Source organism: Salmo salar, chromosome 15, assembly GCF_965601325.2.
Source record: "Salmo salar chromosome 15, fSalSal1, whole genome shotgun sequence".
In the NCBI taxonomy this organism is placed as follows: domain Eukaryota; kingdom Metazoa; phylum Chordata; class Actinopteri; order Salmoniformes; family Salmonidae; genus Salmo; species Salmo salar.
In genome coordinates, this window is record NC_138305.1 from 85249514 (window position 1) to 85537871 (window position 288358).

At 42.2% G+C, this 288358-nt stretch overlaps 8 protein-coding genes and 1 long non-coding RNA gene across 32 annotated transcripts in view; 3 read left to right on the forward strand and 6 right to left on the reverse strand.

Moving 5' to 3' along the window:
* The window catches only part of LOC106572005 (E3 ubiquitin-protein ligase MIB2), a 104557-nt gene extending 53573 nt beyond the window's left edge, over positions 1-50984 (forward strand). For 3 of the 4 annotated variants that reach the window (XM_014145695.3, XM_014145696.3, XM_014145694.3), the window contains exons 4-19: positions 10745-10851; positions 14280-14474; positions 15478-15620; positions 15976-16083; positions 16232-16336; positions 16953-17115; positions 17915-18048; positions 18151-18299; positions 18701-18857; positions 24285-24439; positions 41422-41548; positions 42610-42885; positions 43914-44092; positions 45706-45899; positions 46118-46183; positions 46383-50984. In XM_014145695.3, coding sequence (XP_014001170.1) covers positions 10745-10851; positions 14280-14474; positions 15478-15620; positions 15976-16083; positions 16232-16336; positions 16953-17115; positions 17915-18048; positions 18151-18299; positions 18701-18857; positions 24285-24439; positions 41422-41548; positions 42610-42885; positions 43914-44092; positions 45706-45899; positions 46118-46183; positions 46383-46615 — 2491 coding nt within the window. In that variant the 3' untranslated portion in view covers positions 46616-50984. Of the gene's footprint in view, positions 1-9760; positions 9997-10744; positions 10852-14279; positions 14475-15477; positions 15621-15975; positions 16084-16231; positions 16337-16952; positions 17116-17914; positions 18049-18150; positions 18300-18700; positions 18858-24284; positions 24440-41421; positions 41549-42609; positions 42886-43913; positions 44093-45705; positions 45900-46117; positions 46184-46382 lie in introns of those variants that run through there. The other variant, XM_014145697.3, reaches the window with a different exon arrangement.
* Positions 50985-64658: 13674 nt separating this feature from the next.
* Positions 64659-67005, reverse strand: LOC106572003 (ubiA prenyltransferase domain-containing protein 1). The gene is made up of 3 exons (XM_014145693.3): positions 66818-67005; positions 65670-66286; positions 64659-65538 (listed from the first exon to the last, which is right to left on the reverse strand). Exons 2-3 carry the CDS (start codon positions 66265-66267, stop codon positions 65051-65053), a joined length of 1086 nt encoding a protein of 361 aa, XP_014001168.1. The 5' UTR covers positions 66268-66286; positions 66818-67005; the 3' UTR covers positions 64659-65050.
* A 1161-nt stretch (positions 67006-68166) lies between these two features.
* On the forward strand, positions 68167-96344 carry LOC106572002 (matrix metalloproteinase-23). 3 transcript variants are annotated; one of them, XM_014145691.3, is made up of 8 exons: positions 68167-68570; positions 78664-78803; positions 82306-82445; positions 82912-83079; positions 93963-94127; positions 94498-94608; positions 95522-95648; positions 95805-96344. In XM_014145691.3, the coding sequence occupies exons 1-8, from the start codon at positions 68367-68369 to the stop codon at positions 95977-95979; spliced, it is 1230 nt and encodes a 409-aa protein (XP_014001166.2). In that variant the 5' UTR covers positions 68167-68366; the 3' UTR covers positions 95980-96344. The 3 variants fall into 3 exon arrangements, with proteins under 3 accessions (XP_014001166.2, XP_014001167.2, XP_082818239.1); XM_014145692.3 differs by having other exon boundaries at positions 68168-68570; positions 78668-78803; XM_082962113.1 differs by lacking the exons at positions 68167-68570; positions 78664-78803; positions 82306-82445; positions 82912-83079 and adding an exon at positions 85479-87300.
* LOC145860910 (uncharacterized) lies at positions 72357-77323 on the reverse strand. Its single transcript, XR_014380674.1, has 2 exons — positions 76907-77323; positions 72357-73217 (listed from the first exon to the last, which is right to left on the reverse strand). It is a non-coding gene; the product is annotated as an uncharacterized LOC145860910 (long non-coding RNA).
* Positions 96345-97251: 907 nt separating the features above from the next.
* Positions 97252-129920, reverse strand: LOC106572001 (cyclin-dependent kinase 11B). Of its 12 annotated transcripts, none has more exons than XM_045696162.2 (21): positions 128187-128258; positions 127515-127562; positions 127080-127213; positions 126322-126461; positions 125991-126118; positions 119116-119257; positions 107638-107816; positions 107364-107492; positions 107120-107215; positions 106785-106904; positions 106593-106667; positions 106289-106494; positions 104682-104772; positions 104483-104604; positions 104126-104231; positions 103844-103965; positions 103407-103514; positions 102829-102945; positions 102217-102365; positions 98144-98333; positions 97252-97922 (listed from the first exon to the last, which is right to left on the reverse strand). In XM_045696162.2, the coding sequence occupies exons 3-21, from the start codon at positions 127188-127190 to the stop codon at positions 97830-97832; spliced, it is 2424 nt and encodes an 807-aa protein (XP_045552118.1). In that variant the 5' UTR covers positions 127191-127213; positions 127515-127562; positions 128187-128258; the 3' UTR covers positions 97252-97829. The 12 variants fall into 12 exon arrangements, with proteins under 12 accessions (XP_045552118.1, XP_014001162.1, XP_014001164.1 ...); XM_014145687.3 differs by having other exon boundaries at positions 125991-126169; XM_014145689.3 differs by having other exon boundaries at positions 119116-119260; positions 128187-128257.
* Positions 128382-167797, reverse strand: s35e2 (Solute carrier family 35 member E2). Of its 2 annotated transcripts, XM_014145623.3 has the most exons (10): positions 167585-167797; positions 157149-157233; positions 151895-152339; positions 148512-148647; positions 135301-135428; positions 134223-134343; positions 134041-134094; positions 133703-133775; positions 132882-133027; positions 128382-132585 (listed from the first exon to the last, which is right to left on the reverse strand). In XM_014145623.3, the coding sequence occupies exons 3-10, from the start codon at positions 152172-152174 to the stop codon at positions 132297-132299; spliced, it is 1227 nt and encodes a 408-aa protein (XP_014001098.1). In that variant the 5' UTR covers positions 152175-152339; positions 157149-157233; positions 167585-167797; the 3' UTR covers positions 128382-132296.
* Positions 167798-168423: 626 nt separating this feature from the next.
* LOC106572000 (uncharacterized) lies at positions 168424-180517 on the forward strand. Of its 2 annotated transcripts, XM_014145680.3 has the most exons (9): positions 168424-168611; positions 170091-170187; positions 170505-170676; positions 170916-171064; positions 171337-171513; positions 173653-173769; positions 173998-174084; positions 174191-174338; positions 177996-180517. In XM_014145680.3, the coding sequence occupies exons 1-9, from the start codon at positions 168598-168600 to the stop codon at positions 178016-178018; spliced, it is 984 nt and encodes a 327-aa protein (XP_014001155.1). In that variant the 5' UTR covers positions 168424-168597; the 3' UTR covers positions 178019-180517. The 2 variants fall into 2 exon arrangements, with proteins under 2 accessions (XP_014001155.1, XP_014001156.1); XM_014145681.3 differs by lacking the exon at positions 171337-171513.
* Positions 180518-181016: 499 nt separating this feature from the next.
* On the reverse strand, positions 181017-196001 carry LOC106571998 (NAD kinase). Its single transcript, XM_014145679.3, has 10 exons — positions 195554-196001; positions 190859-190988; positions 188037-188142; positions 187433-187518; positions 187182-187284; positions 186862-186998; positions 186200-186299; positions 184187-184344; positions 183806-183888; positions 181017-183352 (listed from the first exon to the last, which is right to left on the reverse strand). The coding sequence occupies exons 1-10, from the start codon at positions 195628-195630 to the stop codon at positions 183205-183207; spliced, it is 1128 nt and encodes a 375-aa protein (XP_014001154.1). The 5' UTR covers positions 195631-196001; the 3' UTR covers positions 181017-183204.
* Positions 196002-226175: 30174 nt separating this feature from the next.
* Positions 226176-278227, reverse strand: LOC106571997 (guanine nucleotide-binding protein G(I)/G(S)/G(T) subunit beta-1). 6 transcript variants are annotated; one of them, XR_014380675.1, is made up of 12 exons: positions 277842-278227; positions 245396-245502; positions 243842-243880; positions 243269-243375; positions 234432-234495; positions 234023-234185; positions 233479-233545; positions 233048-233249; positions 232389-232605; positions 231031-231146; positions 229669-229730; positions 227723-228063 (listed from the first exon to the last, which is right to left on the reverse strand). XR_014380675.1 is itself a non-coding variant. In XM_014145674.3 (11 exons), the coding sequence occupies exons 2-10, from the start codon at positions 245450-245452 to the stop codon at positions 231040-231042; spliced, it is 1023 nt and encodes a 340-aa protein (XP_014001149.1). In that variant the 5' UTR covers positions 245453-245502; positions 277842-278227; the 3' UTR covers positions 226176-228063; positions 231031-231039. The 6 variants fall into 6 exon arrangements, 5 of the variants coding, with proteins under 5 accessions (XP_014001149.1, XP_014001150.1, XP_014001151.1 ...); XM_014145674.3 differs by lacking the exon at positions 229669-229730 and having other exon boundaries at positions 226176-228063; XM_014145675.3 differs by lacking the exons at positions 229669-229730; positions 277842-278227 and adding an exon at positions 247289-247378.
* Between the last annotated feature and the right edge of the window lie 10131 nt (positions 278228-288358).

The window sequence follows — 288358 nt, forward strand, 5'->3', positions numbered from 1 at the left end:
TATTTACACATGTACTGTAGTTATTACCACGCATAAGATTCCCACATTGTAGCCTGTACATTGAATATGTTCACTGATCATGTACTCTTCCTTGGAAAATAAAGTTGTGGTTCATATGTGAATCTCTGAGACATTTATTTTTCAGTCATATCAAACTCAATTATTTGAATGCTGCTGTGTCTGCATGTATGTATTAAATTATACACTTAAACAGTGTTTACTGCTCCTGGAACATCAATGATTACACATTGTAGCTAATTGACTAGAAACATGATTGATTTGTAATTCATATATATACACAAAAAGAAATATGCATCTCTAACTCCCTTCATCTGCATTAATCTGAGGACACAGGATAGTATTTCAATGAGATACTTCATTTCAACCAGTGGAGAATGTGAAACGCTTTATTGAAAGAAGTTCATTAATCAGGTGTTAGAAATACATAAATGCATTATAATTATGATAATTGTAATATTCTAAATACAAGTGTACTTCAATGCACATATGGTGTGCATTATAAAATGAGGTGGGGAGAGAGGCGTAGAAGACTGAAAGGGAAAGAGGTAAGAACAACGGCAGACAGCATATGATTCATGAATTACAGTGCTACCCTAATATTCTCTCAGTTCATCACAATTGCGGTGTCTCCTAACCAGCCTTGGGCCCCCAGTTGGCCCGAAGGTTATCTTAAGAGCGGGTGAGGTGGCGATGACGGGACTGGCTTCCTCTCTTACATCAAAACATACCTGCAGACGAGAGAGCATTATTTAGCCTTGTTTTTTTTTATTCTAACACGGTCAGTCATCTTATATCAGGAGGTGAAATACAAAACTGACCTTGTCATGAACTCTGGGACTACTACATCTCTGTCTGTATTTTAATTTGAAGCATCTCTTTTAATAATACTTCCTGTTGACCCGACCAAGTGACAGCTCACCTATGATCCTGCTGTGCCCTCTGTGTCAGCCAGTTCAGATGCGGGAGGGGTTCACAAAAACAGCTGATATAACCTAGAGGATTTAGGGAGATGGGGGAGAGGGATGAATTGATGTCCACACTACTAAGTGGCTACAGAGTACTTTATGCTGAAAAACAGACACGTGAGGACAAACAATAGAAGATAATGTCAATAGAAGATACTGTATGTGACGCAGACACCTATTGGAGTGTACCTGAAATATTTAAATATAGGGGGCTATGTGTCTCACCACTTGGTTATTGCAAGGCTAACCCCCAGGGAAATCATGACTTGGCAGCAACAGATAGTCCAGTGAAAATGGCTGTGTTTGTGTGGTGTAAATCTGAAAATTAGCAGCTGACACCTTAAGTTTTTTTTATTTTTATTAATGCATGTGAGACAGGTTCCATGTACAACAAGACAGGCAGAGATGGAGAAAAAGAACACAGAATGGTCTAATTACCTCTGGTTATGGACACTTTTGCCAGCAATAAAGCTTCCACGGCCTGTTCCTCGGACAGTGAACATCTGGCAATATCTACATTTTCGAAACCTTGGTCAGCTCGCTCTCCGAAAGTAAAGAAAACAGCTTATTTTTTATAGATATGAAAACAGTAACTGAGATATGACCATTCAATCTAAAGCAGCAGATGTCATTTTTAGGATACGTCAATACAGCCCAGTGCTGCTTACCTGAGATGCCATCTTACATTTACATTTTACATTTTAGTCATTTAGCAGACGCTCTTATCCAGAGCGACTTACAGTAGTGAATGCATACATTCCATACAATTTCATACATTTTCATACATTTCTTTGCTGGTGTCCGCTTTGACATCCTTTGTCGGAAAAAAGTTGCTTTCAGAACAACTATTTTTGATTGAAAATAAGGTTTTGCTCTCGACAAAAAGACACAAATGTACCTTCATAGCATATAACAGTTTGCCTGTGAATAACCCCACCTTCATACAAACGTGCTACTGTATGCAGAATTCTTGATGCACAACCGAAGATGCTGCCATATCCTGCCAGCACGCCCACAAGCGAGCCACTCATGAGCAGAATGATGACGCGTGGAAGAGGGAAAGGAATGAGATGGGAACAGCAATTTGTTGCAAGTTGGGGAGGAGGGATAATAGCTGAACAATAGACTATTCAATCTTTACTAAAGAATAGAATAATAGCCGAGCTAGGTGTGAAAACCCCCCCTCAGATCACAGACCGGATTTGCCCTAACGACCAAGGGGTAGCTTGCTACTCGATGTAATGACTTCAAAGAAGTTACCTTACATGTTATGTTGGCTGACAATTTGTTAGCTACGCTGTCCTTACGAACCACATACTGGTACATACTGCTGTAATGATATGCTATGTTAGCTAGCTACCTAACGTTAGTAGTTATACATCAAACTTGCCAATATATTAACTATAGGCTATCTAACTACCCAACGTTTATTGACTTGATTATTCTCGTCATTCTTAGCTTAGCTAAATGGCTTAGTCATTGTGCTTTCTCCAATGGACATTCGGGTGCTTTCGTAAATTCGCTCTGGCTATCTATAGGCTGGACAATAGAACGAGTCAAAATTCACCCAAGGCTGAATAGCAGCTTAAGAAAGTTGGCTAAACTGGAACACTAGCGCGAACAAAACAACGTGAGCAGGTCTCATTGCCAACAATAGCGAAGCAGGCATTGTTGAACAATAAGCTGGGAATAGAACGTTCGGAAGGCGAGTTGGTGCCACGGTGCTCAATAGAACTAATAGGAGCTGGCAGGGTGAAAAATGCACTAAAATAAGGCCTGTTTTTTCACGATTACTTCAAAATGACGGCAAGCAACTGGGAAATATGGTCATATTATGAAACGGGGCTCCACAGCGGATGCAGTTAACTCGTTTTTATCAGAAAATAACGTTGTAAAAAAATTAATGTGTTTCATGAATTTACAAACTGACAATTTTTCTTTGAATGGAAACACCATAATATTAATCAATTTAATTAAGCCAAATTTGTTAATCAATCCAATATACTATGTTATTACAAAAAATTGTTTTAAATTCTCTGGTAATGCCAATACAGAATACTATCAAATGCTTCTCAAAGATGCCCTCTGGTGGTCAAACTAGCAATAACTTGCAGTAACAGAAGAAATGGCTGAGAATTAAATGATGTGCCACAGAATGCTGCAGCAGCATGTAGGGTGTGCCGCAGTATGACGCAACTTTTAAAGGAGGAACCACAGTAGCAGCATCCCACCAGAATGGGTTTAAGGTGAGACAGATTAACATATAGCCATATTACTTCAACAGTAAGCTTTACAGAAATGTGGTTCTGAATATAAATGTCCACACCTCCACCTTTGGCATTTCTGTCTTTTCTGTAGATCTTATGTATTGCTACCACTGTATCATCAAAGGTATTATCTAAGTGAGTTTCAGAGATGATCAGAATATGAACATCATCTGTTACTAGCAAATTATTGATTTCATTAACCTTGTTTCTTAAGCTACATATGTTAACGTGGGCTATTTTTAGCACTTTTATGGGATGCTTGATTGTTTTGCTTTACTGTGAAGTTTAGCAGAGGTGGACATGCTCATGTTATTTATGTTAGTGCAGGGTGAGCTGCACACAGTGGACTTCCTACTAGAGCACACTGCCTCAGTGCTAACATTATAAATCTGGTTCATAGGCATATGATTACTGCATATAATAGTTGTGGGATCAGCAGAGGCATTCGGGGCAGTAAGAGGGACATACATTAGGTTACTTACATTGTCTTCCAACTCCCCTGGGATAATGTACATTTTCTCAAGCATTATGACTACTCAGTGACCCAACGGTAAGGATTAAATGAGCTGGGCTTGGGTCATTGATAAGCAATTGTCTCAACGCAGCCATATAAGGCTGTGAAAGGACCCAGGAACCCAAAGGATTTGGTTGGATCCCATCCTCCTTGTAATGTAAGCTTTGTTTCCAGAAGGTATCAAAATTGTCAATAAATGTTGACACCCACACAGCTCCAATAGCCTCGTAGCCAGTTATGGAGGGCTAAAAGTCTGCTGAAGTATGGGATGTTTGTTGGTGTCAAGTTGTGACCAAATCAGTTCTTTAAAATCCATCTTCAGCTGTTCTGAGCTGCCCTTCATAATGTCATTAAATCCCACATTAACCTCTTACATCTAGACGTTCCGCTAGCGGAACACCTGCTCCAATATCCAATGATAGGCGTGGCGCGAATTACAAATTCCTCAAAAATCCCAAAACTTCAATTTTTCAAACATATGACTATTTTACACCATTTTAAAGACAAGACTCTCCTTTATCTAACTATACTGTCCGATTTCAAAAAGGCTTTACAGCGAAAGCAAAACATTAGATTATGTCAGCAGAGTACCCAGCCAGAAATGATCAGACACCCATTTTTCAAGCTAGCATATAATGTCACAAAAAACAAAACCACAGCTAAATGCAGCACTAACCTTTGATGATCTTCATCAGATGTCAACCCTAGGACATTGTTATACAATACATGCATGTTTTGTTCAATCAAGTTCATATTTATATCAAAAACCAGCTTTTTACATTAGCATGTGACGTTCAGAACTAGCATTCCCACCGAACACTTCCGGTGAATTTACTAAATTACTCACGATAAACGTTCACAAAAAAACATAACAAATATTTTAGGAATTATAGATACAGAACTCCTTTATGCAATCGAGGTGTCCGATTTTAAAATAGCTTTTCGGTGAAAGCACATTTTGCAATATTCTGAGTAGATAGCCTGGCCATCATGGCTAGCTATTTTGACACCCACCAAGTGTGGTACTCACCAAACTCCGATTTACTATAAGAAAAATTGGATTACCTTTGCTGTTCTTCGTCAGAATGCACTCCCAGGACTTCTACTTCAATAACAAATGTTGGTTTGGTTCAAAATAATCCATAGTTATATCCAAATAGCGGCGTTTTGTTCGTGCGTTCAAGACACTATCCGAAGGGTAAAGAAGGGTGACGCGCCCGGCGCGTTTCGTGACAAAAAAATTCAAAATATTCCATTACCATACTTCGAAGCATGTCAAACACTGTTTAAAATCAATTTTTATGCGAATTTTCTCGTAAAAAAGCGATAATATTCCGACTGGGAAACCCTGTTTTTGTTCAAAGACGGAAAAATTAAAACATGGAGTCTCCTCGTGCACGCGCCCCCAGTCTCATTGTTCTCAGATCGACCACTATCCAAATGCGCTACTGTTTTTCAGCCATGGCCTGCAGAGTCATCATTCCCCGTTCTGCCGCCTTCTGAGAGCCTATGGGAGCCGTAGGAAGTGTCACGTTACAGCAGAGATCCTCAGTTTTCAATAAAGAGAGTGTAGAAGGCCAAGGAATGGTCAGAGAGGGCACTTCCTGTAAGGAATCTTCTCAGGTTTTGGCCTGCCAAATGAGTTCTGTTATACTCAGACACCATTCAAACAGTTTTAGAAACTTTGTAGTGTTTTCTATCCAAAGCTAATAATTATATGCATATTCTAGTTTCTGGGCAGGAGTAATAATCAGATTAAATCGGGTACGTTTTTTATCCGGCCGTGAAAATACTGCCCCCTATCCATAATAGGTTAACTATGATAGACTCAATTTCCTGATGCTGGTTTAAAATGTTGGGAGCAGCTGATTGATGTCCTGTGCTCCTGGATAGCAGCAAGTTTTTGTTGCTCCAGGGACATTTCTCACCAGTGAACTGCCCTATACAACGGCTGGAGAAGGGAATGGCGAAATCCGGCCATTCCCACCCGTCACAATTCTTTGAGTCTTTCTCGGGCCCACGAGAAGCAGGATAGCGTATACCCTCTGCTCCCGGTGATAGTTCCAGACCTCCCACAGCAGGCCATGCCCCATCAGATCCAGAGAGAGGGAAAGGAGCCGAACTCGACAACGAAGCTACTGCTGGAGTCAGCGTAGTTGGAGTCAGCACCGCCGTCACAGACACAAGCAATCCCAGTGATGAAGGCGCAGGTAGATCAGTCACCAATGCAGCGAAGCTATTCCTTATGTTAATCTGCTCCAAACCTCTCGCAGTCACTTCCGTCCGCTTAGCATCATGCCGCTACCTTTTGATTTCCACTACTTGTGACATGGGACCAGCACTGATTGGAACACTTTTCTTGCTGTTCTCCATCTACTTCACTACAGGATGGAGAAGAAGAAGCAGATGGAGACGATTTCCTTGGCAGGCAAGTTTCAGGTAGCACAGGCCATTCGGATAGGTATAGATGACGAGGCTGGGAAACATCCATCAGGCCCGAGCTGCGTCCAGCCATATGAGTTAAGAGTTACAATTTGCGTTTTCCCCATAAATTCACGCAGAATTGAGCTTTGTTTGCTATGCATAGCCATCTCATTCCTGTAATCGTCCTCTAGCAAACAATTGCTGCATTGGAACTCCGGATTGTCAATATTGTCCCGGACAAGAGCGTAATAAACACAGCTTCTACAGCCCTGGAAACGTTCGTTAGTAATTCCAGGCGATGCGGGCTCCATTGCAACCTAGCAACTGTAGCTAGCTAGTTGGTAGCAGGTGTTGACACAGGTATCTGAGTTTATTGAGTTCTGAAGTTTTCGGCGTAGAGTCGGTGTCCTCCGACAGCAACTGGTGGGGATACACAAGAAGCACAATGAGGGGCTATACTGATCAGAATTTGGGATCACACTCACTCACACACTGGAAATAAGCATTTTCCTTTAGCTTGTGCTATTGCGAGCATTGTACGAGTTCCCTTCGGTAGTCTAGCTCACTCTTTGGGGGCGGAGTGTGTCATCAACAGGTGTTGATGTATTTCTTGGCCATTTAGATTGAAAAACAACCTAGCTTATGAACAATCTTTGAGTTTCAACTGCAAGTGAAGAGAAGACAATGCTGCTATTAGTTTGTCTCTCTCCCCTTCCAGGCAATGTAATCAAATCATGAGCGATTTTGACATGGGTAATGGTCAGGAGTTGGCATTTGGTGTAACAAGCGGTTTTAAGCACATTCCAAAATGTCACATTATAGTCAACAGGTCCCTAACCCTTTTCTGGCTTATGTGGGCAGAGAGACAGTTGGTCAGGCAGGATTAGACATTTAATCTCTACTAAATCTGTTTTGGATAGTGTTCCCCCCCCCCCTTACATATTTTGTCCAGTGGTATCTGGACCCATAAATCCCATAAAGCGGTGTTTATAATCTGGCTGAACCGTATTGGTGAACATCATCCATCCTAATATACCAACTCAGGAAGTCCTGCAGTATAAACCAGCATTGTTTAATTCAGGCAATGCAAATAGTCTGGGTAGCCATTTGATTAGCTGTTCAGGAGTCTTATGGCTTGTGGATAGAAGCTGTTTAGAAGCCTCTTGGACCTAGACTTGATGCTCCGGTAGTGCTTGCTGTGTGGTAGCAGAGAGATCAGTCTATGACTAGGGTGGCTGGAGTCTTTGACAATTTTCAGGGCCTTCCTCTGACACCGCCTTGTATAGAGGTCCTGGATGGCAGGAAGCTTGGCCCTGGTGATGTACTGGGCCGCACGCACTACCCTCTGAAGTGCCTTGCGGTCGGAGGCCGAGCAGTTGCCATACCAGGCAGCGATGCAACCCGTCAGGATGCTCTTGATGGTGCAGCTTTCAAACCTTTTGAGGATCTGAGGACCCATGAGGACCCATGCCAAATCTTTTCAGTCTCCTGAGGGGAAAAACACAAATTCCTATGGTTTAGGGTTTCAAATAACACTATGTGAAAGCAATATTTTTTTTGAAACAAATGTTGCATTTTTTTTCTCGTTATAGCCAGCTTGATAGCAATGTGAAAATGTTTGTGTCAATCTGTTGCAGCTCAAGTCGACTACAAAACCCACAATGCAATGCTCTCTCTGGCTGACTGGCTAGTAGCTACATACAATAATACAAAAGTAAGCCTGTGAAGTAGCTAGCTAGCTGTAAAATCACCTAAGCAAACTGCGCTATTAATTTAGGAGTCTACAATCTCACCATGTTGAACATGCCTGCAGTTCGTCTGTCTGCGCGCAAAATGCAAATGTTACCATGGCAACAACATCCCTTTTCCACAGACACACAGGGCGCATTGGCTGATAGTACTTGAAGGAAAAACCGAGTTGAATAATTTGGTACACTGTTTAGATTGAGCACATCTGAGGGCAATATATACTTCGTCATGACGATATAAATGGATTGGATGTGTTCTAGACAAGTATGCTCATTGGCCGATTAGGTGATCTGGAGTGCAGGTAATTGTTTTAATGTGATATTGCGTTATCCCCTATCTTCATTGTTCAAATCAAGTTTTATTGGTCACATACACATGGTTAGCAGATGTAGTGAAATGCTTGTTCAGGACCTTATACAGTGCCTTCGGAAAGTATTCAGACCCCTTGACTTTTTCCAGATTTTGTTACGTTACAGCCTTATTCTAAAATTGATTAAATAAAAACAATTCCTCAGAAATCCACACACTACTCCACAATGACAAAGCGAAAATAGGTTTTTATACATTTTTGCAAATATATTAAAATAAAAAACAGATGCCTTTTATTTACAGAAATATTCAGACCATTTGCTGTGAGACTCGAAATTGAGCTCAGATGCATCCTGTTTCCATTTGATCATCCTTGATGTTTCTACAACTTCACTGGAGTCCAACTGTGGTAAAGTCAATTGATTGGACATGATTTGGTTAGGCACAAACTTGTCTATGTAAGGTCCCACAGTTGACAGTGCATGTCAGAGCAAAAATCAAGCCATGAGGTCAAAATAATTGTCCGTAGAGCTCCGAGACAGGATTGTGTCGGCACAGTCAGGGGAAGGGTACCAAAACATTTCTGCAGCATTGAAAGTCCCCAAGAACACGGTGGCCTCCATCATTCTTAAGTGGAAGAAGTTTGGAACCATCAAGACTCTTCCGAGAGCTAGCCCCCCGGCCAAACTGAGCAATCGGGAAGAAGGGCCTTGGTCACGGAGTTTACCAAGAATGGTCAGTCTGTCACAGTTCCTCTGTAGAGATGGGATAGCCTTCCAAAAGGACAACCATCTCTGCAGCACCACACCAATCAGGCCTTTATGGTAGAGTGGCCAGACAGAAGCCACTTCTCTGTAAAAGGCACATGACAGCCCGCTTGGAGTTTGCCAAAAGGCACCTAAAGACTCTCAGAACATGAGAAACAAGATTCTCTGGTCTGATGAAACCAAGATTGAACTCTTTGGAGCAAAAAAATGTAATCACGTAACAATGTGAAAAAAGTCAAGGGGTCTGAATACTTTCCAAAGGCACTGTAGGTATAAGTTCCTACACGATTTCCTGATTTCACAGACTGAAAAAAAAACATATTTTACCCACTGATAGAACATCGGCTTTCACCAAATTAACAGATGTATGATTTTTATTTACGGGGGTGGATTATCATGTCAAGGGCCATATGTTGTGTCTCCTTGGTGATGCGTGTGTATTCTTGGAACACACACATTCTTAGCTGTGCTCTCTGACAGCCTGCTTCCTGATTGCCCTGCTGTCTTGGGATTAGGCCTCAAAGCTCTGCTTTTAGACACGCCACCTCACCTCCCCACTGTCCCAACTCCGGCCATACGGCCCACACTGGGATTTACTGTCAGTCTGCAGTAAGCCCCCAAGAAGCAAAGGTGCCACAGGCTTCTTTTTCTATAGGGCCCCAGTGCCTCACAAGTTGACCCGATGCGTTCGGAAGATAACCATGACTAGCTTCGTAAATGTACCCGTTTGCGTTGATGGACTATGACGCCCCTGTGCAGCCGAATGGGGAGCAACGCGTAGGAGTAGCAAAGCCTCTCTTTATCCAAGAGGAAGACTGCCCAGTAGATGGTTGTTTTACTTTGATTATAGTGGATTCAAGTCGCCTGTCTCTCGCCAAGCTGCATGGCAGAATGAAACCTGGATGCTGACCTTGCTGAGAAAGTATGGGAATAGGCAGTTCCTTTGCCCCTTTGAGATCTGACCAAATCTTTACCATAAGGTATGTCTCCTCCTAGACCCCCCACCCTCCCCTTCTGATTTCTTAAGAATTTGATGTAACTGCCTGCCTGCCTGAAACTGTCAAACAAGTTCTGGTATTTGGCAACCATATTCTGCTTGGTTGTGTTGTTGACATGAGATTGATGTCCTCTATTGAGAGGTTAATGGTTTCGCAGCATGAGTTTTCAGTTTATGATGCCTCTCAGCCCTCAGCGATGCTGAACGACCCGTCAAAAACAAAGACCTTTCTTTGATTTAGACGAGCAATCGAGCACATGTACGCCATCTCCCCTTGGCAAGGACCCACCACATAAAACCTCCTTTGTCTCCCCACCACCCTTACTGATTCAAGTGTTCTCAGTAACATAGCCCGAACGTTGTTGTATCTTATGGCCCTTTAACTTTCTGGCTAGTGTGTGTGACCTACTGTAGTGTGTCTTTAAGCCAGAGAGTGTTAAATGTGGCCTGTTTGCCTGTGGGACTTAGTGGAATTTAATGTAGGCCAGACGGTTGGCTTACGTATTCGAGAAAGCTATACGTTTTAGAGGGTTTTAGCTTGTGTTTTTCTGGTGGCCGATAAGCGATGCATTTGGAACAATCTGTCGGTCAGTGGTTTTCGGTTCCAAAATTGGACAATGTCATTTGGACAGAACATTCTGCATACACTCTGTTGTATAACAAGTCATAATGCTGTTTTCCTGCCATAGTGCTTTATGGAGAATGTGGTTTGTACTTTTTGCCTTTCACAGAGTGTGCTTGGCCCCGAGGCAGAATCTCCCACGGATCATCCTCAAAGGAATATTCCAGGGGGTGAAAGTGGTACGCGGACCCGACTGGGACTGGGGAAACCAAGACGGTGAGTGAGGGAGTGAGCAGAACAATCCATCCATACCGACCAGGGACTTTTGTGTACCAGTGTGGCAGCGTTGATTTTCAATCTGTTTCACCGTGACCCCATAACTTTAGAGACGATGGAATCTTATTACCTACAATGTGACAGTTTGAACTGGTGTGTTTGTGCTTAGTGCTTCAGGATTTTCCCCCAACCCACAAGAATCTCATTGAGTGTGTTTAACAGATGTTTCTTAAAGAGCTGTGTTCATATGAGCAAGTTTTATTTTCCCTTTCGTACCGTTTCCCCTCTAGTGTAGCGGAATATACAAAGAAGTCACGTGAATTCTAATTATAGCATGTGCTGCAACTCCGGACAGGACAAAATGGTCTTTGGGGTTATTTAATGTTTTGGGACGTGGTTTTCAAGAGTCAAGATAATTTGGCTCTCAATGGCAAATCATTAGTGAAGAAACAGATTTGCCATACAAATACGAATGTAACTATTTGCAGAATCTCCATCTATGGGAAGTTTGATGATTGCTCCTGTTTCTTTCCATTTCAAAACCATTAAATATCATTGCCTTTAGGGATGGCAAAATCTATCATTAGCTCTTTCTATTACCTCATGTGGGGTCAGAACCCGGGAATGGCATTGTGTCTTTTCTGTGCTAAAGCACTGGCGAATGAGTCAAAATGTCCTTTTGGTGTCTTTGAAAGTTAACCCCTGGGGTCTAAGTCAGTCATCATCAGTCTTTAATCAGAGTGTGGTAAGTGCATAGGGACATTCTTGGCATGGTCAGCAGAGAGCCTGTCACTTTCCATGAGTCCTATCCTGTTGTTACCTGGCAGGCTGTGTAATCCTTGATGATTTTGTAATCCTTGATGTAACCTGCATAACCTAAACTATACAATGCCAGGCTCTCGCTTTGTGGTGGAAACTGAACGTAGTATTTGATGACATTTGAACTTGAAGACTGTCAGTAAGTAGTAAAGTAGAAACGTATCGTGGTGGTTAGTAAATCAATGTATTTTATTATACTTTCACTCGTGTTTGGTTACAGTAGTCTAAGAATGTCAGTGGTGCTAGCCCCAGCCTGTAAGTATGCTTTGTTTTGTGTTCTGTTTATTAGAATTTTTTTCACTTCTAGCCAGAATCAAAGGGATGATTGGCCAAACCTTGTTGAAAGATGGCCAATGTTCACTGTCTGTTCAGATTACAGTGCCTTCAGAAAGTATTCAAACACCTTGACTTATTCCACATTTTGTTGTTACAGCCTGAATTCTAAATCGATGAAAAAGCTTTTTTCCCCCAGCCACCTACACACAATACCCCATAATGACAAAGTGAAAACGTGGTTTTAGAAATGTTAGGAAATGTATAGACCATTAAATATAAAAATCTCATTTACATAAGTATTCACACCCCTGAGTTTATACTTTGTAATATCACCTTTTGCAGTGATTACAAAAGTGAGTCTTTGTGGGTAAGTCTCTAAGAGCTTTCCACACAAGAATTGTGCAACAGTTTACCATTATTATTTTCAAAATTCTTCAAGCTCTGTCAAATTGCTTGTTGATCGTTGCTAGACGAAGATTTTCAAGTATATTTAAGTCAAAACTGTAACTCGGCCACTCTGCTCCATTACGTTTCTTTTTTTTTTTTTTACCTGAAAAACTCCCCAGTCTTTAATGATTACAAGCATACCCATAACATAATGCAGACTCCACTATGCTTGAAAATATGGAGAGTGGTACTCAGTAACGTGTTGTTTTGGATTTAAAAACTAAGAATATCGAACAGGAAGTTAAAAAGAAGGCAGCTATGAATAAGTATACCAACATAGAAGATTTTAATAAAATGCTGGTTGGACTCGGATCAGGGGAGCCATTTGGACAACAAGGATTTCGACTCGGCTGACAAAGATTGTTTTCTCGAAGGACTGGATCCACTTTTAGATTTGTAAGTAAATTATTTTCATGACTTTATATAGCTAATTTACTATATGTATTTCATTTTTTTTATAAGTTGTCTGCTTTTTGTACTTTGTATTTAGTTTACATAGGCCTATGTGACAAGTAATTTCAATGTTATATAATTCCAATGTTTGCTGTTCTAAGTTTCATCCTTGTAACTTTAGAGAGGCCACTAAACTCTCATGGCCATTGTTTATTAGTGGTTCTCACCTGTGCCTTTGTCTCGAAGGTGTTACTGTTTGCATTGTGTGTGTGTGTGCGTGTTTCACACCTATGTGAGTCACTGTACAGAAAGTTTAGGCTTGGTGTTTTTACTTTACAGTAATGACGTTTTGTAAATTTAGTCAGCTGTAATTCTATGCGTCTTTCATCAATATGATGATGACGTTTGAGAGCCACCCCTCCCCAGCAAGCGCCCCCGCCGGTCAAGGTCTTCACCCCCCGCTGCTATGTCATTCACCCCGTGTGATGGTTCTACATCCACTTTTCATAGACCGCTTGAAAAAGAAAGTGCTTGTGGCACCATTCGTCCTAACATAATTGGTTTCCCCAAGACCAAGGTAAACGACATGACAAAGACAGTGGAGAGGGGGACCATACGTTGGATCAGGACTAACAAGCTACTTTTTCACTAGGGAAGTAACCTTGCTCACCACACAGCATAAGGCATTCAGTAACAACCATGTCTCAAGGAGGGTGAAAAGGGAATGATGTTTCTGTGAAGGACTACAATGCCAGCATGGGGGGTGTCAACCTATCTGATGGTCTGATAGGCTACTATCTGGGACTCCACAAGACCAGGAAGTTGTAGGAGACTTTTTTTTGAATGCTTTGTGGACATTGCTCGAGTAAATGCTTTCATTCTCCACAAGCAGATGGACAAATCAAAAGGTCAAACCCCTCTCACCCAGTTGGCCTTCCGAGAGCAGCTGGTGTTGGAAATGGCTGAATTTGGGGCCCAAAGCAATCTCAGAACCATTTTTTATTATTATTTTGTATTTATTTTTTTACCTTTATTTAACTAGGCAAGTCAGTTGTGAATACTTCCTGAAGGCACTATCTGATTGGTCTTTGAGCCTTTCTCCACATCCAGAGCACCAATTTGGAGTCACGATCCTCACTTGTTGTTTCTTGTTTTCAGTATGTGACGTGTTGAATTAGCTAAGTCTAGAATTGACAAGATTCCTTTAGCAGAGTATGGTCTGTGTGCTGTGTTCCCAGAAATGGGTTCAACATTTGGATGTGAAACATTGATGGGCACCATTTTCTGTTTAAAAATTGTGTCTTTTGAAGTGGCCTGTGCATGGAATCAAACTACACAAAATAAAATGATTGTGTTTCATATATTCACGCTAACTATTTCTCTTCTCACCATTCCAAATATTTCCCCAATAAGCCTATTTTTTAAATCTTGCTCTCCTCACTCTTTCTCTCCTCCCACACTTCTACACCGTGTGTGTGCGTGTGCGTGTGCAGGAGGAGAGGGTAAGGTTGGGAAGGTGGTGGACATCCGTGGCTGGGACACAGAGTCCGGTCGCAGTGTGGCCAGTGTCACCTGGTCCAATGGTACCACCAACGTCTACCGAATGGGTCACAAGGGCAAGGTAGACCTCAAATACGTGTCTGACGTCCAGGGAGGCTTCTACTACAAAGACCACCTACCAAAGCTCGGTATGAAACTAGGGGGATGTAGACATAAGTTTCTACCTGTTGTTAAGGAGACATGCTTGTTTTTGTCATTCTAGAAAATAGTATATGTATCCTTATAGATCAAGGGTGTCAAACTCATTTTGCCCCACGGGCTACCTGCGGTCTTCCCTGAGGTCAGGAGGGCCGCACTTAAAATGTATTATTTCCTCGCTGTCAAAATTTGCAAAAAATTGTCTATCCATCGCTTTTGGAATTTTGAATACTCTTGACTTTCTAGATTTAGTTTGGATGACTGTTAGCAAGCTGGACAGAGTAAAGAGATTTATAAATGTAGGTCCATTATAATTTCTACACTGTTTCGATTAGGTTTTAGTTATTTCAATGTCGATTCAGATTGTCTCTCCCCCCCCCCCTCCAACAATTCATCTGGGCATGTTTGACACCCCTGCTATACACTGAGTAAATCAAACATTAGTAACACCTTTCCCCCCCCACCCCCTTTGGCTTTCAGAACAGCCTTAATTTGTCTGGACATGGACTCTAAGGTGTCGAAAGCGTTCCCCAGGGATGCTGGCCCGTGTTGACTCCGTTGCTTCCCACAGTTGTGTTAAGTTGGCTGGATGTCCTTTGCATAGTGGACCTTTCTTGTTATACACAGGAAACTGTTGAGCGTGTAAAACCCAGCAGCATTGCAGTTCTTGACACACTGTTGCGCCTGGCACCTACTACCATGCACATTTACCCTCTGAATGGCACACATACATCAATGCCCAATTACCTCGGGGCTTAAAAATCCTTCTTTAACCGGTCTCCGCCCCTTCATCTACACTGATTTGAAGTGGATTTAACAATCAATAATCAATAAGGGATCATAGCTTTCACCTGGTCAGAAAGAGCAGGTGTTCTTAATGTTTTTTATACTCCGTGTATATCAATATGAAGGCACTCAGTGTAGAGTTGGCCTATTTTTGTCGTATATTCCTATGTGCGTTTGTGTGTTTATCTATGGTTCGTGCGTACACAGGTGAGCACGCAGAACTGCAGAGGCAGGAGAGTGCAGAAGGCCACACCTTCAACCAGGGGGACAAGGTGAAATGTCTCCTGGAGGTGGACATCCTCAGACAAATGCAGGAGGGCCACGGAGGGTGGAACCCCAAAATGGCAGAGGTACTAAACTAAACTCCCTCCAAGTCGAATGGAATTTCTCTGACAGAATTGTATCAAGAGTCTGACCTCGTTCCAAGCTTTCTCCAGTTGTAGAACTACTTTGAAGCGTTTACCACATTGTCATTGCACTGCATGTACTGCATGTGTCATGTTAGACAAATATTACTTCAAATTCTGAGTACTGTTTCCCCATTTTGAAACTTTGAACCCAGCTTTATGTAATGTCGTTGGCGTGAATGGTCTCTGGTGTGCAATAGAGCAAAACCAACAAGCACCTTTTATGTTCAAATCAATCAGCGAAATGATAAGGTCAAAGCCGGCCACAGTCTGCGACTGCAAATTTGTGTGTTTACAGTACACCTGCAGAATCGGGACGGTACACAGAATCACTGACCGGGGAGATGTCCGAGTCCAGTACAGCAACAACATCCGCTGGACCTTCCACCCAGGGGCCCTAACCAAGGTAGTCTACTTCTACCAGTGGGAAATGAATACAGGCTCACAGCATGGTCTTATAAGTTAGTGTTTGTTAGCGATGTGATGCTAATGCTGACAGATTAGCATAGAATCACATCACTAACAATTTGCTGTCTTCCCCTTTCTTGCCGTAGGTGAACACATTTGGTGTGGGCGAGCTGGTGCGAGTGCTGGAAGACATAGACAGCGTTAAGAGGCTTCAGGCTGGCCATGGAGAATGGACAGACAGCATGACACCCGTATGTTGACATAGCCTGAGGCTAACTTCCCATACCCTGGAGTTCACTTCCTGTAGCCTAACACTAACTTTCCTTAGCCTGGCACTAACCTCCCTTCTAGGTTTCCTTAGCCTGGCACGAACTTCCTGTCATGCATTGTGCGAAGCCTCAGCTGGCAGTCAGCCCTCTGCATTAGAGGCAATGCCCTTTATGCCTCGGGGACTACTGGTAAACAAGCTTAAGGCTTCTGCGAAAGCAAAGCATCCTGAATAATTACCTATAAATAAAAGCCCTGAGAATTTCCCAGTGTCATTGGTATGTAAAAAGAGTGCATTTGAGATGGAAAGATGACAGTCATGGTTTGATGGAGGTTCTCTGAAACACTTCATCTCCTTCATGGCTTGTGATGGGTGTTTATACCTAATATCTTGTCCTATTGGTCATGGTGGAAAGGAGACAACGAGAGGAAGTTTTAAAGTGTAATGGAACAGAGTCCATAGTCCCTACCTACCTCTCTGGTGTCTTAACACTGTCAGTGTCACTGTCTTTTCACCCTCCTTCCTTATCTCCCTCTCTCTCCTCTGCCCCCCACCCGTCTTCCTCCTTTTGTTTTCTACACCCCCTCCTTTCCCATCAGGCCCTGGGGCAGGTGGGCAAGGTGCTGAAGGTGTACGCTGACGGGGACCTGCGCGTGGCCTTCAACGGCCAGACGTGGACCTTTAACCCGGCATGTCTCTCGGCCCAATCCGTGGAGGTGGACGCCAACCTCATGACGGCCGAGAACCCCAACGTATCCGGAAGTAAGGACTACTGAGACCTCGCAAACAGGAGGAAGGGGGCCTCTTATCTAACAGTCATCCAACGAGCTTTGCTTTTTATCTGTCCTTCAAATTTCCTTATCACTTTCCCTGAATTCCCTATGGACCCCCTCCACCTCTCCCTCTTCTTCCAGCACTCTTGCTGCAAGCTATGCATGCACTACTGACCAAGGGCTGTGACAGTGGCTATCTGTTGCATATACGGCCCTTCATATTTCTGTTTCACCTGGTCACTGTCTCCACATACATGACGAACGGGTTTCATTTGCGCGTAATTTGCGTGTCTCTGAAATGTCTGTTTTTTCTCTCTTTCATGCCCCTTCATGTTGGAGGCAAGCTCCAGAGTCCTCATCAGCATATGTGCCTCTACTGCGCCTCATGTGTCTGTGTGGCTCTACTAGTCTTGGGTACTCTGGCTCAATCACCCCTTTTTCTGTGTCTGTCATATACATCATGGTGGAAGAGAGTGGATACGAGAGGCTCGTAGTGCTGGGTTAGGGTGCACAGGGACATTTTGACTCATTCCAATGGTTGTGCTTTGACTTGACTTAACAAAGAGTCTTGGTAACTGTGTATGCTCTCTGAGTTTAGAGGGGCCTGAAGGGTAGCGCAGCACCAACTATGCATGTTCTCCATGCTCTGGAATCTATCACTAACATGTCTCTTCTATTTTTCTTCTTTCTCCTTCCCTTGCTCTTTATTCATCCACATTATCTTTTTTCACTCTCCCTTTTCCCCTTCAATGACGATTGTGTCCCCCCCTCTTAATCTCTCTCTCCAGACACAGTCATTTCAGTCCTGGAGAAGCTGCTGTCTCAGTCTACAGATCAGGACAACCCCAGCCGGCTGGTCATCGAGGCGGCGCATGGCAGTGCCAACAAAGTCCGAGAACTTGTGCAGAAATACCCTGACAAGGTGTGTTCACTCCCGCCACCGCAGACTGTATGTCTGTCATCTCTTAATGTGATTGTGTGTGAGACATCTCTTAATGTGATTGTGTGTGTGACATCTCTCCAGGTGGATATAAAGAACCAGGGCAAGACGGCGCTGCAGGTGGCAGCCCACCAGGGCCACATGGAGGTGGTCCTGGCTCTGCTGCAAGCCAACAGCTCCATTGAAGTGAAGGACGAGGACGGAGACACCGCCCTGCACTACACGGCCTTCGGGTGAGAGGAACACACACACACACACACACACACACACACACACACACACACACACACAAGGTTGCCAGTCTTAGGTACCATGTATTCACATTGTTAGAAAACAAGTTATGGGAGGGGGGGGTTGGTCTCTGGATTTAATTGGATTTGGGGTGAAAATCACTACACACACAAATAGTCAATCACACAGGGGCATTACTGTTGTCCATAATCCCGCACCATGCCCCCTCCCCTAAAATAAGTGATTAGAAACATACATTTGTTATCAGAATGAGTCAATTAAAACAACACAACAAATATATGAAAATGTATTGAGTAATGGATATTTAAATGAGTACCCTAAATAGATAGGAAAATGATTGTGGTTAGGCCTATACATTTTGTTGCTCATTGTGTGTGTGCAGGAACCAGGCGGAGATTGCACGGCTATTGCTGAGCAAAGGGGCCAACGTGAACCTGCTGAACAACTCCATGTGCACAGCGCTGCACATAGCCGTCAACAAGGGCTTCACCGATGTGGTGCGCGTGCTGTCGGAACACTCAGCCGACATCAACCTACAGGTCAGTACCCACTAATAAGAAATACTTTGGTTCATGCTTTCTTCTGTCATGCTCACCGCCCGTACATGCAAACACACACTCACAAGTCTCAAGAAACTAAACAGCATAGACTGCAATGGCAGACATATTTATTTTAACTAGGAACAAAACAGAATGTTTCCGCAGATCCTTCTCTTATGAAGCATTTTATCACTTTGTTTTTTATATTCTTTGATGTGCTGCTTTTAGTGTCTGTCATTTGTTGTGTTTTTACTGTGTATTTATTGATGTTGTATGTATTGGCTAGTGCAATAAAATGTTCCCTTTGGGGGACTAATAACTTACTATCTTAAGTCGACACACCCGTATTCACCCCAAGCCTGAATCATTTCTTCATAAAGTCTGAGTCTTGTGTTCATTTGTTGAGTTCTTTAAGGGCATTTAGACGGCTCTCCAACTTTGTCGGGCTTTCCTCAAACGGCCACATCTCGAAGCAGCTCAATTCACCTCACAACTGGTTTTGGGTACTGTTCGGGATATTTCATTTTTCTGCTCAAGCAATGTGCGTGTTCAGCTGGAGTGGAATGGCTGCTTGAAGTTTGTGTGTGTATGTTGGGGCGGCAGGTATGCTAGTGGTTAGAGCGTTGAGCCAGTAACCGAAAGGTTGCTAGATCGAATGTCACGATCGTGTGGAGAGACGGACCAAGGCGCAGCGTGATTGGAGTTCCACATCTTTATTTTTAGTGAAACTTAAAACAAACCAAGAAACAAACAACAACCGTGCAGTACTGAGGTGCAACATGCACTCACTCAAAAACAATATCCCACAAACGCAGGTGGAAAAACGGCTACCTAAATATGATCCCCAATTAGAGGCAACGATTACCAGCTGCCTCTAATTGGGAACCATACAAAACACTAACATAGAAAATATAAACTAGAACACCCCCTAGTCACGCCCTGACCTACTACACCATAGAGAACCAAGGGCTCTCTATGGTCAGGGCGTGACAGAATCCCTGAGCTGACAAGGTAAAAATCTGTCGTTCTGCCCCTGAACAAGGCAGTTAACCCACTATTCCTAGGCCATCATTGTAAATATTGAATTTGTTCTTAACTGACTTGCCTAGTTCAATAAAGGTTCAATATTATTTTTTATTTTTGTTAATGTGTGTATCTGAGCTGTAATGTAACAGAAAAGAGCAGCATTGCTATACATGAGTACTCAGTAGGCTTGGGCGATATACCATTTATATCGACGGAATGATTTTCAAAAATGTATATCTATTTTTTGGGGGGGTACCTGAGGGCTGCGGGGGTGCATGCTACTCCACTACTTATACGTTAAGTACAACTATAACAAATCTAAGATGTATCAAATAAATTGTATCCAGCTCAGGGCTCCAGCTTTGCATTTGGTTTGCTAACTTGCTAGCCAAGTGGCTAGATATCAAGATCAAGCTTCTTGGTTACAGCAAAGACATTCTAGCCTGAGTGCCAGTCTCTTCAGCTAACATTCCATTCCTTCCAATGCCTTTTCATTGCCAAAGAGACTGGCCTTTCTGCCATCTTCAAATATGAACATTGTATCATATAGTAGTGGTGTCTTTTTGTAGGCACTAACTTCATGGTTAGTTGGACAAAGCCTATGGGGAAATGAATGGCGTTTTTGTAGGGGTTTTCGATAAATGCCGAAAATAAGGTATGTGGTAAACACAGGCTTAGGAAATCTTACACGTTTTGTTCTATGAGATCATTTTCTTCAACGTCACTTTTTGTGAATTTTGAATAATTTTTTTAATTAAAATAGCACAAAGGCTACATAATTAATAAAGGCCATGTTAACTGAATTATATTATCTCATAGATCAAAATGTTTAAGATCTCCTAAGCCTAAACTTATTTTCGGCATTTATCCCAAAAACCTATTCTTTCCCCATAAATTTTCCCCACTTGGATCGCTGAACGTACCAGAGGTAAATAATTTCCGGGTTTTAGGACTGCAAGCTGGCGAGCTCTACTAATGAGCTCGAAGTGAACAGAGTTGATCCTGATTCGATAACCCTCACAGCTATCTTCCAATCACAACGATTATCCAAATATTGGAACTCTCATTTTTTTTGTTATCCGGTTAATAAGCAACTGTTTTTTGTTTGTCCAGCCGAAGCCAGCCTGTCAAAAGTTTGTAGCTCACGTCTAAATTCTCAAACTAAATACATACTGCAATTCCACACATGCTTTGATTTTAAGCCTCAAAATACAACAACTTCCCTCGCTAACAGCTTTAATATTGCAGATAGTGTGGCTTCCATCAATGTAATTGTCTGCATATTTTACATCACCCCATATATTTTCTTTTGTAAATGTATTTACAGTTGAAGTCGGAAGTTTACATACACTTAGGTTGGAGTCATTAAAACTTGTTTTTCAACCACTCCACAAATGTCTTGTTATCAAACTATAGTTCTGGCAAGTCGGTTAGGACATCTACTTTGTGCATGACAAGTTATTTTTCCAACAATTGTTTACAGAGATTATTTCACTTATAATTCACTGTATCACAATTCCAGTGGGTCAGAAGTTTACATACACTAAGTTGACTGTGCCTTTAAACAGCTTGGAAAATTCCAGAAAATTATGTCATGGCTTTAGAAGCTTCTGATAGGCTAATTGACATCATTTGAGTCAATTGGAGGTGTACCTGTGGATATATTTCAAGGCCTACCTTCAAACTCAGTGCCTCTTTGCTTGACATCATGGGAAAATCAAAAGAAATCAGCTAAATTTAGACCTCCATAAGTCTGGTTCATCCTTGGGAGCAATTTCCAAACGCCTGAAGGTACCACATTCATCTGTACAAACAATAGTACGCAAGTATAAACACCATGGGACCACTCAGCCGTCATACCGCTCAGGAAGGAGACACATTCTGTCCCCTAGAAATGAATGTACTTTGGTGCGAAAAGTGCAAATCAATCCCAGAACAACAGCAAAGGACCTTGTGAAGATGCTGGAGGAAACAGGTACAAAAGTATCTATATCCACAGTAAAACAAGCTCTATATCGACATAACCTGAAAGGCCGCTCAGCAAGGAAGAAGCCACTGCTCCAAAACCGCCATAAAAAAGCCAGACTACGCTTTGCAACTGCACATGGGGACAAAGATTGTACTTTTTGGAGAAATGTCCTCTGTTCGGATGAAACAAAAATAGAACTGTTTGTCCATAATGACCATCGTTATGTTTGGAGGAAAAAGGGGGAGGCTTACAAGCCAAAGAACACCATCCCAACCTTGAAGCACGGGGGTGGCAGCATCATGTTGTGGGGGTACTTAGCTGCAGGAGGGACTGGTGCACTTAACAAAATAGATGGCATCATGAATGAGGAAAATGATGTGGATATATTGAAGAAACATCTCAAGACATCAGTCAGGAAGTTAAAGTTTGGTCACAAATGGGTCTTCCAAATGGACATTGACCCCAAGCATACTTCCAAAGTTGTGGCAAAATAGACATTTTGTGGGCAGAACTGAAAAAGTGTGTGCGAGCAAGGAGGCCTTCAAACGTGACTGTTACACCAGCTCTGTCAGGAGGAATGGGCCAAAATTCAGCCAACTTATTGTGGTAAGCTTGTGGAAGGCAACCCGAAATATTTGACCCAATTTAAAGGAAATGCTACCAAATACTAATTGAGTGTATGTAAACTTCTGACCCACTGGGAATGTGATGAAAGAAATAAAAGCTGAAATAAATAATTCTCTCTACTATTATTCTGACATTTCACGTTCTTAAAATAAAGTGGTGATACTAACTGACCTAAGACAAAAAAATTAAGGGAACACTTAAACAACACAATGTAACGCCAAGTCAATCACACTTCTGTGAAATCAAACTGTCCACTTAGGAAGCAACACTGATTGACAATACATTTCACATGCTGTTGTGCAAATGGAATAGACAACAGGTGGAAATTACAGGCAATTAGCAAGACACCCCCAATAAAGGAGTGCTTCTGCAGGTGGTGACCACAGACCACTTCTCAGTTCCTATGCTTCCTGGCTGATGTTTTTTTGGTCACTTTTGAATACTGGTGGTGCTTTCACTCTAGTGGTAGCATGAGACGGAGTCTACAACTCACACAAGTGGCTCAAGTAGTGCAGCTCATCCAGGATGGCACATCAATGCGAGCTCGCTCCATCCACCAACGCCACGTTGCACCACAGACTGTCCAGGAGTTGGCGGATGCTTTAGTCCAGGTCTGGGAGGAGATCCCTCAGGAGACCATCCGCCACCTCATCAGGAGCATGCCCAGGCGTTGTAGGGAGGTCATACAGGCACGTGGAGGCCACACACACTACTGAGCCTCATTTTGACTTGTTTTAAGGACATTACATCAAAGTTGGATCAGCCTGTAGTGTGGTTTTCCACTTTAATTTTGAGTGTGAGTCCAAATCCAGACCTGATAAATTGGATTTCCATTGATTATTTTTGTGTGATTTTGTTGTCAGCACATTCAACTATGTAAAGAAAAAAGTATTTAATAAGATTATTTCTTTCATTCAGATCTAGGATGTGTTGTTTAAGTGTTCCCTTTATTTTTTTGAGCAGTGTATTTGGCTAAGGTGTATGTAAAATTCGGACTTCAACTGTATGTAAATGTGATATTTCAGTTTTGTTATTTTTTTATAAATTGCCAACATTTCTAAAAACCTGTTTTTGCTTTGTCATTATGGGCTGTTGTGTGTAGATTGATGAGGTGGAAAAAACTATTGAATCAATTTTAGAATAAGGCTGTAACCTAACAAATTGTTAAAAAAGCCCCCTTTAACCATTCTTTAACAAGTTTTGGTCTTTTAAGGCAGGGCTGACAGACACGTTCCTTTCACCCCCTTTAGATAACAGTTAAATGTTTGTTTCTAATTCTATTCGAGGCTCCACATGTTGTCATGGAAAATATTGTTATTTCCAACAACCCATGAGCAACTTCCGCAAATCCATCTGCATATTGAACGTTGAGATTGCCGAAAGGCCAGTCTCTTTGGCAATGACATGGAGTGGAATGTTAGCTAAAAAGACTGGTACTCAGACTAGAGACATTCAATCCCCTCCTGGATCCCTGTTGCCTAAATTGTTTTGTGCGTCCCCCCTCCCCCCCAAAAATAGCGCACCATGTGTGCACATCCGGTAATAACTTATTCCCCGGTATTGTATAAAAACGGTATGAAAATCTGGATACCGCCCAACCCTGTAGTTCATAAAAACGTTGCTGTAGAACTATGATCAAATAGAAGGCCTCAAGGTCTCACATCCCTCTTGGACAGCTGTTAGCACAGATTTAGGATCAGCTCTCCCTGCCCAAATGCTAACCCTCTCTATTAGGGGCTACAACTATAAACTGACCACAGATAATTTATTACCTGGCTAACTTCTTTCTCCTCCTCTCCTACAAGGACTCGTACGGAGACACACCGCTGCATGACGCCATCGCCAAAGACTTCCGGAACATCATTGAGATCCTGGTTGTGGTGCCCAACATAGACTTCACCCAGCAGAACCACCGCGGCTTCAACCTGCTGCACCACGCAGCCCTCAAAGGCAACAAGCTGTGAGTAGTTCACTACTAGGGTTGGGCGGTAACCAGATTTTCATATTGGAGTGGAGTACCTGTCTAAGGCATTGCATCGCATTGGTGAGGCGTCACTACAGCCTCGGGTTTGATCCAGACCCGGCCGTGACCGGGAGACCACTGGGGCAGCGCGCAATTGGCCCAGCGTCGTCCGGGTTAGGAGAGAGTTTGGCCGGCCGAGACTTCCTTGTCTCATCGTGCTCTAGCGATTCCTTGTGGCGGTTGGGCGCCTGCAAGCTGACCATGGTCGTCAGTTGGACAGTGTTTCCTCCGACACATTGGTGCGGCTGGCTTCCGGGTTAAGCGAGCAGTGTGTCAAGAAGCAGTGCGGCTTGGCAGGGTTGTGTTTCGGAGGGCGCATGGCTCTCGACATTCGCCTCTCCAGAGTCTGTATGAGAGTTGCAGCGATGAGACAATCGTAACTACTAATTAGTTATCACGGAATTGGGGAGAAAAAGTGAGTAAAGTAGTAGTAATAATAAAATGTCATACCTTCTTACTTGGATTTACGGTATTACCGGCTTAGTACACAAGGGGCGCTAAAAACCGCAACCACAAAAAAGCCCATTGGGCATCTATTACCAGAATTCTAGCAAAATTAGCACAAGTAATTGCACATTTCCATGGAGCCTGCTAGCTCAATATGCTAACGAGCGCAAACAAAAATTGCAAAGACAGACAATCCAGCTCAAAGTTATACATATATAGGTAGTAGCTACCAGTGATGTACTGGGCCGTACTCACTACCAATGTTTTTTTCATTGCTGTGCAAATTTTACATCTGCTTAGCGCAAACTTGAACGTTGTGGCTTCCCTGTGGCTCAGTTGGTAGAGCATGGTGTTTGCAACGCCAGCATGGTGTTTGCAACGCCAGAGTTGTGGGTTCGATTCCCACGGGGGGCCAGTACAAAAAAGAAATGCATGAAATGAAATGTATGCATTCACTACTGTAAGTCGCTCTGGATAAGAGCGTCTGCTAAATGACTAAAAGGTTAAAAAAAAATTAAATGTTGTGAAATTCTGGCGCACGTTTACTGTGAGGCTGAGGCTAGTTCGTTTTGTTTTGGTATATTGCATTGAAAGTGGCTAATTTCGCGTTAATCCAATCACAATTCCCACAGTAAAAGGAAACGTTGATAGTGTTAACTAACAGGGAAAACTAACACTGAGGCTGTACCCGATTTTAAGTTTAAACAGGTCAAGTAGACTACTGTGGCTATTTGATCATGATGTAGGCCTACCAGAGTGGCCTACCATCAAAAACAATGGAGAAAATTAATCCCATAACATTTTAACATAGCTGTTCTATCGTTCAGCCTACAGTAGCAGCCAATGTGTGGTGTTCAATGTAGACCTACATTCCATGACACTTTTCAAAAAAACATGCAGGGCTTGACATTAACATGTTTATCCACTTGTCCTTCAGACAAGGTGAATGAAAATATTGTTGTTTGATGCAAGAAACCACTTTACAAAATAAAATGCATCATTATTCATATACCATTATTACAGAGAATAAGACAAATTATGTTTCCCTCTGCATATTGGCCACTTAGCATATTCAAGCCTGTCTGAATATACAACACTGCCCCTTTAAGACAAAAAAAGCTCTTTATCTGACTCGCTTTTCAAAGATTTGCACGTTTTGTGCTCTTGTAGGAAGCAATCACTCCCCCATTGCTGACTACAAATTATCACGCACTACACGCACTACGTGTTTCAGCACTCGGGGGGTCCCGTTCTGTGAGCTTGTGTGGCCTACCACTTCGCGGCAGAGCCATTGTTGCTTCTAGACGTTTCCACTTCACAATAACAGCACTTACAGTTGCCCAGGGCAGAAATCTGACAAACTGACTTGTTGGAAAGGTGGCATCCTATGAGGGTGCCACGTTGAAATTCACTGAGCTCTTCAGTAAGGCCATTCTACTGCCAATGATTGGCTATGGAGATTGCATGGCTGTGTGCTCATTGCCACACTGTTAGCAACAGGTGTAGCTGAAATAGCCGAATCCACTAATTTGAAGGGGTGTCCACATACTTTTGTGTATATGGTGTATTTGTAGATGAAGGTGCATAATTGGAGTGTATATAGACTATATTTAGTTTATTAAACAGAGGGGCAGATGGAGCCAAGTAGTTAGATGAGGTGGCTAGTTTGTGTGATAAATTATTTGTGTAGATAGGAAGCAAATGTACTGACCCAGACAATATTGCAGTAAATGAGATGTGGGCACATTTAAGCTGCATTATAGTGTTAGGAAGCAAGCCTGATGAACAAAACCAATAATCTTTCTGATGATACCAACAGACTTCACCACTTGGCTGCAGACAAAATGGATATGATCGTTCCAGCACAACTTTTCATCAACTAGAACACCTAGGAATCTAGTGGATGAAACCTGGTCCATCTCATTCCCACCAATTGAGATTCTGTTTATTTTTTTACAATATGTCTTATTCTTACCAGTGAATACAATGAAGTTTGATTTTTTTTTTACATTTAAAAATACTTTGTTTATCTGGAACCCTTCAGAAAATTTGGCCATGCCTGAGTTGGTTTCATTGATTAGTGAATCCTAATTCTTGTGTGATAACATCAAATTGGTATCAGCAAAAAGAATGGGAAGTGTGGTAAAAGACACAGCAGCAAGGTCATTGATGTTGATTAGGAATAACAAAGGTCCAAGGATCAAACCCTGTGGAACGCAACATGATATCTTGACCCTGGTAGATTCACAACCATTTGCATATACAAATTGTTCTTTCATAAACAGAATTATATAGCCATTTATATGTATAATCATGAAAACCATAATAATGCAATTTGGCAACTAATATTTCATGATCAGCCGTGTCAACCGCTTTGGATAAATCTAGAACGATGGCAAGAGCGTATTCATTGTTGTCCAGTTATTAAAGAGCCATATCTGTGGAGTAGTTTTAACTATACAGAATACATTGTTGGTTAGGAAAATATGGTAGTACAGATAGATATTGGGTGATAATTTGTAAAAGATCTTGCACCCCCAAATTTATAGAAGGGATAACTTTGGGAATTTTTAATCTTTAGGAACAATACCAGTTTGCATAAATTTGGTTAAGATGTACGTTAGAGCAGTGGTCTGTTGACCTTTCAGAAAGTGACCTTTCTTTTGTCAAGATCACTTTCTGAGTCAAAATGCAAGCCGAGATCTGGTCAGATTTTTTTTTAAATATGACTAAAAAACATAAGCCTATGCAACATTTAACCAATTAAAAACAGTTCTGTAGCAATGAGGTTTGTGCTGTAGGCTATACTGTAGGCCCAATACAGTATCACTGTATATTGGCTATGCTTGAATTGCCCTGCCAATGTTCTTCTCAGACCATTTAGAAATGATATTTAAAAATGTAGGTATATGATCACACAGGTAATAGATCATTTGTTTTATTACTTGTGAGGCATAGCTAAGTGAGCTTTTTTTGTTTGTTTTTTACTGGACTGATGGTCAGTCTAAGGAGAGGGAGGGAGCAGCGGTGAGGCTGCATCTCACCCAACTCAACATCCCTTCGCTCTCCCTCCTTCCGCTGAGAAAAGGGGACAGTCTTTCAGCTCCTGATGAATCTCAAGTCGCATTGCATTATTTCTGCCTCATGCACCAATTCATGTTGTTACTCAGAGAAAGTTAAATATTCCTCAATATAAAAAAGACACAAGCCGCTAATAATAACAATGCAAGTTTATCGGAACACTTTGTTATACTCATTCATTGCAGCTGGTTGTAGCGTGAGTGGCGTTAGGGAGAATGCACATTTTATGGCTTATAAAAGTGTTGACAGTGCTCAATAGCAACTTAAACATGAACTTACTCATAAAATCAGAAGCTCTTTGCTATATTCGTTGAGTTTCTCTAGTCATTGTTTTAAAAGTTTTGTAATCTCAGTATCAACTTTGCTGTGCGTTCGAGACTTATTTTTATAGTCTATGGCTCGAGGAAACTGTGCAGACATGGTGATCTGTGCTATCTGGCCTGTAGGTTCACTGGATTTGCTCTCTAGGCCTGCCGGGTAGGCAGAGTTCTACCTTCAGACACATGAAAGGGTTCAAAATGGGAACACTTTGCCTTCCCGGCGCCAGGGCTGCTGAATCAAGTGCACCTACCGCTAACCGCGCATAACGAATAAAAAAAAAAAGAATGCAAGTCTTTTCTTTTTTACAGAAATGTTTGATGATCGACTAGGAATGTCTTGGATCGACTGGTTAGTGACCATTTGCGTTAGAGGCTCAATAATCAAGACACTAATTTCACCAAAGTGGCACCAATCTCATCATGAGCTGCTACTGATATCTTTAATTTACCAAGTACCTACAACACCTTCATTACATCAGGTGGATCAAATTGAAGCAGAGAAGGGAAATGTCCCTTAATGCAAGAGATTTTTTGACAGAGGAAACCACATTCACAAAAAACGTATTCAATTGACAGGAGATAACATCAGGATCACTTATAGGTCTTATTTCCAACAATAAATTGACATGGGATAGCTATAGAAGCCTTTTTCTTATTCAACAGTTGATTGATGATTTTCCAAGTTGACTTTACATTGACTTTACATCCAAGAGTCTTGGAATTTGCTAATAAAATATATAATTTTGGGATATCCGAAGTAGATGTGTAAATTTAGTTTTTATGCTTTTTGAAATTGGGGGGGGGGGGGTGAATTTGTGAGACACTTCTATACAACTTTCTTTTTTTCTTTTTTTTACTGAGGATTTTTTTGAGACCGGTTGTAAACCAAAGTTTCCAGAACCCATCTGCTGCTCTCTTACTAAGTCTAACTAAGGGAAAGCATGGAAATACAGAATTGAAGGATGTGAGAAAAGTCTGTTAAGCAGACTCCACATTGGGATGATTATAAACATTTTCCCATGAAATATCATCAATCAACATTTGAAAGCACTCAATTACTTTTAAATAAATATTTAATGCTACTATCCATTGCCACCTGTTCATTTCCAGCTGCCAACGAGAAGTGGAATATTTGAAAATGATCCAAAATGTCAGTATTAAGTATACCTGTTTTAGCCACATTATTCAAAAAAAATATTAAAAAAGGTGTCAGATGAACTGGTCACTCTTGTGGGCTTGTAGATGAGGGGTTGTAGATAGCTGGAGTATAAAGTATTCAAAAAGTCCAATGTTAGTGAGTGGTTCTCACTTTTAAATAAATTGTTGAAGTCACCCAATAGAAAACAAATGTTATCTTCATTATTAATCAAATCCAAGGTTGATGCGAGGACATCAATAAAACTACCAATGTCAGTACCAGGTGGCCAATAGAAGCATCCAATTAGCACTGTTTTACCGCTAAACAATTTACAGGAGGGAATTCCTATGAAAAGGTCCTCTCTTACAAAGAATTGAAGACTTTGATGAACAAAAATGGACACACCTCTGCCGACTCTTGATGTTCTACAGTAGTGAACAACATTATAATGGGACAATTCATAAAGCATTCTTGTCGCTTCAGTTAACCATGTTTCTGAAAGGGCAATAATGGAAAATTCATGTTTGACAGAAGACTAATAATGAACAAGGTGGTCATGATTTTTAGGAAGATGGCGAACGTTCAAATGGAAGGTAGAGAAGTTTGTCTTGGAATTGCTATAGAGGTTGTTAAATTGTTTAACATTATTGTCATGTGATAGACTCATGTCTGGTGAATTTCAGGAAATTGGATTAACACAGTCATTATATTTAACGTTAGCTTCATTAATATCAAATGGATTAAAGACCAGGTTATCATCCTGCCCAGATAAGAAATACACAGTCCAAATCATCCAGAGTATGGCAGGGAAACCTAGAAGTGCATGCCTTCAATACAACCATACATTTGTGCTAGTGTTGTCAATAGGGGTGCACTTCCTATGGAATGCACCTTGAGTCCACATATGACATTTAGAGCAATGTGTGTTTTTTGACTTGAGGTGAAACGCATGAACAAAGTAGTGTGTGTCATCAAATTAATCCATGTGATTAGATCAACGGACTACAGCCAAGTCACCTGCCGTAGGCCTACAAGAGGTAGGGGTGAAGGACCAGCTGGTGTTGCAATGTTGCCTCTTTAGTTCTTCAATAAGTCGTGGCAGCAGATCCTTCCTTTTGAGGCATACCTTTTCGGAGAAGTCTTCATTGATGAAGAACTTAGTAACCTTCAGGCACTTGGCTCTCTTAAGAATCTCCTCCTTGTACCTAAACAGTTTCACCACTATAGATCTGGGCTGTCCATCTGAAAAAAATCTTGCCATTCCTGTGCGCCCTCTCCATCTCAATGGGTCCAGTTTAAGGTGACCTGCCAGGAGTTTCTTAGCCTTGATTTCTGTGTCATGACACAGAAATAACGTCTTTGATTCCATCGATTTAGAATGTTTCGCCTGGATAGGGTTGATTTTTCCAGGTAATCTCCTTTGGAAGAGAGTTTGTCTAGTGTTTGGAATTTTGCGAATACGTCTGAGACGACAGATTTTTAATGTGACCAGGCTGGTGACATTTTTACATTACATTTTAGTCATTTAGCAGACGCTCTTATCCAGAGCGACTTACAGTAGTGAATGCATACATTTCATGCATTTTTTTTGTACTGGCCCCCTGTGGGAATCGAACCCACAACCCTGGCGTTGCACACACCATGCTGGCGTTGCAAACACCATGCTCTACCAACTGAGCCACAGGGGACATTCGCCATTTAGCTCATCCGACTCCGTAAAGTCCATACTGTGTTTAAAGTCCATTACATCCCTCACAGGATCATCAACCCTTTTGTTGGTAGAATCCATAAACAGTTGCACGAAGGACTTAGTTATTTTCTTGCAGATCTATTACATTTTTATAGAACACGTTATGTTGATCGAGTAGATCATGGAGTGTAGTGATTGATACGTACTCGTCTTCCGCATTAAGCTTTTCAGCGTTTTTTGTTTCTTGTAGACAAGCTTAAGGTTTGCTCTGAACTATAGTGAGTTTGCAAATGCAACCCCGCCTCCCAAAAACAAGCTCAGCCAGTGAATTGGCAACCACACAAGCAACACACACCTGAATCACACACCAGTATGATAAACGGAGAGAAAGCGGAGAACTTGCTCACTGTACGGACTCTGGCTGCACATACACTAAGCTAGTGCTGTGGATACAAGCAGTATGCGAGGCAGTAAGCCAAAACACTGGTCAAAGAAGTTAGGGAGAGACATGGCTAGGCTACACCCTAAAATATTGTTTGTCCATCCAGTTTATGAGGATGATGAGGAACAAGTAGTTTGTGCTCAAACAGAGTAGCGGTGTTGCATTGAGTAAGTACATACTAGACAGGAGGTGCAGCTTTCACTTCAGATGTTCTGAAAGAGCTACAAAACCTGGACCCATATAAATCAGCTGGGCTAGACAATCTGGACCCTCTCTTTCTAAAATTATCCGCCACCATTGTTGCAACCCCTATTACCAGTCTGTTCAACCTCTCTTTCGTATCGTCCGAGATCTCTAAAGATTGGAAAGCTGCCGCGGTCATCCCTCTCTTCAAAGGGGGTGACACTCTAGACCCAAACTGTTATAGACTATCCATCTTGCCCTGCCTTTCTGAAGTCTTCGAAAGCCAAGTTAATCAACAGATCACTGACCATTTCGAATCTCACCGTACCTTCTCCGCTGTGCAATCCGGTTTCCGAGCTGGTCACAGGTGCACCTCAGCCAGGTACTCGGGTACTAAACGATATCGTAACCACCATCGATAAAAAACAGTACTGTGCAGCCGTCTTCATCGACCTGGCCATGGCTTTCGACTGTCAATCACCGTATCCTTATCGGCAGACTCAACAGCCTTAGTTTCTCAAATGACTGCCTCGCCTGGTTCACCAACTACTTCTCAGAGTTCAGTGTGTCAAATCGGAGGGCCTGTTGTCCGGACCTCTGGCAAGCTCTATGGGGGTACCACAGGGTTCAATTCTCGGGCTGACTCTTTTCTCTGTATATATCAACGATGTCGCTCTTGCTGCGGGTGATTCCCTGATCCACCTCTACGCAGACGACACCATTCTGTATACATCTGGCCCTTATTTGGACACTGTGTTAACTAACGTCCAAACGAGCATCAGCTGTCTGAGCAGCTAACCGATCGCTGCAGGTGCACATAGCCCATCTGTAAATAGCCCACCCAATCTACCTACCTCATCCCCATATTGTTTTTATTTACTTTTATGCTCTTTTGCACACCAGTATTTCTACTTGCACATCATCATCTGCTCATCTATCACTCCAGTGTTAATTTGCTAAACTGTAATTACTTTGCTACTATGGCCTATTTATTGCCTTACCTCCTCACGCCATTTGCACACACTGTATATAGACTTTTTTTCTATTGTGTTATTTACTGTACGCTTGTTTATTCCATGTGTAACTCTGTGTTGTTTGTGTCGCACTGCTTTGCTTTATCTTGGCCAGGTCGCAGTTGTAAATGAGAACTTGTTCTCAACTAGCTTACCTGGTTAAATAAAATTCTAACATTCAGTCGAACAGTAACTGAATGACTCAATGCCTGTCTGCCTGCTTTATATAGCAAGCCATGGCCACGTGACTCATTGTCTGTACGAGAGAACCATTTTCGGGGAATGGTGTGTACCTAATAAACTGGCCCTTGAGTGTATATACACATAATGGCGTGTAAAGACAGTATGGACAGTATATGAATAGAACAGTTGTGTATAGCAATAATTATATAGGATGAGCCATGACTAGAATACAGTATATACATAACTTTAAAAATGCTTGCTCTTTCCATTACATAGACTGACTAGGTGAATCCAGGTGAAAGCTATGATCCCTTATTGATGTCCCTTGTTAAATCCACTTCAATCAGTGTAGATTAATAGGAGAGGAGGTTAAAGGAGGATTTTTAAGCCTAGAGACCATTGAGACATGGATTGTGTATGTGTGCCATTCAGAGGGTGAATGTGCAAGACAAAATATTTAAGTGCCTTTGAATGGGGTATGGTAATAGGTGCCAGGCGCACCGGTTTTTGTCAAGAACTGCAACACTGCTGGGTTTTTCGCCCTCAACAGTTTCCTGGGGGGGTGCAACTCAATATTAGGAAGGTGTTCCTAATGTTTGGTATACTCAGTGTATAAAGTGTATAGAACAGTATGTAAACATTATTCAAGTGACCAGTGTTCAATGACTAGAATACGTTATATACAGTGCCTTCATAAGGTATTCATGCCCCTTGTTCCACATTTTGTTGTTGAAGCTTGAATTAAAAATGGATTAAATACAATCAAATGTATTTATAAAGCCCTTCTTACATCAGCTGATATCTCAAAGTGCTGTACAGAAACCCAGCCTAAAACCCCAAACAACAAGCAATGCAGGTGTAGAAGCACGGTGGCTAGGAAAAACTCCCTAGAAAGGCCAGAACCTAGGCAGAAACTTAGAGAGGAACCAGGCTATGAGGGGTGGCCAGTCCTCTTCTGGCTGTGCCGGGTGGAGATTATAACAGAACATGGCCAAGATGTTCAAATGTTCATAGATGGCCACAGCAGTTGTCGAGGGTGCAACAGGTCAGCACCTCAGGAGTAAATGTCAGTTTGCTTTTCATAGTCGATCATTGAGAGTATCTCTACTGCTCTTGCTGCCTCTAGAAGGTTGAAAACAGCAGGTCTGGGACAGGTAGCACGTCCGGTGAACAGGTCAGGGTTCCATAGCCCCAGGTAGAACAGTTGAAACTGGAACAGCAGCACTGCAAGGAGTCATCAGGCCAGGTAGTCCTGAGGCATGGTCCTAGGGGAGGGAGGGAGGGAGGGGCCCTCGACACATAAAATACTGGAGGCTGAGACAGGAGGGGTCGGGAGATACTGTGGCCCCGTCCGACGATACCCCCGGACAGGGCCAAACAGGCAGGATATAACCCCACCCACTTTGCCAAAGCTCAGCCATCACACCACTAGAGGGATATCTACAACCACCAACTTACCATCCTGAGACAAGGCCAAGTATAGCTCACAAAGATCTCCGCCACGGCACAACCCAAGGGGGGCGCCAACCCGGACAGGAAGATCACGTCAGTGACTCATCCCACTCAAGTGACGCACCCCTCCTAGGGATGGCATGGAAGAGCACCTGTGACTCAGCCCCTGTAATAGGGTTAGAGGCAGAGAATCCCAGTGGAGAGAGGGGAACCGGCCAGGCAGAGACAGCAAGGGCAGTTCGTTGCTCCAGTGCCTTTCCATTCACCTTCACACTCCTGGGCCAGACTACACTCAATCATAGGACCTATTGAAGAGATGAGTATTCAATAAAGACTTAAAGGTTGAGACCAGGTCTGCGTCTCTCACATGGGTAGGCAGACCATTCCATAAAAATGGAGCTCTATAGGAGAAAGCACTGACTCCAACTGTTTGCTTAGAAATTCTAGGGACAGTAAGTAGGGACAGGCCTGCGTCTTGTGACCGTCGCGTACGTGTAGGTATGTACAGCAGGACCAAATCAGAAAGATGGGTAGGAGCAAGCCCATGTAATGCTTTGTAGGTTAGCTGTAAAACCTTGAAATCCGCCCTTGCCTTAACAGGAAGCCAGTGTAGAGAGGCTAGCACTGGAGTAATATGATCACATTTCTTGGTTCTAGTCAAGATTCTAGCAGCCGTGTTTAGCACTAACTGAAGTTTATTTAGTGCTTTATCCGGGTAGCCGGAAAGTAGAGCATTGCAGTAGTCTATCCTAGAAGTGACAAAAGCATGGATTAATTTTTCTGCATCATTTTTGGACAAAGTTTGGAAAAAAGCTGTCCTTGAAACAGTCTTGATATGTTCGTCAAAAGAGAGATCAGGGTCCAGAGTAACGCCGAGGTCCTTCACAGTTTTATTTGAGACGACTGTACAACCATCAAGATTCATTGTCAGATTCAACAGAAGATCTTTCTTTCTTGGGACCTAGAACAAGCATCTCTGTTTTGTCCGAGTTTAAAAGTAGAAAATGTGCAGCCATCCACTTCCTTATGTCTGAAACACAGGCTTCCAGGGAGGGCAATTTTGGGGCTTCACCATGTTTCATCGAAATGTACAGCTGTGTGTCATCCGCATAGCAGTGAAAGTTAACATTATGTTTCCAAATCAAATTTGATTTCTCACGTGCGCCGAATACAACAGGTGTAGACCTTACAGTGAAATGCTTACTTACAGGCTCTAACCAATAGTGCAAAACGTATTATGTGAACAATAGGTAAGTAAAGAAATAAAAACAACAGTAAAAAGACAGTGAAAAACAGTAGCGAGGCTATAAAAGTAGCGATGCTACATCCAGACACCGGTTAATCAGGCTGATTGAGATAGTATGTACATGTAGATATGGTTAAAGTGACTATGCATATATGATGAACAGAGAGTAGCAGTAGCGTGAAGAGGGGTTGGTGGGTGGCGGGTGGCGGGGCACAATGCAGATAGCCCGGTTAGCCAATGTACGGGAGCGCTGGTTGGTCGGGCCAATTGAGGTAGTATGTACAAGAATGTATAGTTAAAGTGACTGTGCATATATGATAAACAGAGAGTAGCAGCAGCGTAAAAGAGGGGCTGGGGGGGGGCACACAATGCAAATAGTCCGGGTAGCCATTTGATTACCTGTTCAGGGGTCTTATGGCCTGGGGGTAGCCTATGTTATACATGACATCACCAAGAGGTCAAATATATAGTGAAAACAATAGTGGTCCTAAAACGGAGCCTTAAGGAACACTGAAATTTACAGTTGATTTGTCAGAAGACAAACCATCCACAGAGACAAACTGTTATCTTTCCGACATATAAGAACTAAACCAGGCCAGAACTTGTCCGTGTAGACCAATTTGGGTTTCCAATCTCTCCAAAAGAATGTGGTGATCGATGGTATCGGAGCAGCATTAAGGTCTAGGAGCACGAGGACAGATGCAGAGCCTCGGTCTGACACCATTAAAAGGTAATTTACCACCTTCACAAGTGCAGTCTCAGTGATATGATGGGGTCTAAAACCAGACTGAAGCGTTTCGTATACATTGTTTGTCTTCAGGAAGGCAGTGAGTTGCTGCTCAACAGCTTTTTCAAAAATTATTGAGAGGAATGGGAGATTCGATATAGGCCGATAGTTTTTATATTTTCTGGGTCAAGGTTTGGCTTTTTCAAGAGAGGCTTTATTACTGCTACTTTTAGTGAGTTTGGTACACATCCGGTGGATAGAGAGACGTTTATTATGTTCAACATAGGAGGGCCAAGCACAGGAAGCAGCTCTTTCAGTGGTTTAGTTGGAATAGGGTCCAGTATGCAGCTTGAAGGTTTAGAGGCCATTACTATTTTCATAAATGTGTCAAGAGATATAGGATTAAAAAACTTGAGTGTCTCCCTTGATCCTTGGTCCTGGCAGAGTTGTGCAGACTCAGGACAACTAAGCTTTGGAGGAATACGCAGATTTAAAGAGGAGTCCGTAATTTGCTTCTAATTATCATGATCTTTTCCTCAAAGAAGTTCATGAATTTGTCACTGCTGAAGTGAAAGCCATCCTCTCTTGGGGAATGCTGCTTTTTAGTTAGCTTTGCAACAGTATCAAAAATACATTTTGGATTGTTCATATTTTCCTCAATTAAGTTAGAAAAATAGGATGATCGAGCAGCAGTGAGGGCTCTTCGATACTGTACGGTACCGTCTTTCCAAGCTAGTCGGAAGACTTCCAGTTTGGTGTAGCGCCATTTCCGTTCCAATTTTCTGGAAGCTTGCTTCAGTGCTTGGGTATTTTCTGTATACCAAGGAGCTAGTTTCTTATGACAAATGTTTTTAGGGGTGCGACTGCATCTAGGTTATTGCGCAAGGTTAAATTGAGTTCCTCAGTTAGGTGGTTAACTGATTTTTGTACTCTGATGTCCTTGGATAGGCGGAGGGAGTCTGGAAGGGCACCTAGGAATCTTTGGGTTGTCCGAGAATTTATAGCACGACTTTTGATGATCCTTGGTTGGGTTCTGAGCAGATTATTTGTTGCGATTGCAAACGTAATAAAATGGTGGTCCGATAGTCCAGGATTATGAGGAAAAACACTAAGATCCACAACATTTATTCCACGGGACAAAACTAGGTCCAGAGTATGACTGTGGCAGTGAGTAGGTCCGGAGACATGTTGGACAAAACACACTGAGTTGATGATGGCTCCGAAAGCCTTTTGGAGTGGGTCTGTGGACTTTTCCATGTGAATATTAAAGTCACCAAAAATTTGAATATTATCTGCCATGACTACAAGGTCCGATAGGGAACAGGGAACTCAGTGAGGAACGCTGTATATGGCACAGGAGGCCTGTAAACAGTAGCTATAAAAAGTGATTGAGTAGGCTGCATAGATTTCATGACCAGAAGCTCAAAAGACGAAAACGTCGGGTTTTTTTGTAAATTGAAATTTGCTATCATAAATGTCAGCAACACCTCCGCCTTTGCGGGATGCGCGGGGGATATGGTCACTAGTGTAACCAGGAGGTGAGGCCTCATTTAACACAGTAAATTCATCAGGCTTAAGCCATGTTTCAGTCAGGCCAATCACATCAAGATTATGATCAGTGATTAGTTCATTGACTATATCTGCCTTGGAAGTGAGGGATCTAACATTAAGTAGCCCTATTTTGAGATGTGAAATGCCCCATAATGACAAAGTGAACACGTTTTTAGAAATGTTAGCAAATTTATTGAATAAGTATTTACACCCCTTTGCTATGATACTCCAAATTGAGCTCAAATTGAGCCTGTGGCCAATTCAATTGTTTGGACATGATTTAGAAAAAGAAACACCTGTCTATATAAGGTCCCACAGTTGACAGTGCATGTCAGAGCAGAAGTCCACGGAACTGTCCGTAGATCTGTCAGCTGACATCAGCTGCTCCTGCAAATGAAAAGAACATTGAGAATTACAGTATTCTGGAGGAGCTCTTTTTACTCATGTATACATACATATATTAGAGTGTGGTCTAAGATACTGTATGCATGCATGCTGAAAAATGCCCAGGTGTCTGTTTCTTTCATTGTTTAGTTGTTTTGCGTTTATTTGTCCACAAAGTAGCATCCCTAAAGGGGTTTTGAGTTCTTCCATTCTTCTGCCGCTCCTCTCCGGTGGTTTTGCCGATATGAATGTGCGTTTGTTTATTTTAGTGAAGGTATTTATTTAGTTTATCTGAGGAAATGGGAAAAGAGGGTCATAGTTCTAAAATGATCCTGGGAAGCCAAAGGGAGAGGCAGGCAGACCATGAGAGAGAGCCTCCTCTCTTTTCTCTTCCTCACAACTATCTTCTTCTGTTTCCCTCTCTTCTAATTCTTTCTTTTTCGCTCGCTCTCTCTACCTATTTCCCTCCCTCCAATCTTCCTCTGTCTCTCTCTCTTTCTCTGTTGACCTGGGCTCTCTGTGCTCTTCCCAAGCTCCCAGCCAAAGGCAAGTCCGTCTGGCCGTACACACCCCAGCTAGGCCTTAACCCTCACACACAGTCCAACCACAACAACATTAAACGTCTGACTCACTCTGTCTCTCCAACTACTTCACATAACTACTCAGCACATAAATACACTGAAAAATGCATTCATCTTTCCACCTCCCCAAATCGATTTCACTGAAAAGCGATGTTTATATTCCCCAATGAGTCCACAATTGAGACATTCATTCAGAAAGTTTTTTTTTTCTTCTAGCGAAGTAATTATCATTGCGTTGCTGTCATGATGTATGAGCTCATGTTACGAAAGTAATGCCTCGTAGATGAGGAGATATGTTCATGAACGTGCAGGGGTTATGGAAAGTATGCAGGGATCTAAACTGAGGGGAGACAACAGTGACTGGGCTAAAATCCAATCAGAGACACTTTCCCAAGGCTGCAGGGTAAGGGGGTGGGATTATGAGCTTGTGAAGTGGGGCGGGGCAGAGGGGGTCTGAGAGATGCAGTCTTGATGGAGGAAAGAGGGAGGCAGCAGTGACAACCTCCCTATCCACCCTCCACCCCACTTCCCCAAGTGAGTCACACTGCAGGTACAAATGACCTCTGTCCCCCCACCAGTAGTAAAGTATGTACAGGTAACTGCCAAAATAATGGACACTTGAGTAAATGAGGGATACAAAGTATATTGCAAGCAGGTGCTTCCACACAGGTGCGGTTCCTGAGTTAATCAAGCAATTAACATCCCATCATGCTTAGGGTCATGTATAAAAATGCTGGGCAGGCTATTCTTTTGGCTACCATACGCCAATAGGATGACAATGCCCCCATCCACAGGGCATGAGTGGTCATTAAATGGTTTGATGAGCATGAAAAAGATGTAAACCATATGTCATGGCCGTCTGTCACCAGATCTCAACCCAATTGAACACTTATGGGAGATTCTGAAGCAGCACCTTGGACAGCGTTGTCCACCACCATCAACAAAACACCAAATGATGGAATTTTGCATGGAAGAATGGTATTGCATCGCTCCAATAGAGTTCCAGACACTTGTAGAATCTATTCCAAGGTACACTGAAGCTGTTCTGGCTTGTGGTGTCCCAACGTCCTATTAAGACACATTATGTTGGTGTTTCCTTTATTTTGGAATTTACCTGTAGTTTGCTCTAAGAGCCACAGTGAGTGGTGAGCTGCTCCTAGCAATGCTGGCTGCCCTGAGGTGAAGAATGACCATATGTAACCATGCCAATCCGCTGGTTATTTCCCCCCCAGCCACCTCTGCTTCTCGTGTAGAGTACTGAAACGGATGAGCAATGTGTTAATAAGGACTGCACTCTTACTTTGTTGCTATCATAAATAATGCTGCATTAAACCCCCCCTTATTTGACTCCGCAGCAGAAATAGACTATGCTTTCTTTGACCATGCTTTTACTGTACACTACTGTAACTACTTGTACTAAACGGCTACCCAGTCAATTAAGGATATACAGTATAACTATTTATTCTTGAAGAATATAATTTTATAAATGCCTTTATTAGCTTTCAAATGATTTAACAGTAACTTGGAGATGCAAATAGGCAAACCCACTTTTAAAATGACATTAGAACCAGCAGATTATAAAAATGTAGATTACAAAGGGAAAACAACTCTGACTAATGGGAAAGAGTCTGGTTCGTGTCTGTTTTTGTGTCTGTCTGCCTACATGTCTGCGTGAACCCTGTCTGCCGTGGCCTGAGAACTGTATGATACTGTGTAGGGCTAATTTCACACGCCATAAAGCAGAGGATGGACAGCCCTGCTTTACAGCCAGCCGGCCCCCCGACGGACTGCAATGTCAAAACCCAGCGAATTAATAACAGAGCAGGATTAATCAATCCGTCTGTCCTATTCGTTTTCAAAGCCTGAGTTCAATGTCTCTCCACCACACTATGGAGATTGGCCAAAAACTGTTGAAGTGGTTATAGAAAACAATTTTGTTGGCCAATATGTGGCATGGATTAGAGTGAATGATGATGAGTGCTTGAGGAAGATTTAACTGAGTGTGGGAATGGTGGAGTAGCTAAGTGACAGAGAGAGACAAGATGGTGTATGACGGGGGGGGGGGGGGGGGGTTAGGAAAGAGCAACGCCAATCCATTATGCGAGTACAGCCGAGAGCTGCAGGTCAATGCTGTTTAGAGCCGCTGCTCTCAGTAAAACGCTTAGCACTGCCTAATGGAAATCCCTGCCCCATGTTGGGGCTCACTGGCTGTGTTGTTTCCTTTCCTTCTAATGGTGGGTTAGTTTTAGCTCCTGAAACAGCCGTCTTTGTGCCATCATCCAAATGCCTGTTAAGCTACCGATTGTGACGCAGATACATTTGTCATACACACCTTCTCTCTGATTCCAGGGTTTTCATGGTTGTGTGTTAACAGTGATTTATAATCCATAAAGCAGTCTTCTGTCCCCAAGGCACAAAACATGTCCATATGAGTAGTGCACTATATGCTCAATCTGAACCCGAGGCCATTTGTTTCCACAGGGCCACGGAGAAGATCTTGGCTCGGGCGCGTCAGCTGGTGGATGTCAAGAAGGAGGACGGCTTCTCGGCTCTGCACCTGGCCTCCCTCAACAACCACCGAGACGTGGCCGAGATCCTTGTAAAAGAGGTAAGGAACAGTGTGGAAAAAAGGGGTTTCTCTCACCATCTAGGACCCTGTCTTTCAAAGATAATTCGTAAAAATCCAAATAACTTCACAGATCTTCATTGTAAAGGGTTTAAACACTGTTTCCCATGCTTGTTCAATGACCCATAAACAATTAATGAACATGCACCTGTGGAACGGTCGTTAAGACACTAACCGCTTACAGACAGTAGGCAATTAAGGTCACATTTATGAAAACTTAGGACACTAAAGAGGCCTTTCTACTGACTCTGAAAAAGACCAAAAGAAAGATGCCCAGGGTCCCTGCTCATCTGCGTGAACGTGCCTTAGGCATGCTGCAAGGAGGCATGAGGACTGCAGATTTGGCCAGGGCAATAAAATGCAATGCCCGTACTGTGAGACGCCCAAGACAGCGCTACAGGGAGACAGGACGGCTGATCGTCCTCGCAGTGGCAGACCACGTGTAACAACACCTGCACAGGATCGGTACATCCGAACATCGCACTTGCGGGACAGGTACAGGATGGCAACAACTGCCCGAGTTACACCAGGAATGCACAATCCCTCCATCAGTGCTCAGACTGTCCGCAATAGGCTGAGAGAGGCTGGACTGAGGGCTTGTTGGCCAGCTAAGAGCCCGGATTTCAATCCCATTGAGCACGTCTGGGACCTGTTGGATCGGAGGGTGAGGGATAGGGCTATTCCCCCCAGAAATGTCCGGGAACTTGCAGGTGCCTTGGTGGAAGAGTGGGGTAACATCTCATAGTAAAAACTGGCAAATCTGGTGCAGTCCACGAGGAGGAGATGCACTGCAGTACTTAATGCAGCTGGTGGCCACACCAGATATTGACTGATACTTTTGATTTTTGATTTTGCAGTCACAAGATATCTACGTAAAAGCAAATGCATGCAATGTAACATTGGTACCTTCTGAGTCTTTCAAAAAAGGAAAAATGATAGCAACACCCAAAGATGGCCAACAAGGTTATATTCAATGCACTTGTACCTTTTTAAGCTTCAAAAGGAACATCCCAACTAACTTTCTCTCACCCACCCTCTCACAGGGCCGCTGTGACGTCAATATCCGCAACAACCGCAATCAGACGCCGCTGCAACTGGCAGTGATGCAGGGCCACGGGGACCTGGTGCAGCTGCTAGTGGTCGAGGGCGCGGACGTCAATGTGGAGGACGAGGATGGGGACACGGCCATGCACGTCGCCCTCAGCCGCCCGCAGCTGGCCAACGCCACACTCACCCCCGCCACCACCAGCACCACGACCACCACGCAGGAGAGAGGAGAGGGGGGCCCGGGCTCGTCATCATCCTCGCTGTACTGCCAGGTAAGACTATGAGGAAGGGTGTGATTTTTCTTGATTCTTGGGTGGTGCAAGAGAAATTATGCAAAAAGAGTCGTGACAGGAAGAGAAGGGGAGACCAAAATAAGGGAGAGACCTAGTTTTGAATGAGACATTAAATCACTGAGAGAAAAATGAATTCTCCTTAGCCTAATAGTGTATCTAATCATCTTCCCTAGCTTCAAATAGGCACAATCACTCCTCACCTCTCAATTGTCATACACAGGCGGTCCTTCTATTAGCTAGGTCGGTTAATGCAAATCATCAGCACTGTGTTCTGGCAGCTGCTGCCACTGGCACCGCCAAAGGGTATCGGCATGACCCCAAACACTGCAGCGCTCAAATAGCGCTCATGCTGGCCATCCGCCAAGCCATTTTGGATAGGGGAAAAACACACTGTACTTAAGGTGGCTAGTCTAAGTACCCTGTATTCACATTGTCAGCAAAGGAAGGGAGTTCTGGATTTGATTCGATTTGGGCTTGTCTTTCTCCAGCTGGGGTGCATTGGGTTTAGTGACGTCACCCCCTTGCTGTACTATAGTCTGTACGAGGACCAGACGTCCCCTTTGCATTTTTTTTTAATTGTAAAAAAAATAAAAAAACATTTATTTAACCAGGCAAGTCAGTTAAGAACAAATTCTTATTTTCAATAACAGCCTAGGAACAGTGGGTTAACTGCCTTGTTCAGGGGCAGAACGACACATTTTTACCTTTCGGTTACTCGTCCAACGCTCTAACCACTAGGCTACAGGTAGTAAACAGGTGGGCAGCTTGCATCTGACGTGCCACTGATTACTAGAAGATTATTGCTTAATTGATATTAATTAGCAATTACTCGTTTTTAGTGTCATCTGACGTCCCCAGTAATCTTGTTGTGGTTGTTGTACACTGTACTTTCTGTCTGACTCTCTCATATCCTGTGTGTGCAGCTTTGACTCTCATGTGATTCCTTTAATTTACAAGAATAAAGGCTCGCCAGAACTCAACTCTCCTCCTCCCTCCCTCCTGTGTAGCTGAGCAGCTCTGGGCTGATGGGTAACACGGAGCTGAGCGTGGGCGCAGCCATTGCCTGTTTCCTGGCACAGGAGGGCGCCAACATCAACTACGCTAACCACAAGGGCAAGAGCCCGCTAGACCTGGTAGCTGACACAGCTGTGCTGCAGCTCATCAAGAGCTTCTCTGAGAAGCAGCGGTATGTACAACTACTGACTAGCTGACTGTATGGTCCTTAATGGTTCTACTATTATAACAGCACCTTTTACACTCATTGCTATGAAGGGTCAGCCTGGAGATTAAGGCCCCAATCAGACATACAGTGGCAAGGAAAAGTATGTGAACCCTTTGGAAATATGTGGATTTCTGCATAAATTGGTCATAACATTTCTTTCACAACAATAGACAAACACGGTCTGCTTAAACTAATAACACACAAACAATTATACGTTTTCATGTCTTTATTGAACACACCGTGCAAACATTCACAGTGCAGTGTGGGAAAAGTATGTGAACCCTTGGATTTAATAGCTGGTTGACCCTCCTTTGGCAGCAATAACCTCAACCAAACGTTTTCTGTAGTTGCGGATCAGACCTTTTTACAAAACATTATTTTTTACTAAACTCTTGCAGTTCAGCAGTATTCATGGGATGTCTGGTGTAAACTGCTCTCTTGAGGTCATGTCACAGCATCTCATTCGGGTTGAGGTTAGGACTCTGACTGGGCCACTTCAGAAGGTTTATTTTCTTCTGTTGAAACCATTCTGTTGTTGATTTACTTCTGTGTTTTGGGTCGTTGTCCTGTTGCTTCACCCAACTTCTGTTGAGCTTCAATTGGCGGACAAATAGCCTAACTTTCTCCTGCAAAATGTCTTGATAAACTTTGGAATTCATTTTTCCGTCGATGATAGCAAGCTGTCCAAGCCCTGAGGCAGCAAAGCAGCCCAAAACCATGATGCTCCCTCCACACATAGTTTACAGTCGGGATGAAGTTTTGATGTTGGTGTGCTGTGACATTTTTTTCTCCACACATAGTGTTGTGTTCCTTCCAAACAACTCAAGTTTATTTTCATCTACCCACAGAATATTTTACCAGTAGCACTGTGGAATATCCAGGTGCACTTTCGCAAACTTCAGACGTGCAGCAATGGGTTTTTTTGGACAGCAGTGGCTTCTTCCGTGGTGTCCTCCCATGAACACCATTCTTGTTTAGTGTTTTATGTATCGTAGACTCGTCAACAGAGATGTTAGCATATTCCAGAGATTTCTGTAATTCTTTAGCTGACACTCTAGGATTCTTCTTAACCTAGGAGTCTTCTTAGCATTCTGCGCTGTGCTCTTGCAGTCATCTTTGCAAGACGGCCACTCCTAGGGAGAGTAGCAACAGTGCTGAACTTTCTCCATTTATAGACAATTTATCTTACCATGGACACCAAGGCTTTTAGAGATACTTTTTTAACCCTAGTCATTAGCCTAGGGGTTCACATACTTTTTACAACCTACACTGTGAATGTTTAAATTATGATTTCAATATAGATTAAAAAGAATACAATAATTTGTGTTCGTAATTTAAGCACACTGTTTGTGTATTGTTGTGATTTAGATGAAGATCAGATCAAATTTAATGAACAATTTATGCAGAAATCCAGGTAATTCCAAGTGTTCACATACTTTTTCTTTGCCACTGTAAATGAGCTTTAAAAGAAGTGGAAAGATGAGAACAAATAACTAACCAAAACAAAGAAGATAAGAGAACAAATCCTATCGTACACTATGTGTACCAATCAGTCTTTCATCCATCCGTTCCTCCAGGTTGCAGCGGCTGCAGGCCATCACGTGCGGCACGTCACTGAGCAGCACCAGCCTGCGGCGGGTCCACACCACGCCCAATACCATGACTAACCTGGCCATGCCCGTCCTGCCGGGGCCCAGCGAGTGTCTCATCTGCTCAGAGCTGGCGCTGCTCGTCCTCTTCTGCCCCTGCCAGCACAGCGTCGCCTGCGAAGGTAGATGGGGGGGGGGGTGTGTGTCCGTGCAAGAAAGAATGTGTGTGGGGCAGCTGGAGCATTAAGACTAGTCCATGGACTAAAATGTATCCATTGGAAGTGGTTTTAGTCCAGGACTAGGTTTAATCAGTATCTAAGAAACCAGTCTTGGTGTTCCCACAAGATCTTGATGTTTGGGAACTGAAGTAACTCCTTGTGCCTCTCCCTAATCTCTCCAGAGTGTGCTCATCGAATGAAGAAATGCATCAAATGCCAGGTCACGATCACCAAGAAAATAAGACAAGGTAATGTACAACAGATGACTAGAAGCCCTTTCTTTTTTTCTGATGTGTGTCGGTGAGGGGCATTGGTCGTAATTGATAAATAGAAGCTACAACATGAATATATTTCCTGATAATACTAGTACAGATCACAATACCTTTTAGTGGAGTGTGATGTTAAATGGTGAAGTGAATGACATGTATCCCCCTCCTCTCTCTCCAGACCAGACAGAGGTGGACTGCAGCCCGGACTCGGAGCAGCACAACCTGCTGGAGCAGCTGCAGTCGCGCTACCGCCAGATGGAGGAGCGCATCACCTGCCCCATCTGCATCGACAACCACATCAAGCTGGTCTTTCAGTGTGGCCACGCCTCCTGCATCGACTGCAGCGCCGCCCTCAAGACATGCCCCATCTGCAGGCAGACCATCCGCGAGCGCATTCAGCTCTTCGTCTGACCCAGGCCCCCGTCCTCCGCCGAACTTCCCACCCCACCCCCCATGAAGTGGCCCAGGGGTGGTCAGCTTGTTGCCCGTTTTCTTTTGTTGTCCGTTAGTCGTTCAGTCTGCTCCTCAGTCCTTTGGGATAAGCCACTTGCTCGTCCATCCTGGCTCAGCCGCTGCGCTCTGTTGTGTTCTGTTTCATGAAGTTGCGCCAGGGGTGTTATCATTACGCCGATTCTGTTGCAAAACATTTTGTCTGTTGCAAAACGTTTTGCCACAGAAACTGTTTACTCCAAACAGAAAAACACACTAGAGTTTCTATTTGAAAAATTCAGTTAGGTCCCTCTGTGTTTCGTTCCATTTGCTCTGATTTATTTCGTTTTTTGTTGTTGCCCATTTCTGCATGGAAAAATCCAGCCGCTGCCCCTGAAAGGCTCTGCAATGCTTTCTCCGTGGCCCCCAGTGACCAGCAGCCACAGCCGGTTACATCAGGAGGAGGTGGTGGTGCCACAAGCTCCACTCATATTGTTGAACAAGGAGGATGTCCCTACGAACCAGGGAGGATGTCCATCTGAATAGGCCCTCACCTGTGCTGCTCTAAGAGGATGTCTATTATTCCCCATTTGATTGCACCCCGTTTGCCTGTCTTGCCTCCCCTGTTTACAAGGCTGCAGAGAACTGTCCATCTCCCTGTCTTGAATCCTGTGTATTATGTTTGCTGTCCTTCGTATGAAGCTCTTTGTAATCTGTGTTAGTCCCCAGAGGGTGATGGTATAACTAAAGGCTCCTCTGTATAGCCCCTCCCGCTTGCCGTACATACGTAAGAGGAAAATCCACACTATATGCATGAGTACATGCATATTCTAAGATGAAGACTTTGTTGTGGGTTTGGTTACGTGTGGTTTTAAGAGTACCCGTAATTAGTACTGAGTTATTAATGTCTGAAGGTGTTTCTATTTAGCTAAAGTCATATTATTTATGGTGTTTGATCAACAAAAAAAGGATTTCTGTTGTAATTTCACCCAAGCCTATGTCTTCTCTACTCAGGGTCCTGATTCATTGAAACACTTCTAGTATGAAAACGGTTGTGGAATGTTTTGTTTTTGTCAAACGTTTTTACATTAGAGCCTTCTGACAATTTGGTGTGCATTTACTAAGGGACTTGTAGATATACAGTGGGGGGGAAAAGTATTTGATCCCCTGCTGATTATGTACGTTTGCCCACTGATAAAGAAAGGATCAGTCTATAATTTTAATGGTAGGTTTATTTGAACAGTGAGAGACAGAATAACAACAAAAATATCCAGAAAAATGCATGTCAAAATGTTATAAATTGATTTGCATTTTAATGAGGGAAATAAGTATTTGACCCCCTCTCAATCAGAAAGATTTCTGGCTCCCAGGTGTCTTTTATACAGGTAACGAGCTGAGATTAGGAGCACACTCTTAAAGGGAGTGCTCCTAACCGCAGCTTGTTACCTGTAAAAAAGACACCTGTCCACAGAAGCAATCAATCAATCAGATTCCAAACTCTCCACCATGGCCAAGACCAAAGTGCTCTCCAAGGATGTCAGGGACAAGATTGTAGACCTACACAAGGCTGGAATGGGCTACAAGACCATCGCCAAGCAGCTTGGTGAGAAGGTGACATCATTTGGTGCGATTATTCACAAATGGAAGAAACACAAAAGAACTGTCAATATCCCTCGGCCTGGGGCTCCATGCAAGATCTCACCTCGTGGGGTTGCAATGATCATGAGAACGGTGAGGAATCAGCCCAGAACTACACGGGAGGATCTTGTCAATGATCTCAAGGCAGCTGGGACCATAGTCACCAAGAAAACAATTGGTAACACACTACGCCGTGAAGGACTGAAATCCTGCAGCGCCCGCAAGGTCCCCCTGCTCAAGAATACATATACATGCCCGTCTGAAGTTTGCCAATGAACATCTGAATGATTCAGAGGACAACTGGTGAAAGTGTTGTGGTCAGACGAGACCAAAATGGAGCTCTTTGGCATCAACTCAACTCGCCGTGTTTGGAGGAGGAGGAATGCTGCCTATGACCCCAAGAACACCATCTCCACCGTCAAACATGGAGGTGGAAACATTATGCTTTGGGGGTGTTTTTCTGCTAAGGGGACAGGACAACTTCACCGCATCAAAGGGACAATGGACGGGGCCATGTACCGTCAAATCTTGGGTGATAACATCCTTCACTCAGCCTGGGCATTGAAAATGGGTCGTGGATGGGTATTCCAGCATGACAATGACCCAAAACACACGGCCAAGGCAACAAAGGAGTGGCTCAAGAAGAAGCACATTAAGGTCCTGGAGTGGCCTAGCCAGTCTCCAGACCTTAATCCCATAGAAAATCTGTGGAGGGAGCTGAAGGTTCGAGTTGCCAAACGTCAGCCTCGAAACCTTAATGACTTGGAGAAGATCTGCAGAGGAGTGGGACAAAATCCCTCCTGAGATGTGTGCAAACCTGGTGGCCAACTACAAGAAACGTCTGACCTTTTTCTGGATTTTTTTGTTGTTATTCTGTCTCTCACTGTTCAAATAAACCTACCATTAAAATTATAGACTGATCATTTCTTTGTAAGTGGGCAAACGTACAAAATCAGCAGGGGATCAAATACTTTTTTCCCCCACTGTATGGTAAAACAACTGCTTGATTTGTGGATGAGTTCACTTCAACCCAACATACCTTTCTTGCTTTTGGTATGAAATTAATGTTGAAATACACCATTGTAGAGAGAGGTTTGCGTGTTGCTTTAAAAGAAAGGAAAGACTTATTTGTCAGACGTCGCAGTGCAAGTCATTTTCCTTATACCATCACCCAGATACCTATTGTTCTTTTTAGATTTGTATAAAAAGCATGAACGAAGCCCGTGTCTGTTGTTGTCTGAACCTGAGCGCCTCTGTCCGTCTCCTCAGCGTCTAGCGTAGCGTAGCGTTGTACTGCCCAGCAAGTGCGTTAGCTGCCCATCCGCTTGCTAGCATCATCACACTCAGCCTCAGACAGGGCTCAGCCAATTGGGTGGTGCAGAAAGGTTTGTCATTGAGTTTAGGTCAACTTTGGACTCTTGCGGACAGAATTGCTTTTGATTTCTGGAAGCCTTGGTGTCCTTTGGATAGAGGAAGATAACTCCTCCAATACAGAACAGAAAGGATTGTTGGTCAATCGAGGTGTGTAAACCTCTATAAAAGCTGAGCCAGAAAAATTATGTATATGCTTGTTCTTTATTTTGTCACAATGTGGACTTTTGGCAGCCTTTGGACTCTTGTAATGTATTTTTTTTCTCAAACAGTATTGTAAACATTGAATTAGACATGGCTAAAAAAATGTGGAACTGTGCATCTGTAGTTACCTGTCTCGCATCATATTCAGCCTACTTAGAAGAAACCCTCCCCAGTCTGTTTGGCAAAGCATTTTGGATTGTACATCATCCTTTGTATTTTTTGGTTTGTTTTCCAAAGGGCTTATGTGTTTTTAAAAAATGATCTATTTGATTTTTCTATTGTTAACTTCCAGTGACAGGGGTTTTGTAGATCCTAGCTTTCGGTAAGCCAATTAAGATGTACATTTTGAATGTCAGAAAAAATGTAACCCGTCTTACTCTGCCTTTTTGTGGAAAGGTTGTAAAGATGTGAGAGAGGGCACAAGAGGGGGAAAGTAAGGTTTACTCTAAGTACTACTACACCAGTGCCAAATCTTTAAAAGGATGTGCACAGGACTGCACAGCCTAGTTCATCTAGATATAATGCTCTAGCCGTTATCAATGTTCAAGTTGTTTTGAAATAATTGAATAGCACTATTGTGGCTCCCTATGTTGATTTTGTCTCGCAAAACTATCATAGCTATGTACTATTTGGGCAAAAGAGCAAGAGCATATTGTGAGTATGCTATGGAGTTTGGACAACAGGCTGCAGGGTACTAAAAAAGTAGTGCACTACATGGGGAATAGGGTGTCATGAGACGGCACCCAGTCTCTCTTTCCCAGCTTCTCAATGACAACTGATATTAAAGAAGAAGAAAAAAAATTGGAGCCAAAACTTTATTTTATAATTTTAATGAATTGAGAGTCTTTATGATCATTAAAGATTGTCATCTGGTGTCCTACATTGGGTCATGTGAGTATTCTCTGTACACAGGTAAAAACAATTCTTTAGGAGAGCCAGGAGGTTTGGAAATGTACTACAAGAGGTTTGCTATGAGAACTACATATACTATTTAAGCAAGAAATGTTACTATTTGTGTGTACAGCACTTGGAGTTCTGATGTTGGCCTTACTGTCCATTCCTCCAACGTTGACGTGTTTGTTCAGTTGTATTCTGTCCGAAAATATTTTGCAATAAATATGGAACTGTTTTATAAGTATTTGGTGTTCTGCGCCTAATCAGTCACTGTCTCCTCCCAACATGCACAGTGCATTCGGAAAGTATTCAGACCCCTTGAATTTTTCTAAAATGTATCATGTATATTTTCTCAATCTACACACAATACCCCATAATGACAAAGCAAAAACCTTTTAGAAATGTTTGCACATAAGGAAATTACATTTACATAAGTATTCAAACCCTTTACTCAGTACTTTGTTGAAGCACCTTTGGCAGCAATTACAGCCTTGAGTCTTCTTGGGTATGACGCTACAAAAACTTGGTACACCTGTATTTGGGGAGTTTCTCTCAAGCTCTGTCAGGTTGGATGGGGAGTGTCGCTGCACAGCTATTTTCAGGTCTCCAGAGATGTTCGATCAGGTTCAAGCCCGAGCTCTGGCTGGGCCACTCAAGGACATTCAGAGACTTGTCCCGAAGCCACTCCTGCATTGTCTTGGCTGTGTGCTTAGGGTTGTTGTCCTGTTGGAAGGTTAACCTTTCCACAGTCTGAGGTTCTGAACTCTCTGGAGCAGGTTTTCATCAAGGATCTCTCTGTACTTTGCTCTGCTCATCTTTCCCTCGATCCTGACTAGTCTCCCAGTCCCTGCTGCTGAAAAAAAACATGCTTCACTATAGGGATGGTGCCAGGTTTCCTCCAGATGTGACACTTGGCATTCAGGCCAAAGAGTTCAATCTTGGTTTCATCAGACCAGAGAATCTTGTTTCTCATAATCAGTCCTTTGTGTCTTTTGGCAAACTCCAAGCGAGCTGTCATGTGCCTTTTACTGAGGAATAGCTTCCATAAAGGCCTGGTTGGTGGAATGTTGCCGAGATGGTTGTCCTTCTGGAAGGTTCTCCCATCTCCACAGAGGAACTCTGGAGCTCTGTCAGAGAGATCATCGGGTTCTTGGTCACCACCCTGACCAAGGCCCTTCTCCCCTGATTGCTCAGTTTTCCAGGCGGCCAGCTCTAGGAAGAGTCTTGGTGGTTCCAAACTTCTTCCATTTAAGAATGATTGAGGCCACTGTTCTTGGGGACCTTCGATGCTGCAGAATTTTTTTTGGTATCCTTCCCCAGATCTGTGCCTCGACACGATCCAATCTCGGAGCTCTACAGACAATTCCTTCCACTTCGTGGCTTGGTTTTTGCTCTGGCATGCACTGTCAACGGTGGGACCTTATATAGACATGTAAGTGCCTTCCCAAATCATGTCCAATAAATTGAATTTACCCCAGGTGGACTCCAAGTTGTAGAAACATCTCAATGATGATCAATGGAAACAGGATGCACCTGACCTCAATTAGCCATGAGAATGCTTACCATTCATTGGTTGCGTTCCCCTGCTCAGATATTGCTGACGCATGCCAGATCTTACAACGCCTGGATAGGCATTTTACATATTAAGCTGCATTGTCTCACAGCGCGATCGGATTGAATCCCGGCCAGAAAGATTAAGAAAAGGGGAGTTGCTAAATCATCTGGATAGGTATTTTATATATCAGCTAACCACATATGTTATTGCAATCTGGACAGATTGCTAGTCGATGACAAGGCATGCAACCATTGGTTGATGCATGCAACGTCTGAGCGCAACCATTTTCAATAGGCCCTGCAGTGCATTCTGGGTCAAAGAGTGCACTCTTAAGGAGTGAATGGGAGTCAGTTGGGCGCTAGCTTAACAACACAACATTAGCATGAATTATGTGAAAAAATATTCTGAGGGCAGAATATTGGCTCCAGGGCATTGGTAGAACAAATGTGATTGGTTGGGTGAAAGCCCAGAGGGCAGAGCTTAGACTGACAGGTTAGTGAGTGGAGTTAACAGGTTAAGATCAAATAAAATAAACACTTGCAAGGAGGATCTGTTCATCAGCTATAATTTGCCAGAGAAAAAAATATATACAAATAAACAGGGGCAGTAGAGTTGGATAATGGTGTAATAAGCAATGATAAAATCCAGACAAAACATTGCCAGAGTGGCTTACTATTCCCATCTCAGTGTCTGTACTTTAATTGGTCAATTATCTCGCTCTGCTGCAGAGCACACTCGTGATGCCAGCCAGACAGTCCTTAGCAAGGCCTGTATCATAAATCATCTCTGTCCTTAGCCAAGCCATACCATGCCATAACAACCTCATGCCCTCTTCATCAGGAACACATATGACACAAACACACAAATTGATTTGCATGTGATGAACTGCTCATGAGTGGATGATGACAGAGCAAAATGAGAACAGGGGCTTACTCGGGTGGTGGAAACATTCTGAGCGGTGCAGATAGAAATGTAAAGGCAGAGTAGACATGATTCTCTTATCATGGACTTTAGAGAACAAATATCTGTGTGAAGCATTTCTTTGTCTTAAAAAAAAAAAGGAGGGTAGAATCATTTAATTGGATGGAATAGGTCTTCCTGAACAGGCCCCAGCCTAACCTAACCAGAGCCCGGTTTCCCTAAAGCATCTTAAGGCTAAGTTCATCGATAGAATCTTCGTCTGTGCATCGTTAAATCTCAGAGCTGTTTCCCAAAACCCTTGTTATTAAAGTTGCACTTAAAAACGCTTGTTGTTTACCGCCTGCCTCAGACCCTTCCTAGAACCGCTAAGTGTGTCGTTAGATGCGTGTTTTCCCTACCGCGTCACTTTATAAACAGAAGATCTCCGCAAAACATAGATTCAAAATGTTTATCTGTCTCTCTGTGACTGCCGATAACGTCAAAATGAAGTTGACTACAAATACAAAATTGACAATGTCTTTGCCATTGTTACAAAAAGCAAACAATAAAAATATGCTTAAAATTAAAACACAGATGATTGCATTAAAAGGTAAATAGCCTAAAGTATAGGCTACATACAAAAAAACAAGATTGCACCGTATTGTATGGCTGCTGAGCTCCAACTCAACTTTGCTAAACACGTCTCCTTCGCCACTAGGGGCAATAAAGTCCTAGACCAATATTACTCTACCCACAAGCAAGCATACAAGGTCCTCCCTCGTCCCCCACCCCCCCTTCGGCAAATCAGATCATGACTATATACTCCTGCTTCCTGTCTACAAGCAGAAGCTCAAACAGGAAGTACCTGTGACGTGCTCTATAGAAAAATGTTGCTTTGCTAACGCTGACTGGAACATGTTCCAGGACTCCGCCAATAGCGTCGACGAGCTAACCACCTCCATCACAGGCTTCATTAGGAAATGCATCGCCGGCATTGTCCCCACAGTGAAGGTTCACTGCTTCCCCCAATCAAAAGCCCTGGATTAACACAGAGGTTGGTGCTAAAATAAGGGACAGGGCTACCACACACCGGGCTATCAAAGGCAACTCCTAGGCTACTGCTGAGGACACAAACAAGTACAAGAAGTCCTGCTACGACCTCTGGAGAGCCATCAAACAAGCAAAAGAACAATAGGAACCAGGTGGAATCCTATTACACAGGCTCTGACTCCCACAGCATGTGGCAGGGACTACGTTCCATTACGGATTACAAAGGAAGACCCAGCCATGATCTGCCAAACTATGCCTCACTACCAGACGAATTCAATGCATTTTATGCATGTTTCGACAAAAATAACACCGGGGCCATGCATTAGGGCCCCCGCCGAACCAGGGGACTGGGTGATCTCGCTCTTCGAGGCCGACGTGAGTAAGACTTTCAATCAGGTCAACACTTGCAAGGCCGCGGGGCCGGACGGTATTCCAGGGTGTGTTCTCAGTGCGTGCGCAGAACAATTGGTAGGGATATTCGCGTTCATTTTCAACCTCTCCTTGTCCCAGTCTGTAATCCCCACGTCTCAAGCTGACCGACATAATTTCTGTTCCCAACAACTCTAAGGCTACCTGCCACAATGACTACCGCCCTGCATCACTCACATCTGTAATCATGAAGGGCTTTGAAAGGCTGGTTATGGTACACATCAACTCCATCATCTCAAACACCATAGACCCCTCAAACTCAACTCTGGACCTCGAAGCCAGTTCCATTGCATTTTTTTTATTGTTTCACTCTAATCAGGGACTGGTTTAGACCTGGGACACCAGGTCGAACAGAAGACCAGCGGCTTCCGGACCTCGTAGGGCACGTGTCTTGTCATTATGGAGTATTGTGTAGATTGTTGAGGATGAAAATCCATTTCAGAATAAGGCTGTAATGTAACAAAATGTAGGAAAAGTCAAGGGGTCTGAATACTTTCAGAATGCACTGTATCTGGCCGGCCAGCCGGACCAATTTATCTGGCCAGCCGGACCTACCAATCTGGACAGACCTATCTTGCTAGATTCGGCCGGCCAGACAGCTAGGTCTGTCCGGCCGTCAAGATAGGTATGTCCGGCCAAATTGGTCCGGTCGGCCAGATAGATACACAACATGTAAAGTGTTGGTCCCATGTGCTGAAATAAAAGATCCTAGAAATGTTCCATATGCACATAGAGCTTATTTCTCTCTAATTTTGGGCACACATCCCTGTTAGTGAGCATTTCTCCTTTGCCAAGATAATCCATTCACCTGACAGGTGTGGCATATCAAGAAGTGGGTTAAACAGCGTGATCATTACACAGGTGCACCTTGTGCTGGGGACAATAAAAGGCCACTCTAAAATGTGCAGTTTTGTCACACAATACAATTGGCACGCTGACTGCAGGAATGTCCACCAGAGCTGTTGACAGAGAATTTTATGTTAATGTCTCTACCATTAACCACCTTGAACGTTATTTTACTGAATTTGGCAATACGCCCAACCGGCTTCACAACCGCAGACCACATGTAACCATGCCAGCCCAGGACCTCCAAAGCCGGCTTCTTCACCTGCGGGATCATCTGAGACCAGCCAACCGGACAGGTGATGAAACCAAAGGATTTCTGCACAAACTGTCAGAAACCATCTCATGGAAGCTCATCTGCACACTTGTCATCCTCACTAGGGTCTTGACCTGACTGCAGTTAGGCATCGTAACCAACTTCAGTGGGGAAATGCTCACCTTCGATGGCCACTGGCACGCTGGTGAAGTGTGCCCTTCACGGATGAATCCCAGTTTCAACTGTACTGTGCAGATGGGCAAGCAGTTTGCTGATGTCAACATTGTGAACAGTGCCCCATGGTGGCGGTGGGGTTATGGTATGGGCAGGAATAAGCTACAGACAATGAACACAATTGCATTTTCAAATCTTATCAAATTGCATTGGTCACATACACATATTTAGCAGATGTTATTGTGGGTGTAGCGAAATGCTTGAGTTCCTTGCTCCAACAGTGCAGTAATATCTAACAATTCACAACAATACACACAAATCTAAAAGTAAAATAATGGAATTAAGAAATATATAAATATTAGGATGAGCAATGTCGGAGTGGCATTGACTAAAATACAGTAGAATAGAATATAGTATATACATATGAAATGAGTAAAGCAGCATGTAAACATTATTAAAGTGACTAGTGTTCCATGTCTATGGATAAAGGGCAGCAGTCTCTAAGGTGCAGGGTTGAGTAACCAGGTGGTAGCCGGCTAGTGATGCCTATTTAACAGTCTGGAACTTGAAGCTTTCCACCTTCTCCACTGCGGCCCCGTCAATGTGGATAGAGGCGTGCTCCCTCTACTTTTTCCTGAAGACCACGATCAGCTCCTTTGTTTTGTTGACGTTGAGGGAGAGGTTATTTTCCTGGCACCACTCCGCCAGGTCCCTCACCTCCTCCCTGTAGGCTGTCTCGTCATTGTTGGTAATCAGGCCTACTATGGTTGTGTCATCTGCAAACTTGATGATTGAGTTGGAGGCGTGTGTGGCCACGTAGTCATGGGTGAGCAGGGAGTACAGAAGGGGGCTGAGTACGCACCCTTGTGGGGCCCCTGTGTTGAGGATTAGTGAAGTGGAGGTGTTGTTTCCTACCTTCACCACCTGGGGGCGGCCCGTCAGGAAGTCCCGGAACCAGTTGCACAGGGCGGGGTTCAGACCCAGGGCCCCAAGCTTGATGATGTCTGGGCCAATACTATGGTGTTGAAGGCTGAGCTATAGTCAATGACATTCTAACATAGGTATTCCTCTTGTCCAGGTGGGATAGGGCAGTGTGCAGTGCAATGACATCATCTGTGGATCTTTTGGGGCGGTAAGCAAATTGAAGTGGTTCTAGGGTGTCACGTAAGGTAGAGGTGATCTGATCCTTAACTAGCCTCTCAAAGCTCTTCATGATGACAAGTGAGTGCTACGGGCCGATAGTCATTTAGTACAGTTACCTTTGCTTTCTTGAATACAGGAACAATGGTGGACATCTTGAAGCAAGTGCGGACAGCAGACTGGGATAGGGAGAGATTGAATATGTCTGTAAACACTCCAGCCAGCTGGTCTGCACATGCTCTGAGGACGTGGCTAGGGATGCCGTCTGGGCCGGCAGCCTTGCAAGGGTTAACACGCTTAAATGTCTTACTCGCGTTGGCCACGGAGAAGGAGAGCCCACAGTCCTTGGGAGCGGGCCACATCGATGGCACTGTGTTATCCTCAGGTGTTTGGCTAGTCTGGGAGCAAGACGTCGGTATTCGCGACGTCACTGGTTTTCCCTGTTTAATCCGTGATTGTCTGTAGACCCTGCCACATACAGTCAGGTCCATAAATATTTTGAGTGATTACCAAGTTATTATTATTTTAGCTGTCTACCACAGTATATTGGAGTTGAAACTAAGTAATGAATATGAGCTGAAAGTGCAGACTTTAAGCTTTAATTTGAGGGTATTTACATCCAAATCGGTTGAACGGTGTAGGAATTACAGCACTTTTATATGTGGTCCCCCAAAAGTAATTGGACAATTGGCTGCTCAGCTGTCCCATGTGTGTTATTCTCTCATTAGTTAATTTACAAGTAAGCAGATAAAAGGTATAGAGTTGATTTCAAGTGTGGCATTTGGAATCTGTTGTTTTAACCCTCAATAAGTCCAAAGAGCTGTCACTGACAGTGAATCAAGCCATCATTAGGCTGAAAAATCTAAACAAACCCATCAGAGATAGCAAAAACATTAGGTGTAGCCAAATTAACTATTTGGTACATTCTTAAAAAAGAAAAACCGCACTGCTGTGCTCAGGAACACCAAAAGGCCCGGAAGACCACGGAAATCAACTGTGGTGGATGACAGAATAATTATTTCCCTGGTGAAGAAAAACCCCTTCACAACAGTTGGCCAGATCAAGAACACCCTCCAGGAGGTAGGCGAATCTGTGTCAAAGTCAACAATCAAGAGAAGACTTCACCAGAGTAAATACAGTGGGTTTACCACAAGATGTAAACCATTGGTAAGCCTCAAAAACAGGAAGACCAGATTAGATTTAGTCAAAAAACATCTAAAAAAGCCTGTACAGTTCTGGAACAACATCCTATGGACAGATGAGACATTCTGGTACAAGATCAACTTGTACCAGAATGATGAGAAGAGAAGAGTATTGAGAAGGGAAGAAACTGCTCATGATCCGAAGCATACCACCTCATCTGTGAAGCATGGGGGAGGTAGTGTTATGGCGTGGGCATGTATGTCTGCCAATGGAACTGGTTCCCTTGTATTTGTTGATGATGTGACTGCTGACAAAAGCAGCAGGATGAATTCTGAAGTGTTTAGGGCTATTTTATCTGCTCAGATTCTGCCAAATGCTACAAAACTAATTGGACGGCACTTCGGCACAGTGCAGATGGACAATGACCCGAAGCATACTGCAAAAACAACCCAATACTTTTTTAAGGGAAATAAGTGGAATGTTCTGCAATGGCCAAGTCAGTCACCTGACCTGAATCCAATTGAGCAAGCATTTCACTTGCTGAAGGCAAAATTGAAGGCAAAATGCCACAAGAACAAGCAGGAACTGAAGACAGCTGCAGTAAAGGCCTGGCAGAGCATCACCAGGGGAGAAAACCAGCATCTGGTGATGTCTATGGGTTCCAGACTTCAGGCAGTCATTGACTGCAAAGGATTTGCCACCAAGAATTAAAACTCAGAATTTAATTTACGATTGTTAGTTTGTTCATTTACTTTTGAGACGCTAAAATTGGTATAAAAATGATTTTAATTCCAACACAGTTCATACAATAATTTTGACAAAACCCTTAAATTAAAGATGAAAGTCTACACTTAAAGCACATCTTGATTGTTTCCTTTCAAATCCATTGTGGTGGTGTACAGAGCCAAAATGATGCAAATTGTATCACTGTTCAAATATCTATGGACCTGACTGTACGTCGCATGTCTGAGCTGTTGAATTGAGACTCCACTTTGTCTCTGTACTGACGTTTTGCCTGTTTGATTGCCTTACGGGAGAATAACTACATTGTTTGTATTCAACCATATTCCCAGTCACCTTGCCATGATTAAATGCGGAGGTTCGTGCTTTCAGTTTAGGACAAATGCTGCCATCTATCCACAGTTTCTGGTTTGGGTAGGTTTTAATAGTCACAGTGGGAACAACATCCCTTACACACTTCCTGAAGAACTCAGTCACCGTGTCTGTGTATACATCAATCTTATTATCCGAGGCTACCCAGAACATATCCCAGTCCACGTGATCAAAACAATCTTGAAGCATGGATTCTGATTGGTCAGACGAGCGTTGAATAGACCTTAGCACGGGTACTTCCTGTTTGAATTTTTGCCTATCGAAAGGGAGGAGAAAAATGGAGACGTGATCTGATTTGCCAAAGGGAGGGTGGGGGAGGGCCTTGTAGACATCCCAGAAGAGAGAATAGCAGTGGTCGAGTGTTTTCCCAGCGCGAGTACTACAATCAATGTGTTGATAGAACTTCGGTAGCGTTTTCCTCAAATTTGCTTTGTTAAAATCCCCAGCTACTATAAATGCAGCCTCAGGATATGTGGTTTCCAGTTTGCATAAAGTCCAGTGTAGTTTCTTGAGAGCCGTCATCGTATAGGTTTGAGGGGCAATATACATGGCATGACTATAACCAAAAATAATTATCTTGGGAAGTAATACGGTCGGCATTTGATTGTGAGGTATTCTAGGTCAGGTGAACAAAAGGACTTGAGTTTTTGTACGTTATCACAATCACACCATGAGTGGTTAATTGTGAAACATACACCACTGCCCTTCTTCTTCCAAGAGAGTTCTTTATTCCTGTCTGCGCGATGTACTGAGAACCCAGCTGGCTGTATGGACGGGGATAGTATATCCGGAAAGAGCCATGATTCCGTGAAACAGAATATGTTACAGTCCCTGATGTCTCTCTGGAAGGAGATCCTCACCCTGAGCCCGTCTACTTTATTGTCCAGAGACTGAACATTAGCGAGTAATATACTCAGAAGCGGTGGATGGTGTGCCCAACTCCTGAGTGAGACTAGAAGTCCACTCCGAAAACTTCTCTGCCGACGGCATCTTGGAGCAGCCTCTGGGATAAGTTAAATTGCCCTGGGTGGTGCGAACAAAGGATCCAATTCGGGAAAGTCCTATTCCTGGTTGTAGTGCTGGTGAGTTACCGCCACTCTGATATCCAAAAGTTATTACACCAAAAACAAAATACTGCAAAGTTGCTTAGGAGCTAGAAGCTGAGCTTCCATGTCTGTCGGCGCCATCTTGGCAATTTGAATGCACAGAGATACCGTGAGGAGATCCTGACGCCCATTGTCGTGCCATTCATCCGCCGCCATCACCTCGTTTCAGCCTGGTGGGAGGAGCCATAGGAGGACGGGCTCATTTTAATAGAACCCCACAGTGGAGGTGTCATAATAACCATAAAACATAGCGATCAAACAGGAAAATGGTTCCTATCGTTTTTTCCAGCATTCATTTTTCCCATAGGGAATTTTAGAGACACTTAAAATAAGGGTTGTGACGTTTTGATAACCGTGTAAATCTCTCTCGTGCAAGGTGACTTTTATCAATATAATAAAGTACACTTTATGGAACAGCGGGGAATGCCTCAACTGGTAGCTTCATTAAATGTTACCCGCAAAATACAAGTCTCAACGTCAACAGCAAAGAGGTGATTCTGGGATGCTGGCCTTATAGGCAGAGTTCCTCTGTCCAGTGTCTGTGTTATTTTGCCCATCTTAATCTTTTCTTTTTTGGCCAGTCTGAGATATGGCTTTTTCTTTGCAACTCTGCCTAGAAGGCCAGCCTCCCGGAGTCGCCTCTTTGCTGTTGACGTTGAGACTGGTGTTTTAAGGGTACTATTTAATAAAGTTTCCAGTTGAGGACTTGTGAGGCGTCTGTTTCTCAAACTAGACACTCTAATGTACTTGTCCTCTTGCTCAGTTGTGCACCGGGGCCTCCCACTCCTCTTTCTATTCTGGTTAGAGCCAGTTTGCGCTGTTCTGTGAAGGGAGTATTACACAGCATTGTACAAGATCTTCAGTTTCTTGGCAATTTTTCGCATGGAATAGCCTTCATTTCTCGGAAAAAGAATAGACTGACGAGTTTTAGAAGGTTATTTTTTTCTAGCCACTTTGAGCCTGTAATCAAACCCACAAATGCTGATGCTCCAGATACTCAACTAGTCTAAAGAAGGACAGTTTTATTGCTTCTTTAAATCAGTACAACAGTTTTCAGCTGTGCTAACAATTTCAAAAGGGTTTTCTAATGATCAATTAGCCTTTTAAAATGATAAACTTGGATTAGCTAACAAAACATGCCATTGGAACACAGGAGCGATGGTTGCTAATAATGGGCCTCTGTACACCTATGTAGATATTCCATAAAAAATCTGCCGTTTCCAGCAACAATAGTCATTTACAACATTAACAATGTCTACATTGTATTTCTGATCAATTTGATGTTGTTTTAATGGACAAAAAAAATTGCTTTTCTTTCAAAAACATTTCTAAGTGACCCCAAACTTTTGAACGGTAGTGTAAACAAACACAAATACACAATTCCTGAGAGCTGAAAATGTCCCAGGTCTTCCATGGCCTGCATACTCACCAGACACGTGTACGACGGCGTGTTCCAGTTCCTGCCAATATTCAGCACCTTCGCACAGCCATTGAAGAGGAGTGGGACAACATTCCACAGGACACAATCAACAGCCTGATCAACTCTATGCAAAGGATATGTCGCGCTGCATGAGGCAAAAGGTGGTCACACCAGATACCGACTGATTTTCTGATCCACACACCTACCTTTTTTTTTTAAAGGTATCTGTGACCAACAGTCATGTGGAATCCATAGATTAGGGCCTAATGAATGTATTTCAATTGACTGATTTCCCATAGGGCGGCGCAGAATTGGCCCAGCATCATCCGGGTTTGGCCAGGTTAGGCCGTCATTGTAAATAAGAATTTGTTCTTAACTGACTTGCCTTGTTAAATAAAGGTAAAAATTACCAAATAAATACATTGCTCAGTAAAATCTTTGAATGTGTTGCATGTTGCATTTATATTTTTGGTCAGTGTATAAAGTTCCACTTCACATTTAATTCTAAATGTCTACTGCTTGCAACTATAAAAATAATGCTTCTTGGCAGGAAATGGATTGTCCTGATTTTCAAAAATGCCTGAATTGCTTTGCCTTACTTTTCTGGTTGGCTGGCAAGTTTCATCATCCAATTATCTGTATAAAACAATATGCATATTTTCCCATCAGAGATGTGTTTCAATCAACCTGACTTTTTACTGATAAAAGGCTGTGCGTGATGAAGTAGCGCACATAAAAATCAGTGGTGAAAGTACTTAAGTAGTTTTTGGGGGTATCTGTACTTTACAATCTATATTTTTTACTACTTTTACTTCACTACATTCCTAAAGATAATATTGTACTTTTTACTCCATAGATTTTTTTCTATTCAAACGTTCTAAATGGAAAGATAGCTACTGACTGAGATAGGTGGGTATCTACCACAAACTGCTCTAGCCTACTCAGAAATTAAGAGTCGGGCACCTCACCTGTTTCGATCAATCAGAGAAGACAGAGGAAGAGGTAGAGGCCTAACTCGGGGAAAATCTATCTCCCTCCAACAGGTGGCGTTTTATCGCCCACCGAGCAAGGAGTTTTTAAATGGAGGTCAGTCATTGAGTGTCAAATTTGGTCAACAAAAAAATGTATGGCGTATTTACTAGGTGAGGTTTATTTGATTGAATATACGTTCCGTAATGCTTAGGTTGTTATGAGTGTACGGATATAAGTAGGACACGTGACATGCCCGCAACTTTGAGAAAAAAACACTATATCCGAGATGGCTATGCATATTCCTGGCATGAGGCTAGTAGCATAGCATCTCTCCATTGAATAAAGGCGGTTGACGTCGACAACCCTCAATGAATATTCAAAAAAGTATTACATAATTGCATGTATCCACCAATTCAAAGAAAGGATAGGAGGGAGCTAAAACATCCTGCCATGCCGCTTTGTGGACAATGACTAGCATTGTTAGGACATATAATGCGAATATCTAGCAGTTGTGAGTTCGAATCTCATGAGGGACAACTTTAGCATTAAGCTAATTAGCAACTTTTCAACAACTTAGCATGTTAGCTAACCCATCCCCTAACCTTAGCCCTTTTAGCTAACCCTTCTCCTAACATTAACACCTAGCTAACGTTAGCCAGCTAGCTAGAATTCGTAAACATATAGTACATTCTGCAAATTCTTAACATAATACAAAATGGGTGCTGGACATCCACAAATTAATACATACCATATCATATTAAATGGAGTGTCTCGGATTTACATACAGAATAATACGAAATGCTCTGAGACCAGGTTGAGATGGCAGCATTATACATTGTTGGATTACTTCATGGCGCACAAAAAATATATAATTTAATAATGGAGCATTTCCTAAATTCCAACGTTCCACCTGCAACTAGCCATTGGAGTTTTTGAGATAGCGAAGTAAAAAATTAAGGAAGTATTGCCAAGTAAAGATTTGTTGAAAATTAATTGATGGATTGAACTACCCCAAGCTGCAAGAGTAGCCTACATTATTACATATCAACCATTGCAGATCTGTAGTTAGGGTAAAGTCTCCCCAGAGTCAAAGGACCACCTTTCAGGGGATCAATACTGTGGGCTTACAAACCTGATGATTAGTACCAGGATCTGATTGGGAAACTGATGTCTAATTCACACCTGAAGCAAAGACTGTACAGTATTAAGAAACTCTGTGTCTGAAGTTTGGCATTCAACCGAAAGCTGTTCTCTGTGGTGGAAAAATTGGGCATACACAGTGGCCCCATTTACATTGCATATTTCAAAAACTTAGAAAAATGTAAGGACATAGTCCAAATTATTTAAATAACTAATTTTGACAGAACCTGAAGTAAATTAAAAAAAATAGCAATCGATTTTTTTTAAACTTTTGACCCAATTTCAAACAATGTAATGTGAGGAATAGGAAAAACAAATACAATAGATGTCATTTCTTAATGAACCCATAACTACTCAAAACATATTGCCTAAAGGTAAAATCCTAAAAGGTCACCAACAAGTCCAATTAAAATTAAGCTGAGATCTGGACCATTTAGGGGCATTTCCATGTACTCACATAAGTTTGTATTGGTTTCTGGACTGGATCGATGAACCGTTTAACTCTTATGTCTGGAAATTAAAATGGACAATTCCAATCCGTGACTCCAAAACCTGAATTACAAGGCTACTGTCTCATTTCTGAAAACATAAAATTGCTGTTCATCATTTTAACCTCAACCTGAAGAATATATAAAAGCTATGGTCCTAAAATAAGACATTCAATTTAAATGTAGAGATTAAAAGGTGTAGATTTGGTTTATTGACATTTTGAACAATTGCATCACCGGTAGCAAGAGGACCCGATGCAACTGTTTCTTCCACATCTGTCCTCATGAGGCATAGGGACTTGAAACGTCTTCTCTACTGTGATCTTATACCAAATGATTCTGAACCCATCTCAGACTTCAACCGATACACAGAACTCTTGTGCAAAATACTGGAACAATTACACATCTGGTTATATCTGTCAGTATTACAGAATAATAACCAAACTGTCTGTTTCTCGATGTATAAACTAAACAATACATTAAAGCCTTCGAACTCAAGCCAATCATTATAAATACAAAGATGTACATCAACTAGACTTTTTTTTTTAAAGCTATAAAATAAAATGTAATCTACAATTGGATCACAATAGCGGTAAGCTGCCTTGAGGTGCCAGAATGATCCCAAAGACATAGAAAAGTCCCATCAGGAGGTTGAGCTTGGCTGTCTTTTGGGGGATCTTGGAATAGCACTGGCTGCGGAACTGCCTCTCCAGGGGGAAGGCCATGGGCAGCGTGAGCAGGGGCAGGGCCATGCTGATGGTGTAGTGGGTGGCCAGAATGCAGAAGAGCACGTAAGGGAAAAACAGCAGGAGGTTGAAGAGGATGTAGGACAGCGTGGGCCCAATGAGGATGGCCAGAGTGACGATGCCTGCCTGTTTGTCAGAGTCCATGTCTCTGGTGTTGTTGCTGTGTAGAATGGCCTCCGTGTTGAGGGCCAGGGGGACGGCGTAGACCAAGGGCAGGACTGACAGGTAGCCGACCTGCACGGCGTGGGCAAACATGACTGCCAGGGGGCCAAATGTTATCAGGATCACCACATCCCCCAGGGCCACATACTTAAGACCAATGCCTGGAAACAGGACAAGGAAGATATCATAAGTATCTGGATATTAGTGTGTGTGTGTGTGGTTAGTATTGGTAAAAAGATAGTGAGTGAAATAATGTCAGTAAATCTTTAAAACAGGTTAATGGTTAGCTCACCTCCCGTGTACAGGAAAGAACTTGAGAGCCCTCCAAAATAAATAAGGGCCAGATGTTCCATCCTCAATGTGGAGAGAAAGTAGAGCAGGGTGGCACACAAGCAGCCCAGAGAGTAGAGCAGCGCTCCAAACATGACCACGTCCTGCGGTGCCAGGATCTCATCCACAAGAGTCCTATCATCACTCTTCTTGTGGTCGATCCCTTTGGAGAAGTCATAGTAGGTGTTAACCAGGTTCCCTGCCCCATGCACCACCAGCACAGCTACGGCACACACCATGAGGATGACCAAGTCCACAGAGCCCTCCAGCTTGTAGGCCAGGGCACTGCCTAGCGCCACCGGTATGAGGGAGGCACTGAAACTCCACGGCCGCAGGGCCAGCACATAGGCAGCACACTTGTACCTCATGTCGGACGCAACTCTGGCCATCCCTGACCGTCGCTGGTCAGCGGTGTGGTTCCGCACAACGTCATTCAAACCGGAATGCCTTGTCTCATTATGTCCATTTGATCCAGCCAAAACAAATGTCTCCGCGTGGCTTGGTTTCTGCCCCACAGCCATACCTCTGCCAAGGTCTGCAGTAGTGCCAGCAACAATCATAAAGAAATGGATAGTAAACCTGAAACAGAGTTACAGAGGTCACACATATAACTTAATTTACGTACAGTGAACATCTCATGTAATGAGCAAGTGCAACAGAATCCAGGCTCTGAAATTTATTTAAAACCAGTAAGAATCAGCTATTATTTTGTCCATCATTGAAGGGTTCCAAGAGCATGCAACAGGAAAAACAAATTGTTGTTGAGCAGGATTAAAGCTCGCTACTACATGCTAGGACGAGGCAACAAGTCTGTTTAATTTCCAGTACTTCCATCCTGACTAACAGTAGCTAGAAATATGCTAGCTGGACCAGCTGTATTTCAATGCACCATCTTGTAAATTGTACAAAAACGCCTGTTGGATTGCCACATTGCTTGCTTCCTACAACCTCGTAAAATGTGCCTTCAGAGCATTGCATTAGGGGGCTGGATAGTCAACTAGCTAGCTACAGAGATTAAAGGATTAAAGCTAAAAGCTACCTAGCCAGTGTGCTAATTAGCTAGCTAGCCAATAGACAGGGAGAAATGAAATGTTGGACACCGGATATTACCTGTTTTATGTATCCTTTCTCTCATAAACTATTTCACACCATGTAACAACATCTTTCTGTGACCGCTACATAACTACAGGGCTGACCCTGCTCCGCTGGCAAGCCTGCTACGTGTCAATTTTGAGGATATTTCACTGGCTGAACACAGTTAACCCTGACGGACGCCATTTTGTCCAACCAAAGTGCAGTATAAATAGCCACCGTTGGAAACGCATTCCATCGTCATCTGAGTTCCGCGTCTTGTGACGCTAACATGTCAATTAACCCCTTTCTCAAGATGAATTTAAAATATATATATATATATATATATATATATATATATATATATATATATATATATATATATATATATATATATATATATATATATATCAAAATATTTTTTATTAAAAATATCGCTTATTATCACACTCGCACCAACTCATATATTACAAATACTAAGGCAGGAATTACATTCTTGGTTCTTTGGTGGTGGGTCAAAAAACAGCTCCGGGTAAAATTTGCCATAGGGTAGAGACAGATCTAGGGTCAGCTCGATCTCTCCCTATCTCACCCGGATTTGTTAAAGAGCGAACTCAGACCAGCATGGGTAAATACTATACCCACTAAAACTACACGTCTCCAAAAACATTTGTATGTACATGTTTGTTTCAATACTTTTCGAACGTTGCCGATTACGAATGCACACCAGACTCAAATTGCGTGTTTTGGCCATTCACACACGCACTTATTTGATGTAAACTAGGCTACAACCTTTGCGGTTTACACAGTTCTGCAGAATGTATGCCTATCATCATAGCTCACCATCTATTTGACGCAGGTAACTACAACTAGCCTACTACAATGAAAATAACATTTGCATTTTTTTTTTACTTACATTAGGCAACAGCCTGTTTTCCTATATAATTATAAAATAGATGGGCCAAATAAATTTGAATTAATAGGTATTATATAAATCAAAGTCAACCTAATGTTGTTATATGGGGCGGAAGGTAGCCTAGTGGTTAGAGTGTTGGGCTTGATTGAATCCCCAAGCAAACAAAGTACAAATCTGTCGTTCTGCCCCTGAACAAGGCAGTTAACACACAGTTCCCCGGTAGACCATCATTGTAAATAAGAATGTCTTTAACTGACCTGCCTAGTTAAATAAATAAATAATATGCGCATACCTCAGCTAAAATGACAGACCTGCACAGACTGAGAATTGTTCCCCCTAATATTTTATGAACTTTATTAATAAGCAGTCAAAAATAATTGATTCGTCAAAATAGTTTTGAGATTGTCGAATACGTGCAGCTGGTTTCCTTTCCATTTAAACTTGTCAAGCTCTGACTTTCATTTAAAGTAATGTGAAACCATTGGCAGACTGTGCGGAATAGCGCTGCGCCGGAGGGTTGTATAGCTGCAGACTTTTTGATGTAGCTTTGAGCTGGCGGTGGGTGACAAAGGATTCCACAACCCATTCTGCTGGACTGTGCTTGCCACGGTTATCCTCAATTGAAAATATTGTGTTCAAATAAAAGGATGCAATGGATGGCCATTGATATCCATGGGGATAGATGGTGGTGAAATTGACTGGTCTGTCTTTGTTGGGGGAATTTTTCTGGAAGGTGATATCGCAACGATGGTGTGTCAGACGTTCAGAAGTTTACAAAGAGGCGATGTCAGTGCTCCTTTGCTTGCTGTGACGGTGCTTGGGGTTCTGTTTGCAGGGATGCAAGAAACCACAGCATTTCCCACCTGGAGAATAGAGGTATGGTGTGACAATTCCACTTTCTAACGGCATACCTCCCATCGCACCGGTTCATTCAGTTTGTATACTGGACAGGTTAAGAAAACCACATTGCTGGAATAAGTTATGATCAAGACTTTGGATGTTGAAAACCATTTAGGACCAAAACAATCCTTTCATTTGAAAAAAAATCTGTGTCTACCAAGATATATGCTTTGTTACAGCTGTTGGACAACAGCAACTTTTAGGTTAAAAAATGTCATTGTAATATGAAGCACATTTTTCGTTAGACGGTAAAGGATTGTAGCCCACTATGACTTAATCAGATAGAAATCTAAATGCCTTTTCATAATCATTAATTATGCACGAGATAATGTAGCCTTTTCCTATTCAATAATTGGAGGAATTCCAATTTTGATAGTGCAATAAAATTGTAGGCCTTCAAAATAGGCTACCTATCCAGGGGATAGTGGAAAATATGAATATTAAGGACAAAAATCAATTATGGAGTTGAATATGGATTGGATGGTTTCATCCAACTGGGCACACACTTGTTGAATCAACGTTGTTTCCACGTCATTTCAAATAAAATAAAATGTTATTCCTCACATGCTTGGTAAACAACAAGTGTAAATGCTTACTTCTGGTCCTTCCCAACAATGCAGAGAGAAAGAAAATAGAGAAATAATAGAAAAGTTAAACACATAATAATAAAAGTAATAATAGCTACACAATGAGTAAAGATAACTTGGATATATACAAAGGGTACCAGTCCTGAGTCAATGTGTCCGTGTACGAGGTAATTGAGGTAGATATGTACATATAACTAGAAATAAAGTGACAGATGGTGAACAGCAGCTTATGTGATGAGTCAAAAAAGTTAGTGCAAAAATGGGCAAAGCAGATAGTCCAGGTAGTATTTGGTTAACTATTTAACGAACTATTTAGCAGTCTTATGGCTTAGGCGTAGAAGCTGTTCACGGTCCTGTTGGTTCAAGACTTGGTGCATTGATACGGTTTGCCGTGCGATATCAGAGGGAACAGTCTGCGACTTGGGTGGCTGGAGTCTTTTAAAAGGTTTAGGGCCTTCCTCTGACATTTTATTTAACCTTTATTTAACTAGACAAGTCAGTTAAGAACAAATTCTTATTTACAATGACGGCCTACCAAGAGGCAAAAGGCTTTCTGCGGGGATGGGTGCTGGGATAAAACATTTAAATGTAGGACAAAACACACATCACGACAAGAGAGACCTAAGACAAATAAAATAAAAATAAACGTTTTATTTGATTACAACAGGTGTAGACCTGACGTTGAAATGCTTACTTACAACCCCTTAACCAACAATGCTTTAAGAAGAAAAACGTGTTAAGTAAAAAATAGATAAGTAAAAAAAATGAATCAATAAAAGTAACAAATAATTAAACAGCAGCAGTCAAACAATAATAGCAAGGCTATATACAGGGGGCACCAGTACAGAGTCAATGTGTAGGGGCACCGGTTAGTTGAGGTAATTGAGGTAATTTGTACATATAGGTAGAGTTAAAGTGACCATGCATAAATAATAGCAACAGCACAAAAGAGTGGTCTGGGTAGCCATTTGATTAGCTGTTCAGAAGGTAGAAGCTGTTAAGAAGCCTTTTGGACCTATACTTGGCGCTCCAGTACCGCTTGCCGTGCAGTAGCATAGAGAACAGTCTATGACTAGGGTGGCTGGAGTCTGACAATTTTTAGGGTCTTCCTCTGACACCGTCTGGTATAGAGGTCCTGGATGGTGGGAGGCTTGGCCCCAGATATGTACTGTGCCGTACGCACTACCCTCTGTAATGCCTTGCAGTCGGAGGCCGTGCAGTTGCTATACCAGGCAGTGATGCAGCCAGTCAGGATGCTCTCGATGGTGCAGCTGTAGAACCTTTTGAGGATCTGAGGACCATTGCCAAATCTTTTATTCAAGTGGGAAAGGGCAGTGTGGAGTGTAATATAAATTGTGTTATCTGTGGATCTGTTGGGGCGGTATGCAAATTGGAGTAGGTCCAGGGTGTCTGGGATGATGGTGTTGATGTGAGCCCAGCCTTTCGAAGCATTTCATGGCTACAGATGTGAGTGCTACGGGGCAATAGTAATTTATACAGGTTACCTTAGCGTTCTTGGTAACAGGGACTATGGTGGTCTGCTTGAAACATGTAGGTATTACAGACTAAATCAGGGAGAGGTTGAAAATGTTAGTGAAAACACTTGCCAGCTGTTCAATGCATGCTCTGAGTACGCATCCTGGTAATCTGTCTGGCCCTGCGGCCTTGTGAATTTGAACCTGTTTAAAGGTCTTACCGACACTGGCTACAGAGAGCGTGATCACACAGTCGTCCGGAACAGCTGGCGCTCTCATGCATGATTCAGCGTTGTTTGTCTCGAAGCGAGCATAAAAGGCATTTTGCTCGTCTGGTAGGCTCACGTCACTCGTGGCTGGGTTTCCCTTAGTAATCCGTGATAGTTTGCAAGCCCTGCCACATCCGACGAGCATCAGAGCCAATGTAGTAGGTTTCGATCATTGTCCTGTATTGATGCGTTGCCTGTTTGATGGTTCGTCGGAGGGCATAGCATAGCTCTAGCAGGTCAGTGTGGATGTTGCCTGTAAATCCATGGTTTCTGGCTGGGATATTCACACATGGTCACTGTGGGGACGATGTCGTCGATGCACTCATTAATGAATCCGGAGACTGATGTGGTATACTCCTCAATGCGGATGAGTCCCAGAACATATTCGGATGAGTCCCAGAACAGATTCCAGTCTGTGCTAGCGAAACAGTCCTGTAGCTTAGCATCTGCTTCATCAGACCACTTCCGTATTGAGCACGTCACTGGTATTTCTTGTTTGAGTTTTTGCTTTTAAGCAGGAATCAGGAGGATAGAGTTATGGTCAAATTTGCCAAATGGTGTCACGTGTGCTCCCTCTACGGCCTCTTCTACGGCCTCTAGCTCACCTGGCTGCTTGTTATGGCGCACACCTGTCACCATTGTTACGTTCACCTGCGTGTCATCAGACTCACCTGGACTCCATCACCTCCTTGATTTTCTGTCCTATATATGTCACTCCCTTTAGTTCCTTCCCCATTGTTCCCGTTTCAGTTTCATGTCTGTGTGCTGTTAGTGTTTCTTGTTTTGTATTATGTTCCATTTATTTTATTAAAACACTCACTCCCTGAACTTGCTTCCCGCCTCTCAGCGCACACCGTTACAAATGGAGGGCAAGGGAGAGCTTTGAATGCTTCTCTGTGCGTGGAGTAAAGATGATCTAGAGTTTTTCCGCCTGTAGTTACACACGTGACATGCTGGTGGAAATGAGTTAAGACGGATTTCAGTTTTCCTGCATAAAAATCCCTTGCCACTAAGAGTGCCGTCTCTGGATGAGCATTTTCTTGGTTGCTTATGGCCCTAAACAGCTCTTTGAGTGCGGTCTTAGTGACAACATTGGTTTGTGGTGGTAAATAAACAACTATGGAAAATATATATGATCATTATCTTAGTAAATAGTATGATCTACAGCTTATTATGTGGTATTCAACTCAGGCGAGCAGAACCTTGAGACTCCCTTAATATTAAACATTGCTGTTCTGTCCTACCAATGCATAGAAAAACTAGAATATTATCCGTCCTTTTTCAGACAAGTTTTCGAGATACATAGGATATTACAATGAGCCAACATGGAATAGACGTTGAATTGATGTCTGTGCCCAGTTGGATGTAATTTCCTTTAAAATAGACATATCATCACTATCAGGATAAGGTAATACCCAGATGCAGACCGCGTCGAAGTAACAATGTTTATTACAGCAACAGGGGCAAAGGTACAGGATGGCAGGCAGGCTCAGGGTCAGGGTCAGGTTAGGCAGAGGTCAGTAATACAGAGACGGAGCAAAGGTACAGGATGGCAGGCAGGGTCAGGGGCAGGCAGAGTGGTCAGGCGGGCGGGCTCAGGGTCAGGACAGGTAATGGTCAAAACCAGGAGGACGAGAAAAGAGAGACTGGGGAAAAGCAGGAGCGGATTCAAAAAATGCTGGTTGACTTGACAAACAAGACGAACTGGCAACAGACAAACAGAGAACACCGGTATAAATACACAGGGGATAATGGGGAAGATGGGCGACACCTGGATGGGAGTGCAGACAATCACAAAGACAGGTGAAACAGATCAGGGTGTGACAATCACAAGAGCCAGACTTGCTTGTATGAGCGACAACAATTCTTATTCTATTGTAGCTATAATAAACATTGTTTGATCTGGCTGGCTGAAGTCTTTTTCCTCCCTTATACCAAGTTAGCTATTCTAAAAGTGTCTACTATTATTCATAAATTCTGTTTCCATTTTTAGTTGTTTTCCCCAGGAATAAATGGAGTTTCAGTTTGACAAGGGTACAGCTTGCCTTAGAACAACATGTACTGTAGCTTCAAGTAATCATGATTTAGGGCCAGGCTACATGGACATATCTCAAGTTACTCCAACTTAAGTGCAATGCCTGCTCCAGCTTGTAGGCTATGTCCTCTTCTTTTGTAGTGTATGTTTCCTTGACTCCGTTATCAGTGTGGCAGGAAGTCTTCAGTCTTCTGCTGGGCTCCTCTGCTGTTAGTCTGGGAGTATAGTCCTCAGCTCTTGGCAAAGCTCTTGTTTTCCTGAGGATTAAGGAACATTGGAAATCTTGAAGGAATGCTTAGTGTTTAGATAATTTCTCTCTGAAGAAATGTTTCCTTTTCATACAGATATTTTACCAGTATAGATTCTGATTTATCAAATAGCCAATTCTTTAGGTTCTATTTCCACTGTATTTGTATGTAAGGTTGAAAACATTGTATATAAACAATGCAAAGAGGTCAGGTCGTGTTGGTCCAATACCTTATCATTGATGGTAAGGTGTTTGTGGAGTAGAGCTGTCGATAGGCTAAATGAGCTTATTCACTTGTCATAAAAGTCACCTGTCACAAAGTCACCTAAAGTGATTTGGATAATCAGTCATACAGTATATACTTTAACTGTATATTTTACGTTCTATTACTATTATGTAATAATAACATAGTCACAACATATTTCTAACCGCTCTGAAATAGAAAACACCAAGCTGGTCTCTTTCAAAGCTGTAAAACAAGAGTAGAATCCAGGTGTTATTATTGGGAGAGTCTTATTTGTCCCTCCCCAAAGGGACATCAGACATACTGTATCTGCAAAATGTATCATACTTAAAGTTTGGAAAGCAGTTTTACTACTGACCACTTTCTTTTTCCACAAGATGGAAGGCCCTCACATGAAAAAGTAATGCCTAACATTCACATGCAAGGCATTGGAGTAATAACCTGAAGTTATGTGCTGTAGTAACTGCAGAATTACAATAGAGATTAATATCCTCAGCTGATCAAGTCAAGCCGAACTCTTGCAGCATGGAACTGTTTCTTGTTTTGATTTTGAACATGAGATTGATACCTCTCAATACTGTATAAATGAATACCATAAATCACAACTGTCAGTTCATCTAACAGTCTTAGTAGATTACAGTATGAAGTTACAGACACACAGGTTCAGACTTGACCTGGTAACACTTTACTTGAAGGGGGTATAAATAAGACATTCAAAAGAGTTTTCAAAATAAAAGTACATTTTCATTACGGTACTAAAAGTCTCAAAGTAACACTGAAATAGATTTTTATTTATCCATTGTACAACAAAGTTTGTACGATGAAATTTGTACAATGGATCAGAACACATATTTTTGGCTTATTTTAGCATAGGACACACTGTAGGCCTAACATTACATTATTTTAGCATAGAACACACTGTAGGCCTAACATTACAGTATTTTAGCAGAGAACCCGCTGTAGGCCTAACATTACATTATTTTAGCAGAAAACACACTGTAGGCCTAACATTACATTATTTTAGCAGAGAACACACTGTAGGCCTAACATGACATTATTTTAGCAGAGAACACACTGTAGGCCTAACATGACATTATTTTAACAGAAAACTGTAGGCCTAACATTACATTATTTTAGCAGAAAACTGTAGGCCTAACATTACATTATTTTAGCAGAACACTGTAGGCCTAACATGATATTATTTTAGCAGAGAACATGCTGTACGCCTAACATTACATTTATTATTGGTGCTCCAGGCCAGAACTCGCTTTATGCCAGGTACTCGGTTTACTTCAGATTAGCTTTCTCCCGGATACTGTCACAGAAAAGTTCTTAATTCGATAACAGAATATTGATCTTTAAGGGCTGTCCTGCAGCATTGAAAAATCACAAGAGAGGATACAAAATACTCAATGCAAACAGTCACTAACCGCTTACCCTGTGCTGTTCCCAGCCTATTACATGAAGTGTGTCACAGGGTTGGGTACTGTGGCAGTAAAAATATAAATTTCCACTGTACAATAGATAAAGATATATTTCAAGGGACTTTTATTTTGAAAACTTCTCACAAATGATGTTGAATAAATGTATTATAAGGTTTGTTATTAATGATACTGCAACACTATTATATAAAGGTATAAAGTTGTTATATAACTGATTTCATAAAGGTGTTATGCATTAGAGGTCGACCGATTAATCGGAATGGCCGATTAATTAGGGCCGATTTCAAGTTTTCATAACAATCAGTAATCAGCATTTTTGGACACTGATCATGACCGATTACATTGCACTCCACGAGGAGACTGCGTGGCAGGCTGACTACCTGTTATGCGAGTGCAGCAAGGAGCCAAGGTAAGGTGCTAGCTAGCATTAAACGTATCTTATAAAAAACAATCAATCTTAACATAATCACTTGTTAACTACACATGGTTGATGATATTACTAGTTTATCTAGGTTGTCCTGCGTTGCATATAATCGATGCGGTGCCTGTTAATTTATCATTGAATCATAGCCTACTTTGCCAAACGGGTGATTTAACCAGCACATTCGCGAAAAATGCATGGTTGTTGCACCAATGTGTACCTAACCATAAACATCAACGCCTTTCTTAAAATCAATACACAAGTATATATTTTTAAACCTGCATATTTAGTTAATATTGCCTGCTAAAATGAATTTCTTTTAACGAGCGAAATTGTGTCACTTCCCTTGCGTTCTGTGCAACAGAGTCAGGGTATATGCAGCAGTTTGGGCCGCCTGGCTCGTTGCGAACTGTGAAGACTATTTCTTCCTAACAAAGACAGCCAACTTCGCCAAACGGGGGATGATTTAACAAAAGCGCATTTGCGAAAAAGCACAATCGTTGCACGAATGTACCTAACCATAAACATCAATGCCTTTCTTAAAATCAATACACAGAAGTATATATTTTTAAACCTGCGTATTTAGTTAAAAGAAATTCATGTTAGCAGGCAATATTAAACTAGGGAAATTGTGTCACTTCTCTTGCGTTCATTGCGCGCAGAGTTAGGGTATATGCAACAGTTTGGGCCGCCTGGCTTGTTGCGAACTAATTTGTCAGAATTTTACGTATTATGACATAACATTGAAGGTTGTGCAATGTAACAGGAATATTTAGAATTATGGATGCCACCCGTTAGATAAAATACGGAACGGTTCCGTATTTCACTGAAAGAATAAACGTTTTATTTTCGAAATGATAGTTTCCGGATTTGACCATATTAATGATCTAAGGCTCGTATTTCTGTGTGTTATTATGTTATAATTAAGTCTATGATTTGATATTTGATAGAGCAGTCTGACTGAGCGGTGGTAGGCGGCAGCAGGCTCGTAAGCATTCATTCAAACAGCACTTTCGTACGTTTGTCAGCAGCTCTTCGCAATGCTTCAAGTGCCTATAAGAACATCCAATCGTCAAAGGTATATGAAATACAAATGGTATAGAGAGAAATAGTCCTATAATTCCTACAATAACCTCAACCTAAAACTTTTTACCTGGGAATATTGAAGACTCATGTTAAAAGGAACCACCAGCTTTCATATGTTCTCATGTTCTGAGCAAGGAACTTAAACGTTAGCTTTTTTACATGGCACATATTGCATTTTTACTTCTCCAACTCTTTGTTTTTGCATTATTTAAACCAAATTGAACATGTTTCATTATACACACCATAGGACCACACATTTATTTGAGGCTAAATTGATTTTATTGATATATTATATTAAGTTAAAATAAAAGTGTTCATTCAGTATTGTTGTAATTGTCATTATTACAAAAGAATTATAAAAATAAATACAATTTGGCCGATTGATCGGTATCGGCTTATTTTTTGGTCCTCCAATAATCGGTATCGGCATTGAAAAATCATAATCGGTCGACCTCTATTATGCATGCTTTATATATACCCCCTTCAAGTAAAGTGTTATCACTTACTTTTACTTAGGGTGTCTTTTACTCCTTGAGGATCTCCACCGCGCCGCATGTTTTTATGTCCAGTTTCTCGAGTTCCCTCCATGAATACTTCTGTTCTTCCATCTCATGTTGTTACCGATATTCTCCTTAGTTCTTTGGTCAGGTTCAGACACTGGCTCCTAAGTCATGTCAATCACATCATAATAATCTGTCATAATACATTTTGCAGAGCTGATTTGATTGGTCGAAAGACCGATTAGTGAAAAAAATAACACAATTGGTCTGCCATCGACAGGAGATAAGAGCACTAACAGTGACAGAACACTAAGTACTAGCTATGGATAGTTCGTAACTATCATTCCCCATCCTGACATCTCTGCACTGGCTCCCTGTCTTATTCCGGATTTAATTCAAAACCCTCCTGCTGACTTTCCAGTGTATTCATGACAATGCCCTTCCTTATCTCAAAGAACTGAGCTCCCTCCAAAACTCCATGACCCCAGGACCAAGATCCACTCCTTGGGGGATCAGGCTTATCAGCCTCTGGAATGCCCTCCCCGCCTAAAAAACGTTTCTCTTTAGGAAGGCTTTCTATTGATAGCTGTGCTCCTTGTTGTCCTTGTCCCTTGTAGTTTCAGCTGTGTTCTTTGTGTCAATTTCCCTGTCTAGTTGTGTCAATATTTGTTCTTCTATTTGGTGAAACATTTGTATTTTATGCACTTTGAGATTATTCTGTAAAATGAAAATGAAATTATTATTATAAACACAAAGACAACACTCTAAGTTATAATTTTATTTTAAAACCCAGAACATATCCATTACTTTCCTTAAAGATTCTCCTTTGATTATTTGACAAATGACTTTCCCACAAAGTTCTGGAAACCCAAATGAGTTAGCTGGGAATCCAGATCATGATCATAAATATAAATGAAATCTGGATGGTGAAGTAACACACGCACGTGCACAGATAAGGCTCTACCTGTGCAGAGCACATGCTCCTTTAACCTTCCATGCTCTAATACTTGATATATTTACTTTGTAAACTGTTTTTTAATTGTTGTTCTGACCCCAGTGCCCGTAAGTCATCATTAAATTCAAGTAAATTATGTTTAATTTAATTAGCCATTAAGATGTGGCCATCTATTTGTCAAGTGTGTGCGTACTGGTAGCGAAGTCAGGTGCAGGAGAGCAGAGATTTGTGAACAGGCGCACACTTTATTGAGGCAAAAGTGCAAAACGCACAAAACAGTCACAAGAATTATGTTTAACAATAAACATCTTTGTGAAATACCACGTAAAAAACAAACCAGTCTGGCGCGTCAACAAATAACACGTAACAAACAATCTTTCACAAAGACATGATGGGGAACAGAGGAATAAATACATGTAGATTGATTGGGGAATGAAAACCAGGCGTGCAGGGAACAAGACAAAACAAATGGATACATGAAAAATGGAGCGGTGATGGCTAGAAAGCCGGTGACGACGACCGCTGAACGCCGCCAGAACAAGGAGAGGAGCCGACTTTGGCGGAAGTCGTGACACTATTGCTTTTATGTAACTAAATAAGTCGTAATAGCTCACTGATTCTGTGACCACAGTTGCAAATATTTTTTTGGGGGGGGTTTCCCTTTTTTTTTGGCTTGAGCACCATCCCCCAAAAAGTCTTTGCACGGCCCTGAAGTGACATCTGTTTCCAGTAGGTTGTAAATCCTTCCCTCGCTCCTAACTGGTGGAGCCAAATCTCAGGTGGTTAATCTACAATTTTTTTGTCCAAGGAAGAAGCTCACACCTCCGGTGTGTTGATGATTGGGATTCGTAAAGATGCTCACTCGCAGGTTCTCCACCTCTCCAGGAACAAGCGCTACACCTTCACCCCCGAGAAACTAAAATGGGACAAGTTCAAGCTCACATACAAGTATGGAGATTGCTTTTTTTCCACTCCTTCCTTTCTAACCAAAGGATTACTGCCTAAAAAACAAAAGGAAATGCTGTTTTATTTGACTTCAGATATACAGTTGAAGTCAGAAGTTTACATACACCTTAGCCAAATACATTTAAACTCAGTTTTTCACAATTCCTGACATTTAATCGTAGTAAATATTCCCTGTCTTAGGTCAGTTAGGATCACCACTTTATTTTAAGAATGTGAAATGTCAGAATAATAGTAGAGGGAATGATTTATTTCAGCTTTTATTTCTTTCATCACATTCCCAGTGGGTCAGAAGTTTACATACACTCAATTAGTATTTGGTAGTATTGCCTTTAAATTGTTTAACTTGGGTCAAACGTTTCGGGTAGCGTTCCACAACCTTCCCACAATAAGTTGGGTCAATTTTGGCCCATTCCTCCTGACAGAGCTGGTGTAACTGAGTCAGGTTTGTAGGCCTACTTGCTCGCACACACTTTTTCCCAGTTCTGCCCACAAATGTTCTATAGGATTGAGGTCAGGGCTTTGTGATGGCCACTCCAATACCTTGACTTTGTTGTCCTTAAGCCATTTTGCCACAACTTTGGAAGTATGCTTGGAGTCATTGTCCATTTGGAAGACCCATTTGTGACCAAGCTTTAACTTCCTGACTGACGTCTTGAGATGTTGCTTCAATTTATCCACATAATTTTCCTCCCTCAAGATGCCATCTATTTTGTGAAGTGCACCAGTCCCTCCTGCAGTAAAGCACCCCCACAACATGATGCTGCCACTCCCGTGCTTCCAGGTTGGGATAGTGTTCTTCAGCTTGCAAGCCTCCCCCTGTTTCCTCCAAACATAACGATGGTCATTATGGCCAAACAGTTCTATTTTTGTTTTATCACACCAGAGGACATTTCTCCAAAAAGTACAATCTTTGTCCCCTTGTGCAGTTGCAAACCGTAGTCTGGCTTTTTTTATTGCGGTTTTGGAGCAGTGGCTTCTTCCTTGCTGAGCAGCCTTTCAGGTTATGTCGATATAGGACTCGTTTTACTGTGGATATAGATACCTTTGTACCTGTTTCCTCCAGCATCTTCACAAGGTCCTTTGCTGTTGTTCTGGGATTGATTTGCACTGTTCCCACCAAAGTACGTTCATCTCTAGGAGACAGAACACGTCTCTTTCCTGAGCGGTATGATGGCTGCATGGTCCTATGGGGTGTATACTTGCGTACTATTGTTTGTACAGATGAGCGTGGTACCTTCAGGCATTTGGAAATTGCTCCCAAGGATGAACCAGACTTATGGAGGTCTAACATTTTTTTCTGAGGTCTTGGCTGATTTCTTTTGATTTTCCCATGATGTCAAGCAAAGAAGCACTGAGTTTGAAGATAGGCCTTGAAATACATCCACAAGTACACCTCCAATTGACTCAAATGATGTCAATTAGCTTATCAGAAGCTTCTAAAGCCATGACATAAAACAGCTTGGAAAATTCCAGAAAATTAAGGCACAGTCAACTTAGTGTATGTAAACTTCTGACCCACTGAAATTGTGATACAGTGAGTTATAAGTGAAATAATCTGTCTGTAAACAATTGTTGGAAAAATTACTTGTGTCATGCACAAAGTAGATGTCCTAACCGACTTGCCAAAACTATAGTTTGTTAACAAGACATTTGTGGAGTGGTTGAAAAAATAGTTTTAATGACTCCAACCTACGTGTATGTAAACTTCTGACTTCAACTGTATTTATGCGGGACAGTTGTCTTAGAGCTTTAATCAGAATTGGTGAATTTCAGGTGTTTTGATAGCGCCCATTGATTTACAGTGGCAAGAAAAAGTATGTGAACCCTTTGGAATTACCTGGATTTCTGCATAAATTTGACATAGATGAAGATCAGATCAAAATGTAAGTCCCAACAACAGACAAACACAGTGTGCTTAAACTAATAACACAAATTATTGTATTTTTCTTGTCTATATTGAATACATCATTTAAACATTCACAGTGTAGGTTGGAAAAAGTATGTGAACCCCTAGTCTAATGACTTCTCCAAAAGCTAATTGGAGTCAAGAGTCAACTAACCTGGAGTCGAATCAATGAGACGAGATTGGAGATTTTGGTTAGAGCTGCCCTGCCCCATAAATTATTTTGAGTTTGCTATTCACAAAAAGCATTGCCTGATGTGAACCATGCCTCGAACAAATGAGATCTCAGAAGACCTAAGATTAAGAATTGTTGCCTTGCATGAAGCTGGAAAGAGTTACAAAAGTATCTCTAAATGTCATTCCACGGAAGACAAATTGTCTGTAAATGGAGAAATTTCAGCACTATTGCAACTCTCCCTAGGAGTGGCCATCCTGCAAAGATGACTGCAAGAGCACAGCGCCGAATGCTCAATGAGGTTAAGATGAATCCTAGAGTATCAGCTAAAGACTTACTGAAATCTCTGGAAGATGCTAACATCTCTGTTGACGAGTCTACAATGTGTAAAACACTAAAGAAGAATGGTGTTCATGGGAGGACGCCATGGAAGAAGCCACTGCTGTCCAAAAAAAAACATTGCTGCACGTCTGAAGTTCGCAAAAGATCACCTGGGTGTTCCACAGCGCTACTGGCAAAATATTCTGTGGACAGATGAAACTAAAGTTGTGTTGTTTGGAAGGAACACACAACATTATGTGTGGATAAAAATAGGCACAGCACACCAACATCAAAACCTAACTGAACTGTAGACTATGGTGGAGGGAGCATCATGGTTTGAGGCTGCTTTGCTGCCTCAGGGCTTGGACCGTTTGCTATCATCGACGAAAAAATTAATTCCCAAGTTTATTAAAGACATTTTGCATGAGAATGTAAGGCTATCGGTCCGCCAATTGAAGCTCAACAGAAGTTAGGTGATGCAACAACCCAAAGACAAAAGTAAATCAACAACAGAATGGAGGAAAATAAGCCAACAGAGGAAAATAAGCCTTCTGGAGTGGCCAAGTCAGTCCTGACCTCAACCCGATTGAGATGCTGTGGCATGACCTCAAGAGAGCGGTTCACACCAGACATCCCAAGAGTATTGTGGACCTGAAATAGTTTTGTAAAGAGGAATGGTCCACAACGGTCCACCGTTGTGCAGGTCTGATCCGCATCTACAGAAAACATTTGGTTGGGGTTATTGCTGCCAAAGGAGGGTTAACCAGTTATTAAATCCAAGGGATCACATACCTTTTCCAACCTGCACTGTGAATGTTTACACGGTGTGTTCAATAAAGACATGAAATATTATAATTCTTTGTGTTATTAGTTTAATGAGTCTGTTGCTGTGACATCATCAGATAACATTTTATCACCAATTTATGCAGAAATCCAGGTAATTCACATACATTCAGGCCAAATAGTTCACTCTTGGTTTCATCAGATCCAGGTAATTCACATACTTTTTCTTTCCACTGTAACTGATTTCTGCTGTTGTAATATGCCAAGTTGTTTCCCCAGATAATCACATTGTGTCTATGCAGGCTGCTCTCTTTCCCAAGGAACCTGATGAATGCCAGTGACACGCGACGGGGCATCGCCAAAGCTTTCACTATGTGGAGTGACGTCTCACCCTTCAGCTTTAGAGAGGTTCCCGCTGACCAGGAGGCAGACATCAAGATAGGTGGGGGCACAACAAACATACTGTACCTAAAGCATATCAGGCATTATGACTGGCATATAATCCTATTCTAGTAGAAGGCCTACACAGTGAAATGGGTCTGAAATGCCATCAGCATTTGAATTGAACAAATCTGCCTCTACTGTATATTTATCTAATGTTCAGTGTGAATTATGCCTGAGAAAGAGTCTTGAGCACCTTCAAGCATGTGTAATAATTTTCAAGTGCCCTAAATCATGCAGAAGCTGTCTCAGTGGGAGCACCACGGTCTGGGACTCTTGTTCCATAAATAAATTATTGGTGCAAATGTGAGAAATGTCTGTCATCCCCAGGGGGATTGAGAAGTTTGTCCTTTGAAATCCATCATCTCCTAGACTGTATGTAGAGTGAGACAGAGGCTGAAAAGGCTGGAGGGTGTGTTTTGCATCTTGGCTGCTCTGACTAAGGCACGGCTCTCTCTTTTTGGCAGGCTTCTACCCCATCAACCACACAGACTGTCTGCAGTCCTACTTGCACCACTGTTTTGACGGCATTACTGGCGAACTGGCCCACGCCTTCTTCCCCCCAACGGGGGAGATCCACTTTGACGACCATGAGTATTGGATTCTGGGAAACATGCGCTTCAGCTGGAAAAAAGGCATGTACGTTTTTCTGAGTTTCTGTAAACTGCTGTTGTGGACTCAGCACCAAAGCTACTTGCAGGATGTCCAGCTCAATTATTGTCAGATGCACTGGGTTGAATAGTATAAATTGTAGTAGACACTGTAGTTGGTAATTATGTCTTGAAGCTGGAAAAGTAGACAGTGTAATACTTTTCCTAAATGTGTAATGGTTGGTTACTGTGAGTTTAGAGCAGGGATGGGCAACTGGCCCTTTTGAAGGCCCTCGGATCAATTTGGTTGGTCACTCAATTAGCCCATGTTAGCTAAGCATTTTAGATTGGTGAATTAGTCTATCGGCCAGCTATCTAAACATGTAGTAATCAAGGAGAGATTATTCAAAGAAAATTAACGAAAAACTAACTAGGTTTCCCCTTTTTATCTGTGAATTAATTGTCGGAGTAGAGAATAAACAATTTTGGATGACCATATGCATGTTAGGTAAAATAACAACCCAATGTTTATCTCACCGGATGAATTAACAGAAAGCTGACTAAATGTCCATGAGTGTTTCATGTGTGTTTTGACTTGTCCCCAAATTAATATAGTTGGTTCACAGTTGGTTTTGGTATTTTAACCTTTTCACAGTCCCCAGTCCAGAATTCAAGGAAACGTATCGTATTACATGATGACCACACCTCTCGCGTCGTGTGCGTGATCATTGCAAAATAAATGTACACATACATGTTATTCAATCATTGCACTCACACTGCTCGGGTGCGTCAACGAGCGTCTGCGTAGCCAGGCGCTAAAATAGAACTAGGATCTATTTGTGACGTTTGACGCGCTGAAAGTCCCGCCTCTCCCATCTCCTCATTGGTTTTTAGGAGCATTTACCCAAGTGGGTGATTGAAAGATGAACTGAGGTCCACACTCCAGTCCAATTGATAGTGGTAAAGCACCTTAAAAGGTTGGTTGCCAACCGCCATATAAAGTCCACAGAAGAAGAAGAAGCCTGAAGGAGGAGAGATTACAAGAAATTAACACGGTGGATTAATTGTCGGAGTAGAGGACCTTGTGCATTTCAGCTAAAATAACAACCCAATGTTTATATCCCAGGAGAAATTAAGTAGCAACAGCAAGCTAGCAAGCTAAATTGGAATACATGTTTAATGCTTTTCGACCTGTCCCCAAATTATTATAGTTGGTTCAGAGTTTGTTTTGATATTTCAACCTACGTGTCCTGGTCGTGTCTGGTGTGGGTGGACAAAATCAACATGTGTGTGAGTGGTCTGATCAGTATGTTATACAGAGCCATGATTGCATGGAACTCCCACCTTATACAGCGCAAATGAACTCCTTATGGCACAATGCCTCTCCCCGTGTGACCTATTTGTTGTGTATATGCACTGACATGTACAGTATGTGTAACTGATAGATGCACACACTCACATTACATGTTAATGTTTTTAAAGGTACTGTGCATTCGGAAAGTATTCAGACCCCTTTACTTTTTCCACAGTTGTCCTGTTGGAAGGTGAACCTTTGTCCCAGTCTGATGTCCTTAGTGCTTTGGAGCAGGTTTTCATCAAGGATCTCTTTGTACTTTGCTCCGTTCATCTTTCCCTCGATCCTGACTAGTCTTCCAGTCCCTGCCGCTAAAAAACATCCCCAGAGCATGATGCTGCCACCACCATGCTTCACCGTAGGGATGATGCCAGGTTTGCTTCAGATGTGACGCTTGACATTCAGGCCAAATAGTTCACTCTTGGTTTCATCAGACCAGAGAATTTTGTTTCTCATGGTCTGAGAATCCTTTAGGTGCTTTGGCAAACTCCAAGCGGGCTGTCATGTACCTTTTACTGAGGAGTGGGTGCAGAGATGGTTGTCCTTCTGGAAGGTTCTCCCATCTCCACAGAGGAACTCTGGAGCTCTGTCAGAGTGACCATCAGGTTCTTGGTCACCTCCCTGACCAAGGCCCAGAGGTGGGACCAACTCATTGTTTTACAAGTCACAAGTAAGTCTCAAGTCTTAGCACTCAAGTCAAGACCGTCAAGTATCAAGTCAAGTCTCAAGTCCTAAATGTTGAGTTTCGAGTCCTAAACAAGTCATAATGTGCTCTTCACCAAATGTAATACCATTTCATATTTTTAACAAGAATAGTAGTTAGTATATTACAGTTACACAAATCATGAATGCTTTTAAAAATGTCTATATATTTATTACTTTCCAAATAAACGTTATTTCCATGGAAATACATGGGTAAGAGCTATTGAGGATCGCTATGGGGCGCAATCGGGCGATGTAGGCTTGTACACAGTTGGCCAACCTTAACCACACACTGTGTGTGTGTGTGTGTGGTGTGTGTGTGTGTGTGTGTGGTGTGTGTGTGTGTGTGTGTGGTGTGTGTGTGTGTGTGTTACAGTAGGCTAACGTATGTCAATGGTTTTAGGAACAGCAGTAACATCAGGCAGGATTTAGGCTACCAACTGCCTAGCCAGTTGTAGCTCAATCTTGGATGCAATGATCACGTTCCAGCACTGACTGACTGTGTGGAGGCTCATTGATTTAACGTTATGTTAGCCTACATGCTATACTAGTAAAGTTATAAATTATATAGCTTTCGGCTATATTAGCCATGACTTCTTTGTGCAGCTTCAAATGTCGAACAAAGTTGGAAATTGTTGCGCCTCCGTCTGTAATTTTCTTCCCGCATGTTTTGCAAGTTGCAATCCGTTTTTTGTTGATAAATCAAATCAAATCAAATGTATTTATATAGCCCTTCTTACATCAGCTGATATATCAAAGTGCTGTACAGAAACCCAGCCTAAAACCCCAAACAGCAAGCAATGCAGGTGTAGAAGCACGGTACAGCGCGATACAGGGATAGAGCGTCGTCTTTATATCTGAAAATAATAATTTTGGGTAACTTCATCTGAATTCACCCGCCGATGTTCCTCTGCACTGCCATGCACAACTTTTTCTCAGCTGGCACAATTTGATTGGCTGCTGTGCGATTCAAACTGTAATCCGTTAAATTAAGAGTTGATGCGCTTCACACTTTTTTGAATAGCATCATTTTTAATATTTGGGCTTGGGGAGGGTATCAAGTCAGGTCGAGTCAACAGGCTCAAGTCCAAGTCAAGTCACGAGTCATTGGTGTTAAAGTCAAAGTCGAGTTGCAAGTCATCATATTTGTGACTCGAGTCTGACTTAAGGCCAAGTCATGTGACTCGAGTCCACACCTCTGCCAAGCCTCTTCTCCCCCGATTGCTCAGTTTGACCAAGAGACTTGGAGGTTCCAAACTTCTTCCATTTAAGAATGATGGAGGCCACTGTGTTCTTGGGGACCTTCAATGCTGACAAAGTGTTTTGGAACCCTTCCCCAGATCTGTGCCTCGACACAATCCTGTCACAGAGCTTTACGGACAATTCCTTTGACCTCATGGTTTTGTTTTTGCTCAGACATGCACTATCAACTGTGAGACATTATATAGACAAGTGTGTACCTTTTCAAATCATGTCCAATCAATTGCATTTACCACAGGTGGACTCCAATCAAATTGTAGAAACATTTCAAGGATGATCAATGGAAACAGGATGCACCGGAGCTCAATTTCGAGTCTCATAGCAAAGAGTCTGAATACTTATGTAAATAAGGTATTTATTTACAGATCTGGAGAATGGTAACAAAACATTTCGGCAGCATTGGACCTTCTTAATTCCGGCTCCGACAAAGATGGCCGCCTCGCTTCGCGTTCCTAGGAAACTATGCAGTATTTTGTTTTTTTATGTGTTATTTCTTACATTGTTACCCCAGATAATCTTAGGTTTTATTACATACAGTCGGGAGGAACTATTGGATATAAGAGCAACGTCAACTCACCAACATTACGACCAGGAATACGACTTTCCCAAAGCGGATTCTCTGTTTTGCCCACCACCCAGGACAATGGATCGGATCCCAGCCGGCAACCCAAAACAACGACGCCGTAGAAGGGGCAGACGGAGCGGACTTCTTGTCAGGCTCCGTGGACGGGCACATCGCACACCGCTCTTGAGCATACTACTCGCCAATGTCCAGTCTCTTGACAACAAGGTAGACGAAATCCGTGCAAGGGTAGCCTTACAGAGAGACATCAGAGACTGTAACGTTCTTTGTTTCACAGAAACATGGCTCACTCGAGACACGCTATCGGAGTCGGTACAGCCAGCTGGTTTCTTCACGCATCGCACCAACAGAAACAAGCATCTTTCTGGTAAGAAGAAGGGCGGGGGTGTATGCCTTATGATTAACGAGACGTGGTGTGATCATAACAACATACAGGAACTCAAGTCCTTCTGTTCACCTGACTTAGAAATCCTCAGAATCAAATGCCGACTGCATTATCTACCTAGAGAATTCTCTTTATATAACTCTTTATTATAATTACATCCGCATATATCCCCCCCAAGCAGACACATCGATGGCCCTGAACGAACTTCATTTGACTCTATGTAAACTGGAAACCACATATCCTGAGGCTGCATTTATTGTAGCTGGGCATTTTAACAAGGCTAATCTGAAAACAATGCTCCCTAAATTCTATCAGCATATCGATTGCGCTACCAGGGCTGGCAAAACCCTAGATCATTGTTATTCTAACTTCCGCGACGCATATAAGGCCCTCCACCGCCCTCCTTTCGGAAAAGCTGACCACGACTCCATTTTGTTGCTTCCAGCCTATAGACATAAACTAAAACAGGAAGCTCCCTCGCTCAGGTCTGTTCAACGCTGGTCCGACCAATCGGATTCCACGCTTCAAGATTGCTTCGATCACGTGGACTGGGATATGTTCCGCATTGCGGCGAACAACAACATTGACGAATACGCTGAGTCGGTGAGCGGGTTTATTAGCAAGTGCATCGGCGATGTCGTACCCACAGCATCTATTAAAACATTCCCAAACCAGAAACCGTGGATTGATGGCAGCATTTGCACAAAACTGAAAGCGCGAACCACTGCTTTTAATCAGGGCAAGGCGACCGGAAACATGACCGAATTTCAAACAGTGTAGCTATTCCCTCCGCATGGCAATCAAACAAGCTAAGCGTCGGTATAGAGACAAAGTAGAGTCGCAATTCAACAGCTCAGACACGAGAGGTATGTGGCAGAGTCTACAGTCAATCACGGACTATAAAAGGAAAACCAGCCCCGTCACGGACCAGGATGTCTTGCTCCCTGACAGACTAAACAACTTCTTTGCTTGCTTTGAGGAAAATACAGTGCCACTGACATGGCCCGCTACCAAAACCTGCGGGCTCTCCTTCACTGCAGCCGACGTGAGCAAAACATTTAAACGTGTCAACCCTCGCAAGGCTACAGACCCAGATGGCATCCCCAGCCGCGTCCTCAGAGCATGCGCAGACCGGCAGGCTGGTGTGTTTACGGACATATTCAATCAATCCTTATCCCAGTCTGCTGTCCCCGCATGCTTCAAGAGGGCCACCATTGTTCCTGTTCCCAAGAAAGCTAAGGTAACTGAGCTAAATGACTACCGCCCCGTAGCACTCACTTCCGTCATCATGAAGTGCTTTGAGAGACTAGTCAAGGACCATATCACCTCCACCCTACCTGACACCCTAGACCCACTCCAATTTACTTACCGCCCCAATAGGTCCACAGACGACGCAATCGCAATCACACTGCACACTGCCCTAACCCATCTGGACAAGAGGAATACCTATGTGAGAATGCTGTTCATCGACTACAGCTCAGCATTTAACACCATAGTACCCTCCAAACGACCCCGCCCTGTGCAACTGGGTCCTGGACTTCCTGACGGACCGCCCCCAGGTGGTGAGGGTAGGTAACAACATCTCCACCCCGCTTATCCTCAACACTGGGGCCCCACAAGGGTGCGTTCTCAGCTCTCTCCTGTACTCCCTGTTCACCCACGACTGAGTGGCCATGCACGCCTCCAACTCAATCATCAAGTTTGCAGACGACACTACAGTGGTTGGCTTGATTACCAACAACGACGAGTCGGCCTACAGGGAGGAGGTGAGGGCCCTCGGAGTGTGGTGTCAGGAAAATAACCTCACACTCAACGTCAACAAAACAAAGGAGATGATGGCCTTCCCTGTGGCTCAGTTGGTATAGCATGGTGTTTGCAACGCCAGGGTTGTGGGTTCGATTCCCACGGGGTGCCAGTACGGTAAAAAAAAAAAAAAAAAATGTATGAAATGAAATGAATGAAATGTATGCATTCACTACTGTAAGTCGCTCTGGATAAGAGCGTCTGCTAAATGACTAAAATGTAAATGTAATGATCGTGGACTTCAGGAAACAGCAGAGGAAGCACCCCCCTATCCACATCGATGGGACAGTAGTGGAGAGGGTAGAATGTTTTAAGTTCCTCGGCATACACATCACAGACAAACTGAAATGGTCCAACCACACAGACAGCATGGTGAAGAAGGCGCAGCAGCGCCTCTTCAACCTCAGGAGGCTGAAAAAATTTGGCTTGTCACCAAAAACACTCACAAACTTTTACAGATGCACAATCGAGAGCATCCTGTCGGGCTGTATCACCGCCTGGTACGGCAACTGCGCCGCCCATAACCGTAAGGCTCTCCAGAGGGTAGTGAGTTGTGCACAACGCATCACCGGGGGCAAACTACCTGCCCTCCAGGACACCTACACCACCAGATGTCACAGGAAGTCCAAAAAGATCATCAAGGACAACAACCACCCGAGCCACCCGAGCCACTGCCTGTTCACCCCGCTATCATCCAGAAGGTGGATGGGGCGGCAGGGTAGCCAAGTGTTTAGAGCGTTGGGCTAGTACCTGAAAGGTTGCAAGTTCGAATCCCCTAGCTGACAAGGTACAAGTCTTTCGTTCTGCCCCTGAACAAGGCAGTTAACCCACTGTTCCTAGGCCGTCATTGAAAATAAGAATTTGTTCTTAACTGACTTGCCTAGTTAAATAAAGGTGAAATAAAAAAGGCGAGGTCAGTACAGGTGCATCAAAGCAGGGACCGAGAGACTGAAAAACAGCTTCTATCTCAAGGCCATCAGACTGTTAAACAGCCATCACTAACATTGAGTGGCTGCTGCCAACATACTGACTCAACTCCAGCCACTTTAATAATGGAAAAATGTATGTAATAAATGTATCACTAGCCATTTTAACAATGCCACTTCATATAATGTTTACATACCCTATATTACTCATCTCATATGTATATACTGTACTCTATACCAGCTACTGCATCTTGCCATCTTGATGTAATGTATCACTAGCCACTTTTATATGTTAACATACACTACATTACTAATCTCATATGAATATACTGTACTCTATACCATCTACTGCATCTTGCCATCTTGATGTAATGTATCACTAGCCACTTTAAACAAGGCCACTTTTATATGTTTACATATCCTACATTACTCATCTCATATGTATATACTGTACTCTATACCATCCACTTCATCTTGCCTATGCCGTTCTATACCATCACTCATTCATATATTTTTTTTATGTACATATTCTTATTCATTCCTTTACACTTGTGTGTATAAGGTAATTGTTGTGAAATTGTTAGGTTAGATTACTCGTTGGATATTACTGCATTGTCGGAACTAGAAGCACAAGCATTTCGCCACACTCGCATTAACATCTGCTAACCATGTGTATGTGACAAATAAAATTTGATTTGATTTATTTCTGTTTTTTATTTGTAATAATTTTTCCAAAATGTCTAAAAACCTATTTTCACTGTCATTATGGGGTATTGTGTGTAGATTGATGAGGGGGGGGAAAACTATTTAATACATTTTAGAATAAGGCTGTAATGTAAAAAAAATTGGAAAAAGTCAAGGGGACTGAATAATTTCCGAATGGACTGAATATGAACTCAAAAGCAGAAGTAACTTCATATTTTATTTTTTTATCTCCAATTGGTTTATTGACATATTTACAAGGCTATTCTCAGCAGCAATAGCAGTTTTAAAAACACATCAGTATTGTAATATTCCATATTAAATATCAATATCTATATATACGTATATATATATATATATATATATATATATATATATATATATATATACATACATATACGTATATATATATGTATATATGTATGTATATATATATATGTATATTTATATATATGTATATATATATATATATATATATAGATATGTATATATCTATATATATGTATATATCTATACTCCAGACATGATGTCCCAGATGTGCTCAATTGGATTCAGGTCTGGGGAACGGGCGGGCCAGTCCATAGCATCAATGCCTTCCTCTTGCAGGAACTGCTGACACACTCCAGCCACATGAGGTCTAGCATTGTCTTGCATTAGGAGGAACCCAGGGCCAACCGCACCAGCATATGGTCTCACAAGGGGTCTGAGGATCTCATCTCGGTACCTAATGGCAGTCAGGCTACCACTGGCGAGCACATGGAGGGCTGTGCGGCCCCCCCAAAACATGACTGACCCACCGCCAAACCGGTCATGCTGGAGGATGTTGCAGGCAGCAGAACATTCTCCACGGCGTCTCCAGACTCTGTCACGTCTGTCACTTGCTCAGTGTGAACCTGCTTTCATCTGTGAAGAGCACAGGGCGCCAGTGGCGAATTTGCCAATCTTGGTGTTCTCTGGCAAATGCCAAACGTCCTGCACGGTGTTGGGCTGTAAGCACAACCCCCACCTGTGGACGTCGGGCCCTCATACCACCCTCATGGAGTCTGTTTCTGACCGTTTGAGCAGACACATGCACATTTGTGGCCTGCTGGAGGTCATTTTGCAGGGCTCTGGCAGTGCTCCTCCTTGCACAAAGGCGGAGGTAGCGGTCCTGCTGCTGGGTTGTTGCCCTCCTACGGCCTCCTCCATGTCTCCTGATGTACTGGCCTGTCTCCTGGTAGCGCCTCCATGCTCTGAACACTACGCTGACAGACACAGCAAACCTTCTTGCCACAGCTCGCATTGATGTGCCATCCTGGATGAGCTGCACTACCTGAGCCACTTGTGTGGGTTGTAGACTCCGTCTCATGCTACCACTAGAGTGAAAGCACCGCCAGCATTCAAAAGTGACCAAAACATCATCCAGGAAGCATAGGAACTGAAAAGTGGTCTGTGGTCCCCACCTGCAGAACCACTCCTTTATTGGGGGTGTCTTGCTTATTGCCTATAATTTCCACCTGTTGTCTATTCCATTTGCACAACAGCATGTGAAATGTATTGTCAATCAGTGTTGCTTCCTAAGTGGACAGTTTGATTTCACAGAAGTGTGATTGACTTGGAGTTACATTGTGTTGTTTAAGTGTTCCCTTTATTTTTTTGAGCAGTATATATATGTATATGTATATATATGTATATATGTGTATATATGTATATTATATGTATATATATATATATATATGTATAGTATATATATATGTATATATATATAGTATATATATATATGTATATATATATATGTATATATATATATGTATATATATATATATGTATACATATATATATATATACACATCACAGACAAACTGAAATGGTCCAACCACACAGACAGCGGGGGAAGAAGGCACAGCCTCTTCAACCTCAGGAGGCTGAAAAAATATATATGTGTGTATATATATATATATAAAAAAATATATATATGGCCTGACTCGCAGTTGGTGTTCCAATTCATCCCAAAGGTGTTGATGTCAGAGCTCTGTGCAGGCCAGTCAAGTTCTTCCACACCGATCTCGACAAACCATTTCTTTATGGACCTCACTTTGTGCACGGGGGCGTTGTCATGCTGAAACAGGAAAGGGCCTTCCCCAAACTGTTGCCACCAAGTTGGAAGCACAGAATCATCTACTATGTCATTGTATGCTGTAGTGTTAAGATTTCCCTTCACTGGAACTAAGTGGCCTCGTCCGAACCATAAAAAAGAAACGCAGACCATTATTCCTCCTCAACCAAAGTTTACAGTTGGCACTATGCATTTGGGCAGGTAGCGTTCCCCTGGCATCGGCCAAACCCAGATTCTTCCGTCGGACTGCCAGATGGTAAAGCGTGATTCATCACTCTAGAGAACGTGTTTCCACTGCTCCAGAGTCCAATGGCGGAGGGCTTTACACCACTCCAGACGACGCTTGGTAATGCGCATGGTGATCTTAGGCTTGTGTGCAGCTGCTCGTCCATGGAAAGCCATTTCATGAAGCTCCCGACAAACCGTTCTTGTGCTGACGTTGCTTCCAGAGGCAGTTTGGAACTCGGTAGTGAGTGTTGCAATCGAGGACAGACAATTTTTACGAGCTATGCACTTCAGCACTTGGCGTTCCTGTTCTGTGAGCTTGTGTGGCCTACCACTTCGCGGCTGAGCCGTTGTTGCTCCTAGACTTTTCCACTTCATAATAACAGCACTTACAGTTGACCGGGCATGTCTAGCAGGGCAGAAATACTGACTTGTTGGAAAGGTGTTATCCTATGACGGTGCCACATTGAAAGTCACTGAGCTCTTCAGTATGGGCCATTCTACTGCCAATGTTTGTCTATGGAGATTGCATGGTGGTGTGCTCAATTTTATACACCTGTCAGCAACGGGTGTGGCTGAAATCCACTCATTTGAAGGGGTGTCCACATACTTTTGTATATATAGTGTATTTCCGTGGATGAGGAAAAGAAGAGGGAAAGGACTTTAGCCACTTTAGACTATCAGGATGCATCACATCCGGCCGTGATTGGGAGTCCCATAGGGCGGTGCACAATTGGCCCAACATCGTCCGGGTTTGGCCGTCATTGTAAATAAAAATTTGGCCGTCATTGTAAATAAAAATGTGTTCTTAACTTACTTGCCTAGATAAAGGTTAAATAAAAAATAAAATAAATTGCTGAGACAGAATTAACAGTGTTGTGTTGTATGTGCAGGGGTGTGGCTGACAGACTTGGTCCACGTAGCGGCTCACGAGATCGGCCACATCCTGGGCCTCATGCACTCCCTGAACCCTAAGGCCATCATGCACCTGAACGCAACTCTGACGGGGCGCAAGCTCATCACACAAGACGAGGTGTGGGGCCTGCACCGACTCTACGGTATGCCAAGCACCCATAAGCAAATAGCCCTGTATTACAGACAGAGAGAAACAAATGGTGTTACATTGATTTGTAGCAGAAAACCATCGGTACTTAGCACATTTTAAACTTTAAAGAACCAATTTATATTGGCTTTATAGATCATTCATTAAGTCTTCATGAGCACTACATAGCTGCTTCACAAATAATTTAGACAACACCATTGCCTGCTACAAGTAAATGTGGCATTAATGAGTATTGTCAAACCTCTTATAATACAGTGAGTTATTGTAAATGTGCAGCCAGATTGTCTCCCCAAATGTCTTTGCTGCTGGTAAAGTTGCTCCCTTGTCCCTCTCTCCCCACTCCTTCTCCTCCTCCTCTCCTGTAGGATGTTTGGATAGATTATTTATCTGTCCAGCCTGGGCGCGGAAAGGCTATTGCGACAGTAAGCGCAAACTCATGCAGAAGCACTGCCCCTCCAGCTGTGATTTCTGTTACGGTAAGTGCAGCACTGCAGAGAAAAAAAGATTACTCTCAATCTACTGGTGCAAGGAATTGCTCAGTACCGTTTGCCAAAGCAGCGAAATGCAGCCAACAAAGTTGAGCCATGCAGAACCATGAAGGTTTGCAGCCCTCCTGATTTAAAGGCAGATTAGATACTAAGAATTACCTCCTGATGAGACCCAGTCTGCCTTACAGTAAGCGAGCAAAGAAGTCAGTGAGGCACCTCGACAGCTTGAATTCCCATAACCTCCACAGCTTGACTCCTCCACCCCGGCAGCCATAGATTGTTGTGGGTTTGTTCGATTTTTGTGTGTCACAAGGGAGAACGTGGAGGAGTGAGGATACCATTCCTGGCTCCGAATCTGTTCCTCATTGTTGATTGGAAAACGTTGTACGGCTGTGGAAAATTCCAGAGTGACTCCAAACCACTGGAATTTCAGACTGTGGCTTGAGGGTTAGAGACAAGGAAGGTCAATTTGGGTATTTTGCAGCCCAAACTAGTGGCTGTCTTTTAAAAAGACTTCCAGCTGGTCATGAGGCACCACGTTGTGTTTACACTGGCCTAAATTAACTAGATAGACAATGTCCATCATTTACAAATGGGTTCTGACCGATTCCAGTGATTTTTTTGATGCACAACATGGAGGTAGATATTACGCTTAATTTGAGTGCTTATGTCTTGGGGGATAATTTGAAGTTTAATGATCCTAAATTCCCACTCAGATCAGGGTATACAATTAGTAAGAAGGCATTTTCTGGGAGCTTTTTGGAGTAATCATGTCATGAAAAAAACATTACCATCCCCATTGCGAAATGAAAGCCATACTAAACCGAGTCATATCTGGTTAAGACTTTATACAGAAGTGGATATCTCAGCCTTTAGCCTTGTGTTCCCTAACTATCCTCAGAGTTCCCATTCCCCACTGTGGCCCCCACCCCCACACCCCAACGGACCAAACACAAACTGGTGGCTGAGGGGAAGAAGCTCACCTTCCGATGTGGGAAGAAAATTGCAGCTAAGAAAGGCAAAGTATAGTGAGTATGGCTTATTTAGTCCCGACATCACTTCAAACAAATCATGATATCCTACCAACAATAGATTCAATTGAAATGGATTTGACCCCAATCCTGATATTTTGCGCTCTCTGAATGTTTTTTCCAAGCTAGGTGTACTTACTTGTGTTTCCGTAGCTGGTACAAGGACGGAGAGCTTCTGGAGTACTCCCACCCTGGCTACCTCTCCCTAAAGGACGACCACATCAGTATTGTGGCCAATGCTATCAACGAGGGCACATACACCTGCATCGTGAGGAAAAAGAACAAGGTCCTCACCAACTACTCCTGGAGGGTACGTGTGCGCTTCTGAGGGCATTGCCACTCTCTGCACACAGAAGCACTGGGTATTAGCACAGAGACCGACCACACACACACGACTACAGAAGAATAATTCCTAGAAAAGAGGTCCCTCAGACCACTGCAATTTCACTACACCCTCTTGGGTACACTCAAAATGGACACCAGTCCACCCATTGACTTGAATGTGGATGTCTGTTATAGAAATTATATTTCCATGCACACATTCGCTCACACAAACATTGCTTGGTCAAATGGGGACTGCACTCACTTGGGCACATGTTTTAATGTATGTACATTCTATTTCTAAACAATCATGTTAAGTCAAAAAAAAAATAATGCATTTTCATATGTACACAATAAACACTTGTTCTGTGATCATTAGTATATTGAATATTGATGTAAAATTACATTTTGTGACGATCGAGTACAAATTAGATACACTGCTGGCATTGTTTCTGTTATATTATGCGAACAATAGAATGTTCTTTGAAGTTAGAGGTCACACTTACAGGCTAGCTAGTAACCTGACTTCAAATATTGTCCTGAAATGTTTTATAATTTTGCCTATCCTGGCTATATTAAGCCATGGGTAATGCATTCTAAAGCTACTGCCTCAATGGTAGCCATATAAATAATTTACTGTCTGAATTGAAGTTGGGTAAACCAAAAACAAACATTGTTTAGTCACTGGAAATATTTGGACCTTTATTCACATACGGAACACCTCCAATATCTAGCTTGCTCAGCTATCCTTTAGGTGGAGCCAATACTTTTCCTCCAAAAGGTGCAGTTCCACTAACAGCTCCCTTTACATGCTCATTTGACACATCAGGTGTAATAATCCATAGAAGGGCTTAGAGGGGACTCGCAGATAAAACTGATTAATGTACATTTCCATTTGTGTTGGTTCTAAAGAGTCTCCAGACGAGGGAACATTTTGCAACTGTTCCAGTCTGAGCAGCCAGCAGTCTCCCAGGAATGAGACTGCACTGTTTATTTTCCTCCAGCTGGAAATCAAAGAATTTATTGGTTTAGTCCTAGAAATCGCAGCCACTAACAACAAAGACAGAAATCTGGGTCTCTTTTCCCTGAAAGAACAAAGTCCTGAGACAAAGTGTGCAGTGCAAAGGACATCACTCCTGGGACGGCTACTATTGAGCTGGATTCAACGCTGGGAATTTTGGGGGACTCGACTTGCCTTTTTATTTTTTCCTTTTGGCAGGCAGTGTGTGGTGCTGTTTGCTTAGCTTAGACAGCATTCATAAATACCAGCAAAAAGGTGGACAAATAAAAACTTCACATTTTATTTCTAGCAAAAACATGTCCCGGGTCAGTATGTAAGCCATCGTTTATACAGTAAAGTCCTTATAATATGATGGATCGACATGGCTCTAACACTGCTACATTATTATACAGTATCTCTAGTACTCAAGAAATACCAACGACTTCAAATCTGGTCCTATTCAGCAGTGTAAAAAAGACAGAAAACAAAAAGCCAACATGAGCTAAGGTACAGACAAAATTGTAGTTAGGTTTTGACGCACAGTTGCCTCATATCCATAAAAGTTAAACCTTGTCAGAATCGAGAAAATACTTTAAAATTTGAATGGTTGGGATTCAGCCATATAGTTGGGAAAAAAGGGACAGTGTGTTTGTCCGTCGTTCATGTCAAGTGACGACCAGTCTCCACCCTCACAGGGTTACGGTGAGGGCAGTAAGCTGACCCCTGACAACGGAAGCCATTCCCCCAATGAGTCCAGCCACATAAAAAACAGAATGTCCCATGATTCTTGTTCGGTCAGCTGTCCAGGCTAGTATGTCTCTTCCCATACGCAGGGTGTCCTGCACTCAAGGCGCAGCTCAGAACTTGAGGCTGAACCCTGGGCCCACGGCAGAAGCCCCTTGGTTGCTGGTAGTCAGATGGAAGCCTGAGTCTTTCAGGTCATCGTCACCCTGGAGAGAGGACAAGCCACACACACGTTAGCTGATGAGGAACATTGCCTTTATGCCAGGGAACTAATGTATTCTGGAAACATAAGTATTAAGCAGTGGGAGGATGTGTTTCGACAACACACAGCAAAGTGCTGTAGGTCTACAATCTGTCAAACACAGAAACCAAGCTCAGATGTCAAAACCTAGACGACAGAGGGATGTAGAGTTAAACCCAGCCTCACCAGCTGACTGTAGCCCAGGCCTCCCTCGGGGGGGCGTGGGCTGGTGCCCCTCTTCACCCTCTGTTGCTCGCTCTTGGCCGGCCAGGTGGGGAACATGGAGGGCTCGATGGGCTGCGGTGTCTCCCGGAAATACTCGTGCTTCAGCGCCTCGTCCGACAGGATCCTCTTGCTGGGGCAGTAGGTGAGGAACCTAGTGGAAAGGGAAAAAGGTCAAGGCCAGGGGCGGCAGAGGTCACTCAAAATGGCAGCACTTCTGTAATTAGGGGGTACTTGCAAAACAAAAGTCCCGACTTTAAATCTTCGTCATACTTCTGCACGCTACTCTTGTTACAGTTTAAGCTAGAAACGGCATTGAAACTTAAAATGTGCAGACTGGTCTGCTTTTTGATATGAATTAATTGTGTATCTTTTTGTCCATCTTCATAGACTAACATTCTAATGCTCCCCATTGTGACTTCACTTCCAACTTCCATTCACTGTAAATGCAACAATTCAACTTGACACAACACCAGAATTATCTGGTTTAAGTGACTGTATCAACATTTTCTGTAACTTTTTATAAACTGACATTGGCCACTTTCGAAACAAGTTAGACAAAAAGTTGGACGGTATGACATCGGTCTACTTCTTTGTTATTCAAATCAGGAATTAAGAACAGAAATATCTACTACCAATCAAGAGGTACAGCTGTTTTAGTAACCATGTCAACTAATTTAGCTAACTTCCCACTGTTGGATTTACTGCCATGGAACTTTTCAGAACTTTCAAATTATAACAATGGGGGAGTTAGCATGAGACAATGAGTAAACATTATGACTTTTGACACTAATCAGCTACCTTGACCACTTTTCTGAACAATTCGTCGTAAACAAAAACTTCAAAAGGTATGGCACATTGGTCTACTTCTGAAATCAGAACAGCAATAACTACTAATCATCCCCACACGCACATACCATCTACACCTTCAACCATACATTCATTCCTTTATCATACCAATCAGTCCAACTTAACCTTGCTTTATCCCTTCATCCCTCCATAGATATGGTATTCCATCCCTGTATCCTTACTTTATTCACCTGTCCATTTATTTATCTATCCTGTCATAACTTGGAATACTTAGGATAGGATAAAGTAATCCTTCTAACCCCCCCCCCCCCCTTAAAAGATTTAGATGCACTATTGTAAAGTGGTTGTTCCACTGGATATCATAAGGTGAATGCACCAATTTGTAAGTCGCTCTGGATAAGAGCGTCTGCTAAATGACTTAAATGTAAATGTAATAACTTTCTTTAAACAGTTTTTTCTTTGATTAAGAAATTAATGTATGGTTGAAGTAAGGGATAAATGCTTGGGGTAAAATAACGTTTTTAATTGTGTTTTAAAGTTCATCAACGCCTCCTTGTCTTCTGTACTCTATTATTACAGTTAGCATATACTGTGGTATTAATGTAGGAGTGTATACAAGTGTAGTAGGCTAGTCTGAGTGCAGTTATTTGTGATGAAATATGTGATCCAACTGCCCCACAATCCAAAGTAATAAGGTTCATAGTGTCGTCTATGAAAATAATCAGACCAATTATTTTACTACATTTAACTTATTGGCTTATGTAAAACGTTTTAAACTTATTCCACTACCACAAAAATACTTGTAAAGAGTTAATGTCCCATCAACCTTTCTTCATGAAAAATTACCATCTTGTCTGTATTAGAGCTTCACAGAGCACATATGGTCCCTCTAAATAAACTCAGCAAAAAAAGAAACGCCCCTTTTTCAGGACCTTGTCTTTCAAAGATAATTCGTAATAATCCAAATAACTTCACAGATCTTCATAGTAAAGGGTTTAAACACTTTCCCATGCTTTTTCAATGAACCATAAACAATTAATGAACATGCACCTGTGGAATGGTTGTTAAGACTCTAATAGCTTACAGACGGTAGGCAATTAAGGACACAGTTATGAAAACGTAGGACACTAAAGAGGCCTTTCTACTGACTCTGAAAAACACCAAAAGAAAGATGCCCAGGGTCCCTGCTCATCTGCGTGGACGTGCCTTAGGCATGCTGCCAGGAGGCATGAGGACTGCAGATGTGGCAGGGCAATAAATTGCAATGTCTGTACTGTGAGACGCCTAAGACAGCGCTACAGGGAGACAGGACGGACACCTGATCGTTCTCACAGTGGCAGACCACGTGTAACAACACCTGCACAGGATTGGTACATCCGAACATCACAACTGCGGGACATGTACAGGATGGCAACAACAACTGCCCGAGTTACACCAGGAACGCACAATCCCTCCATCAGTGCTCAGACTGTCCGCAATAGGCTGAGAGAGGCTGGACTGAGGGCTTGAAGGCCTGTTGTAAGGCAGGTCCTCACCAGACATCGCCAGCAACAACATTGCCTATGGGCACAAACCCACTGTCGCTGGACCAGACAGGACAGGCAAAAAGTGCTCTTCACTGACGAGTCGCGTTTTTATCTCACCGGAGGTATGGTTGGATTCGCATTTATCGTCGAAGAAATGAGCACCACAACGAGGCCTGTACCCTGGAGCGGGATTGATTTGGAGGTGGAGGGTCCGCCATGGTCTGGGGCGGTGTGTCACAGCATCATCGGACTGAGCTTGTTGTCATTGCAGGCAATCTCAACGCTGTGCGTTATAGGGAAGACATCCTCCTCCGTCATGTGGTACCCTTCCTGCAGGCTCATCCTGACATGACCCTCCAGCATGACAATGTCATACTGCTCATTCTGTGCGTGATTTCCTGCAAGACAGGAATGTCGGTGTTCTGCCATGGCCAGTGAAGAGCCCGGATCTCAATCCCAATGAGCACGTCTGGGACCTGTTGGATCGGAGGGTGAGGGCTAGGGCCATTCCCCCCAGAAATGTCCGGAAACTTGCAGGTGCCTTGGTGGAAGAGTGGGGTAACATCTGACAGCAAGAACTGGCAAATCTGGTGACGTCCATGAGGAGGAGATGCACTGCAGTACTTAGTATCTGGTGTGGCCACCAGCTGCATTGACTGTTACTTTTGACCAACCCTTTGTTCAGGGACACATTATTCCATGTATGTTAGTCACACGTTCTCGTGTAGAAGAAAAAGAAACGCACACCTATTAAGGCGAGGTGCTGGCTAGCGGAGTAGAAAACTTGAAAATAAGGGAGAGCCGCACACTCTAGGAGCTCAGATGCAAAAATGTAATATCCAACGTTTCGACAGCCAAGCTGTCTTCATCAGGGTATGATCACAAACACTGCGAGATGACTTGTTTATATAGTGTCAGAAGACACACAGGTGTCTGTAATCATGGCCAAATGTGGCCTAATATCATTGGTTAACTCTGAAATATAAAAATGGCATACAAAGAACATACAAAAGAACAAATGGATAGCATACGATCATAGATACATTTTAGACTACACAAGCTTACAAACAATTACAATGGCAAAGTCACAATAATCACAAGAATGGCTTCAGATAAAAGTCTACGTTGAGACCGAAGGGAGCAAGGGTCTTTAAATTAAAGATCCAGTCACACGTCTGTGAACTTGTTCAGTTTGTCTCAGTTGAATCTTATGTTCATACAAATATTTATACATGTTAAGTTTGCTGAATATAAACGCAGTTGACAGTGAGAGGATGTTTATTCTTTTGCTGAGTTTAGTCTTCATCTCATCTAATCACACAGGGTAAGTTAAAGCAACAAGGCTGACAACGCAATCTTAAGCCTAGTCTTGTGGCTGAAGGACCGCCATCCTCCAGTCCAAACATGAGACGGCTAGCAGCCACTGGCCAGGGGTCATTGCACTTCCTGGGTCATTATACTGACGACATTCCACTGCACTGATGTCAAATTTCACCCAAAAGATGACAAACTTATGTATAGCAACACTTGGCAAACATTTCATTTTTGCTAGTATTTATAGAGGACATTTTTAGATTACACTTTCATGGCATTGTTCATTGAGTCCAGTGGTTTGTATTAAAATCTTCTCAACTGAGATTTTCTAAGAATCAAAGCTTGTTTGTCTGAGAAATGTAACAGATATGGGTAGATTAGACGTACTTGTTCATGAGGTCGAAGCCCTGGTCTGAAAGCAGGGCTCCGAAGCGCTTGCGCAAGTTGTTGTAGGGGTACTCTGTAAAAGTCATCTTCTTCACAGCAGGGAGCTCGTTGTAGCCTGGCCAAATCTTCTCGCTGGGCGACCCAAGGTCCTGACAAGAACATGCGTCAACACACAGACACATGGAGTTAATGTTTTATGTGCGGGCTGGAGGTCCCCACTATGTCTGGTATGTTAGGAACTGCTGGGGAAGGGGGGGTACTGGAGCACAGTCAAGAACACAGCTTTTAATCTGAGTTTTACAGTTTAGCCCAGTCACACAACCACCACAGACAAGTCTGTTACGTCACCATGTCTGTCTAAAAGAGACTGGGTCACTGAACTGCAGTCCCTCTCTGCTAAATACATTGTGTAGTCAAATCAAATCCATTTAATCTGACTACATCCTATTCCTAACTCTGCCACCTTGTGGGGAGATCATAAAACTGGAAAACCCACAAAAACATGTGGTAGCTGTCAAGAATGCAAGCAGATGTCAGAGTGGAGTATATAAAGTGCTTTTACTTTCCAGACAGTATGAATTAAAATGTACTTTTTGATACAAATTTGCTAACCTTAAATATCTTGTTAATTTGGTCGATTTCGGATTTTCCAGGGAAGAGAGGTTTCTGGGTAAGGAGCTCTCCAAATATGCAGCCTACAGACCACATGTCCACAGCTGTGGAGTACTCCTGTGGAGAGAGAAACACACACTCGCTAAAACCACAGTATTCTTAGTCACAGACAGCACCGCATGAGTCTGGGTTGGAGTGTTTAGTCTGGGCGAGGACAAGCTTTGACTTGGTCATGGTGCTGTGTGTATGTAGTCTTGGGCTATGTTTAGAACTACAGACTTTGACACTATTGGAAGGCATACAAAGTATGTGTTGTGTCGTCTAGATGCGGTAATGTTCACACTCAGGTAGCGGTTTAGAATGGCTCTGTTTTGACTGGAGAGGGTCTTTGATGACTGAAGTTTCTTGAGATGTTTTGACTCAAGGCAGAGTTTTGAATGCAGTGGCTATCTACTGTGGCTATGTCGCCCACAAGACATTGATCCACGGTCAGTTTTGCATGACATCCCACTAATGGTAATTGTTAGGATTTGGGGAGGTTAAACCGATTCTAGATCTGTGCTTAGGTCCTGACTCACTTTGGCTCCCAGCAGCAGTTCTGGAGAACGGTACCACAGGGTCACCACCACAGGGGTGTAGGGCTTCAGGGGAGAACCATACTCACGGGCCAGACCAAAGTCCCCCACCTAGAACAGCACAACAAATATTACAAAAATGCCCAAGAGGCAAGCATACTCATGTACATTCAAGTCAATATTCTTTGTCATTAATAAGCCTAGAGCGTTGTATTTCTTCATCTGAGCCATGGATGATCTAATCCTTATCTGAAGTTCCCAACCCACAGCAGTTTTAATATTATTAAAATGGGATATATATATATATACACACATATACATATATACACACACACACACACACACACACACACACACACACACACACACACACACACACACACACACACACACACACACACACACACACACACACACAATACAACAGGGCATTATTATACCTTCAGGATCCCCTTGTGGCTGAGCAGCAGGTTAGAGGTCTTCAGGTCGCGGTGGAGGATCCAGTTGTCGTGGAGATGACGGACGCCTCGCAGCAGCTGGATCATCAGCGTCTTCACTTCGCCTGAGGCCGACAAGATAGAGGAAGTCGAAGAGATGTGAGCTCATAAGCTTACATTAAAACAATTCTCTTACGCTAACCTAGCCAAAATACATGGGAAAATGGCTGGAGGACATAAGTGTACTGTATGTTTTGCAACTCAAACTGAACCCCACAACATTACCTGGGAGAAAAGGCTGCTTCATGGTCTCCATCAAGCTTTTCAGGTCGTGCTCCACGTAATTCATCACAATGTAGATCTTGTCCATGTTGCTTCCAACGACGATTTCCTAACATGGGAGAAAGGAGGGGTTTAGATGGCACTAGTCTACTTTTTATTTTTATTTTTTTTTTTACAGCCATTGTATTATGTCAATTTGTGAAACACTTTGGGATACTATGCATTGTATGAAAGGCGCTACACAAAATGTATTTCAAAATAATATATTATTGAGGGGGGAGTTCCTCTGAGTCAGTTGTATGCTGCTCACCATAGAAATAACAATTTATGACATTTTCAGTGTATTTCTATGCACCTCACCCTGACAGTGACGATGTTGGGGTGCTGGGCCTTCAGAATGGTGTTGATCTCTCTGAGAGACGTGATGGGGAAACCTTCTTTCTCCTTCTCCATCTTCAGACGCTTTAAGGCCACAATCTCATCTAGAAGAGAAGGGCCTGTTTTAGTGTGTGTCTGTCCAGGGATGGATCGGAAATAAATTGCAAGGTAGCCCACATACCTGTCTTTTTGTCCTTGGCCCTATACACCACGCCGTAGGTCCCTTCCTCGATACGATTCAGACACTGGAACTCCTCGACACTGCGACAGCCCTGACAATGACATGAAACCAATGCCAATCAATACGTGTCCATATGATTTGCATGTGTGTGTACAGGCCTGAGTCAAATACGTATTACTTTTCTGTCAAATACTTGAGGTGTACTTGATTTCATTGCCAGGTGAGAGCATTTCTTGAAATATTCCATTGTACCAGGCAAGCTATGTCCAGGTTCATACATATTTTGACAGACGGAATTTCTTGAGTTATCCATGACTTTTAACCACATTTCCATGACCATCAATTGCCGACATCTATGTAAGCGTAACGTGGTAGAGACATGGAGGCTGCTCTTCGATCTCATGTACCATATCCTGTCGTTATGCAAGGTACTTAAGCCCCCACAGAGTACACTACCTGTAAGGCAACTGTATAAAACATGTGGTCAACCCTCAGTCTGGAGAGCTACTAGCTGTGCGGGCTTTTGATAAAGCCCTGCTCAAACACATCAGAGACAGTTTTTCAAGGTCCGGTTGAACAGATCATTTAAAATGTGGTTTGTTAGAAGGCTACTGGAGTAAAAGCCTGCACAACTATGAGCTATCGTGGATGATGGCTGACCACCCTTGACGTATAACATTGCAACATTAAAACCGAATACATTTTATACCTTTTGAAATAATTCGCTAATTTAATATATCAAACAACAAATGGCTTTGGTTAGGCTACAAATATTTTTATTCAGCTGAAGCAAGCCCACAAATTTTCTTCAGGAAATGTACCTTTTCTAGTTTTCTAGTCAAATTTATCATAGAAGTGTTTACATTTCAGGCTATTGAGTTGCAATGTCTCATACATTGGATGGCCAAATAAACTGGAAGTATCTACAAATCAAGTTGAAGCCAAATAATCCAAAAGAAAGGCTACATCTAACTGAATCTGAACTAATAAAATGGCGAAGTGAGTCATTCGTATCATGAAAATAGTTTAAATGAATAATTTAAAAAAGTAAATCAAATTTGTATGGCCTTACTCGCGATTGTATGGCCTTATTCATGAATGTTGGGACATCACGAGGAAAACATGAATGCATGCTAATAATAGCTAAACAGATAACTAGAGGGTACAAGATATGTTTTGAATTGGCAAACTAGTTATTAGTCTGTTCTTTATTATATTTTATAGACTAGGCCTACCTTCTGCCTCAATGTCCGACTGTCTCTCTCTCATTGAGTAACGGCCGACTCCTCACGCACACATGCAGGTGATGCGTGCAAACACAGACTCGCTCAAGTGTCATTCTGAACCTGGCTGATGTGATTTTTATTTGATTGCTAAAATATTTATATTATGAAAAATTATTATATTAATTTCCATAACTTTTCGGATTTGATCCTTTTCCAAAACTTTTCCAGGCCTGGAAAACACCATTTAAACATTCCATGACTTTTCCAGGATTTGAATAATGGCCGTATGAACTCTGTAGGTCAAGCGCACCTCAGGCATTTGATATAAAATAAAAAGGTATTTGACCCAGGTGTGGTGTGCTGCCAGACAGATGGACAGACCTGTAGAGCTGGCAGGTACTTGGGCAGCTCCTTCTTTAGCTCCACAGGGGAGATGGGGGGAGAGTCGGGGATGTAGTTCTCCTCAGGCTCAGGGGTGGCTGAGTGGGAGTGAGACACAGACTGGGGGGTCACGTCTCCATCCCCTGCCTCCTCTTCCTCTTCCTCTCCACTTTCCTCAGTATCGTGGTCAAATCGCGACTCTGGCACTGTGAGGTTTAATGAGGAGGCAGTTATAACTTACAGAAACAAGACAATCGCATCTAGCAGCACCTGCCACCAGACAAACGGGGTGTGAAATGCCTACCTGGGGGAATATGGTTGCCGTTCTCTCTCTCTTCCTCAAACTCTTCCTCAGACTGCTCGTCTTCACTCACCACACCTGAAACACAGACAATGGGTGGGTCAGATCCGTGTCACTGTGACAAAACCGTAATGGTACTAAGTGATAAAACAAGCGCACACACACAAGCAACAGAAGTAGAGTAATTCAGCAGACCTGCAGTCTGGTCAGATTCTCCTGTGCCTGATTCCTCATTCTCTCCCTCGCTCAGGCTGCTAGATCCATCTTCAACGCCATTACCCTCCTCATCGTCAGAGCCCGACCCTGAGCCGGAGCCTAGGGAAGAGAAGTCCACTCAATGTCACCTCCAAACAACCCACAAAGACTTATAACACAAGAAGATGTCTGGACTGTAAATACAGGATCTATAACAGTTAGAACTCTGTTGAGGATTAAACATCAGTAGAAGTGTAATATTTTCATAACTTTTTAGTGATGCCATCTGGTGTGGGGTATGTTGCAACCTTGAGTGAGTGTGTGCGTCTACCTACCTAAGGAGGACTCTCCTGTGCTGGTCTTCCTCTCACTGTCACTGATGTCCTGAAGGTCAGAGAGAAGGTCCTTGTCCTCTGGCTTCTCATCTTTCACTGTTGGACCACAAACAAACAAAATGAGCTTCCCTAATCACACAGAAAAATTATAGTTAAGTAAATTGAATGAAATCAATTACTAAGTCTTGACACCAATTCTACCAAAGCAAAATTATATAAAACCATCTTGATTGGATAGTCTCACCACTAGTTCTACGTGGCTCGCTGCTGTGCTCCAGTCGGTCCTGGGGAGCCTGGTTGGGGCTGCGGCTGCGGTGGCTCTGTTTGGGCTTGTCCCCGTACTCATCGGGCAGCGCACGGTGGTGGGACGGGACTGTCAGAGAACGGACAAGACATTTCGCTTCCCGTCACCAACAGCGCATCCTTACATATATCAAAATACTTACATTCACGTAGACGCTAAGGCTGTAAACTCTAACCCTACATGTGTGCGCAAATGCGTGTGTGTGAAGCCTGACCTTCTCGGCGCGCCTCACGCTCTTTGCGGCGCTCCTCTGCCCTCCTCTCTCTCTCCTTCTGCTCGCGCTGCTCCTTCTGCTGCTGCTCACGGAGCTTGCGGTCTCTCTCGCGCTGGCGCTCCACCTGCTCCAACCTGTCCCTGTAGTCCGGGGAAGACGGGGGAATCCTGTCAGGAGCTCTCCAGAAACCCAAAAGCCACCCACCCCACACTGTTAATGTCTGCTGCATGGAATGGGAAGAGTACAGTATACAGTGTGAAAGGTAACTGCACGGTAAAAAAGATGTCTGACCAGCATGTGACAGTTTGAGGATATGCACGTTTAAAACCTGTTGGGGCTAGGGGGCAGTATTTGCACGGCCGGATAAAAAAACATACCCGATTTAAACTGGTTACTACTCTTGCCCAGAAATGAGAATAAGCATATAATTAGTAGATTTGGATAGAAAACACTCTAAAGTTTCTAAAACTGTTTGAATGGTGTCTGCGAGTATAACAGAACTCATATGGCAGGCCAAAACCTGAGAAGATTCCATACAGGAAGTGCCCTGTCTGACAATTTGTTGTCCTTCTGTTGGATCTCTATCGAAAATACAGCATCTGTGCTGTAACGTGACATTTTCTAAGGCTTCCATTGGCTCTCTAAAGCCGCCAGAAAGTGGAATGGGGTGTCTGCTGTCTCTGGGCAAAGAACAGCAGCAGAGTTTGTGAGTGGTCAGCCTGGGGACAGTGAGACTGAGATGTGCGTTCACGAGACTACTCCATTTTTTTCTTTCAGCCTTTGAATGAATACAACGTTGCCCGGTTGGAATATTATTGCTATTTTACGAGAAAGATAGCATAAACATTGATTTTAAACAGCGTTTGACATACTTCGAAGTACGGTAATGGAATATTTTGAATTGTTTTGTCATGAAATGCGCTTGCGCGTCACACTTCGGATAGTGACCTGAACGCACGAACAAAACAGAGCTATTTGAATATAACTATGGATTATTTGGAACCAAAACAACATTTGTTGTTGAAGTAGAATTCCTGGGAGTGCATTCTGACGAAGAACAGCAAAGGTAATCCAATTTTTGTAATAGTAATTCTGATTTTAGTGAGCCCCAAACTTGGTGGGTGACAAAATAGCTAGCCGTGATGGCCGAGCTATGTACTCAGAATATTGCAAAATGTGCTTTCGCCGAAAAGCTATTTTAAAATCTGACACCGCGATTGCATAAAGGAGTTCTCTATCTATAATTCTTAAAATAATTATGTATTTTGTGAACGTTTATCATGAGTAATTTAGTAAATTCACCGGGAGTTTTCGGTGGGTATGCTAGTTCTGAACATCACATGCTAATGTAAAAAGCTGTTTTTTTTATATAAATATGAACTTGATTGAACAAAACATGCATGTATTGTATAACAATGTCCTAGGAGTGTCATCTGATGAAGATCAAAGGTTAGTGCTGCATTTAGCTGTGGTTTTGGTTTTTGTGACATATATGCTTGCTTTGAAAATGGCTGTGTGATTATTTTTGGCAGGGTACTCTCCTGACATAATCTAATGTTTTGCTTTCGCTGTAAAGCCTTTTTGAAATCGGACAATGTGGTTAGATTAACGAGAGTCTTATCTTTAAAATGGTGTTAAATAATGTTTCAGAACTTGAAGTTATAGCATTTTTGAGGTATTTGTATTTCTTGCCACGCGATTCCACTGGCTGTTGACTAGGGTGGGACGCATCCCACCTAGCCCATAGAAGTTAAAGGCAGACTAAGATATGACATCATAAGCTAGGTTTCCACCCAATTTGCGACAGATTTTCAAGCAAATATTATAAAATAGTTTCCATCAGACGGACTTTGTTGCGGACAAAGGGCTGTGTGTGATGACGTAGCGCAAACAATCCTGCACTTAAGTTTCCATGTACAAAAAAACAACATGAGTTTAATGTGTTTTCACTGCGTTTTCCACTCAGATTTTTTGGTTGTCACACAAACTGTAACGATCGGGGTTTGATAATGCAACCAAAACAATCGCATTTGCGACCGTTTGTTTGATTTGACAGTGCAACATTTTAAATTGGTTGCAAGTGATTTTCTTTTTAACCTGGTCACGTTATTTATTTTTATCATCATGATTTATTCAAACAGTAATGTGCAATTGACCAAAAATAAATCAACTTTCTGAAGAGGCAACAATGGCACAGGAATGACCTTGTCGGTGTGTGTCAGGGCTTGACATACTGGGGAGGTTTTGGAAACCCTACGGGCCAGTCAGACATTTGAAAATCAGACATTTCCTCTCAACCTGGTCTCATAGCATTTCGTATTATTTCATAAGTGAATCTGAGACTCAATTTAGTATATGTTACGATTTGTATGGTATGTATTAATTTCTGGATGTCCATCACCCATTTCGCATGATATGCTACAAATTCTAGCTAGGTGGCTAACATTAGCTAGACTAGTGGTTAGGGTTAAGTTTAGGAGCTAGGTTAAAAGTTAGGGGGAATGGTTAGTTAAAAGGGTTAAGGTTAGTCTTAGAGGAATGGCTAGCTAACATGCTAAGTAGTTACAAAGTAGATAAAAGATAGAAATGATTGAAAAGTTGATAATTAGCTAAAATGCGAAAGCTGTCAGTGATGAGATTCTAACTCGCAACCTTTGGTAGCTAGCCATTCGCGTTATACTCCCAACCAATCACGGGACGTTTCGCATTATACGACCAGCCATCCACCCAACGTAACATTTCCTACTAAATGGAGTGTCTCAGATTTATCAAATCAAATGTTAGTCACATGCGCCAAATACAAAAAGGTGTTGACCTTAGTGAAATGCTTACTTACGAGCCCCTAACCAACAATGAAGCTTATATATACTGCTCCAAAAAATAAAGGGAACACTTATACAACACAATGTAACTCCAAGTCAATCACACTTCTGTGAAATCAAACTGTCCACTTAGGAAGCAACACTGATTGACAATACATTTCACATGCTGTTGTGCAAATGGAATAGACAACAGGTGGAAATTATAGGCAATTAGCAAGACACCCCCAATAAAGGAGTGGTTCTGCAGGTGGTGACCACAGACCACTTCTCAGTTCCTATGCTTCCTGGCTGATGTTTTGGTCACTTTTGAATGCTGGCGGTGCTTTCACTCTAGTGGTAGCATGAGACGGAGTCTACAACCCACACAAGTGGCTCAGGTAGTGCAGCTCATCCAGGATGGCACATCAATGCGAGCTGTGGCAAGAAGGTTTGCTGTGTCTGTCAGCGTAGTGTCCAGAGCATGGAGGCGCTACCAGGAGACAGGCCAGTACCTCAGGAGACGTGGAGGAGGCCGTAGGAGGGCAACAACCCAGCAGCAGGACCGCTACCTCCGCCTTTGTGCAAAGAGGAGCAGGAGGAGCACTGCCAGAGCCCTGCAAAATGACCTCCAGCAGGCCACAAATGTGCATGTGTCTGCTCAAACGGTCAGAAACAGACTCCATGAGGGTGGTATGAGGGCCCGACGTCCACAGGTGGGGGTTGTGCTTACAGCCCAACACCGTGCAGGACGTTTGGCATTTCCCAGAGAACACCAAGATTGGCAAATTCGCCACTGGCGCCCTGTGCTCTTCACAGATGAAAGCAGGTTCACACTGAGCACGTGACAGACGTGACAGAGTCTGGAGACGCCGTGGAGAATGTTCTGCTGCCTGCAACATCCTCCAGCATGACCGGTTTGGCGGTGGGTCAGTCATGGTGTGGGGTGGCATTTCTTTGGGGGGCCGCACAGCCCTCCATATGCTCGCCAGAGGTAGCCTGACTGCCATTAGGTACCGAGATGAGATCCTCAGACCCCTTGTGAGACCACATGCTGGTGCGGTTTGCCCTGGGTTCTTCCTAATGCAAGACAATGCTAGACCTCATGTGGCTGGAGTGTGTCAGCAGTTCCTGCAAGAGGAAGGCATTGATGCTATGGACTGGCCCGCCCATTCCCCAGACCTGAATCCAATTGAGCACATCTGGGACATCATGTCTCACTCCATCCACCAACGCCACGTTGCACCACAGACTGTCCAGGAGTTGGTGGATGCTTTAGTCCAGGTCTGGGAGGAGATCCCTCAGGAGACCATCCGCCACCTCATCAGGAGCATGCCGCGTTGTAGGGAGGTCATACAGGCACGTGGAGGCCACACACACTACTGAGCCTCATTTTGACTTGTTTTAAGGACATTACATCAAAGTTGGATCAGCCTGTAGTGTGGTTTTTCACTTTAATTTTGAGTGTGACTCCAAATCCAGACCTCCATGGGTTGATAAATTGGATTTCCATTGATTCTTTTTGTGTGATTTTGTTGTCAGCACATTCAACTATGTAAAGAAAAACTAATTTAATAAGATTATTTCATTCATTCAGATCTAGGATGCGTTATTTTAGTGTTCCCTTTATTTTTTTGAGCAGTGTATATATATATATATATATATTTTTTTTTTAAAGTAACAAGTAATTAAAGAGCAGCAGTAAAATAATGGCGAGTCAATGTGCGGGGGCACCGGTTAGTTGAGGTAATATGTACATGTAGGAAGAGTTATTAAAGTGAATATGCATAGAAACAGAGTAGCAGCGGTGTAAGGGGGGGGGGCGGCACAGCAAATAGTCTGGGTGGCCATTTGATTAGATGTTCAGGAGTCTTATGGCTTGGAGGTAGAAGCTGTTTAGAAGCCTCTTGGACCTAGACTTGGCGCTCCGCTGCCACTTGCCGTGTGGTAGCAGAGAGAACAGTCTATGACTAGGGTGGCTGGAGTTTGACAATTTTTAGGGCATTGACACCACCTGGTATAGAGGTCCTGGACTGTTGGAAGCGTGGCCCCAGTGATGTGCTGGTCCGTACTCTCTACCCTCTGTAGTGCCTTGCGGTCAAAAGCCGTTGCCCTACCAGGCAGTGATGCAACCAGTCAGGTTGCTCTCGATGGTGCAGCTGTAAAACCTTTTGAGGATCTGAGGACCATTGCCAAATCTTTTCAGTCTCCTGAGGGGGAATATGTTTTTTTTGTCGTGCCCTCTTAACAACTGTCTGAGTGTGCTTGGACCATGTTAGTTTGTTGGTGATTTGGACACCAAGGAACTTGAAGCTCTCAACCTGCTCCACTACAGCCCTGTCGATGAGAATGGGGGCGTGCTCGGTCCTCTTTTTCCTGTAGTCCAGAATCATCTTTGTTTTGATCACGTTGAGGGAGAGGTTGTTGTCCTGGCACTAGGTCAGGTCTCTGACCTCCTCCCTATAGGCTGTCTCATCGTTGTCCAGGCCTACAACTGTTGTGTCACCGGCAAACTTAATGGTGGTGTTGGTGTAGTGCCTGGCCGTGCAGTCATGAGTGAACAGGGAGTACAGGAGGAGACTGAGCATGCACCCCTGAGGGGCCCCCGTGTTGAGGATCAGCGTGGCAGATGTGTTATCTACCCTTACCACCTGGGGGCAGCCCGTCAGGAAGTCCAGGATCCAGTTGCAGAGGGAGGTGTTAAGTCACAGTGTCCTTAGCTTAGTGATGAGCTTTGAGGGCAATATGGTGTTGAACGCTGAGCTGTGGTCAATGAACAGCATTCTCACATAGGTGTTCCTTTCGTCCAGGTGGGAAAGGGCAGTGTGGAGTGCAATAGAGATTGCATCATCTGTGGATCTGTTAGGGCGGCATGCAAATTGGAGTGTGTAGGGTTTCTGGGATAATGGTGTTGATGTGAGCTATGACTAGGCTTTCAAAGCACTTCATGGCTACAGACGTGAGTGCTATGGGTATGTAGTCATTTAGGCAGGTTACCTTAGTGTTCTTGGGCACAGGGAATATGGTAGTCTGCTTAAAATATGTTGGTATTACAGACTGACAGGGAGAGGTTGAAAATGTCAGTGAAGACACTTGCCAGTTGGTCAGCGCATGCTCGAAGTACATGTCCTGGTAATCTGTCTGGCCCTGAGGCCTTGTGAATGTTGACCTGTTTGAAGGTCTTACTCACATCGGCTGTGGAGGCGTGATCACACTGTCTTCTGGAACAGCTGGTGCTCTCATGCATGTTTCAGTGTTATTTGCCTCGAAGCGAGCATAGAAGTAGTTTAGCTCGTCTGGTAGGCTCGTGTCACTTGGCTGTGCTTCCCTTTGTAGTCTGTAATGGTTTGCAAGCCCTGCCACATCCAACGAGCGTCAGAGTATGATAGTATGATTCGATCTTAGTCCTGTATTGACGCTTTGCCTGTTTGATGGTTCGTCGGAGGGCATAGCGGGATTTCTTATAAGCTTCAAGGTTAGAATCCCGCTCCTTGAAAGTGGCAGCTCTAGCCTTTAGCTCAGTGCAGATGTTGCCTGTAATCCATGGCTTCTGGTTGGGGTATGTACGTACGGTCACTGTTGGGACGTCGTCATCGATGCACTTATTGATGAAGCCAATGACTGATGTGGTGTACTACTCAATGCCATCGGAGGAATACCGGAACATATTCCAGTCTGTGCTAGCAAAACAGTCCTGCAGTTTAGCATCTGCTTCATCTGACCATTTGATCGAGACACTGGTGCTTTAATTGTTGCTTGTAAGCAGGAATCAGGAGGATAGAATTATGGTCAGATTTGCCAAATGGAGGGCGAGGGAGAGCTTTGGATGCATCTCTGTGTGTGGAGTAAAGGTGTTCCGGAGTTTTTCCCCCTCTGTTGCACATTTAACATGCTGATAGAAAATTGGTAAGACAAATTTAAGTTTCCCTGCATTAAAGTCCCCGGATACTAGGAGTGCTGCCTCTGGGTGAGTGTTTTCCTGTTTGCTTATGTCGGAATACAGCACTTTCAGTGCAGTCTTAGTGCCAGCATCAGTCTGTGGTGATATGTAGACAGCTACAACAAATACAGATGAAAACTCTCTAGGTAGATAGTGTAGTCTATACCATATCATGATACTCTACCTCAGGCGAGCAGAACTGAAACTTCCTTAGATATTGTGCACCAGCTGTTACTTACAAAAATACATAGTCCGCCACCCCTTGTCTTACCAGATCCGCTTTTCTATCCTGCCGATACAGCGTATAACCAGCCAGATGTATGTTGATAATGTCGTCTTTCAGCCACGACTCCGTGAAGCATAACCACTAACATGTACAGAATAATACAAAATACTCAAGACCAGATGGTCCCTTTAGTCGTTGGTCCTTGAAAAGTAATTGAAGTTGGCAGCTGATTTAGAAGTTCTACTGCTCCAATATATTAATGCCATGATTTAATTTCTGACCAGTTTTTAAAGAGTTGTAAGCGCGTTTGTTTGTTTCCCGTCTTTTCAATTGAAAGGTGTTGTGCTTGTCTGTTGCGGTAAAGCCATGTGCGGTTATTATGAGCAAGACAAAAGTGAATGTTGGCTTAAAATTGTTTTTCATACAAAACACTGGAAAACACTGGAAAATCTGTTCACTTTGTGTAACCATTAGCGATGCTAATCATTTTCGGGTAGATGGAAAGGTAATTAAAAAGTAGCCTATGCCTACCCAGCAGAATCATGATTATTTGCATCAATGCAGTGGCCATTTATTTTAGAAAACTCCATCACAAGTGTGCTACAGAAACACAGGTAGCCAAACAACTGTCTGGATAGGTGCGCAACTGATTTAAAGGCTAACTACACTAACCCTACATTTCTCCAATTTTACCCAGACCTCAAAATGTTTCCCCTGATGTGGTTTAAGAACTATTGTGGAGTGAGAAAAGCAAAATGTTTATTTTGTTGTTTTTATATTAGAAAGTGTGATTGACAAAAAACCTGAAAAAAACTGAGGGAAATCAGTCCTCCCTGCTGTTTTTTTTTTGTGTGTGCTATGGTATCGTTTTGGTATTAAGTATAATTTTTTTACATTCTACCCTCTAGAGGATTTTGCAGGAAAGAACACATGTCACTTTCAAATCGCTGCAAAGAAACCACTAAAATGTATTTAACTAGGCAAGTCAATTCAGAACAAATTCTTATTTACAATGACGGCCTAACCCGGCCAAACCCTAATGAAAGCTGGGCCAATTGTGCGCAGCCCTATGGGACTCCCAATCACAGCCCGATAAAGAACACCAATAAGAAGAGACTTGCATGGGCCAAGAAACATGAGCAATGGACATTATACCGGTGGAAATCTGTCCTTTGCTCTGATGAGTCCAAATTTGAGATTTCTGGTTTCAACCGCCGTGTCTTTGTGAGACACAGAGTAGGTTAACGGATGATCTCCGCATAGGTGGTTCCCACCGTGAAGCATGGAGGTGGTGTGACGGTGCTTTTCTGGTGACACAGATTTATTTAGAATTCAAGGCACACTTAACCAGCATAGCTACCACAGCATTCTGCTGCGATACGCCAACTCATCTGGTTTGCGCTTAGTGGGAATATCATTTGTTTTTCAACAGGACAACGAGCAAACACACCTCCAGACTGTGTAAGGGTTATTTGACCAAGAAAGAGAGTGATGGGGTGCTGCATCAGATGACCTGGCCTCCACAATCACCCAACCTTAACCCAATTGAGATGGTTTGGGATGAGTTGGACCACAGAGTGAAGGAAAAGCAGCCAACAAATGCTCAGCATATGTAGGAACTCCTTCAAGACTGTTGGAAAAGCATTCCAGGTGAAGCTGGTTGAGAGAATGACAAGAGTGTGCAAAGCTGTCAAGGTTAAGGGGGGCTACTTTGAAGAATCTAAAATCTATTTTGATCTGATATCTTCACTATTATTCTACAACGTAGAAAAAAAGAAAAAAAACCTTGAATGAGTAGGTGTGTCCAAGGTGTGTACAGTCATGGCCAAAAGTTGAGAATGACACAAATATTCATTTTCACAAAGTTTGCAGCTTCAGTGTCTTCAGATATTTTGGTCAGATGTTACTATGGAATACTGAAGTATAATTGCAAGCATTTCACAAGTGTCAAAAGCTTTTATTGACAATTACATGAAGTTGATGCAAAGAGTCAATATTTGCAGTGTTAACCCTTCTTTTTCAAGATCTCTGCAATCCGCCCTGGCATGCTGTCAATTAACTTCTGGGCCACATCCTGACTGATGGCAGCCCATTCTTGCATAATCAATGCTTGGAGTTTGTCAGAATTTGTGGGTTGTTTGTTTGTCCACCCGCCTCTTGAGGATTGACCACAAGTTCTCAATGGGATTAAGGTCTGGGGAGTTTCCTGGCCATGGACCAAAAATATCGATGTTTTGTTCTCCGAGCCACTTAGTTATCACTTTTGCCTTATGGCAAGGTGCTCCATCATGCTGGAAAAGGCATTGTTCATCACCAAACTGTTCCTGGATGGTTGGGAGAAGTTGCTCTGAGGATGTGTTGGTACCATTCTTTATTCATGGCTGTGATCTTAGGCAAAATTGTGAGTGAGCCCACTCCCTTGGCTGAGAAGCAACCCCACACATGAATGGTCTCAGGATGCTTTACTGTTGGCATGACACAGGACTGATGGTAGCGCTCACCTTGTCTTCTCCGGACAAGCTTTTTCCGGGTGCCCCAAACAATCGGAAAGGGGATTCATCAGAGAAAAGGACTTTTCCCTAGTCCTCAGCAGTCCAATCCCTGTACCCTTTTGCAGAATATCAGTCTGTCCCTGATGTTTTTCCTGGAGAGAAGTGGCTTCTTTGCTGCCCTTCTTGACACCAGGCCTTCCTCAATGTCTTCGCCTCACTGTGCGTGCAGATGCACTCACACCTGCCTGCTGCCATTCCTGAGCAAGCTCTGTACTGGTGGTGCCCCAATCCCGCAGCTGAATCAACTTTATGAGACGGTCCTGGCGCTTGCTGGACTTTCTTGGGCACCCTGAAGTCTTCTTCACAACAATTGAAACGCTCTCCTTGAAGTTCTTGATGATCTGATAACTGGTTGATTTAGGTGCAATCTTACTGGCAGCAATATCCTTCCCTGTGAAGCCCTTTTTGTGCAAAGCAATGATGACGGCACGTGTTTCCTTGCAGGTAACCATGGTTGACAGAGGAAGAACAATGATTCCAAGCACCACCCTCCTTTTGAAGCTTCCAGTCTGCTATTCGAGCTCAATCAGCGTGACAGAGTGATCTCCAGCCTTGTCCTCGTCAACACTCACACCTGTGTTAACGAGAGAATCACTGACATGTCGTCAGCTGGTCCTTTTGTGGCAGGGCTGAAATGCAGTGGAAATGTTTTTGGGGGGATTCAGTTCATTTGCATGGCAAAGAAGGACTTTGCAATTAATTGTAATTCATCTGATCACTCTTCATAACATTCCGGGGTATATGCAAATTGCCATCATACAAACTGAGGCAGCAGACTTTGTAAAAATGTATATTTGTGTCATTCTCAAAACTTTTGGCCACGACTGTATATGCCATATCTCACAACCTGGTGATGTAGCTCTTGCGCTACCTTTCCCTGAGTGAGAGAGGTTTGTACTTTGATAAAATAACCATGTCATGGTAAATTGTCTACCAACAATTGCGCAAGAAATCATTTCCACTACAATTCGTTGCATAATTAATTTTACTGACACAAAAAGATCCCACAGTGTTAAACAAATTGTTGAGATTTAGGAAATTGTACCGACACTCCATGTTTCCATCACAATTGCTGTGATTTAGTTTTTGTTTAGCATGACTTTACTCGCACAAAAACTGTAGATGGAAATGTGGTTAGTGACAGTGGGGTCAAAAAGCATGAATAAAAATATATGTTTTTTTGGGGGGCTCTTTTGGGGGCTCTTTTGGGGCTCTTTAAACTTTTGTTAAAATTGCCACACTCAAGAGTCACATTCTGGTAGAAGTGTAGTTTGAGAGACCACAGAGACATTTTGATAACTTCATACCTTTGAACACAAGTGATGATTATAAATGTTGATATTTCTTCGTTCTGTAGTATATATCTGCTAATACAAGCCACGCTAACATGCTGGCCAAACCGTCTCCGTGCATGCGTCTATGTGTGCATGATTTTTTTTCTATCCCCATCAGACGCGTTCTTGACATGTAGGTTAAAATACCAAAACCGACTGCGAACCAACTATATTAATTTGGGAAGGTCGAAACACAAATGAAACATTCATGGACATGATGCTAGCTAATTTGTCCTGGGAAATATAAACATTGGGCTGTTATTTTACTCTGCCCTTCCTTTAGCTGGATCTTTGTGTGTTCTCCACTCCACTTTTTATTTACTTCTCCTTCATATTTCTTCTTCTTCTGTGGATTTTATACAGCGGTTGGCAACCAACAAAGTTGCATTACCACCACTAGTGGACTGTGGACCTCATTCATCTTTGAATCACCCATGTGGGTATATGCTCGTAATTATTATAATTTTTTTTTAAATTGGGAAAGGAGAGACTTGCAGCGCGTCAACCAATTTCAATTTAAGAGCCTGGCTACGCAGATGCCCGTTGACGCGCTCAAGCAGTTTGGATGAAATGGACGGTTTGGTCAGCATGCAATACAAACGTGTTTGTATGTGGTCACAGTAGTCACCTCTCTCTGCGGGATTGGGCTCTGGCCTGCTCCCTGCGTTTCTGCCTCTCCCAGTCTCGCCGGGCCTTGTCCTGCTCCTCCCACTGCCGCTTCCTGCGCTCACTCTCCCTGTCTTTGGGCCGCACGTGTTTCCCTGCTGCTGCTACTATGATAAAAACAAACAAATGTAAAACAGTGCTACTTGGTGCTACATATGCATGCATACATAGTTTAATACCACAGTAAAACCAGTCCCTATTCAACTTTCTACAGCAATACCATAAAGATAGGACTCATCCTTATATCTTTGCCATTACAGCATCTGTGACAGCATAGCAGGGCTGACCACATTTAGTGGACTGGTTGATAGGCTGTTGGTCAACCAAGATTTTTTTAGTCGAGCAGTCTCAAAGATTCCCCCCCCCCCCCCATGAGACACCTGTCTGATTCTCACCGGTCTTCTGTGTACTAACCCATTGAGTAGGCTGCGGAGATGCGACCATCCAAGAAGGGAGTGTGGCTAAGATGCACAAGACATGTCTCTCTGCAGAATGCGCTCTGTTCTGCCATTTCGTGCACTTTCATTGTGTAAATTGTTTGCCCTTTGATTGTTAGTGTTTATCAATTCCCCATTACATATATCACCAGTATTAGTCTACATTTACTGTTCATTTGCATTATATCTAATCTATACTGAACAAAAATATAAACGCAACAAGCAACAATTTCATTGATTTTACTAAGTTACAGTTCATGAGGAATTGTCAGTCAATTTAAATAAATTCATTATGCCCTAATCTACGGATTTCACATGACTAGAAATACAGATATGCATCCGTTGGTCACAGATACCATGGAAAAAAAGGGCCTCAGGATCTTGTCACGTTATTTTTGTGCATTCAAATTGCCATCGATAAAACGCAATTGTGTTCGTTGCCCGTAGCTTATACCTGCCCATACCATAAGCACACCGCCAACTTGGGGCACTTTGTTAGCATCATTGACATCAGCAAACCGCTGGCCCACACAATGCCATACATGTGGTCTGCAGTTGTGAGGCCGGTTGGACATACTGACAAATTCTCAAAAATGACTTATGGTAGAGAAACAAGCAAAATTCTCTGTCAACAGTTTCATGAGCTAAAATAAAAGATCGCAGCAATGTTCTATACGCACAAAAAGCTTATTTCTCTAAAATATTGTGCACAGATGTTTACATCTCTGTTAGCAGGGCTGTGCCCGAACAAAAAATAAACAAATTGTCGACCAAGAGACGTCTGTTCTTTTTAAACTTCTATATGCAGTGCATTCTGAAAGTTTTCAGACCCCTTGACTTTTTCCACATTGTTACGTTACAGCCTTATTCCAAAATGTATTAAATAAATGTTTTCCATCAATCTACACAATACCCCATAATGACAAAGCGAAAACAGGTCAATTATTTTGCGAAATTTATAAAAAGAAAAAAAACAAATACCTTACTTACATAAGTACTCAGACCCTTTTATGAGACACAAAATTGAGGTCAGGTACATCCTGGGGGAGAAGGGCCTTGGTCAGGGAGGTGACCAAGAACCAGATGGTCACTGACAGAGTTCCTCTCTGGAGATGGGAGAACCTTCCAGAAGGACAACCATCTCCGCATCCTTCCACCAATCAGGCCTTTATGGTAGAGCAGCCAGACGAAAGCAACTCCTCAGTATGAAGCACGACAGCCAGCTTGGACTTTGCCAAAAGGCACCTAAAGGACAGACCATGAGAAACTAGTACAAAGTATAGACAGATCCTTGATGAAAACCTGCTCCAGAGCACTCAGGATCTCAGACTGGGGTGAAGGTTCACCTTCCAGCAGGACAACGACCTTAAGCACACAGCAAAGAAAACGCAGGAGTGGCTTCGAGACCAGTCTTTGAATGTCCTCAAGTGGCCCAGCCAGAGCTCGGACTTGAACCTGATCAAACATCTCTGGAGACCTTAAAATAGCTGTGCTGCGACACTCCCCATCCAACCTGATAGTGCTTGAGAGGATCTGCAGAGAATGGGAGAAATACCCCAAATACAGGTGTGCCAATCTTGTAGTGTCATACCCAAGAAGACTCAACGCTGTAATCGCTGCCTACGGTGCTTCAACAAAGTGACACATGCACGTAAATGTGATAATTATGTTTTTTATTTTAATACATTTCTAAAAACCTGTTTTTGCTTTGTCATTATGGGCTATTGTGTGGAGATAGATATAGGATAAAAAAATGTAATCCATTTTAGAATATGGCTGTAGCGTAACAAACTGTGGAAACTGAATACTTTCCGAATGGATTGTAGACACATCCTATGATTTAATCAAATCAACTATTTGCACTAAGCTTGTCTTATGCTTTAAGCTAACTGTTGGATGAAATAATTAAGACACACAAATGACCGCAATTTATTTGATTGTGCCGCCTGTCTCAGACTTGCTGTGTTAAAAGGAAAAGACAGAGTGACTGTGACTAGCACCCGTTGTCCTGCTCTCCTCCCTGCTGCAGCAACCACCACAGAACACGGTGTATAGTGCTGTCCATGTTGCAACATAATTAAAGCCATTTCTGACTTTAAAGTTGTTACTGAAATGCCTAATTTGTTTTGGGAAAACATTCCCTACTCCCTCAACCCTTCCTCTCTTTATGTGACACATGCACGTGACCAATAGTGCCTGACGTATAGCATACCATAATCACATAAATTGGTTATAAAAAAATGTTTTCTTCAAAAACGATGAATGCCGTAACACGTGACAGCAAAATGGATGCAGAGGTGACAAACTTGAAAGGGGAAGTCAGAAGTGTGGAATAAATGACTAGTTGTGGAAAATACTGGAGAACAGTCGACTAAAATGGGGTGGGCCCTAACTGTTCATGAGCAGTTCTTTGCCAAGATTATCCAGCCACCTGACAATTGTGGCATAACAAGAAGCTGATTAAACAGCACTATCGTTACACAGGCGCACCTTGTGCAGGGGACAAAAGGCCACTCCAAAATGTGCAGTTTTGTCACAACATAATGCCACAGATGTCTCATGTTTTGAGGGAGCGCGCAATCGGCATGGTAAATGCAGGAATGTCCACCAGAGCTGTTGCCAGAGAATTGAATGTTCATTTCTCTACCATAGCCGCCTCCGATGTTGTTTTAAAGAATTAGGCAGTACATCCAACCGGCCTCAACCACCGGGCGAGTGGTTTGCGGATGTCAACGTTGTGAACAGAGTGCCCCATGTAGTCAGTGGGGTTTTGGTATGGGCAGGCATAAGCTATGGACAACGAACAATTGCATTTTATTGATGGGATTTTGAATTCACAGAGATACCGTGACAAGATCATGAGGCCCATTGTCATGCCATTCATCTGTACACAATTCCTGGAAGCAGAATATTTCCCAGTCCTTCCATGGCCTGCATACTCACCATACATGTCACCCATTGAGCATGTTTGGGATGCTGTGCATCAACGCATACGATAGCAGGTTCCAGTCCCCGCCAATATTGATTAACTTCGCACAGCCATTGAAGAGTGGGACAATATTCCACAGGCCACAATCAACAGCCTGATCAACTCTATGCGAAGGAGAAGTGTCGAGCAACACGAGGCAAATGGTGGTCACACCAGATACTGACTGGTTTTCTGATCCAAGCCTCTACATTTTTTTTAAGGTACACTACATGACCAAAAGTAAAAAGGACACCTGCTCGTCGAACATCTCATTCCAAAATTATGGGCAATAATATGGAGTAGCGCCCCCCCCCCCCCCGCTATAACAGCCTACACTCTTCGTGGAAGGATACCACTAGATGTTCTAACATTGCTGCAAGGGACTTGCTTCCATTCAGCCACAAGAGCATTAGTGAGGTCGGGCACTGTTGGGCGATTAGACCTGGCTCGAAATCGGCATTCCAATTCATTGCCAAAGGTGTTTGATGGTGTTGAGGTCAGGGCTCTGTGCAGGCCAGTCAAGTTCTTCCACACCAATATTGACAAACCATTGCTGAAACAGGAAAGGGCCTTCCTCAAACTGTTGCCACAAAGTTGCCTTGGAGGGGATGGCTGCCGTTTTACGGGCTCCTTACCAACAACTATGTTTTGTTATTTTTTTGCATTGTTTGTAACTTATTTTGTACATAATGTTGCTGCTACCGTCTCTTATGACCAAAAAGAGCTTCTGGACATCAGAACAGCACCTTTGACAGCGATTACAGCCTCGAGTCTTATTTAGTATGACGCTAAAAGCTTGGCACCCATTCTTCGCCGCAGATCCTATCAAGCTCTGTCAGGTTGGCTGGGGAGCGGTGCCGCACAGCTATTTTCAGGTCTCTCCAGAGATGTTAGATCGGGTGCCTTGTGAGAATTAGTCAGCGAGTGGGTAAACCACCTTTACAATCAGCCCTATTAGCTACGTGCTTCAGCACTTGCCGGTCCCGTTTTGTGAGTTTGTGTGGCCTAACAGTTTGCGGCTGAGCCGTTGTTGCTCCTAGACGTTTCCAGTTCACAATAACAGCACTAACAGTTGACCAGGGCAGCTGTAGCAGAGCAGACATTTTACAAACTGACTGGTTGGAAAGGTGGCATCCTATGACAGTGCCACATTGAAAGTCAATGAGCTCTTCAGTAAGGCCAATATACTGTCAATGTTCGTATTTGGAGATTGCATGGCTGTGTGCTCGATTTTATACACCTGTCAGCAACAGGTGGGTGAAATAGCCGTATCCACTCATTTTAAGGGCTGTATACATACACTATATATACACAAAAGTATCTGTGACAAACAGATGCATATCTGTATTCCTAGTCATGTGAAATCCATAGATAAGGGCCTAATGAATTTTTTTGAATTGACTCATTTCCTCATATGAACCGTAACTCAGTAAAATCTTTGAAATTGTTGCCTGTTTATATTTTGGTTCAGTACAATGTTTTCTAATGTTTTTAGAATCCATTGATAATGACAATAGTTCTCTCCCTTTCGATAGCCATTCAACATTAAAGGGAAATATGTAATGCTCTGATCCAATGGAAACATAATACATGATTACTTCTTATCCCTTGCACAAATAGCCTACAGCTGTGTCTGTCCCGAGCTCACTGGTGCTCGAAACTGAGGGCCCAGAATATTTCATACAATGCTGCAAGTTTGCTAGTGCAAGCTTCAGTTGATACAATGTTTCAAGTTTGTTGTAGACAGGCCATGTGTAGCCAATGTGATTTATAGCAGACTTAATTTCATCAGGATATTTTCTACCTGCAGGCTACAATGTTTTTATTTGCTGGCTTTATTTGAGCTACTTTTACACTTACAGTGCATGCGGAAATTATTCAGACCCTTTGACTTTTTCCACATTTTGTTACGTTACAGCCTTATTCTAAAATGTCTTAAAATTGTTTCCCCCCCCATCAATCTACACACAATACCCCATTGTGACAAAGCAAAAACAGATTTAGACATTTTTGCAAATGTATTAAAGATTTAAAAAAATATATAAAATGGAAATATCACATTTACTTAAGTATTCAGACCTTTTACTCAGTACTTTGAAGGACTGTTGACAGCGATTACAGCCTCAAGTCTTATTTGGTATGACGCTACAAGCTTGACACACCTGTATTTTGGGAGTTTCTACTATCCTCTCAAGCTCTGTCAGGTTGGCTGGGGAGCGGTGCTGCACAGCTATGTCCAGTTCTCTCCAGAGACGTTCGATCTGGTTCAAGTCCGGGCTCTGGCTGGGCCACTCAAGGACATTCAGAGACTTAACCGTAAGCCACTCCTGCGTTGTCTTGGTTGTGTGCTTAGGATTGCTGTTCTGTTGGAAGGTGAACCTTCACCCCAGTCTGAGGTCCTGAGCACTCTGGAGCAGGTTTTCATCAAGGATCTCTGTACTTTGCTTTGTTCATCTTTCCCTCGATCCGGACTACTCTCCCAGCCCCTGAAAAATATCCCTACAGCATAATACTGCCACCACCATGCTTCATGGTGTCAGGTTTCCTCCAGAAGTGACCCTTCGCATTCAGGCCAAAGAGTCCTTTAAAAGCCTTTTGGCAAACTCCAAGTGGGCTGTTATGTGCCTTTTACTGAGGAGTGGGTTCCATCTGGCCACTCTACCATAAAGTCCTGAATGGTAGAGTGCTGCAGCGATGGTTGTCCTTTTGGAAGGTTCTCCTATTTCCAAAGAGGAACTCTGGAGCTCTGTCAGAGTGACCATTGCGTTCTTGGTCACCTCCCTGACCAAGGCCCTTCTCCCCCGATTGCTCAGTTTGGCCGGGCGGCCAGCTCTAGGAAGAGTCTTGGTGGTTCCAAACTTTTTCCATTTAAGAATGAAGTTGTAGAAACATCTCAAGGATGATCAATGGAAACAGGATGCACCTGAGATCAATGTTGAGTCTTACAGCGAAGGGTCTGAATACTTATGTAAATAAGGTATTTCTGTCTAACACATTTGCAAAAATATCTAAAACCCTGTTTTTGCTTTGTCATTATGGGGTATTGTGGGTGATTTAATCAATTTTAGAATAAGTCTGTAATGTGACAAAATGTGGAAGGGAAAGGGTCTGAATACTTTCCGAATGCAGTGTATAGTTGATTTGATCAAAACACCTAGGGTGTCTATGTATGGAAAAATACACGGTTAAACATTTTGACCAATCCAATCTTAGAAAATACAACTCTTGGTCGACCAATTTTTTGTTGTTGCTGGGGACGGGCCCACAGCATGGCCAGCCCCATTGAGGCTACAACCCATAGGAATCCCCACTACTTTAAAATGGCGGAAGCATGGTGGAAGCCCTCAATGGCACTGACCATGCTAAAAAGACCTTTCAGCCACTAGAGTTATCTAATAATTGAGCAATACACATCCCAGGATGGCAATGTACCTCCTTCAGCAGAGTGACTGCGACGGCGTCTCTTGTCCTTTCTCTTCTCCTCCTTTCTGTGGTGAGATTTGTCTTTCCTGGCCATTTGCTGGGGAGGCTTTATTGCCAGCGATTCATCCTCTTCTCCCCTGGAATTGGGAAGACTGTCTAGTGCCAACGACTCAACAAACAGGCTGCCCCTGTGCATAGCAGGGTCGCGTTCAGTTAGGACAAAAATGGGAGAAAATGTATTCAAAGGGATAAGTTCAGTTTTTAAAGACGTTTTCTCCAGTATCTGGCCCTCCTGAACGTAACCCCAATTCCCACGGCTCTTTTTCCGTATCCCCTTTACCTGTCCTCTGTGGAGTCTTCCCGTATGTACGGGGAATTCCGGATTGTTATTTCCATTTTTTTATCCCGTAGTTCTCCTTCCTCCGGAGTGTTTCGTTTGGCTTCCCGATCATCCGTCTGTGGACCAGGGCACGGAACGCACTGGACAAAACATGGGAAAGGGACATTATAATGTTCTAACAAAAATTATATGTGGTACGGTAAACATAACAATGATTGATTGCACATAAGGTAAGATAACGATAAAGTTTGAGGCACTAGTTCAAGGACAGATCTAGTCTGTGTAATACATTTAGATACACAATAATGTCAAAGTGAGAAACAGCATCCTCTGATGGGGAGAGAAACAATTATGTCCTAAATCAACCCTTAGCCTCCTATAATCAGGTGGAGATCAGAGCTGATCGGATATGTGTAAGCAATATGGCCAACTTTGCACCTAGTTTTTCAAAGTTGAGCCATTTCCACATTCCTTATCCTAATCTCTTCTCAGATCTCCCCAAGTGTATAGTTGGTACGAGGGCAGTGTTTCCTCGAGTACCCCCAACAGTATACATTTCTGTTGTAGCCTATGACAAGCACACCTGATTCAACTAATCATCAAGTCCTCAATGAGTTGAATCAGATGAGTTTGTCCAGGGCTAAAACAAAAATGTGTGCTGTTGGGGGGTACTCAAGGACAGGAGTTGACTAACACTGTACTAGTGTATAGGGCCTAGTGGTCAGTTTGGGATACAACAGCATTTCTCTTCTGTTTACATTTTTCTGGCTTTTGGGCTCTGTCCTCTCTTCCAGCTCCCTTCTGCGTTTCTTCTCTTGGAGAATTTCGTCTAGTGTTTTCACTTTCCAGGTGTCCTTTTCGTCCCCCATCAGCACCCGCTCGCCACCACCTGCTACACAGAGACCACCAACACAGAGGTATTCAATGCAAGAGCATTGTGAGATATGTCATGTTAATGGAAACTGTGGTATTCATGTACAATGATTTAATTTCATACCTCTACATTTCAACGCATGCGTTTCATGATTTGAGCCTAGGTGTAAATACACACTATTTCGCAAGAGGGTTGTACGAATATGAATTTGATGGGTAATAATAGTACAGACGGTTATTGCCCAGGATAATAGGGGTTATATCGTATAGGGGTTGTAGGGGAGAAGAGGGTCAAGTTGGTAGCCTATAATTTCTGTTACCTGAGTAGCACCTCGTATCTTATCCATAGCAGTAACGTCACACTTTCACTGGTAAAAAAAAATAAACACAAAACACCAATCCAAAAATGGAAGTAAAACGTCGAGGTGATATCAAGGGGGAGAGAGAAGTTATAAATCCAAGTCAAATCGAGAAATCTACAAAACACACGTTGCGTGAAATCTGTCACTGTGTAACAGTAGCTAACCTTGAACTCCGCATATATTAAATGTTACTGCCTAGTTAGTATGTTTACGTTAAGTCCGTTATGATAAATACACCAACTCTAAACGTTACGTAAGGTCAAAGTTTGCAGTTAGCGTACAATAAACATCTCGCAAAATTACCAGTCTTACGTAAATGAATATGCTAACTGTCTTTCGTTTTGTAACATCGGTAGGTGTACAGTTAACTAGCTATCAGCTAGCCGCATCCGTGCATGCTTCTTGTAACTAGCTAATTTTAGTCAGATGCTAACGTTAGCAAAAAAGCATGCTAAAGTTTGCTAGCTAGCTCACGGACGCTAACATAGGCGATAAATGAACATTCCGGTGATACGTTTTGAGTTTAAGGGGCACATTTTTATTGAATTTCGTCTCTTCTAAATCTATCCGAAGTGTGTTAGCTTAAAGCATTCGAATGATTCGCATTTTAACTTAAGTGATTTAACAAACCTGAAATACGCTCCGCGCAATTTTCTAACGCCGGAAGATTCGTTGACTTCTGGGGTCATAAAATTACTTCCGGTTAATACTTCTTCGCTGCATTGAAAATAAGAGGTCACCTTACTGCCATCACCTGGGCAGGAGTTGCAACTGTTTCTAGGTGCAAAACTACGGATACCAACGAACAAAAATTTCCAGACCTGATAAAACACAAGAAAAATAACTTTTATTAACCCGGTTTATACTGTACATTATCTATTATTAAATCGATTAAACCTTACATTGTTTAACTTTACCAGCTCCCCAAAACATACAATTAGTAACCACAAACTCACATTACCAGCACCCCAAAATATACAATTAGAATCCTCATCGACAATTTTAAATGAAACACCCTTTTCAGTTATATGTATTAGCACTTGGCCTATTCAGTAGACCTATTTTGTTATATTATCATCCCTTAATCCTACACAATCCTTTTACCTTCCATCTTCTGTTATACACAGATGAGAGGTACATTAATGTGAATTTTGACATATTGCTAGACGCATAAATTACAATGAGAAGTGGGAGATATATCACAGTGTAAAAGTACTATATCAAGTTCATATGGCAACCAACAAAATAGAGGGGAATACATCAACATCAAATACAAAGGTCCACAGGTTAATTATATATATATTTTTAAGATAGATGCCTCTTTTAAAATAATACTTCACTTATAAAATACAACCCAAAAAACAGCATTCTGAGCAAATTCTCAGAATAGGAGGAAAGCGTCTCTTGATGAGAATTTTACAAAGTACTAGACATGATGTAGTCTTTGATATACCCCATTGGTTTAACATTTTGAAGTTGACAATAAATACCTTAATCACAGTAGTCTTATCAACACTGTACCATGACTGAAAAGCACAGTCTGGTAAGATCATGAATACAGAGAAACATGCAAAAAAAGTGGGACTAGTAAAATAATTAGAAGATTGAACAAAGCCAGTCTGCAAGAGAAATAATTTACAACTAACTATAAACATTGATTGATTGAAATAGTCAGGGAACACAATATGACATTCTATTCAAATGCACACAAATTAGTGTCTACATTAGTAATGTATGAACATTGTCATCCAATGGCATGTGAGAACTTTCACAAATATTGTGTTGTTTAAACGCAGACTCAGCAATATGACATTGTCATACACAGCAGGGTGACTTCCTGCTTAGATAAGATTAAAAAATATATTTTTAAAAACATTCCAATCTGTCAAAAGTTGAGACATGCCCATATCGGGAAGTGCCAACAGTGCCAGTGTTGGCAAATTATGACTTTCCTTTGTTGAATTTGTTGTTAGTCTGAGAAAAGCACCACACAGTACCACACCATGACAAAACCAAGGCAATGCCAGTACTATTCACTCAAGCAAACAGACGTTTCTTTTTTATGTCAGCTTCCCCTTACAAAATGTAGTCAGTTTTGAATAGTTTCACTTTAGCCTATCCTACTGACCACACGTTTTCTATAGAAAAAGGACAAAAATTACCTTCAGTTTTACTAAGCCAAAGCTCAATAGAGATGTTGAATCATTTCAATCGTTGTAGCTAGCTCTTTCAATCCATAGGACTGACCGTTTTTAATTAAAGTGGCAATTCCCTCCATCCGGGATATACTGTTGTCAAATCAAACACACTTCTGAGAGGCCAGTGCAGAAAAAAAAATTCCGATCTGCAACAATTGAATTCCAGCCATGGTCTGCTTCAGTCCTTCAGGGTTTCCACTAGATAGCACAGCCACAAAGTCAAAAATGGCTATATCATAAAAATGTATGAAAACAAAGATGTTTTTTGGTCTTAGTTTAAGGTTTGGTTTAGGCACAAGGTTAGGGTTAAAAATAAAATTTTAAATAGATACATTTTAGAAATAGGCAGGGTTTATGACTTTATGGCGGTGGCAACTAGTGACTGCCGTCCTTGGGGCCAAAGTCCTTCTGGTTTTTGTTTCTCCCCGGTGCTTAATTGCTCAAAGTGTCATTGATTGGCTAAGGAAGTCACACACCTGGTTATGCAGATATAATTCAGTTCAAGCCAAGGATGAAAAACCAGCATAGAATACAGGCCTAGAGGACAAGAGTTGTACACCCATAGTCTGCTCGCTTATTCTCGCTCTCTCTATTGTCAGGCAGCATTGAATAAATCAGTCTTTGGAGATTCCACAACAGAATCTATATAACTTAGCTTGTTTAATGCAAATATTTGATTACATCACCAAAATGGTAATATGGCTGAGAGGAAATGGTTAAAACTTCTTCGGGATCAGTGTCCCATCCACAGGACGGTTGAGCTAACGTAGGCTAATGCGGTTAGCATGAGGTTGTAAGTAACAAGAAAAATTCCCAGGACTTAGACATATCTGATATTGGCAGAAAGCTTAAATTCTTGTTAATCCAACTACACTGTCCAATTTACAATAACTATTACAGTGAAATAATGCCATGCTATTGTTTGAGGAGAGTGCACAGTTTTGAACTTGAAAGGTTATTAACAAATTAAGCACATTTGGGCAGTCTTGATATAACATTTTGAACAGAAATGCAATGGTTCATTGGATCAGTCTAAATCTTTGCACATACACTGCTGCCATCTAGTGGCCAAAATCAAAAGTGCACCTGGGCTGGAATAATACATTATGGCCTTTCTCTTGCATTTCAAAGATGTTACAAAAAAATACAAAATAACTTTTTTTTTTTCTTCTTTGTATTACCTTTTACCAGATCTAATGTGTTATATTCTCCTACATTCCTTTCACATTTCCACAAACTTCAAAGTGTTTATTTTCAAATGGTATCAAGAATATGCATATCCTTGCTTCAGGGCCGAGCTACAGGCAGTTAGATTTGGTTAGTTCATTTCAGGCGAATAATGAAAAAAAGGGGTGGATCCTGAAGAGGTTGGTTGAGAGACCTTGGGGAGTTTCATAACCAGAACTACTAAAAATACATTCATTGTTTAACAAGAATGCAAAAACAACAAAGGAATGTACTCAAGACAAATAACAGTTTCATTAACAGTATGCTTAGCACTTGAAATAAAGTACATCAAGTCTCCCTTATTCAACTGACTCTTAGCAAATAACAAGGTTCAGAGTGGCACAGAAAGTAAGACAGGGATGTGGAAAGCTACACAATGCCACATAAGCCCAAATCAATCTCTCAACACCTAGCTATGACGAAACTTTCAGGTTCTGTTCAAGAACAACAAGAAAATGAAGAACCAACACAATAGTAACCTAAAGAAAGCTTTAAAAAAATAAAAACGGTTGATAGGTGAATTTGTAAGAACTGCAGATGAGGATACAACCTCTGCAGACTGCACTCAAGGTTTTCAAATATTTCAAATTAAATTGCTGTGAGAAAATCAGTGTCAACGGTGAGCTTTGGGAAAACAAATAAGGGTTACCCTCTCGACCTCATCTCCCCCGAAGGCAAGACACCTTTGTGGTCAGGCTAATGCCTGGAATATTTGCTTTACACTTGTGACCAATTGGTATACAGCTGAGCTAAAGCCCTATTAGAATGAATGATGAATGCCTTGACTGTTCTACATGTTGATGGACCTTCGCCAATGATCAGGAGAATAAAGCTGTTTAGTCAACGACAATGTGTGCCCATAACCGAAAAATGTAAGACTCAATAAAACATTACAAAAATTATCATAAAGGCAAGTATGCAGAAAAAATAAACTTGCATTGAACCGCTTCCACCCAATGAATATTGAGAGAAATCCTGAGTTTGCTCGTGTTTCAAAACTATATGAAATAATGAAACATTTCAGGTGAGGGAATGGAACAACAAAAGGAATTGACAGTGTAAAAGTGAAGTTCAAACACACCAGAACCGAGTCAAACACTGGTCCACGTTCAGACCGCACACTAAGGCAAGTTCACAAAGGTATCATCAGAGTGAATCAAGGTGAGGCCGAATGAAACCAGCCTCTCGAATTGACAATTCCCACTGAGAGAAACCCCAGTGACAGATCCTTCCACCGTGCTATGATGACCGTTGACTTCTCCGATTTGTTGTAATGCTGGTGCAAGTCTGCATATCAGGTTCTACATGATCAAAGTTAAAAAGAACAGACCTCTTTGGTCTCTCCCCCTTTGATCTCCTGGGGAGTGTATCGGTCTAATGCTTTGAGCTCGTGGTCCTGCAGAAGTGGTTTGTTGTGTTGGTCCTGAGCCTGGGCGTGGGCCAGGGCCTGTAACGTCTCTCTCTGAAACTGCTTGGCCTTGTTGTACAGCAGCACACCAACAAAAACCAGGGCCGTGCCGGCGGCGCTGAGCACTGTGATGTGGTTACTGAACACAATGATGCTCAGCCAGATAGACATGGCATGCTTCACTGTGCTGGCAACACTGTGGAGGAAAGGGGAGGGTGTTAGATACTGTTGCAGGTTGCACTAAACATTTTTTGAATGTGACTACTGTCTGTCTGACAGACTGCCTGTCTGTCTAAATGCGATGACTGTCAAGGATAATAGTAGTTAGCATTTTCCACCTGAAAGTGACTGGGGGGCTTCTCAATAGTTTCAAGTGGCTCTCTATCCTTATCTAATTTCCTTCATATTCACAGAGGTAAAAATAAAAAAAAGAAACAGATGGGAATGATGGCTAACTGAATTGAAATGCCCCCTTGCATGTGTGACTTCTACCTAAAGGTGACGGGAGAAATGCGTCCCATGAGGGCGTAGGCGGTGACACTCTGCAGGTGGAACAGGACCCCATCAAACAGCAGCAGCAGAACGATGTCTTGACTCCAGCTGAACAAATGCTCACTCTTCCCAATCACTGGAAGGTCCTGGAGGCACAAAGGAGCACTGGAGAACACCAAACTGAAACAGTCCCAAACCAAATACCAGGTCAAGTTGCTAACTTGGTATTTTCATTGTTAACCAACTTAAACCTTAAACAGCATTTTCATTGTTTTTAAAGCAACTGTTTTACAACATAAACCAGTATTAGGCTATAGTCATTATGATGGTAATGGTATATAATTATAGTATATAATATAATAGTATAGAATTTGTATCTGCCATCAGTAGCTTTAGCTGCACAAGACAGTACTGCATTCAAAAAAAATGGAGACCGGTACACACTAGGCTACACGGTATACTCCAGGTCATGAAGCTCAATTATTAGGCCACAGTCTGGGAACTGCTTGTCAACAATAGTGACCTCCTGTCATCACACCAGAGCACTGTGTGCAGGGTGCACTCCAATTACAATGACGCCAGCCTGCTGGACACATATACTTTTCTAATATAGAAGGGATGACATTTATGCACTATTAACAGCATATTAGTTATTTTGCTATTATTATATACTAAGAAATATAGACATTCATTTTCAGTTACTGTAACAAATGCATTACTCTGTTAATCCAGAACGTTCAGAGCACTCATTAACTGTCAATCATAAATGTGGAATACCAAATGGTAATATATTCAATAGTACAGTAATATACGTGACTGACCATGAGGAAGACCCAGGCAGGTATTAGCATAATGACTGCAGCTGCACTGGTGTAGAACTGCAGTTCTGGAGGGCTAAACAGGACACAGGAACAAGTATTTTATTCAGTACAGACACCGGTAAACACTTCACATACTATAATCTACCGTCAACAGTTCAACATTAAATTCCTCAACTCCTCAAATTCTTGACACATCTGTTAACAATACACTGTGATTGTGTTTTTTTGTATTCCCAGGATACACAGGAATTATTATCCAGTACAGGATATAAAACTGGGCCTAATACATTCATTTAGTTCTGTATATTACAAACTAGGAAGAACTAAAAACAACTTACCTGAATTTGTAGGTGTCTCCACTTAGTAGCTTCTTTGAAAAAACATTCTGTAAACTGATAGAGGGAATATGAAGAGAACCATGAGAATGTGTGGTGGTGTCACATTGCCCTGAAAAGACAAAGCTGTGAAATGTGAGAAATGTCATAAATACAGGTACTATTGTGTTACTGTGTGTGAGTACCAGTCCATGATGTTGGTGGAGAGGGCTGCAGAGAAGCCCAGCATATTAAAACTGATCTCTGTTGCAGTGCAGAGGGCCAGGCCAGCCATGACAGGAAATAGGGACAGGTTCACCCACATCCCTACAGTAGTGTGCGCGCACACACACACACACACACACACACACACACACACACACACACACACACACACACACACACACACACGTCAGCTATCTGCACAAGATCTAGCCCTAAAGTTTTGGGAGAGTGACACATTTTTTGTTGTTTTGGCTCTGTACTCCAGCACCTTGGATTTGAAATGATACGATGGCTATGGAGGTTAAAGCGCAGACTGTCTGATTTAATTTGATGGTATTTTCATCCAGATCAGGTGAACCGTTCAGAAATCACAGCACTTTTTGTACATTTTAGGGGACCAAAGATATTGGGACAAATTCACTTAAAACAGATTATTTTGTGCCCAATAGAAATTAATGGTAAATATTGTATTGTGTCATTTTGGAGTCACTTTTATTGTAAATAAGGATAGAATATGTTTCTAAACACTTCTACATTAATGTGGATGCTACCATGATTACGGATAATCCTGAATGAATCGTGAATAAATACGAGTGAGAAAGTTAGATGCACAAATATCTTACCCCCCAAAAAATGCTAACCTCCCCTGTTATTGTAATTTTGAGAGGTTAGCATGTCTTGGCGGTATGATGTTTGTGCGTCTAACTTTCTCACCAATTATTCACGATTCATTCAGGATTATCCGTCATCATGGTAACATCCACATTAATGTAGCAGTGTTTAGAAACATATTCTATCCTTATTTACAATAAAAGTGACTCCAAAATGACACAATACAATATTTACCATTAATTTCTATTGGGCACAAAATAATCTGAAACACAACCGAAAGACACAGCAAATGCCTCCAACAAATTTGTAGAGTTACAAGCTTGATGTAGTCATTGCCTGCTATGAATATGGGACCAAATACTTACTTTTTACCTAGGCTTAAGTGAATTTGTCCCAATACTTTTGGTGCCCTAAAATGGGGGGGAATACAGTGTGCATGTGCTTTACCTGTGTATTCCCCTAGGATCAGCCTAGACATGATGACAGTGAAGATGGGCGCGGAGCTCTTCACCGTCTCAGCAAAGGAGACGGCCACATTCTTCAGGCTCACCAGTCCCAGCACCACACTAGTGAACCTGCAGAACAGGATAGGTTAGTAGCATTCAGACCAGAAGACAATCCCACACCACAACCACTCCTAACCTATGCTACACAGACTATCCCTTTTCCAGATTGTCAAACTGTTTACCTGTAATGATAGATGAGCTGAGATTGAGTTGCAGCATCGCACTTCCCTAAAATGTAACTGTTTAGAGGCCATTTAAAAAAGGCCCACATCAGAGGAAGTTGAAGCACCTATTTCGAGTAATTCCTGTCCTAGAGCGGAAATTGTCGTTTAGGTTCCACATCAAAGACTGATGCTGGTAGCAGAGAAATAACAAATAGGGCACTAACAGACAGCTGTCAGTGTAACTAGCTAGCATGCTAAGCTAACAGTCAGCTAATGAAAGTTATAGTATGTGAGCACCATTTCAGTTAAGACAGGCATACTGTAAAGGAGTCAGCATGCTTCCTAGCCGAAACAGTTCAGTAGCGTTTGTGCATATATTATGACAATGTTTTTGTTCATTTGGATTGTGTTTTTTTTTTTTAATTTTCGGTTGCCCAGGAACACAATATTTTTATGGAGGCAAGCTGAAGTTCGGAGCCAAAGTCTACGCCCCATCGTCTGTGAGTGGCCAAAAGTAGGGATTCTTCAATAGTCTTTATTCAACGAGAGAGGAGTTGTTTTGATGGACATTTTTTCATTGAAAATACTGCACCAAATATTAAAATTGATGACAGATTTCTTGAGTCATATTAGATAAAGTGACTATTTTGAGGAAGTCTATACTGGCTACGGCACTCAAAATGGACAAACTACTATTGCTTCTTTTTTCTTGTTTTTCCAAACAAAGGGAGTATGCAGCACACTTGTTTGGTCCGGCAAGCCGAACTGATGCATGCTGGAGCCTTAGGTGAAAATAATTACTTCAGGAAAAGACTGCCATTCTACCTATCAAGAGATGAGTCTCAGCTAAACTGCGCCTATACGAGCCGTTTACGATTGTCTGACTCTTGCCGTTTGATAATTCCAGTGAAACAGTGCCGGACATGATATACAGTGCATTCGAAAAGTATTCAGACCGAATGACTTTTTCCACATTTTGTTACTTGGTCTTGGGCTGTTTTTTCATCACTGCACAGCTTTTTGGTCTCTCCAGAGATGTTCGATCGGGTTCAAGTACGAGCTCTGACTGGGCCACTCAAGGACATTCAGAGACTTGTCCTGAAGCCACTCCTGCGTTGTCCTGGCTGTATGCTTAGGGTCATTGTCCTGTTGGAAGGTGAACTTTCGTCCCAGTCTGAGGTCCTGAGCGCTCTGGAGCAGGTTTTCATCAAGGATCTCTCTGTACTTTGCTCCGTTCATCTTTCCCTCGATCCTGACTAATCTTCCAGTCCCTGCCGCTGAAAAACATGCCCACAGCATGATGCTGCCACCACCATGCTTCACCGTAGGGATGGTGCCAGGTTTCCTCCAGACGTGACGCTTGGCATTCAGGCCAAATCTTGGTTTCATCAGACCAGAGAATATTGTTTCTTATGGTCAGAGTCTTATAGGTGCCTTTTGGCAAACTCCAAGCGGGTTGTCATGTGCCTTTTATTGAGGAGTGGCTTCCATCTGGCCACTCTACCTTATAGGCCTGACTGTCTTATGATTTATATTATCTTGTTTGATATTGTATATGATAAATTAAGGATGATTACCAGATTGTTGTCCTACTGGAAGGTTCTCCCATCTCCACAGCAGAACTCTGGAGCTCTGACAGAGTGACCATCGGATTCTTGGTCACCACCCCGACCAAGGCCTTTCTCCCGCAATTGCTAAGTTTGGCCGGGTCGACCAGCTCTAGGAAGAGACTTGGTGGTTCCAAACTTCTTTCATTTAAGAATGGAGGCCACTGTGTTCTTGGGGACCTTCAATGCTGCAGAAATGTTTTGGTACCCTTCTCCAGATCTGTGCCTCGACAATCCTGTCTCTGAGCTCTAGGGACAATTCCTTCAACCTCATGGCTTGGTTTTTGCTCGGACATGCACTGTCAACTGTAGGACCATATATAGACAGGTGTGTGCCTTTCCAAATCATGTCCAATCAATAGATTTTACCACAGGTGGACGCCAATCAAGTTATAGAAACATCCCAAGGACGATCAATGGAAACAGGATGCACCTGAGCACAATTTCAAGTCTCATAGCAAAGGGTCTGAATACTTACAGTACCAGTCAAAAGTTAGTACACACCTACTCGTTCAAGCGTTTTTCTTTTTTAAAATAATTTTTTACATTGTAGAATAATAGTGAAGACATCAAAATTGGCATTCTCTCAACCAGCTTCATGAGGTAGTCACCTGGAATGCATTTCAAATAACAGGTGTGCCTTGTTAAAAGTTCATTTGTGGAATTTCTTTCCTTCTTAATGCGTTTCAGCCAATCAGTTGTGTTGTGACAAGGTAGGGGTGGTATACAGAAGATGGTCTTTTACCAAATAGGGCTAAGTCCATATTATGTCAAGAACAGCTCAAATAAGCAAAGAGAAACGACAGTCCATCATTACTTTAAGACAAGGTCAGTCAATACAGAAAACGTCAAGAACTTGGTTCAAAGTTTCTTCAAGTGCAGTTGCAAAAACCATCAAGCACTATGATGAAACTGGCTCTCATGAGGGCCGCCACAGGAAATGAAGACCCAGAGTTACCTCTGCTGCAGCGGATAAGTTAGAGTTACCAGCCTTAGAAATTGTAGCCCAAATAAATGCTTCACAGAGTTCAAGTAACAGACATCTCAACATTAACTGTTCAGAGGAGACTGCGCAAATCAGGCCTTCATGGTCGAATTACAGAAAAGAAACCACTACTAAAGGACACCAATGATAAGAAGAGACTTGCTCGGGCCAAGAAACACGAGCAATGGATATTAGACTGGTGGAAATCTGTCCTTTGGTCTGATGAGTCCAAATTTTAGATTTCTGGTTCCAACCACCGTGTCTTTGTGAGACGCTGAGTTGGTGAACGGATGATCTCTGCATGTGTAGTTCCCACCGTAAAGCAATAAGGAGGAGGTGCAATGGTGTGTGGGTGCTTTGCTCATGACACTGTCAGCTATTTTTTTTTTAACCTCTTACATCTAGACGTTCCGCTAGCGGAACACCTGCTCCAATATCCAATGATGGGCGTGGCGCGAAATACAAATTCCTCAAAAATACAAAAACTTCCATTTTTCAAATATATGACTATTTTACAGCATTTTAAAGACAAGACGCTCCTTTATCTAACCACACTGTCCGATTTCAAAATGGCTTTACAGCGAAAGCAAAACAGTAGATTATGTCAGCAGAGTACCCAGCCAGAAATAATCAGACACCCATTTTTCAAGCTAGCATATAATGTCACAAAAAACAAAACCACAGCTAAATGCAGCACTAACCTTTGATGATCTTCATCAGATGACACGCCTAGGACATTATGTTATACAATACATGCATGTTTTGTTCAATCAAGTTCATATTTATATCAAAAAACAGCTTTTTACATTAGCATGTGATGTTCAGAACTAGCATTCCCACCGAACACTTCCGGTGAATTTACTAAATTACTCACGATAAACGTTCACAAAAAACATAATTACTTTAAGAATTATAGATACAGAACTCCTTTATGCAATCGAGGTGTCCGATTTTAAAATAGCTTTTCGGTGAAAGCACATTTTGCAATATTCTGAGTAGATAGCTCGCCATCACAGGCTAGCTATTTTGACACCCACCAAGTTTGACCCTCACCAAACTCAGATTTACTATAAGAAAAATTGGATTACCTTTGTTGTTCTTCGTCAGAATGCACTCCCAGGACTTCTACTTCAATAACAAATGTTGGTTTGGTTCAAAATAATCCATAGTTATATCCAAATAGCGGCGTTTTGTTCGTGCGTTCAAGACACTATCCAAGGGTGACGAAGGGTCACGCGCACGACGCATTTCGTGACAATTTTTTTTTAAATATTCCATTACCGTACTTCGAAGCATGTCAACCGCTGTTTAAAATAAAATTTTATGCCATTTTTCTCGTAAAAAAGCAATAATATTCCGACCGGGAGTGGTGGTTTTCGTTCACAGACGAAAGAATAAAAACATGGAGTGGACTCGTGCACGAGCCTGAGGTTCATAGTACTGTGACCGGCCACTATCCAAACGCGCTACTGTTTTTCAGCCAGAGCCTGCAAAGCCACGATTCAGCATTTTGCCGCCTTCTGAGAGCCCATGGGAGCCGTAGGAAGTGTCATGTAACAGCAGAGATCCCCTGTATTGGATAGAGATAATCAAGAAGGCCAAGAAATGGTCAGACAGGGTACTTCCTGTACAGAATCTTCTCAGGTTTTGGCCTGCCAAATGAGTTCTGTTATACTCACAGACACCATTCAAACAGTTTTAGAAACTTTGGAGTGTTTTCTATCCAAAGCTAATAATTATATGCATATTCTAGTTTCTGGGCAGGAGTAATAATCAGATAAAATCGGGTACGTTTTTTATCCGGCCGTGAAAATACTGCCCCCTAGCCATAACAGGTTAACTTTTATTTAACTAGGCAAGTCCGTTAAGAACAAATTCTTATATACAACGACGACCTACCGGGGAACAGTGGGTTAACTGCTTTGTTCTGGGGCAGAACGACAGATTTTTACCTTGTCAGCTTGGGGATTCGTGCCAGCAACCCTTTGGTTACTGACCCAAAGCTCTAACCACTAGGTTACCTGCCTAGATAGATGTAGAATTCAAGGCATACTTAACCAGCATGGCTACCGCAGCATTCTGCAGCAATATGCCATCCCATCGGGTTTGCGCTTAGTGGGACTATCATATGTTTTTCAACAGGACAATGACCCAACACACCTCCAGGCTGTGTAAGGGTTATTTGACCAAGAAGGAGAGTGATGGAGTGCTGCATCAGATGACCTGGCCTCCACAATCACCCGACCTCAACCCAATTGAGATGGTTTGGGATGAGTTGGACCACAGAGTGAAGGAAAAGCAGCCAACAAATGCTCAGCATATGTGGGAACTCCTTCAAGACTGGTGGAAAAGCATTCCAGGTGAAGCTGGTTGAGAGAACACCAAGAGTGTGCAAAGCTGTCATCAAGGAAAAGGGGGGCTACTTTGAAGAATCTAAAATATATTTTGATTTGTTTAACACTTTTTTGGTTACTACATGATTCCATTTGTGTTATTTCATAGTTGATATCGTCGCTATTATTCTACAATGTCTAAAATAGTAAAAATAAAGAAAACCCCTTGAATGAGTAGATGTGTCCAAACGTTTGACTGGTAATATATATACTATGGAATATATATATATATATATATATATATATATATATATATATATATATATATATAACACACACACACACACACACACACACACACACACACACACACACACACACACACACACACACACACACACACACACACACACTGCTCAAAAAAAATAAAGGGAACACTTAAACAACACAATGTAACTCCAAGTCAATCACACTTCTGTGAAATCAAACTGTCCACTTAGGAAGCAACACTGATTGACAATAAATTTCACATGCTGTTGTGCAAATGGAATAGACAACAGGTGGAAATTATAGGCAATTAGCAAGACACCCCCAATAAAGGAGTGGTTCTGCAGGTGGTGACCACAGACAACTTCTCAGTTCCTATGCTTCCTGGCTGATGTTTTGGTCACTTTTGAATGCTGGCGGTGCTTTCACTCTAGTGGTAGCATGAGACGGAGTCTACAACCAACACAAGTGGCTCAGGTAGTGCAGCTCATCCAGGATGGCACATCAATGCGAGCTGTGGCAAGAAGGTTTGCTGTGTCTGTCAGCGTAGTGTCCAGAGCATGGAGGCGCTACCAGGAAACAGGCCAGTACATCAGGAGACGTGGAGGAGGCCGTAGGAGGGCAACAACCCAGCAGCAGAACCGCTACCTCCGCCTTTGTGCAAGGAGGAGCTGGAGGAGCACTGCCAGAGCCCTGCAAAATGACCTTCAGCAGGCCACAAATGTGCATGTATCTGCTCAAACGGTCAGAAACAGACTCCATGACGGTGGTATGAGGGCCCGACGTCCACAGGTGGGGGTTGTGCTTACAGCCCAACACCGTGCAGGACGTTTGGCATTTGCCAGAGAACACCAAGATTGGCAAATTCGCCACTGGCGCCCTGTGCTCTTCACAGAGGAAAGCAGGTTCACACTGAGCACATGTGACAGACGTGACAGAGTCTGGAGACGCCGTGGAGAACGTTCTGCTGCCTGCAACATCCTCCAGCATGACCGGTTTGGTGGTGGGTCAGTCATGGTGTGGGGTGGCATTTCTTTGGGGGGCCGCACAGCCCTCCATGTGCTCGCCAGAGGTAGCCTGGCTGCCATTAGGTACCGAGATGAGATCCTCAGACCCCTTGTGAGACCATATGCTGGTGCGGTTGGCCCTGGGTTCCTCCTAATGCAAGACAATGCTAGACCTCATGTGGCTGGAGTGTGTCAGCAGTTCCTGCAAGAGGAAGGCATTGATGCTATGGACTGGCCCGCCCGTTCCCCAGACCTGAATCCAATTGAGCACATCTGGGACATCATGTCTCGCTCCATCCACCAACGCCACGTTGCACCACAGACTGTCCAGGAGTTGGCGGATGCTTTAGTCCAGGTCTGGGAGGAGATCCCTCAGGAGACCATCTGCCACCTCATCAGGAGCATGCCCAGGCGTTGTAGGGAGGTCATACAGGCACGTGGAGGCCACACACACTACTGAGCCTCATTTTGACTTGTTTTAAGGACATTACATCAAAGTTGTATCAGCCTGTAGTGTGGTTTTCCACTTTAATTTTGAGTGTGACACCAAATCCAGACCTCCATGGGTTGATAAATTGGATTTCCATTGATTATTTTTGTGTGATTTGGTTGTCAGCACATTCAACTATGTAAAGAAAAAAGTATTTAATAAGATTATTTCATTCATTCAGATCTAGGATGTGTTATTTTAGTGTTCCCTTAATTTTTTGGAGCAGTATACACACACACACACACACACACACACACACACACACACACACACACACACACACACACACACACACACACACACACACACACACACACACACACACACACACACACACACACACACACACACACACACACACACACACACACACGTGGCCAAAAGTTTTGAGAATGACACAAATATAAATTTTCACAAAGTTTGCTGCTTCAGTGTCTTTAGACATATTTGTCAGATGTTACTATGGAATACTGAAGTATAATTACAAGCATTTAATAAGTGTCAATGGCTTTTATTGACAATTACATGACGTTGATGCAAATAGTCAATATTTGCAGTGTTGACCCTTCTTTTTCAAGATCTCTGCAATCCGCCCTGGCATGCTGTCAATTAACTTCTGGGCCACATCCTGACTGATGGCAGCCCATTCTTGCATAATCAATGCTTGGAGTTTGTCAGAATTTGTGGGTTTTTGTTTGTCCACCCGCCTCTTGAGGATTGACCACAAGTTCTCAATGGGATTAAGGTCTCGGGGGTTTCCTGGCCATGGACCCAAAATATCCATGTTTTGTTCCCCGAGCCACTTTTGCCTTATGGCAAGGTGCTCCATCATGCTGGAAAAGGCATTGTTCGTCACCAAACTGTTCCTGGATGGTTGGGAGAAGTTGCTCTCTGAGGATGTGTTGGTACCATTTTTTATTAATGGCTGTTCTTAGGCAAAATGGTGAGTGAGCCCACTCCCTTGGCTGAGAAGCAACCCCACACATGAATGGTCTCAGGATGCTTTACTGTTGGCATGACACAGGACTGATGGTAGCACTCACCTTGTCTTCTCCGGACAAGCTTTTTTCCAGATGCCCCAAACAATCGGAAAGGGGATTCATCAGAGAAAATGACTTTACCCCAGTCCTCAGCAGTCCAATCCCTGTACCCGTTTCAGAATATGTTTGTCCTTGATGTTTTTCCTGGAGAAAAGCGGCTTCTTTGCTGCCCTTCATGACACCAGGCCATCCTCTAAAAGTCTTCGCCTCACTGTGCGTGCAGATGCACTCACACCTGCCTGCTGACATTCCTGAGCAAGCTCTGTACTGGTGGTGCCCCCGATCCCGCAGCTGAATCAACTTTAGGAGACGGTCCTGGAGCTTGCTGGACTTTCTTGGGTGCCCGGAAGCCTTCTTCACAACAATTGAACCGCTCTCGTTGAAGTTCTTGATGATCTGATAAACGGTTGATTTAGTTGCAATCTTACTGGCAGCAATATCCTTGCCTGTGAAGCGCTTTTTGTGCAAAGCAATGATGACGGCACATGTTTCCTTGCAGGTAACCATGGTTGACAGAGGAAGAACAATGATTTCAAGCACCACCCTCCTTTTGAAGCTTCCAGTCTGTTATTCGAACTCAATCAGCGTGACAGAGTGATCTCCAGCCTTGTCCTCGTCAACACTCACACCTGTGTTAACGAGAGATTCACTGACATTATGTCATCTGGTCCTTTTGTGGCAGGGCTGAAATGCAGTGGAAATGTTTTTGGGGGATTCAGTTCATTTGCATGGCAAAGAGGGACTTTGCAATTAATTGCAATTCATCTGATCACTCTTCATAACATTCTGGAGTATATGCTAATAATAATTATAATAATAATTTGAGCAGCAGCAGCTGAAAAATGAGCTCCTACAAATATTGAAATTTACATGGTTTTTAGAGTGAAGTACATCGGAAAAAAGCAAAAGAAAACTGCAAGACTGAATAGGAGAAAAAACAAGCAACAAACAAAGAAGATAGGCTTTTGAAAAATAACTATTTTTCATAAAATTGTAGTAATCTTAGCTAGCTGAATTGTTTACCAGTTGCTAAGCAGTTGCTAGGGACTCTTTTGGAAGAAGCTAGCTAGCTAACGAAGAACAACAAAGAATATCTAGTTTACAGAAGAAAAGAAAGAGAAAATCAGGACAGAAGAAAAAGGATATCAAAGTGAAACAGTTCTCTAAAGACACAAGAGACAATAATACAAGAAACAACACTAGCTTGTCAACTATGTGTCTGTCTATCCCTGTTCTCTCCCCTCTGCACAGGCCATACAAACGCTTCACACCGCGTGGCCGCTGCCACTCTAACCTGGTGGTCCCAGCGCGCACGACCCACGTGGAGTTCCAGGTCTCCGGCAGCCTCTGGAACTGCCGGTCTGCAGCCAACAAGGCTGAGTTCATCTCAGCCTATGCTACCCTCCAGTCCCTAGACTTCCTGGCGCTGACGGAAACATGGATTACCACAGATAACACTGCTACTCCTACTGCTCTCTCTTCGTCTGCCCACGTGTTCTCGCATACCCCTAGAGCATCGAGCCAGCGGGGTGGTGGCACTGGAATCCTCATCTCTCCCAAGTGGACATTCTCTCTTTCTCCCCTGACCCATCTGTCTATCTCCTCATTTGAATTCCATGCTGTCACAGTTACCAGCCCTTTCAAGCTTGACATCCTTATCATTTATCGCCATCCAGGTTCCCTTGGAGAGTTCATCAATGAGCTTGACGCCTTGATAAGTTCCTTTCCTGAGGATGGCTCACCTCTCACAGTTCTGGGTGACTTTAACCTCCCCACGTCTACCTTCGACTCATTCCTCTCTGCCTCCTTCTTTCCACTCCTCTCCTCTTTTGACCTCACCCTCTCACCTTCCCCCCCTACTCACAAGGCAGGCAATACGCTTGACCTCATCTTTACTAGATGCTGTTCTTCCACTAATCTCATTGCAACTCCCCTCCAAATCTCCGACCACTACCTTGTATCCTTTTCCCTCTTGCTCTCATCCAACACTTCTCACTCTGCCCCTACTCGGATGGTATTGCGCCGTCCCAACCTTCGCTCTCTCTCTCCCGCTACTCTCTCCTCTTCCATCCTATCATCTCTTCCCTCTGCTCAAACCTTCTCCAACCTATCTCCTGATTCTGCCTCCTCAACCCTCCTCTCCTCCCTCTCTGCATCCTTTGATTTTCTCTGTCCCCTATCCTCCAGGCCGGCTCGGTCCTCCCCTCCTGCTCCGTGGCTCGACGACTCACTACGAGCTCACAGAACAGGGCTCCGGGCAGCCGAGCGGAAATGGAGGAAATCTCGCCTCCCTGCGGACCTGGCATCCTTTCACTCCCTCCTCTCTACATTCTCCTCTTCTGTCTCTGCTGCTAAAGCCACTTTCTACCACTCTAAATTCCAAGCATCTGCCTCTAACCCTAGGAAGCTCTTTGCTACCTTCTCCTCCCTCCTGAATCCTCCTCCCCCTCCCCCCCCCCCCTCCTCCCTCTCTGCGGATGACTTCGTCAACCATTTTGAAAAGAAGGTTGACGATATCCGATCCTCGTTTGCTAAGTCAAACGACACCGCTGGTCCTGCTCACACTGCCCTACCCTGTGCTTTGACCTCTTTCTCCCCTCTCTCTCCAGATGAAATCTCGCGTTTTGTGACGGCCGGCCGCCCAACAACCTGCCCACTTGACCCTATCCCCTCCTCTCTTCTCCAGACCATTTCCGGAGACCTTCTCCCCTACCTCACCTCGCTCATCAACTCATCCTTGACCGCTGGCTACGTCCCTTCTGTCTTCAAGAGAGCGAGAGTTGCACCCCTTCTGAAAAAACCTACACTCGATCCCTCCGATGTCAACAACTACAGACCAGTATCCCTTCTTTCTTTTCTCTCCAAAACTCTTGAACGTGCCGTCCTTGGCCAGCTCTCCTGCTATCTCTCTCAGAATGACCTTCTTGATCCTAATCAGTCAGGTTTCAAGACTGGGCATTCAACTGAGACTGCTCTTCTCTGTGTCACGGAGGCTCTCCGCACTGCTAAAGATAACTCTCTCTCCTCTGCTCTCATCCTTCTAGACCTATCTGCTGCCTTTGATACTGTGAAACATCAGATCCTCCTCTCCACCCTCTCCGAGTTGGGCATCTCCGGCGCGGCCCACGCTTGGATTGCGTCCTACCTGACAGGTCGCTCCTACCAGGTGGCGTGGCGAGAATCTGTCTCCGCACCATGCGCTCTCACCACTGGTGTCCCCCAGGGCTCTGTTCTAGGCCCTCTCCTATTCTCGCTATACACCAAGTCACTTGGCTCTGTCATATCCTCACATGGTCTCTCCTATCATTGCTATGCAGACGACACACAATTAATCTTCTCCTTTCCCCCTTCTGATAACCAGGCAGCGAATCGCATCTCTGCATGTCTGTCAGACATATCAGTGTGGATGACGGATCACCACCTCAAGCTGAACCTCGGCAAGACGGAGCTGCTCTTCCTCCCGGGGAAGGACTGCCCGTTCCATGATCTCGCCATCACGGTTGACAACTCCCTTGTGTCCTCCTCCCAGAGTGCTAAGAACCTTGGCGTGATCCTGGACAACACCCTGTCGTTCTCCACTAACATCAAGGCGGTGACCCGATCCTGTAGGTTCATGCTCTACAACATTCGCAGAGTACGACCCTGCCTCACACAGGAAGCGGTGCAGGTCCTAATCCAGGCACTTGTCATCTCCCGTCTAGATTACTGCAACTCGCTGTTGGCTGGGCTCCCTGCCTGTGCCATTAAACCCCTACAACTCATCCAGAACGCCGCAGCCCGTCTGGTGTTCAACCTTCCCAAGTTCTCTCACGTCACCCCGCTCCTCCGCTCTCTCCACTGGCTTCCAGTTGAAGCTCGCATCCGCTACAAGACCATGATGATTGCCTACGGAGCTGTGAAGGGAACAGCACCTCCATACCTTCAGGCTCTGATCAGGCCCTACACCCAAACAAGGGCACTGCGTTCATCCACCTCTGGCCTGCTGGCCCCCCTACCTCTGAGGAAGCACAGTTCCCGCTCAGCCCAGTCAAAACTGTTCGCTGCTCTGGCACCCCAATGGTGGAACAAGCTCCCTCACGACGCCAGGACAGCGGAGTCAATCACCACCTTCCGGAGACACCTGAAACCCCACCTCTTTAAGGAATACCTAGGATAGGATAAAGTAATCCTTCTAACCCCCCCCCTCCTTAAAAGATTTAGATGCACTATTGTAAAGTGGTTGTTCCACTGGATATCATAAGGTGAATGCACCAATTTGTAAGTCGCTCTGGATAAGAGCATCTGCTAAATGACTTAAATGTAATGTAAATGTATGCAAATTGCCATCATACAAACTGAGGCAGCAGACTTTGTGAAAATTAATATTTGTGTCATTCTCAAAACTTTTGGCCATGACTGTGTGTGTGTGTATATATATATATATATATAACCACCTTGATAGTAAAAACAAGTCCGAATTGCTATTAAACTTTGAATTGTCGCTGGGTGTCCGATCAGCGAGGAAGAAGCAAAGCGAGATATATATATATATATATATATATTTTTTTTTAATATATTTTTTTCAGTTCCTCCTGCAGATATGGAACACTGCCTGGTGGTCTATATGCTGGTGGTCTAGGTGCTACCTTGTTCTGTACCTGCCGTCTCAACCATCTCTCTTCCAGACCTGCTGTCTCGACCTCAGTGTTACTTGACTATGAAAAACAGACATTTACTCCTGAGGTGTTGAACGGTTGTCTCTATAACCACTGTGGTTATTATTTGAGCCTACTAGTCATCGATGAACATTTGAACATCTTGAGGAATGATCTGGCTTTAAATGGCTATGTACTCTTATAATCTCCACCTGGCACAGCCAGAAGAGATCTGGCCACCCTTCGGAGCCTGGTTCTTCTAGGTTTCTTCCTAGATTTTTGCCTTTCTAGGGAGATTTTCCTAGCCACTGTGCTTCTGCATTGCTTGGTGTTTTAGGCTGGGTATCTGTATATTACTTTGTGACAACTGTTGGTAACATTGTAACAGAGTGATGCTGAGACTCAGCACTTTAGAATGTATGTCAAACAAAAGTTTGTTACCGTCATTCTGTTTTGATTTTCTTGATTGATTGACAACATAAACATTGATAAATTAACATTAGCCATGATGGAAATAAAGACTAGTCATGTAAGTATTAGTCATCCAACTTAACAAAAGGAAACAAACCAACCAAATAACTTCAACTATGCAGCTGAAAGTAGAGTGATAACAGTGCAGACCCACCTCATGAGCCCCACAAACAGCATGATCATGAGGAAGTTGGAGGGGTACTCAGTCCTGGACTTGTGCTGGTATAGGCAGCAAGGCACATACATCTTCACAAAGCCTATGATGGTGGTGGAGATCATTTGAACAGCGCCTACAAATCAATTCAAACCAATAAACCATTGGACAACAACATGTACGAATTGAGTCCTCTACCCCTGAGGTCCATAGTACCCTGAATAAAATAAACCAATTAATGAGTCAAACCATCTACAGTGAGGGAAAAAAGTATTTGATCCCCTGCTGATTTTGTACGTATGCCCACTGACAAAGAAATAATCAGTCTATAATTTTAATGGAAGGTCTATTTGAAAAGTGAGAGACAGAATAACAACAAAAAAATCCAGAAAAACGCATGTCAAAAATGTTATAAAATGATTTGCATTTTAATGAGGGAAATAAGTATTTGACCCCTCTGCAAAACATGACTTAGTACTTGGTGGCAAAACCCTTGTTGGCAATCACAGAGGTCAGACGTTTCTTGTAGTTGGCCACCAGGTTTGCACACATCTCAGGAGGGATTTTGTCCCACTCCTCTTTGCAGATCTTCTCCAAGTCATTAAGGTTTCGAGGCTGACGTTTGGCAACTCAAACCTTCAGCTCCCTCCACAGATTTTCTATGGGATTAAGGTCTGGAGACTGGCTAGGCCACTCCAGGACCTTAATGTGCTTCTTCTTGAGCCACTCCTTTGTTGCCTTGGCCGTGTGTTTTGGGTCATTGTCATGTTGGAATACCCATCCACGACCCAGTTTCAATACCCTGGCTGAGGGAAGGAGGTTCTTATCCAAGATTTGACGGTACATGGCCCCGTCCATCGTCCCTTTGATGCGGTGAAGTTGTCCTGTCCCCTTAGCAGAAAAACAACCCCAAAGCATAATGTTTCCACCTCCATGTTTGACGGTGGGGATGGTGCTCTTGGGGTCATAGGCAGCATTCCTCCTCCTCCAAACACGGCGAGTTGAGTTGATGCCAAAGAGCTCCATTTTGGTCTCATCTGACCACAACACTTTCACCCAGTTGTCCTCTGAATCATTCAGATGTTCATTGGCAAACTTCAGACGGGCATGTATATGTGCTTTCTTGAGCAGGGGGACCTTGCGGGCGCTGCAGGATTTCAGTCCTTCACAGCGTAGTGTGTTACCAATTGTTTTCTTGGTGACTATGGTCCCAGCTGCCTTGAGATCATTGACAAGATCCTCCCGTGTAGTTCTGGGCTGATTCCTCACCGTTCTCATGATCATTGCAACTCCACGAGGTGATATCTTGCATGGAGCCCCAGGCCGAGGGAGATTGACAGTTATTTTGTGTTTCTTCCATTTGCGAATAATCGCACCAACTGTTGTCACCTTCTCACCAGGCTGCTTGGCGATGGTCTTGTAGCCCATTCCAGCCTTGTGTAGGTCTACAATCTTGTCCCTGACATCCTTGGAGAGCTCTTTGGTCTTGGCCATGGTGGAGAGTTTGGAATCTGATCGATTGATTGCTTCTGTGGACAGGTGTCTTTTATACAGGTAACAAACTGAGATTAGGAGCACTCCCTTTAAGAGTGTGCTCCTAATCTCAGCCTGTATAAAAGACACCTGGGAGCCAGAAATCTTTCTGATTGAGAGGGGGTCAAATACTTATTTCCCTCATTAACTTCTCTAGGGTAGGGGGCAGTATGTTCACGTCCGGATGAAAGGCGTGCCCGTAGTAAACTGCCTGCTACTCAGGCTCAGAAGGAAGGATATGCATATTATTAGTAGATTTGGATAGAAAACACTTGACGTTTCTAAAACTGTTTGAATGATGTCTGTGAGTATAACAGAACTCATATGGCAGGCAAAAACCTGAGAAAAATCCAACCAGGAAGTGTGGAAATCTGAGGTTTGTAGTTTTTCAAGCGATTGCCTATACAGTGACTTAGGGTTCATTTTGCACTTCCTAAGGCTTCCACTAGATGTCAACAGTCTTTAGAACCTTGTTTCATGCTTCTACTGTTACTGGGGAGAGAATAAGAGCCCATTCAACCAGTGGACTGCCTGAGACCAATGAGTTGTTTCCTGCGTGGTCACGAAGGCGCGCCGTTCCTTCTTTTTCCTCTGTAATGAATACGCTATTGTCCGGTTGGAATATTATCTAATATTTATGATAAAACGACCCTAAGGATTGATTGTAAACATCGTTTGACGTGTTTCTATGAACGGTAATGGAACTTTTTGACTTTTCGTCTATGGTTTTGCGCTCGCGCATTGTGCCTTTGGAATAGTGATCTGAACGCACGAACAAAACGGAGGTATTTGGACATAAATATGGAGTTTATCAAACAAAACGAAAATTTCTTGTGGAAGTGGGAGTCCTGGGAGTGCATTCCGACGAAGATCAGCAAAGGTAAGTGAAGATTTATAATACTATTTCTGAGTTTAGTTGACTCCAGAACTTGGCGGGTAACTGTATAGCTTGCTTTGATGGCTGAGCTCTGTACTCAGAATATTGAACAATGTGCTTTTGCCGTAAAGCTATTTTGAAATCTGACACAGCGGTTGCATTAAGGAGAAGTGTATCTATAATTCTTTCAATAACTGTTGTAAATTCTATCAACGTTTATGATGAATATTTTTGTAAATTGATGTGCTCATTCACCAGAAGTTTTGGAGGCAAAACATTTTCTGAACATCACGCGCCAATGTAAAATGTTTTTTTTTTGTTTTTTTTATAAATATGAACTTTATCGAACAAAACATACATTTATTGTGTAACATTGAGTCCTGGGAGTGTCATCTGATGAAGATCGTCAAAGGTTAATGATTAATTTGAGCTATTTCTGGTTTTTGTGACGCCTCTCCTTGCTTGGAAAATGGCTGTGTGGTTTTTCCTTGTCTCAGCGCTGTCCTAACATAATCTAATGTTATGCTTTCACAGTAAAGCCTTTTTGAAATCAGACAATGTGGTTGGATTAACGAGAAGTGTATCTAAAATGGGATATAATAGTTGTATGTTTGAGAAATTTGAATAATGAGATTTTTGTTGTTTTGAATTTGCCGCCCTGCTATTTCACTGGCTGTTGAATAGTGTGTCCCGCGGGTGGGACGCTAGCATCCCACATACCCCAGAGAGGTTAAAATGCAAATCAATTTATAACATTTTTGACATGCGTTTTTCTGGATTTTTTGTTGTTGTTATTCTGTCTCTCACTGTTCAAATAAACCTACCATTAAAATGATTGACTGATCATTTCTTTGTCAGTGGGCAAACGTAGAAAATCAGCAGGGGATGAAATACTTTTTTCCCCTCACTGTATTGATTGGAGTATTGAACATCTGAAATTGAGTGTGTGTCTGTGTGTGCACATGTTCCTTACCCAGCATGCTGGGCTCCCCCTCCAGCAGAGACAGGATGTACTTGTTGAGGAACAGTGTGCAGAAGCTGAAGAAGTACCACAGGCCCAGGTAGACCAGCGACTTAGAGTTCCACACCCCCGAGTCTGCCTCGATCACAGTGGTCTCTGTGATGGTGATCTTCAGCACGTGTTCCCCCGGCATGCTCTCGCTGCGTGCCAGCACCACACGCTCCTGCCTGCTCCGGAACGGCGAGAGAAACCACCACAGGGAATGTCTTCCAGCCCGACTGTTGGACGCCATGACACACGGTGCCCAAGGATCTACCAACCGAGAACCAGCAGGCACAAACAGAGAGAGGAGGGGCAGGGGACTGATGGAGAGGGCCGGTCAGTCCATTGTCAGTCTGTGTGTCGATCCATTGGCGTGTTCAGCATGCCTGGAGAACTGGTGGTCTATGTAACACAGCTAAAACACAAGGAATGATTGTAGTTGACAGTCTTCTATAGCACAGGGGTTCTCAAACTTTTTGGGTCCGGGACCCCTTTTGTGATAGCGAATTCATCAGGGACCCCCTCATAATCAGAACATAACTAGAGTGGGATAAAAATAGCATACAAGGAGTTTTACTATGTCTTCTGCAGTGCATGGCCGGACAAACCAAGTTCCAGGCCATGGGAAATAAACATTTTAAAGATCCGCCTCTTGGTAACAGAGAACATTTTGTAGTTTTAAAGCACATTTCCTGTAATTCTACACATTTTGAACTTTAAAAAGGTCAAATGCAGCCGTTTCCATTTCAATATAAAATCATTTCTAGGTAACATTTAAGTGCCTTACTGTGATTGTTTTCAATTGAAATGGTAAAAAAGAAACAAATAGATTTTTAGCAAAGGGTAATTTCTTAAGCAATAATTTAGCTAGGAGTGGTCTAAATGTGGAGGGGAAAACTGAAAATGTGCTGTTATTGGCAAAGGTTTGGAATAGGGATACACATTTTAGTAAATGTAGCTGCCAACCCTCATTAACTGGTTAACAAACAGTTAAATTTGTTCCAAATAGTAAAGTGATGTGACCAACTGAAAATACTATGCACACAAACAAGTTGTGTACATTTTTCATTATAGAGCTATTTTGCATACCCTACCATACCATGAGACTCATGTCTTCATCACTGGAAGAGATAAATGGTTATGGTTGACATTTAAAAGCTTACAAACTGGGTTGACAAACTATTTTATAATTTTTTTTTTTTTTACATTTGTCATTTAACATTAACGTGAATTATCTAAAAACGCATAAACTATGTTTTTTCCCTTCATATTTGCATATGTTGTAGCTTAGACCCTATTTTACATCATCTGAGGTTAGGTTGAGACGCAACATGCTCTTAAATACAGTGTTGTTGCAAAAAGAGCCCACAAAAGGGACCACGCACCCTTGGGTGTGGGTGAAGGAGAACAGATAACCACAAAGTCCCACATTCCAGGCCAGATTTACAGTTCTGTTAGTGACTGCGCCTGCCTTTACAAGCCATCATGAGAACAAACTGGTCTTCCTTTCGCCTTTTATGACTGAGTGGCCCTGAGTGTGCAAAGCTGTGTGCAAAGCTGTCATCAAGGCAAAGGGTGGCTACTTTGAAGAATCTAAAATATATTTTGATTTGTTTAACACTTTTTGCGGTACTACATGATTCCATATGTGTTATTACATAGTTTTGATGTCCACTATTATTCTACATTGTAGAAAATAATAAAAATAAAGAAAAGCCCTTGAATGAGTAGGTGTGTCTAAACTTTTGACGGGCACTATATATATATATATATATATATATATATATATATATATATATATATATATATATATATATATATATATATATATATACTGCTCAAAAAAATAAAGGGAACACTAAAATAACACATCCTAGATCTGAATGAATGAAATAATCTTATTAAATACTTTTTTCTTTACATAGTTGAATGTGCTGACAACAAAATCACACAAAAAGAATCAATGGAAATCCAATTTATCAACTCATGGAGGTCTGGATTTGGAGTCACACTCAAAATGAAAGTGGAAAACCACACTACAGGCTGATCCAACTTTGATGTAATGTCCTTAAAACAAGTCAAAATGAGGCTCAGTAGTGTGTGTGGCCTCCACGTGCCTGTATGACCTCCCTACAACGCCTGGGCATGCTCCTGATGAGGTGGCGGATGGTCTCCTGAGGGATCTCCTCCCAGACCTGGACTAAAGCATCCGCCAACTCCTGGACAGTCTGTGGTACAATGTGGCGTTGGTGGATGGAGCAAGACATGATGTCCCAGATGTGCTCAATTGGATTCAGGTCTGGGGAACGGGCGTGCCAGTCCATAGCATCAATGCCTTCCTCTTGCAGGAACTGCTGACACACTCCAGCCACATGAGGTCTAGCATTGTCTTGCATTAGGAGGAACCCAGGGCCAACCACACCAGCATATGGTCTCACAAGGGGTCTGAGGATCTCATCTCGGTACCTAATGGCAGTCAGGCTACCTCTAGCGAGCACATGGAGGGCTGTGCGGCCCCCCAAAGAAATGCCACCCCATACCATGACTGACCCACCGCCAAACCGGTCATGCTGGAGGATGTTGCAGGCAGCAGAACGTTCTCCACGGCGTCTCCAGACTGTCACGTCTGTCACATGTGCTCAGTGTGAACCTGCTTTCATCTGTGAAGAGCACAGGGCGCCAGTGGCGAATTTGCCAATCTTGGTGTTCTCTGGCAAATGCCAAACGTCCTGCACGGTGTTGGGCTGTAAGCACAACCCCCACCTGTGGACGTCGGGCCCTCATACCACCCTCATGGAGTCTGTTTCTGACCGTTTGAGCAGACACATGCACATTTGTGGCCTGCTGGAGGTCATTTTGCAGGGCTCTGGCAGTGCTTCTCCTGCTCCTCCTTGCACAAAGGCGGAGGTAGCGGTCCTGCTGCTGGGTTGTTGCCCTCCTACGGCCTCCTCCACGTCTCCTGATGTACTGGCCTGTCTCCTGGTAGCGCCTCCATGTTCTGGACACTACGCTGACAGACACAGCAAACCTTCTTGCCACAGCTCGCATTGATGTGCCATCCTGGATGAGCTGCACTACCTGAGCCACTTGTGTGGGTTGTAGACTCCGTCTCATGCTACCACTAGAGTGAAAGCACCGCCAGCATTCAAAAGTGAAAAACATCAGCCAGGAAGCATAGGAACTGAGAAGTGGTCTGTGCTCCCCACCTGCAGAACCACTCCTTTATTGGGGGTGTCTTGCTAATTGCCTATAATTTCCACCTGTTGTCTATTCCATTTGCACAACAGCATGTGACATTTATTGTCAATCAGTGTTGCTTCCTAAGTGGACAATTTGATTTCACAGAAGTGTGATTGACTTGGAGTTACATTGTGTTGTTTAAGTGTTCCCTTTATTTTTTTGAGCAGTATATATATATATATATATATATATATATATATATATATATATATATATATATATATATATATATATTCAGTCAATAAAAAAAAAACAAGGGCCATTTAAGATTAATTTATTGAAACTGTAATATCAACTGGTTATATTACACTACCTTTAAAATGTTTGGGGTCGCACACAAATTTTCTTGTTTTTGAAAGAAAACCTTCTAGGCAAAGTTCCAAAGAAAAAGCCATATCTCAGACTGGCCAATAAAAATAAAATATTAAGATGGGCAAAAGAACACAGACACTGGACAGAGGAACTCTGCCTAGAAGGCCAGCATCCCAGAGTCGCCTCTTCACTGTTGACGTTGAGACTGGTGTTTTGCGGGTATTATTTAATGAAGCTGCCAGTTGAGGACTTGTGAGGTGTCTGTTTCTCAAACTAGACACTCTAATGTACTTGTCCTCTTGCTCAGTTGTGCACCAGAGCCTCCCACTCTTTCTATTCTGGTTCGAGACAGTTTGCGCTGTTCTGTGAAAGGAGTCGTACACAGCGTTGTACGAGACCTTCAGTTTCTTGTCAATTTCTCGCATGGAATAGCCTTCATTTCTCAGAACAAGAATAGACTGATGAGTTTCAGAAGAAAGTTCTTTGTTTCTGGCCATTTTGAGCCCGTTATCGAACCCACAAATGCTGATGCTCCAGATACTCAACTAGTCTAAAGATTGCCAGTTTTTTTGCTTCTTTAATCAGACAACAGTCATTAGCTGTGCTAACATAATTGCAAAAGGGTTTTCTAATGATCAATTATCCTTTTAGAAATATAAACTTGGATTAGCTAACAACTTGCCATTAGAACACAGGAATGATGGTTGCTGATAATGGGCGTCTGTACGCCTAATGTACATATTTCATTCAAATAAAATCAGTCGTTTCCGGCTACAATAGTCATTTACAACATTAACCTGTCAAGGTGTAGGGGGCAGTATTTTCAAAGCCTTTTTGAAATCAGACAATGTGGCTGGATTAACATGAAGTAAAGCTTTAAAATGGTGTATAATACTTGTATGTTTGAGGAATTTTAATTATGAGATTTGTTGTTTTGAATTTGCGCTCCCTGCACTTTCACTGGCTGTTGTCATATCGATCCCGCTAACGGGATTCAAGCCATAAGAAGATTATGCAATTATTCGAAAACTGCAGCTCATTGTTGGAACACATTTTCCCTACTGTCAACCAGTCCATTTAGAATTTGTGATTAAACTGTCATCATTTGGCAAGGAATGTAGCTTGTGTATCTTATCAGTTAGATAGGTTTTATAGGCATTTATTTCAGTAGCACGTGTGTGTAGAGGGAGCGGTCGGAACGCAATTGAGTGAGTGAGACACAGAGGGGAAAGGGTGAACTGTGTGATGCTTGGCTTTGCTTATATTTTATTGTGTCCCAGCAGACAGAGAGGCCGTTACCTGTGCCAATTAGCTATCTAGCATTCTCTGAACACCTGTGTGTAAGTTAACTAGGGAGGAAGTGAAGCTCGTCAACTGGAGGCACACAGTTTATGGATCTGTGCCAAACTGCTACAGTAAGTGTATATTTTTTTAATTGTGTGAAAACTGAGTTTTAACACTTTAGAATATTTATATATTCCTTAATTCCATTCTTTTACTAGATATTACTGCAATGTTGGAGCTAGAAACACAAGCATTTCGCTACACCCGCAATAACATCTGCTAAACATGTGACAAATAAAATAAAACTTCTGAACATATGATGATATGCACATATGCCCCTTTCATGTTGGCGCAAAATAATCTTTCCAATTTAAAAATATACACTTACTGCAGCAGTTTTTCACAGATCCATACACTATGTGCCTCCAGTTGATGAACGACACTCCTCCCCACATTCAAAACAACTGGGAACCCTGAAAAATAAAGATCAAATCATGATGTCATTGATCTTCAGGTTGGAAAGTCAGAGCTCTAGAAAGAGGCCTGCGTTTCTGAGTTGGAATTCCAAGTTGGATGACTGTTCAAATCGGTTTTTCATCGTTTTTTTTCCGAGTTCCCAGTTGATTTGAACGCATTGAAGTAAGAGATTTCTGAGTTCCATTTGTTCTGAACACGGCGTAACACACAAGTGTTGGGAGCACAATAGATATCTAATTAGCACAGGCCTACATCTTCAGTCTGTCTTCCGTAAACAAGTGCTGTAACGTGGCGATACGTGGGAACACGTGGGAACACCAACCCTACCTAACAAGATGTGTAGTAATTTACTTTTTGTTTTGGGAAAAATATTTCTCGCTGATATGAAAGATATGTTCTAGGGATGCACGATATATCGGAATCGGCTGATATTTGCTAAAAATGCCAACGTCGGCATTGGCCCGATGTCTAGTTTAACGCCGATGTGCAAAACTGATGTCAAAGTTGACATGCATACCTATATAACGTAGATAGATGACGTAATGACGGCATGAAAAATACAGCACTACACAGAACAAAAGCAGAAAAATACTAAGCATACACTTCCAACAACTAAACAAGTTCAAGTCGAGCAGTCATTTAAAAGAGTAAGAACATTTCAGCGAGACAACTCAAACGCCAAATCCAATAACGCCAAGATAATGGAATTCATTGCCCTTGACAATCAATTGTTCTCTGTCGTGGATGATGTTGGCCTTCGCCGACTGGTCGAGCACCTCGAGCCCCGGTACACCCTACCAAGTAGGCGCTATTTTTCAGATTTTGCCCTACTGGAGTAACACAGTATTGTTGAAACGCACATCCAGTCACTGCTATTAGCTTCACAACTGACATTTGGACCAGCGATGTCAGCCCCATGATCATGCGGAGTCTGACAGCACAGTGGGTCGACGAAGATTTTGTACTGAGGAAAGCCGTATTGCATGCTCAAGAATGTGCTAGTTCTCATACCGCTGCTGCCATTTCAATGGCATTTGAAAACATGTTTGAAACTTGAAAACATGAACACAATCCTAGCTCAATTCAAACAACTGACTCAAGAAAAAAGCTAATCAACTGTGTCTGCAGCAGACGTGATACCCTCTGTCATGGCATTGAAACACCTGCTCAACAAAACTGCTGACACAGACAGTGGGGTTAAAACTTGCAAATGTATTCTACAAGGGGCTGTGAACAAGCGATTTGGTGGCATTATCTCTGAGCCTCTTCACTCTGTCGCCACCATACTCGATGCTAGGTACAAGGACCGCTACTTCGATACAGACAAGAAACAGGGTATATGTGAAATGTTACAGACGCAGCTGGACAAGATGGAAACGGACAGTGACAGTGCGTTCCGAGGAAGAAAGGCCACGGACAGACAGAGCTGATTTATTTATTTAACGAGGCAAGTCAGTTAAGAACAAATTCTTATTTACAATGACGGCCTACCCCGGCCAAACCTGGACGACGCTAGGCCAATTGTGATGAAATCCCGGTTGAGACTGAACAAATGAACAACGAAACAGCACAGGAAGTAAGTGAAAGAAATAGGTTTTGATTATGTTTTGCTGGTAATGGGGACCTACGTCAATGCCAAAAAAATAACCTTTTGGTCAGTGTGTGTGTGTGTTTTCAACTATTTAACTGTACTAGAATGCTTAAGGCCGCTAAAATATTAAATATTGGTTATCGGTATTGGGTTTTTTTTGGCAAGGAAAATATCGGTATCGGCCAAAAATGTCATATCGGAGCATCCCGAATACGTTCCTTATATTTCCAAAAGAGTAGCACAAGCGATGCGTGTAAACGCCGCAGCCCGTCTGGTGTTCAACCTTCCCAAGTTCTCTCACGTCACCCCGCTCCTCCGCTCTCTCCACTGGCTTCCAGTTGAAGCTCGCATCCGCTACAAGACCATGGTGATTGCCTACGGAGCTGTGAAGGGAACGGCACCTCCATACCTTCAGGCTCTGATCAGGCCCTACACCCAAACAAGGGCACTGCGTTCATCCACCACTGGCCTGCTGGCCCCCCTACCTCTGAGGAAGCACAGTTCCCGCTCAGCCCAGTCAAAACTGTTCGCTGCTCTGGCACCCCAATGGTGGAACAAGCTCCCTCACGACGCCAGGACAGCGGAGTCAATCACCACCTTCCGGAGACACCTGAAACCCCACCTCTTTAAGGAATACCTAGGATAGGATAAAGTAATCCTTCTAACCCCCCCCCCCCCCCCCTTAAAAGATTTAGATGCACTATTGTAAAGTGGTTGTTCCACTGGATATCATAAGGTGAATGCACCATTTTGTAAGTCGCTCTGGATAAGAGCGTCTGCTAAATGACTTAAATGTAATGTAATGTAATGTAAATGTTTAGAGCAAGCATCAGGGATCTTAACACAACTCCCCTGGTTAGAAGATACTATTGTCAACAGGTGCTAAAGTAGTTAGTGTCTATGAATGGCGTAGTTTACACGGAGCCAATTGTGGGCGAATGTAATGACTGAAAACCCTACATGTGTAGAAGAAGGGTTTTGAGAGCTACCCAGGGTTACATAAATTGTAAAGTAATAATATTACATTGTATTACACTCTAAACTTATTCCACAGATCCCTTGACCAACATTTTTTCATGTGTTGTTGGTACTAATATTCATTAAAAAAAAGAAATGTAAACTTACCAAACAAAAGAAACTCCCTTTTTTCAGAACCCTATCTTTCAAAGATAATCCGTAAAAATCCAAATAACTTCACAGATCTTCATTGTAAAGGGTTTAAACACCTTCCCATGCTTGTTCAATGAACCATAAACAATTAATGAACATGCACCTGTGGAACGGTCGTTAAGACACTCACAGCTTAGAGACGGTAGGCAATTAAGGTCACAGTTATGAAAACTTAGGACACTAAAGAGGCTTTCTACTGGACTCTGAAAATCACCAAAAGAAAGATGCCCAGGGTCCCTGCTCATCTGCGTGAATGTGCCTTAGGCATGGTGCAAGGAGGCATGAGGACTGCAGATGTGGCCAGGGCAATAAATTGCAATGTCCGTACTGCGAGACGCCTAAGACAGCGCTACAGGGAGACAAGACGGACACCTGATCGTCCTCGCAGTGGAAGACCACGTGTAACAACACCTGCACAGTATCGGTTAATCCGAACATCACACCTGCGGGACAGGTACAGGATGGCTACAACTGCCCGAGTTATACCAGGAACGAACAATCCCTCCATCAGTGCTCAGACTGTCCACAATAGGTTGAGAGAGGCTGGACTGAGGGCTTGTAGGCCTGTTGTAAGGCAGGTCCTCACCAGACATCACCGGCAACAATGTCACCTATGGACACAAACCCACCGTCGCTGGACCAGACAGGTGTGGCAAAAAAGTGTTCTTCACTGACGAGTCGCGGTTTTGTCTCACCAGGGGTGATAGTCGAATTCGCGTTTATCGTCGAAGGAATGAGCGTTACACTGAGCCCTGTACTCTGGAGCAGGATCGAGTTGGAGGTGGAGGGTTCGTCATGGTCTGTGGCGGTGTGTCACAGCATCATCAGACTGAGCTTGTTGTCATTGCAGGCAATCTCAACGCTGTACGTTACAGGGAAGACATCCTCCTCCCTCATGCGGTACCCTTCCTGCAGGCTCATCCTGACATGACCCTCCAGCATGACAATGCCACGAGCCATACTGCTCGTTCTGTGCGTGATTTCCTGCAAGACAGGAATGTCAGTGTTCTGCCATGGCCAGCGAAGAGCCCGGATCTCAATCCCATTGAGCATGTCTGGTACCTGTTGGATCGGAGGGTAAGGGCTATTCCCCCCAGAAATGTCCGATCTTACTTTGCTACCTGACGGTTTTTTACTTTTTCATTACCGTATATTTTTACTTTTTCCCCTCACTCAACTTTTTTCATTCAACTTTTTCACCCCGGAGGTTTTATCTGGACATGGTTCGTCAGGACTTCAAACAGCCGAAGCTAAGTAACATTAACATGATGCCTTCTAATTGCAGTCGTTGTACTTATAATATACAGGAGAACGATCGCCTTACGGCAAGGATAGCTGTGCTGCAAGCCCAGCTTCAGACGCAATCGTTAGGCAAGGGTAGTTTCAGTGTAGGAAAGGATGAAACAGCGTCTGTGCCACCAGTAAGTACAGATAGTAACGTTAGTATAAACCCCCTCGCACGGTCCCCGCAGCCGGACAACTTTCTCATGGCTTCTGGAGGGAAACGCTGTAGGAATGCTCAACCGGTGTCGCTTATTCAGCCGACAGAAACTTTCAACCGGTTCTCCCCATTAAGCGAGTCGGAGTCGGAGGCCGAGACTTCTCTGGTCTCTACTCCTCCCGTTGTGGGGTCTGAGACGCCGACGGCTCCCACCATTAGCTCTGACAAATTGAAAACCCTAGTCATTGGCGACTCCATTACCCGCAGTATTAGACTTAAAACTAATCATCCAGCGATCATACACTGTTTACCAGGGGGCAGGGCTACCGACGTTAAGGCTAATCTAAAGACGGTGCTGGCTAAGGCTAAAACTGACGAGTGTAGAGACAATAGAGATATTGTTTTCCACGTCGGCACCAACGATGTTAGGATGAAACAGTCAGAGGTCACCAAGCGCAACATAGCTTCAGCGTGTAAATCAGCTAGAAAGATGTGTCGGCATCGATTAATTGTCTCTGGCCCCCTCCCATTTAGGGGGAGTGATGAGCTCTACAGCAGAGTCTCACAACTCAATCGCTGGTTGAAAACTGTTTTCTGCCCCTCCCAAAAGATAGAATTTGTAGATAATTGGCCCTCTTTCTGGGACTCACCCACAAACAGGACCAAGCCTGGCCTGTTGAGGAGTGATGGACTCCATCCTAGCTGGAGGGGTGCTCTCATCTTATCTACGAACATAGACAGGGCTCTAACTCCTCTAGCTCCACAATGAAATAGGGTGCAGGCCAGGCAGCAGGCTGTTAGCCAGCCTGCCAGCTTAGTGGAGTCTGCCACTAGCACAGTCAGCGTAGTCAGCTCAGCTTTCCCCATTGAGACCGTGTCTGTGCCTCGATCTAGGTTGGGCAAAATTAAAAATGGCGGTGTTCGCTTTAGCAATCTCACTAGTATAAAGACTTCCTCCATTCCTGCCATTCTTGAAAGAGATTGTGATACCTCACATCTCAAAATTGGGTTACTTAATGTTAGATCCCTCACTTCCAAGGCAGTTATAGTCAATGAACTAATTACTGATCATAATCTTGATGTGATTGGCCTGACTGAAACATGGCTTAAGCCTGATGAATTTACTGTGTTAAATGAGGCCTCACCCCCTGGTTACACTAGTGACCATACCCCCCGTGCATCCGGCAAAGGCGGAGGTGTTGCTAACATTTACGATAGCAAATTACAATTTACAACAAAAAAAAAAACAATGACAATTTCGTCTTTTGAGCTTCTAGTCATGAAATCTATGCAGCCTACTCAATCACTTTTTATAGCTACTGTTTACAGGCCTCCTGGGCCATATGCAGTGTTCCTCACTGAGTTCCCTGAATTCCTATCGGATCTTGTAGTCATAGCAGATAATATTCTAATTTTTGGTGACTTTAACATTCACATGGAAAAGTCCACAGAGCCACTCCAAAAGGCTTTCGGAGCCATCATCGACTCAGTGGGTTTTGTCCAACATGTCTCTGGACCTACTCACTGCCACAGTCATACTCTGGACCTAGTTTTGTCCCATGGAATAAATGTTGTGGATCTTAATGTTTTTCCTCATAATCCTGGACTATCGGACCACCATTTTATTACGTTTGCAATCGCAACAAATTATCTGCTCAGACCCCAACCAAGGAGCATTAAAAGTCGTGCTATAAACTCTCAGACAACCCAAAGATTCCTTGATGCCCTTCCAGACTCCCTCTGCCTACCCAAGGACGTCAGAGGACAAAAATCAGTTAACCACCTAACCGAGGAACTCAATTTAACCTTGCGCAATACCCTAGATGCAGTTGCACCCCTAAAAATGAAAAACATCTGTCATAAGAAACTAGCTCCCTGGTATACAGAAAATACACGAGCTCTGAAGCAAGCTTCCAGAAAATTGGAACGGAAATGGCGCCACACCAAACTGGAAGTCTTCCGACTAGCTTGGAAAGACAGTACCGTGCAGTATCGAAGAGCCCTCACTGCTGCTCGATCATCATATTTTTCCAACTTAATTGAGGAAAATGAGAACAATCCGAAATTTCTTTTTGATACTGTCGCAAAGCTAACTAAAAAGCAGCCTTCGCAAATGGAGGATGGCTTTCACTTCAGCAGTAATACATTTATGAACTTCTTTGAGGAAAAGATCATGATCATTAGAAAGCAAATCACAGACTCCTCTTTAAATCTGGGTATTCCTCCAAAGCTCCATTGTCCTGAGTCTACACAACTCTGCCAGGACCTAGGATCAAGGGAGATACTAAAGTGTTTTAGTACTATATCTCTTGACACAATGATGAAAATAATCATGGCCTCCAAACCCTCAAGCTGCATACTGGACCCTATTCCAACTAAACTACTGAAAGAGCTGCTTCCTGTGCTTGGCCCTCCTATGTTGAACATAATAAACGGCTCTCTATCCACCGGATGTGTACCAAGCTCACTAAAAGTGGCAGTAATAAAGCCTCTCTTGAAAAAGCCGAATCTTGATCCAGAAATTATAAAAAACTATCGGCCTATATCGAATCTTCCATTCCTCTCAAAAAAAAATTGAAAAAGCTGTTGCACAGCAACTCACTGCCTTCCTGAAGACAAACAATGTATACGAAATGCTTCAGTCTGGTTTTAGACCCCATCATAGCACTGAGACTGCACTTGTGAAGGTGGTAAATTACCTTTTAATGACGTCAGACCGAGGCTCTGCATCTGTCCTCGTGCTCCTAGATCTTAGTGCCGCTTTTGATACCATCGATCACCACATTCTTTTGGAGAGATTGGAAACCCAAATTGGTCTACATGGACAAGTTCTGGCCTGGTTTAGATCTTATCTGTCGGAAAGATATCAGTTTGTCTCTGAATGGTTTGTCCTCTGACAAATCAATTGTAAATTTCGGTGTTCCTCAAGGTTCCATTTTAGGACCACTATTGTTTTCACTATATATTTTACCTCTTGGGGATGTCATTCGAAAACATAATGTTAAATTTCACTGCTATGCGGACGACACACAGCTGTACATTTCAATGAAACATGGTGAAGCCCCAAAATTGCCCTCGCTAGAAGCCTGTGTTTCAGACATAAAGAAGTGGATGGCTGCAAACTTTCTACTTTTAAACTCGGACAAAACAGAGATGCTTCTTCTATGTCCCAAGAAACAAAGAGATCTTCTGTTGAATCTGACAATTAATCTGGATGGTTGTACAGTCGTCTCAAATAAAACTGTGAAGGACCTCGGCGTTACTCTGGACCCTGATCTCTCTTTTGAAGAACATATCAAGACTGTTTCAAGGACAGCTTTTTTCCATCTACGTAACATTGCAAAAATCAGAAACTTTCTGTCCAAAAATGACGCAGAAAAATTCATCCATGCTTTTGTTACTTCTAGGCTGGACTACTGCAATGCTCTACTTTCCGGCTACCCGGATAAAGCACTAAACAAACTTCAGTTAGTGCTAAATACGGCTGCTAGAATCCTGACTAGAACCAAAAAATGTGATCGTATTACTCCAGTGCTAGCCTCCCTACACTGGCTTCCTGTTAAGGCAAGGGCTGATTTCAAGGTTTTACTGCTAACCTACAAAGCATTACATGGGCTTGCTCCTACCTATCTTTCCGATTTGGTCCAGCCGTACATACCTACACGTACGCTACGGTCACAAGACGCAGGCCTCCTAATTGTCCCTAGAATTTCTAAGCAAACGGCTGGAGGTAGGGCTTTCTCCTATAGAGCTCCATTTTTATGGAATGGTCTGCCTACCAATGTGAGAGACGCAGACTCAGTCTCAACCTTTAAGTCTTTACTGAAGACTTATCTCTTCAGTAGGTCCTATGATTAAGTATAGTCTGGCCCAGGAGTGTGAAGGTGAACGGAAAGGCTGGAGCAACGAACCGCCCTTGCTGTCTCTGCCTTGCCGGTTCCCCTCTTTCCACTGGGATTCTCTGCCTCTAACCCTTTTACAGGGGCTGAGTCACTGGCTTACTGGTGTTCTTCCATGCCGTCCATGGGAGGGGTGCGTCACTTGAGTCACTGACGTGGTCTTCCTGTCTGGGTTGGCGCCCCCCCTTGGGTTGTGCCATGGCGGAGATCGTTGTGGGCTATACTCGGCCTTGTCTTAGGACAGTAAGTTGGTGGTTGGAGACATCCCTCTAGTGGTGTGGGGGCTGTGCTTTGGCAAAGTGGGTGGGGTTATATCCTGCCTGTTTGGCCCTGTCCGGGGGTATCATCGGATGGGGCCACAGTGTCTTCTGATCCCTCCTGTCTCAGCCTCCAGTATTTATGCTGCAGTAGTTTATGTGTCGGGGGGCTAGGGTCAGTCTGTTACATCTGGAGTATTTCTCTTGTCTTATCCGGTGTCCTGTGTGAATTTAAATATGCTCTCTCTAATTCTCTCTTTCTCTCAGAGGACCTGAGCCCTAGGACCATGCCTCAGGACTACCTGGTATGATGACTCCTTGCTGTCCCAAGTCCACCTGGCCGTGCTGCTGCTCCAGTTTCAACTGTTCTGCCTGCGGCTATGGAACCCTGACCTGTTCACCGGACGTGCTTGTTGCACCCTCGACAACTACTATGATTATTATTATTTGACCATGCTGGTCATTTATGAACATTTTAACATCTTGACCATGTTCTGTTATAATATCCACCCTGCACAGCCAGAAGAGGACTGGCCACCCCTCATAGCCTGGTTCCTCTCTAGGTTTCTTCCTAGGTTTTTGGCCTTTCTAGGGAGTTTTTCCTAGGGAGCCGTGCTTCTTTCACATGCATTGCTTGCTGTTTGGGGTTTTAGGCTGGGTTTCTGTACAGCACTTTGAGATATCAGCTGATTTACGAAGGGCTATATAAATAAATTTGATTTGATTTTGATTTGAACTTGCAGATGCCTATGTGGAAGAGTGGGGTAACATCTCACAGCAAGAACTGGCAAATCTGGTGACGTCCATGCGGAGGAGATGCACTGCAGTACTTAATGCAGCTGGTGGCCACACCAGATACGGACTGGTACTTTTGATTTTGACCCACCCTTTGTTCAGGGACACATTATTCCATTTCTGTTAGTCACATGTCTGTGGAACTTGTTCAGTTTATGTCTGTTGTTGAATCTTGCTATGTTAATACAAATATTTACACATGTTAAGTTTGCTGAAAATAAACGCAGGTGACAGTGAGAGGATATTTATTTTTTTGCTGAGTTTATATATTGTTTTATCTGGATGCGGACCCCATGCAGTACCTCCGTGGACCCATAAACCACTGAAAAATGAGAATAAATAAAGAAAATATTAATAATTTAAGTAGCGCACTGGGCCTTTAATAGTCCTGTTTAAGCAACCGACATAGCAGTCTGCAGAGCCAGCAAAAAGATTTGTCCAGGCCTCCCACCCCTGTTGACAAAACTTTCTCAGCACCTCCCACCACAACATCCGCGACGAAAGAAATCGCAGCACCCTCACCCCCACCCCCAAAACTACTTCCTGCAGCTATGCACGGACCCCACTTTGAGAACCCCTGTTCTGAGGCATCAAAGTTACTCAACCCATGTATGGAAAATAGCCTTCATTAGTGAGTTGCTTGTAGTTAATTAAACAATGCTACACTAGACATTACAGGCAATTCTGCCGGGCACACGTTTCTGACAGTGCACGAATGTAATAAGTCAGATCCACATAGCGATTACAATGCAGGAGTGGTGCAAAGGTCGGTGTAGTTAAAGTAGCCTGGATCTTCATTTATATAGAAACCACAAATACGTACAAGCCAGTTTACTTTGGCAGGTTACATATGAATAGATCTGGCATCCTCGCTCATCACGTTTTCGCTCATTTTACACAAACAAGACCAAAAGCTAGCTAAAACGGCATAGTTGGTGTTAGCTAAGTAGTTTACTATTTGACAAACTAGCTAGCTACCCGTTACTGTAATATTAATTGACAAGCAAAATTCACCAGCTGATTAGCTATAGTAGCTAGCTAAACGTGAATGTGCTTGTGTCTCAAATAGCCTACTGGTGAAAATTCTCATTTATTGAATGAATGAACGCGCTGTTCATTGGTAAAATATATATTTATATTTTGAAGGCTTTTAAACTCAGCTTGTAGATGCAGTAAATGTTGGAATTATCTTACCAAGTGGTGCCACCTAGTTAACGTTAGTTATGCAACTCCGATTTCTGGTATACGAGTTCCAAACAGTCGCTAGCATAAGGACACCACGGTTATCACTAGTTACCACAGCCACAAAGTCAAAACTGCCATTGTAAAAATGTATAAAACAAAAATAAGCTTTTTGATCATAATTTAAGGTTATGATTGGGAATTTGGTTAGCAGTGTGGTTAGGTTACAAAACTGATTTTAAGATGATATTTGTTTTTTTTTAAATAGGCGGGGTCTATGCATTTGTGGCTGTAGTAACAAATGACGACCGGACACCACCCCCGCTTGGTGGACTTTCAATTACTTTCACGGAGTTTAGCGATTGCTCGAGCCCACTGACAAGACGACAACTCCGCCGCAGCACCATTTCCAATTTTCAAATAACAAAGATGTCCCTGAATGTAGTTTTGAATAGATAATACATGGACCAGGCGAATGTACATGTTTATAGTGGAGGTTGGATACGTTTGTATTGTCTTTGTTTACAATGTCCAATGCATCATAAGTGGCTTAGGGAGTCATTATGCCCCCTTGTGGCTAAACATTTTCCGTGCAACCTCATCAAGGGTGTGTTCAATATGCAACATTTCGATGGTTGAGATGAATGCAGAGTTAGCAAATCTTTACTAGTTTGCGAATGCAAAGTGTATTTTAAGCTGTTGTGCTAAAGAAAACTAAACAAATCATCGTACAGTGTTCAGCACCATCCCTGTTCTAAAACATTCACGATTGACTATTGTTATGATATTGACTGGACCCATTTTCAAACAAGTACGTGCATGTTATGCATGCTGAATACACCTCAGAAAGACGTCAGACATATAAATTTGTAAGCGGAACTGTGGCGTTATGGTTTGCACACCGCCATTAAAACTCCAAACATATGTGGCGTGAATACGTTTGAGGGTAGCAGCCAATGTGGGCCTGCTTGCTGAGATGTAGAAACATCAAGAACACGATTATCTAGTTACTGTTTCACTTAAAAATGGAAGAGATACGGTGAGTTTATGAGCGCGACTTATTAACATAATTACAATCATCGATGTAGTGTTAGTTTAGTGACAGGATGTGATTCGAATTCCGTTTCCAACATTCTTTCGTTTGGTGTGTCCATTGCCAGAAGATACCGACCCTACCGTTACGCTTGTTTACACTGAGCTGAACTGGGGTCGGAACTCAGTCATGGTTACATTAATGCCATGTCAGAAACTTGGGCATTTCCGTTTCGCTAACCTAGAGGGTTAGAGTCAGATCCCGAGTTTCCCACTTATGAAGTATCAGAATCAACCAATGGGAAGGTCTACACACAAACAACTTAAGTTAATTGAAATCGGAGGTCTCAAGTTTCAGACATGACTTGATAGCGGCATAAGACACTTGGAGCAGGTGCAATATATAGGTCAGAATACGTACCTCACTGCAGGGATGGGATATGCCACTGTACTCCAAATTTGACCTTTGTCCACACAGCTCCATCGAGAAGATTGAAATACTGCTAGTTTTCCCGGAAAACTGACCTTTTCGTCCTCATGCTAGCTAGCAGTAGCAATAGCAGCCATTATGGAATAACACGTTGCATTGAACAACAAAGGTGCTGATACTGCCATTCCAAAATGGCTGCGGTAGCTCTTTTAATCTGACTTCGATAGCGAAGTGACCTTTTCGTAGCAGGTTAGGAAAAGGGTTAGTGAAAATGCTCTTCTAACCTGCTACGAAAATCACTTTGTATTGAAGTGGCGTGAAACGTGTGTCCTGACAAAAGGGCAGTTTTCTGGAAAAACTAGCAGTATTTCAATTTTCTCTATGTATCAGTGTGGATAAAGGTACAATTTAGAGTACAGTGGCATATCCCATCACTACATGTAGGTATGTTTTCCAAACCATATCTCTTAAACCCTATGCCTTGGCTGTCTGTCACCAGATCTCAACCCAATTGAACACATTCTGAAGTGGTGCCTGAAACAGCATTTTCCACCACAATCAGAAAAACTCAAAATAATGGAATTTCTCATGGAATAATGGTGTCGCATCCCTCAAATAGAGTTCCAGACACTTGAGGGGTGGCAGGTAGCCTAGTGGTTAGAGTGTTGGGGGAGTAACCGAAAGGTTGCTGGATCGAATCCCCGAGCTGACAAGGTAAAAATCTCTCGTTCTGCCCCAGAATAAGGCAGTTAATCTACTGTTCCCCGGTAGGCCGTCATAAGAATTTGTTCTTAACTGACTTGACTAGTTAAATACGTTTTAAAAATAGAAAATATAATCTATGCCAAGGTGTATTGAAGCTGTTCTGGCTCGTGATGGCCCAACACCCTATTAAGACACTTTTATGTTGGTTTCCTTTATTTTGGCAGTTACCAATATCTCATCATGGATCAATGAATATGACAAATTATCATGCGTTTATCAGCCATTCAATATACATTTGAACCTATTACCATCTTGCACGGTAACTAATATCCACATATATTTCTATTTCAGTCCACTGTTGAGCAATCAGCCATGGGAGGGCTCAGATCTCCCATCCCCAAACCTGAGACCAAGGCACCAGGAACTGATCCCAACGCCATGTGGCCCAGTCAGTATACATCCCAATTGTTCTCCTTATACTTATAGACATTGTCACATTATCTGTTCTAGCTGTTGCTTGAATTGGGAACCAGAGTCCTATTCAGTTCAACATTCTTCCTGCACTGTAGAAAAGTTCCTTTTTGTGTCACTCAACTCTGTAAACATGTTTCTCTTATCATATGAATAAGAATAGGCTACATGTTCACAGCATAAGAAGAATGTTCCTTTGTCTTACTCAGAAATTTGCACCCGTTTTGATTGAATATGGCCCTAGGTGTCTGTGTGTAAAGAAAGGTTATATGCTTGGCTTTCTCCTCCCCACAGATAAAGCCTTGGTCAGAGCTGTCATGCTTGGTGAAGCTTTACTTCTGCTTCACCATCGCCTCTCTACTGGCACTATTGGCCCTCACACTGACAAACATCTACAGGCAGAGCATGGCAACGTACAGCTATGAGGACGACTTCACTGTATCTCTCATCCAACTGGTTGGAATTTGTAAGTGGCATGTCTTACGTTAGTGGCAATAGCAACAGATTGTTAACTAATGATGTAATCAACAGAGTGCCAACTCCTTACTGTGTCTAGACATGAACACATTATGAAAAGTTCAGAGAAAAGAAATGTAATCCCCAATTCTGATCACCCCATGTCAGCATTGTGTTCTATGGTTAAATCCGGATTATGCCGCCTACACCAATACTGTATCACACACGGTCTTCTTTATGTTTCTCCAGTGTTCTGCATATACTACATCACCAGGGGCATCCTGCAGGAGAACAGGCAGGAGTTGATAGTGTTTGTCCTCAGTGTGTTGGTGGTCATGATGCGCTCTGTGGTCAACTTCATGGTGCTCCCTTTCCAGGATAGAAAGGACCTGCTTCTGGTACGCTGCATGTGGACCAACAAAATTAAACCAACTCCTATGTCTAATCCAGGGTCATGTTCAGTACGGTATACCGTAGCAGTGTTTTGCAACAGAAAACAACAATCTGTGTTCTCATTGGACAAGTTCAGGTACTACCTCCCCGTTTAAAAACATATTCTCCCAACGGAGCACGGCTCAATTGTGACCAGACATGATTGTGCATGTGCTTATGTCACAGGTGCTGTTTGAGTAGCTGCAGTAGTGAATCAGTGTGTGTGCTTGTGTGGTAGGTGCGGTTTGTGTGCATCCTGTGTGTGGGCGTGGTCCATGTCCTGTGCGCCACTCTGCTCATCCAAAGGCCCAACATGATGGCCTTCCGGGTGGGCGGAGCTCTGGAGAGCTTCCAGGAGCAGTACTTCCTGATCAACCTGTGCTTCTCCATGGTCACCTTTGACCTACAGGCCCAGGTACCGCCACATTCCACGTGTCATAATACATGACTGACACACAACAAATATTTTCTTCCGACAGATGGCGTCATTCTAACACGTTGTGTTGCCTTGACATTGAGCATCTTTGGTGCAGATATGTATGACTGCCTTCAGGGTATTTTTTTGTATTTATAAGGATCCCTATTAGCTGCTGCCAAGGCAGCTGCTCCTATTCCTGGGGTCCAAACAAATTAAGGCTAAAATATAACAGTACATATAACATAATTACACCAGTACATATCTACAATACATTTCTAATATCACCATACAAGCGTGTGTGTAGAGTGAGTGCGTGTGTGTGTTGTTACAGTCCAAGGTGTAGTTTTATGGTTTTTAAACCTGATTTTACTGCTTGCATGTTACTTGATGTGGAATAGAGTTCCATTTAGTCATGGCTCTGTGTAGTACTGTGCGTTTTCCAGAGTCTGTTCTGGACTTGGGCACTGTGAAGAGACCTCTGGTGGGGTATGCATGGGTGTCTGAGCTGTGTGCTAGTAGTTTAAACAGACAGCTCGCTGCTTTCAACATGTAAATACCTCTCACAAAGACAAGTAGTGATGCGGTCACTCTCCTCTACTTCGAGCCAGGAGTGATTTGACATGCATGTCATTGATGTTAGCTGTCTGTGTACATTTAAGGGCTGGCCATGCTGCTTTGTGCTGGGCCAACTGTAATTTGCCTTTGTCCCTCTTTGTGGCGCTTGACGATATGACTGGGCAGTAGTTCAGGTGCAACAACTCGAGCCTGTAAGACTTGTTTTGTTGAGAGCAATGTCAAGAAAGCACAGCAGTGCTTCCTCCCTATCTTAGCTACCGTTACAGCAGTATGTTTTGACCATGACAGTTTACAATCCAGGGTTACACCAAGCAGTTTAGTCTGCTCAACTTGCTAAATTTCCACATTCTTCATTACGCAATTTAGTTTAGATTTTAGTGAATGATTTGTCCCGGATATATTGCTTTTAATTTTAGAAATATTTAGGACTAGCTTATTACTTGTCACCCATTCTAAAACCGACTGCAGGTCTTTGTTAAGTGTTGCAGTGATTTTACTTGCTGTGGTAGCTGACATGCATAACGTTGAGTCATCAGCATACATAGACACACAGGCTTTACTCAGTGCCAGGTCAGTAGGAAAGATTGAAAACAGTAAAGGGCCTAAACAGCTACCCTGGGGAATGCCCGACTCTACATTGATTGTTGGAGAGGCTTCCATTAAAAAAACACCCTCTGTTTTCTGTTAGACAGAATCTTCGATCACAATCTAGAAGGGGATGTAAAGTCATAACAAAAAGTTTTTCCAACAGCAGATTATGATCGATAATGTCCAAAGCTGCACTGAAGTCTAACAAAACAGCTCCAACAATCTTATTATCAATTTCTTTCAGCCAATCATCAGTCATTTGTGTAAATGCTGTACATGTTGAGTGCCCTTCCCTATAAGCTTACTGAAAATCAGTTGTTAATTTGTTTACTGTGAAATGGCATTGTATCTGGTCAACAACAAAAAAATCAGAATGTTTACTAAGGGTTCGCAACCGGTTGATTGGTCAGCTGTTTGAGCCAGTAAAGGGTGCCTTGCTGTTCTTGGGTAGTGGAATGACTTTTGCTTCCGTCCAGGTCTGAGGGCTCACACTTTCCTGTAGACCTAGATTGAAGAGGTGGCAATATACTCCACTATCATCCTCCATCATTTTCCATCCAAGTTGTCAGACCCAAGGGCTTGTCATTGTTGATAGACAATTTGTTTCTCCTCGCCCTCACTAACTTTACAGAATTCAAAATTATAATGCTTGTCTTTCATAATTTGGTCAGTTATGCATTGATGTGTTGGTTCAGAATATCTGGTTTGCATGTCATGCCTAAGTTTGCTAATCTTACAAATGAAAAAGATAATCAAAGTAGTTGACAATATCAGTGGGTTTTGTTATGAATGAGCCATTTGATTCAATGAATGATGTAGCAGAGTTTGCCTTTTTGTCCGAAATTTAATTTAAGGTGCTCTAAAGGTGGTCCTTTATATCAGGGCCATTCATACATCAGGGTCTTTGGGATGGAGCTGTACTAGATTTATAGTTGGTATAATCTGTGGCTGGTTTTTCTGTTTCTCTGTCAGCTGTGCCTTTGCATACTGATTATGACATCAGGTACAACCATGTCCTTCACGAACAGCATCATCCTGGGCTTTGGAGTGGTCTGGGCCTGCCTTACCGCAGCCATGGGGGCTATCGCAGTGAGTAACAAGTATCAAGAGAATAAAATATGCAATTTAATAATTAGTGTGCACTGCACAAGTGCATAAACAGGATGTAAAGAATAGAACATAAATCACAATGAAATACTACACGCATAAAGTATATGAACTCAATTGAATGAAGGATGGTGGATTTTTTTTTTAGCCTGTAAGCACCTATGAAGCGCATACATCATGTAAAACAGGTTTATCTGTCCTTTGTTCCAGGTTTTAAAAGAAGCCAAGCCGCTGGTTTGGGTCTTTGTCCTTCTGAATGTGCCGGAGGTGGCCTACTTCGTGTACCTGATGTACAGGGTGAGCTGTGAAAGCCAGTGGTTGAACTGATCTCAAATCAGATCTTTAGGGAAAGTATGGTGAATGGTTGCTCTGAGATGGACTTCATGTGGTCTTCTGATTTCAGATCAGTGTACACTGGGGGCAGGACACGACGTATACACTGGAGGCCGCTGCTGTGACTGGAGCGGGGATCTCAGTGCTGATCAAAGGCGTGCTTTTCTGGTCTCTCTTCCGATTGGCGCGCAGCTTCGGCCAGGGCCTGAGGGAGAGGAGTGAGTAGATTACTGCCTGTATTTTTCCTTCACCTGTTCCACTGTATGTTTACCAGGAGTCAATGTACTCAGGCTAGACTAGAACATGGCTCATAGACGACACAAACATTCCAAAAAATGTTTTGACACATTGAAGGAGCATTTGTATTAACACATTTTTGTTATGGGCACAGTAAAACAGTCATTCCAAGAACTTCTGACTGAAATCATGAAACAGACCTTCAACTACAGTTGAAGTCGGAAGTTTACATACACCTTTGCCAAATACATTTAAACTCAGTTTTTCACAATTCCTGACATTTAATCCTAGTAAAAATTCCCTGTCTTAGGTCAGTTAGGATCACCACTTTATTTTAAGAATGTGAAATGTCAGAATAATAGTAGAGAATGATTTCATTCATCTATAATTTCTTTCATCACATTCCCACCCTGCCACACTGGCAACACTTTAAGGGGCATTGCACTAATAATTGGGCTGACTAGGGAAACGTTCCCGCTGTTCTGTTCTTAGTGCCAGTCTGCACGTTCAAACTAAAACATTGTAACTAATAATGGCATCTTTATGCTTTCATTAATAAAATGATGAAAATACTCTTTCAAAATGCTGACGTTTTAGTTATGGATCCATAACGAATTCCTATGGGAATAAATATTAGAAATATCCTCCAACCCTCTATATGTAATTATTAGCGGAGAGTCACGTCATACTGTAGGCCTACCGTAGGCGACATGAGTCTCCACTAGTGTTGAGTAATGTGCTGTTAAAAGTTGTGTAGGTCTTATTTAAAGAGCGTATTGAAGTTAGAGGCAATAGGATTTGAAGCAATAGCCTACAACTATTTTAGCACAGTTTTGCGCTGCTCTGAGACAAGCATTGGGACTGGTCTTAATAAATCAATGAGACTTTTATTTTCACTGAATCTCTGTTTGGGTATTGGTTAGACTAGAATTAGAAAATTAGGGTGTTGAAATGTTATGCTCTTAGTGTAACCTTTATTTTAACTAGGCAAGTCAGTTAAGAACAAATTCTTATTTACAAGGACAGCCTACTCCTTCCTCCCCGTCGGGGAATTGAACCCTGGTCTCCAACGTGCCCGCAGGACACTGGATTTTAGCTAAATAGCCCAGTACTGTACTCCCGACTGTCACGTTGTACAGCTCCATATTTTCCGTTCCATCCCAACGGAAACCCAGAGGGTTTTTCGTTTTCCTTGGAATAGAAACACCATAATATTAATAAAATTAATCCCACTTGTAGCCTGATTAGCAGGACAATAGACTCTTTATAGCCCAGCTACTGTGTGTTAACATCCCCGTACATGCAATGTATTCGATGCTTAAGTACTCTGACTGTTACATTTAAATCAAAACAGTAGTGTTTTTTCATCAACATCTTTATGCTTTCATTAATAAAATAATAATTACTCAATGTGTATGTTTATTTAGTTATGGATCCATAACGAATTACTATGGGAATAAATATTACAGAAATATTGGAACAAAGTTGTCTAATGAAGGCAAACATTGTTGCTTACTGGAAAATACTCTTTCAAACACACGGTCGCGTTGTACAGTGCCATTATGGCTATTAGCAGGGCTATATTTTGGCCTTTATGGGCGGTGCACAATTGGCCCAGCGTTTCTTTCCCTCTAAAAACATAAATGTTTTAGCCTTAACAAATATTATTTTGGACTTTATTCAGATTTACAATCGCTCTCCTTTTGTTTTTTTGAAAACGTAATAACCTCATATCATTATATATTATCAAGTTGATGAAACAGTCATATAGCTGGCACCTACATAAAGCTGAGTCACTCACTCAATCATGGCTTTGGATTAAAATAAATAAATAAGTACCAACATTCTTTCTGATAGTCATTTAATAAAGAAATGTTTTGATTACCTTACCTGGACACCATGTACAGTATTATAATACTGACAATATACTATTAGCAGGACAATATACTTTTACCAACACTTCTCTGTATTTTGATACTTTGTGGATGGGGGCTCCCGCAGTGCAAAATACATTGCTACAGATGCAGGTTCGATACCCGTGCCGGCCGCCACCGGGAGACTGAGTCGGCTTTTGAATTTAATTCAGAATCCTCCAATCCTCTATATGTGACTCTCCGCCAATAATTACATCATATATTTCGATATACTGTAGGTGACATGAGTCTCACTAGTGTTGACTAATGTGCTGTTAAAAGTGGTGTAGGTCTTATTTATTTAAAGAGCATATTGAAGTTAGAAGCAATAGGATTTGAAGCAAAAGCCTACAACTATTTTAGCACCATTTCGCGCTGCTCTGAGAAAAGCATGGGGACTGGTCTTGATAAATCAGAGATTTTTATTTTAACTTAATCTCCTTTTGGGTATTGTTAGACTAGAATTAGAACATTAGGGTGTAGAAATGTTATGCTCTTAGTGTAACCTTTTTATTTAACTAGGCAAGTCAGTTAAGAACAAATTCTTATTTACAAGGACAGCCTACTCCTTCCTCCCCATCGGGGAATTGAACCCCGGTCTCCCGCGTGCCCTGCCTGCACGACACTGGGATTCTTTAGATAAATAGCCCAGGACTGTACTCCTGACTGTCACATTGTACAGTGCCATATTATCCTTTCCATCCTAACAGAAACCCAGAGTTTTTTTGTTGTTGTTTTTCTTGTAATAGAAACACCATAATATTAATCAAGTACCAGTCAAAAGTTTGGACACACCTACTCATTCAAGGGTTTTTCTTTATTTTTACTATTTTCTACATTGTAGAATAATAGGGAAGACATCACAACTATGAAATAACTCGTATGGAATCAGTTAAGAACACATTTTTATTTACAAGGACAGCCTACTCCTTCCTCCCCGTCGGGGAGTTGAACCCCGATCTCCCTCGTGCCCGCATTCCCTAGTACAGCCATTATTGAAGTCTATCAAATGCTTCTCAAAGATGGCACTAGCACTAACTAGCATTAATGGTAACAGTGGTTCACACTTAAATAATGTGCCATAGAATATTGCAACTTTTAAAGGAGGAACCACTAACGTCAATTTATGCTTGCTCCAGTGATGCAATCCGGAGGCTCTGTACGGAGGGTGTGATGCAACTGCAGAGCCCCCGTAGCCTTGCAGAGGCCAAATTGAGCTCATACCGGATTACCATGCTCTTCCCAAATGTTTTAACAATGCGGAGGACTCCGTATAGCTCCGCATTGACTGTAGGTGGGGGCGGGAGGTCCTGAATAAAACAAACTTACTAACTTCCTTGACAACTTCCTTCACACCAGCTCTGCGAAGCGTGAATGCGCTGACTTCTGCAGAGGCTGTATCACCGTAAATGCTGTACAGCCAATGCAGACGTCGGATTGACTATAGAGTTCATGTGCATGGCACAGCCATGTAGCCTATAGGCTACCCAGACCAGTAACATAATTAAACTCTAAATATGCCATTCTATTATTTCGAAAATACATTTTATTAGTCTTATGTTTCTTAGGACATGCCTAAAATAAATAAATGGGACTGTTTGAATTAGGTTCTAAAAAACATTGCCTGATAGATTTACGGTAAGTTGCTTTCTAAAAAATGTATCTTTAAAGGGTATGAGACTAGCTAACCCGGGTACTTTAATGTCTCTCTCTCTCGCTCTCCAGTGTTTACATCGGACAAGCAGTAAAGTGCCGTCATGAAAAGGAAGTGGCTACGGTTACGCAGGACGGATAAGCAACCATTTCTAAATTTTGTAACAACTCTCTGGTTCTGACCAATGTTTGAAGTTAGGAAATGCACTCAAATGGGCATTGGACCGGTCTGTTTTTACTGAAGATGATTTCACTGCAAGTGACAGACACAGTGCCTTCGGAAAGTATTCAGACCCCTTTACTTTTTCCACATTTTGTTATGTTACAGCCTTATTCTAAAATGGGTTAAATTAAAAAATATATAATAATCCTCAGCAATCTACACACAATACCCCATAATGACAAAGTGCAAACAGGTTAAGAAATGTTTGCTAATTTATAAAAAATAAACACCTTATTTACATATGTATTCAGACCCTTTGCTAAAAGACTTGAAATTGAGCTCAGATGCATCCTGTTTCCATTGATCAACCTTGATGTTTCTACAACTTGATTGGAGTCCACATGTGGTAAATTTGGATTTGGAAAGGCACACACCCGTCTATATAAGGTCCCACAGTTGACAGTGCATGTCAGAGCAAAAACCAAGCCGTGAGGTCGAAGGAATTGTCTGTACAGCTCCGAGACAGGATTGTGTCGAGACACAGATCTGGGGAAGGGTACCAAAAAATGTCTGCAGCCTTGAAGGTCCCCAAGATCACACTGGCCATCATTCTTAAATGGAAGAAGTTGGCTGACCGGCCAAAATGAGCAATCGGGGAGAAGGGCCTTGGTCAGGGAGGTGACCAAGAACACGATGCTCACTCTGACAGAGCTCTAGAGTTCCTCTGTGGAAATAGGAGAATCTTCCAGAAGGACAACCATCTCTGCAGCACTCTATCAATCAGGCCTTTATGGTAGAGGGGCCAGACGGAAGCCATTCCTCAGAAAAAGGCACATGACAGCCTGCTTAGAGTTTGCCAAAGGCACATAGACTCTCGGATCATGAAAAACAAGATTATCTGGTCTGATGAAACTAAGATTGAACTCTTTGGCCTGAATGCCAAGCGTCACTTCTGGAAGAAACCTGGCACCATCCCTACAGTGAAGCATGGTGGTGGCAGAATCATGCTGTGGGGATGTCTTTCAGTGGCAGGGAGTGGGAGAGTAGTCAGGATCAAGGCAAAGATGAACAAAGCAAAGTACAGAGAGATCCTTGATGAAAACCTGCTCCAGAGCGCTCAGTACCTCAGACTGGGGTGAAGGTTCACCTTCCAACAGGACAACGACTCTAAGCACACAGCCAGGACAACTCTCTGAATGTCCTTGAGTGGCCCAGCCAGAGCCCGGACTTGAACCCGATCAAACATCTCTGGAGGAACCTGAAAATAGCTGTGCAGCGACGCTCCCCATCCAACCTGACAGAGCTTGAGAGGATCTGCAGAGAAGAATGGGAGAAACTCATCAAATACAAGTGTGCCAAGAAGACTCGAGGCTGTAATTGCTGCCAAAGGTGGTTCAACAAAATACTGAGTAAAGAGTCTGAATACTTATGTAAATGTTACATTTCCATTTAAAAAATAAAATGCATTTCTTACATTTTAGTCATTTTACCATTTTACCTGTTTTTCCTTTATCATTATAGGGTATTATGTGTAGATTGAGGAGGGAGGGAGACATTTAGTCAAGTTTAGAACAAGGCTGTAACGTAACAAAATGTGGAAAAAGTCAAGGGGTCTGAATACTTTCAGAAGGTACAAAACACTGTTAACTATTTTATAATAGCTGATGAGCACCACTGATTAATTTATGAGTCTATGACATGGTTACTTTTTATCACATTTTGCCTACTTCTAGAGGATTCATCTCAGTATGTTGGATAATGCTTACCCTTTAATGTGCCTACAACACGTACAGTGAGATGTTAAGTTCTTTGGAGTCTGGAGAACCAGTTTACAAGGCCAAATGCACAATCTAACTTCTGAAACAGCTACTGTATGTAAATCAATGCAGATATTCTGTACAACAATTATATTTTTAGGGTCACTTTGCTTTTACCATAATTATTAACGGATTGTCACTTTTACCTTTATAATTTAATGTGTGCTTGTAGTAAAATAAACCAAAGACAATATTCAGTGGTGTTCTAATACATCCATTGGAAATTGTGCCCTGTCTATGAAATGGTTTATTTGAGAGGTTTTATACTGCTAACTTTTTAGATTTCTGTTTTTGTGAACAATATTTATAATTTCATATACAGTAGTATATTCCTATGTATTAACTACTATTGATATGTCCATTGTCTATGCACTACACAAAATATCTTAGTTTGAAATAATCGTTGTTGAAAGACAGTTAACATCTTTATAGGTTTTCGCTGCACTTTATTGATTGGTTGACAACCCATTATCGTGTTTTTGTAAACTGCAGGTTCTCAATAAAATTATGAAATAAGTGTTGCAGTAAACTAAATTCTAAGTTAGGAAGAGAAGTGAACTGCTGGGAAAGACTTCCTCAAATATTCAATAAGTAATAAAGCATGTTATGCTGTCTTTTTCCTTGTTCCCGGTCACTTACAAAAAGAGGGGTCAAATTAATCTGACCTCGACATGCATGAAAAACAATAACGCAGCATTTGGATATTTCAACAAGGTATCACCAAACAAAAAAATGAACACAATTCATTGGCTCATTAATATATTACTATGTATTAACTACTCAACATTTCCATTTTAAATACACGGTTAGAAATGTAATAATCTTTAAAAGTTGCTCACATTGCTGAAAGCCAGTTAACACATGATTATCTATTTGGTAATTGCAGTAAACTCCTTTGTTGCTTAATAAATAAAAAAAATGCAGGAAGAGAAGTGCACTTGCTGTAAAAGAGATTACTTCCTCAAATTGTGGGTTCCATTTTTCTTTGTTCCTAGACACACACATAAAAGGGGTAAAATTCATTGGATGACCAAAATGCAGCAAATTAATGTTTCAACAAGGATCACAAAATAATACCAAACCAATTGAAAATGAACACGTATTGACAATAGATTGGCTCTCTTTGTTTATTAAAGTTCTCTGGAAAAATATTTATTTCAGAAACAATATTTACAAAGTGATAGGCTTTCAGAGTTATAGAAGTCTACAAAACAAAGTTAAAAGAATAACTGACATAAAAAGAACAATAGGAATAAGATCCTTCATCCAAAAGGTCCCACTAAGATATCACATTGGGGGAAGTTTATATGATTTGCATGATTTCAGTGTAAGGCAAAGTTCACAACTGCCTTTACTTCAGGAGAGAATACACTGTACTCTCTCTGGAAAAATAAAGTATAGTAGCATACAAAGACAAATGGATTTCTTCCAGATGTTTCCAAACTATATCTCCCTAACAACTGAAGGGACTGCCATTAACTTGAAAAGACTCCACTCCAAAGTCCATTGAAAGAGGTATAGTGAAACTGACTTACTGTACTAATCATATACATATCAATATACAAAAACGTACCAGAGATGTATATTTCAGCAATGATAGTGTAAACTGGTTAATAAATATATCAAGTGTCATAAATTAGAAAAAAAGGAATCCTCTTGCAGAGTGTGGTGTGCTGGTATCCACAGAGCTTAGACCAGTTTTTCCATCAGGGGAAATTTCACTTGCCATCCAACACACATAATGTATGTTGTAAACGCATACACTATAATTTGTCTGTAAGATAGAAGAAAAACCCTCAAACCATAACATTTTGTCAAGTCGGTATTTCAGAGCTTGTCAATAAGCAGTGTTGCAATCTGAATGCCTTCAATCTCTCAGCATACTGCAATTTTTTTATTTTACCTTTATTTAACTAGGCAAGTCACTTAAGAACAAATTCTTATTTTCAATGTCTGCCTTGTTCAGGGTCAGAACAACAGATTTGTACCTTGTCAGCTCGGGGATTTGAACTTGCAACCTTTCGGTTACTAGTCCAAAGCTCTAACCACTAGGTTACCCTGCCGCCCCAGCAATAACAGTCAGACACCATAGGTCAGGGGTTGACAACCCTGGTCCAGCTGGGTTTAGCTCCATCCAGACACTACACCAGAATCTACTCATTACCTTACCAACTGAGCTAATTATTCAATATCATTGATGGGCTAAATTCCACCTACCTGGCCTCCCATGTCTAAAGCAAAAAAAAAAAAAACTAGATGGGATGGTAAAAACCCTGTAGACTCACAATCGCTTTGATTGTAAACAACAGAATTACAATGGAATCACCTTGTGCACCCCACTTGACTGAAACGAATGACATAGTAGAGCTATAGCTTTATAGTGAAAGGCTATGAAGACATCGAGTTGTGGTCTCATCTCACCTGGAATGGACTTCAGTTCTTAATGTTTGTGCCATACTCTTTTGACATTACACACGGTCAGACACCACAGCGTTGTTGTTGTAGACAGAGTAGTTAATCTTACATTAATGTTGCGTATCTTAACATTTGTACAAGCCATTTGAGAAGCTTGAATATGAGGAATACTGAAGATATGGTTATGTTACACCTGCACTAAGATGTAAATCCGATTTAAGAAAATGAAAGTTATGTAAACCTAAATTGATTATGATAATATAATATTTACCAGTTTAAGGCACAATCTATACATTTAGTTCATTATTGCAGAGTAGAAGCAATTTTTCTGCTATTCCTGAAGTAGTAATAATACATTTTATTTTAGGGATTGTCTCAAAACGTCAATCATTACTATAAAATACATTTTCAACTCCATATCCCCAAGAACATTGGTTCTTGATAAACGTCCCCACTGACAACAGTCATTATATCTGTGTTATATGTTGAGGAGCTTGGGGTTGATCCGTAGCTCAGTATTACTTTAACCTGGATTGCTTTCAGTCAGACATGAGACAATCTGGTTGTTGGCATAAAAAGGCCATTTCAACAATCTTTTTAAAAAGGTGTGAAATTCTTAACAGTAAGGGATGATCTAGAATCAAAACAAATTAATCTCCGGAGGATGTTGGTTGCAAATTGACCTGTTGGAATCCAACTGAAGTCAAAGGGTGCGTTCCAGATATAGGATCGCTATATCATTTTGCCGTGGTATGTTAAACACTTGTCCAGGTATTGTAAAGATCGGATTTGATTTTTGAAGAACTGCGCAGAATCTCTGCATCTGGAACGCAACCAAAATGGTGTACTATGAGAATGGTGTCACCGGGAGGCGAGGTTGTTGGCGTCAGAACACGTCCTCCTTGGAGCAAAGGTAGTTCTGCTTCTTTCTCACATTCCAGTGTAAACATTGGGCCAGGCTCTCGAACCAGTCGTTCACGGGATCCCGGAAACAGATGGAGGGAATGGGGAAGCAGGAAGTAGTGATGGTAATGCTGGAGATAAGAGAGAGAAAGAAAAAGACAAAAGAGCAAACGTCACAGTCAATCAGGTATGAGTGGGAGGCATGCAAGGTATTCGCAATCACCCTCAAACAATGACGAAAGAGACACTTGAAACTGGCTGACTAACTTCCTAAAAGGAGTCCTCTGTTACTGGTATATCAATGGGCTGCCAGCATTTCAGCGATAAGGAAGGTAATTATCTCTGGCTGCATAAAGGAAAACCACTACAGAACATCATGTGATGTGACATTTTTGTCTCGAATACATGAAACTGGTCAATATAATTATATAACTGGTTCTGTCTGTGTATTCAGGCACCTTGCGGGAGTTAGATGAGCTTTGGGTTGAGTTCAGCAGGCTATATTCCATGTTTATCAGCTTTTGTTTGGTGGTATTTTGACTAGGGGGGAGGTTGCATGACTGAGGGGTCAAAAGGTCACGCACTTGTCTCCATGGCAGATTTCTTGTCTCTTCCTCCCATCGAATGACACCCAGGCCGTATTCCTGGAGTCACGTGACAGCATGATCTGAGCGTGACAGACGGAGCAGAAGATGGGAATCCAGATGAACGACCAGTCAAAGACAACAAAAGTCTAGCAGTAAATGTGAGTGTGTGTATTATAAGCAATGTCCTCATTGCCATGCATCACCAGTGACTGAAAGAGTACGCATTGTGCTAGCTCTGTGTCAGACTGGTCATTGGTTACCTTTGTGTACTGTTCAATACAAATTTCCTGGAGAGGAGAAGTAAATGCTAATGTCTTGTGGAGAGGTGCAGTAAATGGATAATGACAGTATGGTGAACGCATGTGTGTGTGTGTTTACCTTGAGTTCCACCCCAGCAGGCACCACTATGGGTCTGAAGGACAATGAGTGGGGGCAGATGGGGGTGATCATGATGGCCGGCACGTTGGGGTGGATCATGGAGGCTCCGGCTGCTACCGCGTACGCAGTGCTGCCCGTGGGAGTCGACACGATCACACCTGAGACAACACAAACACACAGTCTGAGACAGACACTACTTTGACCGCTACACCACCAACAAGCTGAAAGAAGTTCCAAAACACAGTAAACCATCCCCAAGACAACGGAAATACTTCTGACATTCTGAGAGGCTTCCAGAAAGGGAGTTACTAGGAAGTAGTGGACAGATAGCAAAGACTAAACCATCTCAGCCAAATCTACCGACAAGGCGAGCTGCAACAGTATGCACCACTAATAGAACATCAGTACCATGTTTGTATTTGAACAGATTTCTCCTTCGTGGCTTGTTCACAAGCAGTAAGCAGTCGTAATAAACATCACAGTATAACGACCAGTTACAGCATCTAAACTAGAGGTCGACTGATTATGATTTTAACGCCGATACCGATACTTGGAGGACCAAAAAAAGCCAATGACGATTTATTTATAGAAGCAATATATATATTTGTAATAAATGACTATTACAACAATACTGAATGAACGATGAACACTTATTTTAACTTAATATAACACATAAATAAAATCTATTTAGTCTCAAATAAATAATGAAACATGTTCAATTTGGTATAAATAATGCAAAAACACAGTGTTGTAGAAGTGCAATATGTGCCACGTAAAAAAAGCTAACGTTTAAATTCCTTGCTCAGAACATGAGAACATATGTAAGCTGGTGGTTCCTTTGAACATGAGTCTTCAATATTCCCAGTTAAGAAGTTTTAGGTTGTAGTTATTATAGGACTATTTCTCTCTATACCATTTGTATTTCATATACCTTTGACTATTGGATGTTCTTAAAGGCACTTTAGTATTGCCAGCCTAATCTCTGGAGTTGATAGGCTTGAAGTCATAAACAGTGCTGTGCTTCAAGCATTGATAAGAGCTGCTGTTTGAATGAATGCTTACGAGCCTGCTGCTGCCTACCACCGCTCAGTCAAATATCAAATCATATACTTAATTATAATATAATAAACAAACAGAAATTACGAGCCTTTGGTCATTAATATGGTCAGATCCGGGAAACTATAATTTCGAAAACAAAACGTTTATTCTTTCAGTGAAATACGGAACCGTTCCGTATTTTATAGAACGGGTGGCAACCCTAAGTCTAAATATTACTGTTACATTGCACAACTTTCAATGTTATAATTATGTAAAATTCTGGCAAATTAATTACGGTCTTTGTTAGGAATAAATGGCCTTTCAACAGTTCGCAACGAGCCAGGCGGCCCAAACTGCTGCATATACCCTGACTGCACTGAACGCAAGAGAAGTGACACAATTTCCCTAGTTAATATGGCCCACTAACATGAATTTCTTTTAACTACATAAGCAGGTTTTAAAAAAATATACTTGTGTATTGATTTTAAGAAAGGCATTGATGTTTATGGTTAGGTACATTATTGCAACAATTGTGCTTTTTTCGCGAATGCGCTTTTGTTAAATCGTCACCCGTTTGGCGAAGTTGAAGTAGGCTGTGATTTGATGATAAATTAATAGGCACCGCATTGATTATATGCAACACAGAACAAGCTAGTTAACCTAGTGAAACCATCAACCATGTGTTGTTAACTAGTGATTATGTGAAGATTGTTTTTTTATAAGATAAGTTTAATGCTAGCTAGCAACTTACCTTGGCTCCTTGCAGCCACAAGGTCCTTTTGATGCTGTACTCGTGTAACAGGTGGTCAACCTGCCACGCAGTCTTCTCGTGGATTGCAATATAATCGGTGTCCAAAAAGGCCGATTACCGATTGTTATGAAATGTTGAAATCAGCCCTAATTAATCGGCCATGCCAATGGGGTAAAACATGTCCTTTAACCCAGTAGCAGCAGGTTGAGGGGTTTACTACTCACCGTCTCCCTGTACCGTGGTGATGAGGTGTCCGTCTAAAAAGAGGTCCACGTTGGAAAGGTAGGAGGACGGGCCTCTGTCCACCACCACCTCATTCAGCACCTGTTGGACCAGGAAACCCAGAGTCATGTTAACCAGAGATACTCCACTAGCCATGTTGTTAGTTACTTTAGTAAAAAAAATTGGAACCCAGCCCTATGTTATGACTTGTTAAAGCCCACTCAGTAGGAAGCAGGGACTGTGTGTATGATGACAATGCATAATGAACTACGATCAAAACTCAAACACCCCACATACATCAACCCTATGATAGATGATAGCACCAGGCCAAAATAGAAGCACATAGGGTGCATTGCTAGAACTACAGAAAAGCAGTGAAACAAATCCATGTGACAGACTACCTCAAACAAATAAGGAGGAAGTGAAACTAGACCTGAAGGATTGCTGCCACCCTACAATCCCCAAAACAAATTGTACATTTAGACCTTTCTGGTATTTTATCATGCCGCTGGGATCTGAGGTCAGGCCTGTGACAGTGGGAACATTACCAGAATAAAGACAATGAGTCCTTTGACTGAGATGTTCCACGTCATCATGATGCTAGGAACCTATTGTGGTACTAACCATAATACTGGGGTAACATACCAGTAGACACAGCGCTCACCTGGTACTGCATGGCTTTGCGGCTGCCCTCGCTGTCTCCGTTGGTCATGATGATGCCCTTCTCATCCACCCGGGCCTTCTTCTCTCGGCTCTCCTTCACCACTCGCAGGCGACTGCGAAGGATGATGGCGGCGTTACCTGCTCAGCAGACACGCAAACTTTTGTTTAACTAAGAGTAGCATGTAAAATGTAAATATGAACCTAGCAGCTAGAAATGCTAACTGTAGCACAACTTGTGCCGTGTAAACAGCCACCAGCATACAGATAAGAGAGTAAGGCTTCTGTTGTTGAAATTGGGTAAGGTCATGCCTAAAGACGTACCCTCAATGATTTGGGTGACCTGAGACTGGTACGTGTCAAAGTTGAAAGGCGTGAGGAAGCCCAGAGAACCCAGGTGGAAGGCCATAACAGGTGGAACACTCTTCTGAAAAAACACATCAGCACATACACACACAAGCAAGCTATGGAAACAAGCACAATCAAGATTTATTTTACAACAATTCACAGTATATTCAAAAACTGACAAATGAGTATGTTTACTTTACTTGGAGAAGTGAATAGTAAATGTATACCTGGAAGAGTGACGATGCGTAAAGTAAGGTCCCATCTCCACCAAGACAGATGATGAAGTCCACTCGATTGGAAATGTCATCGAGATCTGCGGTATGCATACAAACACATTAGGTTCAAGTCCGTAAGAGAAAGCTATACTACTTCAAGTGAGAGTTTCATAGACATTCATAGACAATCCTGACATTTACACAACAGTCACTTTTGTTGCTGAGAATTTTCCTGCAAAGCAGAAAATGCAAACTTCTAAAATAATTTTACATTTCAGACTTGATTTTCCCTAACACAAATGTATTAACCCCTACAAAATAATTAATTAATTAATTATAATCCACATAATAATTCACAGTTCCTGTTGCTGCAGGATTATTTTCCTGCTGTAGCATACTGGCTCAAATTAAGATCCTACATCACTAGCTACATAGAGTCATTCAGATCAATCTATCATCCTTCAGGATTGTATTCACTAGGCACCAAATGGAAGAAAACTGACAAAACAATACCTAAACTTCTCCCATAAGATAATGCATTTTCGTTTTTTTGTTGAAAAAAAGGGCTACTTTGTGCACTAATGAATACGACCCAGTCCTCTAATGGTCTCCTCACCTTCTCTGAAGGTGCAGAACTTCTGGATGATGGCCGCAAAGCTCTCATCGGCCTGGATGGCTGGGTCCGCCAGAACCTTCCTCTCCACGTAAACAATTATGCTTTTCTGGTAGAACAACGCACAAGTATAAACATGTGCATTAGCAACATGCACATGTAATGCAGGGTTTGTACAGATAGTGGCAAGTCAAATTTTGGGGCTCCCGAGTGGCGCAGCGGTCTAAGGCACTGCATCGCAGTGCTAGAGGCATCACTAAAGACCCTGGTTTGATCCCGGGCTGTATCACAACCGGCCGTGATCGGGAGTCCCATGGGGCGGTGCACAATTGGCCCAGTGTCGTCTGGGTTAGGGGAGGCTTTGGCCGGGGTAAGCCGTCATTGTAAATAAGAATATGTTCTTAACTGACTTGCCTAGTTAAATAAAAGGTTAAAAAAATGTTACAAATTCAAGGACCTTCAAGTGCTTTTTCAAGCACGAATATTTATTTTCGAGGACAATCAATTCGTAATAGTTCCTATTATGTAATTGTTTCTAGTTGCCACCAGATGGCAGTATATCACCACAACCTCATGAAAAAAAACCACTAACTTATTCATCAATGCCTTACAAGTTCTACTCAAATAATGTGTTTCACTACTTATTTACTACATACATGAGGACTGATGGTGTTCACTGATTTCCTTATATGAACTGTAACTAAGTAAAATCGTTGAAATTGTTGCATTTTGTGTTTATATTTTTGTTCAGTGTACATAATATGAAATTGTCTTTTATATTTACATTTTCATTAAATTTCACAAAATGTTAGGTCCCACAGGCTGTCCCAACCCATAATGACATGAAAGTGAATTCTGACTGTGTAAAAGGCCCTTAGTTGACTCTAGAATTGTGTGTTCTATACCCATTTGAAGATAAACAAGTTCTTAATGTGTTTGATAAGATTAAAGACTCTCTCAGGGGACCCTATTTAAACATGGGTCCCAGACCCCAAGTTTGGGAACCACTGTACTACTAACGTCATCTTTCTAGCCAGCTAGTTATAGCTAGCTACAGTACCTGGCTAATAGCCAGAGCAACCTAGCTAGCTAGACTTCTGACTGAAATATCACTGATATAATATCACTCATTCTCCGAGAGTCAGGGTGGGTTTGTCTGTTGACACCGCAGGAGTCGAGGGATGATAAAAGAATTCCCACTGTCAGCGGCATCTCTCTGCTACTTGCCGCTGTAGATCTGGGCTGAGGTAGTTCGTTTCACCTCTCGGCCTATGTCGTGGGCGGAGTTTCCCGTTGGAAAGAGTAGTGAATGAATGAATGCACTGCTAACATGGAAAATTCGGGGGAGCAGGAGAACATAACGAGCATACATGAATCATTCATGATTCCACTCGTTCGCAGAGTAATGCGTGATTAGAACTCAGATCAAAAAGCCTTCTGAGCGTTGATCAATGCTGGGAATGCAATAATAAGTGGGTAAACAACAATTAACCAAATAAAAAGGTTGAGTAAACGCAAATTCACATAAAACCGTGCGTAAACAGCATTTACCCTCCACTACATCCCTTGTTGGGTTTGATAAAAAGGAACTGTTTGATAAAAGGACTGTTTTGCTATCACAGACTGGAACATGTTCCGGGATTCTTCCGATGACATTGAGGAATACACCACATCAGTCACTGGCTTTATCAATAAGTGCATTGAGGATGTCGTCCCCAAAGTGACTGTACGTACATACCCCAACCTGAAGCCATGGATTATAGGCAACATTCGCACTGAGCTAAAGGGTAGAGCTGCCGCTTTTAAGGTGCGGGACTCTAACCCGGAAGCTTACAAGAAATCCCGCTATGCCCTGCGACGAACCATCAAACAGGCAAAGCGTCAATACAGGGCTAAGATTACATCATACTACACCGGCTCCGACACTTGTCGGCAGGGCTTGCAAAGTATTACAGACTACAAAGGGAAGCACAGCCGCGAGCTGCCCAGTGACACGAGCCTACCAGACGAGCTAAATCACTTCTATGCTCGCTTCGAGGCAAGCAACACTGAGGTTCAGTTCGATTCCCACGGGGGACCAGTACGGGGGGGAAAAAAAGAAATGTTTATGAAATATATGCATTCACTACTATAAGTCGCTCTGGATAAGAGCGTCTGCTAAATGACTAAAATGTAAATGTAATAAAACCCATTAAAAAAAAATACTACATTTGCCCAGCATTCTAGCTATTGATGTGACGTTTGGCGGCGCCTAATCAGTCAGTTCTGTACCTGCTTGGCTGAGTGGCAGTGTGGATAAAATGAGCGAGCTCGCCAGGCAACCAGAAAGCAAAACATGCGAGGAAATAAAACTTGGTAGTCTGCCTGGAAATTAATTAGCAAGACCAATAACATATTTCGTCATTTTCTGTTCTCCTCATTTTAATTAAAGTACCAACATGAGAAAATGTCTAATTTTCAAGTTATTCCAGTATTTGAATATCAGAGTGCCAAATTCAAGTACTTTAACCACATCAAGCACCTTGTGCGAACCCTGGTAAAGCTAATACTTTCATATTACCCTTTAGAAGACTAATAGGTCGAAAGAATATTCAGACTGCAGTTTACAAGCAGCCTTACTTTCTTGTAAGGTGTAAGTATACAATTATTCATTGTTTAATATATTCTCAGTCACTAATATTTCTGTTTTTTGGGACTTAATGGCAGACTTTCTAATGAACCTGAACTACACACCTATCAAGGCCGCTAAGGTGCAGGTAGCTATAATTTGAGACTAGAGAGCCTCTGCACACTGTGGGTCACTGCAAAAAGTACAAATGTCCTACCTCTGTGAGAAACACACAGAGCTCTTTGAAAGGCTGCAGTAGACTGGCATCCTGGATCTTCTTGATGACAAGGACACTTTTGGGAGGCTTGTTCCACGTCAGTCTCTGGCTGGCTGGGTCTTGAATGTGCCTGAGTGGTGAGAAAGAAAGACCACAGGTAATCAATACGTTTTTTAAGGGTAATAATGAATTGTACATTTTAAATCACTCATCATTTGATCAAAGGGATTGCAGCAACAGAGCTGTTGTTATGTAATAAAACAAATAATTCAATTTTGATGGAGCACCATTTGTAAACCTACTGCTAAGAACTGTAGTTTTACACGAGTCATAGTCCTTCTTGACATTTTGAGGTGAATAAACATAGTTGTAATTCTCTCATGGTTTCTCACTACTATAGCCTGTAAACTTTGCGGCTATTGAACATTTCTGGTTTGGGCATGGTGAGCTCTCAGTAGCCATGTTTTGAGCTCTTGTGGTTGTTGGCTCAGTGTTCCTTCATACTGTTTGTTTTTACCAGTTTGATAAGATGCAGAGCTGCTTAATACCTATCCTATTATTGGCTGGGGCTTAGTCTAGTAACACTGGCAGCCTCAGAATTCAGCAGGGTCAAGAAGGGACCATACATTTATATAAACACATCACAGTGACCTCACATTCCAACCAAGGTGCAGGAATAACACCCTGATGAAGGCGACACGTTGAAACGCTTTGGTGTCTTGTCTTTTCTTGTCAACTTCCACTGTTGTATTTGTTTCAAATTTCCATTAGGGCTGTGACGATACCAGTATCACAATATTTTTTCCATGGCAAAAATGAAAACACGAAGCAGAACGAACACTTTGGTCCTTTAAAAACCTGCTCTATATAAAATATTGTGTGCTATAGCTTGGAAAATAAATTCATGTGACACTGGATGTCAACATAATTATGTTTGTTCCCAACATTCCGTCTGTTTTCCCAAAGAAGTTAACTCCGCTCGTGTATTGTTTCCTTGACATGATACTAACGGGTATCGCGCTACAAGTATCGTCCAGACGTAATTTCCAGTGTCATGTACATGTCATGTACATTTTCGAGGGGGTTGTGGAATAGTGTTAGTTGACAGAGCATACAGATACAGTGGTAGAATATGCATTTTGTCATCATTCATTAAAAGTAAGGCTACTTGTAAGTTTTTACATAATGCATGCGATTAACTCTAGCAGTCCTTGTCGACTTTGTGAGCTGGTTACACGTGACCTTAACTTGAAACTCAAATGGTCGATTAAAACAAAAACTAATCTTCATACAAAGTAGCCTAATTGAGGGAAAACCAGAGTTGGGCTGTAGTTTGTAGTCCTTGTACAATATTAAAATTGTTCTTTTGAAATACTGTTAAGGATGAGATACTCTGTCTGTTGAAACACAGGTTTGTTTTACTTACAAAATGTGTTAAAACAGTAATACAACAGTACAAATACAAGAGATGGACCACACATGATAACACCAGCTTACTACATTACACACTACACTGCTTAATCTATTATTGTTTGGCTTCTGGTACCATAAGACTGACACTGTATAAGAGACATAGTTCCCGTGTGGCTCAGTTGTTAGAGCTTGCTGCTTGCAACGCCAGGGTTGTGGATTCGATTCCCACAGAGACGAAAAAGTAAAACAATTTGTGACTCGTTTCAGGAAACTAGGCGTATGTCGCACATCACTACTTCACAGGAGAGCCATTTGAATGTAAACAAAAAAAAAAAATCTAAATGCGTTTTTTGGCAGAAATGCCTTCTGGAACATGTGAACTTTTATGTGCCTTAATAACAAACTTGTATGCCATCTGTAAATATGAATACAATTGTTAAATTACGAGCCTAGTTGGTTTAGCCACAGAAAAAGACAGCAACCTTCCAGCTAGCCATGATTGGCTGAGAAAATGAGTGGGCTGGACATGCCGAGACATGAGTTCGGATTGGTCTGACATGTAGCACGAGTCGGTCTATTTGAGCTGGTCAGTATGTGTAGGTAATCCTGTCTGACGGGGCTTTAAAAAAAATATATCACGTAGTAGAACTGCATAAGTGTTGCTCTCCACTTGGAGGACCGAGTTTTGAAACAGTGGAGTTAGAGTATGATAGCTAAGGAGATGGAGAAAACCCCTGTCTCTGGATTACATCTTCAAACTAAGGGCAACCATGGCATCCGTGAGCGAGGGAGAAGCATCCATCCATGTACACATTTTCAGATATTACACGTTTCTAATTTTGTCAGAAAGCCATTTTTATTTCAAGATAAAGTGTATTGTTAGCTAGCTAGCTAATGTTAGCTGTCTGGTTCGCTAGCTAACGTTACGTGTATGATCTGTGTAGTAATATTATTCGTATCTCAGAGCCAGCAAGCTAACATTGAACCTGTTTGGTTAGTTAGCTGCAGATTCATGTAGGGCAGTAATGTCATGAGTTGCGATTATGGTTCATTGTTTAGCTAGCTAGCTACATGTTGTAACAAAATACTCCACTATGCAAGTAACCATTTCAATAGAATGTTAATTATGTCACTGCGACAACAGTTGATAGACATAGCTGGTAAATTCGCTCTCGCTATCTACTCGGATTTCAGAGCGCTTTCGTCTGAGTATGCCAGTGCGCAGAATAACTGACAAATTTACGAACACTCAACACCCGTTGAATATGGCTGGTGTCAGTAAACGTTGGCAAAAAAGCGTAAATTGTTGCCAGCAGCACAGTTGCAGTCATCAACGCTCTGGATAACATAAAAACAGCCTAACCAGCTCTGCTAGGGCGAGTAAAATGGTCAGAGTGAGCTGTTCTCTCATTTGTGTCTGGAAGTAGCTAGCAAGCTAGCAAACATTAGCCAGTTAGCTTGGGTGCTTGACTGCTGTTGTTCGGACAGAACGCTCGGATCAACCCTTAAAGAGATGGGTGGGGCTAAAGCTTAAGAGGGTGTGAATGATGCTGAATGGGTATGGACAAAGAAGAGGTCTGCAGTAGGTGTACCAAAACAGTGAGGTTACAAGTTTATCAACTTTCAAAACAGAATTACTTTCCCATTGTTCCTCAACTTTAGTGTATGATATACCATTTTCTAGCTAACTTTCTACTTTTATCCAATGTAAAAAATACAATTTGAAAAGTTGCTACATAAGACCGAATCGAGCCGGATGGTCACATTTATGCACTCACTACTGTAAGTCACTCTGGATAAGAGTGTCTGCTAAATGACAAATGTAAATAACCTAAACTTGGATTTCCATATCTTTGAAATAAGTCTACTGTATGTAAAACACTGACATGTCAACTTGGGTTGCCAGATAAGTACAATATTGACATTACATCAACCTGTGTTGCCCGATCTATAAATCCTTCGGAGAGAAACAACGTTTTCATATTCCCCATCATCTCCTTTGGGGTATGGTAGTACGCAAATGTACCATCTGGCAATATTTTGAGGATGTTGGGGCGGCAGGTAGCCTAGTGGTTAGAGCATTGGACTAGGAAGCGAAAGGTTGCAAGATCGAATCCCCGAGCTGACAAGGTAAAAAATCTGTGGTTCTGCCCCTGAACAAGGCTGTTCCTAGGCTGTCATTGAAAATAAGAATTTGTTCATAACTGACTTGCCTAGTTAAATAAAGGTAAAAAAGAAATGATTAATCTCTTGTGGACTGTAAATGGAATTGAGTAGTTTACGTGAGATTCTTTGTTGCTGAGATTAGTGGTCGTGTGTACTTGGAGGATCATCTTTCATTATAAATCAAGGTTTCAATATGTTGTTTGACTTTCTAAATGTGTATCTGTTTATTGTCAACAACTGAGTCCTCTGTGTTAGCCAGAGAGGGTGTGTGCAGTGCACCAAAGTCATTAGTGCTCGTGGGGTGAGGTGGGGGCTCGTGTCAAACCATTACAGACCGAAGACACAACCCAACTCATGACTTTCTCTGAATGTACGTCTATTCACCCAAAGGCCACAAATTACAATTCCACACAGGAATAGGCTACAATTGGAACAAAATTAAAAAAGATGCTAAAGTTTTGATACATGAGAAAACATCTTTACAAAACGTAACATTGGGCTTTACGAAAGGTACTTTGTAAAAATGTAATTTGTTTGTGTGACATATGTGAGCAGTGAGCACACAATTAGCCTATGTTATAAGCCAATATCAGAACAGGCAAACCCTCACCCACACCCCTTCCCCCATTGGAGAAAGTCTGGCTAAACAGGTAGGCAAAACCCTCGTCCCGGTTTCATTACAAAGACCAAATATGGACAATGTCACAATGTGCCTGTGTTTTTGTCAGTGGTATGGCTCATTTAGTTACAAATAGCGGTCACTCATAATAACCTCAACCTACAGCCAGCCATCTAGGAATAGTACTTCTCATTTTAAATTCCACTGTTTACAAATGAGAGTAAAATCATGCCCATATGACCATAGATACTCTACAGATGGATACTATCTGTACATACCATATATACTAGTACACAGGTATAAGTCTTTCAGGTCCTAATGTCACCTAATGACAAACCAAAAGGGAAAAAAACACATTCACACATTCACTATGCTAACACTACAGGACAATGCAGGTTAGTACTTCACTCATCAAACATTACTTGTAAAGCCATGTTCCTATTGAGAAAGCCTGTCAGCCGAAGAGAAAGAAAGACAGAGAGAGAGAATATTCTCACCATTTCCACACTTTGTTGTCGCTGTTCTCCGGAGCTTGCGGTTGCACACACTGGTTGAATTTCATGGCTGTCTGCATGTGATGCTTCTTCAAGCAGAGATGGGTGGAGAGAGCACTGACTGAATGTGCTTGGTTATGCCAAGCTACCTGCTCTTCAGTCTACCGATTCCACTATCTAAAGCAAAACAACTCATTTTGCTCTGTACAGTCTCTGTGTGCCTAAAGCATTCTTTAAAAAATCCAGTGGTTAATTCAAGTTATATTTAACCACCTAATGCAGATCTCACCACTTAAGTTGAATTACGTTGATAGTCTTCCCATAAGCTGCCTTCAATATCTATCCTTCATCAAACCACCAGAAAAACCACAGTTGTCACTACTTCTTCCTGGATTGCCTTGTGTAAATATTAACTCTAAATCTCTACCCTGCATTCTGACGGTGACCCAAACCTCTCACTCATCTTAATGACATCATCGCCAGCCCCGCCTACAACAACCCACCTACAACAATTACAGACCCTCCCCTTTAAGGGAAGACAACTCTCATTGGCTGGCTGTGTTAAGATGTTATAGAACAATGTTCAAGTGGAATTTCCCGGGTTAGTCCTACCTAAAAGTAGTTAATCTGAGAACATTACATACAACAGGACCATTACAGATGGATTACACTTCCTTGATATGAGCAATAGGTACTATGAATGGTTGTTTGTTTTATATTATTCAATGAGTATTATAACGTTTTTCCTAGGGCTTATACAATAAAAAAACTTCCATGAATGTATTAAAATAGACACATTTTAGAAGAGTTTTACAATTAAACAAATTGGAAACAAATATTTTGTTACATAACAGAAAAGGGCCATCCTAAAATGAGTGCCTGTCAAAGACTGCTCTTCATTATAATGACAGATACACTACACTGAGTGTCCAAAACATTAAGGACACCTGCTCTTTCCCTGACATAGACTGACCAGGTGAATCCAAGTGAAAGCTATGATCCCTCATTGATGTCACTTGTTAAATCCAATTAAAATCAGTGTAGATGAAGGGGAGACAGGTTAAAGAAGGATTGTTAAACCTTGAGACATGGATTATGTATGTATGCTATTCAGAGGGTGAGTGGGAAAGACAAAATACTTAAGTATCTTTGAACAGGTTATGGTAGTAGGTGCCAGACGCACTGGTTTTTGTCAAGAACTGCAACAAGAACAGCCAACTTAACTGTGGGAAGCATTGGAGTCAACATGGGACACCATGCCCAACAAATTGAGGGGGGGGTGAATTATTCACCAATGACTGGAGATGAGTTGGACAGAAGGTGGAATTTAGTTTTTAGAGCTGAATCACACGACACAACACAAGTGTGTGTAAGAAAGGGGGGAGGGGTTGTCTGTGTGTGTGATTGTCAGTGCGGACGTTGGCCACACTTTCAAGGCTAAAACATGTCACTGCCTGCAGATCAAGCAACTTTCTCGACATTCTCTTGCCCACATCAGTCAAATCAGCACAGCAGACATCTCCACATTATATAACGGGAAACAAATATTCACTAATGCAGGGTTCTTTCTGCATAGGAAATGCTTCGGCTGTCCGAAAATGTAAATGGGATGGGAAAACATATTCAGATAGAAAATATAATGGACCTATATTTTAATAATATAATATCCAAGTATTTTTGTCATGGCATGGGACTCCCATTGAATGTATTTTATTTAAGTCATTCAGATAGTTTAAGAACACAGCATAAGCTATTGCAAAAGGTGGCGTATTGCAGGAAATTTGCTTGAAAACAGCAACATCTTCTCTCAGCCCCATGGCAAACTGTGTACCTAAGCCCATTTTTTGATCTAGAACAAACCCTGCACTAGTGAAAGGAATATTTTCATACCAGGATAAAAAGTAAACTAAACTAAATCTCAAACAAAAATGGCCCTTGTGAAATGCAAAACAATTTTACACTGACAGTAACAATTATGTTTTTTTACAGTCTATAAATATGCAACTCCTGTCTCCTTATTTCGATACTGAACAATAAACGTATTTTCTCATTGTGGTTAGGTTTTTCGATTGGATGCCGAAGCCTTTTTACTGTGTCAGTGAGTCCATTTAGTGACTGTTGTGTTGATATTCAGTCATTAAAAAAAATAAAAATAAACATGTTTTCAACCTTATTTAACCAGGTAGGCCAGTTGAGAACAAGTTCTCATTTACAACTGCGACCTGGCCAAGATAAAGCAAAGTAGTGCGATAAAAACAACAACACAGAGGTACACATAAACAAAGGTACAGTCAATAACACAATAGAAAAATCTATGTACAATGTGTGCAAATGTAGAAGAGTAGGAAGGTAAGGCAATAAATAAGCCATAGAGGTGAAATAATTACAATTTAGCAATTAACACTGGAGTGATATATGTGCAGATGAGGATGTGCAAGTAGACATACACTGCGTGCACAATTATTTGGCAAATTGTATTCCTCGGGATTAATTTTATTGTTGAACAAACACAATGCTCTCAGTCAATCCAAAATGTTATTGAACCTCAAACCTGAATGTTTAAAAAAGGAAAAGTGAGTTTTGTCTTTCTCAGGGAAATATACAAATGTGCACAATTATTAGGCAACTAAATTACAAAAATAATTTCTCTCAACTCACTTGTTTATTCTCAATTTTTAGAGTAAGTGTAACAGATAAGTAACACAAAATTACAATTATATAACATTTTAGGCCTTTCAACAATATTTACTGACCAATATAGCCACCCTTATTTTCAATAACTGGCATGAGCCTTCCATCCATGGAGTCTGTCAGTTTCTTGATCTGTTAACGATCAATTTTCGCTGAAGCAGCAACCACAGCCTCCCAAATGCTGTTCAAAAAGGTGTATTGTCTTCCATCACTGTAAATCTCACGTTTGAGAAGGGCCCACAAGTTCTCAATAGGATTTAAGTCAGGTGAGGAAGGGGGCCAGGTCATTATTCAGGCATCTTTGAGGCCCTTGCTGGCTAGCTAAGCAGTGCAGTACTTGGATGCATGTGATGGAGCATTGTCCTGCATAAAGATCATGGCCTTCTAGAATGCTGAGGACTTCTTCCTGTACCACTGTTTTTTGCAGTTAATTTGCACCTTTTCTTCCCCATGCGTTTTTTGCGCCCCAGTTGACTATTCGCAACAAAACGTTTGAATGTCCGGTGGTCACACCTCAATAGTTTAGCTATTTAAAGAGTGTCGCATCCGTCTGAAAGGCATTTTACATTTTTGGTTTTTCAGTGTCAGTTAAATTTATTTTTTGGCCCATTTTACCTGAGGTAATGAGGCTGCCTAATAATTATGCACACTTTGATATAAGGTGTTATTCACTTTCGCCACACCCTCCCTCATTACACAAATACATATCACCTGAAAATGATTAAATCCAATAAGCATTCAAGTTTACATGGCTTGGAGTTCGAAAATGTGAATAGAAACAATGATAAGATCAGAATACTCACTTGCCTAATAATTGTGCACGCAGTGTACTGGTGTGCAAAAGAGCAGAAAAAAACAAAACCAAATATGGGGATGAGGTAGGTAGTTGGTTGGATGGGCTATTTACAGATGCTTGAAGTTAGTGAGGGAGATATGAGTCTCCAACTTCATTGATTATTGCAATTTGTTCCAGTCATTGGCAGCAGAGAACTGGAAGGAAAGGCAGCCAAAGTAGGTGTTGGCTTTTGGGATGACCAGTGAAATATACCTGCTGGAGCGCGATCTACGGGTGGGTGTTGCTATGGTGACCAGTGAGCTGAGATAAGGCAGAGCTTTACCTAGCAAAGACTTATAGATGACCTGGAGCCAGTGGGTTTGGCGACGAATATGTAGCGAGGACCAGGCGACGAGAGCATACAGGTCGCAATGGTGGGTAGTATATGGGGCTTTGGTGACAAAACGGATGGCACTGTGATGGACTGCATCCAATTTGCTAAGTAGAGTGTAGGAGGCTATTTTGTAAATGACATCGCCGAAGTCAAGGATCGGCAGGATAGTCAGTTTTACGAGGGTATGTTTGGCAGCATGAGTGAAGGAGGCTTTGTTGCGAAATAGGAAGCCGATTCTAGATTTAATTTTGGATTGGAGATGCTTAATATGAGTCTGGAAGGAGAGTTTACAGTCTAGCCAGACACCTAGGTATTTATAGTTGTCCACATATTCTAAGTCAGAACCGTCCAGAGTAGTGATGCTAGGCAGGCGGGTGGGTGCGGGCAGCGATCGGTTGAAGTGCATGCATTTAGCTTTACTAGCGTTTAAGAGCAGTTGGAGGCCACGGAAGGAGTGTTGTATGGCATTGAAGCTCGTTTGGAGGTTTGTTAACACAGTGTCCAAAGAAGGGCCAGATTTATACAGAATGGTGTCGTCTGCGTAGAGGGGGATCAAAGAATCACCCACTGTAAGAGCGATTGAAGGGGCATCTCTTCTGTCAGGCCTCAGGAAGCATCCAATGAGCAATGACCTGACAGGTCATGGTCAGACACTCATCTTAAAGTAACTTTCCAGTGAAATTCTCACTTAAAAGTTTCATTCTGTTAACTCAAACCTAAATAATGTTTTTGACCTGTTCTATACTCGTATGTACGGTCAAATCATACATTTCAGAAAAAAACTCAACCTTTTATCTCAAACAGATGATTTAAAAAAATACTTGCTATTTCCTCATAGAACATGAATATTTTGTATATTGTTTGGGTACGCCCACAGCATTCCAACAGAGAAAGGCTACTTTTTAAACATACAGTACTTAAAACCTGTTGGGGCTAGGGGGCGGTATTTGCACGGCCGGATAAAAAAAACATACCCGATTTAAACTGGTTACTACTCTTGCCCAGAAACGAGAATATGCATACAATTAGTAGATTTGGATAGAAAACACTCTAAAGTTTCTAAAACTGTTCGAATGGTGTCTGTGAGTATAACAGAACTCATATGGCAGACCAAAACCTGAGAAGATTCCATACAGGAAGTGCCCTGTCTGACAATTTGTTGTCATTCTGTTGCATCTCTATCGAAAATACAGCATCTGTGCTGTAACGTGACACTTTCTAAGGCTCCCATTGGCTCTCTAAAGCCGCCAGAAAGTGGAATGGGGTGTCTGCTGTCTCTGGGCGAAGAACAGCAGGAGAGTTTGTGAGTGGTCAGCCTGGGGACAGTGACACTGGAGATGCACGGACACGAGAATTCTCAATTTTTTTCTTTCAGCCTTTGAATGAATACAACGTTGCCTGGTTGGAATATTATCACTATTTTACGAGAAAAATAGCATAAAAATAGATTTTAAACAGCGTTTGACATGCTTCTAAGTACGGTAATGGAATATTTAGACATTTTTTGTCACGAAATGCACTCGCGCGTCACCCTTCGGATAGTGACCTGAACGCACGAACAAAACGGAGCTATTAGAATATAACTATGGATTATTTGGAACCAAAACAACATTTGTTGTTGAAGTAGAAGTCCAGGGAGTGCATTCTGACGAAGAACAGCAAAGGTAATCCAATTTTTCTAATAGTAATTCTGAGTTTAGTGAGTCCCAAACTTGGTGCGTGTCAAAATAGCTAGCCGTGATGGCCGAGATATGTACTCAGAATATTGCAAAATGTGCTTTCGCCGAAAAGCTATTTTAAAATCTGACACCGCGATTGCATAAAGGAGTTCTGTATCTATAATTCTTAAAATAATTGTTATGTATTTTGTGAACGTTTATCTTGAGTAATTTAGTAAATTCACCGGAAGTTTTCAGTGGGTACGCTAGTTCTGAACATCACATGCTAATGTAAAAAGCTGGTTTTTGATATAAATATGAACTTGATTGAACAAAACATGCATGTATTGTATAACATAATGTCCTACGAGTGTCATCTGATGAAGATCATCAAAGGTTAGTGCTGCATTTAGCTGTGGTTTTGGTTTTTGTGACATATATGCTTGCTTTGAAAATGGCTGTGTGATTATTTTTGGCAGGGTACTCTCCTGACATAATCTAATGTTTTGCTTTCGCTGTAAAGCCTTTTTGAAATTGGACAATGTGGTTAGATTAACGAGGGTCTTGTCTTTAAAATGGTGTAAAATAGTCATATGTTTGAGAAATTGAAGTTGTAGCATTTTTTAGGTATTTGTATTTCGTGAGCGTCCCACCTCGCCCAGGGAGGTTAATGACTATTTTTTAGGAAGGAAAGCTATTTCACTCATATTGTAATTAATTATAGATCATATTTCATAGAAATCTGTAAACACTGGACAGTTACTTTAACATTTCTTCCCTTAGGTTAAACCCTCCCTTCCATGGAAGCACACGATGTCTCTCAAGACGGACAGACTGATACAACATATGAATAACACTTATTGAGAGTGATTGGTAGCCCTTTGTTGCCTTCACTGATAAAAAATTAACCCTAAAATGGTAGACATGCTAACATGTCACCTACTGGGTGTCGATGAAAGGTGTCAATGCAAAATAATAGAAAATGACGGCCGATGTTCTGTGGTAAGAGGTGATAGGATGACCACCCATGCGCGGCTGACGTTCAAGTTTGTCTGTCTTCCCTCTAAAGCAGACACCCACACCAATACTCAGTTATATATTTAGCAGGGAGTACCGGTAGGCAGGCTGTATCATAGTCTATAAAAGTATCTTTGCTACTTATGAACAGCCCAAAGGCTTTGCACCTGAGGATGCTAATCCATCTATTATTTCTGCTTAAAGCAGAAATCAAGTTACATCACCAAGTTACATGACGGCCCGAGTCAAGTGCCAAGGAAGGCTCTGGCTAATCTCTAAGAAAAGAGACAGTCACATTGCTTTGGTAAGAGTCTTTCATAACTGTACACCGACTGTCCCACAATGTGTGACCTGCAGTGTTGGGAAGTAGTGATCTACAATACATGTAGTTCAACTAGTAATTAAACTACATTTTTCAGTAGCTTGTTGGTAGTTGGACTAAATTCAAATATTGTTTTCAGTAGTTAATCACTTTTTTTATGTAGTGGTGTAGCTAACTACTGGAACTATACACAAAAAATACTAAATATGGGTGAAGTAGGCAAGAATTTCCTTTCTTTTTCGGGATCAAACCTGCCAAACTCTCACTTTCAGTTTGACCCCATCAGTCCAAAGACCCCAGCAAAAATCGGCTTTTCATTTATCTGACCTTCATTTACAGTGCCTTGAGAAAGTATTCATACCCCTTGGCTTATTCTACATTTTGTAGTGTTACAGCCTGAATTCAAAATTGACAAAATATATATATATTTTTTTATCTCACCCATCTACACACAATACCCCATAATGACAAAGTGAAAATATGTTTTTATAAGTTTTCACACATTTATTGAAAATGAAATACAGAAAAAACGAATTTACATAAGTGTTCACACCCGAGTCAATAGATGTTAGAATCACCTTGGCAGCGATTACAGTCTTTCTGGGTAAATCTCTAAGAGCTGTGCACTCCTGGATTGTACAATATTTATTTAAAGAATTCTTCAACCTCTGTCAAGTTGGTTGTTGATCGTTGCTAGAGAGCCATTTTCAAGTCTCATCACAGATTTTCAAGCCGATTTAAGTCAAAACTGTAACTAGGCCACTAAAGAACACTCAATGTTGTCTATTTTTGTATTTATTTTTTAGGGGGTGGATCAGCTTTAATACTGCAGATAGATTGTTGCTTCAATCAATGTAATTGTCTGCATCATTTCCAATCTATCTATTACACACACACACACACACACACACACACACACACACACACACACACACACACACACACACACACACACACACACACACACACACACACACACACACACACACACACACACACACACACACACACACACACACACGTTCAAAAGTTTGGGGTCACTTATAAATGTCCTTGTTTTTGAAAGAAAAGCCATTTTTTTGTCCATTAAAATAACATCAAATTGATCAGAAATACAGTGTAGACATTGTTAATGTTGTAAATGGCTATTGTAGCTGGAAACTGCAGATTTGTTTATGGAATATCTACTTAGGCGTAAAGAGGCCCATTATCGGGAACCATCACTCTGTGTTCCAATGGCATGTTGTGTTAGCTAATCCAAGTTTATAATTTTAAAAGGCTAATTGATCATTAGAAAACCCTTTTACAATTATGTTTTGGATTTCTATTTGCCATATATTTTTCAACTGTGCTGTGATGCTTCACAAAAATACTGAACCTTTCTATTCTCATAGTTTCTACAGATTGTAAATTAAAGATAAACATTTTTGCTAAAATAATTATGTTATTGATCGATTGACTATGACTTTTCAAATCAACCAGTAGTGCTATCTGCAGCGTTAGCTCTAGGTAATAGTTACAATTCTTCAGCCATTCCTGGACCTGTGACCAAAAACGAGCTACATATGGACAGTACCAAAATAAATTATCTAGTGACACTGCCTCCTTGCAGCAAAATCTGCAGAGCTGGGAAGATTGTATCCCCCATATATATAGCATTCTATTGGTTGCAAGAATTTTGTATAATAATTTAAATTGAAAAAATTATAATTATTGAATCCGGTGTCGTGTTGCATGTCAATTCATAAACCATGTGCCATGGAATCGGTACATCGAAAATCTCTTCCCAACTATTTTGCAATTTATATGGCACAGGTCCTTAAATGAAATGTTGTCTTGGTAAGCAATTCCAGTGTATATTTGGCCTTGTGTTTTAGGTTACTGTCCTGCTGAAAGGTGAATTTGTCTCCCAGTGTCTGTTGGAAAGCACACTGAACCAGGTTTTCATCTATGATTTTGCCTGTGCTTAGCTCTATTCTATTTATTTTTATCTTAAAAAACTCCCTAGTCCTTGCCGATGACAAGCATACACATAACATGATGCAGCCACCACCATGCTTGAAAATATGAAGAGTGGTACTCAGTGATGTGTTGTGTTGGATTTGCCCCAACATAACGCTTTGTATTCAAATATAATGATTATTTCTTTGTTACATTTTTTCCAGTTTTATTTTAGTGATTATTGCAGTACTTATTGCAAACAGGATGCATGTTTTGGAATATTTTTATTCTGTACAGGCTTCCTTCTTTTCACTCTGTCAATTAGGTTAATATTGTAGAGTAACTAGAATGTTGTTGATCCATCCTCAGTTTTCTATCACAGCCATTAAACTCTGTAACTGTTTTAAAGTCACCATTGGCCTCATGGTGAAATCCCTGAGCGGTTTGCTTCCTCTCTGGCAACTGAGTTAGGAAGGACCCCTGTATCTTTGTACTGACTGGGTGTATTGATACACCATCCAAAGTGTAATTAATAACTTCACTCAAAGGGATATTCAATGTCTGCTCTTTTTAAAAAATGTTACCCATCTACCAATAGGTGCCCTTCTTTGCAAGGCATTGGAAAACCATCCTGGTCTTTGTGGTTGAATCTGTGTTTGAAAGTCACTGCTCGACTGAGGGACTTTACAGATAATTGTATGTGTGGGGTACAGAGATGAGGTAGTCATTCAAAAATCATGTTAAACACAATTATTGCACACAGAGTGAGTCCATGCAACTTATTGTGTGGCTTGTTCGGTACATTTTTACTCCTGAACTTATTTAGGCTTGCCATAACAAAAGGGTTGAATACTTATTGACTCACGAAAAAAAAACTTTTGTGAACTAACACTCATACTTGACCCCCCCCCCCCCCCACTAGCTCTGACTTTACTGATAGCTACTTTATTTAGGAATAATTAACTTACTATGACGGGTGATATATAGTTGTCGCACCGAGCTATCTTAAGATGAATGCACTAACTGTAAGTCACTTCAGTTATGAGCGTCTGCTAGATGACAAAAAAATACAAATTTAATCACAAAAACAAAATGCCCAATGCAGTTGTTTTTATATCAATTTGAAATAATTTCTTGGTAATAATTAAGTATCTTAATGCAATAGATGTTCAAAACAAATGGGCAAAAATGGCTTTTAACACTATCATTCCACTATTAGCGCCAGGTATATTATGGACATTTTCTAAAATGACAATGCAGGAATTAAAAAAAATCTTGTGTAGCACCTTTAGGTGAACTTTATTTTCTTCTTAAAGGGGCAATCTGCAGTTGCTACATCCATTTTTGTACTTATAAACAAATGATACGTTCCCACTGATTCTTGAACAATATAACTTAGAAATGCCTCAAGACCTTAGGCAGGTACCGTGGTACCGTGGGACGAAATCGTCCCACACTATTCATCAGCCAGTGACAAATCAGAGCGCCAAATTTAAAACCACAAAATGTCATAATTCAAAGTTCTCAAACATAGGACTATTTTACACCATTTGAAAGATAAGACTCTTGTTAATCTAACCACATTGTCCGATTTCAGCGAAAGCAAAACATTAGATTATGTCAGGAGAGTACCCTGCCAAAAATAATCACACAGCCATTTTCAAAGCAAGCATATATGTCACAAAAACCAAAACCATAGCTAAATGCAGCACTAACCTTTGATGATCTTCATCAGATGACACTCCTAGGACATTATGTTATACAATACATGCATGTTTTGTTCAATCAAGTTCATATTTATATCAAAAAACAGCTTTTTACATTAGCATGTGATGTTCAGAACTAGCATACCCACCGCAAACTTCCGGTGAATTTACTAAATTTCTCATGAATAACGTTCACAAAATACATTACAATTATTTTAAGAATTATAGATACAGACTCCTTTATGCAATCACGGTGTCAGATTTTAAAATAGCTTTTCGGCGAAAGCACATTTTGCAATATTCTGAGTACATAGCTCGGCCATCACAGCTAGCTAATTTGACACCTCACCAAACTCAGATTTACTATAAGAAAAATTGGATTACCTTTGCTGTTCTTTGTCAGAATGCACTCCCAGGACTTCTACTTCAACAAATGTTGTTTTGGTTCCAAATAATCCATAGTTATATTCAAATAGCTCCGTTTTGTTCGTGCGTTCAGGTCACAATCCGAAGGGTGACGCGCGAGCGCATTTCGTGACAAAAAAATTCAAAATATTCCATTACCGTACTTCGAAGCATGTCAAACGCTGTTTAAAATCAATTTTTATGCGATTTTTCTCGTAAAATAGCGATAATATTCCAACCGGACGACGATGTAAGCCTTAGAAATGGAAGCCTTAGAAAATGTCACATTACAGCAGAGATGCTGTATTTTTGATAGAGATGCCACAGAAGGAGAACAAATTGTCAGACAGGGCACTTCCTGTATGGAATCTTCTCAGGTTTTGGCCTGCCATATGAGTTCTGTTATACTCACAGACACCATTCAAACAGTTTTAGAAACTTCAGAGTGTTTTCTATCCAAATCTAAAGAGTAGTAACCAGTTTAAATCGGGTACGTTTTTTTTCCGGCCGTGCAAATACTGCCCCCTAGCCCCAACAGGTTAAAATGTTGTACTCCATCAGAACCCAAAATATAAACATTACAAATAATTTCCGAGATGTGAGATCCATCTGTAGTATCGTATAGCTTAGGATTTGTGACATTACATACTTTTGAGGATAATAGGCACGTTTCTTGACATATCACTGACTTTCTGAAGGGATTGTGTGACGATTAGTTTAGCATGACAACATGAATGCGACTGGTCGACAGTCTGCTGGGTGGGGTGTTATACATTCCTTCCTTCACTGGATTCCCATCTCCTTTCTATAATATTCTGGCAACGGCTCCATGCAATGCACCCTGGACTAAAGAGGCAGACAAATAGGAAAAATGTGCTATTACACATTTCGAGGTAGGAATATCGCAAAAATATATGATTAATAGCTCATTCGAGAGAAGACATCCTTCCAAGTTATGACATCGGCAAGTATTGAAACAGTGATCTAAAAGTCGTATTCCTATTAACTTCCAGTGTAGTGAGAGCGACTTTATCACGGTGCTACGTCAACAGAACGCCAATAACTCAGATACACATGAAAACATGTAATGACCCAGGGAATCGATAGAACATCACTCAGAGATGCACAAAAACAATTTGAAATTCAAAATGGGTGAACCTTTCCTTTAAGAGTTACCAGCAGGTGTCTTAGAAAAGGGCAGTAAGTCAGCAGTTCCCACGCCTTTGACAGTTCCCGCACCAATTTGGAGGTGTTGAAAGAATGTTTTGATAAGTCTGTATGATCCATCCATAAATAATGTAAGCTTACATGCAACATTATCGGGGTCATTCCGCAAAATGAGTCCCTTTTGACTCCCTTTGGTATTTTAAATAGACATTGTGCACCAATGTTGAATAAAAAAATTGTTATATTAAATGAAGTGCCCTTTAATATAGACCACATGGAAAATTCAAAAAAAATGTTTAATGTGTCCGCCTGTCAGAGGTGGCACCACAGGTCCCAGTGGTGCAGCAATTTTTTTTCTCCTGATGGTAACCAGGTAAAACTCCAGAACCTAGTTGTAGCAGGGACCTTAAGGGTAGCCCTAATGCCCGTGGCAAGTGAACTGAGCAGTCGGGCAAGTTGAGCCTGCTCTAAAGTAGATTTTTTTTCTTCTTCTAAAAACAACAAAACAGTAAGGAATTCCAGTAGGTGTAGCCTAAAACTGATCTTCCTGGTTCATCCCCATTGTTAAAGTGAAAGACAATTTATGGCATTTATGGCAGCTGGGAAAGTTGAGTCTGCTCTGTGGTTGTCCCATTAGGCAGGGGATATTTTTTTAACTCAATACAACAAACTGCAAAGAATTCCAGTATGGGCGTCACAAAATATATTTTTTTACCCGCTACAGTGGATATTTAACTATTGGTCAGGGCAAGCCGAGTGCGAGCCACTTATTCCTATTGCTCCGGCCGAGATAAACTACACTGCTGAAAAAATAAAGGGAACACTTAAACAACACAATGTAACTCCAAGTCAATCACACTTCTGTGAAATCAAACTGTCCACTTAGGAAGCAACACTGATTGACAATACATTTCACATGCTGTTGTGCAAATGGAATAGACAACAGGTGGAAATTATAGGCAGTTAGCAAGACACCCCCAATAAAGGAGTGGTTCTGCAGGTGGTGACCACAGACCACTTCTCAGTTCCTATGCTTCCTGGCTGATGTTTTGGTCACTTTTGAATGCTGGCGGTGCTTTCACTCTAGTGGTAGCATGAGACGGAGTCTACAACCCACACAAGTGGCTCAGGTAGTGCAGCTCATCCAGGATGGCACATCAATGCGAGCTGTGGCAAGAAGGTTTGCTGTGTCTGTCAGCGTAGTGTCCAGAGCATGGAGGCGCTACCAGGAGACAGGCCAGTACATCAGGAGACGTGGAGGAGGCCGTAGGAGGGCAACAACCCAGCAGCAGGACTGCTACCTCCGCCTTTGTGCAAGGAGGAGCAGGAGGAGCACTGCCAGAGCCCTGCAAAATGACCTCCAGCAGGCCACAAATGTGTATGTGTCTGCTCAAACGGTCAGAAACAGACTCCATGAGGGTGGTATGAGGGCCCGGCGTCCACAGGTGGGGGTTGTGCTTACAGCCCAACACCGTGCAGGACGTTTGGCATTTGCCAGAGAACACCAAGATTGGCAAATTCGACCACTGGCGCACTGTGCTCTTCACAGATGAAGCAGGTTCACAGTGAGCACGTGACAGACGTGACAGAGTCTGGAGACGCCGTGGAGAACGTTCTGCTGCCTGCAACATCCTCCAGCATGACCGGTTTGGCGGTGGGTCAGTCATGGTGTGGGGTGGCATTTCTTTGGGGGGGCCGCACAGCCCTCCATGTGCTCGCCAGAGGTAGCCTGACTGCCATTAGGTACTGAGATGAGATCCTCAGAGCCCTTGTGAGACCATATGCTGGTGCGGTTGGCCCTGGGTTCCTCCTAATGCAAGACAATGCTAGACCTCATGTGGCTGGAGTGTGTCAGCAGTTCCTGCAAGAGGAAGGCATTGATGCTATGGACTGGCCCCCCGTTCCCCAGACCTGAATCCAATTGAGCACATCTGGGACATCAGGTCTCGCTCCATCCACCAACGCCACGTTGCCCCAGACTGTCCAGGAGTTGGCGGATGCTTTAGTCCAGGTCTGGGAGGAGATCCCTCAGGAGACCATCCGCCACCTCATCAGGAGCATGCCCAGGCGTAGGGAGGTCATACAGGCACGTGGAGGCCACACACACTACTGAGCCTCATTTTGACTTGTTTTAAGGGCATTACATCAAAGTTGGATCAGCCTGTAGTGTGGTTTTCCACTTTAATTGAGTGTGACTCCAAATCCAGACCTCCATGGGTTGATAAAATGGATTTCCATTCATTATTTTGTGTGATTTTGTTGTCAGCACATTCAACTATGTAAAGAAAAAAGTATTTAATAAGATTATTTCATTCATTCAGATCTAGGATGTGTTATTTTAGTGTTCCCTTTATTTTTTTGAGCAGTGTATATAGAGGTAACTCACCTTGCCACACTCGCTTCGCCCTCATGTGGATGCTAACAAGCTAGCAAGCATGCTAGGTAGTGCTACGTATCAACAGCCATTGCCAGTCAATCCAGCAGGGGTTAGAAGCAATGGTGAGCTTCGATTGGTTACTCGCACTGCAATATCGCCCAGGATTTGCATAAAGTTCCGCTTTGACAACTTTAGTCCTGACCTGTTCATGCTCGCATCGCTTCCATTGAAAATGAATGGCAAGCCATTGTTTCACCTTGTGTATAAGCTCCGTCAGGTGTGAGCTGCATGTTGAAATCTTGAAAATAGAGCCTCTCGTGGAGCTGGCGCACTCACGCCCAGGTTTCGTTGAAATTAATAGGAGAGCCTCATGCTGAGAAAAAGTTACGCATCCGATGTAACAGGCCAGTAAAACACATTTTTCTGCTTCCTTCCTGTTGTTCAATTAAGATACCGACAAGTTATGCCATTTTTGCATGTAATCAGCTATATTCACATTTTCGGGAAAGTGACCATAATCTTCGTGCAACCCAAAAAAATACTGCTGACTTGGCCCATGAGAAAGTACCTTCCAGACCTTAAAGTCAATCTCTGTGTAGGGAATGACATAGTGATTAATCAGTTGCAAAATGGTTTTATATGGGCTATTGTGAGAACAGAGTTGTTCTAATCCAGTCACAGTTTTAAATTCTATATACATCTGTAATTAAAAAGTTACAGGTGCATTAACCCTTCAACAGTTTTTTCAACTAGCTGGTAAAGCATGTTTTGACAGATTTAGAAGTGGATATGAAAAATTTGGTAAACTGCCCCAGCCCTCCTTCATCACTTCAAATAATTTGTATCCTTTTGGGTTGCTGCAGTTCGGTGTTGTGGCACTAACTTTGCCCACTCAGAGGGCTGTACGAAAACTCTAAATCAGTCATGGGATAAAAATAGGAATTCAGTTGTTGATGGATAAATATTGCATCATTCCTGTTAGTAGAGACATATGTAAATAATGGTTGACAAGTCAATATACTTTATTATAAAGTATGAACAAATTGTAATAAAACATTTTTTATAATTTCTTATATTGGTGAAGAATATGATTGAATTGTTGACAACACACATTATTATGCAACATAAATTGTTTAAACCGCATTTCATACCTCTTGGGGTCAATTCATCCATATTCAGACAAAAGGTCACTTATAAAATAATGCCTATAATGTAAAAAAAAAAATCAAAAAATTCAAATAAAATAAAAAACCACTTTGTCAAATAATATCTCAAAAGGTAGTCTGAACATGTGTGAAACATGGTGGAAAAACCTGGATCATTTCAAATTTAATAGAACCGTTTTAAGAGACATTGCACTATACACCACATGAAAACACATTACTTTCAATGTAATTAAATAATTGTGTTAGGACACAAAATTACCATTATTTGTTCAAATTTGACATCTGTCCTTATTTAACAATGCTTACCTTCCCATAAAAGCCACATAAAGTAATTTATGTAATATTGTTAAGATGAGTAAAAATGCTATGCGAATTGCTGGCATGATCCTCTTTTGACTGGTAGAGCTCTGTAATTTCCAAAATAAAGTTGAGTTCTAAGTAATAAGTGAAAAATTATTATCAACATATTTTTCAAGAAGAGACAGTTAAAAGGTTAACAGTCTAGCATATGTCATCACTATTTGTTGATTTGAATAATTCCAGTCAATAATTTTGGATTAAAAAGACCTAGGTAGCCTGGCCAATCAAAGTATGAATATCATTTTTTTTTTTATCACATTCGCATTTTCTCTTAACACAAATAAATGGTCTTATGCTATATGTACTTTGGTGTGAAAAGTGCAAATCAATCCCAGAACAACAGCAAAGGACCTTGTGAAGATCCTGGAGGAAACAGGTACAAAATAATCTATATCCACAGTAAAACGAGTCCTATACTGACATAACCTGAAAGGCCGCTCAGCAAGGAAGAAGCCACTGCTCCAAAACCGACATTAAAAAGCCAGACTGCGGTTTGCAACTGCACATGGAGACAAAGATCGTACTTTTTAGAGAAATGTCCTCTGGTCTGATGAAACAAAAATAGAACTGTTTGGCCATAATGACCATCGTTATGTTTGGAGGAAAAAGGGGGAGGCTTGCATGCCGAAGAACACCATCCCAACCGTGAAGGACGGGGGTGGCAGCATCATGTTGTGGGGGTACTTTTCTCCAGGAGGGACTGGTGCACTTCACAAAATAGATGGCATCATGAGGCAGGAAAATTATGTGGATATATTGAAGCAACATTTCAAGACATCAGTCAGGAAGTTAAAGCTTGGTCGCAAAAGGGTCTTTCAAATGGACAATGACCCCAATCATACTTGCAAAATGGCTTAAGGACAACAAAGTCAAGGTATTGGAGTAGCCATCACAAAGCCCTGACCTCAATCTTATAGAAAATCTGTGGGCAGAACTAAAAAAGCATGTGCGAGCAAGAAGGCCTACAAACCTTACTCAGTTACATCAGCTCTGTCAGGAGGAATGGGCCAAAATTCACCCAACTTATTGTGGGAAGCTTGTGGAAGGCTACCCGAAACGTTTGACCCAAGTTAAACAATTTTAAAAGGCAATGCTACCGAATACTAATTGAGTGTATGTAAACTTCTGACCCACTGGGAATGTAATGAAAGAAATAAAAGCTGAAAGAAATCATTCTCTCTACTATTATTCTGACATTTCACATTCTTAAAATAAAGGGGTGATCCTAACTGGCCTAAAACAGGGAATTTCTACTAAGATTAAATGTCAGAAATTGTGAAAAACTGAGTTTAAATGTATTTGGCTAAGGTGTATGTAAATTTCCGACTTCAACTGTACCTGAGGAAAGTGGAGAGTGCGCTCTGCTTTCTATCGACGTGTGCCATGCCCGACCGGTGATTTCGTGAATCTGATTGGTCAAGACTAGGGCTGTGCCGGTGATTGTCAAGCAAATAACTGCCCGTCTCACGGTAATTGACCGTTAATTAACATAAACACATTTAGCATCTCCTGGCTTCCAAGCATAGCCTACAAGCCACTGATGCAGACCTTTGGAACAACTACATTTTAAAAAGTCTAATAAATCCATGTAATAGAGCCTACACCATTCAAATAAATCCATAATTTATTTTAGACAGGTCTAAAGAAACAAGATATGAAGAAAATGCAGTGCATTTCAGAAGAACAGAATAGCATTCTCTGAGTTGTCCTTATGTTAGGTCCTGATCTGGCTATGCCATATGGCTGTGGTCTACACTAGTTAATTTAGTAGACAAGATTTGCTTAGAATTCAGTGGCATTATTTTATAGTATGAAGAACACAGTCGAACATAGCTGAATAAAAATATATCTCTAAACGATTTGAGGGAGTGCGCACATGCGGCTATTCTGTGTTGAGCGGTTAAAGAAACAGTTCCTCCTATATGCTTAATTTAGAGTTATTTATGCAACTTTAGTTGTGATACAAACGTTGGGCTATATGTTTGGATTTTTAATACATTCTAAGGCTGCATGAAGTGACTAATGATGATTTGAAAAAAGTAGCATAAAAGGCATGAGCTCTGCTTTGTTATTTGCACAGGCTGCACACAATTCATCAGTCTCTCATTCACAATTTGACAAACACTTGATAATGCCTTTAATTTCCCGGGGCATCCCCTTTGTGTGTCTGTAATACACCCTAAAAAATCCATGCCTTTTGCGGCCAGTGGCTGTTGTGCCCTTGGGCTGAATATAATAATTCCTTTCTCCCGGCTGGGTGCTCTGAAGTGCCTCTCACTCACATTGCTCTCTCAGATATCTCAATTCTTATTAGCCAATGCCAGTCACATGATCGGCTCATTCTCACAGGCTACAAGTGAAGACAAACACATCGGGGACGCAACTGTGCACGTCCTTAACCAGTTCTGAGGTGCATATTGAAGATATTGGATAAACTGTCCACATATATTTTTCGGCAGTAGGCCAAACAAAGAGGAAAAGCACTAGCCTATCAAGTTTTGTACTATAGTAGACTGACATAGTACAATAGTAGATTGACATAGGCTGTCTATGGGGGATAGTTGATTGGCATAGGCTGCCTATATCAATCTACTATCCCCCATAGTACAAAGGTCGACCTATTCTATTCTGTGCGAGAAATAAATATTCCAAACATAGTCTGGGACAGTGGGATGCGATAGATCCCAAATTGATACAACCACTAGCATCACAAAAACGTTTTAAGCAATGAGACTGAAGCAACAGATCAGAACGTTTAGCTTAAAATGTTGATAAACTATTTGGCTATTTCTTCACATTATAAGCGCAGCAATGCACACACTGCAGTAGCCTATAAACGTGAATGTTCCAAAATGCAATCAATTAGCGGGAAAACACAATTCTCAAAAGTGAACGCAAATGCAATTATGCATGTAATGCTTTTATTATAAAGGTGCATTTTTATGGTGAAAATTCTCCCCCAAACTTGAAACTCACGCATTGCGTATGTATGCCAGTTAGGTTTTACACCCATTGTAAAGCGGATTAATGTGCTTCATTTCAAGAAGTTATTTGGCCACTTTAGTTGTGATACAAACCTTATCAAAACACATAGGCCTATGGGCTAGGCTACATGAGGTGTGCAACTATGATTTGAAAAAGTCATAAAAAAAAGGCATGCATGGTTTCTTGTCTTACTCCTCACAAACTGGGCACCATTCACAAGTGATAATATATAATTCACAAGTGATATGCTAATATTGTCACTCATCAGACTGTTCTTGATGTAATCTTATCTTGACATATACTAAATAATATGTGTGGAATTTATTTTGATTTAGAATGGACCATTATCATGCACCTGTCTCGAAACAGGGGCAGGGGGAAAAAATACATGTCATCTGTACACTTAAATAGCGAATGGAGGACATTCTTCCTGTGGATTATTTTCATGCCAGCCAGGTAGGCTATACTCCTGTTGTAAAGAGAAGCAATGTGCTTAATATTAGGAAAGTTGAGAAATTAATATAGTAGGCCTAGCCTATAGAAAGCTGATGGGATCCTCCTCTTTTTAATGGAGGCCATCACTCTGTTTTCATAGGCAATTGCATAGCCTATAGAAATGTTGCACAACATGAGCTCATGGGCTCTCATGAAGTGTTTGATTTTCGATTACATTTGCATTGATGTCAGAGTGATTAGAGGGACAATAGAGTACCGAGTACCAGGCAGTTAGCAAGTTTGGTAGGCTACTAATGACCATCAGCAGCATCAGAGCTTGGAGAAGCCCAATTGCCGTGACTAAACACGTGGCATTTGACTGCCTTCATGACTCGTGACCGCTGGTGTGGCGGTAATACGGTCACCGTAACAGCCCTAGTCAAGACACACACACACAACATGCAGCACTCTGTTGAGGACATAGTGTGCGAGTTGACGAATTATGAGGCAAGGCAAGCCAGTCAAATAAAAAACAGTAGGCCTACTTTGTCTATATTTTCAATGCTTTTGCGTACATTTTTTATTTAACCAAATCAGAAGTGGTGGGGTGCTGCAGTTTAAATAATGTTCAATGCCACAGGTGTTTAAAGTTGAGGGAGCGTGCAATTGGCATGCTGACTGCAGGAATGTCCACCAGAGCTGTTTCTAGAGAATTGAATGTTAATTTCTCTATCATAAGCCGCCTCCAACGTTGTTATCGAGAATTTGGCAGTACGTCCAACCGGCCTCACAACCGCAGACCACATGTAACCACACCAGCCCAGGACCTCCACATCCGGCTTCTTCACCTGCGAGATCGTCTGAGACCAGCCACCTGGACAGCTGATGAAACTGTTGGTTTGCACAACCGAAGAATTTATGTCTCAGGGAAGCTCACCTGCGTGCTCGTCGTCCTCACCAATGTCTTGACCAGACTGCAGTTTGGCGTCGTGACCGACTTCAGTGGGCAAATGCCCACCTTCGATGTCCACTGACACACTGGAGAAGTGTGCTCTTCACGGATGAATCCCGGTTTCAACTGTACCGGGCAGATGGCAGACAGTGTGTATGGCGTCCTGTCAGTGAATGGTTTGTTGATGTCAACATTGTGAACAGAGTGCCTCATGGAGGCGGTGGAGTTATAGTATGGGCAGGCATAAGCTACGGACAACGAACAAAATTGCATTTTATTGATGGAAATTTGAATGCACAGAAATACCGTGACAAAATCCACCGCCATCACCTCATGTGTCAGTATGATAATGCACGGCCCCATGTTGCAAGGATCTATACACAATTCCTGGAAGCTGAAAATGTCCCAGTTCTTCCATGACCTGCATACTCACCTGACATGACACCCATTGAGCATGTTTGGGATGCTCTGGATCAACGTGTACAACAGCATGTTCCAGTTCTCGACAATATCCAGCAATTTCGCACAGCCATTTAAGAGGAGTGGGACCAAATTCCACAGGCCACAATCAACAGCCTGATTAACTATATGCAAAGGAGATATCGTGCTACATGAGGCAAATGGTGGTCACACCAGATACTGACAGTTTTTTTAAGGTATCTGTATTGCCAGTCGTGAAAGCAATAGATTAGGGCCGAATGAATTTATTTCAATTGACTGATTTCCTTATATAACCTGTAACTCAGTATAATCTTTGAAATTGTTGCATGTTAATGTGTTTATATTTTTGTTCAGTGTAGTAGAAATCAATCCACACTACTGAGGAAGATAACAGTCTTTCGAGATCCACGTGTTTGACAACAGCCTGATAATCAGATAAGGTGATATTGCCAATTAGAGAAAAATTATTATGTTTTTGTTATCACATACACCGGCGGCCCTGGAGCAAATTAGATAACACATTCTGAGTATGGATGAGCCTAGTATGTTGACATTTGTTGGTAATGGAGCTTTATCTGTAGTACAATTTGTACACAGTATGTCATTTTAGAAAGTACTGTAATAGGCAAGACAGATTTCGGGACACAGCCAGAGACTTTTCCCCAGATGGTAAGAATCACATGTACCAAGTGTCATTTAAAAACATCAGTTGATAGTAACTTACATGACTGCGTGTGGATTCTGCAGCATACATGCTTTTGGTCCAAAAAGTGGTCACAGGACTTGGTCCATGTAGAGACTGATTTTTCCTGAAACATCTGAATGACAGAGAGAAAAAGCACGTTGTTTACAGGTTCAAAACGCTCTCACAAAAGTATAAAAATAATACTGGTAGATGTGTCGAAACACCTCAGGATATCCTTTCAAAATAATTTACTAAATCTCTTTAACCATGAGAAGAATGCATACTCAGCCCAGGGTCCTTTTTCAAAACAAGTTTGTTAAGCAATTGTAAAGCACCCATCCTACATGGGCTGGGCCTACATTTTCACCATCCTCTCATGGAAGTCGTATAATGTGAAGTTGCAAAAAGAATTGCCACTAAGTGTTATCTTTTAAGAATTCTACTGTCATTTTGTGTTGGTAGATGGGGACAATTTTTGGGAGACGTTAAACTTTTAGCATGTTTCAGATACAGGTATGCTTCATATCTAGGGCTAGTAATACAAATTAGTTTGGAAGGAAATCAATCAAGTAAAATCTGATATTTATGAAAACACCCATCTATTAAATCTCAAATCTAAACCAATTGAGAAAAACTATACCGAACAAAAATATAAATGCAACAACTTCAACGATTTTACTGAGTTACAGTTCATATAAGAAAATCCATCAATTGAAATAGATTAATTATGCCCTAATCTATGGATTTCATATGACTGGGCAGGGGGGGCAGCCATGGGTGGGCCTGGGAGGACACATGCTCTGGTGGGCATTCCTGCAGTCAATATGCCAATTGCACGCTCCCTCAAAACTTGAGACATCTGTGGCATTGTGTTGTGTGACAAAACCTTTTATTGTCCCCAGCACAAGATGCACCTGTGTAATGATCCTGCTGTTTAATCAGCTTCTTAATATGCCACACCTGTCAGGTGGATGCATTGTCTTAGCAAAGAAGAAACACTCACTAACAGGGATGTAAACACATTTGTGCACATTTGAGAGAAATAAGCTTTTTGTGCACATGGAACATTTCTGGGATCTTTCATTTCAGTTCATGAAACATGGGGCCAACACTTTACATGTTGCATTTATATTTTTGTTCAGTATATATGAATCTCAAACACTGATCAAATACTTTAATCAATGTCCAACCTCAGTTTTGCAAATACTGCACCAGCAAATTAGGAAATTATATAAATTAGGCTACAAGCAAAGAAACATTCACACACGGACGACACAGTGACATTTTATCTTCTAAGTTCTCATATACAGATGTCTCTAAAGCAGCGTGATTCAAGAGTACAGCAGTTGAAAAGTCCTGAATTAATTATATTTTCTAAACTTTGTTAAAATAGCAGTAGCTGTATGAGAGCTTTGACTGTTTTAGGGGTGAAAGGCCACTTCCAATTGATCTGAATGGGTCCACCTGCTCTGACAGAGCTCGACAAGACGGCCACCTCTCCTCCTCTCTCAGGGGGCCCTCTGGACAGTCAAGTCACGTGGCAGGTTAGAAAATCCTATTAGTTGTCTGGTTCTAAAAGTTCACCATCTGCTACTACACTACAGGCTGCAGACAAGCTCACTGTGTGTGTGTGTGATGCCGAAGCAGATTATCATTTACTGCTCCATGTAGATGGGTTCAGCTGGTGGTTTCCTTCACACACACGCCCTCCAACACACTTGCACCATCCACCGTGGGCAAACGCACTTACGGACAAACGGACGTGCCGTTCCCTCTAAAACTCTGCTCTAGTGGCTTGAGGGACTGTACAGTCTTTCACATTTTTGGGATGGTGCAATTGCAAACCACGGACATGTCGTAACGGTCTGCCTCAAATGTACTCTCTCACAAGTCACAACCTCAAACCATACTGCAAATGAGAAGCTAGCACATTTACCAAGACAGAATAAATGAAAGTGTGAGAGTGGGTCCCGGTGTCATCTGAAAAACATTGCTCACCAACATTGCTCACCAGGAAATCTCTCTCAAATAAAAAGCCTCTTAGGTTGATTCAACTGTCATACTCATACTATATGACAGATGCCCCATTTTCAGTAGCTAACACAGCAGCAACACACAGTAACTTTTTGTCTGCACAAATCTTTAGTCATGGGGGTAGCATGGTGTTGATTCACACCCAAAAAGCTATTTGCATACACATTGAAAATAAAAAAAAGGCAATAAGAATGACAACAAATAGGATAGTAAGAAAACCAAAAGTCACTTGACATTTTTCTTAGCACTTGTATTTAAAAAAAAAAAATGTTCCATCGTTTAGTATTGCACAAGGTGAAATGAAAACGGGGTGATAATACGGTACCTGTAGTCGCAAGCAGTGGCAGACGAGGTGCTCAGGCTGCGGGTCTTTCTGGTACAGCAGGCCAGGCCACAGGCGGGGTTCTCCCCACCATCGCAGGCAGAACAGCAGTAGGGGACAGCCTCCACTCCAACCTGCTCTCCAGTTTCCATCTCAGCTCAGTCTGATAGGAAACACACAGGCCAAGAGGGGGCAAAATGGAAGCTTGGGGTCTTCATGGTCAACAAGGCAGGGTTACTTCAAATGCTTATGAGTCTATAAGGTTTAGCTTTGGGTTAGTGTTGACAGAAACTCCAAATTATACTGTGGCTAGCTTAGAATGCATGGTCAGAGTAGTACTCATGTAAGATACATTTGTGCACTTGGTCTTCTTTGTACAGTATGTGCATCATTTACAAAGCATCTTGTCAGTGGCATGTGACAAACATTTGAAAATACATTGGGCTTGCATCTGCATGTATGGAGGCTCAAGTTATTGCACAGAAACACTGTGCAGATTACATTACCCATGAATGTAGTCTTATTAACTGGGCATTATCATTATGTAATTCCTTTAGTACTAAGTTATCTAGCTACAGTCAGAGCCATGTATTTCTAAGTGTTTTTTTGTTAGCCAGTCAAATATTGTACCGAAATATTATATTAGCTATGATAACAAACGTTAACTATTTCATAATAACCAAGACAGCTTGCTAGTTAGTTAGGGAAAGGTGATACCTAGTCAGTTGCACAACTGAATGCATTCAACCGAAATATGGCTTACGCATTTAACCCAACCACTCTGGATCAGGGGGGGGGGGGGGGGGGGGGGGGGGCTGCCTTAATCGACGTTCATGTCATGTGCGCCCGGGAAGCAGTTGTTGTTGAGTTTTCCGCGTATCGCTAAACTACCTGTCGCCTCTAGTTATCCAATGCTTTTCTAAAACTGCTGACACACTCCAGCCACATGAGGTCTAGCATTGTCTTGCATTAGGAGGAACCCAGGGCCAACCGCACCAGCAAATGGTCTCACAAGGGGTCTGAGGATCTCATCTCGGTACCTAATGGCAGTCAGGCTACCTCTGGTGAGCACATGGAGGGCTGTGCGGCCCCCCCAAAGAAATGCCACCCCACACCATGACTGACCCACCGCCAAACCGGTCATGCTGGAGGATGTTGCAGGCAGCAGAACGTTCTCCACGGCGTCTCCAGACTCTGTCACGTCTGTCACATGTGCTCAGTGTGAACCTGCTTCATCTGTGAAGAGCACAGTGCGCCAGTGGCGAATTTGCCAATCTTGGTGTTCTCTGGCAAATGCCAAACGTCCTGCACAGTGTTGGGCTGTAAGCACAACCCCCACCTGTGGACGTCGAGCCCTCATACCACCCTCATGGAGTCTGTTTCTGACCGTTTGAGCAGATACATGCACATTTGTGGCCTGCTGGAGGTCATTTTGCAGGGCTCTGGCAGTGCTCCTCCTGCTCCTCCTTGCACAAAGGCGGAGGTAGCGGTCCTGCTGCCTCCTCCACGTTTCCTGATGTACTGACCTGTCTCCTGGTAGCGCCTGGACACTACGCTGACAGACACAGCAAACCTTCTTGCCACAGCTCGCATTGATGTGCCATCCTGGATGAGCTGCACTACCTGAGCCACTTGTGTGGGTTGTAGACTCCGTCTCATGCTACCACTAAAGTGAAAGCACCGCCAGCATTCAAAAGTGACCAAAACATCAGCCAGGAAGCATAGGAACTGAGAAGTGGTCTGTGGTCACCACCTGCCGAACCAGTCCTTTATTGGGGGTGTCTTGCTAATTGCCTATAATTTCCACCTGTTGTCTATTCCATTTGCACAACAGCATGTGAAATGTATTGTCAATCAGTGTTGCTTCCTAAGTGGACAGTTTGATTTCACAGAAGTGTGATTGACTTGGAGTTACATTGTGTTGTTTAAGTGTTCCCTTTATTTTTTTGAGCAGTGTATAACCTTTCTAATTTACTTTTAAGTACATTTTTTTGTAACTTTGTTTTTATTGCGTTGGAATTGTAAATATTGTGAATTTGTATGATTGTGTGCAGGGCTCCCTTGTAAAAAGAGGCCTTGCTCTCAATGGGACTTCCCTGTTTAAATAAAAACAATAATTATATGTTTGTCATCTTCAACCAAGCGACCATAGACCTACCGGCCGCAAAATTGCGATATTTATTTTATGTTGTTTGTCATTCATCTTAAAAGTAATAATACTGCCATCTTGCTGCTAGTTGAGCTATGGTCGTTTGGTTGGAGATGACAAACATATAATGATAGTTTTATTTGAAATTGAGCCTTAAATTTTTCAACAGCCTCCTCCATCTCGACGTCCCCTGAATGCCCATCTGCTATCCGCGGCCCGCTAGCTGCCTAGAGCATATCGGACAGTTAGCTGAAGAGGTCCATCAGCCAAATTGTTGGGCTACTATACCTATTTGCCAATTGGCCTGGACCCCTTTACTACACGGAGCCCTGTTGATCCATCACGACTGGTCTGCCGACATAACCGCACAAGGGGGCTACAACAGACTTCTTCCGTCGCGACGTCCCTCTAAGGCCCTTCTGCTAGCCTCGGCCCGCTAGCTGTCTGAATCGCCGTGTCTCCAGCCCGCCTAGCTACTCACTGGACCCTATGATCACTTGGCTACGCATGCCTCTCCCTAATGTCAATATGCCTTGTTCATTGCTGTTTTGGTTAGTGATTATTGTCTTATTTCACTGTAGCGCCTCCAGCCCTGCTCAATATGCCTTAGCTAACCCTTTTGTTCCACCACCCACACGCGCGGTGACCTCACCTGGTTTAAATGGTGTCTCTAGAGTCAATACCTCTCTCATCGTCACTCAATGCCTAGGTTTACCTCCACTGTATTCACATCCTACCATACCTTTGTACATTATGCCTTGAATCTATTCTACCACGCCCAGAAACCTGCTCCATTTACTCTCTGTTCCGAACATACTAGACGACCAGTTCTTATAGCCTTTAGCCGTACCCTTATCATACTCCTACTCTGTTCCTCTGGTGATATAGAGGTTACTCCAGGCCCTGCAGTGCCTAGTTCCACTCCCATTCCCCAGGCGCTCTCATTTGTTGACTTCTGTAACCATAAAAGCCTTGGTTTCATCCATGTTAACATTAAACGCCTCCTCTCTAAGTTTGTTTTATTCACTGCTTTAGCACACTATGCCAACCCGGATATCCTAGCCGTGTCTGAATCCTGGCTTAGGAAGGCCACCAAAAACCCTGAAATTTCCATCCATAACTATAAGATTTTCTGACAAGATAGAACTGCCAAAGGGTGCAGAGTTGCAATCTACTGCAGAGATAGCCAGCAGAGTTCTGTCTTACTATCCAGGTCTGTGCCCAAACAATTTGAGCTTCTACTTTGCCGCTTGCTATAGACCACCTACTGCCCCCAGCTGTGCCCTGGACACCATATGTGAATTGATTGCCCCCCATCTATCTTCAGAGCTCGTGCTGTTAGGTGTTCTAAACTGGGACATGCTTAACACCCCGGCCATCCTACAATCTAAACTTGATGCCCTCAATCTCACACAAATGATCAATGAACCTACCAGGTACAACCCCAAATCCGTAAACACAGGCACCCTTATAGATATCATCCTAACCAATCTGCCCTCCAAATACACCTCTGCTGCCTTCAACCAGGATCTCAGCGATCACTTCCTCATTGCCTGCGTCCATAATGGGTCTGCGGTCAAACGACCACCCCTCATCACTGTCAAACGCTCCCTAAAACACTTAAGCGAGCAGGCCTTTCTAATCGACCTTCCCTGGGTATCCTGGAAGGATATTGACCTCATTCTGTCAGTAGAGGATCACTGGTTATTCTTTAAAAGTGCTTTCCTCACCATCTTAAATAAGCATGCCCCGTTCAAAAAATGTAGAACCAGGAACAGATATAGCCCTTGGTTCACTCCAGACTTGACTGCCCTTGACCAGCACAAAAACATCATGTGGTGTACTGCATTAGCATCGAATAGCCCCTGTGATATGCAACTTTTCAGGGAAGTTAGGAACCAATATACCCAGGCAGTTAGGAAAGCAAAGGCTAGCTTTTTCAAACAGAAATTTGCATCCTGTAGCACAAAGTCCAGAAAGTTCTGGGACACTGTAATGTCCATGGAGAAGAAGAACACCTCCTCCCAGCTGCCCACTGCACTGAGGCTAGGAAACACTGTCACCACCGATAAATCCACGATAATTGAGAATTTCAATAAGCATTTTTCTACGGCTGGCCATGCTTTCCACCTAGCTACCCCTACCCCGGTCAACAGCCCTGCACTCCCCACAGCAACTTGCCCAAGCCTCACCCATTTCTCCTTCACCCAAATCCAGATAGCTGATGTTCTGAAAGAGCTGCAAAATCTGGACCCCAACAAATCAGCCGGGCTAGACAATCTGGACCATCTCTTTTTAAAATTATCCACCGAAATTGTTGCAACCCCTATTACTAGCCTGTTCAACTTCTCTTTCGTATTGTCTGAGATCCCCAAAGATTGGAAAGCTGCCGCGGTCATCCCCCTCTTCAAAGGGGGAGACACTCTAGACCCAAACTGCTACAGACCTATATCTATCCTACCCTGCCTTTCTAAGGTCTTCGAAAGCCAAGTTAACAAACAGATCACCGACCATTTCCAATCCCACTGTACCTTCTCTGCTATGCAATTTGGTTTCAGTGCTGGTCATGGGTGCACCTCAGCCACGCTAAAGGTCCTAAACAATATCATAACCGCCATCGATAAGAGAAAATACTGTGCTGCTGTATTCATCGACCTGGCCAAGGCTTTCGACTCTGTCAATCACCACATTCTTATCGGCAGACTCAACAGCCTTGGTTTCTCAAATGACTGCCTCGCCTGGTTCACCAACTACTTCTCAGACAGAGTTCAGTGTGTCAAATCGGAGGGCCTGTTGTCCGGTCCTCTGGCAGTCTCAATGGGGGTGCCACAGGGTTCAATTCTCGGGCCAACTCTCTTCTCTGTATACATCAATGATGTTTCTCTTGCTACTGGTGATTCTCTGATCCACCTCTACACAGACGATACCATTCTGTATACTTCTGGCCTTTCTTTGGACACTATGTTAACTGACCTCCAGATGAGCTTCAATGCCATACAACTCTCCTTCCGTGGCCTCCAACTGCTCTTAAATGCAAGTAAAACTAAATGCATGCTCTTCAACCGATCGCTGCCCGCACCTGCATGCCCGTCCAGCATCACTACTCGGGACAGTTCTGACAACTATAAATACCTAGGTGTCTGGTTAGATTGTAAACTCTCCTTCCAGTCTCACATTAAGCATCTCCAATCCAAAATGACATCTAGAATCTGCTTCCTATTTCGCAACAAAGCATCCTTCACTCATGCTGCCAAACATACCCTTGTAAAACTGACTATCCTGCCAATTCTTGACTTTGGCGATGTAATTTACAAAATAGCCTCCAACACTCTACTCAGCAAATTGGATGCAGTCTATCACAGTGCCATTAGTTTTGTAACCAAAGCCCCATATTATACCCACCACTGCAACCTATATTCTCTCGTTGGCTGGCCCTCGCTTCATATTTGTCGCCAAATCCACTGGCTTCAGGTCATCTATAAGTCTTTGCTAGGTAAAGCTCCGCCTTAGCTCACTGGTCACCATAGCAGCACCCACCCATAGCACGTGCTCCAGCAGGTATATTTCACTGGTCACCCCCAAAGCCAATTCCACCTTTGGCCGCCTTTCCTTCCAGTTCTCTGCTGCCAATGACTGGAACGAATTGCAAACATCACTGAAGCTGGAGACTCATATCTCCCTCACTAACTTTAAGCACCAGCTGTCAGAGCAGCTCACTGCATCTGTAAATAGCCCATCCAACTACCTGATCCCCATACTGTTATTTATTTTATTTTGCTCCTTTGCACCCCAGTATCTCTACTTGCACATTCATCTTCTGTACATTTATCACACCAGTGTTTTATTGCTTGACTGCTATTTATTGCCTTACCTCCCTTATCTTACCTCATTTGCACACACTGTATATATAGACCTTTTCTATTGTGTTATTGACTGTATGTTTGTTTATTCCATGTGTAACTCAGTGCTGTTGTTTGTGTCGCAGTGCTTTTCTTTATCTTGGCCAGGTCGCAGTTGGAAATGAGAACTTGTTCTCAACTAGCCTACCTGGTTAAATAAAGGTGAAATAAATAAATAGGTGATAACTAAGCTCAGGTAGAAGTTGTAGAAATCAGTTTTTCCAAACTAGACAGGCTACGGAACTCCAATAATTAGTCCTCTTTATTTATATATATATATATTTGAAATGCATGCCATCCCCATTACTCTCTCTGAGTTGTCACAGTCTGTCGTTGATAGGAAAATTAAGACAAGTGTGGTTTTGGTAACACTTATGAGCCATTGGCTTATAGGGAACCATGAGCTTTTTTATAGTGTATAATACTACCAGTGTGATTATTACAAATGCATCTACTGTGTATGTATTTATAAAGGGTGTTAATAGGAGCTTAGATGTGATGAAGCAACTTTAGGGTGATTGGGTGGCATTCAATTCATTTCATTCGTGCATTAAACAATATTTCACTGGAGACATCGTTCAGCACAAGTGTTTGCTATAGTAAATAACTAATGCAAATATTGTAAACGTAAAAAGCAACAATTATTTAAGTGTAAAAGAAATCACTTTATTTGTAGTTACAATAACTAACATTGCTAAACATTTCAACTAGCATATTTTCTCAAATAATTATACTCACAACACATCTCAAACTGCATTTTTATTATATCTTAAATAACAATACATTTTATCTTGCATCCAGCTTTCAGTTGTACACTGTCTAAAATTAAATAAAAAAAGGTTAAGGGAACAGTGGGGGTGTAGAGATCTAGTTATTTCATGGAGAGAGGAAAAAAAAGGGAAATGCATTTGTAATATTTTTTTATTTTTTATTGCCAACTCCACGCCTAACGCACAATTACAGAACATTTTGTACAGAATGTCGCAGAGAAAACAGAATGGAAAAATGCCACTACTGCTAAAGAAAGAGTCTCTGTTTACAAGGAGAGGGGTACAGAACATTCTGCCATTCAGATGCTGCAAGTTCCTTCTTTTTTATTATTAAAGGACAGAAAAAAACCTGTGTTACAAAATGTTTATTTTTTTTGTCACTGGAATTTGTTTGCTACAGAAGAAATTAACATTTCTTTGTTCCATTTGTGTCTGTACGTGCATATGTGTTTAAATGTTTACATTACTTTTAAATCAAGGAATCCTTCCCAAGTATGGATATAAGACCAGGTAACTGTTTGTTATGGTGTTTGCTGCTCTCAAGTGCATAGCTTTGACATTTTAATTGAATTATTTATGCACAGATTAGCCAAAAACAATATAAATACCATTGTAATTATGATATATTTAACAGGTTATTTTCTTAAAAAGAAAAACATCAGAAGGACTTAGTTCCATATGCACCTCTTTTTAAGCAATTCTACAGCATGCGATCCTAAGAGTTAACCCACCCATGGCAGAAAACTTTTTTTTCTCTTTTGTTTACTTAAAAAGTTTCAATATCATTATTTTCAAACATTGATTTATACAACATGTCGTTCAGAGTAGTAACTGCATTTCCAAGCACAGAATGGGTTCCTCTTGAAACTCCGGAAAGAAACCGGGGTATAAGTGGAGGCCTCCCTACCCAATCACATCACCAGTCCCAACCACAGTCAACAGAAAAAGGAAATAAAATAAAGTGACAAGATGGGATTCTTCATTTCAATATTCTACATTGTCACCAAACAAAAAGGTGAAGAGAATGGGTAAAAAAAAAAAAGTTTCGATTTGTTTAAAAATTAGCATTCATTATCACAAACAGCAGGTGCTTGGTTAGTTAACTTTTCTTTAAACATTATTCTGCATATGCAAAGTAAAATTGTGTGCAAACAAAAATTCTTGACTAGACAGAAAACCCCCAAAAACTGAGTAAAGTATCTTGGGACTAAATATTCAGAATGGCCAGACACTGTCGGTGGCTCATGGACTCCCCGTTGAAGCTAAATTCTCTTGCCTTTTTTTCCTGATGTGATAAAGCTGGATTAAAATGACATGATCATTTGTAATTTTTATTTCCAACCTACAAAACTTGATTCTAAAATATATCAAGACTAAGAGATAAAAGAAAGCTTTTGATCCTCAATTTACCAACAGGAGGCCACTGATCTAGTTCTGGGGGGATAAAAAAAGAGGAAAATAGCATGACCGAAAAATAAAATAAACATGGCTGGCCAAAAATCTATCAAGAGTTAGATCATCGGTGTAAATGACCTTCACTCAAACCTGTGTATTGAAGATGTATGATATTTGCATGGTGGTGAATGTATTTTCATTCAACACAATATCAGAAAATGGTCCCAGGAGGAATGCACAATTTCTTCCCCATTCCATTTCATACCACTACAATTCCTCATTTTTTTTAGCTGAGTGATAAACAATTGTGCTCTTAAATGAGAAGGAGAGAGCATTTTTGCCCTTGGTAGTTTTTTGGGGTGTTGGGAATCAGTATAGTGGTATTTTCAGAAAAGTGGATATGCAAGAAAATTGAACATTTTTATGTTGGAATGGTCTTCCACTCAACTTTGGAGTCCGGATGCCATCTGAAAAAAGAAAGCAGGACAAAGAAATACAATTATTGTTATTTGCAACAAAAGTACTTCCTAAAAGTGTACAGTCATTGTAGACAATTAACCTCTTAAAAATGAACCAAACAAAACTGATTGGTCAACGGTGGGCTACAAACTGGATGGCCGCAAACCAACAAGCAAAGTTAAGACTGAGCTAGACTTGATTTTAGTGATCTTCCCATGTTCACCCCCAGATGGCAGCAGACATTCAAACTAGAGACTATGATATCCAGTGCTACACTAAATTACCAAAACTATCTGGACACCTGCTTGTCGAACACCTTATTCCAAAATCACGGGCATTAATATTGAGTTGGTCCCCCCCTTTGCTGCTATAACAGCCTCCACTCTTCTGGGAAGGCTTTCCACTAGATGTTGGAACATTGCTGCGGGGACTTGCTTTCATTCAGCCACAAGAGCATTAGTGAGGTCGGGCAATGATGTTGGGCGTTCAGGCCTGGCTCGCAGTCAATGTTCTGTATGGACCTTGCTTTGTGCACGGGGGCATTGCCATGCTGAAATAGGAAAGGGCCTTCCCCAAACTGTTGCCACAATGTTGGAAGCACAGAATCGTCTAAAATGTCATTGTGTTGTAGCGTTAAGATTTCCCTTCACTGGAACCATGAAAAAAAGCCCCAGACCATTATTCCTCTTCTACCAAACCACTTAGGCAGGTAGCGTTCACCTGGAATCCGCCAAACCCAGATTCATCCGTCGGACTGCCAGATGGTACTTTTCCACTGCTCCTGAGTCCAATGGCGGCAAGCTTTACACCACTCCAGCCGATGCTTGGCATTGCTCATTGTGATCTTAGGCTTGTGTGGCTGCTTGGCCATGGAAACCCATTCCAGATGAACAGTTCTTGTGCTGACATTGCTTCCAGAAGCAGTTTGTAATTATCTTTTTATTAGAATGTTATTTTCTTTTAACATGGGTTACATAGACAACCAAACTAAGCGTACCACATAGACTAAGTACAATCAAAAGGAATACAGCAAAACATTATACCAAAAGCAGTAATAAAATGGAGAACAAAATTTTACTTCACAATGATAACATGGGGCATTTATGGGAGGTTTTCTGCAGGACAACAATGGAGACTAGATTTTCCAAAATGTAACAGACTTCTGGTATAAATGAAAGGTAAGTTTCTCTAGGGGTAGAATAGCAGAAGCTTGAGAAAGCCACATTATCACAGATGGTACTTCAGGTGTGGACCATAACTATATACATTTTTTGGCTAAGTAAACAAGTGTATTGAACAGATGTTCAGAGTCAGGGTCAAACACAATGTTACAATAAATTCGGTGAAAAAGCTAATTGTCTACCCAAGATGTTCTGGATGTATAAATGAATATCATTCCAATAAGACTGGATTCTGCTAAAGTACCAAAAAATGTGCATGAAGGTGCCAGTATCCTGTTTACATTTGAAACATAAATGTGATGCATTGGAAAACATTCTTTGAAGGCGGACAGGTGTAAAGTAGGTTCAATGAAAACATTTGAAATGTAGTTCTTGTATGCGAGGTGCATTTGGGGTAGACCCTTTCGCAGATAGAAGCCCATTCTTCCTCACCGAATGCATGTCCAATGTCTTTCTCCCAAACATGTCTCAACGCGTCATAGGATGAGGCACTTCTGTTCAATAAAATAGAATACAAGTCGGAGATTAAACCTCTCCGAACTTCAATCATTTGAAAATGTAGTTTAAAAATCGACTTCTGACCCTCTATGAAGTGTCTAAATTGTAGGTACTTAAAATCTGTTGGATGAATCAAACTCAGTTTTTATCTGTTGGAACGATTTAAGAGTGTCCTGAGTAAATAAAGGCACAAAGTCAGCCATACCCTTTGTCTTCCAGTCCAGAAGTTCAATACTCCTTATTGTGGGGGAGGGTGGGGGGTTCAGCGCTTGGTGGTCACGTTCTGTGAACTTGTGTAGCTGAGCCGTTGTTTCTCCTAGTCACTCTAGGAGCTGAGCTCTTCAGTAAGGCCATTCTACTGCCAATGTTTGTCTATGGAAATTGCATGGCTGTGTGCTCAATGTTATACACCTGTCAGCAACTGGGGTGAGGCTGAAATAGCCAAATCTACTTGTTTGAAGGGCTGTACACATAATTTTGCATATAAGTCTATTACACAACCTCAACACTCCATCCACTCAAATACAATTAGGCAAGGATGATGAGATCAATCTTTATCCAAGTTACACTGGTACATGGTCCCCTCATGAGAAACCAATTTTATCCATCAACTGATACAGAATGCATTCTCATGGCAGCTCAACCCAATAGGACAACCCACTTTACGAAGTGGCACAGATCCCATGCAACTACATGGCACCTTTACTTGGTGTTATTACATAACAATACACAGTAACTCAATTGAAACCATAGGCTATTTCCACTCAGTATAATTATAGTTTCATATAGCGCATCTGCACAGTGTTCAGCTGAGTAAACACATTCTGGTTACCAATGTAGCTGTAGAGGAACTATAGGGCATAATGAAACAATGAGGGAAAAATACATTTCTTCACCCAGGACATAGAGCAAGTACAACTACATTCCTATTCAAGTCAATCATGCATTCATGTCTTAATTTACGGGGTCCATGTTATTGTAAGGCATATTGAGATGTTTACATGAACAGAAGTTATACTCCACCTCCAGATATTTTAGAACTTTTCCAGTTGAAAAATGATATTCAGAGTACAACCATAGTAATATACACATATTACACTTTAAGCTTCAATAGAGACATTTGGAGCAAAACAGCGCTTTTGACTTAAAACTGACATTCTACAACTTCAGAAAAGGTTAAGGTAAAGTGAAGTGAATTAAACGGGAGTTAAATGTCCTTTATGGGGAGAGATGAGGAGAGTGCCATAGCATGTGAGGCATACTTGTGGTGGGAGGGCAGCTGTGAAGTGTAGTTACCTTCAGAATCTAGTTCCAGATCTTGAGGAAGCTGTCCCAGGACCCTGTTGCCACGGCCATTCCGTCATCGGTCACACCCAAGCAGCTGACACGGTTGTCATGTCCAGCCAGGACACCTAGGGACAGAGCAGGGTCAGACCGTGAGATCATATCACAACACTCTCAGCCAACACCACACCATCTCCTCTGCTCACTTAGTTTGACCCTTAAAAAGATAATTCCATGAACGACCTGGCTAGTCTAATTCTGTGTATGAGTTCTATTGCATTGTATAAATGGAAAAATCAGTTATTAGAAAATGTTACTAGTACAAGTGCGTGTGCGTGTCAGATCTAGCCCATCGCTTTCTCCTTGGATCCAGACCACAGTCAAAAGCACTAAACTATTCATGCCTCTGTGGGAGCTCGTCCGCTGCTGGAGCAGGTGAAACAGCAGGGGCTGCATCCACAAACCCTGTTACTGTACAAACTAGCTTTCACTTGCACACTCCCTGTCATGGATTTAACAATGGTGAAAACTCCCTCCAGCCAATGCTTACACCAGTCTTATGCTTTTGAATCCATGAAGGGAAGTCTAAGTGCACAATTCTGGAAAAAGGTGGAGAATCTGGAATTCTCTAGTTCAATCTGCTCTATACCCAGAATTGCTGTATGTCTGCAGTATCCCTGCTGTACTTGAGGAACTAGTCTGGCTACAACACCGACCCCTGTGTGGCCCCAGACGGTATCTCCGATGTGCTCAACTAAAGTAACCCTGCTGTCATCTGATACCTATAGCACCCCAGTCATTCCTGTAATACGGAGATGCTCCAAATCAATATCTCTCGGGGACTCTTTTTTTGTTGTTGTCACATGGGCCGAATAAAACACCGTGGAATGCTTACCAACAAGCCCTTAACCAACAATGCAGTTAAGAAAATATTTACTAAATTAACAACTATTTTAAAATAACAAAAATAAAAGAACAATTCTAAGGCTATATGCAGGGGGGTAGCAGTACCGAGTCAAAATATCCCTGCTACAGTAGAACCACACCTAGTAGATCTAGTCCATTCCAACACCCCACCCCTTTTCACCAGCACTGGCTGCACTAGCTACATTCCACCCTGTTCCACAACCTGGAGGTCCTGATAGGTGTGTACAACCGTCAGAATGTAGCTTGACCACGGCTCTGCCACTGTACCCCCGACTTTTGTCATCATGGCCGCCTCAAAGTAGGATGAAGTTGGCTCTAGATCTAGCGTCAGTTTAGTGTTTTCCCCCCTAACCATTAAGGATGGGATTGGGGTATCCGGTGACCTGATTCTAGACCTGTGGTTAGGTTGCTTTTTAACCCCGTCACACTTGCCCGGCATTTACCTGCACGGTCGGCCTTGAGGCTGTCCCACACGTTGCAGTTGAAATCATCGTAGCCGGCGAGCAGCAGGCGGCCACTCTTGGAGAAAGCCACCGAGGTGATGCCGCAGATGATGTTGTCATGGGAATAGACCATCAGCTCCTGGTCAGCGCGCAGGTCAAACAGCCTGCAGGTGGCGTCGTCCGATCCCGTGGCAAAGGCGTTGCCGTTGGGGAAGAACTGGAGGGAGGGAAAGAGGGGGGAGAGACAGTGAGGTTTGGTCTGATAAATTCCTCAACGCTCTCCATGCGGTGTGTTTGTATGAGCTAGTACATAATGGCTGCCACAGCATCACCAAGGTGGGTGCTATACATTGGTATTGAGGATACCTTTCATAATGTAAAGCACTTGGTATTGACCAAGTGACCACGCATACTAAAGTTGCCAATGGACAATAGATATGTCCACAATAACATTTAACAACCTAGTGTGTATACAACAGTGTCTGTTTTGAAGTCTCTGTATGTCTGAATGCAAAAGACAACCACAGGTGTGGGCAGCCCGCAGCGGAAACACTGGTGACAAAAGACACTGGCATCACAGGTGGGAGTTTGTGGCTCTGCTTTGAATGGAGGTGTAGCTAAGTAGGTTGAACGGCGGTCGGGTCGTGTGATTGACTTACGCAGATGGCATTAATGTCCGACTCGTGTCCGGTGAAGGTCTGTCGGCACATGCCTTCTCTGACGTCCCATAGCTTTGCGGAGGCGTCACATGCCCCGGACACAAACAGCCGGGTGTCGGGCGCCAGCGACAGGCTCATGACGTCACCGGTGTGGCCGGCAAACGTGGTCGTCTGCTGGCCCGTCTCAATGTCCCAGAGAGCACTGGGGGACGGAGAGTGGGAGGGAGGAGAAAAGAGAACACATCTGAGGGGAGTTTGGAGTGAGTGCTTTGTCATACTCCTGGTTTGCATTCAGATATCTGCCTTTTCATGTATTCTCAAAATGTTATCAACACAACAGTGCAGAACTGGCATATCCACTCAGTGAACATGGGATGGGTATCCATCCATCCACCCATTCTTCCTCAGGGAGGCACAGTTCCCTCACTCACCAGGTGGTGTCTCCAGAGCTGGTGACAATCTGGCTGTCATCCACGAAGCGACAGCAGGACAGGTAACCTGGATGCCACAGGAGAACAGACAGTAAGTCAGTCAGCCAGCCAGCCAGCATTGAGAAGCAGTCACAACACACAGGGGAAATGGTCTCAAGACAGAAGGAGAAACTAATTGAACTACATTACAGTTTGTACATTATAGGCCTGACCCTGAAGGGTACAAATAGTTTATAAGAAGTGAATGTGTACAACAGAACCAGCTCAACAACACTAATGTGCCTTTTCACAGCAACTAGACAGACACAAGTCCTGTCATGAGACTGAAATAAGTGGTACTGGTTAAAAAAAAAATACATCTAGTGCATAAACAATACCTCTCCTGCAAACTGAATGTTGACCATTGTCTATCATGTGTTACAGGTGAGCTGGCCGTGTGTGTGTGTGTGTGTGTGTGTGTGTGTGTGTGTGTGTGTGTGTGTGTGTGTGTGTGTGTGTGTGTATATATACACACTGTGGTACCTATTAGGGGTGACTACCGTACCCGTGTGTCCGGCCAGCTCACGGCTGACACGCACGTTGCCCTCGCGGGTCTTGAGGTTGTAGATGGAGCAGATGTTGTCTAGGCCTCCGCAGGCCACGTAGTTCCCAGAGGGGGCGTAGGCGCACGTCATCACCCAGGAGGAGCGCAGTGGGATGGCGTGGACCTGAGGGAGACAGGCCGGAACTCTTGGTTTGATTCCAGCATGGACCACATATACTGGGAAGCCTATATCACATGTCACATATACTGGACATCCTATGTCATAGTCATGAAACAACAAATGGCGGAGAATCTTTTTTTGTTTAGTTGCCCTCATGTCTTTAGGTAAAAGAAAAACATGTGAACAAAAATGCATTCAAATGTGAGAGCTTCCTTTTGATTCTTAAAGATGTGGACAGGTCAACCTTACCTTGTTTGTGGTGTAGCTGTCCCAAATAATGAGTTTACCATCCTGGGAGGCACTGACTAAAAGCCTACGGGGCAAAAGGAGAGCAATGATTAAACCAGTGACATTAAAGGAAATCTTAAGAGCACTAGTATTATTAGGGCACATGAATGACTGATATCCACACACCACGAATCCAAACAAAACATGTTAAGTTTGGAACTGTTAATAATAACAAAGTCATCAAGCAGAACACAGGCACGCAGACACATGACGGCTTCCCTATGAACATAGGGTGAAACCATGTTTTGCATTTTAGGGGTGGTGTGGTTTCCAGGGGTCTTTATGGCTGGGGAGCATCTCACCACTATCTGCGCAAATCAAACAGAGTCGCCACGGAAACCAGGCCCTTATGGTCAGAGATGGCTGGCTGGGGCACATTGGCTCCCTTCGGACCCACTCAGTGTATGCAAATCACACATGCTAACAAAAACACATGCTAACACACGCACGCTAACACGCACACCTACTTCTTTACTCTCCAACATCCCTGTCACGCATAATAGGAAGGACAAGGTAGGTAAGCCTAAATTATGGGTGTGGTGGGTGTAAAACTGTAAGAGTGGGTGTAAAACTGTAAGAGTGGGTTAGAAGCGGTAGCTTCAGCACTGGCAGTGATTCAATTCTTCCTGTCTCTGTGGTTTGAAATCATCTGCTGTTGGTTGAGGCTGATGAAACACTGCTAGGTGTTTCATCAGCCAGAAGAGGACTGGCCACCCCTCATAGCCTGGTTCCTCTCTAGGTTTCTTCTTAGGTTTTTGGCCTTTCTAGGGAGTTTTTCCCAGGGAGTTTTTCCTAGCCACCGTGCTTCTTTCACATGCATTGCTTGCTGTTTGGGGTTTTAGGCTGGGTTTCTGTACTGCACTTTGAGATATCAGCTGATGTACGAAGGGCTATATAAATAAATTTGATTTGCTAGGTGTTTGCCTCAGGTACAATAGCCTTCCAACTCCTGCACGCTAAACTGTTGCACCCTTAAAAGAGGGTCAAAGTAGCACGTTTGGAAAAGAATAGGACATTTTTCAAATAATGAATAAACCACGCTTGTATGGATTTATTTTTGCTTTGGGTGGGTTTTGAAAAAATAAGCTCTAGTGGAAAGTTTACTTTGAACCACGGGCGGTGTGTCACTGTCCACTCAGTTTCTCCAGAGTGAGTAAGATGCTTAGCAGAGATTGCAGCGCATTATCTGACTTTCCAAACACGCCTGCAATAAAGCAGGAGTGGAATTTACTAGCGCTCTTCTACTAGCTTAGCGCTGCTCTATTCACTTACATTTACTGATTACACATTGGCATTTGGATTACTTCTGCTTTTCCATTAGACTACTGCACCTCAATGTGAACAGAGGCATTCCAAGTGACTTGAGGACTTGCACTCCTGCTCGGAGACACTTCATGAATAGACCCCTGCTCTGGGTCAATTAAAAGGAAACCCACCAGGAAGTGCGCTATAATTATTATTACTATACAGTTGAAGTCGGAAGTTCACATACACTTAGATTGGAGTCATTAAAACTTGTTTTTCAACCACTCCACAAATTTCTTGTTAACAAACTATAGTTTTGGCAAGTTGGTTAGGACATCTACCCTGTGCATGACACCAATTTTTCCAACAATTGTTTAGACAGACTATTTCACTGCATCACAATTCCAGTGGGTCAGAAGTTTACATACACTAAGTTGACTGTGCCTTTAAACCGCTTCCAGAAAATTATGTCATGGCTTTAGAAGCTTTGATAGGCTAATTGACATAATTTGAGTCAATTGGAGGTGTACCTGTGGATGTAATTCAAGGCCTACCTTCAAACTCAGTGCCTCTTTGCTTGACATCATGGGAAAATCAAAAAGAAATCAGCCAAGACCTCAGAAAAAAAATAATAATGTATAGACCTCCACAAGTCTGGTTCTTCCTTGGGAGCAATTTCCAAACGCCTGAAGGTACCACGTTCATCTGTACAAACAATAGTACGCAAGTATAAACACCATGGGACCCCGCAGCCATCATACCGCTCAGGAAGGAGACGTGTTCAGTCTCCTAGAGATGAAAGTATGTTGGTGCAAAAAGTGCAAATCAATCCCAGAACAACAACAAAGGACCTTGTGAAGATGCTGGAAGAAACAGGTACAAAGGTATTATATCCAGAGTAAAACGAATCCTATACCGACATAACCTGAAAGGCCGCTCAGCAAGGAAGAAGTCACTGCTCCAAAACCGCAATAAAAAAGGCCAGACTACAGTTTGCAACTGCACATGGGGGACAAAGACCACACCTTTTGGAGAAATGTCCTCTGGTCTGATGAAATAAAAATAGAACTGTTTGGCCATAATGACCATCGTTATGTTTGGAAGAAAAAGGGGGAGGCTTACAAGCCGAAGAACACCATCCCAACCGTGAAGCATGGGGGTGGCAGCATCATGTCGTGGGGGGGTGCTTTGCTGCAGGAGGGACTGGTGCACTTCACAAAATAGATGGCCAAACAGTTCATGAGGGAGGAAAAGTATGTGGATATATTGAAGCAACATCTCAAGAAATCAGTCGAAGTTAAAGCTTGGTCGCAAATGGGTCTTCCAAATGGACAACAACCCCAAGCATACTTCCAAAGTTGTGGCAAAATGGCTTAAAGACAACAAAGTCAAGGTATTGGAGTGGCCATCACAAAGCCCTGACCTCAATCCTATTGAAAATTTGTGGGCAGAACTGAAAAAGCGTGTGCGAGCAAGGAGGCCTACAAACATGACTCAGTTACACCAGCTCTGTCAGGAGGAATGGGCCAAAATTCACCCTACTTATTGTGGGAAGCTTGTGGAAGGCTACCCAAAACATTTGACCCAATTTAAACAATTTAAAGGCAATGCTACCAAATACTAATTGAGTGTATGTAAACTTCTGACCCACTGGGAATGTGATGAAAGAAATGAAAGCTGAAATAAATCACTCTACTATTATTCTGACATTTTACACTCTTAAAATAAAGTGGTGATCCTAACTGACCTAAGAGAAGGAATTTATACTAGGATTAAATGGCAGGAATTGTGAAAAACCGAGTTTAGATGTATTTAGCTAAGGTGTATGTAAACTTCCAACTTCAACAGTACATACACACACACTACCGTTCAAAAGTTTGGGTGTCACTTAGAAATGTCCTTGTTTAAATAAAAAAAATACAGTGCAGAAATTGTTAATGTTGTAAATGACTATTGTAGCTGGAAACGGCAGATTTTGGGGGGGAATATCTACTAGGCCAATTATCAGCAACCATCACTCCTGTGTTCCAATGGCACGGTGTGTTAGCTAATCCAAGTTTATCATTTTAAAAGGCTAATTGATCATTAGAAAACTCTTTTGCAATTATGTTAGCACAGCTGAAAACTGTTGCGCTGATTAAAGCAGCAATGAAACTGGCCTTCTTTAGACTAGTTGAGTATCTGGAGCACTAGCATTTGTAGGTCCGATTACAGCCTCAAAAGGGCCAGAAACAAAGAACTCGCTTCTGAAACTTATCAGTCTATTCTTGTTCTGAAAAATGAAGACTACTCCATTTGAGAAATCGCCAAGAAACTGAAGATCTTGTACAACGCTGTGTACTACTCCCTTCACAGAACAGCGCAAACTGGCTCTAACCAGAATAGAACGAGTGGGAGGCCCCGGTGCACAACTGAGCAAGGGGAAAAGTACATTAGAGTGTCTAGTTTGAGAAACAGACGCCTCACAAGTCCTCAACTGGCAGCTTCATTAAATAATACCTGCAAAACACCAGTCTCAATGTCAACAGTGAAGAGGTGACTCCGGGATGCTGGCCTTCTAGGCAGAATTTCAAAGAAAAAGCCAGACTGGTGTTTTGCGGGTACTATTTAATGAAGATGCCAGTTAAGGACTAGTGAGGGGTCTGTTTCTCAAACTAGAGACACTAATGTACTTGTCGTCTTGCTCAGTTGTGCACTGTGGTCTCCCACTCTATTCTGGTTAGAGCGGGTTTGAGCTGTTCTGTGAAGATAGTACTACTACCTGTGAAGCACAGTAGCCTTAATTTCTCAGAACAAGAATAGACTGACGAGTTTCAGAAGAAAGGTCTTTGTTTCTGGCTATTTTGAGCCTGTAATCGAACCCACAAATGCTGATGCGACAGATAATCAACTAGTCTGAAGGCCAGTTTTATTTTATTGCTTCTTTAAAATCAGCACAATAGTTTTCAGCTGTGCTAACATAATTGAAAAAGGGTTTTCTAATGATCAGTTAGCCTTATAAACTTGGATTAGTCATTTACAACGTCTACACTGTATTTCTGATTAATCGAGATGATAGTTGATGTTATTTTAAATGGACGAAAAATGTGCTTTTCTTTCAAAAACAAGGACATTTCTAAGTGACCCCAAACTTTTGAACGGTAGTGTGTGTGTGTAAGAGATATATCTATCTATATCTCTCTCTCACACACGAAGTCGGAAGATGACATACACCTTAGCCAAATACATTTAAACTCAGTTTCACAATTCCTGACATTTAATCCTAATAAAAAATTCCCTGTTTTAAGTCAGTTAGGATCACCACTTTATTTTAAGCATATGAAATGTCAGAATAATAGTAGAGGGAATGATTTATTTCAGCTGTTATTTCTTTCGTCACATTCCCAGTGGGTCAGAAGTTTACATACACTCAATTAGTATTTGGTAGCATTGCCTTTAAATTGTTCAACTTGGGTCAAACGTTTTGGGTAGCCCTCCACAAGCTTCCCACAATAAGTTGGGTGAATTTTGGCCCATTCCTCCTGACAGAGCTGGTGTAACTGAGTCAGGTTTGTAGGCCTCCTTGCTCGCACACGCCTTTTCAGTTCTGCCCACAAATTTTCTATAGGATTGAGATCAGGGCTTTGTGATGGCCACTCCAATACCTTGACTTTGTTGTCCTGAAGCCATTTTGCCACAACTTTGGAAGTACACTTGGGGTCATTGTCCATTTGGAAGACCCATTTGCCAAGCTTTTACTTACTGATGTCTTCTTGAGATGTTGCTTCAATATATCCACATAATTTTCCTCCCTCATGATGCCATCAATTTTGTGAAGTGCACCAGTCCCTCCTGCAGCAAAGCACCCCGACAACATGATGCTGCCACCCCCATGCTTCACGGTTGGGATGGTGTTCGGCTTGCAAGCCTCCCCCTTTTTCCTCCAAACACAACGATGGCAATTACACGGCCAAACAGTTCTATTTTTGTTTCATCAGACCAGAGGACATTTATCCAAAAAGTTGAATATTTGTCCCCATGTGCAGTTGCAAACCGTAGTCTGGCTTTTTTTTATGGCAGTTTTGGAGCAGTGGCTTCTTCCTTGCTGAGCGGCCTTTCAGGTTATGTAGATATAGGGCTAGTTTTACTGTGGATATAGATACTTTTGTACCTGTTTCTTCCAGCATCTTCACAAGGTCCTTTGCTGTTGTTTTGGGATTGATTTGCACTTTTCGCACCAAAGTACGGTCATCTCTAGGAGACAGAATGCGTCTCCTTTAGAGGTCGACCGATTAATTAGGGCCGATTTAAAGTTTTCATAACAAATCGGACATCAGTATTTTTGGACACCGATTTGTCCCCAAAAATGTTTTCCTCCTCTTTATTTAACTAGGCAAGTCAGTTAAGAACACATTCTTATTTTCAATGACTGCCTAGGAACGGTGGGTTAACTGCCTTGTTCAGGGGCAGAACGACAGACTTTTACCTTGTCAGCTCGGGGATTCAATCTTGCAACCTTACGGTTAACTAGTCCAACGCTCTAACCACCTGCCTTGCATTGCACTCCACGAGGAGCCTGCCTGTTACGCAAATGCAACAAGAAGCCAAGGTAAGTTGCTAGCTAGCATTAAACTTATCTTATAAAAAAACAATCAATCATAATCACTAGTTAACTACACATGGTTGATGATATTACTAGTTTATCTAGCGTGTTCTGCGTTGCATATAATCGATGCGGTGCGCATTTGCAAAAAAGGACTGTCATTGCTCCAACGTGTACCTACCCATAAACATCAATGCCTTTCTTAAAATCAATACACAAGTATATATTTTTAAACCTGCATATTTAGTTCATATTGCCGGCTAACATGAATTTCTTTTAACTAGGAAAATTGTGTCACTTCTCTTGCAACAGAGTCAGGGTATATGCAGCAGTTTGGGCCGCCTGGCTCGTTGCGAACTAATTTTCCAGAATTTTACGTAATTATGACATAACATTGAAGGTTGTGCAATGTAACAGGAATATTTAGACTTAGGGATGCCACCCGTTAGATAAAATACGGAACGGTTCCGTATTTCACTGAAAGGAAAAACGTTTTGTTTTCGTGATGATAGTTTCCGGATTCGACCATATTAATGACCTAAGGCTCGTATTTCTGTGTGTTATTACATTATAATTAAGTCTCTGATTTGATAGAGCAGTCTGACTGAGCGATGGTAGGCACCAGCAGGCTCGTAAGCATTCATTCAAACAGCACTTTCGTGCGTTTTGCCAGCAGCTCTTCGCAATGCTTCAAGCATTGCGCTGTTTATGACTTCAAGCCTACCAACTCCCGAGATTAGGCTGGTGTAATCGATGTGAACTGGCTAGCTAGTTAGCGGGGTGCGTGCTAATAGCGTTTCAAATGTCACTCGCTCTGAGACTTGGAGTAGTTGTTCCTCTTGCTCTGCATGGGTAACGCTGCTTCGAGGGTGGCTGTTGTCGATGTGTTCCTGGTTCGAACCCAGGTAGGAGCAAGGAGAGGGACGGAAGCTATACTGTTACACTGGCAATACTAAAGTGCCTATAAGAACATCCAATAGTCAAAGGTATATGAAATACAAATCGTATAGAGAGAAATAGTCCTATAATAACTACAACCTAAAACTTCTTACCTGGGAATATTGAAGACTCATGTTAAAAGGAACCACCAGCTTTCATATGTTCTCATGTTCTGAGCAAGGAACTTAAACGTTAGCTTTCTTACATGGCACATATTGCACTTTTACTTTCATCTCCAACACTTTGTTTTTGCATTATTTAAACCAAATTGAACATGTTTATTTATTTGAGGCTAAATTGATTTTATTGATGTATTATATTAAGTTAAAATAAGCGTTCATTCAGTATTGTTGTAATTGTCATTATCACGAAGATTATAAATAAAAACAAAATCGGCCGATTGATCGGTATCGGCTTTTTTTTTTTTGGGTCATCCAATAATCGGTATCGGTGTTGAAAAATCATAATCGGTCGACCTCGTCTCCTTCCTGAGCGGTATGACGGCTGCGTGGTCCCATTGTGTTTATACTATTGTTTGTACAGATGTACTATTGTTTGTACAGATGAACGTGGTACCTTCAGGCATTTGGAAATTGCTCCCAAGGATGAACCAGACTTGTGGAGGTCTACAATTGTTTTTCTGAGGTCTTGGCTGATTTCTTTTGATTTTCCCATGATGTCAAGCAAAGAGGCACTGAGTTTGAAGGTAGGCCTTGAAATACATCCACAGGAACACCTCCAATTGAATCAAATGATGTGAATTAGCCTATCAGAAGCTTCTAAAGCCATGACGTCATTTTCTGGAATTCTCCAAGCTGTTTAAAGGCACAGTCAACTTAGTGTATGTAAACTTCTGACCCACTGGAATTGTGATACAGTTAATTAATTATAAGTGAAAAAAACAATTGTTGGAAAAATGACTTGTGTCATGCACAAAGTAGATGTCCTAACCGAGTTGCCAAAACTAGTTTGTGAACAAGAGATTTGTGAAGTGGTTGAAAAATGAGTTAACGACTCCAACCTAAGTGTATGTAAACTTCCGACTTCAACTGTATGTATGCATGTATGTTTTTTCCTTTATTTTACTAGGCATGTCAGTTAAGAACAAATTCTTATTTACAATGGCGGCCCACCCCGGCCAAACCCAGACGACGCTGGGCCAATTGTGCGCCAACCTATGGGACTCCCAATCATGGCCGGATGTGATACTGCCTGGATAAAAACCAGAGCGAGAGACAGAGTCCCTGGGCCGAAATAGCACCTGACTCTGGGTCAATACTTACATATCTCCATTCTTCCTTATCTCTGGTCGACTGCACTTCACTACAGGTAGACTAATTAGATTCTTCAACCCCCCCCAAAACAAAGACAATAATACACAGTAATATGACTTTATGGATGAAGGTGAGGGAATAATAATTGTAATAATTTTCTGTTGCATCATTGTGAGCTCACCCTTAAAGAATGGTCTCTTTTAATTGCGGGTGGGTTGATATAAATGAATCGGAGCAACAAAGTGAGATGACAAAGCAATTTGGTTTGGGGTGAGTGTGGTGCGTGTGTGTGGTGTCTCTATGGAGCGGAGTGTTATTAGTTGGCAGGTTGCTGAGATGAGAGCTGCTGGGCTGGGGGCTCCTGGGAAGGCCCCCTAAGCTCAGGAACACAGGAGTCACCAGCACTGACTGACACTCAGGGAAGAGCAGCCAGCCGCACCACTAAACAATGGACTACTCAATTTTGAATATTTTATCTACCCGCATACCCCACCAAACCACACACGCAGTACACATGCAACAAACCACAAGCGACACAAAAACACTTGTCCACAAACACACAACATAAAAGTTATACTCGTTAATGTTTTTTTTAGGTTTTAAATTGCGAGGGAGTCATCTTGGAATCTCTATAAAGGGAACCTACACAAGATACAAATCGGGGGGAAAATTAGCATCTTTTTATGGCAACTTCCTGGATTTAGGGAGAGGGGTTGAATTATTTAGTTAATGGACAGAATGTGGCTAAATAAGATTACCTCGAGTCAGTGCCCCAGTGCATGGCATAGATTTTAGCCAGATGCCCCCTCAGTGTCCTTCTAGTGCGCATCTGAATTCGGCCAATTGGGTCGATGTTTGCTGTGATCTGAAGGGAAGGGGGGGAACAATCAATGACCATGACAAAATAGGCTGTGTATCTGCATGGGAAATGGGGATGCTCTTTACTAGGTTCTCTTCTGCGAAACAATTGCCTTTCCTTCATCAGCCCCCATGTTGCATTTATAGAAGTACAGAGAGTGGGTGCTGCTGCTTCCAGCGTTTGTTGGCTGGGTGACAAAGAGCCTAGCAAGAGCAGGCTCTATTCTAGTGAGCTATCTCTGCTGCTATCTAAGGACAGCCTTTGAGCCGTGGAATCATTGAACCCCAGTGCATCTCGCTTACCTATCCCAGTTTAACCTTTACTAGGCTTTGACAACAGGTTTAACATGGCCCTTCACCTGTATCCTGAATAATGAGGAAGGTTTTATAGTGGTTCCCCATCCCCTCCATCCTCATTTCTGAACTGCACCCTATGGGATCTATTTGTGGGGTAAGGTGTGAAGGTCTCTTACCTGAGACAAGGTAGCATCCGCACACGCTTTCCTGGCATCCTGGAAGTAACAAAAAAATACAGTTACATTTCATTATCACTGATCTAAGTCCTTATTCTATCCCACATAAGTTTTTGATAACGTGACAATTTCTCAAAGAATTCCACCGCAACGAATCAAAGTGTTGAGCCAATCATTTCAGCCATCACAGGAATAAAATTACCATTCCCACTGACTTGATAAACACCATCACTTGCCTCTCTAAACCCACTTATTTGGGCTCGGTGTTGACTGATCCCATTGCCCATTTAATATCTGGTAGCTCACTACTTGGGCCACAAGTGTGGATCCCCATGCAGGTCCAGGTCCAACCAAGGCCTTACCATTATCTAACATAAAGATGTGCCGATGTCACAGAAATCCAGTGCCCTTAAGCATATTTCCTTTCAAATCAAGATGTGAACAGTCAGAAAATTGTGCCATTGAGGTGATAGTTGCTCAATCCATATAAAACAGACACAAAAACAGCAGTGACATCAGTGTAAATCCACATGCTAAACATATCTAGACAAACTGTTTATAAAATCATAGCAGTAACACTAAACAGTCAAGCTATACATATCCCAGTGAATACATGGTCCTTAAGACACAAAAAAATAGAACAGCAGTTTAATGTGGCTCTACACACTGAGGATGCAGAAATACTCGTACAAACATCTATCCTACAGACACACACCTATGCAACACTCATCAACAGACCACCACACCCAGCAAACACTTTGATAAATCTCCCTAACATACACACCTTACCATACTACACATTCCTCTAACTCGCTGTTTGTAAATCTACCCAGAGCACACAGCGATTAAAATCTAGCAATACATACATGCCACTAGACACATTCTGAATCTCAGTGTTTGCATTGCTGTATCCTTGAATCATATATTGCTGTATCCTTGAATCATGTGGGATAGGGAAAAGGCAGGCCGTGAAGAGCAAAGCCAAACACTACAGCATCAAACATGCATAGTGATGTAATCACTCAGTAGAGGAGGGGGGCCCAATAGCAAGGGGAGAAAGGCAAGGAAGGTGGGGCTCTAGGCCCTGTGAGTTCAACTTTTTGTTAATTTGTCAGATCATGGCTACACTATTAAAATGAGATGCGTTGGAACATACCAAAACAATTCAATTTCAATCTAGACCACAAGCTCAATTGTGTTATTTTTGGTGTTTAAACTTATCACAACTGAAAAATGTTTCCTCACTTTAGCTATCCAGCTAGCATCTTGCAGAGATTTCACAGCAGCTAGAAATAGCTAGCTTGTTACAAGAGAATTGGCTGAGACTAAAACAGGTGCATGAGTATGTTATATTTTGATAAAAGAGGAGATAACGCTGATTTTAGAATTCTTAAGTGCTAAAATGTAAATGTTCAACTGAGAACAAAGTATGTGTTAGGCTTTAGGTACATCTGCGAGAATTGTAGTGCCCTCTAGTGGCTCTATGTAAAATAACTGCACAGACAATGCATTTATGAGAAGAAATCAGGGAGAGGACGATTGTAGAAGACTTACTCTGATCTGGTTCTTGAGCTGCTCGGCCTCCTGGCGTAGCTGGTCTAGTTCGCTCATTTTCCTCTGCTAATGGGGTGCTTCGCTCCGCCGCCGGGACTCGTGCTGATCTGAGGTGTGAGAAAGAGGACAGACAAGCTCAACACCCTGTTCACACAGTTTTTCCTATTAGCAATTAGTGTTACTTACCAGATCAGGGTTCAAACAGTATTTGCAATCTGATAAAAATCCTAAAAAGTACAAACCCAGCCCATCTGGCACTCCAGGCAGGCTCAAGCAAACGCCCTCTGAAACCAGGTCTGGTATACACAGGCAGCTAAATAAACAGCTGTTACGGGGTCCCTAACAAGTGAGCGTCCAAATCCCTGAGACGGGCTCAATACGCAATTCCCAAAATAGCAAGGCCAAGCTCAGGGCACTAGGGTTGAATGTTCCAGACATAGAGACCATGTTATGGTCAGATGCCATTTCTAAATAGTAGACTAGATTTTCAAGCTAATACCTTTGTTTTGTGAAAGAGAAGAAAATTAAGCAGTTTCCTATCACATTTTCATGTAACGTCCAAGAACGTAACTGCTGAGAAGAAAATTCGGCATTTGGACTCTAGCGTCTGTAAAATACACTAGCGTCTGTAAAATACACAGTAAAGACAATTCCTGCACAGAATCACACATCATCCCCCCGAAAGATTCATAAAGTCACACAAACTCACTGGGAATCACAGAATCCCAACCCAAAATCCCAACCCTAGAGAAACCAAGATGTGTCCTTGCCAGCAAGAAACGGTTACCTAGCAACAGGATTCTGCAGCTAGTTTGTGCTAAAGATCACCATTTCCAAAAATGATGCAAAATTTCTCTATCCCCCATCCCATCCCCTCTCGATAGACTGGCCAACTCGAGGCAAACATATGGCGGCCGGTAGCCATTCCTGGACAACTGAGGCGAAATTGCAATCCATTGGCGGAAATCCATTGAGTCTGCGAAAACATTGAGAACATACCCCTCCTTTGGCTTGCCAAACGGAGAGGGCTGGAGCGCGAAAAGAGAGAAGCCTGGTGGGTTCTGTGAGCTACTTCTAGCATAGAGGTGCTCAGGTGACAAGGACAAGCACTAGTTCAGCTCTCAGACACTCTGGCCCTGGTCAGTGGGCTCAGAATTCTCCTCCCAATGTCATTCCTGTAATCCTGGGACACAGTTGATTCAGCTCCTCCAGCCAAATCCGGTTAAGACAAAACCTGCTGATGATCCTAAAAGCAGTGGCTATCCCGCTGACCCCAATCCTCTGTTGGACGGGTTTAGCCCTGACACTTTCACTGTCTGGAGACGAAACACAAACAAAGTATAGGCTACTTAGTGTAGTGATAAATGCTACAGTACAAGTTGGAAGTTCTGCATATTGACTGTCTTGGTTGAAGATCATTATTGGCTAAGGCTACGTTTGATCGAGACTGCTAAGCACCGATGCTACCTTCGATCACTATGCAACAATGCTCATCTTACAGTTGTACCAACTGGTTCCACAAACAAAAAATAACCCATTGTCATCGTCAACCAGTTGCCATTGGTTTTTACAAGAAAAATGTATTTTGTGTTAGTACATTAACAGGCTTCCAGCTTTACGATTTGTAGGTTTGACCAAGACAGGGATAAAGGAATTCAGCCAATGAAGAAATTGATCTTAACATCTTCAATGTACATAGGTAATGCATATAAAACTAAGCATTTCTTTAAACTGTTTTGTGCAAACATTGGGGAGAAACCATTACATCCACCTTTGTCATTGACAACACAGTTAAAGAAACACAAATATCCACATTCCTAAGTCCAAGTATGAAGACTATAACAGTTTCCGAGTTTTGCAAAACATTTCAACCATCCCGTCTATTTTCCTTACCTCCCTTTCTCTCTGTCTTTTCTGTATGGGTCGTGTGTCCTAAGAGCTTGGAGACCTTCTGAATGAAGTACCTTATCCTTCAAACACCTGAGCCATCTCAGCAGCTACCTGCCACCTGATTGGCTCACGGGCTAACTGGGTCTACTTCTAAGCAATGAGACTTAACCCCCTAATCGTGTTGATAAAAATGTGTCATGATAATATTACTAAAGTCTCCTTGTCTTCTCCCTGACGAGAGCCAGTTAGAATGACCTGTGTGTGGCCCTTTCCCAGAACCAAAGCCGTACAGGCAGATCTGTATGTCATTTAAACTAAATACACTTACAAGAGAAAGTGGAAGTGAGTAGTAAGGTGTACTGTGAGTATTCTAAACTACAGGGTAGGGCTGGGCGATATGGCCAAAATATTATATCACGGTATTTTTTTTTTTTAAATGACGGTATTTTATGTTTTTTAATAATAAAAGTTCAAAATTTGCTTTGAGTAGTGCGTGACCCTAGGGTAGCAACACATACATTAAGTGATTTCAAATGGGTCTCTCTCTATTATGATTTATACTGTTCAATTCAACTTCAACCCAAAAACAGTAATCATTTTCATCAATTTCTGCATTTGAGATCATTTCCACACTGCCACACGATATGGGCAAGCAATATGGGCCTTATTTTTAACCAAATGTTGCAATTCGACTTGCGAGTTAGAGCAAAATACTTGGGTTAACTATTGGAATCATGGGAATAGAATGTCTATTCTAATTATATAGTTAGAATATAATAGTGGGCACTTTCAATACAGTGTTGTTTGACATGACAACGAATGAAAATTCCAGGGAGGAGTTATTGTGACAGGGTAGAAACTGTGTTGATAGGTGTTTCCTAGGGGACCCTATAATCTTTGGCTACATTGAATGTTCTCTCTTAACTACTTCATGTAGCTAACATATGCTTGCTTTGCGTTTACCTCTAATTTAGAAGACACTGTTGCACAAACAACATGCTGATTTAGGTCTACACAATCACTGGTATTATCAGGCTGTATAGCTAATTACGCTTGCGCTTATTCAGTACATGTATTAGCTAGCTAGCGATTAGCATTAACGGCTAACAATCAGCGGCTAACAAGAATTAGGAACAACTTGCTAAGAAAAGACAAACTAGCTGTTTGCTGATGTAAGAAACACAGGCTAATAGTGTAATTAGAATGCTAGCAGATTTATATTAAGTGGTGGTGACAACGGCATCGTCGTCATCAACAGCGTTGCATATGCATTGACCATGCAGACTGAACTCAAGTGTCTCCTGGTTGAAAAACTACAAATGCGCTCCTTGTGTGACAGGGGGCGTGGCTAGATCTGTGTGGAAAGCGGCATATAGAGTGGTGAGAGAACTCAAGTAGCGAAGCAAACTATAAAAATGGATGTTACACACTGCGTATCACATTTAACAAACCTAACATTGAGATACTGGTATAGAAGGTAAAGTAAAAACCCAAACCGGTCCGTGCATCAATACCGGTTTATCGCAAAAAAACGGTATACAGCCCAGCCCTACTACAGGGTGCCTTGAATAATCTTACGGATGGCTAAGATTTATTTATTGGGCCATATTGGATGTTGGTGGTGACTAAATAAGATTGTAAATCCCATTACAATAGTCAGTTACATGAAGAAAAAAAAGGGGGCATTAATATGTTCAAATTGAGATGGAATATATACAAACCAAATTGGTCAAACAGATGGCATTGAAACCAACCATGGTGGCAGAAATATGAGTGGAGGGGGGCTCTGTAAATGGTGGCAGAAGTGGGATTTAGGGGCAGCTTGGTGAGTCTACATTGGTGATGTAAGTGTGATATTTCTTTGTGGGGGGAGCTCTGTGATGGCGGCAGAGGTATGATTCAGAGGGCCTTTTTCTGTTCTGGTGGTGGGAGTGTGTTGAAACCTCTGGCAGGCCCACTGATAGTGTGTCTCTATGCTGCTGCCTTCTCTCTCAGCCGGCTATTTTTAGAGAGGTGGTGGAGGAGGGAAGCAGACTTCACATTTTCCAGCCAGTTCTATTGGCTCCATCAAGCACAATGCAGTGACATAGGGAGAGGGAAGTGAAATTAGGGGGGGACCAGCACTTTAAAGGCATTTCTTCTTCCTATGAAGCAAATCAGCATTTACTACCTTATCAAGCCATGATTCCACATTGTACTGCATAGGGAAGCCTAATAAACGAATCATAGAAACTGTTGAGGAATTCCTTCATTTTCAAAAGCATCCAGTGGCAATTACTTCACATGCAATAACAGCTATAGATTTGATCAGAATAAAAGTGGATAAGACAGTCATTACTAAGCCACCTTTCCAATCACATTATAGGTTCTGAGACAAAGCAGTCAAATCACTTCTCTCAGAACCCAATTTCTCCTACCCCCGATGTGTACACAAACGTTATTCACATAAAAATACCATTAAAACAGACCTGCTTGATTCAAAATGGAAATATACTGAACAAAAATATATACACATTTCAATGACCATTTCAATGATTTTACTGAGTTACAGTTCATATAAGGAAATCAGTCAATTTCAATAAAGTCATTAGGACCTAACCTATGGATTTCTCATGACTGGGTGGGGGTGCAGCCATGGGTGGGACTGGGAGGCCATAGGCCCAACCAATGGGGAGCCAGGCCCAGCCAATCAAAATGTGTTTTTCCCAACAAAAGGGCTTTATTACAGACAGAAATATTCCTCAGTTTCATCAGCTGTCCGGATGGCTGGTCTCAGACAATCCCGCAGGTAAAGAAGCCGGATGTGGAGGTCCTGGGCTGGCATAGTTACAAGTGGTCTGCGGTTGTGAGGCCGGTTGGATGTATTACCAAATTCTCTAAAACAACTTTGGAGGAGGCTTATGGTAGAATAATGTACATTCAATTCCCTGGTGGACATACCTGCAGTCAGAAAGCCAATTGCACACTCCCTAAAAACAGTTTTGGCATTGTGTGACAAAACTGCACATTTTAGAATGGCATTTTATTGTCCCCAGCACAAAGTGCACCTGTATAATAATCATACTGTTTAATCAGCTTCTTGATATGCCACACCTGTCAGGTGGATGCATTCTTAGCAAAGGAGAAATGCTCACTAACAGGGATGTAAGAAAATTTGTACAAAAATTTGAGGGAAATATGCTTTGTGCGTATGGAACACTTCTGGGATCTTTTACTGAAGCTCATGAAACATGGGCCCAACACGTTGTGTTTATATTTTTTGTCTAGTATAGATAACTGCCGAATCATAATTGGGTCGTTGTGGTGTAAAGAAAAGGGAAGCTCCTCCCCATGGCATGAGGAAGGCTGGATGGGTATTTAGGGAGATGTTCTGGTGCACAGGAGGATAGAGGAGAGGGAGGAGAGGCGGCGGGAGGACAGAGCCAGATTAACCTAATGAGATTTAACAAGCAGAGGACAATTGGGAGGAAACCTGCTAATTAACCCCTTGGTGAAGGGGAACAGGGTGTGGTAACCTTCACAACATTAAGAACCCAGCGAAGCAGGCGCACAGACCCAGTCACCTTGCTGCTACTGCTGGGAGCCTCTTAAGGTTGCAGCCTGAGAGATTGGTGCTACTACACACTTACAGTTGAAGTCGGAAGTTTACATACACTTAGATTGGAGTTATTAAAACTTGTTTTTCAACCACTCCACAAATGTCTTGCTAACAAACTATAGTTTTGGCAAGTTGGTTAGGACATCTACGTTGTGCATGACAAGTAATTAATCCAACAATTGTTTAGAGACAGATTATTTCACTTAACTCACTGCATCACAACTTCAGTGGGTCAGAAGTTTACATACACTAAGTTGACTGTGCCTTTAAACAGCTTGGAAAATTCCAGAAAATTATGTAAATTTGCCTATCAGAAGCTTCTAAATCCATGACGTCAATTGGAGGTGTACCTGTGGATGTATTTCAAGGGCCTACCTTCAAACTCAGTGACTCTTTGCTTGACATCATGGGAAAATCAAAAGGAATCAGCCAAGACCTCAGAAAATAAATTGTAGACCTCCACAAGTCTGGTTCATCCTTGGGAGCAATTTCCGAACGCCTGAAGGTACCACGTTCATATGTACAAACAATAGTACGCAAGTATAAACACCATGGGACCACGCAGCCATCATACCGCTCAGGAATGAGAGGCATTCTGTCTCCTAGAGATGAACGTACTTTGGTGCGAAAAGTGCAAATCAATCCCAGAACAGGAAAGGGCCTTGTGAAGATGCTGGAGGAAACGGGTACAAAAGTGTCTATATCCACAGTAAACAAGTCCTATATCGACATAACCTGGAAAGGCTGCTCAGCAAGGAAGAAGCCACTGCTCCAAAACCGCCATAAAAAAAGCCAGACTACGGTTTGCAACCACACATGGGGACAAAGATCGTACTTTTTGGAGAAATGTCCTCTGGTCTGATGAAACAAAAATAGAACTGTTTGGCCATAATGACCATTGTTATGTTTGGAGGAAAAAGGGGGAGGCTTGCAAGCCGAAGAACACCATCCCAACCGTGACGCACGGGGGTGGCAGCATCATGTTGTGGGGATACTTTGCTGCAGGAGGGACTGGTGCACTTCACAAAATAGATGGCATCATGTGGGAGGAAAATGATGTGGATATATTGAAGCAACATCTCAAGACATCAGTCAGGAAGTTAAAGCTTGGTCGCAAATGGATCTTCCAAATGGACAATGACCACAAGCATACTTCCAAAGTTGGGGCAAAATGGCTTCAGGACAACAAAGTCAAGGTATTGGAGTGGCCATCACAAAGCCCTGACCTCAATCCTATAGAAAATTTGTGGGCAGAACTGAAAAAGCGTGTGCGAGCAAGGAGGCCTACAAACCTGACTCAGTTACACCAGCTCTGTCAGGAGGAACGGGCCAAAATTCCCCCAACTTATTGTGGGAAGCTTGTGGAAGGCTACCTGAAACATTTGACCCAAGTTAGGCAATACTACCAAATACTAATTGAGTGTATGTAAACTTCTGACCCACTGGCAATGTGAAGAAAGAAATATAAGCTGAAATAAATCAAACTCTCTACTATTATTCTGACATTTCATATTCTTAAAATAAAGTAGTGATCCGAAACTGACCTAAGACAGGGAATTTTTACTAGGATTAAATATCAGGAATTGTGAAAAACCGAGTTTAAATGTATTTGGCTAAGGTGTATGTAAACTTCCAACTTCAACTGTATATCGAAATACTATTTTCAAATACCTGGGTTAAACGTTCCAAGTGTATTTCCAAATAGTTCATTCGAATCCATGTGAAAGTAATTGAGATATTTTTAAACAGTATTTTAACCCAGGTCTGATAGCCACACACACACACACACACTGGCCATTCAGTTAACCCAAAACCAACCCTGACAAACTCCGTTTGCCTTGTGGTTATTGACTCTTAAGTTTATCATCTTGACATACATTTATTACAGACTAAACTGAGAGTCAACCAAGTGGTCATAAAAAGTTGAGTGGACTTGGCCGAGGATTTCTACGGGCTTATCACTATATCATCCCCGATTGTTTCAAATTTCAGGTTTTGAAACGTATTGGTCTGTCAAACAAATAAAATCGAGTTAATTGCATGGTTCCTCTAATGAATTATGATTAATGGCAATTTTATAAATCATTCAAATTTGACCCTAATTAAATATGTTAATTTAAAACACATTACATGGGTTGTAGGTATAATCTATTTTGATTATAGGGGAAGAAAACCGTATTCTACGAAAATAAAATAAAAAATAAAATAAAAAAAATCAGCCAGGTCTGATATGAAAGTTCATGTAAAATATAATAGCTACAGCTATTAGATTTAGCCTAGGCTACTTCTTATCCATGTTCTTCCACATGAACTAGTCACTACTGCTGGGACAATAACTGTATAATCGTGTAACTGTCAATTATGGACAATAAACAAATCGCCATAATACATTCCTTTTAGGAGGAGGGCGGGGGTTCAACTTTATTTTCAAGTAGATAGTAGGAATGTGCATCTCTCCTTTCATGAACGATTCGATATGAATCTGGATACATGGGTCCGAGACGATACAGGAACAATACATTTGTTCGGTGCGATTCGGTTTGATTAGTTTGTTCCCCTAATGTGATTCGGCTGGATACGATACACCAATGTTTTGTTGTTGTGTGAACACATTCCTTTTTCTATTTTAAATGAATCTGCTGCTGATGGGAGCTCAGACGCTGGGCCTCTCTGAGATGGCTCTGTCGGAGATGACTTTGCTAACCAGAGTGGCCCTCAGTGTGTGTGTAGGCACGTGAGCTGAGCCATATGGCAGACTGAGCATCTACCACCCCACTATCAGATTAGGGGTGGGGGCAATGTATGCTTTTTGTCCACCCACTTTAAAAAAAAATCACCATCACCCACTGATTAACTTAACATCTTCAATCTACAAAAATGACTTGAGCTAGTATGCTACTATGTCAATATTCATCGTTAGAAATTAGAAGGCATTTAGCCAATTAATGCAATGCATTTGGGGATTTTACCCAGTCTCAAAATTAGACCATTTTGAATTTTACAGAGAGCTTCTCCCACTGACCTATGAATACGACCATGCGCAGCTAGCAAAAATTATTGCTGTCCTTTATGAAATTATCCTGTTCATGTAAAAGTGACCAAATACACTGACTTTTTAAAGCAAAACTACCAAAACTATTTCTCATGGTAAACCGGAATAATGTAAATATTACCGCCACACTGGGGGTCACGAGTCATGAAGGCAGTCAAATTCCATGTGACCATGCAGTCATAGTCACGGTAATTAGGCTTCTCCAAGCTCTGACGCTGCTGCTGGTCAATGGTAGCCTACCAAACTTGCTAACTGCCTGGTACTCAGCACTCGATTGTCCCTCTAATCATTCAAACATCAATGCAAATGTATTAGAAAATCTATATCAAAACACTTCACGAGATGGGCCTCCCTAGAGGCTCAGCGGTCTAGAGATCCTCGTTCGAGTCCAGGCTGTGTCGCAGACGGTCGCGACCGGGAGACCCATGGTGCAGCGCACAATTGGCCCAGCGTCATCCGGGTTAGGGGAGGGTTTGGCCCGGCCGGGATGTCCTTGTCCCATCGCGCACTAGCGAATCCTGTGGCGGGCCAGGCGCATGCACGTTGACACGATCGCCAGGTGTACGGCGTTTCATCTGACACATTGGTGTGGCTGTCTTCCAGGTTAAGCGGGCATTGTGTCAAGAAGCAGTGCAGTTTGGCTGGGGCATGTTTCGGAGGACGCGCGGCTCTCGACCTTCGCCTAATAGTTAAGATAAACGTTCAGCCACATTGCGTAAAACATGTTTTTTTTATGCTCGTGGTTGTATTAATTTGGGATCTATTGCACCCCACAACTGTCCCAGACTATGTTTGGAATATTTATTTCTTGCACAGAATAAGTCGACTTCTGTACTATGGGGGAATAGTAGATTGACATATGCTAGAGCTTTTGCTGTTTGTTTGGCCTACTAATCTTGTTGGCTGATGAAAACTAAATGTGGACAGTTTTTCAATATGCACCTCGGAATTGAATAAGGACACGCGCAGTTGCGTCCCCGATGTGTCTGTCTTCCCTTGTAGCCTGTGAGAAAGACCCGATCATGTGATGGAGAGGCCAACGTTTGTAGAACAACTAAAGTTACATCAATAACTCTAAATTAAGCATATAGTAGTATTCTTCATACTAAATGAACTAGTGTAGCCCACAACCATTTGGCATAGCCACATCAGGACCTAGCATAAAGGACAACTCAGAGTATGCTATTATTTTCTTCTGAAATAGACTACATTTTCTTCATATCATGTTTCTTTAGACCCGTCTAAAATAATGGATTTATTGTGAAGGTGAAGGCTATATTACATGGATTTATTCAACTTTTTGCGTGGAAGCCAGGAGATGCTAAATGTGTTTGTTAATTAACGGTCAACTACCGTTAGAATGACAGTTATTTGCTTGACAATCACCGGCTGACAAAATTTCGTGACCGCCACAGCCCTAGTTGCATCTATTCCGGTGGGCTACACAACTCCGTAAAAAATAATAATTAATTCTACAGCACACTTGGTAACATTGACCCAGCGAGTTACGTTGGTTGTAACTCAACTAAAAAAAGCCTGTGACTTGACATTGCGGAAGCCATTTTACAAGCATCTGAACGCTGTTTGTGCCGCGCAGATGTACGAATAGCCTACCTCTCGTTGGCACAAGTAGCTATGTCTCCCGTACTGTGCACACAGTTATGACACTCCTACGCAGTTACATGCATAAAAGTTCGATAGGCTACTGAACTGGAGGACGCATCAACTCAGTCACAACAGATAAGTTATTTTCTGAATAAAACAATAAGACGAAAAAAACATGTTTTAAAATCTGTTTTCTGACCATATGTAACCGATGTGAAATGGCTAGTTAGTTAGCGGTGGTGCGCGCTAATAGCGTTTCAATCAGTGACGTCACTCGCTCTGAGACCTGAAGTAGTTGTTCCCCTTGCGTTGCAAGGGCCCCGGCTTTTGTGGCGCGATGGGTAATGATGCTTCGTGGGTGTCAGTTGTTGATGTGTGCAAGGGCCCGGTCGGCCCGGGTTGGGGCGAAGCGGGGACCGATGCATATCAGTGAATCGTTACATCCCTAAGACCATTTACTCAATTGCAGTTCTTCATTTTTACATTAATTGGATGAAGTTAGTAATCATTTTACAAGCAGAAGGGCATTGTCAGGAGAAGCTTCCTTTGAGACGGGAGAAATCACCAAACCTGTGCTATATTTATTAGGTATATCATAGGTGATTTTCAAAGATGCATTATCATGCTTTACATGCTCAAAACATTATGTCAATATCCAAGTCAATTTGCATGACAATAGTTACCCAAAATTCCATAATTGTCACAGCCCTACTAGTCACAAGCTGCTACTGTACTAGAATTGGGATCCTTTGCTTTAATCTTTTGACCTGAGAACTACAACAGAAACAGTAGCTAAATGGAATGGAAGTTATGTTCTGAATAAAATCATTGTGGGAAATGAGTTGCTCAATCTAGGCATTCAGCCATGGCATTCATAGTTAAATAAAAAGGTTAAATAAAATGTTATAATTAATTCGAAACAGTCTTGTTTTAGGTTAGCTTGCTAACTTCAGCATAACTGGTTACCTACAAATTAAGTTTCAGCTGTCATCTAAAGAAAGAGTGCGTGGTGCTTAAAAGAGATCGTGTGGAAGCACACTTTTGGGTGAAAAAAAATAAAGATTAAAAAACGATCACTGTTAAAAGGTAACTGTAATTAACACAACCCTAACAGCAATAAGGGCTATGATACAGATCAGAAAACTCATGTTCTCTAAATCTAGGAAATGTCTCTGAAAACGTTGACGGTGGTATGCTTGATACTATAGACACTTCACATGAGGCTCTGACAAAACAACCATATATTTTATGACATAATGATGACTTCCCTGACTATCAATCTACACACCTAATCTAATGGTACCGTCAGCCACATTGGTGTGAAATTGGGGCAGCATTTGACAACAGAAAAAGTGTGGTGTCGGAAATCTTAATGTTGAACTGTCTGCAAGGCTGAGATTTGGTCACTGTGTGACAGTTAAATCCTGCCTCTCACCAAACTGTGCCATATATTAAGTATTAACCATGAGGCCCTGTTGAAGCAGCATGGGGGTGAGGAGGAGGAGGGGGTTGGTCTTAATAATTAAAGACCCCTTCCCAGCTGCCCCACTCATCCCCTACATGATGTGGCGTTACTCCTTCCTGCCTGGCTGATCTTAGACTTCACACTGTCGCATTACTATTCCCTGGGCGCTATTTACCTCGTGACCAGATTTGCTCATTTCTAAAAGCGAGAGGAGTAGTGGATAGATCTTCCTTCCATGATGTTGCACAGTGAGACAGTCTGCATGTCAGTACTTCAGCCATTTATTCGGTGTATGTCAGCACACTCCCTCTACACCAGGAAGTGCAGAGCGGAGCCTCTGAACGGGCGTTTCCTCTCAAAGGGTGTTTCCTTTGCTGCTTGTCTCTCTCCCTCTGTTGAAACACCCAGCGGAAGTGGCGACAGCGCATCCTCCCAAAACAATCTCTTTCAATCGCCCTCTCCCTTCGGGTAATACACCAGACAGGTGACAAATACCATCTGACCGGTCTGCAAGCAAAACTCCCGTGTTTGACCATGGTCAGATGCTCAGTCCCTGTTCTGTTGTGTGCCACAGCCCCAAGCCACAGAGGCTACTGTTTGCCTGAGCAGCAAGAGGTGCTGTGGGTGGTGAGCTCAGCTGAGGCAGCTGCAGCACACGTAGATGGACACACTAGTCCTCCGTCAGATTATTCCATATTTAGCCTATTCCATACTCAAAACAAATCATTCAACACTAGCTCAGTGTGACCTGAAATAATCATCACAGTAAGTACACTAGAAAATATTTAATATTGGCCCTCAGATCCCCAAAAAGTTCTGCAGCTGCACAATTGCGAGCTCCTTGACTGGCTGAGTCACCTCTTGGTATGGTAACTACTTGGCATCCGACCGCAAAGCGCTACAGAAGGTAGTGCATACAGCCAAGTAAATCACTGGGGCTGAGCTACCTGCCATCCAGGATCTCTATACCAGGAAGGCCCTAACAATTGTCAAAGACTTCAGCCACCTAAGTCACAGACTTCTCTCTGCTACTGCACGGCAAGTGGTGGACCATGTCTGGAACCAAAAGGACCCTGAACAGGTTCTACCCCCAAGCCATAAGACTGACAAATAGTTAACCAAATAGCTACATAGACCATCTGCATTGACCCCCTTTTGCACCAACACTTTTGACTTATCTGAATGCCAAGCGTCACGTCTGGAGGAAACCTGGCATTATCCCTACGCTGAAGTATGGTGGTGGCAGCATCATGCTGTGGGCAGGTTTTTCAGTGGCAGGGACAGGGAGACAAGTCAGGATCGGTGGAAAGATGAGCAGATCAAAGTACAGAGATGTCATTAATGAAAACCTGCTCCAGAGCACTCAGTACCTCAGACTGGGGTGAAGGTTCACCTTCCAACAGGTCAACGACCCTTAGCACACAGCCAAGACAATGCAGGGGTGGCTTCTCTGAATGTCCTTGAGTGGCCCAGCCAGAGCCCGGACTTGAACCCGATCGAAAATCTCTGGAGAGACCTGAAAACAGCTGTGCAGCAATGCTTCCCATCCAACCTGACATAGATTGAGAGGATATGCAGAGAAGAAATGGGAGAAACTCCCCAAATACAGGTGTGCTAAGCTTGTAGTCATACCCAAGAAGACTCAAGGCTGTAATCACTGTCAAAGGTGCTTCAAAGTACTGTGTAAAGGGTCTGAATACTTATGCAATTGTGATATTTCCAGGGTTTTTGTAAACATTTGCAAAAAAAAATAATCTAAAAACATGTTTCTGCTTTGTCATGTGGTAGTGTGTAGATGGATGGGGGGGGGGGGGGGGGACGACATCAATTTTAGAATAAGGCTGTAATGTAACAATATGTGGAAAAAAATTAAGGGGCCTGAATACTTTCCGAATGCACTGTATATGTGCATATCTACCTCAATTACCTTGTACCCCTGCACCGACTAGGTACCCTGTGTATATAGCCAAGTTACCGTTACAAATTGTGTATTTATTCCTTGTGTTATTATTTCTCTGCATTGTTGCATGTGTAGGCCCCTTCAGTAAGCCTACACCTGTTGTTGATAAAGTATGTGACAAATAAAATGTGATTTGAAGTTATTTTTCGATTGAACTACCAGATTGAAGAAGTACCAGATATGTACCAATGTGTTATTACCATACAAACCAGAAATTCAAAGCCATTCAAATCAAATAAGCTAGTTTATGAATAGCAGGGGAGAGAAAATCTGAGAAATATGGAGAAAAACCCGTGAGCAAATCTCAATAAGAATAACTGTCTCATGAAAACAAACACCTTCCAAACCTGTTTGTCCAACATCATAGTTCGTAACCTAGATTACAGTACATAACATTTTGAAACAAATCTGTGGTTAACTAGCTACATGAGACAAACCACATTCTTCCTTCATTCCACTAGCCTACTTCCATAAACCCCTGGCTACTTGGACAGTACCGAGCACAAAAAGTCAAGAATCAAAAGGAAACCAAACACATTCTGGGTGGACATCAGTCTTTCATGAGGACAGGGAACTGAAAATATGGAGGAACAGCCAAACAAAAGCTATCGCTCTTCTCCATACTGTAGCACAAACCTGAACTGGGCTTCCATACTCACCCTTCCCCACTGGTTTGCTTCTCAAATGGAGTTCCAGGTTGCTGTGATGTGAATACCCCCCACCAGTTCTCCCCTTTATTCTCCACCTCTCCTCCAGCACTGAGACAATCCTACCCCTTCTACTGACTCACCTTAAGGAGCAGCCCCCCCCCCCTTATGGGGGTATATGGGGTGGCTTTCTAAAGGCCTGCCCCGTCACTGGGATGAAGGCCTACTGGGTGCAGAGTGGACGGGCAGCTGGACAGTATGCGGCCAGTGTCTGAACAGGGGGCTAAGTGCTGTGAGGAAGTCATGCATGTGAAGGGAGCTTAAACACAAGGTCACAAAAAGGTCCAGGACAAGGGGGCTGATGGGGAAAGGCAGGAATCACTCCCAGCCATTTCTTAAAAGCCTCGGCCACACTCACTCAAGCACACACTCCGTCTCTCAGGCCCTCTCTTTGCCAAATGGAGTCCAGCAGTAGCATTAAGGAAAAGAGAGCGAGCGAGTGAGCACAAGAGACAGAAAGTGTTTCCACAAGCTCATGGAATAGCCAACCAAATCGCAACCCTCAGTAAGTAACACTGATCATTTTTCACACTTTTACAGTGTTAGTTTCATCTGCTGTTGTACAAAAATTTACTGCAATGGGCCGAATCATGGAAGAGTCCACATGTGTCAAGCTTCCTTTTTAAAAGGTATGCCTGAAGAATGAAGCAGGTGTTAAACATGGGCTTTGCGACACAGAAAGCAGCAGTTGACTACTCCATAGTCAACGCTTTGATTAAAATCAGTAGACCTAGATCCATATATAGCATCAAAGCTTGGACCGAGAGACTGAAAAATAGCTTCTATCTCAAGACCAGACTGTTAAACAGCCATCACTAAGACAGAGGCTACATACAGTCGTGGCCAAAATGTTTGAGAATTACACAAATATTAATTGTCAAAGTCAGCTGCCTCAGTTTGTATGATGGCAATTTGCATATACTCCAGAACATTATGAAGAGTGATCAGATGAATTACAATGAATTGCAAAGTCCCTCTTTGCCATGCAAATGAACTGAATCCCCCAAAAACATTTCCACTGCATTTCAGCCCTGCCACAAAAGGACCAGATGATATCATGTCAGTGATTCTCTCGTTAACACAGGTGGAGTGTTGACGAGGACAAGGCTGGAGATCACTCTGTCATGCTGACTTAGTTCGAATAACAGACTGGAAGCTTCAAAAGGAGGGTGGTGCTTGGAATCATTGTTCTTCCTCTGTCAACCATGGTTACCTGCAAGGAAACACGTGCCGTCATCATTTCTTTGCACAAAAAGGGCTTCACAGGCAAGGATATTGCTGCCAGTAAGATTGCACCTAAATCAACCATTTATCGGATCAAAAACTTCAAGGAGAGCGGTTCAATTGTTGTGAAGAAGGCTTCAGGGCGCCCAAGAAAGTCCAGCAAGCTCCAGGACCGTCTCCTAAAGATGATTCAGCTGCGGGATCGGGGCACCACCAGTACAGAGCTTGCTCAGGAATGGCAGCAGGCAGGTGTGAGTGCATCTGCACGCACAGTGAGGCAAAGACTTTTGGAGGAGGGCCTGGTGTCAAGAAGGGCAGCAAAGAAGCCACTTCTCTCCAGGAAAAACACCAGGGACAGACTGATATTCTGAAAAGGGTACAGGGATTGGACTGCGGTAAAGTCATTTTCTCTGATGAATCCCCTTTCCGATTGTTTGGGGCATCTGGAAAAAAGCTTGTCCGGAGACGACAAGGTGAGCGCTACCATCAGTCCTGTGTCATGCCAACAGTAAAGCATCCTGAGACCATTCATGTGTGGGGTTGCTTCTCAGCCAAGGGAGTGGGCTCACTCACAATTTTGCCTAAGAACACAGCCATGAATAAAGAATGGTACCAACACATCCTCAGAGAGCAACTTCTCCCAACCATCCAGGAACAGTTTGGTGACGAACAATGCCTTTTCCAGCATGATGGAGCACCTTGCCATAAAGCAAAAGTGGCTCGGGGAACAAAACATTGATATTTTGGGTCCATGGCCAGGAAACTCCCCAGACCTTAACCTGTTAGGGCTAGGGGGCAGCATTGACACGGCTGGATAAAAAACATACCCGATTTAATCTGGTTACCACTCCTACTCAGTAACTAGAATATGCATATACTTATTACATATGGATAGAAAACACCCTACATTTTCTAAAACTGTTTGAATGGTGTCTGTGAGTATAACAGAACTCAAATGGCAGGTCAAAACCTGAGAGATTCCTTTACAGGAAGTGGCCTGTCTGACCATTTGTTGAACTTCTTTTCCATCTCTATCATTTACTAAGGATCTCTGCTCTAACGTGACACTTCCCACGTCGTCCATAGGCGCTCAGAGCCCGGGAAAAAACAGAATGTCGTCATTCCAGCCCCAGGCTGAAACACATTATCGCCTTTCTCAAGTGGCCCATCAAGAGACACTAGCTTATGCGCGTGACCCCGACCGCCCCCGCCTTTGGGATTTTTTCCTCTGTTTGCCGAAAAGGAGATTCCCTGTCGGAATATTATCGCTTTTCTACGAGAAAAATGACGTAAAAATTGATTTTAAACAGCGGTTGACATGCTTCGAAGTACGGTCATGGAATACTTAGAATTTTATTGTCACGAATTGCGCCAAGCGCGTGACACTTCTTTACTATTTCGGATAGTGTCTGGAACGCACGAACAAAACGCCGCTATTCGGATATAACGATGGATTATTTTGGACCAAACCAACATTTGTTATTGAAGTAGCTGTCCTGGGTGTGTATTCTGACGAAGACAACAAAAGGTAATGAAATTTTTATAATAGTAAATATGATTATGGTGAGTGCTAAACTTGCCGGGTGTCTAAATAGCGAGCCCGTGATGCCTGGGCTATGTACTTAGAATATTGCAAAATGTGCTTTCACCAAATTAAAATCGGACATATCGAGTGCATAGAGGAGGTCTGTATCTATAATTCTTAAAATAATTGTTATGCTTTTTGTGAACGTTTATCGTGAGTAATTTAGTAAAATGTTAGCGAATTCCCCGGAAGTTTGCGGGGGGTATGCTAGTTCTGAACGTCACATGCTAATGTAAAAAGCTGGTTTTTGATATAAATATGAACTTGATTGAACAAAACATGCATTATTGTATAACATAATGTCCTAGGGTTGTCATCTGATGAAGATCATCAAAGGTGAGTGCTGCATTTAGCTGTCTTCTGGGTTTTGGTGACATTATATGCTGGCTTGAAAAATGGGTGTCTGATTATTTCTGGCTTGGTACTCTGCTGACATAATCTAATGTTTTGCTTTCGTTGTAAAGCCTTTTTGAAATCGGACAGTGTGGTTAGATTAACGAGAGTCTTATCTTTAAATGGCTGTAAAATAGTCATACGTTTGAGAAATTGAAGTAATAGGATTTTTAAGGTTTTGAAAATCGCGCCACAGGATAGCAGTGGCTGTTACGTAGGTGGGACGAATTCGTCCCGCCTAGCCTAGAGAGGTTAATCCCATTGAGAACTTGTGGTCAATCCTCAAGAGGCGGGTGGACAAATAAAAACCCACAAATTCTGACAAACTCCAAGCATTGATTATGCGAGAATGGGCTACCATCAGTCAGGATGTGGCCCAGAAGTTAATTGACAGCATGCCAGGGCGGATTGTGGAGGTCTTGAAAAAGAAGGGTCAACACTGCAAATATTGACTCTTTGCATCAACTTCATGTAATTGTCAATAAAAGCCTTTGATACTTATGAAATGCTTGTAATTATACTTCAGTATTCCATAGTAATATCTGACAAAATATCTAAAGACACTGAAGCAGCAAACTTTGTGGAAATTAATGTGTCATTCTCAAAACTTTTGGCCACGACTGTAGACTTGAAATCATTGGCCACTAACAAATGGATCACTAGTCACTTCATTAATGTCACTTTAATAATGATGTTTACATATCTTGCACCACTCATTCCAGATGTATATACTGTATTTTATGCCATCCATTGCATCTTGTCTATGCTGGTCGGTCATGGCCCATCCATATATTTATATGTACATTTTCTTAGTCCATCACTTTACTTAGATTTGTATGTATCAGGTAGTTGTTGTGGAATTGTTAGACTACTTGTTAGATATTGCTGCACTGTTGGAACTAGAAGCACAAGCATTTCGTTACAAATCGCAATGACATCTGCTAACCATGTGTATGTGACCAATAAAATGTGATTTGATTTGTTTGACATCTGTGACCCATATCAATACCATAGAAGTATTATCACCCCCCCCCCCAAAAAAAGAAAACACTTCAATCCATTTTCTTTTATTTGGACCAGAGTGTTGGCGCTCTCCACTAGCCTACCCATTGTTCCTGCAGTGATGAGGATTCACCATCTTCATCGAGTGATGTCACTCATTTTAACATCACTGTCTGGCAACTCCTGATTGACTTCATATTGAAAATACAAACCAGATTTTTAGTTTACTGGTCCTGATGCGATATCATGGACATAACTAGGCAAGGATATGAGATCGACTTTATTCAGTCAATTCCACACCTTTTGTAAAACTAGTCAAGCTTGCTGTTCGTCAATCAAAGCACAGTAAAGTCTCTGCACCACCACTCCGTGGCTGCATATGAAATACGCAAGGGACCAACATTAACTTGTTTTCTCACTGGCCCGATCAGGCCAGTTGGCCAAAAATCTTCTGGCCCGAACAGAATTTCTACTGGCCTGGAGATGGTGTAGTTCTTAAATGATTACGGTCATGCAGGGCCTATAGGTTGGCATGCTTTCACTCTATACTCAGCTATTAATAGGCTGCATTTGGTTATTATATGTGTTAAAAAGCTGTGTAATATAATTTAGCAATGCAAGTATTACTATATTCTTTGGAATTACATTGTATAAATTGCATTCATTTTTATTTCGTAAGTATGTAATTGAAAAGATTTGAAAATAGGACGCTGCCCCTTTAAGGAATATTCCAAAAGAGAGACATGTAGGCTAGCCAAGACAAATGCTAGGTGTATTTTTGTAGGTTCTTTTTGCAGACCATCAACAGTAGCCAGCATATTGCTGGCATGTTCACTATAGAAGGTTAACTTTTGTAAATCACTTTCCCTAAAATAAATACAAACAGCATAACATTTACATGTAGTTTCCAACCGTAGACTGCGACAGAGCAGGTAAATGTTGAACTGGAATGCCAAAATGCGCTGAAAAGTTACGGGATCCACCGGCCACAGGTTTAGTTGGCCCACCGGTCCGGGGCACCGTTAATGTCAGACCCTGCACGCTAAAGAAAATAAATGACTGTGCCAGAAAACAAATGGGCAAACAAGATTGACTCATCGTTACGCCATTATATGGGACGTGCCAATTCATGCCCTGTCCCTCTGTGCAAAGAAATTAGACTGCAACCACAGCGTACACACCAAGGTACCGAGAGGCGGGACAGACAGACTGTCAAACCAGCGTTTCCCTGTCATCCCTCACTTCCTAACTGTAAGTCTATCCTATGAATAGATCGCTAGAAGATGCATATCGTTCATTCTAGCAGGAGGGGGCTCGGCTGACTTTTCTGACTACCTAAATGATAAGTAGCCTAGTTAAATTAAGTGGAAAAAGTACCCAGCTGAAAATGAGTATAATCCGCTGTATAGCCGACTGCCAGTGCTATCGGAAAACACTGGAGGGAGAGAGAGAGAGAGAGATAGAAAGAGAGAGAGAAAGCAAAAGAGAGCAAACGGTTATTGTAGAACATACAAATTCAATCAGACAGCCAGACACTGCCATGACTGGGAGGGACCACTGCCCGCTATTCACCATGATCCCAGACAGAGCCGCAAACAACCCAGAATATGGCACGCACGCACACACCACAGCATAGACCTACACCACAGCACAGCCCGACACCACAGCACAGACATTGGCATGTTTTCACGAGGCAGCCTCTTATAACCATGACAATTTTACACTGTGGGACTGGGGAATAGAGACCACCTGACTACAACTGGCCCATGTCAGGAATGGGTGAATTCCAAAACCTATAGGAAAGTATCAATGAACTGAAATGAGTACCCACTAGCCTACTTTCCCACCATCGAAAATAGAGCAAAGCAGACTTGGATCCAAAATCCTGGGGCTAGAATACATAACGTGAAACGCTTTTGATTGGGATAGGGTTCCTCTGATCTGGTAATTCCTTGTATAAATCCATATATTCAGACTTGCAGCAGTATTTGTATTGTTAGTCTTGCTGTGTGCCTCTGCAATATCTACTAGGCATATGTAACAGTACTCTTACCAATGACGGTAGCCTCACTAATTGCGAACACATTTTTTGTGACTGCTCGAACCACATACAATTGTTTTTGCTTATTCACTTAATTGACCTAGAGACTCTTTATGCTGTTCTGTCAGAGCTGACTAGACATACAATTGAGAAAATGACAAAGATGGTCACACACACAATACTTGAGCTTGTGTACACATTGACAAAAAGGCCCAACACAGAAGTATCCTTTCAATGTATTATTATTATTATTATGATGATGTGAGTCCCATTGAAGTCAGGACCTCAGGGCTGATGGGGATAGACGGGATGGGTTGGCCATCATAAAAGGCCCCACTCTCAGAGGACACTAGCATCAGGACTCCATATACTATATATTCTGTCTACACAAAAGCAGTTCCTGCTCAGCAGCTACACGCCCAGGGGCTACATGCATATGGCAACTAGCGAAGTCCCTTGCATTTCCTCGACAACTGGGACGACGACCCCCACTACGGTTAGAAACGTGGCTTCGGTAAACAAGAACCCTCTGCTGTCGAACCATGGGGCTGACTTCAGAATGGATGTGGGGAAGAAACACGCTGGCGCAATTCAATGAAAGAATTAATTAAAAAAGGAGCACTACACTTAAATCCATGGCCACGCAGGCCCAACATACGACAGCACACATACAGTACATTTATGCACACTTTTCTTACACGAGGCACATGCATAGAAAAGCTGGCCATCCTCAGAGTCCTCAGAGTCAGTTAACAAGGTTTGTGTTATTTCCATTAAGCTTAACTTTTAATATACTAAGGCTTTTGAAATTGTATAGCCTATATAGCCTAAATTGCAAAGGCAATGGGGTACAATGATGTTCAGTTATGAATGCTAACCTGTGCTAAGCTCCATTAAAAAAAAAATGCATTCCACTTTCCTCTCGCTTGTAAAGAAACAGTGCACAGAAGAATATGGAATTTGGGTAAATGGTCCCATTTCTGTAAAGACGGGTGCTCGTGGGTGATTAGTGCATTCTGTAGAGATCGCCTGATGATAGACACCACATTGATGGGAAATTTAATTGATTGACTCATGAAACATTTCATGATGCTTCAAGCTTGTAGGAAGGAGGCTGGGCTGGGTGGAAATGGCAGGTATGTTCTGTGCTGTACAGGTGTCCAGACTACCAGCCACAATAAACAGTGAAAACAATACAAAACTCCCACAAGCATGGCATAACCACAGAGGGGTATCTTTATTTTTTCTAATTTCTCACAGGTGGCCATACTTGTATACAACCACAATACTGAGATTAACACACAGATGTCCAAATCACTATCAGGCCTGGAATGCCATAGTAAAGTGGAGCTTTCTGAACTTTACCACTCCAAACAGAACAGAGTCATTAAGAGAAACAGAGCTATTGGGGGTGTCCGTAACCCTTCACCGGTCCTCTAGCACCTAAATTCCCAGGCACCCATCTGCACGGCAGCCTGGTAAGCCCACCCTCTGCCTCCCCCCTCCTCGCAGCAACACCCCCGAGCACGAGGCTTGAGCCAAACAGGTTCCACAGGATAGTGCCCATGCTGGCAGACTTACTCCAAATGCCACGCCATTTATTTTCCCATTTGTGCTTGTGACATTTGCACAACTAGCTTTTTCATTGCGGAAAAATGAAGGCACAGAAAAAACATGAGTCAAGCTTGCCCAAAGCCAAAAGCATGACTGTTTAAAAAACAAAATACACTCCTTTAATATATTTACCCCTCCCCCTGCTCCCTCTCCCAAATACCAAAAAGAGAGGAACACGTGTGAAGTGTCACATGACAGTCAGCCAGACCTTTTTAGTCCGGCGACTCAGTCTCTTTTTCTGACGTATAAAAACTCACTGCCTTCCTGTCAGAGTTCTGGTTTGGTCACATTTTCCAGCAGGCAGTCAAATCTATGGGGCTGAATGTAAATAGAAAGCAATAGGCTTTTCTTCAGAGAAGCAGAGCCCTGAGGTTCCCCATGCAAAGTGCTGTTTTAGGTTGACAGGACTCCAGAGCAGTGGAACGACCGATGACACAGGAGTAAAGGGCTCACTAACTGCCCTGTCGCCACTCACTTTGACTATTCAAAACATAGTGGGGCCCTCAGCTGTGCAGTCATCCCTGAAAAAGCCAGGGCCACACTGTGCGGACCTTCATTCAAACTAGCTGGTGAACAGAATGGTTACCACAACACAGCTCTCCTGGTATACAGCTAACCGAAACTGTGTGGCTTGTATTTACTTGGCTTTCTCCCACACATTGGGACAACTAACAATGGAACAGAGATGATGTACTGACAATGGACATGTTTGTCCTCAGGTAAAACACAGGAAAGAAATGCAGATTATGAAGCCGACAGCTAACACAAACCTGGGATGCCCAGAATAACCAGGTTGTCCATCCCTCGGCACAACCCCCACCACCACTGGCCTGGTCACACAGCTGAGAGCGAGGAGAAAGGGGGGGGGGGGGGGGGGGGGGGGGGGACAGCAGAGAAGAAGAGTGGCCAGTCACATGCAGCCAATACTTAAAATAACCCAGTGGTGGTGAAGATGTGCTTGTTTGTGTTCAAATATACTTCGACCTCAGGGGGTCAGGCCCAGGCTAGGCTTCAACATCCCACCCTTCCCTCAGCCCAGAGAGAGCAGAGGAGGTTGGGTTGGCCAGTGCTCTAGTGCCCAGTCACTATTCAACTGGCACCTGGGTTTCAAAAATAAATAAAAAAGTAGGGCTGCATCGGAAATAGCCAAGCCCCATGGAAGGGCACTGCTGCTGTGGCTGCCATGTCAGCCATGCCGTGACCCATTGGGGGAATAGCAGGAGGGAGTGAGTGTAGCAGAGTGGATGGTGCTTGAGAGAGAGAATGGACAGCATAGAATCTCAGAATCTTAAGCACGGGTGGAAACGGGTCAGATTTGGTAAAACAGGGATGACAGCTCATCTTTGAACCCTAAAGTAAAGACGAGCTATCAGCCTGCACTACAGGTGAGGTTGAGGAAGGGGTAAGGGCGGGACAAGCAAGGAAATGGAACTTGTCTGGGAAATCTATTGGAATGACTTGGTTCCGACTGTACAGCCGTTGAAGTAAGGGAGGTTAATATTAGCAGTCAAACGGCTGCTGAGTGATCTGACCCAAATGTGTGCTAAAATGATGGAGTAAGGAACATGGAGGACAGACAGACAACAGGAGAGAATATTGTGACAGGAAACTTTTGCTCATGACTGGTGTTCGTCTTACCGAGGGATGTTAATGCCTGTTAGTGTTTCTCAGCCCCAAGTGCTGGGCTGCCAAGTTAAATATTGCCCCAGTACGAATATTCTTATTGCGAACATACCATAGCAAGTTTTGTATGGTTTTCCTTTTAACTTAATCAGTGTCATCATTATTAGAGTCAGACAAAATGTCACAATGTGGAAACTTGTACAAAAGTGCAATATAGTTATGTGAAGCAGAATATCCTAAATAAACACGTCTATGGTAAAACAAAGGGTGTAGGTCAGTAAAAAAAAAAAAAAAAAAAAATAGGGATGAAATTGCCAGGGACCTCACGATACGTGTGCCGATACGAATTGCGATTTTATATTCATCACGATTCAATAGGAATTGTGATTTGATACTGCAATTCAATGTTCCAAACATATTGATCACTATATAGGTCTGCCGCAGAGGGACAAGAGAGAAAACAATTTTTGATCAGTCATGGAAATAAGTGCTGAAAACATATTGGCCGTCCATTTAAAAAAGGAGAACAAGCTATTTAAGGAAAAATTCTGGCATTTTGGCACAACCAACATATCCCAATATGTAATTGTATCGATTTTCTCCCCCATCACTAGTCAGAAACTAACCAGCAATTCACTTATAGATAATCCCATCTAGTCTGGCTGTGGCAGCACCAGTCATGATAACAGGGCGGTACTGCTATTGTGATAGTAAGAAATTCCATATGGCTAAAAGCAGGATCATAGGAAAATCAGCACTATCGTTGACAAAACCTTGTAATCCTAAAAGCTGAAATCCACAGACGGTAAGATTTTAATCCCTACGCTCACATAAAAATCCAGTGGGATGAAAATCTGTTTAAAACAAAACAAATACTCCCCTCTGGTTACCCAAAGGGCAGATAATTCAGCTCATCCCCTGGTAGTGATCATGCTCATCATGTCATGTCATCTCTCAGTCTAAGATGAACAAGTCAAGCCAGTGGGGGAAAGGTCACTTAGACACATTCGGAGTCTGCTTTCGCGTCCTGATTGTCAAGGCAAACGTTGGTATGACAGTCAAACAACTAACGTGTCAACTCCACTAGTCTGATAGACACCAACTGAAGTCTTCATGTAAGGCACTATATGTATAGAGTTAAAGTCGGAAGTTTACATACACCTTAGCCAAATACATTTAAACTCAGTTTCACAATTCCTGACATTTAATCCTAATAAAAAATTCCCTGTTTTAAGTCAGTTAGGATCACCACTTTATTTTAAGAATGTGAAATGTCAGAATAATAGCAGAGAGAATGATTTATTTCAGCTTTTATTTCTTTCGACACATTCCCAGTGGGTCAGAAGTTTACATAGACTCAATTAGTATTTGGTAGCATTGCCTTTAAATTGTTTAACTTGGGTCAAACGTTTTGGGTAGCCCTCCACAAGCTTCCCACAATAAGTTGGGGGAATTTTGGCCCATTCCTCCTGACAGAGCTGGTGTAACTGAGTCAGGTTTGTAGGCCTCCTTGCTCACACACACGCTTTTTCAGTTCTGCCCACAAATTTTCTATAGGATTGAGGTCAAGGCTTTGTGATGGCCACTCCAAAACTTTGACTGTTGTCGTACTTAAGCCATTTTGCCCCAACTTTGGAAGTATGCTTGTGGTCATTGTCCATTTGGAAGACCCATTTGCGACCAAGCTTTAACTTCCTGACTGATGTCTTGAGATGTTGCTTCAATATATCCACATAACTTTCCTCCCTCATGATGCCATCTATTTTGTGAAGTGCACCAGTCCCTCCTGCAGCAAAGCACCCCCACAACATGATGCTGCCACCCCCGTGCTTCACGGTTGGTATGGTGTTCTTCAGCTTGCAAGCCTCCCACTTCTCCTCCAAACATAACGATGGTCATTATGACCAAACAGTCGTATTTTTGTTCCATCAAACCAGAGGACATTTCTCCAAAAAGTACGATCTTTGTCCCTGTGTGCAGTTGCAAACCGTAGTCTGGCTTCTTCCTTGCTGAGCGGCCTTTCAGGTTGTCGATATTGGACTTCTTTTACTGTGGATACAGATACTTTTGTACCCGTTTCCTCCAGCATCTTCACAAGGTCCTTTGCTGTTGTTCTGGGATTGATTTGCACTTTTCGTCTCCTTCCTGAGCGGTATGACAGCTGCGTGGTCCCATGGTGTTTATACTTGCATACTATTGTTTGTACAGATGAATGTGGTAACTTCAGGCATTTGGAAATTGCTCCCAAGGAAGAACCAGACTTGTGGAGGTCCACAATTTTTTTTCTGAGGTCTTGGCTGATTTCTTTTGATTTTCCCATGATGTCAAGCAAAGAGGCACTGAGTTTGAAGGTAGGCCTTGAAATATACATCCACAGGTACACCTCCAATTGAATCAAATTATGTCAATTAGCCTATCAGAAGCTTCTAAAGCCATGACATCATTTTCTGGAATTTTCCAAGCTGTTTAAAGGCACAGTCAACATAGTGTATGTAAACTTCTGACCCACTGCAATTGTGACACAGTGAGTTATAAGTGAAATAATCTGTCTGTAAACAATTGTTGGAAAAACTAATTGTGTCATGCACAACGTAGATGTCCTAACCGACTTGCCAAAACTATAGTTTGTTAACAAGAAATGTGTGGAGTGGTTGAGAAATGAGTTTTAATGGCTCCAACCTAAGTGCATGTAAACTTACGACTTCAACTGTTGATGTGCTCCCTGTTCACCCTCCTGGTTCCTGCCAGAAGTCAACATGAGGCAGTGGATCATGTAAGGTTACAGTGGGGTCGCAGTCGCACAAAATGAAATATGCACATTTAGATGAGTGAAAGTCTTTTTGAGAACAGCTTACATGAAATGACACAGAAGGGGGATGTAGTGTGTAGATGTGTGCAAAGCATCTCCCGATGTTCTACTGGAGGTGTGTGGTGTTCTGACCTGTAAGCAACTATGAGATGAGAGCTATGAGATCAGAGAGCCTGGAGGCCTGAATACTGTAGTCACTGATTAGACTCAATCACACTTCCAAGATGAGAGAAACCACAGTGGCGCTCAGCATTCTGTGAGTAAGACTGAGAAATTAGGTGACTTCTATTTCGGGACTAAGTGAAAGTCACATTTTAGTTATTTAGCAGATGCTCTTATCCAGAGCAACTTATAGTTAATGTGTTCATTTTAAGAAAGCTAGATGGGACAACCACATATAACAGGCATAGAAAGTACAATTTTCCTTAACATAGCTATCAGTAGCGTCAGCTGGGGGGGAGGGGGGGGCAAGTGCTGGTTAAGTCACTCACTCTCCTGGCACAGACATAGAAGTGAATACATATTAATAAAGGACCCAAAGGCTTCAGTCTGCTTGATGGCCAGTACCCTGTAGGTATAGGCAGGTGGGGAGAATTCACTAATTGTTGTTCAAGTGCATCAAAACAAATGAAAATCAAAACCACGTTCAGTAAATGAATAACTTAAGTTATGGCAGAAGTGGGCCAATGTATCTCTCTTACAAGCAATATGATATTTCACAGTGTCCACAAATCCTTGCAATGCCCCTCTCATTCACAGTACTTGCTTTGCTCCAAGTCACATTCACTTATTTAAGTCTAGAAAGGACATGTAGGACTAGCCTATAATCAAAATGTGACAATGGTAAAGGAGCAGACCCAGTACACTGATATTTAAAGTTCACAGATACAGCAAGCCTTCACTTTTCATTTGGATAACATTTTTATCAAAACATATGATAGATATAAAAAGGTCCCTGAACAACAAAGTTGGCAAATATGTACGAAAATCTATGATTTATTGTAACTTAAATCATTACTGAGACACATATCCTCAAATGGAGTGATGAGGAAGAGGGGTCTACTGTGTCCAGAAACTAACTCGCCATTCATTTTCTGTATTCAGGGCTTTGCTGGTGACACTGTCTGTGATTTATTTAGAATTCAAGGCACACTTAACCAGCACGGCTACCACAGCATTCTGCAGCAATAAGCCATCCCCTATGGTTTGTGCTTAGTGGGTCTATAATTTGTTTTTCAAAAGGACAATGGCCCAACACACCTCCAGGCTGTGTAAGGGCTATTTGACCAAGAAGAGTTTTGAAGAGTGATGAGTGCTGCATCAGATGACCTGGCCTCCACAATCACCCGACCTTAACCCAATTGGGAAGGTTTGGGATGTGTTGGACCGCAGTGAAGGAAAAGAAGCCAACAAGTGCTCAGCATTTGTGGGAACTCCTACAAGACTGTTGGAAAAGCATTCCAGGTGAAGCTGGTTGAGAGAATGCAAAACAAAGCTGTCATCAAGGGTGACTACTTTGAAGAACCTCAAATCTAAAATATATTTTGATTTGCTTAACACTTTTTTGGTTACTACATGATTCCATGTGTAAATTCACAGGTGATGCCTTCACTACAATGTAGAAAATAGTAAAAGTAAAGAAAAACCTTTGAATGAGTAGGCGAGTATAAACTTGACTGGTACACACACAGACAAACTCAGCAAAAAAAGAAACATCCCTTTTTCAGAACCCTGTCTTTCAAAGATAATTTGTAAAAATCAAAATAACTTCACAGATCTTCATTGTAAAGGGTTTAAACACGGTTTCCCATGCTTGTTCAATGAACCATAAACAATGAATGAACATGCACCTGTGGAACGGTCGTTAAGACACTAACAGCTTAGAGACGGTAGGCAATTAAGGTCACAGTTATGAAAACTTAGGACACTAAAGAGGCCTTTCTACTGACTCTGAAAAACACCAAAAGAAAGATGCCCAGGGTCCCCGATCATCTGTGTGAACGTGCCTTAGGCATGCTGCAAGGAGGCATGAGGATTGCAGATGTGGCCAGGGCAATAAACTGCAATGTCCGTACTGTGAGACGCCTAAGACAGCGCTACAGGGAGACGGGACGGACAGCTGAGCGTCCTCGCAGTGGCAGACCACATGTAACAACACCTGCACAGGATTGGTACATCCAAACATCACACCTGCGGGACAGGTACAGGATGGCAACAACAACTGCCCGAGTTATACCAGGAACAAACAATCCCTTCATCAGTGCTCAGACTGTCCGCAATAGGCTGAGAGAGTCTTGACTGTGGGCTTGTAGGCCTGTTGTAAGGCAGGTCCTCACCAGACCTCGCCGGTAACAATGTCGCACAAACCCACCGTCGTTGGACCAGACAGGTGTGGCAAAAAGTGCTCTTCACTGATGATTCGCAGTTTTGTCTCAAGAGTGATGGCCAGACTCACGTTTATTGTTAAAGAAATGAGCGTTACACCATTACACCGAGGCCTGTACTCTGGAGCGGGATCGATTTGGAGGTGGAGGGTCCGTCATGGTCTGGGGCGGTGTGTCACAGCATCATCAGGCTGAGCTTGTTGTCATTGCATGCAATCTCAACTCTGTGCGTTACAGGGAAGACATCCTCCTCCCTTATGTGGTACCCTTCCTGCAGGCTCATCCTGACATGACCCTCCAGCATGACAACGGCACCAGCCATACTGCTCGTTCTGTGCGTGATTTCCTGCAAGACCGGAATGTCAGTGTTCTGCCATGGCCAGCGAAGAGCCCGGAACTCAATCCCTTTGAGCACGTCTGGGACCTGTTGGATCGGAGGGTGAGGGCTAGGGCCATTCCCCCCAGAAATGTGCAGGAACTTGCAGGTGCCTTGGTGGAAGAGTGGGGTAACATCTCACAGCAAGAACTGGCAAATCTGGTGCAGTCCATGAGGAGGAGATGCACTGCAATACTTAATGCAGCTGGTGGCCACACCAGATACGGACTGTTACTTTTGATTTTGACCCCCACTTTGTTCAAATGGACATTGACCACAAGCATACTTCCAAAGTTGTGGCAAAATGGCTTAAGGACAACAAAGTCAAGGTATTGGAGTGGCCATCACAAAGCCCTGACCTCAATCCTGAAGAAAATTTGTGGGCAGAACTGAAAAAGTGTGTGCGAGCAAGGAGGCCTACAAACCTGACTCAGTTACACCAGCTCTGTCAGGAGGAATGGGCCAAAATTCCCCAAACTTATTGTGGGAAGCTTGTGGAAGCTACCCAAAATGTTTGACCCAAGTTAAACAATTTAAAGGCAATGCTACCAAATACTAATTGAGTGTATGTAAACTTCTGACCCACTGGGAATGTGATGAAAGAAATAAACGCTGAAATAAATCACTCTATTATTCTGGCATTTCACATTCTTAAAATAAAGTGGTGATCCTAACTGACCTAAGACAGGGCATTTTTACTACAAATAAATGTCAGGAATTGTGAAAAACTGAGTTTAAATGTATTTGGCTAAGGTGTATGTAAACTTCCAACTTCAACTGTATGTATACACACACATGTATATACATATACACGCATACATATGTACATATACACACATACATATATATATATATATACACACACACATACATATATACATATATATACATATATACATATATACATACACTACACACTAGACTAATACCGTACATCAAAAAGAAACATACAGTTGTATTGGAAGAATACTGACTCAAATACATAGTGTTAAAACATTAAATAAATCTCATTCATATGAAGAACAGTTAAATCGAGAGTGCTATTACATATTTATACACGTAGACAGAATATTTCTGAATGTAGAAGCTCACTGGCTAAAATTCAAGATGTCCCACACCCCACACTATTTACACCGGTTTCACTTTAATATCATTTGAATAATTTATTCATACATTATAAAGTCGTATATTTACTAACAACTCTGTATATTAAGAAACATTCCCAATATCTATTATGGTAAGCCTGAATACATCCGATGCTGGGCTGCTGTCTTTCAGTCTGGGTAAAAAAAGCGGTGTGTAAAAAGGCTTTGAACGCCATCTTGTTCGTTGCAGCTGCCTGGGCCCTGAATACAGGAACCCATTCATTCATGGAGGGGGGTGGCGGACTTGCAAAATGAATTCATCTTTGTGAAGCAAGAATTACAAATAGCCCTTTTGAAAGAAGGAAAATGTTTAACGCTAGCAAATAACTACAGGGGAAAACCGAAACTACAGCCGTCCTATATTGTTTTCTAAATGTAACAAATCTACGATTTTTCTTTCACCCAGAGTTCGATAATGGCAACATTGTTACTACTCGTTCTCAACATTGTGCTACAGTGTCTGATTCAATGGAACTGAAAGTCCCGCGCGTTAAAATGTTTGCATAAGATGTCTCCTCCCTACATTTTTATTTATATAGTTAGAAACTAACAAGATTAGGTGCTTCCTCATTTTAAGTGAACGTTACTCATTTCCTCTAGTTTATTCCATTAAATATTCACACTGGAGCGGCATTACTATTTAGGTGTAACCACTTGTACACTAGCTAATAGACACATGGCAAGGGTGAACAGATTGTCGAAATCCAATTAACGTTAGTTTACTACATCTCTATATCATTAAACGTTGAGGCTCAAATTAAGACAAATTAAATGCACCGTACACGAACAAAGTAGCAAGCTGGCTAACCAGACTACTGCCTACTAGCAACACTTTCTACATAACTAACGTTAGCTAGCTAGACGACAGTGTTAGGCTGGACACAAAACGAATGTCCCAGCAGCAACTAGCTAACGTTACATCTTGGTTGGCTACTCTTGGCAGGCAAACACCCACTGTCTTGCTAACCAGCAAACGTAGGCTGTAACGTTATGGCTTGCTATAGTGTCTATGTCAGGTATGGACTACGAACAAGTGGGGATCGTAGAAGCTAGCTGTCGGCTCCAGCGTTGGTGTACCAGACATTTGTAGTCTCACTGACTTGTACTAAATTAAAAACAAATCCTCTATGGGATAACCGTATCACTTAATCCTTGCAAAAATACAAAGTCAGATATATCAGAACGTTATGCATCAGCATCTCTGCCACTTGGTACAGTAGTTTTTAACAAGCATTTAAGATAACTTGCTATTGCCAATTTACTAGTTAGCTACTGTAAATAGCTAGCTATCTATGGAATGTCGGTCAACCAACATATTCATCTTTTCAAAATCAAATTTACAGTAGACTGAATCCACTCACACCATTTCATTAGCTGGCTACAGTACGTTTGCTATTTTGCTAACGTTAGTTAGATGAGTGACAGGCAGTGCAACTCAGAAATTCAGATGTTGACAGTAGCTACCTATCGTTAACTAGCTATCGATCGATCTTAGCAACTAGTACTAGCTACCACTAGTTTTGAAGTTTAAATTTAGTTGCTAGTAAGGTAGCTAACGTTTGTTAGCTTGCTAGCCCACTCAATGTACAGTATTGTAAAACATCTAAAGTTAAACCCCAGCCACGGTAAATAACTAACCCACACTATAAATTGTTTTAAACGTTTGCATAAAGTTACTGTTATATACTGTGAGTAACTACGACCACAACTCAAAATAGTTCCACATCGAATAATTTAAAGTGAGTTTATTGTCGATCAACTATTTAGTTAGGTGTCGATCAACTATTTAGTTAGGTACCTACCCCCACCTCCGTCGCAGTAAAGGCAGATTCAACCAGCGAGTCACTCAACCCAATTTAGTTAACCCCTTTCGCCTGGCTTCCTAGCTAGTTAGCCACCGTAAACCAATGTTAGCAGGCTAACTTACAACTTTAAAATAAGTTGTCAACCCTCCGTCCAAAATCATAACTTACCCGTTTTCAGTCGAGGGTATCCGTTGTTTATATCGCATTGACTGGAAACAGCGAAGATCGACTCCTCTCCGCCTACTAGCACACAGACTAGAGCTAGCAAGCTATCGAGGAGCGGCACTCCCCGAACCCAGCTTTCGATCCGCCAAGGGGAGACACACCAGCACAAAGATGAGGCAATGTTAACCCTACCAACTGCTTTGTGGAACAACAATGCGTTTGAGTCTAGGGACGGTCTTCTAACTCACAACAACCTCTTTCCAATCTTCTGTCCTTGTCTTTCCCACCGTCGTTCCCCTATTCACTACTTATTCACACAAGTAATATCTCAAACTCTTCCTACTGCCATCAAACAGCAGCGATGGGCGCGGTAACCCTGCTCTAAGCTCTAGGAAACCCCACGTTACGGGTGCGTCATAACGCACGGCAAAGGGTCGTCGTCGCTTAAAAAATCTGGGCCTTGGTCATTTGGCTGTTAGCTAGCGTAATAGAAAACCAAAATATTGGCTTTTCATGTGATTTTAGTTTGTACTCCCATGAATGGGTGTTAACATTAAAGGGATAGTTCACCCATATTACAAATTGACATATTGGTTTCCTTAACCCGTAAGCAGTCTGTGGACAATGTATGACAACACTATGCTTGGGTTTCCCTGGCACTGTTTCCACATGCTAACGTCTTAGCATTTGTTGCACAAATCACATTCAAGTCATGGGACCGATATTAGTATTTTTTTCCCACGCATCATGTTCAAAACATCTATAAGTGACTTTGTTGAGCTTCACAATAAATTGTAGATATTTTCGGATGATTTGGGCACGATGGGCCAAAAATGCTATAACCGGTTGCTAGTTGCTACAACTATGTTTGGACTTATAAATTATTGATAAATACCCATTGATTCTTGAAGAATATAACTTACAAATGCCTCATGTGCTTAGTTTTACTGTCATACCCCATCAGAACCCAAAGTATAAGCTTGTTTTACTCCAATGTTTGTAAACATTGTAAATGTAAACAAACCGTATATAGCCCCAAAACATGATTAAAACTATCATTTTGATTTCATGGATGGTCAGTCCTTGCATCCATAGCACTGTCTATGAATTTGAAAGTGGTTACTTTTCTCCAGGCCCATCCCTCAGCTTTTTACCAAAACAAAGGTGGGGTGACCACTTTGTTATTGTTTCAATTAAGGTCTAGCTTTAATAGAGAAAACAGAACTACCAGTAAAAGCAAAAATTGTCAGGGGACTATACCATCTCTGTCTACTCTGTAGAAGAACATATCAGTCTACACAGAGACAGCAGATCATTATCACCAGCAGCTAGTGTGTGTAATAGCGCTCAGAGGAAGGGCTGATGATGCTCAGTGATGATGTTACTTAGAGACCTGGAACACAATATCCCCTCGTCCATTACCCAGGGGAGAGAGAGAAAGCCTCTTCCCTCCCATAGTGCGACCCTCAGATGGGGAGACAGCAGCATCAACAAACCTCTCTCCTGGAGCTTAAGTTCATTAAAGGCCCAGTGCAGTCAAAATTATGTTTTCCTGTGTTTCTTAACATATTGTACAACAGCTGATGCAACTAACACTGTAAAAGTGTGAAAAAATGTGGTCAATGTTAGTTCCTGATAGTTGCTTGTTGAAAATAGCATTTACACAGGACCTTCTAATCAGCAGGTTTTGCATGGGGGGAGTATTGGCTTCACCAGGCGGTATAGGTTAATACATCAGTAACAAAGAGAGTTTCAAACCTCTCTGCCAATAACAGCTAGTTTTTAGGTAACATAACCCTTCCATTAGGATCCTCCAATTAGGTCCCTCACCTTTTGTGGTACTTTCTGACAATTTTAAGGGAAAACTATTACAGTAATGTACTTAATTGTCACCCAGAAAGGATTTTATATTGAAATAAAAACATCTACATTGGGCCTTTAGGATCAATGATACTTCTGTATAACCAGACATCCTCTACTACCCTACCCAGTCTATGGGCCTTATCTGCTGTGAAGTATAGACAGGAGAATTTGTGCAAATGCTTCATTCTAGTAAATCATAAAATAACATGTTGCTATTAGCTCGAGACAGATCCATGATAATCATGTAAAACTACACTAACTCTCTTCTGAGAATATAAAATGCATCCTATCCATGCATCAGACTTATTTTCATTTTTGTCAGGGTGTAGGTATGTAGGTATATTACAGGACTATAGAGTGTTTGTGTGTGTGTATGTGTGTGTGTGTGCTATATTGGCAGGCACACACCTTCTACCAGGTCACCTGAGTCTACATATCTCTGCAATTTCCTGTGTTGCTCACTTTTGAGGCCTGAAAGCACTGAGTGACAACACACAGCTCTAGTCCAGAGGAAATTATGGCACTGTTCAGCATACTGTACAATGTGCTTACAGAGATGACACCTGCACAATGACCTCTCTGCTATCATATGGGCCACTAGTGGTAACATGATGCACACCCCAGTCAGCCTGGACCATTTGTAGGTCATTATATCAAATTTATTTTTGTATATATAGCCCTTCGTACATCAGCTGATATTCTCAAAGTGCTGTACAGAAACCCAGCCTAAAACCCCAAACAGCAAGCAAAGCATGTGAAAGAAGCACGGTGGCTAGGAAAAACTCCCTAGGAAAAACTCCCTAGAAAGGCCAAAAACCTAGGAAGAAACCTAGAGAGGAACCAGGCTATGAGGGGTGGCCAGTCCTCTTCTGGCTGTGCAGGGTGGATATTATAACAGAACATGGTCAAGATGTTAAAATGTTCATAAATGACCAGCATGGTCAAATAATAATAATCATAGTAGTTGTCGAGGGTGCAACAAGCACGTCCGGTGAACAGGTCAGGGTTCCATAGCCGCAGGCAGAACAGTTGAAACTGGAGCAGCAGCACAGCAAGGAGTCATCATACCAGGTAGTCCTGAGGCATGGTCCTAGGGCTCAGGTCCTCCGAGAGAAAGACAGAAAGAGAGAAAGAGAGAATTAGAGAGAGCATATTTAAATACACACAGGACACCGGATAAGACAAGAGAAATACTCCAGATGTAACAGACTGACCCTAGCCCCCCGACACATAAACTACTGCAGCATAAATACTGAAGGCTGAGACATTATATCTGAGCAGTGTTATGAGGGTTATTGGGTCAATGAAGTGTTTATTCTATTGAAATGCAACCCTGTTTAAGTATTTTGAAACGTATATTTTGGTATTTGTTTAATTAGTCCAATGTTGATACAGCCCCAAAATGTTTTACATGTCAACAATCAAGTTTTCAATATATAGAACTTTCAAAATACAGAAAGTGTCACAGATTTACACCAAACTATGAGTGTGTGTGTGTGTGTGTACTGCATACATTTGAGTGGATACCTCTGTAAAACATACACCTTGTGGAGTGTATGTAGAGACTGCTATCTCTTCAGCCAACACCTCTGAGTTAAGTTGGTGGCTGGTTCCAGAGGGACTCATCTGCACAGCCCAGCCCATCTCAGCTAGACCTGAGTGCTGGTGAGATTTAGTTGCCCTGGCTACACTGTCTGCATGAATGTGTTGTGAAGCTAATGCCATATGCCCCAGGGAACCTTTTCAAAGATTGTCTGACTTGCATTTGCCTTTGACTTATAGGCTGTAAGAGAAAGCCTCACTGTAATATCCATTGTTTAGGAAACAGGTTTATAGAAAGATGTATCAAAGATTACTTTATTTTGATTAAAAAGCAAAGTAATGTGTCATGCAGTGTCAGTTTTGCCATTATCATCTGGGAAATTCCCTTTATTTTACACTTTATTAAGTCACTCATCTGTGACGTTTAAAGCATAATAGGTCTACTATAAAATGTTAGTGGACTCTAAACCTGGGAAATGTTTCCACCCAGTGGCTTAAGACAGTAACTGCTTCTAGTCATTGGCAGTCTTGTTATCCCGGCCTCACATCTTCAATGTACATTTCAGAAAAATGCATGGAAATTCTCTCTCTCACACACACACGCACGCACGCACGCACGCACGCACGCACGCACGCACGCACGCACACACACACACACACACACACACACACACACACACACACACACACACACACACATACACACACCCCACTGATCATAGAAAGCAAGTAGCAGTATTAATGGACTTAATGGAAAATAAATCAGATTACAAAAAGCCGAAATGGCAACACAAATATGATCTCATACATTTCATAAAACGGGTGACATTACATTAAGCTCATAATGACCTTGCTTTTTATAGCCAGGATGGGCTGCACTAATCTGATTTAGTGTAATCTGCTTCAATCTCTGATAAATGCTTACTAATGTATCTTACAGAATGGATGGATGCTATTGGCCCACCACAGCATTACTGACATATGCTGTTCCTATATAGAGCTTCACCATATGTTTAAACTAAGCACCTCATTCTCATATTCCTTATATTCTCTTTTGTAGCAGCGCTGTCAAGCATGTAACGACAGAAATCAATTTTAAATTAATGAATAGGAACATAATACACTACATGGCCAAAAGTAGGTGGACACCTGCTCATTGAACATCTCATTCCAAAAATAATGGGCATTAATATGGAGTTGGTCCCCCTTTTGCTGCTATAACAGTCTCCACTCTTCTGGGAAGGCTTTCCATTTGTTGTTGGAACATTGCTGTGGGGAATTGCTTCCATTCAGCCACAAGAGCATTAGTGAGGTCGGGCACTGATGTTGGGCAATTAAGCCTGGCTCGCAGTCTGCATTCCAATTCATCCCAAAAGTGTTCGATGGGGTTGAGGTCAGGGCTTTGTGCAGGCCAGTCAAGTTCTTCCACACCGATCTCGACAAACCATTTCTGTATGGACTTTTCTTTGTGCACGGTGGAATTGTCATGCTGAAACAGGAAAGGGCCTAGCCTGAACTGTTGCCACAAAGTTGAAAGCACAGAATTGTCTAGAATGTCATTGTATGCTGTAGCATTAAGATTTCCTTTCACTGGAACTAAGGGGCCTAGCTCAAACCATGAAACAGCCCCAGACTATTATTCCTGCTACAAAGTTGGAAGCACAGAATCGTCTAGAATGTCATTGTACGCTGTAGTGTTAATATTTCCCTTCACTGGAACTAAGGGGCCTAGCCCAAACCATGAAAAACAGCCCCAGACTGTTGTTGCTCTTAGACGTTTCCACTTCACAATAACATCACTTACAGTTGGCCGGGGAAACTCTAACAGGGCAGAAATTTGACTAACTGACTTGTTGGAAAGGTGTTCCCAAGTTGAAAGTCACTGAGCTCTTCAGTACAGGCCATTCTACTGCCAATGTTTGTCTATGGAGATTGCATGGCTGTGTGCTCGATTTTATACAGCTGTCAACAACGGGTGTGGCAGAAATAGCCAAATCCACAAATTTGAAGGGGTTCCACATACTTTTGGTCATGTAGTGTATATCCTGCTCATTTCGTCGTCAAAGCCTTGTTGTTTTACAAGTGACATGGATTTCTTATTACAGAGAGCTACTGTATGTATTGGTTTTAACATGTTGCTAGTAAAGTTCTCTTCACTGGGCAGCAGGTAGCCTAGTGGTTAAAGCGTTGGACCAGTAATCGAATCCCTGAGCCGACAAGGTGAAAAATCTGTTGACGTGCCGTTGAGCAAGGCACTTGAGCAAGGCACTTAACCCTAATTGCTCCAGGGTCACCGTTGATAATGGCAGACCGTGGCTGTGGACCCCACTCGAGGGTGTCTCAGGGAGAGTGGGATATGCAAAAAAACACATTTCTAATTCATGTGTGTATTAATTATTACTATTATACTTTGACATTTTATATCAAGAATTATCTGCACTTGTAATAGTGAATAACTTAATTTTTTCGGTGTGTAGTTAGGTCATTTGTATTACAGTAGTAGTAATGGAACAATTAAATTAGAGAAGGTATGAGCAGGGCTACACACCAATTACAATGTACCAGAGGCTGGTGGGCAGATATATAGGAGGATGACTCATTGTAATATTTAACCAATTAAATTGTCCTGTTGTCTCTAGTCAAACAATTAAATAATAGTTTTGTTCTCTGTACCTTCAATCAAATGGTACAGTCCTGTTGTATGGACAATTAACCAATTCAATTATCCTGTTGTCTCTAGTCAAACAAGTAAAAAAAAGAGTTTGGTTCTCTATACCATCAAACAACTCCAAAAGTAAAAAAATATGGTCTTGTCTGGACTAATAAACAAAGAATACAGTCTTGTTCACTGTACAGTTAATTAACTATTTAAAACCTTTAACAACAACCGGAGTATTGAACTGAAGGACATCAGAGTCTCCCTGTACTGACCCATCTATATCATGTTAACCCCTGATTCAGACAGAGGCAGCAACACTCAGACACAGACCTTCACAGGTTACACAACTTCACATGGCACAGCCCACGGACAGAGATTTTCACAGCTAACACCTTCAGCAAATCAAAAGAGTAATTAGTAAAGTAGGGAAAAAGACCCTCTGAGAACTTGTGTGTGAATTTGAAATGATACAATGACTATGAGGTTAAAGTGCAGACTGACAGGGTATTTTCATCCATATTGGGTGAACCGTTTAGAAATTACAGCACTTTTTGTACATAGTCCCCCCATTTCAGGGGACCAAAATTATTGGGAAAAATGTACTTATGTGTATTAAAGCAGTCAAAAGTTTAGTAATTAGTAGGGGGGAAATAGTCTGTGTCATTTTTCACTTTTACAGTAGCATATCACACAATGACTGTAATGTAAATGAATGAATGAGTGAAAGTTTGCTTTCTTCTTTTAGTAGGCTACACACAGTATTGGTCCTACTACTATGACTACAACATTTAGAAAAAAACAGTCAATTTGACCCCGCCCTGGGTGGGATCCAATGAGCTTCCTAAACAAGGTAATGAAGGTGGTACCTTGTGACATTGGATGGCTAGGTGCCCAATCTGGGGGGGGTCCATGCAACAGCAGAATGTTCTGCTTTCTCTTTTCAAAACTAGTTGAATGGCAATTTTTAACCCTGTAGGTAGGAACCTGCAACTTCCCACAGGTGAGATAAATTGCACAGTAAACGAGAATCACCTGCCTCCAAACAAATTCATTTGAATTCTGAATAATTTACTCCAGGCCTCCCAGATTGGGCACCTAGTCATCCAATGTCACAATGTAACGCCTTCATTAACCCTGTAAGTTTTGTATTTTCTTGGTTCTGTGTAATTGTAAATCAAACAAATATAGCACCAAAAATACATATTTGTATGCATATTATTTTTGTGAATTTTTTTGTTCTTGTTGAATTTAATACATTTTTGGGGGTGGGAATAATGCAAGGAAATGTACATTGGATCCCTAGAGGATGGCACTTCAACGCATTAATTAAAACACTTGTTTCCAAAGTGGTCCTCGACAGTAAAGTATCCATCCACACTACTACTGTGCCCCTCAACTTCTTTTCATTATGCTGTTAAATTTCAGGAAGAAGTCAAGACTGCGCAGGAGCTCTTAAAGCAGAAGTTGAGGTTCTTGGATGCAGTAAGAAAGCCCTTTGATAAAGCAGCAGAGCATATCAAAGTACCGTAAGAGTAGTGTCTTAATAAAAGCATTGCCAACCTGGATTGAACAGGCCTTCCCTGTGGCTCAGTTGGTAGAGCATGGTGTTTGCAACGCCAGCATGGTGTGTACAACGCCAGGGTTTTGGGTTCGATTCCCACGGGGGGCCAGTACAAAAAAAACAAAAAATGCATGAAATGAAAATCAAATGTATGCATTCACTACTGTAAGTCGCTCTGGATAAGAGTGTCTGCTAAATGACTAAAAATTTTAAACATTCTTCAAGATTTATCAAGTTGGTTTTTCATCATTGTTAGATAGCCATTTTCAAGTCTTGCCATAGATTTTCAAGCCGATTTATGTAAACTGTAACTAGGCCACGACATTTAATGTCGTCTTGGTAAGTAACTCCAGTGTATATTTGGCCTTGCGTTTTAGGTTATTGTTCTGCTGAAAGGTGGATTTGTCTCCCAGTGTCTGTTGGAAAGCAGTCTGAACCAGGTTTTCCTCTAGGACTTTGCCTTTGCTTAGCTATATTCCTCTTTATTTTTATCACTAAAAAATCCCTAGTCCTAGTCGATACCAAGCATCCCTATAACATGATGCAGCCACCACCATGCTTGAAAATGCTTGAGTGGCACTCCGTGATGTGTTGGATTTGCCCCAAACATAATGCTTTGTATTCAGAAAGTTGATTTATTTACCAATTTTTTTTTGCAATATTACTTTAGTGCCTTATTACAAACAGGATGGATGTTTTGGAATATTTTTATTCTGTACAGGCTTCCTTCTTTTCACTCAGTCCTATTATGGCTTAACTACAACGTTGTTGATCCATCCTCAGGTTTAACCTATCACAGCCATTTAACTCTGTAATTGGTTTAAAATCACCATTGGCCTCATGGTAAAATCCCGGAGCGATTTCCTCCTTCTCCAGCAACTGAGTTAGGAAGGACTCCTGTATCTTTGTACTGACTGGGTGTATTGATACACCATCCAAAGTGTAATTAATATCTTCACCATGCTCAAAGGGATATTCAATGTCTGCTATTAAGCTTTTTTACCCATCTACCAATAGGTGCCTTTCTTTGCGAAGCATTGGAAAACCTCCCTGGTCTTTGTGGTTGAATCTGTGCATGAAATTAACTGATCGACTGAAGGACCTTACAGATAATTGTATGTGTTGGGTACAGAGACTGTGTAGTCATTAAAAAAGTATTGTTAAACACCGTTTTTGCACACAAGTTAGTTCATGCAACTTATTATCTGACTTGTTATGCACATTTTTACTCCTGAAATTATTTAGGCTTGCCATAACCAAAGGGTTGAATACTTATTGACTCAAGACATTTCAGCTTTTCATTTTTAATTAATTAGTACAAATTTCTAAACACATAATTCCACTTTGACATTATAGTGTACTGTGTGTAGATAAGTGATACACAACCTAAATGTAATCCATTTAAAATTCAGGCTGTAACACAACAAAATGTGGAAAAGGTCAAGGGGTGTGAATACTTCCTGAAGGCACTGTGTGTATTTATTTTGATTTGTCTTTCATTATACTGCTGTTTAAAAATGTTCTCCTTTCTCCTGCAGAAGTACCAGGCCACACTGGACAGGTAAGTGATCTGCCTCCTGGGCGATTCCACACCAGCGTGGACAGAAAATATTTTTGGTTACGCAGATTGGCAATTCTCCCAATTTCTTTTTACCAGGTAAGTTGACTGAGAACATATTCTCATTTACAGCAACAACCTGGGGAATAGTTTCAGGGGAGAGGAGGGGATGAATGAGCCAATTGTAAGCTGGGGATGATATGAGGGCCAGATTGGGAATTTAGCCAGGACACCAGGGTTAGCACCCCTACACTTACAATAAGTGCAATGGGATCTTTAATGACCTCAGAGTCAGGACACCCATTTAAAGTCACATCCGAAAGACAGCACCCTACACAGGGCAGTGTCCCCAATCACTGCCCTTGGGTATTGGGATATTTTTTAGACCAGAGGAAAGAGTGCTTCCTACTGGCCCTCCAACACCACTTCCAGCAGCATCTGGTCTCCCATCCAGGAACTGACCAGGACCAACCATGCTTAGCTTCAGAAGCAAGCCAGCAGTGGGATGCAGGGTGGTATGCTGCTGGCAATTGGGAAGAAGCATGTTTGACACGCTTTTTACATTCGTATCACAAGCCATTTCTTTTGAAAATCATGATGAAAGTGGCCATTTCAGATCTTTTTAGAGCTTACATGCCTCCTGTAAGACCCTATGATCCGTGAACTGTACATGATACAGACATCTTGGTGTCATTATACTCCTTATAGTCTGCTCTAAAATATGGAGTATGTCTACATTCTGAAATATGATTCACATTATTTTATTCAACATTAAAAATATTAGTATTCTAGGGATGGGCATTTGAAATGATTTCAGTATTTGAATAATATCACAATATTTTTTTCAGATATCCGGATAGTCAAAATACATGTGCTAATACATGTTTGATTTACAATTGCACTGTGTTCTACTAGTTTCAGCAGAAGGGTGGGGGAGGAGCATGAGAAGAGCAATGGCCGGTGTGTGTGACAGTCTGTGCAACACACAGAGGGAGAGAGAGAAAGTAGCCAAACCGTCTTGCCCTAGTTAGACAAACTTGTTGCGGCCATAGAAGTTAGCTAGCGACAGTAGCCAGCTATAGCCAGCTAAAGTAACAAGGCTAATTGAGGCTATTTTGCGGCGCTTCCCGTCCAATGTCTACTCATCATTTGGCCAACTTGTAGGCTACCGGTGCGTCCTTTTTTAATGGAGCGCACTCCTAAAAACTGTCATGAAACAGTTTACATTTTTAAATGTAATGGTCTATCCTTGTAAGCTATGTAGCAATGTCACACAGATCATTTTATTTAATTTTAGACCGCCTTTCCCTCTCCCAAAAAAACAGGCCTATATTTTT

Excerpts from the sequence above, each read along its gene's own strand:
- LOC106572002 (XM_014145691.3), top strand. The coding sequence starts at position 68,367 with ATGGGGATAGATGGTGGTGAAATTGACTGGTCTGTCTTTGTTGGGGGA. Across the intron at positions 68,571-78,663 it reads TTCCCACCTGGAGAATAGAG|GAAGAAGCTCACACCTCCGG; the intron begins GTATGGTGTGAC and ends TTTTTGTCCAAG. Across the intron at positions 94,609-95,521 it reads CAGCTGTGATTTCTGTTACG|AGTTCCCATTCCCCACTGTG; the intron begins GTAAGTGCAGCA and ends AACTATCCTCAG.
- LOC106571997 (XM_014145674.3), bottom strand. The coding sequence starts at position 245,452 with ATGAGCGAACTAGACCAGCTACGCCAGGAGGCCGAGCAGCTCAAGAAC. Across the intron at positions 233,250-233,478 it reads AGCTCTGGAGACACCACCTG|TGCTCTCTGGGACATTGAGA; the intron begins GTGAGTGAGGGA and ends TCCGTCCCCCAG. Across the intron at positions 231,147-232,388 it reads CCTCAAGGCCGACCGTGCAG|GTGTCCTGGCTGGACATGAC; the intron begins GTAAATGCCGGG and ends CTCTGTCCCTAG.
- LOC106572001 (XM_045696158.2), bottom strand. The coding sequence starts at position 127,190 with ATGGGGGACGAAAAGGACACCTGGAAAGTGAAAACACTAGACGAAATT. Across the intron at positions 126,170-126,321 it reads GAAGACTCCACAGAGGACAG|GGGCAGCCTGTTTGTTGAGT; the intron begins GTAAAGGGGATA and ends TGCTATGCACAG. Across the intron at positions 104,605-104,681 it reads GGCCAAGGACAAAAAGACAG|ATGAGATTGTGGCCTTAAAG; the intron begins GTATGTGGGCTA and ends CTTCTCTTCTAG.
- LOC106572003 (XM_014145693.3), bottom strand. The coding sequence starts at position 66,267 with ATGATTGTTGCTGGCACTACTGCAGACCTTGGCAGAGGTATGGCTGTG. Across the intron at positions 65,539-65,669 it reads TTCTTTCCTGTACACGGGAG|GCATTGGTCTTAAGTATGTG; the intron begins GTGAGCTAACCA and ends TCCTGTTTCCAG.
- LOC106571998 (XM_014145679.3), bottom strand. The coding sequence starts at position 195,630 with ATGCAGACAGCCATGAAATTCAACCAGTGTGTGCAACCGCAAGCTCCG. Across the intron at positions 188,143-190,858 it reads TCTGTGTGTTTCTCACAGAG|AAAAGCATAATTGTTTACGT; the intron begins GTAGGACATTTG and ends TTGTTCTACCAG. Across the intron at positions 183,353-183,805 it reads GAAATCTGCCATGGAGACAA|CATTACCATCACTACTTCCT; the intron begins GTGCGTGACCTT and ends TCTTATCTCCAG.
- s35e2 (XM_014145623.3), bottom strand. The coding sequence starts at position 152,174 with ATGGCGTCCAACAGTCGGGCTGGAAGACATTCCCTGTGGTGGTTTCTC. Across the intron at positions 133,028-133,702 it reads CTGCCTGGGTCTTCCTCATG|GACCTTCCAGTGATTGGGAA; the intron begins GTCAGTCACGTA and ends TTGTGCCTCCAG. Across the intron at positions 132,586-132,881 it reads ATTTCTCCCGTCACCTTTAG|TGTTGCCAGCACAGTGAAGC; the intron begins GTAGAAGTCACA and ends TTTCCTCCACAG.
- LOC106572000 (XM_014145680.3), top strand. Across the intron at positions 171,514-173,652 it reads CCTTTGACCTACAGGCCCAG|CTGTGCCTTTGCATACTGAT; the intron begins GTACCGCCACAT and ends TTTCTCTGTCAG. Across the intron at positions 173,770-173,997 it reads CAGCCATGGGGGCTATCGCA|GTTTTAAAAGAAGCCAAGCC; the intron begins GTGAGTAACAAG and ends CCTTTGTTCCAG.